Source organism: Thalassophryne amazonica, chromosome 1 (assembly GCF_902500255.1).
Source record: "Thalassophryne amazonica chromosome 1, fThaAma1.1, whole genome shotgun sequence".
NCBI classification, from domain to species: domain Eukaryota; kingdom Metazoa; phylum Chordata; class Actinopteri; order Batrachoidiformes; family Batrachoididae; genus Thalassophryne; species Thalassophryne amazonica.
In genome coordinates this window covers 16,266,413-16,554,770 of record NC_047103.1, presented here as the reverse complement: position 1 = coordinate 16,554,770, position 288,358 = coordinate 16,266,413, and the positions used below count along the sequence as shown (strand labels likewise).

At 42.0% G+C, this 288,358-nt stretch overlaps 5 protein-coding genes and 3 long non-coding RNA genes across 13 annotated transcripts; 5 read left to right on the top strand and 3 right to left on the bottom strand.

Annotated features, from left to right (window-relative positions):
• The first annotated feature begins 11,988 nt into the window (after positions 1-11,988).
• LOC117519015 lies at positions 11,989-15,339 on the top strand. The gene is made up of 2 exons (XR_004563140.1): positions 11,989-12,276; positions 15,201-15,339. It is a non-coding gene; the product is annotated as an uncharacterized LOC117519015 (long non-coding RNA).
• Positions 15,340-45,085: 29,746 nt separating this feature from the next.
• On the top strand, positions 45,086-230,705 carry LOC117506635 (rho GTPase-activating protein 21-A-like). Of its 5 annotated transcripts, XM_034166195.1 has the most exons (26): positions 45,086-45,365; positions 48,278-48,492; positions 151,506-151,694; positions 157,590-157,611; positions 178,257-178,349; positions 180,964-181,042; positions 181,308-181,362; positions 186,301-186,324; positions 189,825-191,841; positions 199,109-199,252; positions 199,356-199,458; positions 200,999-201,035; positions 205,801-205,920; positions 206,113-206,412; positions 211,242-211,306; positions 211,382-211,530; positions 211,634-211,776; positions 212,244-212,402; positions 213,390-213,468; positions 215,600-215,673; positions 215,815-215,904; positions 215,992-216,117; positions 216,203-216,244; positions 223,201-223,306; positions 225,942-225,973; positions 228,712-230,705. In XM_034166195.1, the coding sequence occupies exons 2-26, from the start codon at positions 48,418-48,420 to the stop codon at positions 230,395-230,397; spliced, it is 6,009 nt and encodes a 2,002-aa protein (XP_034022086.1). In that variant the 5' UTR covers positions 45,086-45,365; positions 48,278-48,417; the 3' UTR covers positions 230,398-230,705. The 5 variants fall into 5 exon arrangements, with proteins under 5 accessions (XP_034022086.1, XP_034022076.1, XP_034022068.1 ...); XM_034166185.1 differs by lacking the exons at positions 45,086-45,365; positions 48,278-48,492 and adding an exon at positions 75,384-75,676; XM_034166177.1 differs by lacking the exons at positions 45,086-45,365; positions 48,278-48,492 and adding an exon at positions 145,660-146,049 and having other exon boundaries at positions 199,109-199,249; positions 199,383-199,458.
• LOC117506664 lies at positions 107,783-121,761 on the bottom strand. Its single transcript, XR_004559527.1, has 3 exons — positions 121,645-121,761; positions 119,176-119,181; positions 107,783-107,794 (listed from the first exon to the last, which is right to left on the bottom strand). It is a non-coding gene; the product is annotated as an uncharacterized LOC117506664 (long non-coding RNA).
• Positions 230,706-231,238: 533 nt separating the features above from the next.
• LOC117506670 lies at positions 231,239-231,931 on the bottom strand. Its single transcript, XR_004559528.1, has 2 exons — positions 231,624-231,931; positions 231,239-231,593 (listed from the first exon to the last, which is right to left on the bottom strand). It is a non-coding gene; the product is annotated as an uncharacterized LOC117506670 (long non-coding RNA).
• A 948-nt stretch (positions 231,932-232,879) lies between these two features.
• apodb (apolipoprotein Db) lies at positions 232,880-240,716 on the top strand. Of its 2 annotated transcripts, XM_034166141.1 has the most exons (6): positions 232,880-233,264; positions 234,005-234,137; positions 234,213-234,334; positions 234,414-234,499; positions 240,357-240,587; positions 240,625-240,697. In XM_034166141.1, coding segments are annotated over exons 2-6 (552 nt in total). In that variant the 5' UTR covers positions 232,880-233,264; positions 234,005-234,026; the 3' UTR covers positions 240,627-240,697. The 2 variants fall into 2 exon arrangements, with proteins under 2 accessions (XP_034022032.1, XP_034022024.1); XM_034166133.1 differs by having other exon boundaries at positions 232,881-233,264; positions 240,357-240,716.
• A 1,270-nt stretch (positions 240,717-241,986) lies between these two features.
• LOC117521107 (apolipoprotein D-like) lies at positions 241,987-243,569 on the bottom strand. The gene is made up of 4 exons (XM_034182423.1): positions 243,462-243,569; positions 243,258-243,382; positions 243,092-243,177; positions 241,987-242,219 (listed from the first exon to the last, which is right to left on the bottom strand). Exons 1-4 carry the CDS (start codon positions 243,567-243,569, stop codon positions 241,987-241,989), a joined length of 552 nt encoding a protein of 183 aa, XP_034038314.1.
• A 3,415-nt stretch (positions 243,570-246,984) lies between these two features.
• Positions 246,985-250,101, top strand: otos (otospiralin). The gene is made up of 4 exons (XM_034166153.1): positions 246,985-247,008; positions 247,113-247,179; positions 247,493-247,516; positions 249,573-250,101. The coding sequence occupies exons 2-4, from the start codon at positions 247,122-247,124 to the stop codon at positions 249,761-249,763; spliced, it is 273 nt and encodes a 90-aa protein (XP_034022044.1). The 5' UTR covers positions 246,985-247,008; positions 247,113-247,121; the 3' UTR covers positions 249,764-250,101.
• Positions 250,102-261,929: 11,828 nt separating this feature from the next.
• On the top strand, positions 261,930-273,856 carry and1 (actinodin1). Its single transcript, XM_034182415.1, has 5 exons — positions 261,930-262,002; positions 268,047-268,192; positions 268,339-268,749; positions 272,521-272,778; positions 272,893-273,856. Exons 1-5 carry the CDS (start codon positions 261,930-261,932, stop codon positions 273,853-273,855), a joined length of 1,851 nt encoding a protein of 616 aa, XP_034038306.1. The 3' UTR covers position 273,856.
• Positions 273,857-288,358: the final 14,502 nt, after the last annotated feature.

Here is a 288,358-nt window from a genome sequence, read left to right as displayed (position 1 = left end):
AAAAGGGCTTTTCAATGTTAAAATCAAATATCTGCTAAATCTGCAATACGGACCAGATATGGATCAAATGTAGTCTATTCATTGAGAGTGTCAGTTTGCACCTCACTGTCACAAATGAGAGTGATTGGGGCACATTTGATTAAGATATAATGCAAAATGTACACCAAATGAGCTTTTCCATATTAAATTCAAATGTCCACAAAATCCACAATCTGGATCAGATCCAGATCAAACTTTGTCAGGTGATAGTGAGTGCCAGTCTGCACCTCACTTTCAAATATGAGAGTGATTGGGGCACGTTTGATTAAGATATAATGCAAAATGTACACCAAAGGAACTTTTCCATATTAAATTCAAATGTCCACAAAATCCACAATCCGGATCAGATCTAGATCAAACTTTGTCAGGTGATAGTGAGTGCCAGTCTGCACCTCACCTTCAAATATGTGATTGATTGGGGCATGTTTGATTAAGATATAATGCAAAATCTACATTAAATGGGCTTTTCAATGTTAAATTTAAATGGCCACAAAATCTGTAATCTGTATCGGATCTGGATCAAACTTTGTCAGTCGATAAAGGATACCATCCTACATAGTGCTCTGAAATATGAAAGAAATTTGGTGTTTTTTGACAAAGTTATGAATTTTTGAAAATTTGTTGAACGTTAAAGATAGTGATTTCCCAATTTTCCAAGGTTTTTCCTGACTTTGACCTTTGACCTATGACCTTGAAAATTGAATCATCAATGAATCCTGATAGGAATCTTCTGTAAAAATTTCATAAAGATATATGAAAAATTGTGGGTTACAGGCTGTTCACAAACAGACCACCAGGGGTAAAAATAGAACCTCCACCAAACTTTGTTGGTGGAGGTAAAATAAATAAATCAGTATATTTGCCGTGATTAAACTAAATGCTTCCAAAGAGCATACCTCTATATTGAGAAATATTTTACTGAACTTGCAGGAAAAGCCTTAAAGCGATCAGTTTTAATCATCGCTTTTCTCGACCTTGGGGAACCATTTCCAAACTCGAGGTGCAGCATTACCGCTACTTCTGATCTGCAGTCATCCTTCATGTGAAATCAGCGCAGCCCCGCCATGTTAATCGTGAGTTTAATGGCTTTAACATGCAAATGGAATTAACAGTAACCATGTTTTCTGTTGCATAACGCAGAACTCCTTTCTCTCATCATGTCTAGAAGAGGGTGCAACTCCTTGTGGACAATGGCTCTTCTCTGAGCCCAGGGAGCATCGCCACAGTGTGGGTCAGAGCAGTCCTATTGTTTTGTCTTCTATTGTGCTGCTGGAGTAGCCTGCAAACAGAACACTGTCACTCTTTGTCCACGTCTGTGGCCTACATGTCACGATAATAAAGTTAAGAACACTGCTGTTACAGCTGATTAATTACTGGCGCATACGTTTCACCACCTAAGTATTCAGGAATTAGACAGACCACCATATGTTCAGCACACAGTGTGCAAAGATCTCAGCATTGTCTCGTAGTTGTTCTTGTTTTTGTTTGAGTTGTGAGCTGATTGCAGCAGACTGTCAATAGATCAGTTATGAACAGCTCGCTGAGAAGAAAATATGATCACATGCACAATATGTTATAATCATTTGTGGAAATTTGTGGCATTTAAATACATTGCCAGTGAAGACATGCAAACTAGAGTGGCACCCAGAGCATGCATATCTCCAACACCATACAATGCACGATTTTTAACAATATGGATTTATTCCTGACAATACAGCTATTACAATGTATATAATTACAGCAGGTGTGCAAGAAGTTTTGCTTGCTATTTGTTTGTCATATAGGATATTATAACTTCATCAAGTTTAATAAGTGTATTAGTTCTTCTTAAATAAAATCTTGAAAAGTGAAAAGATGCCTGAGGAGTGGAGACAAAGTGTGCTAGTTCCTATTTTTAAGAGCAAGGGTGATGTGCAGAGCTGCAGTAACTACAGAGGCATAAAGGTGATCAGCTACAGCTTGAAGTTATGGGAAAGAGTCGAAGAAGCTAGGCTTAGAAAACAGGTGAAGATCTTTGAGCAGCAATATGGTTTCATGCAGAGAAAGAGCACTACAGATGCAATGTTTGCTCTGAGAATACTGATGAAGAAGTAGGCCAGAAGGAGTGACATTGTGTGTTTGTGGATTTAGAGAAAGCATATGACAGGGTGCCAAGAGAAGAGTTGTGGCATTGTATGAGGAAGTCTGGAGTGGCAGAGAAGTATGTGACTGTAGTGCAGGACATGTACAAGAATAGTGTGACAGCGGCGAGATGCGCAGGAGGAATGACAGACTCATTCAAGGTAGAGGTGGGATTGCACCAAGAATCAGCTCTGAGTCCTTTCTTGTTTGCAGTGGTGATGGCATCAGACAGGAGTCCCCATGGACTATGATGTTTGCAGATGACATTATGATCAGTAGCGAGAGTAGAGAGCAAGTTGAGTCTAGCCTAGAGAGGTGGAGATATGCTCTGGAGAGAAGGGGAATGAAAGTCAGTAGGAGCAAAACTGAGTGCATGTGTGTGAATGACAGGGCGCCCAGTGGAATAGTGGGGTTACAATGAGTTGAAGTGGTGAAAGTAGAGGAGTTTAAATACTTGGGGTCAACTATCCAAAGTAATGAAGAGTGTGGTAGAGAGGTGAAGAAGCGAGTGCAGGCAGGGTGGAGCAGGTAGAGAAAGGTGGCAGGAGAGATTTGTGACCGAAGAATATCAGCAAGAGTGAAGGAGAAAGTCCACAAGACAGTAGTGAGACCAACTATGTTGTACAGTTTAGAGACAGTGGCACAAACAAAAAGACAGGAGGCAGAGCTGGAGGTGGCGGAGTTGAAGATGTTGCGATTCTCTCTGGGAGTGACGGATTAGGAATGAACATATCACAGGGACAGCTCAGGTGGGGCGGTTTGAAGACAAAGTCAGAGAGGTGAGATTGACATGGTTTGGACATGTGCAGAGCAGGGACCCTGGGTATATAGGGAGAAGGATGCTGAGGATGGAGCCACCAGGCAGGAGTAGCAGAGGGAGGCCAAAGAGGAGGTTTATGGATGTGCTGAGGGAGGACATGCAGGTGGTTTGTATGACAGAGGAAGATACAGAGGACAGGATGAGATGGAAAGATTGATCTGTTGTGGTGCCCCCTAACGGGAGCAGCCGAAGCAAGAAGACTAGTTCTTTTGTAAGGTTGATCATAATGAGGTGGGCTTCATAGATAATTGGCAAAGCTTCTGGGGAAAACCTGGTCTTGTTAGGAGAGACGGCATCCATCCCACTTTGGATGGAGCAGCTCTCATTTCTAGAAATCTGGCCAATTTTCTTAGGAAGGACCAGGAAGCAGAGTTGTAGTCTTACACACCTCTCTGCAGCTTCTCTCCCCCTGCCATCCCCTCATTACCCCATCCCCGTAGAGACGGTGCCTGCTCCCAGACCACCAACAACCAGTAAAAATCTATTTAAGCATAAAAATTCAAAAAGAAAAAATAATATAGCACCTTCAACTGCACCACAGACTAAAACAGTTAAATGTGGTCTATTAAACATTAGATCTCTCTTTTCTAAGTCCCTGTTAGTAAATGATATAATAATTGATCAACATATTGATTTATTCTGCCTTACAGAAACCTGGTTACAGCAGGATGAATATGTTAGTTTAAATGAGTCAACACCCCGAGTCACACTAACTGTCAGAATGCTCGTAGCACGGGCCGAGGCGGAGGATTAGCAGCAATCTTCCATTCCAGCTTATTAATTAATCAAAAACCCAGACAGAGCTTTAATTCATTTGAAAGCTTGACTCTTAGTCTTGTCCATCCAAATTGGAAGTCCCAAAAACCAGTTTTGTCTGACTTAGTGCTTAGCTCAGATAAGATAATTATAGTGGGTGATTTTAACATCCACACAGATGCTGAGAATGACAACCTCAACACTGCATTTAATCTATTATTAGACTCTATTGGCTTTGCTCAAAATGTAAATGAGTTCACCCACCACTTTAATCATATCTTAGATCTTGTTCTGACTTATGGTATGGAAATTGAAGACTTAACAGTATTCCCTGAAAACTCCCTTCTGTCTGATCATTTCTTAATAACATTTACATTTACTCTGATGGACTACCCAGCAGTGGGGAATAAGTTTCATTACACTAGAAGTCTTTCAGAAAGCGCTGTAACTAGGTTTAAGGATATGATTCCTTCTTTATGTTCTCTAATGCCATATACCAACACAGTGCAGAGTAGCTACCTAAACTCTGTAAGTGAGATAGAGTATCTCGTCAATAGTTTTACATCCTCATTGAAGACAACTTTGGATGCTGTAGCTCCTCTGAAAAAGAGAGCTTTAAATCAGAAGTGCCTGACTCCATGGTATAACTCACAAACTCGTAGCTTAAAGCAGATAACCCGTAAGTTGGAGAGGAAATGGCGTCTCACTAATTTAGAAGATCTTCACTTAGCCTGGAAAAAGAGTCTGTTGCTCTATAAAAAAGCCCTCCGTAAAGCTAGGACATCTTTCTACTCATCACTAATTGAAGAAAATAAGAACAACCCCAGGTTTCTTTTCAGCACTGTAGCCAGGCTGACAAAGAGTCAGAGCTCCATTGAGCTGAGTATTCCATTAACTTTAACTAGTAATGACTTCATGACTTTCTTTGCTAACACAATTTTAACTATTAGAGAAAAAATTACTCATAACCATCCCAAAGACGTATCGTTATCTTTGGCTGCTTTCAGTGATGCCGGTATTTGGTTAGACTCTTTCTCTCAGATTGTTCTGTCTGAGTTATTTTCATTAGTTACTTCATCCAAACCATCAACATGTTTATTAGACCCCATTCCTACCAGGCTGCTCAAGGAAGCCCTACCATTATTTAATGCTTCGATCTTAAATATGATCAATCTATCTTTGTTAGTTGGCTATGTACCACAGGCTTTTAAGGTGGCAGTAATTAAACCATTACTTAAAAAGCCATCACTTGACCCATCTTTCTTAGCTAATTATAGGCCAATCTCCAACCTTCCTTTTCTCTCAAAAATTCTTGAAAGGGTAGTTGTAAAACAGCTAACTGATCATCTGTGTTGTGTGTTGGGGGGGGGGGGGGGGCGTGGTTGGATGTTTTGGTGTTCTTTTCTTTTCTTTGCTCTCCAGGTGGCATGAGGGCTGATTTGTCTGTGAAGAAGGTGCTGGCTGAAGAGTCTTCACCCTCATTAACATCATGGAAAGCACCTGTGAGTGGTGCTCACGTGCAACCTGGACGACTTGCAGCTGAAGCAGATAATTGGATGGCGTTCTGCATTTAAGTCATGTGTGATTCAAGCAGAACTGCCGGGAACTCGACCTTGTGACGTTCGTTTGTGAGACGCTGAGGACCGCGCCTGGGTTTTGACACATCGAGCCCGTGAAGCGGGGAGGGGTGAGGACACATGCTGTCAGCACACACGAAAGGTAATTGAGTGTTTGAGTAGTTGTTGATAGTGGCTTGGTGATTTGTTGCACAGTATACTGGAATTGTAAAGAGAATTGTGCAGTTTGCTTCTCACTGCTGTGGCGTGAAGGATAAGTAATGCTCCACTTGTTGTGAGAAGCTGCTCCTTTGCATAAAGTAAAAAAAAGGACACTGACCTGAGTGTGTTGCTGATAGCGTGTGTTTATTGGAAGATATAGTTGTATCTGTTGCCTTACCTCACCTTCTCTTTGCTTCACAGAGAATCAGTTTGTCGTGTCCACCTGGGGGGTGTTTGGCGGTGGTAGGAAGTCCAGGAGCGCCGGCTTTAATCCTTGCGGGCGCTGGAGAGCGAGCCACGAATCACTCCACCAGAGGGACGTTGTTTTTATGTTTTTACACTTTTAAGCACAGGTGAATAATAAATAGTTTCTGTTTGGAACCGCTCTCTGGTTATTTTTAGCGCTGGGTCCTGTCTGACGCAGGTCCGCTCCTCAACCCGCGTCGACACATAACAATCTGCAGAGGAATGGTCTATTTGAAGAGTTTCAGTCAGGTTTTAGAATTCATCATAGTACAGAAACAGCATTAGTGAAGGTTGCAAATGATCTTCTTATGGCCTCGGACAGTGGACTCATCTCTGTGCTTGTTCTGTTAGACCTCAGTGCTGCTTTTGATACTGTTAACCATAAAATTTTATTACAGAGATTAAAGCATGCCATAGGTATTAAAGGCACTGCGCTGCGGTGGTTTGAATCATATTTGTCTAATAGATTACAATTTGTTCATGTAAATGGGGAATCTTCTTCACAGACTAAAGTTAATTATGGAGTTCCACAAGGTTCTGTGCTAGGACCAATTTTATTCACTTTATACATGCTTCCCTTAGGCAGTATTATTAGACGGTATTGCTTAAATTTTCATTGTTACGCAGATGATACCCAGCTTTATCTATCCATGAAGCCAGAGGACACACACCAATTAGCTAAACTGCAGGATTGTCTTACAGACATAAAGACATGGATGACCTCTAATTTCCTGCTTTTAAACTCAGATAAAACTGAAGTTATTGTACATGGCCCCACAAATCTTAGAAACATGGTGTCTAACCAGATCCTTACTCTGGATGGCATTACCCTGACCTCTAGTAATACTGTGAGAAATCTTGGAGTCATTTTTGATCAGGATATGTCATTCAAAGCGCATATTAAACAAATATGTAGGACTGCTTTTTTGCATTTACGCAATATCTCTAAAATTAGAAAGGTCTTGTCTCAGAGTGATGCTGAAAAACTAATTCATGCATTTATTTCCTCTAGGCTGGACTATTGTAATTCATTATTATCAGGTTGTCCTAAAAGTTCCCTAAAAAGCCTTCAGTTAATTCAAAATGCTGCAGCTAGAGTACTAACGGGGACTAGAAGGAGAGAGCATATCTCACCCATATTGGCCTCTCTTCATTGGCTTCCTGTTAATTCTAGAATAGAATTTAAAATTCTTCTTCTTACTTATAAGGTTTTGAATAATCAGGTCCCATCTTATCTTAGGGACCTCATAGTACCATATCACCCCAATAGAGCGCTTCGCTCTCAGACTGCAGGCTTACTTGTAGTTCCTAGGGTTTGTAAGAGTAGAATGGGAGGCAGAGCCTTCAGCTTTCAGGCTCCTCTCCTGTGGAACCAGCTCCCAATTCAGATCAGGGAGACAGACACCCTCTCTACTTTTAAGATTAGGCTTAAAACTTTCCTTTTTGCTAAAGCTTATAGTTAGGGCTGGATCAGGTGACCCTGAACCATCCCTTAGTTATGCTGCTATAGACGTAGACTGCTGGGGGGTTCCCATGATGCACTGTTTCTTTCTCTTTTTGCTCTGTATGCACCACTCTGCATTTAATCATTAGTGATCGATCTCTGCTCCCCTCCACAGCATGGTTCTGCTGGAGATTTCTTCCTGTTAAAAGGGAGTTTTTCCTTCCCACTGTAGCCAAGTGCTTGCTCACAGGGGGTCGTTTTGACCGTTGGGGTTTTACATAATTATTGTATGGCCTTGTCTTACAATATAAAGCGCCTTGGGGCAACTGTTTGTTGTGATTTGGCGCTATATATAAAAAAAAAATTGATTGATTGATTGATAATACAAAAAAGCCACATCTTGATTTTCAACCTCATCTTTCTCAGTCAAAATGGTTTTAGACACTTTATTTTTAAGCTACAGCACTTATGCTACGGTCACATTAGCTACAAATGACGACGACAACCAGTTGCCTTTGTTGATTAGTGGGTGTCCCCGGGCGTGCACACCAACATCTGCATAAGATGTGCTGTAAATCACTTCATAGGTCTTATATGGTTACAAAAGTTTTTGTAACCAAATAAGTAACAGTGACAGGTAACAGTTTAGATTTATTTATTTATTGCTAACCTTTGCAAAATATATTCAATTTTTTTTTTCAATTTTTTTTTTTTTTATATAGCGCCAATGTTATATGGCTGGGGGGGCCTGGCTGCCGGTTTGTTTGTCTTTTTGTTTTCCTCCCAGGTGGCGTGCGTTTGGGACTGAGTGGCTGTGTTGCTGAGGCTGTCAGGACCTCACCCTGATCACCTGCGACTCGTCAGGACTCACAGCTGAGGTGCATCTGGATGGATTGGAGCATGTTGGCATTTAAGACTGGAGTGCACAGTGTGTAATTGCCAGAGACTCGACCTTGTGACCAGACGGGTGAGATCGTCGTCTCGGGAGCCATCTCATCAGCAGCGGATGCTGAGAAACGTCCAGGTTTGATGCACAGTCTGTGAAAGAGGAGGGGGTGAGGTCTCACGCTCGTCAGCACACTTCCTGAGGTACGTTAGATTTTGTGACTAACAGTTATACAGTCAGTAAATGTGGTGTCCCTCACACCTTATTGTATTGAGCTGTTTGTTAGTCATGTATCAGCTTCCACTGCGGTGGAGTTTTGTGAACTGGATGTTCCATGCCTGCAGGTTGGAAGCTGATCAGCAATCAAGCCAGGAAGTGTTTGCTGTTTGTACACCTTTAAGTGTTCTGTGTGTAGAGTGTGGACTCACATAATGGTTCCTTCTTTCACAGACTCGGTTGTTGCGGCCACCTGGGGGGTGTCGGCGGGGTCCTTGGGTCCGAAACAGACATATTAGATTTATAGAGAAACCACTGTTTCTGAGCATTTTCCGCCATCTTGGATTATTTTGTTTGAGTGAATTTCCAGCTCACATCACGTTGCCTTTATACTCATATTGGCAGTCACCATTTCGTGTTGCTCTGTATTTGCATAAAATAGACTTCGGGTCTATTTTGGCTCTGCCTCTCTGGCAGCAGAGTGACCATTGCTAGAGGTGGGCGATACCGGGAATTTTGGTGTTGATCCGATACCAAGTAAATACAAGCCCAGTATCGCCGATATCGATACCGATGCCAATACCAATACCGATACTTTTTCCTATTTAAGCTTCATAGATCCAAAGGATCCAAAAGACCTAGGATAGAATTTCACCAACATTTTTGTATAAAAAATATCACTCACGACAACATAAAACAAAATCTCCTGAGGTAGAGGGCTGACAAACCACAATTCAAGGGTGCGCTGCTCCGTGCTGTGTGACACAGCGCAGCGCTGCTCTTACAGACACAGAGTAGACTTTGATGAATCTGCATGCGTGAGAGAAAAAAGCTTGAGTATCGATCTTTTTACACCTCGATCGTTCAATATCAATACCAGCGTTGGTATCGATATTATTGATATTAGGATCGATCCGCCCACCTCTAACCATTGCCTCTTGCTGCTGCAAAAAAGCCACTGATTGAAAATGAATGGCAGGTCGCCGCATGCCGTTTGCTGCCGCATGCCGTTTGCTGTCGCTTGCCGCCGCTTGTAGCTAATGTGACAGTCGCTATACTTATCAATATGTGTGAACAGTTTTCTGCAGCTGCTCAACATTGTGCTTTGGTCTGTAATAAATCTGTAAGACCAAATAAATCCACAGTGGGACATAAAATTACACAAATGACACTTATTTATGTGATTGCAGCTCCGCTCAGTTGACAGATTTATATATTTACCAAAGAGTGAAAAATGTAAAAGTGATTAATCATTTAAGAGATTTATAAGCTAAAATACACAATATTGTATTTTTTTTCTTCATTTTTTTTTTTTTTAAACATTGTAAATGGAATATCTTTGGATTTTTGACTCATGTTTGGATGACACAAGACATATGCAGAGATCACTGATTGGATTTGGGTGAGGGTTTTTATTTATTTTCTAATATCTTATATTGTGCAGTTAAAAACTTCATTTAATGATGTAAACACTCTGAACCTGGAGTGATACAATGAAACCAACAGATGTTGGGGAGAAAGTATTGTACTTTGTACAAGATAGCAATAACTTTTGATATTTTGGACTCCTCAGCCTCCCCGGTAAGGTCTATTCCAGAGTACTGGAGAGGAGAATTTGACCGATGGTCGAACCTCGGATTCAGGAGGAGCAGTGTGGTTTTCGTCCTGGTCGCAGCACACTGGACCAGCTCTACACGCTCCATCGGGTGCTCGAGGGTTCATGGGAGTTCTCCCAACCAGTCCACGTGTTTTGTGGATCTGGAGAAGGTGTTCAACCGTGTCCCTCGGGGCACCCTGTGGGGAGTGCTCCGGGAGTATGGGGTCCGGGGTTCTTTGCTAAGGGCTATCCGGTCCCTGTACGACCGCAGCAGGAGCTTGGTTCGCATTGCCGGTAGTAAGTCAAACCTGTTTCCAGTGCACGTTGGCCTCCGCCAGGGCTGCCCTTTGTCACCGGTTCTTTTCATTATTTTTATGAACAGAATTTCTAGGCGCAGCCAGGGTGTAGAGGGGGTCTGGTTTGGAAACCACAGAATCTCGTCTCTGCTGTTTGCGGATGATGTGGTTCTGTTGGCTTCATCAAATCAGGACCTTCAGCGTGCACTGGGGCGGTTTGCAGCCGAGTGTGAAGCGTCCGGGATGAAAATCAGCACCTCCAAATCCGAGGCCATGGTTCTCAACTGGAAAAAGGTGCTTTGCCCTCTTCAGGTCGGTGAAGTGTCCTTGCCTCAAGTGGAGGAGTTTAAGTATCTTGGGGTCTTGTTCACGAGTGAGGGACGGATGGAGCGTGAGATCGATAGACGGATCGGTGCAGCATCTGCAGTGATGCGGTCGCTGTATCGGACCGTCGTGGTGAAGAGAGAGCTGAGTAGGGGGGCAAAGCTCTCAATTTACTGTTCGATCTACGTTCCGATCCTCAGCTATGGTCATGAGATTTGGCCATGACCGAAAGAACGAGGTCGCGAGTACAAGCGGCCGAGATGAGTTTCCTCCGCAGGGTGACTGGGCGCTCCCTTAGAGATAGGGTGAGGAGCTCGGTCACTCGGGAGGAGCTCGGAGTCGAGCCGCTGCTCCTCCACGTCGAAAGGAGTCAGTCGAAAGAAGTCAGTTGAGGTGGCTCGGGCATCTTTTCCGGATGCCCCCTGGACGCCTCGCTGGAGAGGTGTTCCGGGCACGTCCCATTGAGAGGAGGCCCCGGGGAAGACCCAGGACACGCTGGAGGGACTCCGTCTCTCGGCTGGCTTGGGAACGCCTTTGGGTTTCCCCGGAGGAGCTGGGGGAGGTGTGTGTGGATCAGGAGGTCTGGGCGGCTTTGCTTGAGCTGCTGCCCTCGTGACCCGACTCCGGACAAAGCGGAAGAAAATGGATGGATGGACACTCTGAACCTGCATTTCTACTAATGCATATTATAATAGAATAACAACAGTAAGATATTACAAGATAAAATTTTATATAACATATTTATCAACAAACAAAATACCTAAATTTGTCTTGTTGCAGGTTCTGAAAAATTAGGATTTGCCATTTTTTACTTTTTTTTTAAAGTAAACTGAATATCTTTGGATTTTTAAAATTTTGGAATAGTGTTTGGACAACACCAGACATTTGAAAGCATCACCTTGTGCTCTTGGAAAATTATGATGGGAATTTTAAATTATTTCCTAATTTAAAAATTAATGAATCGCTAACAGAAAAACATTCTGTAGTTGTATTTCTAATATTATATGTATATTAATGAGAAAATACACAGATCTATCTATCTATCTATCTTGTACAAAATGATGCAATTATGGAAAAGCACTTTTATTGCAGTTCACTTTGTGCTGCATTTAGTGAATAATTTCTGGTGTTATAATTATTGTTATTACGGGATAGCAGTAGTACTTAAATAAACTCAGTACTTAATATTACTGCAACTTCCCCAAAATACTTTCATTATTTTTTCAGCCAGTAACCAGAAATGACCAGCTGCCATTCTTTATTGGAAATATTATGTAACAACGCCTCCAATTGGCTCGCTTTAAAATTCTAAATTTAACAAGGCAATCCGATTGGACAGCGCTCAGCCCGGGGGCGGGGAGATGGGCGGGGCTTGAGCGCAGCGTTGCAGATGGGTCTGTAGGTGTACAGATTGTCGCGCCGCCAACCGGGACCAGGCGGGAGTACACGTTACTATTCATGGTTTGTATTTTGACTTCTTCAGCGTGGCCTTGAAACGAGGAGAAATGGATTTTGTTGGGCTCCGTGTGCAGGAGGAATGCTCCCGGGAGGGTGTTTGCCGTGTTTTTTCCGCCGTGTTTTTGCTAACAGAGAGCGAGCTCGAGCGCTCTGAGAACACACCGTATCCCGCTTTTTAATCTCTTAAAAAAAGAAAGAAAGATACCCTCATCTTTGGACCGATTGAGCTTTTAACTAACAGTCACCACAAATATGGACAGTGCGTGTTTGGAGTAGTTTTCCTGATTTGTAACAGGTAGGTTTGTGTTCATATTATAGCAACAACCTGTCGTCCACTTGTCTCCTTTGCTTCTTCCCATCTTACTAAAGGGGATTTTATGTCCTTAAAGCTAATACAAACATGAACAAAATGGGCTTTTTTTTCTATATCTGGGCCAGCATTGTATTGTGATTTTTATGTTGAGCTTGATTCGTGATCCCGCCATGGATTCTTCATTTATTATGCATTCATGTCGTTGTAAGTTCAAGGCTGTTGGTATATTCATGAATAATGATAATAATAACAAAATCATCTTTGCACTTTAGTTTATGATGTTAGGTTGCATGTTTATCACTAATCACGTCTTATATTTATTTGCAAAATATTTACAATTTCGGAATTGGACATGGTCCATATTGGAATTCTGCTACTGCGCAAGACTTTTGGAAGTGATCAAGCAGTTGGCTCCGAATCAGAAATATTGCCAAACTTTTTATGCATATCAGAAAAATGAAACCAGAGTCGTTATTCTAATCCTAATCCACACCGAAACCATGTCAGATAAAGTCATTTGCACAGTTGCTTGGTAGTGAAAACATCAGGTTTCAATCCTTGTTTTGGTTTTGACACCTGTCTAGAAATGAAAGTCAAATTCAGGACTGCAAAATCAGAGTTTGTCCCAGTTCATATACTGCATGGAATAAAATTGGAGGTTCAACGTTCTATCGCATACCATCTATTCTTCCGGTGTCGCAGACTGAACGGTCCCCCCCTAAAAATTGGTCTGCCTTGCCTTCACTGCGCATGCGTCATTTGAGACCACAGCAGCTTGTCTGAGATGGAGTCTCTACACCCAAAGCGATCAAAGGGAATAATGTGATTATTAACCATCAGATGACAAAGTAAAACCTCTTAAATCATTCTGAAGTCAGTTTTAAGCAGAAACAAGTAAGTTTTAAGCAGAAACAAAGCGATAATCGGTGAGTCACTACTGACGTTTTGAAATCGGGTGCACAGTGAACGCAGCAGCTAGCAGCTTGTCTGTTTGTGGCGCTCTGATTGCTTCCTCCATCTTTTATTATGAAATAATACTGAATTTATGTGGAAATGATTGTTGTACAAAAGCTTCAGATATCTGTCACTGAGATAGATGATGATGAGTGCAGTTTTAAGCAAAAACAAGGTGATAATCGGTGAACTGCGGCGGATGCACAGAAATGACGCATGCGCAGTGAAGGCTGGGGGGACTGATTTTTAGGGGGGACCGTTCGGTCGGCAACACCAGCACTTCCAGTTCCGATTGTGTATATGCAATGAATACAGTACAGGCACGGACTGCTCCAACATGCCAATTAGTCTTCCAACAATTTTGATTCCAGTTGTTTATGTCCAGCAGGTGCAAGACAGATTTAGACTGCTCCAACATATTGGCTATTCTTGCAGTGTCTTTGTTCCCCAATGGGTTACACTTAACCCTCAGCCAAAATGGTGACGTGAATCCAAACCTCAGTGTATCAATGCTGGACTTGCCCGCAGTCTTAAGAGCTCTTTCACAGGAGTTGGACACAATAGACTGGTGGCTTGTATGTCTTTCAATTGTGACCATCAGTGGGCGCTACGAAAACTGTGACCCAATTGTGGGGTGGCAAACGTGTCAACAAAAGCTGCGCACATTCCAGTTGTTTTTGTTTTGAATCATATGGCAGGTGGTGATGGAGTTCAGCCAAAATTGTTTTTCTCCTTCAACATCGCCTTGGTTCTGTGACAACTCAGTTGCAGTGGTGGCGTGCGTCCTGTCAGCCAGTTGGTACCTGATGTTCAGTTTTGGGATTTTGGGATTCATTGGTTCTTTGGCCTCTTTAAGTTTGACTCACCAGTGGATAATTCTTAGTTAGTAACTTTCACATTTATCTAAAGGAGAAAAAGAAGCTATCTGAACAAAAAAATAGTGGTTGGTAAAACTGTTCCAGAACTTAAGAATTTGAGTTCAGCTTTGTGTCTGTATAGTATTTATTTTTTTCTGGTCACCAGCATGTTTTTTTTCCATTTTATCTGTTCAAATGCAGCCACTTCCAGGAACAAAAAATAATGCAGAACAGATCATTTTTTTCCCAGCTGCTCTGAGCACTTTTACGTTGAAAATACGTCAGTTTTCAGAAAGACGCTGAGATGTCACTGCAGCGCCTTTTCAGGCAACTGACAGGCGATGTTTACTTTTGCCAATTTGTCACACAGGCTCTTTCACAATAGAGACAAAATCCCATCTGTGATAGATGCTTGGTTATTGCTGAGGGTGAGTACTTTTTAACCGCTGTGCATTATAAACTGGTTGTTAGCTGTTTATTGTTGTCACAGAAATGAATCCTACATGCAGGCTTTTTTTCACCCACTGAAAATACTGAGACCACTGGGATGAAGCATTTTGTGGGTGCTCTGTCAGTGCTTTTCTGCGGGGGGTGGGCGAGAGCACTATATTAACATAGGACTTTAGGTTTGAAATTTTGAAATGTGTTGCCTAGAAATTTTGAGTTTGCTGCACACAGTTTGTAAATCTTTCAAAAATGTGTCTGGTTGAAATTGGCGCACAGCCTGTTGGCAGTTATGTGTTCATTGGTGAGTTAAAGTCAAAGTCAGTCACATGACAAATCCCACTTTGTCAAACTGAAAGCTTTCAGATGTGATTGATTTTGGGTTTTGAATTTACTGTCTCAGCCACACTGTCCACAGGGTTTTAACTGCCACCTCCTGAGAGGAAGAAAATCCACCCGCTTGATCCCGACGTGTATATTAGGTTTTAATTGCATCAATCCTGGTCATCATCTACAAAAACAAAAGCTTGGATTGATCACCACTCCACTAGGGATTGACTTGATGACCTACACAGAGTGCGAGTGATTAAATGTTTCTCTTGTGGTCCGTGAACTTTTTATTGAACTATTTTTTATTTTTTATTTTTTTAGAGTTCCTCCACAGATGGACAAGACGAAAGAGGATGGTGTGGATTAGGATCTTTCTTCCTTTTCGTTTTGACTTCATCCTGCTCACCTCAATGTGGCCCATAAAGGATTTCTTCCATCTCTGCGGCAGTTTAAAATGAAATAATGTCAACACGCTGGAGTGATTCACCGCACGATAATGAAGAGCGCAAACACAGAGCCATAACTCCACCTTGTGAGGTAAGACTTCAGAAAGAGATCTTAGGAAAACCTTCGGCATAAACCCTAAAAAATGCAGAGTGAAAAGATAAAAAGCAATAAATGCTATCACCGTATACATCTCTAAACTAAAAGGAACATAATAAGGATGAACTCATTCATTTTTGGTGAAATTTGACACACCAGATTGATTGAAAAGCAGCTGTTTTTGTTTTAGTTTTTTGTCCTATGTAATAAATATACTGTAGCAATGCATGTCACCTGCTGAACACTGCCATCTGCTGGATATATCTGGAGTTGTTGCAAGAAACAGTATTACCATCTATATGCATGGTGGAAATTAGGAGCAGGTGTGGCTGAAGTTACATGTAGACTGAATTGAAGTTGTTTTCCACTTTCTTTCATTTACAGAGTTGAGGTCTGTTGCTTGTTTTCAAGTTTTATTTATTTCTATTTTTTTGTTGCAATTTCCTGATTTTCTTGAAAAAATTCTGCACACATGAACACCTTTGCTTTGGGAGAGCTGTGCTCTGTTGAATTGTGTAGTTTTGCATGGTTTCGCTGTGTTATGACACCGTGTTGTGTTTGTTTACAGCTGTATGTAAAAGTTTGGGCACCCCTGAAGATTTCCATGATTTTTCTTTATAAATTATTGGTATATCATATAGCAGACAAACACAGTGATATTTGAGAAATAAAATTAAGTTTATATGATTTATAGAAAGTGTGCAATAATTCTTTCAACAAAATTAGGCAGGTGCATAAATTTGGGCACCCCAACAGAAAAAATACATCAATATTTAGTAGATCCTCCTTTTGCAGAAATAGCAGCCTCTAAATACTCCCTATAGCTTCCAGTGAGAGTCTGGATTCTGGTTGAAGGTATTTTGGACCATTCTTCTTTACAAAACATCTCAGGTTTGTTGGTTTCCGAGCATGGACAGCCCGCTTAAAATCACACCACAGATTTTTAATAATATTCAGGTCTGGGGACTGAGATGGTCATTGTCATTCCAGAATGTTGTACTTGTTCCTCTGCATGAATGCCTTAGTAGATTTTGAGCAGTGTTTAGGGTCGTTGTCTTGTTGGAAGATCCAGCCCCGATGCAACTTCAACTTTGTCACTGATTCATGAACATTGTTCTCAAGTATCTGCTGATATTGACTGGAATCCATGTGACTTTCAACTTTAACAAGGTTTCCAGTACCTGCACTAGCCACACAGCCCCACAGCATGATGGAACCACCTCCAAATTTTACTGTAGATAATAAGCGTTTTTCTTGGAATGCTGTGTTCTTTTTCAGCCATGCATACCGCCCCTTGTTATGTCCAAATAACTCAATTTTAGTTTCATCAGTCCACAGCACCTTATTCCAAAATGAAGCTGGGTTGTCCAAATGTACTTTTGCATACCTCAAGCGACTCTGTTTATGGCATGTATGCAGAAAAAGCTTCCTCTGCATTACAGCATCATACAGCATCTCTTTGTGAAAGTGCGCTGTATAGTTTAATGATGCACGGAGACACTATCTGCAGCAAGATCATGTTGTAGGTCTTTGGAGCAGGTCTGTGGATTGACTATGACTGTTCTCAACATCCTTCGCTTCAGCTTATCTGAGATTTTTCTTGGCCTGCCACTTCGGGCCTTAACTAGTACTGTGCCTGTGGTCTTCCATTTCCACACTATGTTCCTCACAGTGGAAACTGACAGCTGAAATCTCTGAGATAGCTTTATGTATCCTTCCCCTAAAGCATGATGTTAAACAGTCTTTGTTTTCAGGTAATTTGAGAGTTGTTTGGATGCTCCCATGTTGCCACTCATTAGAAGAGATACAAAGAGGAGAAACATTTGCAAATGGGCACCTTAAATACCCTTTTTCATGATTGGATTCACCTGTGTAAGGAGGTCAAGGGTCAGTGAGCTTCCCAAACCAATTTTGTGTTCCAATAATTAGTGCTAAATGTATTCAAATCAATAAAATGACAAGGGTGCCCCAATTTATGCACCCGCCTAATTTTGTTTAAATAATTATTGCACACTTTCTGTAAATACTAGAAACTTCACTTCTCAAATATTAGTGTGTTCGTCTGCTATATGATATATTTAACTGACATTTCTGATTTAGACAACCAATAATTTATAAAGGAAAATCATGAAAATTATCAGTGGTGCCCAAACGTTTGCACACAACTGTATTTATTTGAAACAATGGGAGCGTTTTGTTGTAGGACTGTTGCACAAAACACCTGCATATGGATTCTCCAATTACCGCCACCTCAGTGTGTTGGAAGCTTCGATGAAAACCGTCAGATTTGTTGCAGACTGCAACTCTGTCGGCGCGGTTTGAGAGCCATTCTCACTTTCAGCAAGCACGTGACACATCGCATAACTCTGAGTGTGTGTCATGCACTGACAGACAAAAAGGGCTGCTGTGAGTGAAGTGTTGCAGCAGCGCACATCTGCCAGCGTTGGAGGTGACAGGGTTCACTTCTTTCCTCTCAGGCAACTGTCTCCGTGCAAACAATGCTTTCCTTTTTTTTTATATGCAGGGAACTAATCATACAGGGCTTATTGTGGATCTGAATCCAAAACTTTGCTCCCAGGCACATTAAAGAGCTCGCCGTTTTCCTCTGACACACAGCAGCGTCCACGATTACATCATCGTAACAGTCCAGCTCGGCCTGCTGCATGTCATAACAGCAGTGCAGCGGTGGCGTGTTTTGGATTCATTCTTCATCAGAAATGGCAGCAGTGCTGCGTGTGCACGAGTGTGTGCTGTAATCCTCTTACATTGTCAGATGCAGCTCAGGACAAGTGGCGCGAATCTTTGGGAATATGTGAAAGTCCGTCCAGAGTTTATGAAAGGACGGCATGTGTGTCCTTTCTGTGTGGAGTTGGCATGTTGTCCCCATGTTTGCGTGGGTTCCCTCCGGGTGCGCCGGCTTTCTCCCACTTCCAAAGACATGCAAGTGAGGTGAACTGGAAACTTTAAATTGGCCATAGGTGTGAATGTGTTTGTCTGATGATATGCGGACCTGTGATTGACTGGCGGCCTGTTCGGGTTGTACTGCGCCTCTCACCCTGTGACCGCTGTGAGCGACTCTAGCCCCCTGGTGACCCTTTACTGGAATGAGCGGGTATAGAAAATGCAACTACTGGTTCGCATTTTCACATTGTGAATCTAAACAGATGAAGTTTTATTGATGTAAAACTTCACCTGTGTGCAGGATGTTATCTAGAACAAGAAACGGGGTGTCGTATGACCGAGCAGAGCCGGGTCCGAAATGCTCCCACTTCTCTGGAAAATTTTGGAAAAAAGTGAAAAGGGTGGTGTTGTGCTGTCTGTCGTGAGGGATTGTGTAGAGCTGTTCTTTTTATTTATTTTTTCTTCTTAAAAACAGTACATAAATTCCTTCCTTTGGCTATAAATGAATCTAGATGGAGGACGACATGGTTAACAATGTATCTTGTGGGAGTTACATGCAGTTTCAGTTACTGTGTTTTCCGGAGTATAAGTCATTTTTTGTTTGTTTGTTTTTTTACTACTTTGGGAGGTTCTGCGACTTATACTCAAGTGTGACTTAGAAACCGAAAAATCATGGCTTTGTTATTCAGAATAATAATTATAGCACCCATAACTATTTATATTGGACTTTCACAGGAATCAAAGCACTAAACAAATTTTTGTTGGAGTTTATTCCAATAATAAATGGCAATAATAAGAAGTACATTACATCCATACATCCATTTTATATACCCGCTCACTCCCATTAAGGCTCACAGGGGGCTGGAGCCTTTCCCAGCAGTCATACAGCGTGAGGTGGGGTACACCCTGGTCAGGGTGCCAATCCATTGCAGGGACACGTACACTACAACTATGCACAGAAATCCCAAATTAAAGAGCTGATAATACAAAAAAATGGTGCAGGATTTGCTCTAGTGCAACGTATACTGCAGAAAATAAAGAAAGTAAAGACATTATATCTGATAGGAAATTAACATTCTAAATGTATAATGAAGTTCAAGCATCATAAAAATGACTGTTTAACAGTAATCTATTAATTCCAAAGAGCATTTGAATTACCAAGGTGGGCCAAAATAATGGAAAATTAGGCCGCATGTGGCCTGCAGGCCGCACATTGGGCAGCCTTGCACATGTATTCGCGCAGTCGCAGAAAGACAGAAGGAAGAAGCTTTTGCTGCCATGTATGTGTTTATGTTTTACAGTGTAACCGCTACAGTCACAAAATAATGTTTAACTGATTGACAGTTTTAAGTTGAAGACGGTCACATTCACTTTTCTGTGAAATTTCATCACCACAGCCTCTTTTTTTCCACTCACTTTGAAACATTCTCTCTGATCACACATCAAATCAAATGAAATCAATTTTATTTATATAGCGCCAAATCACAACAAACAGTTGCCCCAAGGTGCCTTATATTGTAAGGCAAAGCCATACAATAATTACGGAAAAACCCCAACGGTCAAAACGACCCCCTGTGAGCAAGCACTTGGCAACAGTGGGAAGGAAAAACTCCCTTTTAACAGGAAGAAGCCTCCAGCAGAACCAGGCTCAGGGAGGGGCAGTCTTCTGCTGGGACTGGTTGGGGCTGAGGGAGAGAACCGGGAAAAAGACATGCTGTGGAGGGGAGCAGAGATCAATCACTAATGATTAAATGCAGAGTGGTGCATACAGAGCAAAAAGAGAAAGAGACACTCAGTGCATCATGGGAACCCCCCAGCAGTCTAAGTCTATAGCAGCATAACTAAGGGATGGTTCAGGGTCACCTGATCCAGCCCTAACTATAAGCTTTCGCAAAAAGGAACGTTTTAAGCCTAATCTTAAAAGTAAAGAGGGTGTCTGTCTTCCTGATCCGGATTGGGAGCTGGTTCCACAGGAGAGGAGCCTGAAAGCTGAAGGCTCTGCCTCCCATTCTACTCTTACAAACCCTAGGAGCTACAAGTAAGCCTGCAGTCTGAGAGCGAACCGCTCTGTTGGGGTGATATGGTACTATGAGGTCCCTAAGATAAGGTGGGACCTGATTATTCAAAACCTTATAAGTAAGAAGAAGAATTTTAAATTCTATTCTAGAATTAACAGGAAGCCAATGAAGAGAGGCCAATATGGGTGAGATATGCTCTCTCCTTCTAGTCCCTGTCAGCACTCTAGCTGCAGCATTTTGAATTAACTGAAGGCTTTTCAGGGAACTTTTAGGACAACCTGATAATAATGAATTACAATAGTCCAGCCTAGAGGAAATAAATGCATGAATTAGTTTTTCAGCATCACTCTGAGACAAGACCTTTCTAATTTTAGAGATATTGCGCAGATGCAAAAAAGCAGTCCTACATATTTGTTTACTATGCGCATTGAATGACATATCCTGATCAAAATTGACTCCAAGATTTTTCACAGTATTACTAGAGGTCAGGGTAATGCCATCCAGAGAATGTGGTTAGACACCATGTTTCTAAGATTTGTGGGGCCAAGTACAATAACTTCAGTTTTATCTGAGTTTAAAAGCAGGAAATTAGAGGTCATCCATGTCTTTATGTCTGTAAGACAATCCTGCAGTTTAGCTAATTGGTGTGTGTCTTCTGGCTTCATGGATAGATAAAGCTGGGTATCATCTGCGTAACAATGAAAATGTAAGCAATGCCGTCTAATAATACTGCCTAAGGGAAACGTGTATAAAGTGAATAAAATTGGTCCTAGCACAGAACCTTGTGGAACTCCATAATTAACCTTAGTCTGTGAAGAAGATTCCCCATTTACATGAACAAATTGTAATCTATTAGATAAATATGATTCAAACCACCGCAGTGCAGTGCCTTTAATACCTATGGCATGCTCTAATCTCTGTAATAAAATTTTATGGTCAACAGTATCAAAAGCAGCACTGAGGTCTAACAGAACAAGCACAGAGATGAGTCCACTGTCTGAGGCCATACGAAGATCATTTGTAACCTTCACTAATGCTGTTTCTGTACTATGATGAATTCTAAAACCTGACTGAAACTCTTCAAATAGACCATTCCTCTGCAGATGATCAGTTAGCTGTTTTACAACTACCCTTTCAAGAATTTTTGAGAGAAAAGGAAGGTTGGAGATTGGCCTATAATTAGCTAAGATAGCTGGGTCAAGTGATGGCTTTTTAAGTAATGGTTTAATTACTGCCACCTTAAAAGCCTGTGGTACATAGCCAACTAATAAAGATAGATTGATCATATTTAAGATCGAAGCATTAATTAATGGTAGGGCTTCCTTGAGCAGCCTGGTAGGAATGGGGTCTGATAGACATGTTGATGGTTTGGAGGAAGTAACTAATGAAAATAACTCAGACAGAACAATCGGAGAGAAAGAGTCTAACCAAATACCGGCATCACTGAAAGCAGCCAAAGATAACGATACGTCTTTGGGATGGTTATGAGTAATTTTTTTCTCTAATAGTTAAAATTTTATTAGCAAAGAAAGTCATGAAGTCATTACTAGTTAAAGTTAATGGAATACTCGGCTCAATAGAGCTCTGACTCTTTGTCAGCCTGGCTACAGTGCTGAAAAGAAACCTGGGGTTCTTATTTTCTTCAATTAGTGATGAGTAGTAAGATGTCCTAGCTTTACGGAAGGCTTTTTTATAGAGCAACAGACTCTTTTTCCAGGCTAAGTGAAGATCTTCTAAATTAGTGAGACACCATTTCCTCTCCAACTTACGGGTTATCTGCTTTAAATTGCGAGTTTGTGAGTTATACCAGGGAGTCAGGCACTTCTGATTTAAAGCTCTCTTTTTCAGAGGAGCTACAGCATCCAAAGTTGTCTTCAATGAGGATGTAAAACTATTGACGAGATACTCTATCTCACTTACAGAGTTTAGGTAGCTACTCTGCACTGTGTTGGTATATGGCATTAGAGAACATAAAGAAGGAATCATATCCTTAAACCTAGTTACAGTGCTTTCTGAAAGACTTTTAGTGTAATGGAACTTATTCCCCACTGCTGGGTAGTCCATCAGAGTAAATGTAAATGTTAAGAAATGATCAGACAGAAGGGAGTTTTCAGGGAATACTGTTAAGTCTTCAATTTCCATACCATAAGTCAGAACAAGATCTAAGATATGATTAAAGTGGTGGGTGGACTCATTTACATTTTGAGCAAAGCCAATTGAGTCTAATAATAGATTAAATGCAGTGTTGAGGCTGTCATTCTCAGCATCTGTGTGGATGTTAAAATCGCCCACTATAATTATCTTATCTGAGCTGAGCACTAAGTCAGACAAAAGGTCTGAAAATTCACAGAGAAACTCACAGTAACGACCAGGTGGACGATAGATAATAACAAATAAAACTGGTTTTTGGGACTTCCAATTTGGATGGACAAGACTAAGAGTCAAGCTTTCAAATGAATTAAAGCTCTGTCTGGGTTTTTGATTAATTAATAAGCTGGAATGGAAGATTGCTGCTAATCCTCCGCCTCGGCCCGTGCTACAAGCATTCTGGCAGTTAGTGTGACTCGGGGGTGTTGACTCATTTAAACTAACATATTCATCCTGCTGTAACCAGGTTTCTGTAAGGCAGAATAAATCAATATGTTGATCAATTATTATATCATTTACTAACAGGGACTTAGAAGAGAGAGACCTAATGTTTAATAGACCACATTTAACTGTTTTAGTCTGTGGTGCAGTTGAAGGTGCTATATTTATTTTTCTTTTTGAATTTTTATGCTTAAGTAGATTTTTACTGGTTGTTGGTGGTCTGGGAGCAGGCACCGTCTCTACGGGGATGGGGTAATGAGGGGATGGCAGGGGGAGAGAAGCTGCAGAGAGTTGTGTAAGACTACAACTCTGCTTCCTGGTCCCAACCCTGGATAGTCACGGTTTGGAGGATTTAAGAAAATTGGCCATATTTCTAGAAATGAGAGCTGCTCCATCCAAAGTGGGATGGATGCCGTGTCTCCTAACAAGACCAGGTTTTCCCCAGAAGCTTTGCCAATTATCTATGAAGCCCACCTCATTTTTTGGACACCACTCAGACAGCCAGGAATTCAGGGAGAACATGCGGCTAAACATGTCACTCCCGGTCCAATTGGGGAGGGGCCCAGAGAAAAGTACAGAGTCCGACATTGTTTTTGCAAAGTTACACACCGATTCAATGTTAATTTTTGTGACCTCCGATTGGCGTAACCGGGTGTCATTACTGCCGATGTGAATTACAATCTTACCAAATTTACGCTTAGCTTTAGCCAGCAGTTTCAAATTTCCTTCAATGTCACCTGCTCTGGCCCCCGGAAGACAATTGACTATGGTTGCTGGTGTCGCTAACTTCACATTTCTCAAAACAGAGTCACCAATAACCAGAGCTTGATCCTCGGCGGGTGTGTCGTCGAGTGAGGAAAAACGGTTAGAAATGTGAACGGGTTGGCGGTGTACACGGGGCTTCTGTTTAGAACTACGCTTCTTCCTAACAGTCACCCAGTCGGCCTGCTTTCCCGGCTGCTCGGGATCTGCTGGAAGGGAACTAACAGCGGCTAAGCTACCTTGGTCCGCACCGACTACAAGTGATACAATACCGCAGTGAGAGCCAACCACCAGTAGAGGCAAGCAAGGACACATAGCAGCAGGCACCATCATGGAGCTAATATAAGCATGGCGCACTTGGTTTGCAGCGAAAACGTACGCAGCCGCACTATGCTGCACTCTGGTTGGTTCTCGTGCTGTGCACTGGCCAATAGGAGCACGCTATTGAACCACGCCATTGGAGAAAATTACCCTTCGGCCTTGAGTTTTGGACGTCGAAAAGACGAGTTGACGGGTTTCTTGTTAATACTGTGACTGTATGTAGTAGATGTAAAGATATATGTTACTAATGCAGCTTAACCTGAGTTTCACCTCTTGAAAAAAACTTAAGTGTAAGACAATGAGTTTCCACACAATTTAAAATGAAAATGAACAAATTCAGGATAAAATGGCATGTTCCACTTGGAACTGGACTCAGCAGTCCACATTAAAGTGTGGTTGTTAGGGAAAAAAAACAATCCAGATATAAGGGAATCTTCTCAGATGTTTAAAAATCTAGACTAATAGTAAGTCCCTTCGGCTGCTCCCTTGTTTGCACTCGGGGTCACCACAGCAAATCCAAGGTGGATCTGCATGTTGAATTGGCACAGGTTTTACACCGGATGCCCTTCCTGATGCAACTCCACTTCACATGGAGAAATGTGGCAGGGGTGGGATTTGAACGTGGAACCTTCTTCACTGAAACCAAGCGCACTAACCACTTAAAAATCTAGACTAATATGGATTTTTATTTTTGTTGTACCATCTGAAGTTCATCTGTGCTGTCCAGGTGGACAAGATGAATCCTCCAGCCAGATAATTTGGCCTGACTTTTATTATTCAAAATTTTCAAGTTCCTGGGTGACTCATTTCTTCGCTGCAGAAGACATGAGTCACGTGTGAGTCAGCGTCGGCGTTTTGCCTGGTTGCTCACAGCTCGGACGTGATTGGTCGATTTTATATAACTGATGCGAACTACAATAAAAATACAAATTTCTCCCTGTTTTCAGGCTTGGCTGATCATCAGCTGCTTTGCTCCAGGGGTCTAATAAGAACTGAGACCTCTGGTGAGATCCAGAACCCCCCCCTCCCCAGCCACTCCCCTGCATCATCTCTCCCCCGCTAATGAGGGAGAACGCACAGCCCTGTCCTCTGTAACATCCCTACTTCCTAAACCCACGTGCACCCGGCTGAAGTGATGGTAGCAGCACTGGTGTAGTTCAGACACAGCTGCCCAGGTCATTAAGAGAAAAACACTCCACATGCATAACGCCTACCGCTTTCTCACTCTCTCTCACCCGTAGCCTCTTTCACGCTCCCCACCTCACTCGACCCCATGTCACAATGACATTATTGGGTAGTTGTGAAGCAGCTGAGACCCTTCGTTCTGTGCATCTTTGTGGGGGAAAAGGGGTCAAGAAAAGGATTGATGGACAAGGTGATGGATTTTATTGTATGCATTTTGGATGTCTTTATGACCGGCGTGATTTTTTTTTCAACCACTTTTCTGATTAAAAAAAAAATTAAAAAGTGTTCAGAGAGCACAGCGACACCACACCCTCTTGGATTACCAGACATGTGGAGCAAACAGTCAAATTCACTAACAATAAAATACTTGAACTGTTTCCATAAATTAGTCATTTTCCTGTGTATTAGCATTGAGTCACATCCAAATCACTTTTTCCCATTAATAGGCCCAATATAGCTGCCAGGTTTGACCAAAATCTGGTACAGCATTCTTCAAATATTGTTCTAGCACAGAGGTGGGCAACCTGTTCCAGAAAGAGCCGTGAGGGTGCAGGTTTTCTTTGCAGCCACTGACTCCACCAGGTGATTTCACTGATTAACTGATTCCATCTGCTCAAAGTGATATTAATCAGTAAAATCACCTGGTGGAGTCAGTGGCTGCAAAGAAAACCTGCACCCTCATGGCTCTTTCTGGAACAGGTTGCCCACCCCTGTTCTAGCATGTACACATGGTTACATAAAGCCCAAGAGCATCACAAAAAAGAAGCCTAAATCACTACTCTCTTTGAACTATTGAACTTATTATAAATGCTGTCTAATGTAACCAGTCTGGTTTGTGTACAGCTGACAGGCCAGATCTCTAAAGCTAAGCACAGTAGGTCCTGATCAGTTCTTGGATGGGAGACGAAATGGTGGAAAATGTATGTCAGTGATTTCCAGAGCACAAGATGATACCTTCACATATCTTGTTTGGTCCACTGACCAAAAATATTTGGTCAAATCAGAAAATATTCACATTGGAGGAGAACTTTGATACTTTGAGAAGAAGAAGAAGAAGAAAAAAGAGTTGAAACCATTAATGAATATCAAAATGTTTGCTGATTCATTTAAGTCAATTAATAATCACCCGGCTGCGGCAGATAAGCAGATGGTTATTTTAGAGATGTGGAGATTGGCCGGTTGTCTGCCTGGGTTGTTGCCATCTAGGACTCAAGACGGTTCTGTGGCAGTGTGGATGTGTTAAAGAGTGACACCAGCGGATGTTCCCAGACTTGACTTGAATAATCTTAATAGTTGCAGCACTAATGTTGAGCATCACTTGCATCATTATTTATCCTAAAATGCACAAGAAAGGCAGTAGGCTTGTTTTCTCTTATGGAGTGTGACCCTGAGCGGCAACAGCATCCTGATTTATCTTAAGAAACTTAAACCTGAAGGATCTGAGAATTATTTGATTTTCTACACCTGCTTTGTCCAGTTCGAAAATTGAAGCTTTATTTATTTATTTGTTTATTGTAATTTTAAAGTGAAGGGGGTGTTGGGGGATGATCAGCCAAATATTTTTGTTTAAATTGGTCATTTTACTTCTCTTTCACATGACATATAGAATATAAAGTATATTTGTGTTGTCGATTATGTGGAAATGGACAATAGTTCCTGAATATAAAAACAAAGAGAACATCACCAGAAGCCCGCTGGAACAGGTATTGATCATCGCCAGCGGTGGCACTCTGACAGTTACTGATGCTCTCTGATCTAAAAATAGCGCCTCCCATCTCGGTAAAGCCTGCTTCTTTCTCCCCCCGTCATGTCCACATTTGTCTTTTACACGTCCTTTATGTCATGTGTTTTTAGTTGTGCTATATTTAACTCATGGAAAGATGAATACAGTGAATGTAGGAGAGGGAAGAATGGAATCACTGTCCCTGTTTTCCTAAATCTAGCTTTTAGCTGTGAGAATGTTAATTTCGGTCAAATGGTGTCACTTTTGGGGTTATGGAATGAGACATTATTCAGTTTTTGCCTATTTTTTCCTGCTGTGGAAACAATTAGACTTAATTTTGGCTGTTATAGTGTTTCCACACATTCCCAGCTGGACGCACTCAAATTTCCAGTGTCGTGTCCCAGCCCCAGTGATGGCACTTTTTACATGCCTGATGGATTATTTTTAATTAATAAAGATGGTAGTTTAGTTGATGGAGTCAACGTTTGGAGTCATGGCAGTTCATCATTTGAAACAGCAAGTAAACAATTTACATTTGCATACATTTGAAAAGCAAATGTGATCTTTGCATCACATCCGAGTCCTTTTTCTGTTCAGCAAACACAACACTGACCTGGACCTGACCGGAGTTCTATCTTAGCACAGGCACTCAGGGAGAAAGCGTCTTGGGAATAGGTAGGACGACGCCCAGCGTGAAAAACACAAGGGTCACTTCTCAGTTATCGAGCTAAGAACAGAATGGGTGGATTAGTGACTCTTAATCTGAATCAGATTCTTTTGCTGTTTTCCCTGAAAGAGCTAAAAACAGGAACTGGCACTCGAGCTGCTTCAGAATCAAGGTCACACATAATGTGTGTGTGCGCTCTCGACCTGATTACGTTTTCCCGTAGTGGAGGGGTGATGTGTGGGTCCTCTTCATGTCATCTGTCAAAGACCAGACTGGTCTTCTGAGACACCATTAATCCACTGTCCACGTGTGGACTGATGATGGATGCATAGCTATAGGAAGGGAGAATGCAAAACAGGGTCAGGGCACCGTTATGGAAACAAATACCAGTCTTTATTACAGCTCGACTGATAAGGATTTTTGGGGGCTGAGACCCTTCATTCTGTGCGTCTTTTGGTGGGGGTCAAGAAAAGGATTGATGGACAGGGTGGCAAATTTTATTGGAAGCATTTAGGGAGTAGAAAATTTACAATACCAGTGTATCCGACTATGTAGATAAATAAAAAAATGGCAGTGATTCCAGTGATTAAATCCACATGACAAACAAATGTAATTGAGGTTTGATGTTTTTCAGTTTAAACATGAATTTTAATAGAAATAACGATAAATACAATAACACCGATAAAACCGCACATCATGTAGTCATGCTGTCTTTACTCAGATTGGCAGTTGCCGTGGCATGTTGCTCAGCTTTTGCATAGAATAGAAATTGTCTGTTTTGGCCCCACCTAGCATAGCGACCACTTGTCTTCTGTTACTGTAAAACACCCAGTCGGATTGAAAATGGATGGCAGCTGGTCACTTTGCCTCTGTCTCTTGTAGCTAATGTGAACAAGTGGTGATCGGAGTTCCAGCCATACTTGACAGCATTGTGTCGGAGCACCGTCTGCTGGACAGACTATCCAGTAACACCACATACATTTTAAATTCAGTAAAATTGTTGTGTGGGCCGCTGAAGAGGAGGTACTGCTGGCCCACCACCAGATGGCGCCCTGCTTGAAGTGCGGGCTTCAAGCACGAGAGGGCGTCATAGCAACCGGGAGTGACAGCTATCACTCGTCATCAGCACCAGCTGTCACTCATCCACATCACCACCACCATAAAGGCCGGACTGCAACTCCACCTCCCTGGCCGAGAAATCCTGTTGTGAAAGTGTAGGAACACGGACCCACAACAGGGGGCATTAAATGAACGGGCAATGGATAAGCCAAACAGTAACAATTTAATGTAAATTGTGCACAGCGGAATACAGACAACAATCAGTTTGGGACTATAGTCAATTACACGTTGGGTGACGTGTGGGCAGGCTTGAGGATAGAAGACGCCCGTCCAGAACCGAGCCGGATCCCACACGGCCCTCACCGCCAACGGATCTGAAGAACACCGGAGCCGCCAAGTCCTGGGTCCCCAGGTGGTCACCGTCTCCAGCTGTCAGACCTGGTACTGCTGGCAGAGAACAGAAACAGCACAGGTGAGTGTGAGTACGCACACTCAGTAATCCCACAGTCTGTGTTCTGTAAGGAGGGAGAACCTCCACCTCCAATAACACACTCGGACAGCTCCTGTGAAAACCACTTATCTGGTTGGGGTGTGAGGCGAAGCCGTCGCAGTCCACACCAAACGCCAATACAGCAGATAAGGAACACGTCACAGGAAAACGGCTGCAAATGAGATCAGACTATTATTCATTTTAAATTCAGCCGAGAAATTACCTCCAAGGTAGCTGATTTCTCGGCGGGGAGGTGGAGTTTGCAGTCCGACCTTTATGGTGGTGGTGATGTGGATGAGTGACAGCTGGTGCTGATGACGAGTGACAGCTGTCACTCCCGGTTGCTATGACGCCCTCTCGTGCTTGAAGCCCGCACTTCAAGCAGGGCGCCATCTGGTGGTGGTGGGCCAGCAGTACCTCCTCTTCAGCAGCCCACACAACAGGACCCCCCCCCTCAACGGGCGCCTCCTGGCGCCCGACCAGGCTTGTCCAGGTGCCGCCAGTAGAAGTCTGCCAGGAGGGCCGGGTCCAGGATGAAGCTCCTTTTCCCCCAGGAGCGTTCTTTGGGTCCATACCCCTCCCAGTCCACCAAATACTGGAACCCCCGGCCCTTCCGACGGACGTCCAGGAGCCGGCGCACAGTCCAAGCCGGCTCCCTGTCGATGATCCGGGCAGGAGGGTACAGAGGGGCGAAATGTGGTGAGGCTTGATACGTGACACGTGGAAAACCGGATGTATCCGCAGTGAAGCTGAAGCTGCCAGCTTCACTGCGGCTGGACTGAGGATTTTGGTTATGGTGAAAGGTCCAATGTATCTATCCTTTAACTTCGGGGATTCCACTTGCAGGGGAATGTCTTTCGTGGAAAGCCAAACCTCCTGCCCAGGCTGATACGTAGGGGCCGGGGCACGCCGGCGGTCTGCATGGTTCTTGGCCCTCGTCCGGGCTTTGAGCAGGGCAGAGCGGGCGGTACGCCACACCCGACGGAACCTCCTCAGATGGGCCTGGACCGAGGGCACCCCGACCTCTCCCTCCACTAGTGGGAACAATGGGGGCTGGTACCCCAAACACACCTCAAACGGAGGAGAGGCCGTAGCAGACGATACTTGGCTATTATGAGCATACTCGATCCAGGCCAGATGGTCACTCCAGGCCGTCGGGTGCGCAGAGGTCACGCAGCAGAGGGCCTGCTCCAGTTCCTGATTCGTCCGCTCTGCCTGCCCGTTCGTCTGGGGATGGTACCCGGACGAGAGACTTACGGTGGCCCCCAGTTCCCTGCAGAAGCTCCTCCAAACCTGGGAGGAGAACTGAGGACCACGATCCGAGACAATGTCCGATGGAATCCCATGCAGACGCACGACATGGTGGACCAGGAGGTCTGCAGTCTCCTGGGCCGTCGGGAGCTTCGGGAGGGCCACGAAGTGGGCCACCTTGGAGAACCGGTCCACTATCGTGAGGATGGTAGTCATGCCCTGGGACGGCGGGAGGCCCGTGACAAAGTCCAGGCCGATGTGAGAACAGGGGCGATGAGGCACGGGCAGAGGCTGGAGGAGACCTTGGGCCTTGTGGTGGCCGGACTGCAACTCCACCTCCCCGCGAGAAATCAGCTACCTTGGAGGTAATTTCTCTGCTGAATTTAAACTTAAAATTCAGCAGAGAAATTTAAAATTTAAATGTTTTAATTTCAGCAATAATAGCACAGAGATCCGATATGTTTGTGAGAGGCTCATATTATCAGTTATCAAGTTGTTTTATCATATACCTATAAATGATAAATGTTGCATGGTTTTTTGAAGGGTGTATAAAGCCATATTCATTGGTGAAGAACTTGATAATGATTTTATCATATACAGTGGTCCCTCGTTTATCGCGCGAGCTCCGTTCTAAAAATAACCCGCGATAGGCAAAATCTGCGAAGTATTCAGCGTTATTTTTTTACAACTATTATAGATGTTTTAAGCCTGTAAAACCTCTCACTACACACTTTATACACTTTTCTCAAACAGGCATTAACATTTTCTCACTTTTCTCTCCTGTGTAAACACTCAAAAGTTCAAACCTTAGTAGAAAAAAAAAGAATGTTTTCCTATAAATAATTATGATGGCTTTTAGAACTAACAAATTTAATTATAACGATCACGGTTGGACACGTAAGAAATTATTAATAGTGACTCACCAGTATTTCACAGTTCCTCTGACTGCGCCTCTTCGTCGTGGTGCCGCTCCGCTGTCCGGATTGGCTGATTACCAAGGTGACATTCATTTGTGGGTTTTTACTCGGGTGGTATGAAAAATATTACCCGTCCGCGAAAAGGGTGTATTGCTATTTTTTCTTTAGTGTTTTATCCAATAATATTGGCGTATCATTTATAGGTATATGATAATGGCTGATATTATCGGTCGGGCTCTACTGTTTATCTTCTCATCAGTTTGCTGTTCTCTCTCTCTCTCTCTCTCTCTCTCCTCTCTCTCTCTCTCTCTTATTTATTTATTTTTCCCTGTTGGCTCAGTATCCTGCTTTTCTGCCTGACGTCCCCGTTAGAGGGCTGAAATATGACAGAGCTGGTGTTGACGCGGGCAGACAGGCAGAACCAGTCGAAATCTCAGTGAGGCTGAGACTGTTTCTGTCGCACATGCCACCCTCCCGCCTTCAACTTCGGTCCTGAAGCGTGACATCAAAAGCATGAGGTGTTCAGTTCGTCTGCACAGCTCCAGTCTTAAGGTCCCCCCCCAACACACACACATATATATTACATCTGTGAGGCTTTGAGCTGCTGGTTATTCGGGGTGTTCTGTGATTGCTGGTGGATGGAGAGTTTAGACACAGAAGCATCACGTTCCTGCGATGTCACAGCTGCGGTAGCTAATCTGTCTCATGTTGAGGTCTAAACTGGTGGTGCTCATTTCAGGTGTCAGCCAGGTGTGGCTCATTTCTCCACTCCACTGTTTGAACATGCATGGTCCCTTTTTTTCCCAAACACTCACTTGTATTTCCAAAGGATAAAATGGATTTTGAACTGTATATAGATATTTCACTGGAGCAGTGCTTGAAGTGGTTGAAAGCCCCACGTCTGTCACCATATCTACCACACCACAGATCTACCCTGAGTCCTGGATGGCAATCACCCAGGCAGACAAATGATCCATCCCCATCTCTTGAAAGTAGCCATCTATCTGCTGCAGCCAGGTGAAACATGGGCATCTCCTTGTCCTTCACCAGCAGATGCACCTCTTTGTGCCCTGTGAATTACATACCCCAGATCCACTTGCGCTATATGCTTTAGACCATATGCTGCAGAGTATCAAGATAGGGCTATAGATGTGAATAAACATGATGATAGACATGGAAGATAAACAAGTGTCCTCAGCTCAGTGACGCCACTGCACATGTAGTCAGTATTCACCTTATTCAGCCCCGCCCACTTTTACAACAGAGGCATTTCCGTTTCGGCTTAGGACTTCCAGTGGATGGTGTTTTCAGTATACAAAAATGGAAGTCATTACATTCACCCTATTGACGTTTCAAATCCCGCAAAACCTCGGAGAGGTCCGCTGCGAGATCTCAGTAACATTGAGAACTGCACTGAGATGCTCTGATCACGCTGAACTTTAACTGCTGCACACGGACAACACCATTAACATCGCAACATAAAACTATTTTTATACTGTGCCTCGTGAATATATTCTCTGGGTTTTTAGACGTTGTTATTGCGTTTGTTTTATGTAAACATGGGAGAATCACAGGCTGTCTCTCCCTTATTTTCAGTGGGAGCTGCTGTGAGCTACGCTCACTTCCTGATCATGTCGTTCTGGGGGAAAGTGAAGTTTGCACTTTAACGTCTTGATTATTGTTCTTTACAACACTGTTTGTCCTCTTTGTTCCAGACTAATATATATAGTATGTCTGAAATTTAGTTTGTGTTTATTAAATTCCACGCAGATTAAACATAACAGACACGGATTAGTTGTTATAAATTGTTTTAGCAAGTTTTCAGGGTATCATGCAGCAGTCTCTTATTAACATGACGAAAAGCATAAAAAAATTACATTTTTACATTTTTGTAGTATAATATTCATTTACAACTGTCGTGTTGATTCTCTATATGTTGTTTGACTGCAGCGACTCTCTGGCACGCAAGGGATTATGGGATACGTCAATAGGGTGAATGGGTAGAAACAAAAACCTTTTTGAAAAGCTCAAAGGGATCGACTCTGGCTCACCCACGGGTCATAACAGAGTGGGACGATGACATGAAAAAGTGGCCCTCTGTTATGTATGCTGATATTGTTAGCTGGTTAGATGATTGGTTTGAAGATGAGGAACTATAAAAGCACTGACCCTATCAGTATCTCCTTGAATCAAGTTAAAATACTACCCGACAAGTAGTACCACCGCAATGCCAAGATTACGTAACATTAATATACGTATGGTGTTATTTCATGTAGTGCTTGGTTGTATCAAACGCCAGAAAATGAGTAAATTAGATAGCAGCTAACACTACAAACACAGCTTACCCGTTTGTCTCACTAGCATCCCCCGTGGCTTCTTCAACGGTGCGTTGTAGTCCAACCATTTCTCCGGGTAAGGATGCAGTGGTGTGGGTTTTTTCTCCACAAAATAAAAAGAACAGACATGGGGACGTTTGGGTGGATTTTTCAAATTCAGCACCTTTAACCAGCACCGGAGACCTTTGTCTTTCGATGGAGGAGGGAACAAGTTAAATGCTGGTCCACAGCACTCAGATCTCTCCTTTCCATGTTGAAAACATCATTCTGAAAGCGATAGTTTCCTCTTCTTCCAGTTGTTCTGGCACTCATGAACTGAACAATTAATGCTGCTCATGTTTGGACACTTCTAGCGCACTGTGTTCCCACGTAGCTAATCATCGACGCAGTGGCAAACCGGAAGTTGTTTGACAAAATGGAGCTGCCCACCCTGACTTCCTGAATAAGGTGAATAGAGATGTTGGCGCTGGAGGATACTATCAAATTGCTGTAGGCAGTGTTGAAAACTGATGAGCCAGACTGGTTTATGGTAAAACGGGATTTACACTGTTGTTGTACCAGGATTTGTTGGCGATGTCTGGATTAAACAGTAGGCAGAGAGCTAATCCAGGTTATTACGATGCATGTCTGATGTTCAAAGTAAAGTGAAATGACAAGAAAATGGAAAAAGTTTATTCAAAATTTTTTGCAGTTCTAGTTTTTGTTGTCACTGTTTTCTCATATTTTTTTATACAGTGCCAAGTCACAACATACTAAGCCACCCGAAGGGGCTTCACATGGGTGAGGTCTAATCTTACTCATTCAGAAAGATGAGACAGCAAAGCACAGCCTGACTGGGAGTGGCACAGCACTTGGCCTTCAGTAATACTCACCCTGTGTTACTAGACGTGATAACGGGAAAGAACAAATCAGTTCGCCACATCCCTACAGCTTTCTGCAAACTGTGCAAGAAGGATTTTCAGTCAGGCTACAAGGCACTTTTTGTTCTGTATTTAAAAGTGCACATTATGAGCGATAATTGTTTTTCCGCCAGGTCTTTTGTGACACGGTGTAGTCAGGACTTATCTTAACCTGCAGCGTCGCTGTGGGTTTTGAGGTCTTGACAGGAAATCACATTATATCCCCTCAGCGTTGGCAGTGGACATGATCAAGGGCGCTACGATGAAGGAATGATTTCATGAATGAACGGGGGAGTCACAGTGTTGCAGGAGCTAATGCTTCTCTCTGATTGGCTGAGTCTGGAGTTAAGAATTGGCTATTTAAGGTTAAAGTGTCCTCTGATGGTAACTGATTACAACCATTTATTGTAGACCAGCAGTTACTATGACAAAAACCAGTGGATTTTAGACTTTTAAAAAATGATCCCAAGCTCTAAGTTAGAGTCACATCCTTAAGTATTTGGACAGTTTGTATTTTGTCCCTGTACACTACCACAAAGGAGTCAAATTGAAACAATCAAGATGTTCTTGGAATGTAGAATTTTAGCTTTAATAGTGAAAGCATGATTTTTTTTTTTTTAGTATATGAGCCGCACCAGAGTAGAAGTTGCAGGACCTCCTAAACTAGCAAAAAAAAACAAAACAAAACAAAAAAAACTGCTTTATACTCCAGAAATACAGTATTTGTCTTAACAATTTAATTTTAAGTCCATTGTGGTGGTGTGCAGAAAGAAGAAAAGGTACGAAAATGTTCACTGTCCAAATACTGATGGACGTGAGCGCAAACCCGATCAGATTTGAAAATTTTGAAGTGGTATATAACAGATTTGTCTTCTTTTTTAATTCAAGGAAGGATTATTTTTAAACCAAACAAGAGGATTGTAAATGATTCTGGTACAAATAGCTCCGTGTGAAAGAAAACAAACACAGCAGCAACAAAAAGCCTGATAATACGAGGTCTATTAGAAAAGTATCCGACCTTATTATTTTTTTCAAAAACCATATGAATTTGAATCACGTGTGATTGCGTCAGACAAGCTTGAACCCTCGTGCGCATGCATGAGTTTTTCCACGCCTGTTGGTTGCGTCATTCGCCTGTGAGCAGGCTTTGAGTGATGTGGGCTTTTTTCCATCAGAATTTTTTCAGAAACTGTTAGAGACTGGCAGCTGGAAACCATTCGAAAATGTATCTGGCTTTCGGTGAAAATTTTACAGGCTTCACAGAGAATAAGGACTGTTACTACAGCTTTAAGGACGGCTTTAAGGACGCTCGGCGCTCCACGATCCGTGCTGTGCTCTGTGCTGCCATCGAGAGCCACAAACCACCAGATCATTTCTAAACAGATGGCTCTGTGGAACCGGGACCGTTGTGTGCACTTTCTCTGGTTATCACAAGAGCTGGACATCAACCATTTTCCGGCAGATTTCACTTTTAACAAGAGATTGTGGATGTGCCTGGACATGCCAGAACATGTCCCGTGAGGCTTCATCACAGCATTGCTTTGCGCCATTCAGCACCGCCGCGACGCGCGGAATTCCTCCGCACGTCTGTCTCAATGTGCCGAAAAAGTGCTGATGTCCACGTCTTTTCACAATTCCTGTGCTAGTCAGATGACGTCCCAGATAAAACACAGTGTCCAGTTTGGAAATGAACGGCACATTCCACTGTTACAGGAGTTTTTGTCATGGAAAGAGGAGCGGAGGCTCGCGCGTCGCGGCGATGCTGCATGGCGCACAGCAACGCCGTGATGAAGCCTCACGGGACATGTTCTGGCATGTCCAGGCACATCCACAATTTCTCAGATAATCACTCGATGGAAAAAACCACCGACAGCTGTCTGAACGCCATCTCAAAGCTGTCCTGTGAGACCAAAACAGAGGTGTTCCTTTGTCTCGCTCCATCAGCAAATCGGTCGTGACACGCGAAGCCTCCGCTCGGCTTTCCATGACAAAATCTCTTGTTAAAAGTGAAATTTGCCGGAAAATGGTTGATGTCCAGCTCTTATGATAACCAGAGAAAGTGCACACGACGGTCCGGCTCCACAGAGCCATCCATTTAGAAATGATCTGGTGGTTTGTGGCTCTCGATGGTGGCACGGAGCGCAGCGCGCCGAGCGTCCTTAAAGTCGTCCTTAAAGCTGTAGTAACAGTCCTTATTCTCTGTGAAGCCTGTAAAATTTCCACCGAAAGCCAGATACATTTTTTGAATGGTTTCCAGCTGCCAGTCTCTAACAGTTTCTGAAAAAATTCTGATGGAAAAAAGCCCACATCATTCCGCCATTTCCTGACAATGAAAATCCGCCGAGGGGGTGGACCACTCCTCACTCAAAGCCTGCTTACAGACGAATGACGCAACCGACAGACGTGGAAAAACTCACGCATGGGCACAAGGGTTCAAGCTTGTCTGACGCAATCACACGTGATTCAAATCCATTTGGTTTTTGAAAAAAATAATAAGGTCGGATACTTTTCTAATAGACCTCGTATTTATCCTAAAAGTAACAGTTAAATGAAAGTCACTGGTTCAATCCCACCAACTAGGGGTGGGCGGTATAAATGATATATTCGGTTCACGGTATAAATTTGCCCGCCAGTGGAGATTTAGACTTCACCGACCAATTGCGGTAATGCTTGTTGATGATGTTATCGTATCTTCCTCAGTGACTCTGAACGACTGGAAAAGGCTCCAGTCAGTGCTTTGGTCACAGGCTCCATCTCCACCATGGCAGATTAAAATTTCTCCTTGTAAGAGTGTAAAAATATAAGTTATTTTAACACTCTGGAGTCGCCTGACTGAATTTGGTCATGTAAAATTCACATGACCGAATTAAGCAACTGTCCCTTTAAATTCATGCTTCAAGCTTTATACGAGTTTTTAAATTATGTTAATAGGCCTACTGTAACCTGAATTATGATTAATAATTTCCTCAAAGTTTTTTTGTGAATGTTATGATCATATTCTCACATTTCCTCATTCAACTGAGAGCACCGAGTAGAGGAAAAAAAACTACACCTTCCACTTTATCATTGGTGGAACCCCACGACATGAGCCAATCAGGATCATCAACACACATGGTGGCATCTCTGAGGTCTTTCTGGAAAACACAGCACCAAAAGAAGACAATCTGTCACTGCCTCCTGCTGGACAGAAGCAGGAATGGCGAAATGAGATTATTCCAATGCACAAAAATACATGTCTAACAAGTCAGAGAATCAGGCGCTCAAAATTAATTATATCTGTTGATATTTTGTTGTTTTTTATTTGTTTATTTTAATCAGTTTAGCTTTGCAAAGGGACTATATGACCCATTCAGAAATATTTCCATTATAACTTTTACACTTACGTTTATATCGTGATATATACCGTTACCTTGAAGGGATTCAATTTATATCGTGATATGAATTTTAAGTCATATCGCCCAGCCCTACCACCAACAACAGCCACATCTTTGTAAAAGATGCTGCAGAGTTAATATGGATGAGGACAGAGTTGTAATAACTAACTCTTCTTCTTCTTCTTTGTCTTTTTCTTCATCATCATCTTCTTCTTCTTCTTCTTCTTCTTCTTCTTCTTCACTGTGTTCAATAACCAAACTTGTCCGTCACCTTTCAAGCTTCAGGTCCGTACTTGGCTTTTTATGGCCATCTGACATTTTCATCTTTCCTCTGTTGATGAAGTGAGGTGACATTAAAAACTGTGAAACACGCTTGTGCACCTGTTGTTGTGGCTAAAGGTCTATTTGTGTGTGTGTGTGTGTGTGTGTGTGTGTGTGTGTGTGTGTGTGTGTGTGTGTGTGTGTGTGTGTGTGTGTGTGTGTCCAGAGAGCAGCACGAGATCCATAACGCAGAATTGATTGGATGATTTTTGCCTGAAGCCGGGGTTGGACACATGCTTTTACTCTGGAGCCAGCATGTGCCTGAATTGTGGACGGAGAGGATGGTGGGCGTGGTTGTGGGCGTGGGGGTGAGTGTTGGTTAGGGGTGCTGCCAGCTGCCGTTCACCCCGGTGCTCATGTGTCATGTCATGATATTATTATGACAATATGCCCACCCTGAGAAAAGCTCTGCCCACCCCCCCCAAAAAAACTCATCGCATGTTTGACAGCAAACATGTGATATCACATGTGATTCACAGCCAGAGTTACACAGCCATTCAGAGAGAGCTTTACGTATGCTCTTCTACTGTATCCAGCACAATGTGTGATTGGTGGATTCCTTTGCCAGTCTGTTCTGACGTGAAAGGACCCTCCCATTCTTAGTTCGACTGCCGTCTTCTCCCTGGTGTTGTTGCACCAATAATTCGGCTCATAAGCACATTTCAATATTTCGAACATCTGTAGCATAAGCACTTCGAACATTTGCCAAATTATTCCAATACAAATGCATAGGTGGTTCATTAAAAAACAAGCATCTCCCACAAATGCAAGTGCCGTCTCTACCAGCAGCTGCCTGTGAATCACCAGCAGATGCACCGTGCTCCAGCACCTCTGCACCCATGCTGGTGGCTCAAAATGTCTGCGCTCCCCAAGTGCAGGCCCCCCAGCTCTGCTGTGTCCACTCCTCCGGACTTAAACATGGATCACCCTTCCCAGCCCATTTAAACAGTTAATCTAAGTGGCTATTTGTGCAAATTCAGAGGTGTTTTACCACAGCACGGTATCAAACTCGGCCGTGGCTTGAATATTCACTACTGCACGATGCCAGCTTCTGCTTCACTTGTCACAAATTTAGTTCTAATTCAGATTGTGCTACATTAGCTAACACACTAATTGGATAAACGCACTCTATAAAGACAGTGGTTTTCCAAACGCGCAGCAAGCATCTCACATTCCAGGGCCGTATCTGCGTGGCAGGAGTGCTAGTGCCGGTTAGAAACAGGGGAAAATAGTGTCTATCTGCTGCTACATTAAAAGCAGGGGTGAAGTCATTCAGTTTCTCTCGGTTAGTGAACTCGCTCTGCATGGCCACATCATGGGGGTTATGGATGAGGAGGGCTCATTGATTACACTCTCTCTCAAAAAAAAAAACAGCTCACAGATATCCCAAAATTCATCCCAGATTGTGCCAAATATGATCATTTCCACTTTGACCTGCATGCTCACCCCTCTCTGCAGATCAATGCTGCGGTCAAGGAAGAGAGATGTAGTCATTTTTGACCCACGAAAAGGACATAATAAAAATCTTGACATGAATAAATTTTGTGTCAGAATTTGCCAAGACAAGCCGCAGATTAGCCCCGAAAATAGTGTCGTTGGGTTACAGTAAATATCTAGTTTCTTCCCTAATGACTGAACATCTCCTGTTGTTCTATGTTCTATGTTCTACATTATTGATGTTTACCTTAGTTTGTTAGCCGTCACCTACAGTCTGTATGTTCTTGTGGTCTACATTTAGTTAGAGGGAAAAAATTTCAAGATGTTGTGCGTGTTGTATTTTACACCAATTTAGAGGTCCTTTTTGCCCCTACCCCCCAAAAGAGGACAAATGCCCACCCAAGCTTGGCATCCTGGCACTGCCTCTGTTATCAAAATAGTTGGCGATTAATTTAATAAATGGTTAATAAATCAATTATTTGTTGTAGCTTTATTTGCAGAATATACATAAAAAACAAAATACCTCATGATACTACACTGGCTGTTGGTGTCAGCTGTTTTCATCCTTTGGGTCTGCTTGTGAGACACATAGGGATGGGTGTTGATTAGATTTTATCAATATCGATGCCATTATCAATTCTGCTTATCAATCCAGTTCTTTATCAATTCCCTTATCAATACCTCTTGTGAATTTTCTGTGTACTAAAAGTCGGCTTTACAGCTTTTCTATGTCAGCAACATTTATTGAGTCTTAAAATAAATACATATGAAATTGTTCACTGGATCCTTGATTTCTGGACATAAATAGATAAACAAAATCTGTAGGTTTTGTCAAAAGCATTTCTTTTCAGACAGTAATGGGATGAATGTCACTCCATACCTCTGAGCTGAGCCTCAGTGTAATTCATAAAGAATGCAGAACATCTCATTTTGGGAGGAAAAAACCGTTGTTGATTGTAGTTTATTGTTTGTTTTACAACGTTTGGAAAGAGGTCTCATTTGATTTAAAACGGCGATTTGGTTTGAAGTTATCAACGTGACTTGGCAGAGAGCGGCGCCGCATTTGGAGCTGTGCGAACGGAACGGAGGAAGCAAAGAACCAACAAAGCAGCAGGTTGGAAGACTGCTTCATTGGTTCAAGCTTCAAAGTAGGGCCGTTACAGAAGCAGTTGATTACAGGCCCGCTGCAGTGTCTGCAATCACTGTAGAGAAATTATACTTTTCCTGACAAACACCGTCAAAAACAACGGTCGCTCTGAAGGACCGTTAAGCAGAAAGGCTATTGATGTCGATGGATCAAACCATTTCTTAATGAGTCTCGAAAAAAAACGGTTCTCAATACCCATCCCTAGAAACAAAAGCGAAAAGCTTGCACTCACTAGTTTTAAAATGAAAGCTCTTGGTGATGTATTTGCTTTAGTTGCTGCGTTACGTTGGTATAACCCTTCTTTAACACCTATTTAACTGCCAATGTTACTTAACATCTGGTGGATCCCTGTAATTGAGAGTAGCAGGCGAGTGTGTTGGTGGGGGGGGGACCCCCAACTGGACTGGTAAGCTCTTATTAAAAATTCATTCACACTTCGAAGCCCCCTTGGGCTGATACTCACTTGTAACTGATTGTAGCTTTTTTTTTAACGTGAAGTGAGGTTAGAGAATCTCATCGTTGAAGTGTTTGACCGCTAATGTCACAGTCTCAACCATCTGGATATCATACAGCATCAAAGAGTCGAAGGCACCTCAGTCAACTATTTACTGGCATCCCGTAGTCTGGAAATTCTCCCTACGCTCATGCTGAAATGCATTGCTGTCATATTTCGGGATGTTATTGAGGAAGGCTGTAACAGTAGACTTTGATTTCTACAACCCCAAATCAGAAAAAGTTGGGACGGTATCAAAAACTGACAAATGAAATGAAGTTGGCGTTTCTTGGGTTCATAATGTCTGCAATGTAATAGAAAAGTGCTGACTTCTGACAGGGTGTTTGCAGTGGTGGGGTCTGCGACAGTCCTCCTCTGTAAAGGATCGTGTAGATGTTTTGTTTTTTGCAGTGTAATGAAATAAAGAAATCAGGCTGGCAACTGTCCTGGATGCTGACTGTGTGCAGAAGCTGTCACATTTGGAGCTGATGCCAGAAGCAGACCCTGAGTCCTCTGTATCGTTTGTTTTTTTGTGGAACCCCTTCAGGCGATGCACCAAATGAATGTCCAGCATCAGGATGACCATCCTGACCTGTTCTGCATTGCAGCCTGGTTTGTGATAAATTATTGGCTGTGCTGACGCTCGGGCTGCCTCAGCCTGGCACCGCTGCAGAGACGAGCACAGGGAGGCACAGCCAGTCGGGGACAGTAGTCTAGCGAGGCACAGAGAGCGACTTCAGAAGCGGCGTCTTCCCAAAATATGGTGATATATGAAGAGTGCCCTCTGTGCCATTGTGTCACAGGCATCTTCTGTACGGATCAGTCTGGACTCTGCCACGTAACCATGGTGATGCTTGTTCTGCAGTGGACTTTTTTTTCTGGGTGTCGGAACTGCACACAACTCCTTCCTGTTCCATCTTGCACACACGCTAGTTGTGTGTTTGGGTGTGATGTCTAAGCTAATCCCACGAGCTTTGTACTTTGCGTATTATTAACATATTGTTAATGAAGCGCGGCAGGGATGATGGTCGCAGCTGACAGGATACCCGCTGGGCTCGCAGATGGGCACAGAGATGTACCCTCTGCCTTCTGGTGATTATTCCCTCTTGCTTCCTCTGACCCTCGTCTGTGTTGAGCCTACTTTTCGGAACGTCAATCCCAGTGGGTGCTCAGCGGGTTTTAGTCCACGGAGCTGAGTGGGAGCTTTCTGGACAGGTTATATTTCTTCAGTGGAACGTATAATGTCTCAGTTCAAAGTTCTCGACTGTATGCTGAACAACAACTGGAGCCTGATCTGTGATCTGTACTGCGCCTGGAATAACCAGGTCAGCTTCTGCATTTTTAACCATGTGATTTCTTAGTAATTGCAGCATGTCATCATTTGGGGAATCAGACACATAATTACATATGTCACACATAAATGATCACTGAGACACTAATTCCCTGCACAGGTAAGAGCGTAGGTCTTGGTAAGCAAAAATGTTGAGTAGTTGAGTGAGTGAGTTAAGGAGGGGTGAGTTAGGGAGTAGGTGAGTTAGGGAGTGGGTGTGTGAATTATTACTAGGGATGCACCGATCCACAATTTTTCACTTCCAATCTGATCCCAATACCTGAATTTGGATATGTGCTGATACCAATACTTTCCGATACCAGAGCTCTGTTTGCTTTAATATGATTATTATCTGGACATGGACTAAAATATGTAAAGCTCTTGTTGCTAACTAATTTTTCTTGACTTTGCTTCACAATAACAACAATTTTAATATCAAAGCAGCGGCGTTAATGTTAGCAAGTTAGCCGGGCTTAGTTTACATTCGTTAAAGATTTCTTTAACCCTCTGGTCTAGGGTATAATTGGTCTTTTGACTACTTTTGGTTTTACCTTCATAATCCTGTGGGGAGTGCTCCGGGAGTATGGGGTCCGGGGTTCTTTGCTAAGGGCTATCCGGTCCCTGTACGACCGCAGCAGGAGCTTGGTTCGCATTGCCGGTAGTAAGTCAAACCTGTTTCCAGTGCACGTTGGCCTCCGCCAGGGCTGCCCTTTGTCACCGGTTCTTTTCATTATTTTTATGAACAGAATTTCTAGGCGCAGCCAGGGTGTAGAGGGGGTCTGGTTTGGAAACCACAGAATCTCGTCTCTGCTGTTTGCGGATGATGTGGTTCTGTTGGCTTCATCAAATCAGGACCTTCAGCGTGCACTGGGGCGGTTTGCAGCCGAGTGTGAAGCGTCCGGGATGAAAATCAGCACCTCCAAATCGAGGCCATGGTTCTCAACTGGAAAAAGGTGCTTTGCCCTCTTCAGGTCGGTGAAGTGTCCTTGCCTCAAGTGGAGGAGTTTAAGTATCTTGGGGTCTTGTTCACGAGTGAGGGACGGATGGAGCGTGAGATCGATAGACGGATCGGTGCAGCATCTGCAGTGATGCGGTCGCTGTATCGGACCGTCGTGGTGAAGAGAGAGCTGAGTAGGGGGGCAAAGCTCTCAATTTACTGTTCGATCTACGTTCCGATCCTCAGCTATGGTCATGAGATTTGGCCATGACCGAAAGAACGAGGTCGCGAGTACAAGCGGCCGAGATGAGTTTCCTCCGCAGGGTGACTGGGCGCTCCCTTAGAGATAGGGTGAGGAGCTCGGTCATCGGGAGGAGCTCGGAGTCGAGCCGCTGCTCTCCACGTCGAAAGGAGTCAGTCGAAAGAAGTCAGTTGAGGTGGCTCGGGCATCTTTTCCGGATGCCCCCTGGACGCCTCGCTGGAGAGGTGTTCCGGGCACGTCCCATTGAGAGGAGGCCCGGGGAAGACCCAGGACACGCTGGAGGGACCGTCTCTCGGCTGGCTTGGGAACGCCTTTGGGTTTCCCCGGAGGAGCTGGGGGAGGTGTGTGTGGATCAGGAGGTCTGGGCGGCTTTGCTTGAGCTGCTGCCCTCGTGACCCGATCCGGACAAAGCGGAAGAAAATGGATGGATGGACACTCTGAACCTGCATTTCTACTAATGCATATTATAATAGAATAACAACAGTAAGATATTACAAGATAAAATTTTATATAACATATTTATCAACAAACAAAATACCTAAATTTGTCTTGTTGCAGGTTCTGAAAAATTAGGATTTGCCATTTTTTACTTTTTTTTTAAAGTAAACTGAATATCTTTGGATTTTTAAAATTTTGGAATAGTGTTTGGACAACACCAGACATTTGAAAGCATCACCTTGTGCTCTTGGAAAATTATGATGGGAATTTTAAATTATTTCCTAATTTAAAAATTAATGAATCGCTAACAGAAAAACTGTAGTTGTATTTCTAATATTATATGTATATTAATGAGAAAATACACAGATCTATCTATCTATCTATCTTGTACAAAATGATGCAATTATGGAAAAGCACTTTTATTGCAGTTCACTTTGTGCTGCATTTAGTGAATAATTTCTGGTGTTATAATTATTGTTACGGGATAGCAGTAGTACTTAAATAAACTCAGTACTTAATATTACTGCAACTTCCCCAAAATACTTTCATTATTTTTTCAGCCAGTAACCAGAAATGACCAGCTGCCATTCTTTATTGGAAATATTATGTAACAACGCCTCCAATTGGCTCGCTTTAAAATTCTAAATTTAACAAGGCAATCCGATTGGACAGCGCTCAGCCCGGGGGCGGGGAGATGGGCGGGGCTTGAGCGCAGCGTTGCAGATGGGTCTGTAGGTGTACAGATTGTCGCGCCGCCAACCGGGACCAGGCGGGAGTACACGTTACTATTCATGGTTTGTATTTTGACTTCTTCAGCGTGGCCTTGAAACGAGGAGAAATGGATTTTGTTGGGCTCCGTGTGCAGGAGGAATGCTCCCGGGAGGGTGTTTGCCGTGTTTTTTCCGCCGTGTTTTTGCTAACAGAGAGCGAGCTCGAGCGCTCTGAGAACACACCGTATCCCGCTTTTTAATCTCTTAAAAAAAGAAAGAAAGATACCCTCATCTTTGGACCGATTGAGCTTTTAACTAACAGTCACCACAAATATGGACAGTGCGTGTTTGGAGTAGTTTTCCTGATTTGTAACAGGTAGGTTTGTGTTCATATTATAGCAACAACCTGTCGTCCACTTGTCTCCTTTGCTTCTTCCCATCTTACTAAAGGGGATTTTATGTCCTTAAAGCTAATACAAACATGAACAAAATGGGCTTTTTTTCTATATCTGGGCCAGCATTGTATTGTGATTTTATGTTGAGCTTGATTCGTGATCCCGCCATGGATTCTTCATTTATATGCATTCATGTCGTTGTAAGTTCAAGGCTGTTGGTATATTCATGAATAATGATAATAATAACAAAATCATCTTTGCACTTTAGTTTATGATGTTAGGTTGCATGTTTATCACTAATCACGTCTTATATTTATTTGCAAAATATTTACAATTTCGGAATTGGACATGGTCCATATTGGAATTCTGCTACTGCGCAAGACTTTTGGAAGTGATCAAGCAGTTGGCTCCGAATCAGAAATATTGCCAAACTTTTTATGCATATCAGAAAAATGAAACCAGAGTCGTTATTCTAATCCTAATCCACACCGAAACCATGTCAGATAAAGTCATTTGCACAGTTGCTTGGTAGTGAAAACATCAGGTTTCAATCCTTGTTTTGGTTTTGACACCTGTCTAGAAATGAAAGTCAAATTCAGGACTGCAAAATCAGAGTTTGTCCCAGTTCATATACTGCATGGAATAAAATTGGAGGTTCAACGTTCTATCGCATACCATCTATTCTTCCGGTGTCGCAGACTGAACGGTCCCCCCCTAAAAATTGGTCTGCCTTGCCTTCACTGCGCATGCGTCATTTGAGACCACAGCAGCTTGTCTGAGATGGAGTCTCTACACCCAAAGCGATCAAAGGGAATAATGTGATTATTAACCATCAGATGACAAAGTAAAACCTCTAAATCATTCTGAAGTCAGTTTTAAGCAGAAACAAGTAAGTTTTAAGCAGAAACAAAGCGATAATCGGTGAGTCACTACTGACGTTTTGAAATCGGGTGCACAGTGAACGCAGCAGCTAGCAGCTTGTCTGTTTGTGGCGCTCTGATTGCTTCCTCCATCTTTTATTATGAAATAATACTGAATTTATGTGGAAATGATTGTTGTACAAAAGCTTCAGATATCTGTCACTGAGATAGATGATGATGAGTGCAGTTTTAAGCAAAAACAAGGTGATAATCGGTGAACTGCGGCGGATGCACAGAAATGACGCATGCGCAGTGAAGGCTGGGGGGACTGATTTTTAGGGGGGACCGTTCGGTCGGCAACACCAGCACTTCCAGTTCCGATTGTGTATATGCAATGAATACAGTACAGGCACGGACTGCTCCAACATGCCAATTAGTCTTCCAACAATTTTGATTCCAGTTGTTTATGTCCAGCAGGTGCAAGACAGATTTAGACTGCTCCAACATATTGGCTATTCTTGCAGTGTCTTTGTTCCCCAATGGGTTACACTTAACCCTCAGCCAAAATGGTGACGTGAATCCAAACCTCAGTGTATCAATGCTGGACTTGCCCGCAGTCTTAAGAGCTCTTTCACAGGAGTTGGACACAATAGACTGGTGGCTTGTATGTCTTTCAATTGTGACCATCAGTGGGCGCTACGAAAACTGTGACCCAATTGTGGGGTGGCAAACGTGTCAACAAAAGCTGCGCACATTCCAGTTGTTTTTGTTTTGAATCATATGGCAGGTGGTGATGGAGTTCAGCCAAAATTGTTTTTCTCCTTCAACATCGCCTTGGTTCTGTGACAACTCAGTTGCAGTGGTGGGCGTGCGTCCTGTCAGCCAGTTGGTACCTGATGTTCAGTTTTGGGATTTTGGGATTCATTGGTTCTTTGGCCTCTTTAAGTTTGACTCACCAGTGGATAATTCTTAGTTAGTAACTTTCACATTTATCTAAAGGAGAAAAAGAAGCTATCTGAACAAAAAAATAGTGGTTGGTAAAACTGTTCCAGAACTTAAGAATTTGAGTTCAGCTTTGTGTCTGTATAGTATTTTTTCTGGTCACCAGCATGTTTTTTTCCATTTTATCTGTTCAAATGCAGCCACTTCCAGGAACAAAAAATAATGCAGAACAGATCATTTTTTCCCAGCTGCTCTGAGCACTTTTACGTTGAAAATACGTCAGTTTTCAGAAAGACGCTGAGATGTCACTGCAGCGCCTTTTCAGGCAACTGACAGGCGATGTTTACTTTTGCCAATTTGTCACACAGGCTCTTTCACAATAGAGACAAAATCCCATCTGTGATAGATGCTTGGTTATTGCTGAGGGTGAGTACTTTTTAACCGCTGTGCATTATAAACTGGTTGTTAGCTGTTTATTGTTGTCACAGAAATGAATCCTACATGCAGGCTTTTTTTCACCCACTGAAAATACTGAGACCACTGGGATGAAGCATTTTGTGGGTGCTCTGTCAGTGCTTTTCTGCGGGGGGTGGGCGAGAGCACTATATTAACATAGGACTTTAGGTTTGAAATTTTGAAATGTGTTGCCTAGAAATTTTGAGTTTGCTGCACACAGTTTGTAAATCTTTCAAAAATGTGTCTGGTTGAAATTGGCGCACAGCCTGTTGGCAGTTATGTGTTCATTGGTGAGTTAAAGTCAAAGTCAGTCACATGACAAATCCCACTTTGTCAAACTGAAAGCTTTCAGATGTGATTGATTTGGGTTTTGAATTTACTGTCTCAGCCACACTGTCCACAGGGTTTTAACTGCCACCTCCTGAGAGGAAGAAAATCCACCCGCTTGATCCCGACGTGTTATTAGGTTTTAATTGCATCAATCCTGGTCATCATCTACAAAAACAAAAGCTTGGATTGATCACCACTCCACTAGGGATTGACTTGATGACCTACACAGAGTGCGAGTGATTAAATGTTTCTCTTGTGGTCCGTGAACTTTTTATTGAACTATTTTTTATTTTTTATTTTTTTAGAGTTCCTCCACAGATGGACAAGACGAAAGAGGATGGTGTGGATTAGGATCTTTCTTCCTTTTCGTTTTGACTTCATCCTGCTCACCTCAATGTGGCCCATAAAGGATTTTTCCATCTCTGCGGCAGTTTAAAATGAAATAATGTCAACACGCTGGAGTGATTCACCGCACGATAATGAAGAGCGCAAACACAGAGCCATAACTCCACCTTGTGAGGTAAGACTTCAGAAAGAGATCTTAGGAAAACCTCGGCATAAACCCTAAAAAATGCAGAGTGAAAAGATAAAAAGCAATAAATGCTATCACCGTATACATCTAAACTAAAAGGAACATAATAAGGATGAACTCATTCATTTTTGGTGAAATTTGACACACCAGATTGATTGAAAAGCAGCTGTTTTTGTTTTAGTTTTTTGTCCTATGTAATAAATATACTGTAGCAATGCATGTCACCTGCTGAACACTGCCATCTGCTGGATATATCTGGAGTTGTTGCAAGAAACAGTATTACCATCTATATGCATGGTGGAATTAGGAGCAGGTGTGGCTGAAGTTACATGTAGACTGAATTGAAGTTGTTTTCCACTTTCTTTCATTTACAGAGTTGAGGTCTGTTGCTTGTTTTCAAGTTTTATTTATTTCTATTTTTTTGTTGCAATTTCCTGATTTTCTTGAAAAAATTCTGCACACATGAAACCTTTGCTTTGGGAGAGCTGTGCTCTGTTGAATTGTGTAGTTTTGCATGGTTTCGCTGTGTTATGACACCGTGTTGTGTTTGTTTACAGCTGTATGTAAAAGTTTGGGCACCCCTGAAGATTTCCATGATTTTTCTTTATAAATTATTGGTATATCATATAGCAGACAAACACAGTGATATTTGAGAAATAAAATTAAGTTTATATGATTTATAGAAAGTGTGCAATAATTCTTTCAACAAAATTAGGCAGGTGCATAAATTTGGGCACCCCAACAAAAAATACATCAATATTTAGTAGATCCTCCTTTTGCAGAAATAGCAGCCTCTAAATACTCCCTATAGCTTCCAGTGAGAGTCTGGATTCTGGTTGAAGGTATTTTGGACCATTCTTCTTTACAAAACATCTCAGGTTTGTTGGTTTCCGAGCATGGACAGCCCGCTTAAAATCACCACAGATTTTTAATAATATTCAGGTCTGGGGACTGAGATGGTCATTGTCATTCCAGAATGTTGTACTTGTTCCTCTGCATGAATGCCTTAGTAGATTTGAGCAGTGTTTAGGGTCGTTGTCTTGTTGGAAGATCCAGCCCCGATGCAACTTCAACTTTGTCACTGATTCATGAACATTGTTCTCAAGTATCTGCTGATATTGACTGGAATCCATGTGACTTTCAACTTTAACAAGGTTTCCAGTACCTGCACTAGCCACACAGCCCACAGCATGATGGAACCACCTCCAAATTTTACTGTAGATAATAAGCGTTTTTCTTGGAATGCTGTGTTCTTTTTCAGCCATGCATACCGCCCCTTGTTATGTCCAAATAACTCAATTTTAGTTTCATCAGTCCACAGCACCTTATTCCAAAATGAAGCTGGGTTGTCCAAATGTACTTTTGCATACCTCAAGCGACTCTGTTTATGGCATGTATGCAGAAAAAGCTTCCTCTGCATTACAGCATCATACAGCATCTCTTTGTGAAAGTGCGCTGTATAGTTTAATGATGCACGGAGACACTATCTGCAGCAAGATCATGTTGTAGGTCTTTGGAGCAGGTCTGTGGATTGACTATGACTGTTCTCAACATCCTTCGCTTCAGCTTATCTGAGATTTTTCTTGGCCTGCCACTTCGGGCCTTAACTAGTACTGTGCCTGTGGTCTTCCATTTCCACACTATGTTCCTCACAGTGGAAACTGACAGCTGAAATCTCTGAGATAGCTTTATGTATCCTTCCCCTAAAGCATGATGTTAAACAGTCTTTGTTTTCAGGTAATTTGAGAGTTGTTTGGATGCTCCCATGTTGCCACTCATTAGAAGAGATACAAAGAGGAGAAACATTTGCAAATGGGCACCTTAAATACCCTTTTTCATGATTGGATTCACCTGTGTAAGGAGGTCAAGGGTCAGTGAGCTTCCCAAACCAATTTTGTGTTCCAATAATTAGTGCTAAATGTATTCAAATCAATAAAATGACAAGGGTGCCCCAATTTATGCACGCCTAATTTGTTTAAATAATTATTGCACACTTTCTGTAAATACTAGAAACTTCACTTCTCAAATATTAGTGTGTTCGTCTGCTATATGATATATTTAACTGACATTTCTGATTTAGACAACCAATAATTTATAAAGGAAAATCATGAAAATTATCAGTGGTGCCCAAACGTTTGCACACAACTGTATTTATTTGAAACAATGGGAGCGTTTTGTTGTAGGACTGTTGCACAAAACACTGCATATGGATTCTCCAATTACCGCCACCTCAGTGTGTTGGAAGCTTCGATGAAAACCGTCAGATTTGTTGCAGACTGCAACTCTGTCGGCGCGGTTTGAGAGCCATTCTCACTTTCAGCAAGCACGTGACACATCGCATAACTCTGAGTGGTGTCATGCACTGACAGACAAAAAGGGCTGCTGTGAGTGAAGTGTTGCAGCAGCGCACATCTGCCAGCGTTGGAGGTGACAGGGTTCACTTCTTTCCTCTCAGGCAACTGTCTCCGTGCAAACAATGCTTTCCTTTTTTTTATATGCAGGGAACTAATCATACAGGGCTTATTGTGGATCTGAATCCAAAACTTTGCCCAGGCACATTAAAGAGCTCGCCGTTTTTCTGACACACAGCAGCGTCCACGATTACATCATCGTAACAGTCCAGCTCGGCCTGCTGCATGTCATAACAGCAGTGCAGCGGTGGCGTGTTTTGGATTCATTCTTCATCAGAAATGGCAGCAGTGCTGCGTGTGCACGAGTGTGTGCTGTAATCCTCTTACATTGTCAGATGCAGCTCAGGACAAGTGGCGCGAATCTTTGGGAATATGTGAAAGTCCGTCCAGAGTTTATGAAAGGACGGCATGTGTGTCCTTTCTGTGTGGAGTTGGCATGTTGTCCCCATGTTTGCGTGGGTTCCCTCCGGGTGCGCCGGCTTTCTCCCACTTCCAAAGACATGCAAGTGAGGTGAACTGGAAACTTTAAATTGGCCATAGGTGTGAATGTGTTTGTCTGATGATATGCGGACCTGTGATTGACTGGCGGCCTGTTCGGGTTGTACTGCGCCTCTCACCCTGTGACCGCTGTGAGCGACTCTAGCCCCCTGGTGACCCTTTACTGGAATGAGCGGGTATAGAAAATGCAACTACTGGTTCGCATTTTCACATTGTGAATCTAAACAGATGAAGTTTTATTGATGTAAAACTTCACCTGTGTGCAGGATGTTATCTAGAACAAGAAACGGGGTGTCGTATGACCGAGCAGAGCCGGGTCCGAAATGCTCCCACTTCTCTGGAAAATTTTGGAAAAAAAAGTGAAAAGGGTGGTGTGTGCTGTCTGTCGTGAGGGATTGTGTAGAGCTGTTCTTTTTATTTATTTTTCTTCTTAAAAACAGTACATAAATTCCTTCCTTTGGCTATAAATGAATCTAGATGGAGGACGACATGGTTAACAATGTATCTTGTGGGAGTTACATGCAGTTTCAGTTACTGTGTTTTCCGGAGTATAAGTCATTTTTGTTGTTTGTTTTTTTACTACTTTGGGAGGTTCTGCGACTTATACTCAAGTGTGACTTAGAAACCGAAAAATCATGGCTTTGTTATTCAGAATAATAATTATAGCACCCATAACTATTTATATTGGACTTTCACAGGAATCAAAGCACTAAACAAATTTTTGTTGGAGTTTATTCCAATAATAAATGGCAATAATAAGAAGTACATTACATCCATACATCCATTTTATATACCCGCTCACTCCCATTAAGGCTCACAGGGGGCTGGAGCCTTTCCCAGCAGTCATACAGCGTGAGGTGGGGTACACCCTGGTCAGGGTGCCAATCCATTGCAGGGACACGTACACTACAACTATGCACAGAAATCCCAAATTAAAGAGCTGATAATACAAAAAAATGGTGCAGGATTTGCTCTAGTGCAACGTATACTGCAGAAAATAAAGAAAGTAAAGACATTATATCTGATAGGAAATTAACATTCTAAATGTATAATGAAGTTCAAGCATCATAAAAATGACTGTTTAACAGTAATCTATTAATTCCAAAGAGCATTTGAATTACCAAGGTGGGCCAAAATAATGGAAAATTAGGCCGCATGTGGCCTGCAGGCCGCACATTGGGCAGCCTTGCACATGTATTCGCGCAGTCGCAGAAAGACAGAAGGAAGAAGCTTTTGCTGCCATGTATGTGTTTATGTTTTACAGTGTAACCGCTACAGTCACAAAATAATGTTTAACTGATTGACAGTTTTAAGTTGAAGACGGTCACATTCACTTTTCTGTGAAATTTCATCACCACAGCCTTTTTTTTCCACTCACTTTGAAACATTCTCTCTGATCACACATCAAATCAAATGAAATCAATTTTATTTATATAGCGCCAAATCACAACAAACAGTTGCCCCAAGGTGCCTTATATTGTAAGGCAAAGCCATACAATAATTACGGAAAACCCCAACGGTCAAAACGACCCCCTGTGAGCAAGCACTTGGCAACAGTGGGAAGGAAAACTCCCTTTTAACAGGAAGAAGCCTCCAGCAGACCAGGCTCGGGAGGGGCAGTCTTCTGCTGGGACTGGTTGGGGCTGAGGGAGAGAACCGGGGAAAAAAGACATGCTGTGGAGGGGAGCAGAGATCAATCACTAATGATTAAATGCAGAGTGGTGCATACAGAGCAAAACGAGAAAGAGACACTCAGTGCATCATGGGAACCCCCCAGCAGTCTAAGTCTATAGCAGCATAACTAAGGGATGGTTCAGGGTCACCTGATCCAGCCCTAACTATAAGCTTTCGCAAAAAGGAACGTTTTAAGCCTAATCTTAAAAGTAAAGAGGGTGTCTGTCTTCCTGATCCGGATTGGGAGCTGGTTCCACAGGAGAGGAGCCTGAAAGCTGAAGGCTCTGCCTCCCATTCTACTCTTACAAACCCTAGGAGCTACAAGTAAGCCTGCAGTCTGAGAGCGAACCGCTCTGTAGGGGGTGATATGGTACTATGAGGTCCCTAAGATAAGGTGGGACCTGATTATTCAAAACCTTATAAGTAAGAAGAAGAATTTTAAATTCTATTCTAGAATTAACAGGAAGCCAATGAAGAGAGGCCAATATGGGTGAGATATGCTCTCTCCTTCTAGTCCCTGTCAGCACTCTAGCTGCAGCATTTTGAATTAACTGAAGGCTTTTCAGGGAACTTTTAGGACAACCTGATAATAATGAATTACAATAGTCCAGCCTAGAGGAAATAATGCATGAATTAGTTTTTCAGCATCACTCTGAGACAAGACCTTTCTAATTTTAGAGATATTGCGCAGATGCAAAAAGCAGTCCTACATATTTGTTTACTATGCGCATTGAATGACATATCCTGATCAAAATTGACTTCCAAGATTTTTCACAGTATTACTAGAGGTCAGGGTAATGCCATCCAGAGAATGTGGTTAGACACCATGTTTCTAAGATTTGTGGGGCCAAGTACAATAACTTCAGTTTTATCTGAGTTTAAAAGCAGGAAATTAGAGGTCATCCATGTCTTTATGTCTGTAAGACAATCCTGCAGTTTAGCTAATTGGTGTGTGTCTTCTGGCTTCATGGATAGATAAAGCTGGGTATCATCTGCGTAACAATGAAAATGTAAGCAATGCCGTCTAATAATACTGCCTAAGGGAAACGTGTATAAAGTGAATAAAATTGGTCCTAGCACAGAACCTTGTGGAACTCCATAATTAACCTTAGTCTGTGAAGAAGATTCCCCATTTACATGAACAAATTGTAATCTATTAGATAAATATGATTCAAACCACCGCAGTGCAGTGCCTTTAATACCTATGGCATGCTCTAATCTCTGTAATAAAATTTTATGGTCAACCAGTATCAAAAGCAGCACTGAGGTCTAACAGAACAAGCACAGAGATGAGTCCACTGTCTGAGGCCATACGAAGATCATTTGTAACCTTCACTAATGCTGTTTCTGTACTATGATGAATTCTAAAACCTGACTGAAACTCTTCAAATAGACCATTCCTCTGCAGATGATCAGTTAGCTGTTTTACAACTACCCTTTCAAGAATTTTTGAGAGAAAAGGAAGGTTGGAGATTGGCCTATAATTAGCTAAGATAGCTGGGTCAAGTGATGGCTTTTTAAGTAATGGTTTAATTACTGCCACCTTAAAAGCCTGTGGTACATAGCCAACTAATAAAGATAGATTGATCATATTTAAGATCGAAGCATTAATTAATGGTAGGGCTTCCTTGAGCAGCCTGGTAGAATGGGGTCTGATAGACATGTTGATGGTTTGGAGGAAGTAACTAATGAAAATAACTCAGACAGAACAATCGGAGAGAAAGAGTCTAACCAAATACCGGCATCACTGAAAGCAGCCAAAGATAACGATACGTCTTTGGGATGGTTATGAGTAATTTTTTCTCTAATTAAAATTTTATTAGCAAAGAAAGTCATGAAGTCATTACTAGTTAAAGTTAATGGAATACTCGGCTCAATAGAGCTCTGACTCTTTGTCAGCCTGGCTACAGTGCTGAAAAGAAACCTGGGGTTCTTATTTTCTTCAATTAGTGATGAGTAGTAAGATGTCCTAGCTTTACGGAAGGCTTTTTTATAGAGCAACAGACTCTTTTTCCAGGCTAAGTGAAGATCTTCTAAATTAGTGAGACACCATTTCCTCTCCAACTTACGGGTTATCTGCTTTAAATTGCGAGTTTGTGAGTTATACCAGGGAGTCAGGCACTTCTGATTTAAAGCTCTCTTTTTCAGAGGAGCTACAGCATCCAAAGTTGTCTTCACTGAGGATGTAAAACTATTGACGAGATACTCTATCTCACTTACAGAGTTTAGGTAGCTACTCTGCACTGTGTTGGTATATGGCATTAGAGAACATAAAGAAGGAATCATATCCTTAAACCTAGTTACAGTGCTTCTGAAAGACTTTTAGTGTAATGGAACTTATTCCCCACTGCTGGGTAGTCCATCAGAGTAAATGTAAATGTTAAGAAATGATCAGACAGAAGGGAGTTTCAGGGAATACTGTTAAGTCTTCAATTTCCATACCATAAGTCAGAACAAGATCTAAGATATGATTAAAGTGGTGGGTGGACTCATTTACATTTTGAGCAAAGCCAATTGAGTCTAATAATAGATTAAATGCAGTGTTGAGGCTGTCATTTCTCAGCATCTGTGTGGATGTTAAAAATCGCCCACTATAATTTATCTTATCTGAGCTGAGCACTAAGTCAGACAAAAGGTCTGAAAATTCACAGAGAAACTCACAGTAACGACCAGGTGGACGATAGATAATAACAAATAAAACTGGTTTTTGGGACTTCCAATTTGGATGGACAAGACTAAGAGTCAGCTTTCAAATGAATTAAAGCTCTGTCTGGGTTTTTGATTAATTAATAAGCTGGAATGGAAGATTGCTGCTAATCCTCCGCCTCGGCCCGTGCTACAAGCATTCTGGCAGTTAGTGTGACTCGGGGGTGTTGACTCATTTAAACTAACATATTCATCCTGCTGTAACCAGGTTTCTGTAAGGCAGAATAAATCAATATGTTGATCAATTATTATATCATTTACTAACAGGGACTTAGAAGAGAGAGACCTAATGTTTAATAGACCACATTTAACTGTTTTAGTCTGTGGTGCAGTTGAAGGTGCTATATTTATTTTTCTTTTTGAATTTTTATGCTTAAGTAGATTTTACTGGTTGTTGGTGGTCTGGGAGCAGGCACCGTCTCTACGGGGATGGGGTAATGAGGGGATGGCAGGGGGGAGAGAAGCTGCAGAGAGTTGTGTAAGACTACAACTCTGCTTCCTGGTCCCAACCCTGGATAGTCACGGTTTGGAGGATTTAAGAAAATTGGCCATATTTCTAGAATGAGAGCTGCTCCATCCAAAGTGGGATGGATGCCGTGTCTCCTAACAAGACCAGGTTTTCCCCAGAAGCTTTGCCAATTATCTATGAAGCCCACCTCATTTTTTGGACAACACTCAGACAGCCAGGAATCAGGGAGAACATGCGGCTAAACATGTCACTCCCGGTCCAATTGGGGAGGGGCCAGAGAAAAGTACAGAGTCCGACATTGTTTTTGCAAGTTACACACGATTCCATGTTAATTTTTGTGACCTCCGATTGGCGTAACCGGGTGGTCATTACTGCCGATGTGAATTACAATCTTACCAAATTTACGCTTAGCTTTAGCCAGCAGTTTTCAAATTTCCTTCAATGTCACCTGCTCTGGCCCCGGAAGACAATTGACTATGGTTGCTGGTGTCGCTAACTTCACATTTCTCAAAACAGAGTCACCAATAACCAGAGCTTGATCCTCGGCGGGTGTGTCGTCGAGTGAGGAAAAAACGGTTAGAAATGTGAACGGGTTGGCGGTGTACACGGGGCTTCTGTTTAGAACTACGCTTCTTCCTAACAGTCACCCAGTCGGCCTGCTTTCCCGGCTGCTTGGGATCTGCTGGAAGGGAACTAACAGCGGCTAAGCTACCTTGGTCCGCACCGACTACAAGTGATACAATACCGCAGTGAGAGCCAACCACCAGTAGAGGCAAGCAAGGACACATAGCAGCAGGCACCATCATGGAGCTAATATAAGCATGGCGCACTTGGTTTGCAGCGGAAAAACGTACGCAGCCGCACTATGCTGCACTCTGGTTGGTTCTCGTGCTGTGCACTGGCCAATAGGAGCACGCTATTGAACCACGCCATTGGAGAAAATTACCCTTCGGCCTTGAGTTTTGGACTCGAAAAGACGAGTTGCGGGTTTCTTGTTAATACTGTGACTGTATGTAGTAGATGTAAAGATATATGTTACTAATGCAGCTTAACCTGAGTTTCACCTCTTGAAAAAAACTTAAGTGTAAGACAATGAGTTTCCACACAATTTAAAATGAAAATGAACAAATTCAGGATAAAATGCATGTTCCACTTGGAACTGGACTCAGCAGTCCACATTAAAGTGTGGTTGTTAGGGAAAAAAAACAATCCAGATATAAGGGAATCTTCTCAGATGTTTAAAAATCTAGACTAATAGTAAGTCCCTTCGGCTGCTCCTGTTTGCACTCGGGGTCACACAGCAAATCCAAGGTGGATCTGCATGTTGAATTGGCACAGGTTTTACACCGGATGCCCTTCCTGATGCAACTCCACTTCACATGGAGAAATGTGGCAGGGGTGGGATTTGAACGTGGAACCTTCTTCACTGAAACCAAGCGCACTAACCACTTAAAAATCTAGACTAATATGGATTTTTATTTTTGTTGTACCATCTGAAGTTCATCTGTGCTGTCCAGGTGGACAAGATGAATCCTCCAGCCAGATAATTTGGCCTGACTTTTATTATTCAAAATTTTCAAGTTCCTGGGTGACTCATTTCTTCGCTGCAGAAGACATGAGTCACGTGTGAGTCAGCGTCGGCGTTTTGCCTGGTTGCTCACAGCTCGGACGTGATTGGTCGATTTTATATAACTGATGCGAACTACAATAAAATACAAATTTCTCCCTGTTTTCAGGCTTGGCTGATCATCAGCTGCTTTGCTCCAGGGGTCTAATAAGAACTGAGACCTCTGGTGAGATCCAGAACCCCCCCCTCCCCAGCCACTCCCCTGCATCATCTCTCCCCCGCTACTGAGGGAGAACGCACAGCCCTGTCCTCTGTAACATCCCTACTTCCTAAACCCACGTGCACCCGGCTGAAGTGATGGTAGCAGCACTGGTGTAGTTCAGACACAGCTGCCCAGGTCATTAAGAGAAAAACACTCCACATGCATAACGCCTACCGCTTTCTCACTCTCTCTCACCCGTAGCCTCTTTCACGCTCCCCACCTCACTCGACCCCATGTCACAATGACATTATTGGGTAGTTGTGAAGCAGCTGAGACCCTTCGTTCTGTGCATCTTTGTGGGGGAAAAAGGGGTCAAGAAAAGGATTGAGGACAAGGTGATGGATTTTATTGTATGCATTTGGATGTCTTTATGACCGGCGTGATTTTTTTTTTCACCACTTTTCTGATTAAAAAAAAATTAAAAAGTGTTCAGAGAGCACAGCGACACCACACCCTCTTGGATTACCAGACATGTGGAGCAAACAGTCAAATTCCACTAACAATAAAATACTTGAACTGTTTCCATAAATTAGTTCATTTTCCTGTGTATTAGCATTGAGTCACATCCAAATCACTTTTTCCCATTAATAGGCCCAATATAGCTGCCAGGTTTGACCAAAATCTGGTACAGCATTCTTCAAATATTGTTCTAGCACAGAGGTGGGCAACCTGTTCCAGAAAGAGCCGTGAGGGGTGCAGGTTTTCTTTGCAGCCACTGACTCCACCAGGTGATTTCACTGATTAACTGATTCCATCTGCTCAAAGTGATATTAATCAGTAAAATCACCTGGTGGAGTCAGTGGCTGCAAAGAAAACCTGCACCCTCATGGCTCTTTCTGGAACAGGTTGCCCACCCCTGTTCTAGCATGTACACATGGTTACATAAAGCCCAAGAGCATCACAAAAAAGAAGCCTAAATCACTACTCTCTTTGAACTATTGAACTTATTATAAATGCTGTCTAATGTAACCAGTCTGGTTTGTGTACAGCTGACAGGCCAGATCTCTAAAGCTAAGCACAGTAGGTCCTGATCAGTTCTTGGATGGGAGACGAAATGGTGGAAAATGTATGTCAGTGATTTCCAGAGCACAAGATGATACCTTCACATATCTTGTTTGGTCCACTGACCAAAAATATTTGGTCAAATCAGAAAATATTCACATTGGAGGAGAACTTTGATACTTTGAGAAGAAGAAGAAGAAGAAAAAAGAGTTGAAACCATTAATGAATATCAAAATGTTTGCTGATTCATTTAAGTCAATCACCCGGCTGCGGCAGATAAGCAGATGGTTATTTTAGAGATGTGGAGATTGGCCGGTTGTCTGCCTGGGTTGTTGCCATCTAGGACTCAAGACGGTTCTGTGGCAGTGTGGATGTGTTAAAGAGTGACACCAGCGGATGTTCCCAGACTTGACTTGAATAATCTTAATAGTTGCAGCACTAATGTTGAGCATCACTTGCATCATTATTTATCCTAAAATGCACAAGAAAGGCAGTAGGCTTGTTTTCTCTTATGGAGTGTGACCCTGAGCGGCAACAGCATCCTGATTTATCTTAAGAAACTTAAACCTGAAGGATCTGAGAATTATTTGATTTTCTACACCTGCTTTGTCCAGTTCGAAAATTGAAGCTTTATTTATTTATTTGTTTATTGTAATTTTAAAGTGAAGGGGGTGTTGGGGGATGATCAGCCAAATATTTTTGTTTAAATTGGTCATTTTACTTCTCTTTCACATGACATATAGAATATAAAGTATATTTGTGTTGTCGATTATGTGGAAATGGACAATAGTTCCTGAATATAAAAACAAAGAGAACATCACCAGAAGCCCGCTGGAACAGGTATTGATCATCGCCAGCGGTGGCACTCTGACAGTTACTGATGCTCTCTGATCTAAAAATAGCGCCTCCCATCTCGGTAAAGCCTGCTTCTTTCTCCCCCCGTCATGTCCACATTTGTCTTTTACACGTCCTTTATGTCATGTGTTTTTAGTTGTGCTATATTTAACTCATGGAAAGATGAATACAGTGAATGTAGGAGAGGGAAGAATGGAATCACTGTCCCTGTTTTCCTAAATCTAGCTTTTAGCTGTGAGAATGTTAATTTCGGTCAAATGGTGTCACTTTTGGGGTTATGGAATGAGACATTATTCAGTTTTTGCCTATTTTTTCCTGCTGTGGAAACAATTAGACTTAATTTTGGCTGTTATAGTGTTTCCACACATTCCCAGCTGGACGCACTCAAATTTCCAGTGTCGTGTCCCAGCCCCAGTGATGGCACTTTTTACATGCCTGATGGATTATTTTAATTAATAAAGATGGTAGTTTAGTTGATGGAGTCAACGTTTGGAGTCATGGCAGTTCATCATTTGAAACAGCAAGTAAACAATTTACATTTGCATACATTTGAAAAGCAAATGTGATCTTTGCATCACATCCGAGTCCTTTTCTGTTCAGCAAACACAACACTGACCTGGACCTGACCGGAGTTCTATCTTAGCACAGGCACTCAGGGAGAAAGCGTCTTGGGAATAGGTAGGACGACGCCCAGCGTGAAAAACACAAGGGTCACTTCTCAGTTATCGAGCTAAGAACAGAATGGGTGGATTAGTGACTCTTAATCTGAATCAGATTCTTTTGCTGTTTTCCCTGAAAGAGCTAAAAACAGGAACTGGCACTCGAGCTGCTTCAGAATCAAGGTCACACATAATGTGTGTGTGCGCTCTCGACCTGATTACGTTTTCCCGTAGTGGAGGGGTGATGTGTGGGTCCTCTTCATGTCATCTGTCAAAGACCAGACTGGTCTTCTGAGACACCATTAATCCACTGTCCACGTGTGGACTGATGATGGATGCATAGCTATAGGAAGGGAGAATGCAAAACAGGGTCAGGGCACCGTTATGGAAACAAATACCAGTCTTTATTACAGCTCGACTGATAAGGATTTTTGGGGGCTGAGACCCTTCATTCTGTGCGTCTTTTGGTGGGGGTCAAGAAAAGGATTGATGGACAGGGTGGCAAATTTTATTGGAAGCATTTTAGGGAGTAGAAAATTTACAATACCAGTGTATCCGACTATGTAGTATAAATAAAAAAATGGCAGTGATTCCAGTGATTAAATCCACATGACAAACAAATGTAATTGAGGTTTGATGTTTTTCAGTTTAAACATGAATTTTAATAGAAATAACGATAAATACAATAACACCGATAAAACCGCACATCATGTAGTCATGCTGTCTTTACTCAGATTGGCAGTTGCCGTGGCATGTTGCTCAGCTTTTGCATAGAATAGAAATTGTCTGTTTTGGCCCCACCTAGCATAGCGACCACTTGTCTTCTGTTACTGTAAAACACCCAGTCGGATTGAAAATGGATGGCAGCTGGTCACTTTGCCTCTGTCTCTTGTAGCTAATGTGAACAAGTGGTGATCGGAGTTCCAGCCATACTTGACAGCATTGTGTCGGAGCACCGTCTGCTGGACAGACTATCCAGTAACACCACATACATTTTAAATTCAGTAAAATTGTTGTGTGGGCCGCTGAAGAGGAGGTACTGCTGGCCCACCACCAGATGGCGCCCTGCTTGAAGTGCGGGCTTCAAGCACGAGAGGGCGTCATAGCAACCGGGAGTGACAGCTATCACTCGTCATCAGCACCAGCTGTCACTCATCCACATCACCACCACCATAAAGGCCGGACTGCAACTCCACCTCCCTGGCCGAGAAATCCTGTTGTGAAAGTGTAGGAACACGGACCCACAACAGGGGGCATTAAATGAACGGGCAATGGATAAGCCAAACAGTAACAATTTAATGTAAATTGTGCACAGCGGAATACAGACAACAATCAGTTTGGGACTATAGTCAATTACACGTTGGGTGACGTGTGGGCAGGCTTGAGGATAGAAGACGCCCGTCCAGAACCGAGCCGGATCCCACACGGCCCTCACCGCCAACGGATCTGAAGAACACCGGAGCCGCCAAGTCCTGGGTCCCCAGGTGGTCACCGTCTCCAGCTGTCAGACCTGGTACTGCTGGCAGAGAACAGAAACAGCACAGGTGAGTGTGAGTACGCACACTCAGTAATCCCACAGTCTGTGTTCTGTAAGGAGGGAGAACCTCCACCTCCAATAACACACTCGGACAGCTCCTGTGAAAACCACTTATCTGGTTGGGGTGTGAGGCGAAGGCCGTCGCAGTCCACACCAAACGCCAATACAGCAGATAAGGAACACGTCACAGGAAAACGGCTGCAAATGAGATCAGACTATTATTCATTTTAAATTCAGCCGAGAAATTACCTCCAAGGTAGCTGATTTCTCGGCGGGGAGGTGGAGTTGCAGTCCGACCTTTATGGTGGTGGTGATGTGGATGAGTGACAGCTGGTGCTGATGACGAGTGACAGCTGTCACTCCCGGTTGCTATGACGCCCTCTCGTGCTTGAAGCCCGCACTTCAAGCAGGGCGCCATCTGGTGGTGGTGGGCCAGCAGTACCTCCTCTTCAGCAGCCCACACAACAGGACCCCCCCCCTCAACGGGCGCCTCCTGGCGCCCGACCAGGCTTGTCCAGGTGCCGCCAGTAGAAGTCTGCCAGGAGGGCCGGGTCCAGGATGAAGCTCCTTTTCCCCCAGGAGCGTTCTTTGGGTCCATACCCCTCCCAGTCCACCAAATACTGGAACCCCCGGCCCTTCCGACGGACGTCCAGGAGCCGGCGCACAGTCCAAGCCGGCTCCCTGTCGATGATCCGGGCAGGAGGGTACAGAGGGGCGAAATGTGGTGAGGCTTGATACGTGACACGTGGAAAACCGGATGTATCCGCAGTGAAGCTGAAGCTGCCAGCTTCACTGCGGCTGGACTGAGGATTTTGGTTATGGTGAAAGGTCCAATGTATCTATCCTTTAACTTCGGGGATTCCACTTGCAGGGGAATGTCTTTCGTGGAAAGCCAAACCTCCTGCCCAGGCTGATACGTAGGGGCCGGGGCACGCCGGCGGTCTGCATGGTTCTTGGCCCTCGTCCGGGCTTTGAGCAGGGCAGAGCGGGCGGTACGCCACACCCGACGGAACCTCCTCAGATGGGCCTGGACCGAGGGCACCCCGACCTCTCCCTCCACTAGTGGGAACAATGGGGGCTGGTACCCCAAACACACCTCAAACGGAGAGAGGCCGGTAGCAGACGATACTTGGCTATTATGAGCATACTCGATCCAGGCCAGATGGTCACTCCAGGCCGTCGGGTGCGCAGAGGTCACGCAGCAGAGGGCCTGCTCCAGTTCCTGATTCGTCCGCTCTGCCTGCCCGTTCGTCTGGGGATGGTACCCGGACGAGAGACTTACGGTGGCCCCCAGTTCCCTGCAGAAGCTCCTCCAAACCTGGGAGGAGAACTGAGGACCACGATCCGAGACAATGTCCGATGGAATCCCATGCAGACGCACGACATGGTGGACCAGGAGGTCTGCAGTCTCCTGGGCCGTCGGGAGCTTCGGGAGGGCCACGAAGTGGGCCACCTTGGAGAACCGGTCCACTATCGTGAGGATGGTAGTCATGCCCTGGGACGGCGGGAGGCCCGTGACAAAGTCCAGGCCGATGTGAGAACAGGGGCGATGAGGCACGGGCAGAGGCTGGAGGAGACCTTGGGCCTTGTGGTGGCCGGACTGCAACTCCACCTCCCCGCGAGAAATCAGCTACCTTGGAGGTAATTTCTCTGCTGAATTTAAACTTAAAATTCAGCAGAGAAATTTAAAATTTAAATGTTTTAATTTCAGCAATAATAGCACAGAGATCCGATATGTTTGTGAGAGGCTCATATTATCAGTTATCAAGTTGTTTTATCATATACCTATAAATGATAAATGTTGCATGGTTTTTGAAGGGTGTATAAAGCCATATTCATTGGTGAAGAACTTGATAATGATTTTATCATATACAGTGGTCCCTCGTTTATCGCGCGAGCTCCGTTCTAAAAATAACCCGCGATAGGCAAAATCTGCGAAGTATTCAGCGTTATTTTTTTACAACTATTATAGATGTTTTAAGCCTGTAAAACCTCTCACTACACACTTTATACACTTTTCTCAAACAGGCATTAACATTTTCTCACTTTTCTCTCCTGTGTAAACACTCAAAAGTTCAAACCTTAGTAGAAAAAAAAAGAATGTTTTCCTATAAATAATTATGATGGCTTTTAGAACTAACAAATTTAATTATAACGATCACGGTTGGACACGTAAGAAATTATTAATAGTGACTCACCAGTATTTCACAGTTCCTCTGACTGCGCCTCTTCGTCGTGGTGCCGCTCCGCTGTCCGGATTGGCTGATTACCAAGGTGACATTCATTTTGTGGGTTTTACTCGGGTGGTATGAAAAATATTACCCGTCCGCGAAAAGGGTGTATTGCTATTTTTTCTTTAGTGTTTTATCCAATAATATTGGCGTATCATTTATAGGTATATGATAATGGCTGATATTATCGGTCGGGCTCTACTGTTTATCTTCTCATCAGTTTGCTGTTCTCTCTCTCTCTCTCTCTCTCTCTCTCTCTCTCTCTCTCTCTTTATTTATTTATTTTTCCCTGTTGGCTCAGTATCCTGCTTTTTCTGCCTGGACGTCCCCGTTAGAGGGCTGAAATATGACAGAGCTGGTGTTGACGCGGGCAGACAGGCAGAACCAGTCGAAATCTCAGTGAGGCTGAGACTGTTTCTGTCGCACATGCCACCCTCCCGCCTTCAACTTCGGTCCTGAAGCGTGACATCAAAAGCATGAGGTGTTCAGTTCGTCTGCACAGCTCCAGTCTTAAGGTCCCCCCCCCAACACACACACATATATATTACATCTGTGAGGCTTTGAGCTGCTGGTTATTCGGGGTGTTCTGTGATTGCTGGTGGATGGAGAGTTTAGACACAGAAGCATCACGTTCCTGCGATGTCACAGCTGCGGTAGCTAATCTGTCTCATGTTGAGGTCTAAACTGGTGGTGCTCATTTCAGGTGTCAGCCAGGTGTGGCTCATTTCTCCACTCCACTGTTTGAACATGCATGGTCCCTTTTTTTCCCAAACACTCACTTGTATTTCCAAAGGATAAAATGGATTTTGAACTGTATATAGATATTTCACTGGAGCAGTGCTTGAAGTGGTTGAAAGCCCCACGTCTGTCACCATATCTACCACACCACAGATCTACCCTGAGTCCTGGATGGCAATCACCCAGGCAGACAAATGATCCATCCCCATCTCTTGAAAGTAGCCATCTATCTGCTGCAGCCAGGTGAAACATGGGCATCTCCTTGTCCTTCACCAGCAGATGCACCTCTTTGTGCCCTGTGAATTACATACCCCAGATCCACTTGCGCTATATGCTTTAGACCATATGCTGCAGAGTATCAAGATAGGGCTATAGATGTGAATAAACATGATGATAGACATGGAAGATAAACAAGTGTCCTCAGCTCAGTGACGCCACTGCACATGTAGTCAGTATTCACCTTATTCAGCCCCGCCCACTTTTACAACAGAGGCATTTCCGTTTCGGCTTAGGACTTCCAGTGGATGGTGTTTTCAGTATACAAAAATGGAAGTCATTACATTCACCCTATTGACGTTTCAAATCCCGCAAAACCTCGGAGAGGTCCGCTGCGAGATCTCAGTAACATTGAGAACTGCACTGAGATGCTCTGATCACGCTGAACTTTAACTGCTGCACACGGACAACACCATTAACATCGCAACATAAAACTATTTTTATACTGTGCCTCGTGAATATATTCTCTGGGTTTTTAGACGTTGTTATTGCGTTTGTTTTATGTAAACATGGGAGAATCACAGGCTGTCTCTCCCTTATTTTCAGTGGGAGCTGCTGTGAGCTACGCTCACTTCCTGATCATGTCGTTCTGGGGGAAAGTGAAGTTTGCACTTTAACGTCTTGATTATTGTTCTTTACAACACTGTTTGTCCTCTTTGTTCCAGACTAATATATATAGTATGTCTGAAATTTAGTTTGTGTTTATTAAATTCCACGCAGATTAAACATAACAGACACGGATTAGTTGTTATAATTGTTTTAGCAAGTTTTCAGGGTATCATGCAGCAGTCTCTTATTAACATGACGAAAAGCATAAAAAAATTACATTTTTACATTTTTGTAGTATAATATTCATTTACAACTGTCGTGTTGATTCTCTATATGTTGTTTGACTGCAGCGACTCTCTGGCACGCAAGGGATTATGGGATACGTCAATAGGGTGAATGGGTAGAAACAAAAACCTTTTTGAAAAGCTCAAAGGGATCGACTCTGGCTCACCCACGGGTCATAACAGAGTGGGACGATGACATGAAAAAGTGGCCCTCTGTTATGTATGCTGATATTGTTAGCTGGTTAGATGATTGGTTTGAAGATGAGGAACTATAAAAGCACTGACCCTATCAGTATCTCCTTGAATCAAGTTAAAATACTACCCGACAAGTAGTACCACCGCAATGCCAAGATTACGTAACATTAATATACGTATGGTGTTATTTCATGTAGTGCTTGGTTGTATCAAACGCCAGAAAATGAGTAAATTAGATAGCAGCTAACACTACAAACACAGCTTACCCGTTTGTCTCACTAGCATCCCCCGTGGCTTCTTCAACGGTGCGTTGTAGTCCAACCATTTCTCCGGGTAAGGATGCAGTGGTGTGGGTTTTTCTCCACAAAATAAAAAGAACAGACATGGGGACGTTTGGGTGGATTTTTCAAATTCAGCACCTTTAACCAGCACCGGAGACCTTTGTCTTTCGATGGAGGAGGGAACAAGTTAAATGCTGGTCCACAGCACTCAGATCTCTCCTTTCCATGTTGAAAACATCATTCTGAAAGCGATAGTTTCCTCTTCTTCCAGTTGTTCTGGCACTCATGAACTGAACAATTAATGCTGCTCATGTTTGGACACTTCTAGCGCACTGTGTTCCCACGTAGCTAATCATCGACGCAGTGGCAAACCGGAAGTTGTTTGACAAAATGGAGCTGCCCACCCTGACTTCCTGAATAAGGTGAATAGAGATGTTGGCGCTGGAGGATACTATCAAATTGCTGTAGGCAGTGTTGAAAACTGATGAGCCAGACTGGTTTATGGTAAAACGGGATTTACACTGTTGTTGTACCAGGATTTGTTGGCGATGTCTGGATTAAACAGTAGGCAGAGAGCTAATCCAGGTTATTACGATGCATGTCTGATGTTCAAAGTAAAAGTGAAATGACAAGAAAATGGAAAAAGTTTATTCAAAATTTTTTGCAGTTCTAGTTTTTGTTGTCACTGTTTTCTCATATTTTTTTATACAGTGCCAAGTCACAACATACTAAGCCACCCGAAGGGGCTTCACATGGGTGAGGTCTAATCTTACTCATTCAGAAAGATGAGACAGCAAAGCACAGCCTGACTGGGAGTGGCACAGCACTTGGCCTTCAGTAATACTCACCCTGTGTTACTAGACGTGATAACGGGAAAGAACAAATCAGTTCGCCACATCCCTACAGCTTTCTGCAAACTGTGCAAGAAGGATTTTCAGTCAGGCTACAAGGCACTTTTTGTTCTGTATTTAAAAGTGCACATTATGAGCGATAATTGTTTTTCCGCCAGGTCTTTTGTGACACGGTGTAGTCAGGACTTATCTTAACCTGCAGCGTCGCTGTGGGTTTTGAGGTCTTGACAGGAAATCACATTATATCCCCTCAGCGTTGGCAGTGGACATGATCAAGGGCGCTACGATGAAGGAATGATTTCATGAATGAACGGGGGAGTCACAGTGTTGCAGGAGCTAATGCTTCTCTCTGATTGGCTGAGTCTGGAGTTAAGAATTGGCTATTTAAGGTTAAAGTGTCCTCTGATGGTAACTGATTACAACCATTTATTGTAGACCAGCAGTTACTATGACAAAAACCAGTGGATTTTAGACTTTTAAAAAATGATCCCAAGCTCTAAGTTAGAGTCACATCCTTAAGTATTTGGACAGTTTGTATTTTGTCCCTGTACACTACCACAAAGGAGTCAAATTGAAACAATCAAGATGTTCTTGGAATGTAGAATTTTAGCTTTAATAGTGAAAGCATGATTTTTTTTTTTTAGTATATGAGCCGCACCAGAGTAGAAGTTGCAGGACCTCCTAAACTAGCAAAAAAAACAAAACAAAACAAAAAAAACTGCTTTATACTCCAGAAATACAGTATTTGTCTTAACAATTTAATTTTAAGTCCATTGTGGTGGTGTGCAGAAAGAAGAAAAGGTACGAAAATGTTCACTGTCCAAATACTGATGGACGTGAGCGCAAACCCGATCAGATTTGAAAATTTTGAAGTGGTATATAACAGATTTGTCTTCTTTTTTAATTCAAGGAAGGATTATTTTTAAACCAAACAAGAGGATTGTAAATGATTCTGGTACAAATAGCTCCGTGTGAAAGAAAACAAACACAGCAGCAACAAAAAGCCTGAATAATACGAGGTCTATTAGAAAAGTATCCGACCTTATTATTTTTTTCAAAAACCATATGAATTTGAATCACGTGTGATTGCGTCAGACAAGCTTGAACCCTCGTGCGCATGCATGAGTTTTTCCACGCCTGTTGGTTGCGTCATTCGCCTGTGAGCAGGCTTTGAGTGATGTGGGCTTTTTTCCATCAGAATTTTTTCAGAAACTGTTAGAGACTGGCAGCTGGAAACCATTCGAAAAATGTATCTGGCTTTCGGTGAAAATTTTACAGGCTTCACAGAGAATAAGGACTGTTACTACAGCTTTAAGGACGGCTTTAAGGACGCTCGGCGCTCCACGATCCGTGCTGTGCTCTGTGCTGCCATCGAGAGCCACAAACCACCAGATCATTTCTAAACAGATGGCTCTGTGGAACCGGGACCGTTGTGTGCACTTTCTCTGGTTATCACAAGAGCTGGACATCAACCATTTTCCGGCAGATTTCACTTTTAACAAGAGATTGTGGATGTGCCTGGACATGCCAGAACATGTCCCGTGAGGCTTCATCACAGCATTGCTTTGCGCCATTCAGCACCGCCGCGACGCGCGGAATTCCTCCGCACGTCTGTCTCAATGTGCCGAAAAAGTGCTGATGTCCACGTCTTTTCACAATTCCTGTGCTAGTCAGATGACGTCCCAGATAAAACACAGTGTCCAGTTTGGAAATGAACGGCACATTCCACTGTTACAGGAGTTTTTGTCATGGAAAGAGGAGCGGAGGCTTCGCGCGTCGCGGCGATGCTGCATGGCGCACAGCAACGCCGTGATGAAGCCTCACGGGACATGTTCTGGCATGTCCAGGCACATCCACAATTTCTCAGATAATCACTCGATGGAAAAACCACCGACAGCTGTCTGAACGCCATCTCAAAGCTGTCCTGTGAGACCAAAACAGAGGTGTTCCTTTGTCTCGCTCCATCAGCAAATCGGTCGTGACACGCGAAGCCTCCGCTCGGCTTTCCATGACAAAATCTCTTGTTAAAAGTGAAATTTGCCGGAAAATGGTTGATGTCCAGCTCTTATGATAACCAGAGAAAGTGCACACGACGGTCCGGCTCCACAGAGCCATCCATTTAGAAATGATCTGGTGGTTTGTGGCTCTCGATGGTGGCACGGAGCGCAGCGCGCCGAGCGTCCTTAAAGTCGTCCTTAAAGCTGTAGTAACAGTCCTTATTCTCTGTGAAGCCTGTAAAATTTCCACCGAAAGCCAGATACATTTTTCGAATGGTTTCCAGCTGCCAGTCTCTAACAGTTTCTGAAAAAATTCTGATGGAAAAAAGCCCACATCATTCCGCCATTTCCTGACAATGAAAATCCGCCGAGGGGGTGGACCACTCCTCACTCAAAGCCTGCTTACAGGCGAATGACGCAACCGACAGACGTGGAAAAACTCACGCATGGGCACAAGGGTTCAAGCTTGTCTGACGCAATCACACGTGATTCAAATCCATTTGGTTTTTGAAAAAAATAATAAGGTCGGATACTTTTCTAATAGACCTCGTATTTATCCTAAAAGTAACAGTTAAATGAAAGTCACTGGTTCAATCCCACCAACTAGGGGTGGGCGGTATAAATGATATATTCGGTTCACGGTATAAATTTGCCCGCCAGTGGAGATTTAGACTTCACCGACCAATTGCGGTAATGCTTGTTGATGATGTTATCGTATCTTCCTCAGTGACTCTGAACGACTGGAAAAGGCTCCAGTCAGTGCTTTGGTCACAGGCTCCATCTCCACCATGGCAGATTAAAATTTCTCCTTGTAAGAGTGTAAAAATATAAGTTATTTTAACACTCTGGAGTCGCCTGACTGAATTTGGTCATGTAAAATTCACATGACCGAATTAAGCAACTGTCCCTTTAAATTCATGCTTCAAGCTTTATACGAGTTTTTAAATTATGTTAATAGGCCTACTGTAACCTGAATTATGATTAATAATTTCCTCAAAGTTTTTTTGTGAATGTTATGATCATATTCTCACATTTCCTCATTCAACTGAGAGCACCGAGTAGAGGAAAAAAAACTACGCCTTCCACTTTATCATTGGTGGAACCCCACGACATGAGCCAATCAGGATCATCAACACACATGGTGGCATCTCTGAGGTCTTTCTGGAAAACACAGCACCAAAAGAAGACAATCTGTCACTGCCTCCTGCTGGACAGAAGCAGGAATGGCGAAATGAGATTATTCCAATGCACAAAAATACATGTCTAACAAGTCAGAGAATCAGGCGCTCAAAATTAATTATATCTGTTGATATTTTGTTGTTTTTTTATTTGTTTATTTTAATCAGTTTAGCTTTGCAAAGGGACTATATGACCCATTCAGAAATATTTCCATTATAACTTTTACACTTACGTTTATATCGTGATATATACCGTTACCTTGAAGGGATTCAATTTATATCGTGATATGAATTTTAAGTCATATCGCCCAGCCCTACCACCAACAACAGCCACATCTTTGTAAAAGATGCTGCAGAGTTAATATGGATGAGGACAGAGTTGTAATAACTAACTCTTCTTCTTCTTCTTTGTCTTTTTCTTCATCATCATCTTCTTCTTCTTCTTCTTCTTCTTCTTCTTCTTCACTGTGTTCAATAACCAAACTTGTCCGTCACCTTTCAAGCTTCAGGTCCGTACTTGGCTTTTTATGGCCATCTGACATTTTCATCTTTCCTCTGTTGATGAAGTGAGGTGACATTAAAAACTGTGAAACACGCTTGTGCACCTGTTGTTGTGGCTAAAGGTCTATTTGTGTGTGTGTGTGTGTGTGTGTGTGTGTGTGTGTGTGTGTGTGTGTGTGTGTGTGTGTGTGTGTGTGTGTGTGTGTCCAGAGAGCAGCACGAGATCCATAACGCAGAATTGATTGGATGATTTTTGCCTGAAGCCGGGGTTGGACACATGCTTTTACTCTGGAGCCAGCATGTGCCTGAATTGTGGACGGAGAGGATGGTGGGCGTGGTTGTGGGCGTGGGGGTGAGTGTTGGTTAGGGGTGCTGCCAGCTGCCGTTCACCCCGGTGCTCATGTGTCATGTCATGATATTATTATGACAATATGCCCACCCTGAGAAAAGCTCTGCCCACCCCCCCAAAAAAACTCATCGCATGTTTGACAGCAAACATGTGATATCACATGTGATTCACAGCCAGAGTTACACAGCCATTCAGAGAGAGCTTTACGTATGCTTCTTCTACTGTATCCAGCACAATGTGTGATTGGTGGATTCCTTTGCCAGTCTGTTCTGACGTGAAAGGACCCTCCCATTCTTAGTTCGACTGCCGTCTTCTCCCTGGTGTTGTTGCACCAATAATTCCGGCTCATAAGCACATTTCAATATTTCGAACATCTGTAGCATAAGCACTTCGAACATTTGCCAAATTATTCCAATACAAATGCATAGGTGGTTCATTAAAAAACAAGCATCTCCCACAAATGCAAGTGCCGTCTCTACCAGCAGCTGCCTGTGAATCACCAGCAGATGCACCGTGCTCCAGCACCTCTGCACCCATGCTGGTGGCTCAAAATGTCTGCGCTCCCCAAGTGCAGGCCCCCCAGCTCTGCTGTGTCCACTCCTCCGGACTTAAACATGGATCACCCTTCCCAGCCCATTTTAAACAGTTAATCTAAGTGGCTATTTGTGCAAATTCAGAGGTGTTTTACCACAGCACGGTATCAAACTCGGCCGTGGCTTGAATATTCACTACTGCACGATGCCAGCTTCTGCTTCACTTGTCACAAATTTAGTTCTAATTCAGATTGTGCTACATTAGCTAACACACTAATTGGATAAACGCACTCTATAAAGACAGTGGTTTTCCAAACGCGCAGCAAGCATCTCACATTCCAGGGCCGTATCTGCGTGGCAGGAGTGCTAGTGCCGGTTAGAAACAGGGGAAAATATTGTCTATCTGCTGCTACATTAAAAGCAGGGGTGAAGTCATTCAGTTTCTCTCGGTTAGTGAACTCGCTCTGCATGGCCACAATCATGGGGTTATGGATGAGGAGGGCTCATTGATTACACTCTCTCTCAAAAAAAAAAACAGCTCACAGATATCCCAAAATTCATCCCAGATTGTGCCAAATATGATCATTTTCCACTTTGACCTGCATGCTCACCCCTCTCTGCAGATCAATGCTGCGTCCAAGGAAGAGAGATGTAGTCATTTTGACCCACGAAAAAGACATAATAAAAATCTTGACATGAATAAATTTGTGTCAGAATTTGCCAAGACAAGCCGCAGATTAGCCCCGAAAATAGTGTCTGGGTTACAGTAAATATCTAGTTTCTTCCCTAATGACTGAACATCTCCTGTTGTTCTATGTTCTATGTTCTACATTATTGATGTTTACCTTAGTTTGTTAGCCGTCACCTACAGTCTGTATGTTCTTGTGGTCTACATTTAGTTAGAGGGAAAAAAGTTTCAAGATGTTGTGCGTGTTGTATTTTACACCAATTTAGAGGTCCTTTTTGCCCCTACCCCCCAAAAGAGGACAAATGCCCACCCAAGCTTGGCATCCTGGCACTGCCTCTGTTATCAAAATAGTTGGCGATTAATTTAATAAATGGTTAATAAATCAATTATTTGTTGTAGCTTTATTTGCAGAATATACATAAAAAACAAAATACCTCATGATACTACACTGGCTGTTGGTGTCAGCTGTTTTCATCCTTTGGGTCTGCTTGTGAGACACATAGGGATGGGTGTTGATTAGATTTTATCAATATCGATGCCATTATCAATTCTGCTTATCAATCCAGTTCTTTATCAATTCCCTTATCAATACCTCTTGTGAATTTTCTGTGTACTAAAAGTCGGCTTTACAGCTTTTCTATGTCAGCAACATTTTATTGAGTCTTAAAATAAATACATATGAAATTGTTCACTGGATCCTTGATTTCTGGACATAAATAGAAATAAACAAAATCTGTAGGTTTTGTCAAAAGCATTTCTTTTCAGACAGTAATGGGATGAATGTCACTCCATACCTCTGAGCTGAGCCTCAGTGTAATTCATAAAGAATGCAGAACATCTCATTTTGGGAGGAAAAAACCGTTGTTGATTGTAGTTTATTGTTTGTTTTACAACGTTTGGAAAGAGGTCTCATTTGATTTAAAACGGCGATTTGGTTTGAAGTTATCAACGTGACTTGGCAGAGAGCGGCGCCGCATTTGGAGCTGTGCGAACGGAACGGAGGAAGCAAAGAACCAACAAAGCAGCAGGTTGGAAGACTGCTTCATTGGTTCAAGCTTCAAAGTAGGGCCGTTACAGAAGCAGTTGATTACAGGCCCGCTGCAGTGTCTGCAATCACTGTAGAGAAATTATACTTTTCCTGACAAACACCGTCAAAAACAACGGTCGCTCTGAAGGACCGTTAAGCAGAAAGGCTATTGATGTCGATGGATCAAACCATTTCTTAATGAGTCTCGAAAAAAACGGTTCTCAATACCCATCCCTAGAAACAAAAGCGAAAAGCTTGCACTCACTAGTTTTAAAATGAAAGCTCTTGGTGATGTATTTGCTTTAGTTGCTGCGTTACGTTGGTATAACCCTTCTTTAACACCTATTTAACTGCCAATGTTACTTAACATCTGGTGGATCCCTGTAATTGAGAGTAGCAGGCGAGTGTGTTGGTGGGGGGGGGACCCCCAACTGGACTGGTAAGCTCTTATTAAAAATTCATTCACACTTCGAAGCCCCCTTGGGCTGATACTCACTTGTAACTGATTGTAGCTTTTTTTTTTAACGTGAAGTGAGGTTAGAGAATCTCATCGTTGAAGTGTTTGACCGCTAATGTCACAGTCTCAACCATCTGGATATCATACAGCATCAAAGAGTCGAAGGCACCTCAGTCAACTATTTACTGGCATCCCGTAGTCTGGAAATTCTCCCTACGCTCATGCTGAAATGCATTGCTGTCATATTTCGGGATGTTATTGAGGAAGGCTGTAACAGTAGACTTTGATTTCTACAACCCCAAATCAGAAAAAGTTGGGACGGTATCAAAAACTGACAAATGAAATGAAGTTGGCGTTTCTTGGGTTCATAATGTCTGCAATGTAATAGAAAAGTGCTGACTTCTGACAGGGTGTTTGCAGTGGTGGGGTCTGCGACAGTCCTCCTCTGTAAAGGATCGTGTAGATGTTTTGTTTTTTGCAGTGTAATGAAATAAAGAAATCAGGCTGGCAACTGTCCTGGATGCTGACTGTGTGCAGAAGCTGTCACATTTGGAGCTGATGCCAGAAGCAGACCCTGAGTCCTCTGTATCGTTTGTTTTTTTGTGGAACCCCTTCAGGCGATGCACCAAATGAATGTCCAGCATCAGGATGACCATCCTGACCTGTTCTGCATTGCAGCCTGGTTTGTGATAAATTATTGGCTGTGCTGACGCTCGGGCTGCCTCAGCCTGGCACCGCTGCAGAGACGAGCACAGGGAGGCACAGCCAGTCGGGGACAGTAGTCTAGCGAGGCACAGAGAGCGACTTCAGAAGCGGCGTCTTCCCAAAATATGGTGATATATGAAGAGTGCCCTCTGTGCCATTGTGTCACAGGCATCTTCTGTACGGATCAGTCTGGACTCTGCCACGTAACCATGGTGATGCTTGTTCTGCAGTGGACTTTTTTTTTCTGGGTGTCGGAACTGCACACAACTCCTTCCTGTTCCATCTTGCACACACGCTAGTTGTGTGTTTGGGTGTGATGTCTAAGCTAATCCCACGAGCTTTGTACTTTGCGTATTATTAACATATTGTTAATGAAGCGCGGCAGGGATGATGGTCGCAGCTGACAGGATACCCGCTGGGCTCGCAGATGGGCACAGAGATGTACCCTCTGCCTTCTGGTGATTATTCCCTCTTGCTTCCTCTGACCCTCGTCTGTGTTGAGCCTACTTTTCGGAACGTCAATCCCAGTGGGGTGCTCAGCGGGTTTTAGTCCACGGAGCTGAGTGGGAGCTTTCTGGACAGGTTATATTTCTTCAGTGGAACGTATAATGTCTCAGTTCAAAGTTCTCGACTGTATGCTGAACAACAACTGGAGCCTGATCTGTGATCTGTACTGCGCCTGGAATAACCAGGTCAGCTTCTGCATTTTTAACCATGTGATTTCTTAGTAATTGCAGCATGTCATCATTTGGGGAATCAGACACATAATTACATATGTCACACATAAATGATCACTGAGACACTAATTCCCTGCACAGGTAAGAGCGTAGGTCTTGGTAAGCAAAAATGTTGAGTAGTTGAGTGAGTGAGTTAAGGAGGGGTGAGTTAGGGAGTAGGTGAGTTAGGGAGTGGGTGTGTGAATTATTACTAGGGATGCACCGATCCACAATTTTTCACTTCCAATCTGATCCCAATACCTGAATTTGGATATGTGCTGATACCAATACTTTCCGATACCAGAGCTCTGTTTGCTTTAATATGATTATTATCTGGACATGGACTAAAATATGTAAAGCTCTTGTTGCTAACTAATTTTTCTTGACTTTGCTTCACAATAACAACAATTTTAATATCAAAGCAGCGGCGTTAATGTTAGCAAGTTAGCCGGGCTTAGTTTACATTCGTTAAAGATTTCTTTAACCCTCTGGAGTCTAGGGTATAATTGGTCTTTTTGACTACTTTTGGTTTTACCTTCATAATTTACCTTAAGAACTGTTTACTTTGCCTTGTTTGGTGTCATTTTTTTCAGTTCAACCTCACCTGTGTGACTTTACAGTTTTTTTTTATTTCATGCTGACATACTGTGTTTACACAATGGATCTAAATTCACACAAAAACATAAAATCTGAATGATTTTTTTTTTTACTGTGAAAACCACAAGCATGTTTAACAAACCATTTTTATAACTTAGAATGCAAATATAAATTGTAAATTTCAAAATCATGTACAAATGTAGCAAACAACAAAGTTATATACATTCAAATGTATCTATTTACATTAAAATACAGGAAATGCTTCAGGTGTTTTTTGTACAACTATTTAAAAAACAATACGATGCCACACAAATTATTTGTGCCACTCAAAAAGCAATTTCTGTCCAACATAAGAGTGTCACTCCTCCTGTTGTCCACTTGGAGGCAGTGTTGGCACTTTAGCCTGCCTTTGGTGGCTTTTTGGCTAGGATCTAAACTACGATCAAAACCATTTTGATTTTGATTGGTTTAGGTCATACATTTTCCACTAATGATAAATGGGGAAGTCATGTTTGTCCCCCTGCAACTGCTGTGGGTGAGAGAGAAAAATTTGGAAGTGAAAGTCCTGGACCATAATATTCAGGAAAAAAGCATCATGTAAATTAGAAATCATGATTCAAGCTATACTAGAGTCGAAGACAACAGAATTTAAAACTGGTATATAGTTTGAAGTCTGTACTTTCAACAGACATTGAAACAGAGACTCAGACTGCGGTGTATTGGATGTTATGTTCGCTTAAATTGGTCATGTGTGGATGTGGAGACGCCTTAGAGGATTCCAGAGGGTTAATCTAGTCTTAGGGCGGGCACCCATTACCAATTTTGAAAACCCGATTGTGTACAGTTTATCAGGTGGAAAAAAAAAAATCAGGACTTGAAAACAGGTAAAAGCCAAATAAATCATGACACACAGTGTAAATAATTAGATTTAATGACTCAGTTTAGAATTATGGAAAAGTGTGCGCAAAACCAATTGTGCAGTGGAAATAGTAAGTACTCAGCTGTATTCTGCAATATTCTGTTATATTAGTATGTAGCCCTAATTTTTCCTGCTATTAAAAAAAAAAAAACAAGCAAAAAAAGAAAAAAAGAAAAACTGGCCTAATTTCCTCAATTTTGAAATCGGGATAGAAATTTGGCAAACCATTGCTGGGAGACCACCTGTAGATATGACCAATACCTTTTGTCTGGATGTTGTTTGTGTGTCTGTAATACCGCGTTCACACCGGCACAATGCGAGCGACTGCAGCCACAGGTTGCCATGTAATCCCTATGTAAGGACGCGTTTTGGTGCCAAACTGCACAGCGCGACACGATTGAGGCGAGTGACGCGACGCGAGTGAAGCGATTTTGAGCGTTTTGCGCGTTTGTGGCGCGATATTGCGTCGCCTCACGTCGCGCTGCCCTCCTCCCCAAGTTCAAAAATCTGAACTTTTTTGTCTCGTCGCGCCGCGATGACCAATCAGGGACTGAATATGTAGTGACGTGGAGATGTCTGGAGTTTGACTGAAGATGTGAACATGTCCTGTATCTGGTAGCAGCCTGTGAGCAGGACTTATGTCTCTTTTGTCCTTTATTTCACAATCATGACAGACTTTTTGGAGCGAACAGCAGCACCACAGCAGCAGGGAGCGGAGTTTATTTTTATTTTTATTTTACGTGCGCACGCGAATTGTCCTGGAGATTATTTTACTTATTAACTACACACCTGTATAAAACAAATGGTGACTGGTTTCTAAACACAATTATGACAGAGTTTTTGGAGCGAGCAGCAGCCCTACTTGCAGCAGCGGGGAGCGGAGCTTTTTCCTTTTCTTTTTTTTTTACGTGCGCGCACAAGTGAATCGTCCGTAGAGAATATTTTATTAATTAACTACACAGATGTATAATAAAACAAATGGTGACTGGTTTCTAAACACAATTATGACAGAGTTTTTGGGTGGAAGAGCCAGCTGCAGCAAGCAGTGGAGTTTTTTTTTTTTTTTTTTTAATTGTTTACATTTGCGCGCGAATGGGACAGTTGATCCTCAAACTGGGTCCCGCAGAGGTGTAAGGACCGCTGAAAGCGGCCGTCACCCAGACACAGCTCCTGCAGCAAATAATGATACTCTCTGTATTGGGAGCTTTTCACAACAACTCGCTCCGTGTGATCAAGGTCCGTCACGTTAGCTTGACTGACAACCGGAGCCGGCGAGCGGAATGGAAACTCCTCCTATTTGATGGCGCACCGGGACGAATTTTCACAGTGAAAGTCCACCCAAGCAGAGCGACACACTGGGCGAAGGAGGTGTGTCCGTCGCCTGGCGACCCACGCAAATTTGTAGCGTCTGATCGCGCCCGGTGTGAACGCGGCGTAATAGTCTTACTTATGTGGCAAAGGATGATAAAGTGGAGCAGCTTCAAACAAAGATTACTAGTTGTACGAATGTTATGCAACACTCCAGACGGGTGCAGACACAGCTAAAGCTCATTTCTTTCAACCTTCTAGTGTCATTGTCTCCATCTCACAACTGGTGTTTTATAAGGTGACTTGCCGGTCGAAATATTACTGAGAGTTGATTTATTTTCAAATGAGATGATCAAAAGTTATAGAGAAAAGTCTAATTAGCTAAATGATACTGAAACCCTCTGTGGTCTGTAGGTTTTAGACACTTTCCCTTGATATTTATTGAGCTTCCCCTCCTCTCTTCCCTTATTGCTCTCTTTGTTTTTCCTGGAAAGGCATCCCTGACATCTCGTGTATTAATAGCGAACATTCACTCATGAGTGCAGTGTGGAATTGGAGACTGTGGATTGCTTGGCATGTTGACCGTTGAGCATCTATGCTCTTCCAGATAGCGCCTCTCACAGGTGGCGCGATACAATGAGACATAAAAAAAACTAAAAGTGTCAATAATGTTCCAATGTTGGGATAAGGTCTTCAAAGAAAAACGACATTATCTGCCAGTGGCTTGACTCAAGCAAATGAGTTCAGGTTGAATTCAAACAAAATGTCTTGAGGAATATCCTTTCGAATCCATTGTGGTTATTTACCGCCTGACCTTTGAAGTAAACAGTTATGATTTTAAGCCCTTTCTGACATGGAAATGGATAAATTTTTGGAATTTTTTTTCTCAACAGTGACTACATTTGCCATTTCCATTTGCATTTTCTACATTAGTCTGAATTGAGAGAGGTATAAAAGAATGTGAGGCAGGAAATGAGTGATTTACAGGCCTGATCAGAACCTAATGTGTGAAACTCAATAGTGATTGATTCATTCCAGAATATGGTTGAGCAGGTCAGGATAGAAAGCAACAGGAAAGACAAATACAGTTTATTTTCCTGTTATTTTTTTCTACCCTTCTTCATGTTCACATTGTGTTGGCACCTCTGGTCACATCACCTTTTTGTACTTTACATCCTGCATTTTTGTGCCAAATAGCCAAACAAAAAAACTGTCAGGATCACACAGATTTATCAAGACATCAACAAATGAATTAACCAGACAACGGGACAGACACTGGTGTCTCCTTTACTGATGTCATAACCTAACTACTGCAGATTTTTTTTTAAACTAAAGCAACACATCACAGAGCAGCACATCCTTTAATTGTGTTGTGCTTTTGAAGAAAAAATTGTTTGCCTTGTGCATTTTAGAGAAAAATGATTTTCCACTGGCAAGTTACAGGAGTCTTTCATGATTTAAAAGCTTTATGTATTTTGTTTAGCAGTTTGCTGACTTTATGGTATTTTGCTTTGAACTCTGACCGCAGTAGTGATCGGGGGGGCGCTATTGATGTTAGATTGCTAATTAACCACATTATCTGCCTTGTTAGCAAGACTGGAGTATTTTTTTCCACTAACATACTAGCTCCTTAGATAGTTCTTGCTGTTATTTCAGGATGGTTTTATGTTGAATACAGTAAAGTGCTGTGACTGGTGCTGTTTTATCTCCTCTTTTAGCCACTCTTTAAAAACATGCTTTGCCAATTAAGTGGCTTTCCTCCTCCAAGAAGCTTGGCATGAGTTTTCTTAGGGCTCCTTGACACATAGTACGAACGTGGTCGAATTGCATATGAATTGCGCATGAAGCAGGAATCGTATGGCTATATGACAAGCCAGCAGTGCGACAAATACACCACTTTCAGTCACGTATCAGCAGAAATAACGCCATGTGGTCAGCTATCATGGTGCTTTTTTCTCTTTTTAAAAAAAATATGTTCATGTCCTTGTTGATTTCCACACCTACAGGACAGCGATGGTGGCGCAGTGATAAAGTTTCTGGATGGCAGTCAGAGCTTTTGTAAATTGCAGGTTCAAATCCCGTGAGTGGCATGTATTTTTTTTCACAGCAGCTGCAAAATGTGGTTACTCAAGCTCCAGCTGCTCAATTTCAATTTCAATTTATTTTCATTTATATAGCGCCAAATCACAACAAAGTTGCCTAAAGGCGCTTCACACAAGTAAGGTCTAACATTTTCAACCCCTTGCACTGTGTTCCCGTTGCGATGGTGTCGTTCATGCCTGACTGCCCGATGTTTTCGTGGTTTGCTCATATGAGTTGTTCCGCTGTGATTCGCCCTGAATTGTACTTATTTGTACTATGTGTGAAGGGGCCCTTATCAGTGATATCTTCTTTTATTTCTGCATTATTCCAGAACCTCAGTGGGATACTGAAGGAAGACACACATTCTTCAGTACAAGTATAAGGCATTTGCTCCATGTGATTGGTTACCTGAAAAAGCACTGTGAGAGTCAAAGGTTTCAAAACCTTTGACTCTCACAGAAGGAAAAGTTTGTCTTTGCCATTTCTGTCTACAGTCAGCTGATATGTCACACACAATCTATCACAATAGAGACAAAAAACTCATCTGTGACAGCAGATTGGACATGCACTATGTTCCTGCTGAGGGTGTGTGCTTTTATCACTGTGCATGATAAGGTCTTTATTGTTGTCATAGAAACCAGTAACACAGGAACACTTTTTATTTTTAAGAAAGCCCTGACATGAGGTGATGGAATAAAGCATGTCTGAATGCCCTCTCAGTGGTTTTCTGAGAGAAAAAAATGCTGTCTGGACATGCCAAAAAGGGAGTTTAGATCAAAGGACTGCAGACTGGCTGACTCGTAAAATTCACTGGAACTGTACTTGTGGATGGGATGTTAAGTCTAAGAGTTGAAGTGCAAAGGTCGAGCCCTCCCTATGTTCAGAGGATGACATTTATGCGTGCGCATGTGAGCATGTGAATGTCAACCTTCTCTCAGTTATACAGAATTCTTTGTCTTGCTGTCTTGTATGTATCCGCTTGTCTCCCAATGCGTAGAGGTCAACTTGCCAGGCTAACTGTCATATCTTTGCCATGCCGTCTTAGACTTTTTTTTTTTTTAAACTGGATACTGGCACAGACAGTTCATTGTTTCTTGCATGCTTTTCATTTCCTCTTTTATCATTTCACCACGGAATTCCTGATGTGTGGAGTAAGTCTTGGTGTTTTGATCAGTGTGTCTATCTTGCCCCAGTCCATAATTTAATTTTAGCAGTGCTGAAAAAATGATTTGGTCCAAAGTCGAACTGATAGCCCTCTGTTTCTACAGTCACTGTCCGAGGCGCTGAGAACAGCCTTTGTGTGGCAGTAGGATCATACTGAAGCCTCATGAAATATTTACAGGATAACACCTGGTGACAGTGAGATGATCAACAACGCCAACAATGAACGATGAGGCTGCAGCTCAATATATTAAGCCTCGGTCCCACCGAATAATAAGCCACGAATAATGAGCCACGAGTGGGTGTGTCAATGATTATTCAAAGAATGATCCACGTTTTAAGCCGTCACATATCCACAACTAAGGTGCCTCTCTGTACTTCACATGTGCCTGGTATCAGCCTTTAGTGAGCCACGACTGATCTGTCATTTCAGCTTCGTCCAGCCTCGAATGGCTCATGTGCATATGATCCACGTCAAGCCACATATGATCCATGTAGCGCCATGTAACGCAACGTTGGTGCACGTTTATGCATGGGTTTGGTCCAACCCTCCACCCCTCCGACACTTGATCCCTTTAAAGTGTGGGTTTTCAATTCACAGCATCCATTCAAGATGTTTTTTAAACGCAGTCCAAATATAGACGCTCCAGTACAGTCCGGCAGGTGAGCGCCCTGCGCTAGGCTGCTGTTCACCTGTGTTCCAGAGTCATTAAATGCACCAGACCAGCTAGAACCAAACAGTGGGTTCCTGGACAGTCGCCTCTGCACTTCCTCTCGCTGGCTTTATTTGTTTTGACACCGTGATCCAACTTTTAACTTTGTGTTCGTCTGTTAATGTCTGCGAAATCGATCTTTTGTGTGCACTGCTGTTCTGCGTTCCTGGACAGTCGCCTCTGCGCTCCTTCTCCATGGCTTTATTTCTTCCACGGCTTTAAACACACAATTGATACTGTGATCCAACTTTTACATTGTGTTCGTACATTATTGACTGCAAAATTGCTCTTTGCACGCACTGCTGTTCTGCGTTCTTGGACAGCCGCCTCTGTACTCCTTCTCGTTGGCTTTATTTCTTCCATGGCTTTAAACACACAGTCATTTTCACACTGCAATTCAACTTTTAACTTTGTTTTTGTCTGTTATTGACTGCAAAATCATTTTTTGTGAGCTGGCGTTCTGCGGAAATGTTCGTTTTGAGCGGGAGTCATTGCGTCAGTGCGCACACACAGCGGAGCTCCTGATCCATTAACAAAATATTAAATCTATCATAGACATACGAGGTCTATTAGAAAAGAAACCGACCTTTTTATTTTTTCAAAAAGTATATGGATTTGAATCACGTGTGATTGCGTCAGACAAGCTTGAACCCTCGTGCGCATGCATGAGTTTTTTCACGCCTGTCATTTGCGTCAGTCGCCTGTGGGCAGGCATTGAGTGAGCACTGGTCCACCCCCTTCGTCGGAATTCCTTTGTCTGACTTCTTCCTGAGAGACTGGCGCTTTGCTTGATCAAAATTTTTTCTGAAACTGTAAGGCACATCCATGTGGACACCATTCGAGAAATTCAGACGTTTTTGGTGAAAATTTTAACGGCTGATGAGAGATTATGGAGTGTTACTGTCGCTTTAAGGACTGCCCACGGAGCCGGACGGCGCGCCGCGCCCCAAGCCGCCGTCGTCAGCCTGTTTCGAGCTGAAAACTTCCAAATTTAAGCCTCTGTTGACCCAGGATGTCGTGAGACAACAGAGAAGTTTCAGAAGAGCTCGGGATCAGCAGTTTATCCGGACATTCCACTGTTAAAGGAGATTTTGTAATGAAAGACGTGCGGACGGATTCGCGCGTCGGCACCCAGCCGCTCATCACGCGGCGCCACAGCAAAACACCTCCGTTGGAAGCATTACAGGACAAGTTTGAACATGCTCAGCTGTTAAACAATTTCTCGGATACTCACTTGACTGAAAACCATCGAAAACCGCCTGAATCTTACGAATGGTTATCAACACGGAGGTGTTTTGCTGTGGCGCCGCGCCATGAGTGGCTGGGTGCCGATGCGTGAATCCGTCCGCACGTCTTTCATTATAAAATCTCCTTTAACAGTGGAATGTCCGGATAAACTGCTGATCCCGAGCTCTTCTGAAACTTCTCTGTTCTCTCACGACGTCCTGGGTCAACAGAGGCTTAAATTTGGAAGTTTTCAGCTTGAAACAGGCTGACGACGGCGGCTCGGGGCGCGGCGTGCCGTTTGGCTCCGTGGGCAGTCTTTAAAGCGACAGTAACACTCCATAATCTCTCATCAGCCGTTAAAATTTTCACAGAAAGCCGTCTTAATTTCTCGAATGGTGTCCACTTGGATGTGTCTCACAGTTTCAGAAAAAATTTTGATCAAGCAAAGTGCCAGTCTCTCAGGAAGAAGTCAGACAAAGGAATTCCGACGAGGGGAGTGGACCAGTGCTCACTCAAAGCCTGCCCCCAGGTGAATGACGCAACCGACAGGCGTGAAAAAACTCAAGCAAGCGCACAAGGGTTGAAGCCTGTCTGACGTAATCGCACGTGAAAGGTCGGTTTCTTTTCTAATAGACCTCGTACTTTAACAGCTGATTATATAGAAGGAATTAACATGCAACTGTTTTACCAAGCTATTACAATAAAAACATTACCTTTTAAACTGTTTCAAATCCCTTCTCCACATCAGTGCACGGTGATGTGATTCTAGAAGCGATTAGAGGTGTTTTCAACATCCAAGCTCTGACAGAAAATGCTTAATCCGCTACAAAATAATTTTTTTTATATACAGCATCCGGCACACAAATCAGGTGGAATTATAGTGCGCAAGAGGGCTGAGCCTATCCAAAAACAGCCTCTCCGGTCCCTCGTAGCTGCCAGGCGCTCAGATAATGGGCTTTTATAGCCTCGTCCTCACCACACACATGCCTCTAAAATACTCGTTTGTCCTCGTATTAACTCGTTTATGAACTGCACCATGCTGTTGTTGCTAAATTTTGAACTTCTTGAAATTAGCGCCACGCTCAGAGATGAGCCTCGTTAGCTGGTGAGTACCTCTTCTCCTACCAAAAAAACAAAACAAAAAAAAAAACATGCTGCATCTCTCATGATTCACTGTTCATTATTTGGTGGGTCCAGGGCTTTAGCCTCTTAATAACACTCAGATTGTTGCTTGATTGGCTTGATATTTACGTCATTTTAAGGAAGTGGCAGTGCCTTCCATACAGCTGGCATGGCTGAGCTGTACCGGGACACAAACAAGCATGACTACAACTTGCAAGAGTCTGTTTCAAATGGCCTTCCATATAACTTGAACGGGTGCAGTTGAACATAGTTCTGAGGTGAGCTACAGCTTAGTTTCTAAAGTGTAATTGTCAGTTTAATTGAAGGTTTGAGGATCAATGCCTGGTTACTTCTGTCTTTGTGTTGAAACCTTGAAGAAGACACTGAACCAAAAATGTCCCAATGCAAATAGCAGGAAGCAGCGTGCCTCCTGGATTATATGTTTTATAATTAAATGCAAAGGTCTATATAACTAACACACTTGCATGCATTACATCTCTCCGGTCCAGGTTTGTTAACCTGGTTTGTTGATGTAGGTGACTGTCCCCTCTTTGGTCGAAGGGGTTTTTAACATGGCGCTGAGGGTTAAACAGTAGAGTCTCTTTGTCAGAAGGTGCAGTGTTGTGACCCTGCTCTGTCAAAAACCTCAAAGAAGGACCTGGATTAATAATTCATAGATGAGGAAACCAATTATACAGGGCTTTGCTTGCGTCTGTGGGGAGGTACCCGGGGGACACTAATTGGCCCACCTGCTCTCGGTCTCTGAAGGGTTGGCTTGGTGGAGGCGAGGGTGGTGTGTCTGTGGGAGAGGGTGGCGTCCTTTTCCTTTGTGTATTTGCCCGAGCTTTAATGATGGTGCATGGCGTCCTCGCTCGTGCATTTCTGTCCATCCTAAAACTGACAGCCACGCTGTAATAGACCACACCCTGCACAGCGAGGGGGTAGGGGGCAGAGGGGGGCTACCCAGATCACGCTTCTTCATTTGTGTTTGTTTGTTTGGTTGGTTGGTTTTTGGGCATGAGGCAAGCCAACCAATGAATAAAAAGAGATTGATTGAAAACTTGTATGTATTAAAGTTACAAAACAGTTGTTCACCTTTATCAGCTAGCATAGCAGAGCTACTCTTAGCCATCTCATGATCCGATTCCTTTATCCAGAAAACTAAGATCTCCTTGCTACGTTTCTTTGCAGGTTTTTTTCCTCCGTTTTTTGACATGCACCAACTCTGTGTTGTCTGGTCTCCTTCTCTCTGTCTTTTCTCTCCTTCCATCGCCATTTCTTCTTTGTGGAGAGGAATTCCAGGCTGCTGGCCCACACAATTGCTTTAGCTATTAGCATAAGAAAGCAGCCAAGGAAAAGTGAGTGAGGCTGGTAAAAAATGGAGGCAAGGACGGAGCTCCTCATAAAACTCCAAAATCAGTCCTGAAAGCAGCGCATGTGCCTGTATAAGGTGCATATTTCACTTCAAGGCTTTTGCTACCACAGATATTTTAAGCTGCTAAAAATATTTAGCTAGCTATTTTTCTGTCAGCTAGTTGGTTGGTTAATATGTCTGTTAGATGTTGCTTATTTATCAGAATATGAATGGGAATCAGTTGCTTATTTTTGGAGTGGATCAGGATCTGGTTATAAATTCTGGAACATTTATTATGAACATAAATTCAGTCACTCTGTTTAAAGGGACCCAACCTCAGAAAATTAATTAGACTGAATCCTCCTCGTTTGATGTCCAGACCAAACTTCTCGACATGGATATATTATTCATAGGTTGTAGGTATGTCTGTGAGAGTAGATGTGTCTTCAGTCTTGACTTAAATGATGCATCTGAACCAGACAGTTTTGTCTCTGCTGGTGGGATGTTCCATAAAATAGGTGCACAGTTTGAGAAACTGCTTTGGTCTACTTTTTCTTTACCTTTGAAATGCATAACACCTCTGCCTTCTGAGAACGCAGTATATGGTCTGACACATACAGTAGTGTTCAGAATAATAGTAGTGCTATGTGACTAAAAAGATTAATCCAGGTTTTGAGTATATTTCTTATTGTTACATGGGAAACAAGGTACCAGTAGATTCAGTAGATTCTCACAAATCCAGCAAGACCTATTAGTAGGGCTATTAGTAAAAAAAAGTAGAAAAGGGGGTGTTCACAATAATAGTAGCATGTGCTGTTGACGCTACAAACTCAAAACTATTATGTTCAAACTGCTTTTTTAACAATCCTGTGAATCACTAAACTAGTATTTAGTTGTATAACCACAGTTTTTCATGATTTCTTCACATCTGCGAGGCATTAATTTTGTTGGTTTGAAACCAAGATTTTGCTCGTTTACTAGTGTGCTTGGGGTCATTGTCTTGTTGAAACACCCATTTCAAGGGTATGTCCTCTTCAGCATAAGGCAACATGACCTCTTTAAGTATTTTGACATATCCAAACTGATCCATGATACCTGGTATGCGATATATAGGCCCAACACCAAAGTAGCAGAAACATGCCCATATCATGATGCTTGCACCACCACGCTTCACTGTCTTCACTGTGAACTGTGGCTTGAATTCAGAGTTTAGGTGTCGTCTCGCAAACTGTCTGCGGCCCTTGGACCCAAAAAGAACAATTTTACTCTCATCAGTCCACAAAATATTCCTCCATTTCTCTTTATGCCAGTTGATGTGTTCTTTGGCAAATTGTAACCTCTTCTGCATGTCTTTTATTTAACAGAGGGACTTTGCGGGGGATTCTTGCAAATAAATTAGCTTCACACAGGCATCTTCTAACTGTCACAGCACTTACAGGTAACTCCAGACTGTCTTTGCTCATCCTGGAGCTGATCAATGGGTGAGCCTTTGCCATTCTGGTTTTTCTTCTATCAATTTGATGGTTGTTTTCCATTTTCTTCCACGTGTCTCTGTTTTTTTTTTTTTAAGCATTGGAGATCAGTAGATGAACAACCTATAATTTTTTGCACCTGCGTATAAGTTTTCCCCTCTCCAATCAACTTTTAATCAAACTACGCTGTTCTTCTGAACAATGTCTTGAACGTCCTGTTTTCCTCAGGCTTTCAAAGAGAACAGCATGTTCGACAGGTGCTGGCTTCATCCTTACATAGGGGACACATGATTCACACCTGTTTGTTCCACAAAATTGACAAACTCACTGACTGTATGCCACACTACTATTATTGTGAACATCCCCTTTTCTACTTTTTTTTTTACTAATAGCCCAATTTCATAGCCTTAAGAGTGTGCATATCATGAATGCTTGGTCTTGTGAGAATCTACTGAATCTACTGGTACCTTGTTTCCCATGTAACAATAAGAAATATACTCAAAACCTGGATTAATCTTTTAGTCACATAGCAGTACTATTATTCTGAACACTACTGTAGGTTCTTTCAAGACATATCAGATAGGAGGGTACTGCTCCATTTAAAATGTAATGTTTCAGTAAAACCTTAAAATCTGAACTTACATGAACTGGAAGCCAAAGAAGTGACATAAAGATGGGATATTTTTAGTTTGAAAGTTTCAATCAATTTTTTTAAAAACTAGTCTACTGATCTGGACAAACCTGAGAGAAATAAATAGTTCATGACAGGCAAGTGAAATACTGTTTACAACAAAGCAAAGATATGGATTTTGTGTCCAGTGATTTCCATAAAGAGGAAGATAGTGCAGGTTTTTATTCCTAAAATGTCTCTGACCAAAAACAGAGTTGGACTTGAATTAACGTTCATCTGAATTTTTCCCATATACAGAGAAAGTAGCTAAAAGTCTTGGGGTTGGAGAGGAGTGTTCGAGAAGGCAACCTTTGTTTTTGATTTTTCTAAAAAATGGAGCTACTCTGACATCTAGTGGCAGAAAAAAAAATCATTTATGGCACACCAAAGTACTTTGATTAGACTGTACACATGCTGTGACCACAATAGTGTTTCTATCTGATTAAACAGTAAAATTAAATTAAACAGTGAAATGTCGATATGTATGTAGGAGTGGAAGTGAGAAAAATTTAAGGATAAAAATGGAGGTGATGAAATGCATATAAATTAAAAAATGGAGTTTTAACGATGGATTTGAAATGGAAAAATTCAGCGACAAAATGCTGTTGACCACATTCAGAATGCCAAAAGAACATTTACTGTTTACTTTCAGCCTATCAAAAAAGATCCCGTGCACTCTGCAAAATTCTCCATTAGCCTTTTTTACTATGTGCATCACAGAAGCCAGTCAGGGTGATAGTAAAATAACATTATTAGTGCAGTAGAATGGCTGTCTATGTTTCTGCAAAATCACACTTTTCATTGGATGAATTCTTTTATACTTCTCTTTCGATTGGTCACCACCACGAGATAAAAGCTGATGAGGGGTGGGTGTGGTGTTTGTTTGTCGTCATCGAATAATAGCAGTTGAGTTTTGAGAATGATGAACTGTAAACAGTATTTTTTCAGCCCATTTTTTCTTTTCACATGCATTTTCATCAACACCACTTTTTTTATCACTTTCGTCCATGAGGACACTTTCCTGAAATGATAAATATCAATTTTGTGAATGTGATACAGGGACAGTGGTGAAACGTGACTCTGTCTTCATCATATCACAACCATTTTAATCAAATTGGCTTCAGACTATTCAAAAACAACTTTGTATTTTATTTTTAACCTTTTATTTTTTTTTTCTTCCACCCCTTACAGAAAGGCAGGAATAGTTAGAACTTTCCTTTCTTTCTCTCTCAGTTGCTAAGTAACAAAATTGTCTGTTTCATCAATCCGCATGATTGATAAAACACACTTACAAACAAAAGTGGGAGTGATCGCGCTGTTTTGTCTGTGCGGTGTGAAACTGTTCTGTCACCCTGTGATTACGTATTTCTTGAACAGATGAACACAGTTTGACTAGAAATTGTTTTTTTTATTCCAGCTTATATCTGTCAAGGAGAACAAAGCCGTTAATTATTCTGGCAGCACAAACCGCACACATGCAGCCCGATGACATCGTGCTATATTTAGCGTGCACAGCGTTCACTCTACTCAGCACCTGAGTATCCTTGATGTCATTTGTCATCATTAAAGCCATTTTTATTTTCTCATGTTACATTTAGTGGTGGTCATTTTCAGGTTAGTTTGCTCGAGAGAGAACGCTCTCAAAAACAACACAAGGAAAAGTTTAGTGTGGACAAAGTGTGGCAGGTGCTCTCTTGGTGCGGAGGTTAAAACCATGTGGTAATAATACCTCCCACTGAGATACGTTCATGTTTTCACATAATGGACTGTGGTATAAAATACCTCGAGACACTTGAACTCCTGACTTGTTCTGCCTTGCCTTTTGACAGGATTGTCTTTCAAACAGCAGTCCATGTTGACTTGACGCCAAAGCACTGGTGGAGTTAATTTGTCTTCTGGTGATTTAAATCAACCAAACACAGAGTAATTCCAACAACTTAAAGGCACAAATGCACCAACAAAATAAGAGAGGAAATGATCTCGGTACCTTTGATAAATTTGTGGTTTTTACTATCCTACACCAAGGCCTGTCACAATAACCGTTTTTATTAGGTAGACCTTGCTACTAATGGGCCGGACCCCCTTTTGCCTTCATAACTGCCTTAATTCTTCATGGCAAAGATTCATCAAGGTGTTGGAAACTTTCCTCAGAGATGTTGGTCCATATTGACATGATGGTATGGCGCAGACGCCGTTCAGCCAGTCTGCCCATTCCACTCTGACCCCTGACATCAACAAGGCATTTTCGTCAACAAAACCGCCGCTCGCTGGATATCTTTTCTTTTTCGGGCCGTTCAGTATAGACCCCAGAGATGGTTGTGTGTGAAAATCCCAGTAGATCAGCAGTTTCTGAAATACTCAGAACATCCTATTTGACACCAACAACAATGCCATGTTCAAAGTCACTTCAGTCCCTTTTCTTACCCAATCTGATGCTCGGTTTGACCTTCAGCAGGCCGTCTTCACCACGTCTAGATGCTTAAATGCACTGAGTTGTTGCCATGTGATTGGCTGATTAGCTATTTGTGTTAACAAGCAATTGAACAGGTGTTCCTAATAAAGTGGCCGGGGAGTGTACTGTCTCAGAAGTAATTGTGATAAATGGTGTCATTATCGTCATAGACTGGGTTATTCAGCTCATAAGGTAAGTACACCGTTTCAAAGAGTAATGACCTTTTATTTCTTAAGAATATTCGGATATTGAAATTGGGATGTGGAAAAAACATTATAGTATCCTGTATAAACAGCAAAAAGAATGTATTCTCAGGCTTTGTTAAAAAATGCACCTCTGTTAACAAAGGGACTTTAAACAATCAACATACCAGTTCTTAATGAGCTGTCCTCTCTCATGTGGTTTAACTCTCTAGGTTTAAGAGCATTTTCTAGATTTTACCGCACCTACAGTAATCACCCTTTTAAAGTACTGTATTTTATATTTTTGACACTTCCTGGATTGACAGATGAGCTCTCATGGAATCTTGCGGGAACTCAGTGGCAAGTTCACACTGAAACAGGAAGTGCCAAATTTTGAGTCCACAGTGAAACAGGAAATGTCAAATGTTGAACACTTCCTGGCATGCGTGGTGCGAGACCGGAAGCCGGGGTTGCACTGGACTCCCCTGAAATCTGATTGGACACAGATGATTGACATGTCACGGCACAGCACGTCTGGTTGAAAAGAGCTGCATTTTAAAATCAGTGAGTCTTTCTGATTGCTAGGTTCCTCCTGTCCAATAGTTGGTGCTGTGTACCACAGAAAGTTCTAATCCACCTTAGTAGTAGGAGAAAAATGTTTGTGTTTTGTGGGCCGCCAGAAGAGGAGGTACTGCTGGCCCACCACCAGAGGGCGCCCTGCCCAAAGTGCGGGCTTCGGGCACGAGAGGGCGCTGCCACCACGCAGGAGCCACCGGAGTGACAGCTGTCACTCATCACCCTTACCAGCTGTCACTCATCACCACTCATCATCATCAACCATCCCATAAAAGCCAGACAACATCTCCACCTCACTGCCGAGATATCGTCTACCTCTAAGGTAATACCTCAGCCGTGATTGTGCCGTGCACACATTACTTTTCTATTCTGTGATATTGTTTCAGGAGACTACTCACTGTTGTCGTCTGGCGGAGTGCGGAGTGGTGACAAAGTGAAGGGCGTTCACTTGTCACACCGAACTGCAGAGACAACCGGAGTTGAACTGTGTTGTAGGTGGAGGTGTTGTTCCCACCTGGAAAGAAACACTTGCTGACTGATTACTGGGTGTGTTTTCACACATTCATTACATCTGTTTTTCTGTACCAGATCCGGCAGCTGAAGACGGTGGCCACCTGGGGACTCAGTACTTGGCGTCTTCAGTGTGTTTCCAGATCCGGTGGCAGTGGAGATCGTGTGGGGTCCGGCTCTTCTCTGGACGGTGCTCTCCTATCCTCGAGCCTGCCCACACGTCATCTTCGTGTAGTTATCTGCAATCCAAATTCTGGTTCTGTCTGTATTCCGTTGTGCACAATTACAACAGTAAATTGTTATTTATTGGCTCATCCATTGTCCGGTTCCTTTGCGCCCCCTGTTGTGGGTCCGTGTCCCTACACTTTCCCAACAGGATATCTCGGCCAACGTCATGGATTCCGAGGGGCGTCAACCATCTGTTGAACATCCAATGGAAGAGCAGGGTGCACAGGCGCCAGCAGGAGGCGCGTTAGGTTAGTTGCAGCGCATCTTAACCGCCTTCATTGCTCGGATGGACTTAGTGACCGAGCAGAGCAATATACTCAATCGCAGGATGGAGGCTCTCACCGCGGAGGTGGAAGCGCACGCACAGGGCGCGGCTGCAGCTCCTCCTCTTGCTGTCCTGGTGCCGAATATAGACATTCCACTGGTCGTTCAACAAACCCCCCCACCATCCCCTGAAGCATACATAAGTCCCCCGGAACCATACGGAGGTTGTGTAGAGACATGCGCAGACTTCTTAATGCAGTGTTTGCTCGTCTTTGCACAGCGTCCCATGATGTACGCGTCAGACTCCAGTCGGGTGGCTTATGTAATTAATTTGCTTTGAGGTGAGGCACGCGCCTGGGCTACGGCGCTTTGGGAGCAGAATGCACGGCTCCTAAGGGTGTATACTGAGTTTGTGAGGGAGTTCAGACTGGTGTTCAATCACCCACATAGAGGCGAGACCGCTTCAACGGTGCTGCTGTCTATGAGACAGGGGCGTCGGAGTGCAGCCGAGTATGCAGTCGACTTCCGCATCGCGGCTGCGAGGTCCGGCTGGAATGCTGCTGCACTCCGCGCCGCCTTTGTAAACGGACTGTCTCTGGTCCTCAAGGAGCATCTGGTGGCCAAGGACGAGCTGCGGGATTTGGACGGGCTTATTGATCTGGTCATACGATTAGACAATCGGTTAGAACAACGCCGTCGGGAGCGAGACGAAGGATGTGGCCGGGCACGCGCCGTCCCTCTCCCTTCCGGGTCCGAAAAGGTTCCGCCCTTCCCACGCTCCACATGGTGGGTCATAACATTCACGTGGGACATACACGCATATCTGCACGTCTCCCAGTTAAGATCCTGAGTGGGGATCTAACCCTTCAGGCCCCAGCACTGGTGGACACGGGGTCAGAAGGGAATCTGCTGGACAACAGATGGGCAAGGGAAGTAGGGCTCCCTCTAGTGGCGCTCCCTTCACCTTTGAAGGTGCAGGCACTAGATGGCACCCTTCTCCCTTTAATCACACACAAGACACTGCCAGTAACTCTGGTAGTGTCTGGGAATCATCGGGAGGAGATTGAGTTTTATGTGACTCCTTCTACCTCCCGCGTGATTGTGGGCTTCCCATGGATGATTAAACACAATCCCCGGATTGATTGGCCGTCTGGGGTTGTGGCTCAGTGGAGCGAAACCTGCCACCGGGAGTGTTTAGGATCCTCGGTTCCCCCCGGTTTGGCTGCTAATGAGGAGGTTAAAGTCCCCCCAATCTTATGGCGGTGCCTGAGGAGTACCACGATCTTGCTGACGTCTTCAGCAAAGATCTGGCACTCACTCTTCCCCCACACCGTCCGTATGATTGCGCCATAGATTTGATCCCGGGCGTTGAGTACCCGTCCAGTCGACTGTACAACCTCTCACGTCCTGAGCGCGAATTGATGGAGACCTACATCCGGGACTCATTAGCTGCCGGGCTGATCCGAAACTCCACCTCCCCGATGGGTGCTGGTTTCTTTTTTGTGGGCAAGAAAGACGGCGAACTCCGTCCATGCATTGACTATAGGGGGCTGAACGACATAACGGTTCGCAATCGATACCCCTTGCCCCTGTTAGATTCAGTGTTGGTGCAGCCCGATCCTAGCCGCCAGTTTGTGGTTGAAGTGGACGCCTCTGACTCAGGGATAGGAGCCGTGTTGTCCCAGAGCGGAGAGTCCGACAAGGTTCTCCACCCATGTGCCTATTTTTCACGCAGGTTGACCCCGGCTGAACGGAACTATGACGTGGGCAATCGGGAACTCCTCGCGGTGAAAGAGGCTCTTGAGGAGTGGAGACATCTATTGGAGGGAGCTGCGGCACCATTTACGGTTTTCACGGACCATCGGAACCTGGAGTACATCAGGACCGCCAAGCGGCTGAACCCCAGGCAAGCCCGCTGGTCACTATTCTTTGGACGTTTTGACTTCCGGATCACCTATCACCTCGGGACCAAGAACCAACGATCTGACGCCCTGTCCCGGGTTCACGAAGAGGAGGTCAAGACCGAGCTGCCGGATCCACCGGAGCCCATTATTCCCGAGTCCACTATCGTGGCCACCCTCACCTGGGACGTAGAGAAGACCGTCCGGGAGGCCCTGGCATGGAGCCCAGACCCGGGAAACGGCCCAAAGAACCGTCTCTACGTCCCACCAGAAGCCAGACCGGCTGTCCTGGACTTCTGTCATGGTTCCAAGCTCTCCTGTCATCCAGGGGTGCAAAGAACCGTGGCAGTGGTCCGGCAGCGCTTCTGGTGGGCATCCATGGAGGCCGACGTCCGGGAATATATCCAGGCTTGTACCACCTGCGCCAGGGGCAAGGCGGACCATTCTAAGACTCAAGGACTTCTGCATCCGCTCCCGGTGCCTCATCGCCCCTGGTCCCACATCGGCCTGGATTTTGTCACGGGCCTCCCGCTGTCCCAGGGCATGACGACCATCTTTACAATAGTGGACCGTTTCTCCAAGGCGGCCCACTTCGTGGCCCTCCTGAAGCTCCCAACGGCCCAGGAGACAGCAGACCTCCTGGTCCACCACGTCGTACGTCTGCATGGGATACCAACAGACATTGTCTCAGATCGTGGTCCCCAGTTCTCCTCTCAAGTCTGGAGGAGTTTCTGTAGAGAACTGGGGGCCTCCTTGAGCCTCTCGTCCGGGTATCACCCACAGACGAACGGACAGGCAGAACGGGCCATCCAGGAGTTGGAGCAGGCCCTACGATGTGTGACAGCCGCGCACCCGACGGCCTGGAGTGAACATCTGGCCTGGATCGAGTATGCGCATAATAGTCAGGTGTCCTCCACTACCGGCCTCTCCCCGTTTGAGGTGTGTTTGGGGTACCAGCCCCCATTGTTCCCCGTGGTGGAGGGAGAGGTCGGTGTGCCCTTGGTCCAGGCCCACCTGCGACGTTGCTGTCGGGTGTGGCGCACCGCCCGTTCTGCCTTGCTGAAGGCCCGGACCAGGGCTAAAGCCCATGCAGACCGCCGGCGTTCCCCGGCCCCTGCATATCAGCCCGGGCAGGAGGTGTGGTTGTCAACGAAGGACATCCCCCTACAAGTGGACTCCCCCAAGTTGAAGGAACGGTTCATCGGTCCCTTCAAAATCATCAAGGTCCTGGGTGGAAACCGGGTGGATCCGCAGTGAAGCTGGGAGTTGGAGCTTCACTGCGGATCCACCCGGTTTTTCACGTGTCCAGGATCAAACCTCGCCACACCTCACCACTCTGTGCTCCCGGACCAGCGCCGCCTCCTGCCTGGATCATCGACGGGGAGCCGGCTTGGACCGTGCGCCGGCTCCTGGACGTCCGTCGGAAGGGCCGGGGGTTCCAGTACTTGGTGGACTGGGAGGGGTATGGCCCTGAGGAACGCTCCTGGGTGAAGAGCAGCTTCATCCTGGACCCGGCCCTCCTGCCCGACTTCTACAACCGTCACCCCGACAAGCCGGGTTGAGGGGGGGGTCCTGTTGTGTGGGCCGCCAGAAGAGGAGGTACTGCTGGCCCACCACCAGAGGGTGCCCTGCCCGAAGTGCGGGCTTTGGGCACGAGAGGGCGCTGCCACCACGCAGGAGCCACCGGAGTGACAGCTGTCACTCATCACCCTTACCAGCTGTCACTCATCACCACTCATCATCATCAACCATCCCATAAAAGCCAGACAACATCTCCACCTCACTGCCGAGATATCGTCTACCTCTAAGGTAATACCTCAGCCGTGATTGTGCCGTGCACACATTACTTTTCTATTCTGTGATATTGTTTCAGGAGACTACTCACTGTTGTCGTCTGGCAGAGTGCGGAGTGGTGACAAAGTGAAGGGTGTTCACTTGTCACACCGAACTGCAGAGACAACCGGAGTTGAACTGTGTTGTAGGTGGAGGTGTTGTTCCCACCTGGAAAGAAACACTTGCTGACTGATTACTGGGTGTGTTTTCACACACTCATTACATCTGTTTTTCTGCTTCCTGCCAGCAGTACCAGATCCGGCAGCTGAAGATGATGGCCACCTGGGGACTCAGGACTTGGCGTCTCCAGTGTGTTTCCAGATCCGGTGGCAGTGGAGATTGTGTGGGGTCCGGCTCTTCTCTGGACGGTGCTCTCCTATCCTCGAGCCTGCCCACATGTCATCTTCGTGTACTTATCTGTAATCCAAATTCTGGTTCTGTCTGTATTCCGTTGTGCAATTTTACAACAGTAAATTGTTAGTTATTGGCTCATCCATTGTCCAGTTCCTTTGCACCCCCTGTTGTGGGTCCGTGTCCCTACACTTTCCCAACAGTTTGCCTCAGATTTTAACTGAACACATCGTTTGAACCATGGACTAATAATGACACCAAAGTTATACTGATGAGTAAACGACCTTAATTTATGCCAGAAAGGAGGTACAGGCTGTTAAAAGCGACATTTCTCCTTTAATTAGGGTTGTCTTTTATATGCGTGTGTCTCCGGTGACTTTTAAATGAGCAGGCAGCTGTTGATTAAATAAACTCTTAATTTTGCTGTCTGAGTGACACACCAGTAACACAACTTTAGATAAATGAATCTAAAGTTATCTTCCTTAAACTCAAACTGAAAGCAAATCTCTACAACTTGATATAAATGAATTAAAAATGTAAAATTCAGCTTCTTGATGAAATGTTGTAGAGGAGGATTTTCTTAAAAAGAAGACCTGAAAGTTCAGCTACAGTTTGTCAGAAAGTACATCTGAGATGAAAGCCTACATTTGATGTTTTGGTGAAATAAACTTTTGTATTTCTTCATAATTGATGTAAATAAAGTTTAAGACATATTCAGTGACTTGGAAATGTTCATGTTTCCATCCCCGACTTGTCTGAAGAAAACTGGCAATAAAAATGACTATTATTTACAGGTATTATCACGTTTTAGAGATTTGCTTTCAGTTTGAGTTTGAGGAAGATCATTTTAGAAATTTTTATTCTTATATTTTTTGTATTTCTTGTATTTGAAATGGCATAAACACATTAAAATCTGTGAAATATCAAGTGTTTCAGTAGTTTTGGAGGGCACAGTATCCTAACCTTATGATGAGTGCAAAATGAGTGTGGTATTTCTGTTTTGTTTAAGAATGTTTAATTTTCACTGATGCTACACTTTGTGTGAAATCATAGTCGTATCGTATATTGTATTGATATGACAATTTGGCCATATTGTACAACCCAACTGTCAACTAGCTGAAAACTTTGAATATTAATTTACATCTAGATTTAAAAAATGTAGATGTAATTGGGGGTTAAGAGGGCTGTAATTGGTAATTGGGGGGGGGGGGGGGGGGTGCTGGGGGGTGGAGTTCCCCGGAAGCTGAAAGGCAAAAAAAAGAAAAGTGCTTAAAAAGGCGGGGTCTGGGGAAGGCGGAGCAAAATTTTAAGTGCTGAAACAAATTAAAACTAAAAAAAAAACTTTTACATTTTGCTAGGTGTGTGTGTGTGTGTGTGGGCGGGGAGCACGGGCATGGCTATGCCAGGTGTTCATGACAGTCCTTTCTCATGTTCTAGATCAGGGGTGCTCAAGTTCGGTCCTCGAGAGCTACCTTCCTGATACTCTTAGTTGTCTCCCTGCTCCAACACAACTGAATCCAATGAAAGGCTCATTAAAAGCCTGCTAACAAGTCTTTCATTGGATTCAGGTGTGTTGGAGCAGGGAGACAACTAAGAGTATCAGGAAGGTAGCTCTCGAGGACTGAACTTGAGCACCCCAGTTCTAGATAACCCCTTGATGCAGATGTGAAAGCGAATTTATTGAGAAAAGTCACATTTTTACTGAATGAAATCATCCTACGACAGATTCCACTTGGTCACAAGCTTTATTATTTTCTCTCCCAGATGAAATGTTCCAGAATGATTATGTCATTCATTACGTCATATTAGTGAATGCCTCGCGTTTTGTGTTTGTCTTTATTGGTACTTGCTCATTAAAAATCCCTCGGCGACCCCCACGTATAATATGTTGATGTATTCATTATAGTGACAGTCCTGCTTACAACATATTGGTTCATTTTAATGCACCACTACCAAGAAACATAATTAAAACTTCCTGTGATGATGATGAATGTGTCGTTTTCCTCGTGACTGTATCTCAGTGTGTATGTGTCGGTAGCGGCAAATCTGTGGCAGGTCACAGCAGTTAAATGGGGGATTGCCAGGAGACGTTGCGTGAACAGAATGCCGATTCACCTCTTGCTGCCACAGGAACCTCACACCCTCCACCCCCACACGTGTACTAAATCGGACTCACATGCACAACACTGCAGTCACATTTCTGCAGGTTATTTTATATCTGCCAAAAAACAAAAAACATCTCGTCCTTGGTGTGTAACCTTGGTAACACAGAAACCAGTGGCCTATTTATTGTCATTTAGTCATTTTCACATAAGACGCAGAGAAAGCGGGGACGAGCGACAGAGCGCAGAGAGAAGTCCTGATGCTGCAGAAATCGCTTTTGCCCGCGTGATGAAAACTGGCTTTGAAAAGAGGCAGCTCTCTTTGGTGCAATGCAGACAGAGCTGGGTGGAGCCTCGCCGGTGGGTGGAGCTGCAGCCCCCCTCCCCCCACACGCACACGTGCGTGCATGTGAGCGAGTGCATGCCCGTGTGTGTTTGTGTGAAGGTGTTTGTTTTCATCTGTAAGTGTTTACACATTGAGACTTGTTTTTTGCCCAACCTCCTCGTGAGGCGCTCTGGAGGTTGAGCTCGCAAATATCAGTGGAGAGGACGGTTGCTATAGCGATAAGGATTTTTTTTTTTTTTTTTTTTTGCATGCGCGTGAGTTTGTTTTCTCATGGTGTAAATGCCAGAGTCACCACTCTATTGTACCTAAAGTCTGTGTAGCCGTTAAGAGCGATTACATCATGCAAGAAAATTAGTGTGCGGCAGAGAGGAATGAAGAATCCCTCTGCAGAGCGCCAATGGCCGGGGAATTCATCACTCACGTGTGTCGGTCACCCTTTCAGGGCCTTTTAAAATGCATATTTTCCTGTTTCTGCTCACAGAACCGTGAGGTATGGCACTAACGGAGGCGTTAATTGGCTGTGTGAGAGCATGTGACTGAAGCGGCTGCACACACTGTTACACACACTGATAATTCTGCATTGCTCTGTTGGTCAGCGCGTGCACACCACATTATGGTGATGCTGATGAGAGGTCACCACATTAGCACACCTTGAACCTCTTGCAGTGCGATGAGCTCTGATTTAGTTATCAACGCGGATTAAATGCAAGTCAAACCCGTGTGATAGTGTGAGAAGAGAGGCTGCCAGAGAAAAATAGGAACATGTACCTTTGCTTTTATTCCAGGAAATGTATTGCATCGCTATTGTCTGTCTTCATAACACAAATGACAACCATCTGTTTCTCCCTTGCTGTTTTTCTTTGGCTTTTTTTTTTTTTTAAGTCTTGCCATGGGCATGCCGGAGAGAATGCCTCATGAGTTGACTGTTTACTGTGGTGATGGAGCATTTAGTGGACACTCCCTCGCTGGTATATGGGGTCCAGGAATGATTTTAACAAGGCAGCTACAGTCGTAGAAAAGAGAGAGGACAACGTGCAAGTTGAAAAACAGTCATTTAGAGATGAAGCTGAAGATTCAGATCATGTTATCAGGGTGTGGGTTTAAAATTGAACTTTTATCATTTTTCATTTTGGCAATTAAAACATACAGATCACAAATATCTTCAGAACAAAGTCATAATGCCGAACAAGAACTCACCCCATTGGACTTTTATATGTTGCTACGGAGCACCCGGTAAAATGTAACGACTGAATGAATAGATAAAAACTACAAAGCCAGTTCCAATGAAGTTGGGAAGTTGTGTAAAATGTAAATAAAAACAGAATGCAATGATTTGCAAATCCTTTTCAACCTATATTCAGTTCAATACACCACAAAGACAAGAATTTAATCACTCTCATTGTCACAATGAGAGTGATTGAGGCACTTTTTGATTGTGATATAATGCAAAATGGGCTTTTCAATATTAAATTCAAATATTCACAAAATCCACAATCTGGATCAGATCCAGATCAAATGTTGTCAGGTGACAGTGAGTGCCAGTCTGCACCCCACTTTCAAATATGAGAATGATTGGGACACGTTTGAGTAAGATATAAATGCAAAATATACATTAAATGAAGTTTTCAATGTTTCATTTAAATGGCCACAAAATCTGTAATCTGGATCAGATCTGGATCAAACTTGATTAGGTGATAACTATCCTACATAACACTCTCAAATATGAAAGAAGTTTAATCTTTTTAGACAGTTATTAATTTTTGAAAATTTGTTTGTGTTAAAGGATAAGGATTTTTCCAAGATTTTTTCTGACTTTGACCTTTGACCTTTCTTGCCTATCAGGCTATGAATCCTCTGTAAAAATTTCATAATGATAAATTAAAAATTGTGGGTTACAGGCTGTTCACAAACAAACAGGGGCAAAAACACAACCTCCTCCAACCTCATTTGTGGAGGTAAAAAGTCCATCAACCTCCCATTTGACAACACAATAACTCAAAATCATTCAGTGCTTTCAGTCTTCAAATTTAAGGGACATACAATGCAGGTGAAGTGATGAACATCAACCTGCTTGCCTCCTGCTGAACGCTGCCACCTGCTGCATGTTTAGTAGAGGCTGGCTGGATGGTGGAACATTAGGAGCAGGTGTGGTTGTCAGTGCACATAAACTAACTCAGTCACAGATGTAAATGGTTTTGTTTTTTTGTTTTGTTTTTTTTTTTTCTTGTTTCCCCAACAGTGACATTCTAAAATTCAAATCTCCACACAACACTGCAAAAAGGATTTGGTATTAATTTTGTCACAAAAGAAAAAGAAAGTAGGGGAGGTGGTCGAGCGAGGTATTGAATGAAAGGCGACAGCAAGACTGCACAGAAGTATTCCATCAGTTATAAACTGTCATTTCATGCTTGTTTAACATCGACTGTGATCTAAAACTCACATATTTTTGCAAAGCCACGCAAACCAGCAGAATTTTGCACAAATGTAGCTGAAGCAGACACTTCTTCCATTTCTCTTTGTCTCTTTCAGCATGTGTCATTTTGACATTATACGACGCTTGAAATAGTTGTATTTTCTTTAATTTCCAAAGCCCAGGTCTGTGGACACGAAGGCCACCGCTGCTTTTTTATCATTTATGACAGTCAGTCAAAACTTTGAAAAATTATGCTTCATTTCAAAATGAAAAAAAAAAATTATATATTTGTTCTAATCAAATCTTAACATTGGATAAATTTAATTAATATAAAAGCTTAAAATAAAAGATTATAGACGTCCTCATTATTATGTCATTGCTTTTATAGCCAGCTGGTTTAGAACATTGGGTTCTAAACTGGGTTAGAACATTTCTACATTACTGAGTATTCCTTTTCCTAAGACATGGAAAGAATAGAAAAGGAAACAAGATTGCACACGTCATCCTGAAGCAGACCATCCTGAAAAATGAAGTGAAGGAAGCCACCAAGATACTGTGGCAACTGTCAACAAGATACAGTGTAGCATTATGTAATGTAATGAATAAAAACAAAATGGCTGTAATGGAGAAAAACTGAAGCAGCGATTGTCCTCGTGAGCCCCAAATAACTTTTCCACTTGAGAGGACAGCTCACAGCGCCCCCTGTGGTAGAAGACAGTACTGTACCCTGTGCTGGACCCACTGTGTTGCTGTTGTTTGTCCCTCTGGAGTTTTGTTTACTACTTTGGTGGGAAAATGTAGGTGATAATGTAGGATATAAGTCAAATTTACCTGAAGTAACTGTCCATCTGTCACAAATATTCACTTTACAGTGATATGAGCAAGAGAAAAGCCACATACACATAAAACGTACTGGAACTCGTGAATGCTCTTTGGGGTATTACTGTAATTGTCTCTGCACTTGTGTAAAATGCTTTGTGGTTCATCTTGGCAGTCGTCGGGGGGGAGGGGGTGGTTAGTAAGAGACAGGAGATTGGGGGGGAAAAAGAAATGAGTATGATGTATTTATTCCTTCCAGCTGGACTGGGGTGTGGTCACCATGGCCCGGAGACCTGCTGGGTTCAGTCCACACGTTCTGAAGGATCTGCTTCTTTTTGTGTTTTGTTGTTTCAGCGTGAACGGTTGTGCACGTTCAACTTATTGAGGATTTGTGTTTTGGTGTGATTTTCCTGGTTTGATGTAGTGATATTTAGGTTTTTATGAAGAACAGCTCTTCGACTGTGTGTTTGATTTCAGGCCGAGTTCATGCTGTCGTTGGACTTTGACGCGGCAGTCATAACGTAGCACTTGAGTTGCGCTTTGCGCCGCTATGCACCAGGTGGAAGTTGTCTCAGATCTGGGAGCATGTGTCAATACCATGTGTCATTCTGCCAGAACACCTGGATGGCAACCACCCAGGCATGCAGCCAGTCCATCTTCAGCTCTTGAAAGCAGCCATCTATCAGCTGCAGCTGGTTGAAAGATCTACATCTCCGGGACCTTTTTCAGTTGCGGGTGTCCTTATTCTTTTCTCAACTCAGTATACAAATACAATAAAAAAAACTAGAAGGAACTCAGAGAAGCGCATCCTTCCACGATGCCCACATATTGCTTAAAAGTTCTTCTAGATCACGGATCCAAAATATGTTCTGGATCAATTTCAAAATCTCACTCACTGACTCGTCTTCAACTGCTTATCCGGGATTGGGTCACGGTGGTCAACAGCTCCAGCAGGGGACCCCAGACTTCCCTTTCCCGGGCCACATTGACCACCTCTGGTAAAAAAAAAAACCCAAATTCAAAATAAAATCTCTTATTTTCTAGGACATTATCCATCTTCTCACTTCCATCAACGTCCTCTCACAAGGTTTTGAGTTAAATGTTGCTATGCATCAAAACATTCTTCTAAATCTCTCTTCCAGAATATATTCTGGATCACCTCCAAATTTCAACCACGTGTGTCCCGGAACATTATTTCTCTGCTCATGATATTTCATTGAAGTATGTTCATTACTTTTTCAGTTATCCTGCTAAGAGTCAAACACAGATGAAACCACTGCCTCACTGGTGGAGGTCAAAATTAACAAGAAGCGCAGAGTAACCAAGCATCCAGTTACTGGGAACCCAACAGGCAGACTGCTGGACTGTAAAAAGGTTCATCTGGAGAAAATACTCGTTAATAGCAATAGAACTGGCTTGTGTGAGCTAAACTAAATTATAAACTATGGCTTCAGTTACACAACATGAAACGTGTTTGTGGTGAGACAGATAAAACATGATGATGAAAGGTGGCGTGGTGGTCGGTGTTTTTTTACTTTTTTTGCAACATTGTGTTTTGGCGTGTGTGGAAGAGAATGAAAACATTACTGACAGACACGTAGCCACAGTCCTCATAAAATGCAGCTTTAAAACCAAAGTGGTGCTCAGCTTCCACCGCACAATCCTCCTCTGGCAGTGTTTGGGCGCAGCCCTCCATCATGCGGTTTTTCCTCTCTCTCTCATCGCTTCATTATTCAATTAAGCCATAAAACACATGTTAAGGTACACATCAGCCGCTCGGAGGATTGGCTGTTGATGTGAATGCAGTAGAGATCAGCTGTGGGTTTTTTTTGTTGTTGTTTTGTCACGCCTCATCAGACGTGTTGAGCCTCTAAGCTGGTTTCCATTTGGACTGCTGGTGGTTGAGGATGATGGCGCTCGATGTGTGCGCACCTTGTAAATACCTTTTGGTTTGGAGAGCGTAGAGTGCAGTCAGCCAGGTTTCCAGGTCTGTGGTTGATGAGGAGGAGGCAGGTGGGCAGGGAGTGAAGAAGAGACACAGCCAGAAAGAGAAATAAGTGGAAGACTTTCAGTTTGTACCGGCTGAATCAAGCTGGGATTCGGACACACCAGACGCAAAGTAGCGCCGGGTGAGCCGCTCAGGTGTCACCGCTAGTTTTCAGTTGTTATTTTCACACCCAGTGCCCACATTGTAGAAACAGTAACACTACTTGCGCTCGTCTGTGTGCCCATGGACGTGTTGGTCACGCACAGAAGGTGACTGTGCTATTGACCTCCAAAAACCTGCTCTAAAGTCGGGTTTTCCTGCTATTTACACATTGCACTATTCAGATACTGGGAAGCATGGTGGCTTAGTGGTTAGCACTGTTGCCTCACAGCAAGGAGGTCATGGGTTTGAATCCCACCTGTGGCCTTTCTGTGTGGAGTTTGCATGTTCTCCCTGTGTTTACGTGGTTTCCCTCCAGGTGCTCCGGCTTCCTCCCACATCCAAAGACATGCAGGTTTGGTGGATTGGACACTTTAAATTGTCCATAGGTGTGCGTGCGGGTGTGAATGTGTTTGTTTGTCTCTATGTGGCCCTGCGACAAACTGGCATCCTGTCCAGGGTGGGCCCCGCTTCACACCTTATGACTGCCTGGATAGGCTCCACCCCCATGACCCTTAACTGGAGTAAGCGGTTGAAGATGACTGAGTATTCTTGTCTGTATGCCACAAATCGTGAAGATCTGTGGCATACAGACAAGATACACACATGCAAGATGTATATGTGTGTGTGTGTGTGTTCATGTGTTTGTGTTGAGGCTAATGGGGTGAAGGAGCAGAGCAGTAATTCCAGTACACATATAGTTTATTATTGTTCTAAAAGTGGGCATCCGTCACCTGGGATTTGGACTTTTTCCTTTCAGGTTTGGTTGTTTTGCTGATGAGTGCTGCTAATGGACACACGGCACGTGATAAAGCATGAATATGGTTCAAAATCATGAATGCATTTTAGGAATTTCCACACCTCTTCGCGGCGCGCTTATTCTGTGCCGTTCCGCAGTCTCTACATTCCGCTGGCGCTGTCTCACTGAAGTCCCAACTGCTTTTAATCAGTTGGGTCACGAGGTGTTCCAGATGGGCCTCAGCAGTGGGTGGGACTGCCACAGACGTGGTGGAGAAGGAGCGGGGGGCGAGCCTGTAATAACCAACATATTTGTGCCCCCTCGTCTCAAGCGCCCCTCCCGTGCCGTCTTGCGTCATCCTCCTCAGAGACCCATGCTGGATGGGTCATGTTGCACTGGCCCTGTCATTTCTAGGGCTTTCAAACATCCAGCTTTCTGCTCGCTAACATTTTCCATCATCACACCGCATGCTCCGAGTGTTTTGAAAAGAGCATTGTGTACTTTTGCACAAGCATTTAAGGATTTTTTTTTCCCAGCCAGAGGAAAGATGGGGGCACATCACGAATTTAGTGAAATCCCAGTTGGTCTTTGCTTCTTGAATGCTGGTAACTTTGAGTTAATTGATTAACAAGAGGTTTTGAACTTGGACATTTGCAGCACAAGATTATGCACAAGGCGCGCACACACTCCCTTAGCTCAGTGTGCATCACACCTGTAGCACCTCTTTCAGTCTGGTTGGAATCCCATCCATCCCAAAGAACAGGAGGGTGGCAGATGAGGCGGCAGAATGGTTTTAACAAGCGTCATTCACTTGCTTTATTTTTATTGTTTTTTTTGGGGTTTTTTTTTGCAGGGCAGCTAAAACAGAATGCGTAGTTGCACAGTAATTTCATCCCTTCTTTTGTTTAGTAATCCCAGTGGCTGGCCTTATTCTGCATGTCAGGGTTTGATTTGCTTAGTGTTCGCTCTTGCTTTGACAGTGTTTACAGACGTTACCTAGATACTGTAATATGAATCTCCCCTTTTCTCTCTCCCCCTGGTCAATGCTCCCCCCCAACTGCTTAGGTCTCACTTTTCACAATCTGACATCACCTCATTCTGAGCGCAGGCCTTTTGAGTTAATATTTGGAAGATAAATGTTCTGGGTAAAGATTGTGACTCCCCCCCCACGCACACACCTCCATCCCTACAGAAAATACTCGGGAGTCTGTTTTACTGTTCCTGACAACTTGTATGTAAAATAAAGTTTAAATCCCTTGTTGACATGATCCTGTCTGGTGTCACATAATCTAACAGGAGGCGTCACAACACTCAACAGTGGTTTTAGTGGTCAGTAGAACTCTGCAGGGAGCAACAACATCTCATAAATCTCCTGATTTATACAGGCGCCTTTCTGCACAACTGTTGTGCCAATATTCTTATTTATTTTAAACTAATACATATAAGAATAATCTGTTTTGCATGTTTGATAATTGTTTGTTGTACTTTGTTTATTTCAATCAATCAATCAATCAATTTTTTTATATAGTGCCAAATCACAACAAACAGTTGCCCCAAGGCGCTTTATATTGTAAGGCAAGGCCATACAATAATTATGTAAAACCCCAACGGTCAAAACAACCCCCTGTGAGCAAGCACTTGGCTACAGTGGGAAGGAAAAACTCCCTTTTAACAGGAAGAAACCTCCAGCAGAACCAGGCTCAGGGAGGGGCAGTCTTCTGCTGGGACTGGTTGGGGCTGAGGGAGAGAACCAGGAAAAAGACATGCTGTGGAGGGGAGCAGAGATCGATCACTAATGATTAAATGCAGAGTGGTGCATACAGAGCAAAAAGAGAAAGAAACAGTGCATCATGGGAACCCCCCAGCAGTCTACGTCTATAGCAGCATAACTAAGGGATGGTTCAGGGTCACCTGATCCAGCCCTAACTATAAGCTTTAGCAAAAGGAAAGTTTTAAGCCTAATCTTAAAAGTAGAGAGGGTGTCTGTCTCCCTGATCTGAATTGGGAGCTGGTTCCACAGGAGAGGAGCCTGAAAGCTGAAGGCTCTGCCTCCCATTCTACTCTTACAAACCCTAGGAACTACAAGTAAGCCTGCAGTCTGAGAGCGAAGCGCTCTATTGGGGTGATATGGTACTACGAGGTCCCTAAGATAAGATGGGACCTGATTATTCAAAACCTTATAAGTAAGAAGAAGAATTTTAAATTCTATTCTATTCTATAGACGCCATTTCCTCTCCAACTTACGGGTTATCTGCTTTAAGCTACGAGTTTGTGAGTTATACCAAGGAGTCAGGCACTTCTGATTTAAAGCTCTCTTTTTTAGAGGAGCTACAGCATCCAAAGTTGTCTTCAATGAGGATGTAAAACTATTGACGAGATACTCTATCTCACTTACAGAGTTTAGGTAGCTACTCTGCACTGTGATGGTATATGGCATTAGAGAACATAAAGAAGGAATCATATCCTTAAACCTAGTTACAGCGCTTTCTGAAAGACTTCTAGTGTAATGAAACTTATTCCCCACTGCTGGGTAGTCCATCAGAGTAAATGTAAATGTTATTAAGAAATGATCAGACAGAAGGGAGTTTTCAGGGAATACTGTTAAGTCTTCTATTTCCATACCATAAGTCAGAACAAGATCTAAGATATGATTAAAGTGGTGGGTGGACTCATTTACTTTTTGAGCAAAGCTAATAGAGTCTAATAATAGATTAAATGCAGTGTTGAGGCTGTCATTCTCAGCATCTGTGTGGATGTTAAAATCGCCCACTATAATTATCTTATCTGAGCTAAGCACTAAGTCAGACAAAAGGTCTGAAAATTCACAGAGAAACTCACAGTAACGACCAGGTGGACGATAGATAATAACAAATAAAACTGTTTTTTGGGACTTCCAATTTGGATGGACAAGACTAAGAGTCAAGCTTTCAAATGAATTAAAGCTCTGTCTGGGTTTTTGATTAATTAATAAGCTGGAATGGAAGATTGCTGCTAATCCTCCGCCCCGGCCCGTGCTACGAGCATTCTGACAGTTAGTGTGACTCGGGGGTGTTGACTCATTTAAACTAACATATTCATCCTGCTGTAACCAGGTTTCTGTAAGGCAGAATAAATCAATATGTTGATCAATTATTATATCATTTACCAACAGGGACTTAGAAGAGAGAGACCTAATGTTTAATAGACCACATTTAACTGTTTTAGTCTGTGGTGCAGTTGAAGGTGCTATATTATTTTTTCTTTTTGAATTTTATGCTTAAATAGATTTTTGCTGGTTATTGGTAGTCTGGGAGCAGGCACCGTCTCTACGGGGATGGGGTAATGAGGGGATGGCAGGGGGAGAGAAGCTGCAGAGAGGTGTGTAAGACTACAACTCTGCTTCCTGGTCCCAACCCTGGATAGTCACGGTTTGGAGGATTTAAGAAAATTGGCCAGATTTCTAGAAATGAGAGCTGCTCCATCCAAAGTGGGATGGATGCCGTCTCTCCTAACAAGACCAGGTTTTCCCCAGAAGCTTTGCCAATTATCTATGAAACCCACCTCATTTTTTGGACACCACTCAGACAGCCAGCAATTCAAGGAGAACATGCGGCTAAACATGTCACTCCCGGTCCGATTGGGGAGGGGCCCAGAGAAAACTACAGAGTCCGACATTGTTTTTGCAAAGTTACACACAGATTTAATGTTAATTTTAGTGACCTCCGATTGGCGTAACCGGGTGTCATTACTGCCGACGTGAATTACAGTCTTACCAAATTTACGCTTAGCCTTAGCCAGCAGTTTCAAATTTCCTTCAACGTCGCCTGCTCTGGCCCCCGGAAGACAATTGACTATGGTTGCTGGTGTCGCTAACTTCACATTTCTCAAAACAGAGTCGCCAATAACCAGAGTTTGATCCTCGGCGGGTGTGTCGTCGAGTGGGGAAAAATGGTTAGAGATGTGAACGGGTTGGCGGTGTACACGGGGCTTCTGTTTAGGGCTACGCTTCCTCCTCACAGTCACCCAGTCAGCCTGCTTTCCCGGCTGCTCGGGATCTGCCAGGGGGTAACTAACGGCGGCTAAGCTACCTTGGTCCGCACCGACTACAGGGGCCTGGCTAGCTGTAGAATTTTCCACGGTGCAGAGCCGAGTCTCCAATTCGCCCAGCCTGGCCTCCAAAGCTACGAATAAGCTACACTTATTACAAGTACCGTTACTGCTAAAGGAGGCCGAGGAATAACTAAACATTTCACACCCAGAGCAGAAAAGTGCGGGAGAGACAGGAGAAGCCGCCATGCTAAATCGGCTAAGAGCTAGTAGCTACGCTAAGCTAGCGGATTCCTAAAAACACGCAAAGTGAATAATGTGTAAATAATTTAGAGGTGATTCAGCAGAAGGAGTGCTTTAGTTAAGGCACGTAAAGATTACACTGGGAAACAAATCGTAATCTAGATAACTAGATCAATCTAACTGCGCAGATTAAACAGCTAACAGATACAGAAAAACACCGCTGTGCTCCGGAACAGGAAGTGATACAATACCGCAGTAGATCTTTGTTAGTGTTGATTTGGCCAAAGCAGATGGCCACCCCTCTGATTCAGGTCTACTTAAGGTTTCTTCCTACAATCAAAAAATAGCAGAGGAATTTTTCCTTACCACTGTTGCCTGCATGCTTTTTCACGCGGTTGGTAGGGTTAGACCTTATCCTTGTGAAGCACCTTGGGGTGACTTATGTTGCGCTTTGATGCTATATAAATAAATTGAATTTAATTGAATGCCTGACATTCACCCATTAACACACACCCACAGTCACACACCAATGCCGGTGTTCTGCAATGCAAAGTGCTCAACTGCACATCAGGATTAAGGAGATTAAGGAAGGACCAAGCCGAAGAGGCTTTAGTCATTTTCCTGTCTGTTGAGGAATCAAAAAAAGGATGCTGTGTCACTACTCCAACTTTCTAACCTCTGTAGACCATCACATTCCCTCTACGTTCTGTCAAAGTATTTAGTTCAATTTATTTACATAAGTCACCCTAAGGCGCTTGACAAGGGTAAAGTCAAACCCTACAAACCTCCCTGAGCAAGCATGTAGGCAACAGTGGATGCCAAAAAATAGGAGCTTCACTGGTCCTCAAATGTGTAGCAGAATCCAAAGTTACGAAGGTGAATATGCAGTAGTTTTTATGGAGTTGCTGAAGGAAAATTTTGTGGGCCCGTTTAATCACTGACTGAGTGGATTATGCCTGAGGCTACCCTGATGATCAGACGACAAACAGCAGTCAACACCGGCAGCAAGGCTACGTAAATCCCATGCAAACAAAAGGCCTACTTTACATGTACCTGCTTGAACAATCCTACTGACATACATATCTGACTGTGCCAACATTTCTGTTTAAACTAATGTATAAAAGAGAATCAATGGCCAATTATTGAGTTTAAAAAAGTCACCCTGGCCCAAAAGGAGGTTCACTTGGTTCTCATTTGTACCTATGAGAATCCAATATTTTGGGTCATGGATGAACGCTGCAAAAAAGGAAAGCTGATAGGACTAATATTTTGGGAGAGATTAGTAAGTATAGCTAACCAGAAAAGGACATTGTGGACATTGTGATGCAATGCACCATGGGAGTTTGGGGTTTTTGGATTTTAAATGTTATTGTGGTTCATGTTAATTTAACAGTGTTGTTAGTGTTATTGATTTATTGTGTTTCTGTAGTTCAATTGGTTTAGTCAGTTTAGTTATGTGTCATGTTGTCATTACATAAGTGAAAAGAGTATTGCTTTTGATGTCTTCCGCCACTGTCTCTGTTTGTGCATGTGTAAAAATTAAAAACACCTGCTTGCAGCAGACGCCATCTCTGTTTGTGCCTGCATCAAAAGTAAAAGCACCTGCTTACAGCAACCACCCTCTCTGTTTATGCATGTGTCAAAATTAAAAGCACCTGCTTACAGCAGCCAACGTCTCTATGCGTGTGTCAAAATTAAAAGCACCTGCTTGCAGCAGAATAGTGTAAAAACAAAAAGCTCTGCATGCATGCATCTGGGGACAGCTGACATTTGCCGTTTGGTATGCTTATGTATTTTGGGTCAAGGATGAACGGCTCCAGAACAGAATGTTGATAGGAGTAATATTTTTGGAGAAACTACAGATATTACATTAACATTGCTAATTACTTTTTGTACTAACACGCCATTCCAGCAGGGGGCAGTAAATCATATTTGTATTAAAAGTGTGAGTGAGTAGGCAGCCGATCTGCTCTGTGTAAGCCTGATCCCGTCAGATTTCAGAAGCTAAGCAGTGCGGGACCTGGTTAGTACTTGGATGAGAGACCTCTTTGGAACACCAGCAGCTGTGTGTGTTTCTCCAGGTAACACTGGAGTTGTGTCAGGAAGGGCATCCGGCATAAAACCTGTGCCAAATATCAATGCGGATCTGGTTGTATCTGCTGTGGCAACCCCGAACACAAAACGGGAGCAGCCGAATAGACAACCATTAAAAGTGTGAGTGAGTGTGTGCGTGTGTGCGTGATTTTATTTTGTAAGTTCACTGTAAGTACATAATATAATTGTAAACACATTAAAAATACATTAATGACAAGAAAGTGAAAACACTTATTTCCATTGTGGTCCATTTAAAAATCAAATGACAAAATAGAAGTTATAATAAAATAAAATCATATAATAATAATAATTATTATTATATTATAATTATAATGATAATGGTGTGTATATGATAATAAGAACCTAAGCAATTTATAAATACATTAACACAGTACATTAACATTGAAAAACAACATAATTAACAGGAAATAAAAGGTTTGAGTTCCTCTTCTAAAAATTGTTGGGGTCTAAGGTTTTTAAAGCATTCTGGACTCACATGCCATTCCAACTCATTATTCAAGCTTAGTTTAATTAATTACCACCCTTGAAAAATGTCACCTACCTATTTTATAAACACTACCCAATCTAGAGCCTGTGGATCCCCACGGGCAACACATTAGTTGTGCTTATGGTTGCCCCACTAATCACAGGGAAATTTTACATTGTAACAAAACATACAGTTATACATAGAACATTTTACTAAGACGTTTGTGGCAAATCTATTGCCTAACTTTGCTTGGCCACATCCAGTAGAACAGTGAGATAGAAAAAGTCGTCTGACTATTTCTGAGGCTGCAATGGAACATTCCTGCCAGTAGGATTGGCTGAGTCAGATTTGCTCAGTTTAGCAGCTGATCTCAGCCTTCCTAAAAGGATTACAGTAGTTGTATCTATAGAAAGGCGGCCAGCATCTCTTGTTGTTTGATAGTTTAAAGTTGTCTTGATCTGCCACACCGACCTTCTGCCAATATCCGCATGCCTTACCAATTTAGATTGGCAAGATACTAAGCTGAGACACCGCTGAGGTCTGACCTTAAAGGCTCCTTTCATACGGTGTCCCCCATTACTTTAGTCTTGATAGCAGTTGAACCTATGTGATGACTTTATGTCCCATCAGTAAGCGTTGTTTCATGGTTCTACTGTCTGCATTTCAAATGGATCTTTATTGCAATATTTAGCTTATATTTCTTTCTATACATTTTTTTTATCTTAAGTGTTTGAGGTGTAGAAAGGGAAATGTGCCCCAAAGTTGGGTTGTTGAGAATTTTGAGGACAGGTACACTGATACTTAACCCATCAACCTTTCGGTTAATGGACGATCTGCTCCCCCCAATAAGCACTAGTTTGTATACATGTAAACTATAGAAGGCTTCAGAGCCTACTTCCTTTGGTTGGCAATGCTCATTTCAAAGATAAACCACACTTTGCGTTCCACTTTTGACAAATGGTTTGATTTCTGTGTTATCTTTCTTGAGGGATGCCATGATCAAGTTTTTTTTTTTTTTGGCGTGATCCCATTCAGTCATTTAATATATTGAGTATCTCCCGAAACTGAGTCCCAATCCGATACTTGTGTTTTCCAATAATAGACTGCATAGAGCACATTGCAACCACATTAAAGCCAATCCATTGTATGTGTATTGTTGACAATTGAATGGCTTTGCAATGCATTAAGAACACCTACCTACCTGTGTTCCTTTGTTTTATTTATTTCTTTTACAAAATAAAGTGAACAGGTTTTAACTTTTAACAGTTCCACTTCTGCATTGTAGTAGCAAAACTACACTCAGAGTAATATTGATTGAATAACATTGATGAAAGACTGATGGTTGTATTTTTGTTGTTAAAATACGTTCATCCTCTTCTTTCACATTTTCTTCTTTTGTTTTTCTCATTATAATATGTCTTTTCATCTTCTGTTTTATTATTTTATGCAAAAATGTCTTTAAAATATGCCATCAAAGGTGGACCTTTAGCCAAGGGTCAGTGGGGCGGGGGGTTCTGACTTGTCATCTTTCTGGGTATGGGCCAGGAGGAAAACCCTGTCAAAATGATGAGAAAAATGTAGAAAACACTTCCTGAGTGCCACCTGATTGGCCAGTAAGAAATGTATCACATGCACCATCTGTCAGAAAGACACTTGGTATTTTTGGAACGTATGCTGTGGTGCTGCTGCTGAGATGCAGCGTTTGCTGTTAGCTCCATTGACACAGAGCTGTAACAAACAGTTAAAGTAGACCTGCTGTGAAATAAATGCAGTCAGATCTTTAGACCAAAAAATATTTACACATAAGATCCTTCTGAATGTAGTAAAGAGAGAAGACCCTATCCCAGCATGCATTGCGCGCGCCAACTGTAATTTTTGGATTTACGTCAGTTTGCATCTCTTACAAAAGCACCTTTTTATTGTCTTATACGGAAGGATCGACTTTTTTTAAAACTTCATATTGTCTTGCGGTACGTTTGGTGAGTATACATTTGTTTTATTTTTGCCAGAAAATTATTTTTGGGGACTTTTTCATACGCCCATTTGATTGAATGGCGTCGCTTTGAAAATCTACTGTCTTTAGCCTACCGCCATTTCGAGGTTGTTTATGATTGTTTTGCCTTTAGACTAGATCTATATTTGATCATATTTCCCTGTAAAAAAACAATTATTGGTGAGTTTTATATTATCTTGCTCTAAGACTGAATGTTTGTGGACTGCATAAAAATAATATTTTCGGGACTTTTGTAATGTAAGTAGGATCTGCATGATCAATGCAGCTGCAGTATGAGTGAACGGACGGAGGCACTCCATGCAAGCCAATATTTTCTTACGGGGCAGGGCTGGGGTCGGGGAAGAACTTCGCCCGCTGTCATTGTCGCCGCTGATCAGAGCATGCAGAGCTGTATCTCACATTCATTGCAGCTTACTTTTGGATGTTGATACCAGGATGTGTATAACAGTAACATTACTAACAGATAAAATCAATTTCAATTGAGAAATAGCTACTATTGCATTCACTCAACGTGCGGGATCAGACTGAAGGCGCTAGCGCTCTGTCTTCTCCCTTGCGTCACGGCAATGTCCTGGATGTATAGTTTTCGTGGAGGGTCAAATTTTAGCTGCAAATTTGTCATTTTTAAACGAAAATTTCTCCGCTGAATTCCAAATTTGGGCTTGCAGATTTACTTTACTGCATTTATAAGGGTCTTATAAATACATATCAGCTATTTCTTTCTGAGATCTGACCACATTTATTTCAGTGCAGGTCTACTTTAAAATAAAACGCCTCCACTGTGGCCGATTCTGATCGACATCCCTACATTTCTCTCTTCAAATTGACTTTCACTGCCGTTCCATTGGCTGAAAGATGAAGTGAGTTAATGTCCTGAAGATATCTACTGCAATATGATACTGAACTTTTGATAGCGAGAAGAAAAATATGATTATCGTGCAGGATTGAGCTGGTGAGTGTTAAGCAGTACTGTAGGAGAATGTCAGGTTTGAAATAGAAAACACATTTGTGGTGTGAGCCTGTTATAAATTTATGACTTGAAATGTTCCTGTTTTTAGTCTCTCACATACTGTGGAAATCAAAAGGCGGTTTGCTGAGCTCACAGAGACATCCTCTCACCTGGTTTGAGTCAGTGCAGTTTAAGACTGCATGTCTCCATGTTTCCATTAAGTGTCTTGTCTGTTACTACTAACACATAACCAGTGACCTTTACCCTCAACCTTCAAACCCAATTTCAAGTTGCCAGTGAAAGGTCAAAGTGAGTGAATGAATGCACACGTGCATGAGCATTTGCTGTTTTCCTGGTTTGTCTGACTGTGGTAAAACAAAAGGAAAAAGCTATCTGGCTGCAGCAAAAATCATCTACTCTGCTGTCAGATTAGAAATAAATTGAGTGTTCAATCACTTGCTCTAGCTCAGCTGTACTGCCGCCATCATGGCAGACACACACACACACACCTCCCGCTCTTCTTCCCTCCCACATTAGTGAGTGGCAGTAAGTAGAGTTTACTGTGGAGGCCATCTGTCCCTCAATCTGGGCTTTCTCTCTCTTTTCTGTAATTCAAATAAACTAGTACTCATGCTACATCACACTGCAGTCATTGTTAGGAGTGTTTTCAAATCAGTATTCCTCATATACACGTGCTTTTGTGTGAAAAGTGGTATATTTTAATTGTCTAGCTACACCTCTTCTGTTGTGTTTTATTGTTGAGATTCTCTTGAAGTGTTCAATTGGAAAAAATATCTCACAGCTTTGTAGTTAAAAATGTTTGTAATGTTGGTGAACACTCCAATGCAGTTGCAGTGTTCAGACTAATAAACTGTTTTGCACCACATTGCAATCCACGCTTTAAGTCCACGCTGCGTGCCAACTGAACAGATCATAAGGTTGATGGTTCAGTGGTGCTTATCTGCCTCTTTGCAGGAAATTATCAAGGGATTCCATGATAGAATTTGGAGTTGCGTTTTATGTGTGTGGTAGTTGTGTCAACCCTAGCTCCGCTCGTGCTCTAGATAACACCCTGCATACAGGAGATGCAAATATCTATGTGTTGTTCTAGTATTTCAGGTGGGTAGTATGGGTTGTTTGTTTGACTCTTCAGCACTTAACTGCATGTGCATGTAACAGAATAACGTTTGCTGCATAGTACTTAGTGCGTCGCCTTGTTGAATGAAACGTTCCATTTTTCACCTCATGAAATATTCGTATCATTGAACTCATAAACATTCATTATTTGTATATTATTTTGATCAGAATAAGGTCTACATTCTCAGTATGGCAAAAAAAGAAAGGTAACAGTTTAAGTGTGATGTGTGTTATTGTCTGAGTGGGAGACAAGCTATCACTTGTGCATTCTGTCAGGTAAAGTGGTTTTCTCAGAGACAACGATCAGTGCGATGACACTGTAAGAAACACACAGCTGCAGAGACACCGTAGACGAAGACTGCCATGTCATCGACCAAAAGGTGCCCCCCTAAAAATCCTCCCTGGTTTTACTGCGCTTGCATCATTTCGGAGCGTCAGCATCAGATTATCGCCTCGTTTCTGCTTCAGACTGCATTCCAGTCATCATCTGTCTCAGTGACAGATATCTGAAGCTTTTGTACAACAATCAGTTCCACATAAATTCAGCATTATTTAATAATAAAAGACGGGGAAGCGATCAGTGATCTTAAATCATTCTAAAGGCCGTTTTAAGCAGAAACCAGGCAATAATCTGTGAATCGCTGCTGATGCTCTGAAATGACATAAGTGCAGCAGCACATCAGACTCAGACGTGATGATGTGACGCTCCGATCGCTTCCTCCTTCTTTTATTATGAAATAATGCTGAATTTATGTGGAAATGATTGTTGTACAAAAGCTTCAGATATCTGTCACTGAGATAGATGATGACTGGAATGCAGTTTGAAGCAGAAATGAGGCGATAATCCATGAATTGCTGCTAATGCTCAGAAATGACACGTGCAGTGAAGGCAGGGGGGACCAATTTTTAGGGGGTACTGTTCAGTCTGTGACAGCCATCTTCAGTGTCAAAATACGATCATTTCATGTCACAAAATGCAGTTTAAGGCGAGATGATGGTGCGATTTCAAATCTGCTGTTATTTTATGTCAGTAGGATGAATTAGAAAATTTGATCCAGTGTTTATTAGAGTATTGAAGAGCAACAATCTACATCTGCAGCATCTCTGTAGCTATATGCGAGTGGACACCTGGCTTGTGGTTGCCATGATGGTCTTCATCTTTCTGCATTGAACTCCCCCTTTTTGGCGTACGCCTTCGTCAGGTTTGCAGAATGACCATCTACCTCACAGAGTAACTTTGACTGCAGACTGATTGTTGTAATTCTCTTGAATTCTGCACTCATCATCTAAAAAAAACAAAATAACAAAATAAAACAGTGCAGTTCAGTCTCTTTAAGGCATTTTTACGTTGTCGTGTAAACTGAGCCTGAGTTAGCTTTACGGCTAATGCAGATTTTCTCTTCAAATCTACTTGAAAATATTACATTGGCTCTTCCACACACTTTTTATCCATGGCAGCCAGAGAGAGCTGGCGGCTGGGGAGCTAACTTAGTTGTGCTTCGGCTACAGATACACCCCGTGTCACTCTGCCAAGTGTCAGAGTCGTAGCAGCGAGCTCGGCCAAAGTATATCTACCAGTCATGAGCTGGTGGAATCCACACAAGTCAATGACAACTATCCCCAGGGTAACGGCTGTTTCTCCACCATGACAAAGCTAAATTTGAATTTGGTAGCGAGTGAGAGTGGGGGGGGGGGGGGGGGGGGGGTGTCAAGCGCTGCAGTCAGAGGAGCGTCCATTTCGATTAATCGCTTTTTGATAGAAAAACACCTAAACGTTTCCTCAAAGGAACACAGAGGTACATAATTTTATAACTGGTCACTTGTTATGCATATTTAAATGAATGTGACACTGACGTTGATATTGGCAGATGCGCCAGCGCTTGATAACCTAAAGCAACACATCGATTCGGTCCGCTATTGCGAGTACTTTACGGAAATGGCTTGCTAAAACATAGCTGAAATTGTTAAGTTAAAAACTTAAGTTGAAAGTTAAACTGCTGATGACTCAATGTGCATCATTTCATTTGCCATTAGGTGGATGAAAATATATTTTCTTACCTTTTCCAAACGAAGTCCGAGACTAACTTACACTTAACACTTACATATTAGGCGTTAAACTTGTCCGCTTGGACGCTGTTTCCTTCCATGATGGTTTTGTAAAGATCCACAAAAAGTGCGCTCATTAAAAACATTACAATCCAGGCCACAGGTGATTTATAGATATTTTCTGATTTATGTAACACTTCCTGTTTTGGCAGACACGTAATCACATTGTGAGCATAAACTAACAAATGGTATTCTTGCTTATCACTACCCGGAAACGCAGGAAGTGAAGTATTTTCACCCGAAACTTGTAGTTTTTTGTGGTAAACGCTTCTCTCTGCTCACATCTACAGTATTGCAAGATCCGTCTTTTTTCTTACACACAGCCCACAGACACCAGATGCTCACCACACACATCCATACATATAACCATAAAACCACAAAAAAGTCACCAAGCGGCTTATTCAAGCGTCTGGCACACTTGCAGTTTTCTAAATTGTTCATTTTGATGTACTGTATGCTGTCCTTCTGCAAATTATGCACAATGTGCACTGTATTTTCATTTTTTCTACAGTTTATAAAAATGAGTGTGTCTCAAAAATGAAATTATGAACACAATCAAAATACATTTTCTGTGTATAAAAGAATTTTGTGCAACTTATTGCTTTTAATTTTTTGAGGGATCAAACCATACCCTTTCTGTATTTAGGAAAATTTGTGTTTAAAGAAAAAAATCTATTTTATTATTATTATCTATTTATTTTTGGCACTTTTTAGCAATTTATTTAGCAAGCATGGACTTAATACATACCTACATATGAATAAAATTTGGGATGTAAGGGTTCTATTGATGTATGAAAATGCAAATTGCTCCCATAAAAAAGGTACTACAGCATGCGTTTGAATCTTTCTATGTGCCATGTTTTTTCAACATGGCAAAATATAATTCATGTTAATGTGTGGAGTTTCATGCAAATCCTACATGATTTGATCACGTTCACCTTTGAAACAGAGAATAATTTAGTTCAAATTACATGTTAGACTTTTTCAGTGCAGGCTCTGCTCAGGACAGCCAGTGGAAAGTGCAGTGCAACTCTCTGTAACTACAGGCAGACGTGGTGTACACTCCATCCTCAATTCTTGAAGTCTCTGGAGAATCCTTGACATTCTCAGCTTGAAAATTGAATTCTGAGGTTTATTTATAGTTTAGAACATGTTTAAAACCAGCAGATGTCAGGACTCAAGTTTGTCAAAATGTAAAGTTTAGGTTTTTGTTGTTTTTTTTTTGTTTGATTTTTTTGGTGGAGGTGCTTATAAGATTTGAATTGTCTATCCATTATGTGAAGGCTGCCCTGTGCCCCTCCAACCATTCTGTGTGTTTATCTTCCAAAATTGATGCAAAATGTACAGGGGACAGAATAACATTTCCTGCTATTCTTTGTTCCTGATATGCCCCTAGTGGATAAATGATGTTTTTAAATGTTATCCCCTCAAGGGACTCTGGTAAATATTATACAAACAGTGAATGTTTATGAGTGCAATGGTAAGAATATTTCATGAGGTGAAAGATGGAATGTTCCATTCAATGAGGTGAGCCTTGTTGAATGGAACATTCCATCTTTCACCTCATGAAATATTCTTTCTATTACATGAATTAAAAACATTCATTATTTGTTTTATATAACACCTAAAATAGACCCTTGTCATTTGATATTTATTAATTTATAAACAAGAGAAAAAGGACCTGCATTTTGATGTGCATCCTTGGTCCAAATATTTCAAAATGAACGTTAAATAGCAATCCGTGCCAATCTAAAATTGTTCTCAGTCAACTTGCAAAAACAGATAGTTCAAAAACAATCCTGATGATGTAGTAAGTGCACTGACTGCTGTCTGCTTTCCTCAGTCCAACGAAAAATTGCGAGCTTTTCATCCGGCATCGCTTGTACTTAGCAACAGATGCCCCGACGAATGCTGCAAATGTCTCCAGACGGTTTGCAGCGTAGTGATAATAATAGTAAACTTGTTCATATTGTCATCTTTCACCAAAACAAACCCCACCATGTTTGTTTTTAAGCTAAGCACCATCGCCGCTAGTGTGAGCGTGCCCAGTGGTCGTGGTGTGCAATAGCACAAAATCTATAGTATCAAAATTGCATGCGAAATGGAACACAGTGGCACGGTACGAATAATCTACGTCACATGACATACAAACCACCAATTAAATGACAAAGATCTATTCAGGCATTATATAAATGAACATATTTAGGTTTTGGAGCTATGTAGGTGTTTGACTGTGACATTTTGTTGTGGAGACACACTACAATTTAAAGAGACGCAAAGTACTGTCACTCAGCAAATTTAAGGGCGTGACTGGCAACTTTTTACCTAAATTGTGAAAATAAAGGCAAAGATAAACAGACTCTGGCACGGCGCTGAATCATCTGAATCCTCAGCCCCGCTGGACAAACATGGGAGGAAAACATTCCAGAGAATAAAGGCTGAGCAGCTCCACGCTGCAGGGAGAGAGGTGGTGCGCTCAATAGCCTTTTCTTCGGTTTCTCTGGCCCAGCTCCTCATTACATAACTGGGTTTTGTTGGATAGGCACACGGGGAACTGAAAAGTAAGAACTGGTGTAGCCGTAAAGAGTGCCCAGTGTCAGCCAATAAAGGAGATGGAGCTTGGGTAAACAGCCAGCACAAAAAGCCTGCTTTGATCCGATGTGCTGTTTGTTTGAAGGGCTGTTTGAATGAGCAGAGACTTTTCATTCAGCCCACAAACAGTCTCTGGAAATAAATCACATGTGCTTGCCTTCCTGTCCATAAACAACAGACACCAAACACTGATGCTTTCCCACACAGGCATAAATACTCTTGACCAGTTGTCCTCAAAGTGGGGACCCAATGTGCACGTCAAAAATGAAAGTGAATCAATTTAAATGAATGAAACGTGCACTCATTTGTCTTAATTTGGTTTATATTTTATATCTCCTGCAGAAGTGGACATTTATTTTGAAAGGAGTGCCAAAATAATGATTGTTATGTAACTTGGGAAGCAGAAGATGTGCAGCGATGTTGCTCATGTGCGAGTTTACCCGACATAACACCCAATGATCCAGCTGTTGTGCTGACAAGCACACCAACCCATGAATTTAATGAAAATGTGCATGTGATTGCATCAGTCATTATTAAAATGGCATTGTGCAAAATACAAAAACAAAATGGTGCAACAACAACATGTTGCAGAGGGGATTAACAGCCCAAGTGCTTACAGCATTAAAGATGCATATTTACAGAAAAATTAAATGAACGAACAATATAGCACACGAAAGCAATGCAAGTTTTATTGAAAGCAGGGGGTGCCCAATACGTCGATCGATCAGTTGATTGCAAAGATAGTGTGGGTAGATTGCATGGCATAAAACTAGCCTGCAGCCAGGGGGAGGTCAGGGGTTCGGCCAAACTTCCCACTTTGCCCACTTTTAGTGTTTGATGCTGCGAGCTGTTCATCTGCTGTTTTGTGCAGCAGCTCCGAGTTGAAAAAAACAGTTGTCGTTGTCTCTCTCTGTGTCTCAAAGCACAGTGACAGCTTTTACACTTTTCTTTAAAACTCTGTGCCCACTCTGTACTCACTGTGGTTAAATCAAAAACAGCTAAAGGTCCGTGATGCATTAACAACAAATACTAATGCCCCCCCCCCAAAAAAAATGCACCTAATGTCACTTTCTGAGGATGGCATAACTTAAAAAGCACTGATAACACATTCTTACCTGTCAATCAAGTTGTGCTTTCTGCATAAATACAGACGTTATCCATTCCTCCTGCTCAGAGGCAAACCAGGGGTGAATCCAGACAGAAAGAGATTAAAGGTCCACTTTTAAAGACATTTTTTTCATACTGCTACTACTACTAATAATAATAATAATATTTTTCACAACTAAAATGTTTAAGTCTCTGGGACTCTCTGGGACTAAGTTTTACTACAGTTCTGCATGAAGTTTGAATTATTAGCCAAAGTATGTTTAGTGTTTGTAATGTAGATAATTTTGATTTAGCCATTTTAAAAGTAGCTTGCAAGCTGAAAAAATGTGGACACCCTGATCTAAAGCCTCCTAATCAGCAGAAGGGTGCTTTAATATTCACTTAAACAAATCTGATGTTCTTATTTAATGTATTTTTGACTCACAAATGTATTTTTGACATCCTTGAGTCAAGTGGCTCAGCTTTTAAGTTGCTGTGAGTATGTTGTGGTTCAAGGCTGTCACCTGAGTATTGCTGCTGTCTGTGTTTATGGTTTGATTTCGGCATGTTTTTACGTACGTGTGCATACTGTAGGTTTACTGTGAGATTACAGCTGTAGGATTGTAAGTCACATCACATCACGTCTGGGAACATGCACTGATGCTGTGCTTTGCCGCTTCCACAACACCACAGAACCACCTTGGGTCTTGGATGGTGAACACCCAGGCAGACAACCAGTCCATTCCCACATCGCTAAGCTAACTATCGATCTGCTGCAGCCAGGTGAAACGTGAGTGTCCCCTTGGCTTTCTCCAGCTACGAGTGTCCTCAACACTCAGGCCCTTGCATGCTGGATCATGCACAGAGAAATGGGCCACATGCCCAAAATATCGTAGCTGATGTTCCTTCACAATGCAAGCGATTGTCCTCATCCTTGTCTCTTAGTAACCGCTCGTTTCATACAAAGTCATTGCACTGGTACCCAGTGATCCTCCAAAGAGACATAGTACCAAAGACATCCAGTCGTCGCCTTAGGTCACTGGTTAGCATCCAGGTCTCACAACCATACAGCAAGACAGACAGCACCAGGACCGTAAAGATATGGATCTTCATTCACCTGCAAACATATCGGCATCGCCAAACACCTCTGTCTAGTGACCTCATGACTCCACAAGGTGTTCCCAAGCACCTCTCGTCCCTAAGGCTGAGGACCCGAGGAGTTTAAGAATTTATTTTATTTCTCAACTGAACAACAGCATTCTTCTCTCCTAAGTTAATTCAGAATCTTGCTGTTGGGTCACACCTTCTCCGGCCCGTCTGCATCCCACATCTGTCTATCTGTGTGTCTACAGACGGCTGCATGAACTCCGCTGAACTCCACCCTAAATATGAGTCCCGCCTGTCATTAGCAACAGCTATGAACCGTCTGGACCAAATACTGTCGGGCCGTCATCGTTCATTTATATATTTATTGCTATATTCCACCTTAAGCCTCTCACACCCAGACTTCTCTTGGCTCCGTCTTTTCCTCTGAGGACACTGACATTTAGCATCGGATTTCTGCCCCGTTCCCATCTCTGTTCCCTGCCGCTTACCTCATGTTCTTACAGAATCTTTGTTTCCATCTGTAGACCCATTCCAAGTGCAGAATTGTTGCAGCTCTTTTCCTCAGTGAGAAAAACAGCTGACATCATACAGCAGCACAACCATGATGTAAAAAGGAAAAAAAAAAAATCTAATCAGACCTGCGTCTGCTGCTAGATATCGCCAAGTGAAGTGAGAAGAAACAGCTTTTCCACTTTTTAGAGCTAAAATTAAAAAGTGTTCATGGAGCGGGTATGTGCACTGTGTGATGACTGTGGGCGTGCACGGAGTCCAGAGGATATACATCTTAACTGATCAAGCAACTGGGGCTTAAATCGGATGGTTATCGAAGTGCAGGACAGAGCAGCCTCAAAAGTCAGACTTCAGAAAACACACCCACTTATAGGAAAGTGAAGGATGAAAGGAGGGGAGTGAAGGAGGGGAAGGCCGAGCTGCAGTATGACTTACGCACACAGGGAAAGCACCATCATGCCATCCAAGTCCCATCATTCCGCTGTCAGACTCTGCTGCTCGCTAAAGTCTTTTAAGTCCACGTTACAACACGCTGTGCATTCTTTCTCTTTCTTTATCTGTCTTATCTTTTGTACTCTTCCTAAAAGTAATGTAATTTACAGTTGTTGGTCAGCTTTGGGTTGAGTGTATGTGTGTGTGTTTGCATTTTAAAGGGTGTGTCGGAGCCGGCGTCACTGCTGCAAAGTGCCTCTCTTCATAACCAAGACCAGATCTGTTCCATACCAACTCTATTACCGTCCACTGGATGCCTTTGCAATAACGCAGCAACGTCGGCGTTGTTTATTTATGTGTCTTTTACTGTCTGTGAAAAATGTGTAACTTTTCCTCCGGGTTAAAACGAACAGCAAGTACGCAGAGTACCCATAAAATCTGCAGCTGCATTTCCACATATCGTTATTAGGGATGCCTTGAGCATCAGTATTGGGTCCTTTCAATTCAGTATCTTGCGTTGTGAAATCAATCAATCAATCAATCAATTTTATTTATATAGCGCCAAATCACAACAAACAGTTGCCCCAAGGCGCTTTATATTGTAAGGCAAGGCCATACAATAATTACGTAAAAACCCAACGGTCAAAACGACCCCCTGTGAGCAAGCACTTGGCGACAGTGGGAAGGAAAAACTCCCTTTTAACAGGAAGAAACCTCCAGCAGAACCAGGCTCAGGGAGGGGCAGTCTTCTGCTGGGCAAAAAGGAAAGTTTTAAGCCTAATCTTAAAAGTAGAGAGGGTGTCTGTCTCCCTGATCCGAATTGGGAGCTGGTTCCACAGGAGAGGAGCCTGAAAGCTGAAGGCTCTGTCTCCCATTCTACTCTTACAAACCCTAGGAACTACAAGTAAGCCTGCAGTCTGAGAGCGAAGCGCTCTATTGGGGTGATATGGTACTATGAGGTCCCTAAGATAAGATGGGACCTGATTATTCAAAACCTTATAAGTAAGAAGAAGAATTTTAAATTCTATTCTAGAATTAACAGGAAGCCAATGAAGAGAGGCCAATATGGGTGAGATATGCTCTCTCCTTCTAGTCCCCGTTAGTACTCTAGCTGCAGCATTTTGAATTAACTGAAGGCTTTTCAGGGAACTTTTAGGACAACCTGATAATAATGAATTACAATAGTCCAGCCTAGAGGAAATAAATGCATGAATTAGTTTTTCAGCATCACTCTGAGACAAGACCTTTCTAATTTTAGAGATATTGTGTAAATGCAAAAAAGCAGTCCTACATATTTGTTTAATATGCGCTTTGAATGACATATCCTGATCAAAAATGACTCCAAGATTTCTCACAGTATTACTAGAGGTCAGGGTAATGCTATCCAGAGTAAGGATCTGGTTAGACACCATGTTTCTAAGATTTGTGGGGCCAAGTACAATAACTTCAGTTTTATCTGAGTTTAAAAGCAGGAAATTAGAGGTCATCCATGTCTTTATGTCTGTAAGACAATCCTGCAGTTTAGCTAATTGGTGTGTGTCCTCTGGCTTCATGGATAGATAAAGCTGGATATCATCTGCGTAACAATGAAAATTTAAGTAATGCCGTCTAATAATACTGCCTAAGGGAAGCATGTATAAAGTGAATAAAATTGGTCCTAGCACAGAACCTTGTGGAACTCCATAATTAACCTTAGTCTGTGAAAAAGATTCCCCATTTATATGAACAAATTGTAATCTATTAGATAAATATGATTCAAACCACCGCATCGCAGTGCCTTTAATACCTATGGCATGCTCTAATCTCTGTAATAAAATTTTATGGTCAACAGTATCAAAAGCAGCACTGAGGTCTAACAGAACAAGCACAGAGATGAGTCCACTGTCCGAGGCCATAAGAAGATCATTTGTAACCTTCACTAATGCTGTTTCTGTACTATGATGAATTCTAAAAGTCAGGCCAGTTAAGTCAAACATGTCACTCTGCAATCTTTTTGTTGTGTGAAAGTAATCTCCCTTGCTTTCACTCACTCAGAATGAAACATGCAGATCCGAGGTGGATCTGTGTGTTCACTTGGCACAGGTTTTACACTAGATGCCTTTCCTGACCTTTCTGATGCAACTCTATATTGGAGAATGTGCGGGTGGGGTTTGAAGCAGGAACCTTTCACACCGGAAACAAGCGCACTTAACCGCTTGGCCACTGACAAATGCTTAACTTGAAGATATGGTGTAAAAATTAATTTATAGCATTAAAAGATTTGATGCATGACCACTGCTTCCTGTGTGTAACTGCATGTCAACACGATTATGTGGGAACGACCCGAAACTATGAGTTATGTTTGGAATCAAGAACTCTACTAATTATTATTTGAGGCAACTGAGTAACTGGATAATGCTAAGGTGTTTCCTAAAAAACAAAAACAACCAAAATAATACATGAATTAATTAGATTTTTCTCAGCAGAATGTAACAGATAAAATCCAGTGCATCTGGAAAGTATCCACAGTGCTTCACGTTTTTCACATTTTGTTATGTTTCAGCCTTATTCCAAAATGGAGTAAATTCATTTTGTTCCCTCAAAATTCTATTCACAGCACCCCATAATGAAAACTTGAAAAACATTTTTTTTTTAATTTTTGCAAATTTATTAAAAATAAAAAACTAAGAAATTACACGTGCATAGGTATTCACACCCTTTGCTCAATACTTTGTTGATGCACCTTTGGCAGCAATTACAGCCTCAAGTCTTCTTGAATATGATGCCACAAGCTTGGTGCAACTATCTTTGAGCAGTTTTGTCCATTCCTCTTTGCAGCACCTCTCAAGCTCCATCAGGTTGGATGGGGAGCGTCTGTGCACAGCCATTTTCAGATCTCTCCAGAGATGTTCAATCGGATTCAGGTCTGAGCTCTGGCTGGGCCACTCAAGGACATTCACAGAGTTGTCCTGAAGCCACTCCTTTGACATCTTGGCTGTGTGCTTAGGGCCACTGTCCTGCTGAAAGATGAACCCTCACCCCACTCTGAGGTCAGGAGCGCTCTGGAGCAGGTTTTCATCCAGGATGTCTCTGTACATTGCTGCATTCATCTTTCCCTCAATTCTGACTAGTCTCCCAGTTCCTGCTTCTGAAAAATGTCCCCACAGCATGATGCTGCCACCACCATGCTTCACTGTAGGGATGGTGCCTGGTTTCCTCCAAACATGGCACCTGGCATTGAACCTAAAGAGTTCAATCTTTGTCTCACCAGAACTGAGAGTTTTGTTTCTCATGGTCTGACAGTCCTTTAGGTTTCTTTTGGCAAACTCCAGGTGGGCTGCCATGTGCCTTTTATTAAGGAGTGGCTTCCGTCTGGTCACTCTACTGTATAGATCTGATTGGTGGATTGCTGCAGAGATGGTTGTCCTTCTGGAACGTTTTCCTCTCTTCACAGAGGAATGCTGGAGCTCTGACAGAGTGACCATCGGGTCCTTGGTCCCCTCCCTGACTAAGGCCCTTCTCCCCTGATTGGTCAGTTTAGACGGGCGGCCAGCTGTAGGAAGTGTCCTGGTGGATCTGAACTTCTTCCATTTATGGATGATGGAGGCCACTGTGCTCATTGGGACCTTTAAAGCAACACAAACATTTCTGTACACTTCCTCAGATTTGTGTCTTGAGACAATCCTGTCTCAGAGGTCTGCAGACAATTCCTTTGACTTCATGCTTGGTTTGTGCTTTGACATGCACTGTCAACTGTGGGACCTTATATGTAGACAGGTGTGTGCCTTTCTAAATCATGTCCAGTCACCTGAATTAACCTCAGGTGGACTCCAGTTAAGTTGTAGCAACATCTCAAGGATGATCAGTGGAAACAGGAGGCACCTGAGCTCAAATTTGAACTTCATGGCAAAAGCTGTGAATACTTACGTACATGTGATTTCTCAGAGTTTTTATTTATTTATTTATTTTTCTCATTGTCATTATGGGGTATTGTGTATAGAATTTTGAGGAAAAATATTAATTTTATCCATTTTGGAATAAGGCTGTAACCTAAAATATGAAAAAAGTGAAGCGCTGTGAATAGTTTCTGTATGCACGGTACATAAACATGTCTGATGAAACTTGCAGCATCATCCACAGCTGCTGTTAAACTAAAATCAACTCCTGCATTCCAAAACCTACATTTCATCAAACTACCTTGAGAAATGGCTATATGCATTGGTGGCCAGCTAACCACACTTGCTAACATTAGCTGTCAATGCTAGCTCTTTAATTTACTGAGGCACTGTAGGTGGATCAAATTTTCTTGAGTTATTGCAGTGTATTTGTCCCTTATCCATTCATCATCGAGCATCGTCAAAACGCAGTATGTGATGAGAACTCTTCCTTAAATTATTCAAAGTAATTATGGAACCATTTCAGTTCTAATGTGCGATAAAATTGCAATCAAGAGACGAGCAGCTGGTGCTTTGACTGCAATGAACACTGCTTGTGCACGTGAGCATGGCCAAGCATTCATATCAAGATAAATATTTTATTTTTCATCGCGTTGCAAAGAGTATTTTTAGAGTGTGGGAGCGTTTCCCCAGTCAGTTATGAAAATTAAATGAGAGTTGTAAATATTTTACTTGTGGATCAAAATAACTTGTTCTCAGTGCAGCGGATGACATATTTGGTCCTTGTTAGTAGCTTGTGCGTGTTTGTCCAACTTTTAGTAAAATTCTGTAAGATATTGTGAAATAATATTGTCACCTCCAAGACTGAAAGTTCTGCATGTTGTTTGTTTAATGAACCACAAAAGTACTCAGACACAGAGAAATCTTTTTACATGACCTGATTGCATTCATGGGGAAGTCAGACTGATTATATTGAGTTGCATGCTGCTGCATGCACCAGTCTGACTTTCCTGTGTCTTCACGTCATAATTATATATCTCTCAGGAATGCATGTAGTACGAGTGGACCTTCTAACCCGCCACCTCCCTCCCTGAATCTGCATCAATCCAGCCTCAAAAACCCTAGGCAGAGAAATTCCTAGATCACTTTACAGCACAGCCATAGAGTCTCTTTATGAAGCACGTGCAGGCTAGCAGCAGAGTTGACATTTCTTAATGGGCCTTTTCAGAGGATTGGATGCCTGAGTGACTTAGTTTACATTCAGGGGGGAAAGGTTAGTCTCTGGCCACTATTTTCACATTTTACTAGCTGCCTCTTGAATAAGGTGTTTGTCCATGTGTGTCAGTGCCCAATTGATGTTGTCTGAAACGATTTTCCACATATGGGCAATTTATATTGTTGGATGACGTCTCCATCAATAGCCATGTCTTATATCGGGGGGACTCTGGGCTAGATTGTTTTTTAATTCTCAAGGTAGCAGACCCTCCCGAACTGCAGTCGCCAGAAAAAAAAAGTGCCATGAAGGACCATCATTGAGCTGGTTTTCATTCCAACTCAACAGATCAGCAGGTGAATTTACTGACAAACTCCTTCCATCTACTCACAGTGTTGATCAGTCAGACTGTTAATGGAGTCTTAGGTTGCAGTAAAAACTTGCACATTGTCCTATTCGCACATGATTCCAGAGCACTGCTTTAAAAGCCAGAATCCTGTGTCTGACATTAAGATTCATTAAGATTCATATATAGCAATGCACCATCTCCAAAGTCTGAGCAAGTATTTCTTATAAACCAGATTAACATGATATGTATGTAGTTGAATTTGATAATGTGACAACCAGATTTGCTCAAACTCCAGTGTAGCGGACAGACAGTTGTGTATTTATTTGCAGTTATCAGGTTGTTTTAGAACTCTTACATTGTAGCTGCTCTGTCAGATCTGCATATTTCATTATGGCCTCGACAACACTGAACTATCAAACTTTAGGCCTATCTCCAAGTTGCCATTTGTCTCCAAGATCCTGGAGAAAATTGTCTATGCACAACTGATTGCCTCTCGGTAGGAGGGGTCTGGTTAGGTTTAAAACTCCAGCTTTTGTGACTTCTTGATTATTCTTCTCTACAAGAGTCAAGACAGAAATCAGACCACCAGAGCAAGAATTTTAGCTGAGGAAGCTTCTGCGATTTGAAGCGAAACGTCCTCGCGTCAAGCAACCCAGTCCAGTTGAAGATTCAAGCTTCTCTACTATGGAAACCACCTGGACAACTGAGAGCCTACACAGAAATACCTTGATGAACATAACATTTCAGAGGTTTTTCAGTCTGGTTTTACAATGTTGCATAGCACAGAAACTGCCCTTTTAAAGGTTTTTAATGACATTTTAATGGCAAATGATAGTGGTAACCATGTCATTCTTGTCCTGCTTGACCTGACTGCTGCTTTTGATACAATTGACCACAACATACTGATAAATCATTTGCAGCAGCTTGTGGGCATCGGTGGTAGTGCCCTGGACTGGTTCAGGTCCTACTTAACTGGTAGGACTATGTGCGTTGGCCTTGGGGTTTGTGAGTCCTTCTCCGCTCCACTTTTATATGGGGTCCCACAGGGTTCAATTCTTGGACCCCTACTCTTCTCCCTGTATTTGCTTCCCCTGGGGTCCATTCTCAGAAAGCATGGCATCAGCTTCCACTGCTATGCTGATGACAGCCAGCTATATGTCCCCCTAAAGAAAAATTATGCCTCTTCTCTTCAGCCCCTTTTGTCCTGTCTTGAGGATGTTAAAGCCTGGATAGCATTGAATTTTCTTAATTTTAATGAAAAGAAAACGGAGGTGATTGTTTTTGGCCCTAGCAGCTCCTGTTCTTCCTCACCTGTCGATCTGGGGCCTTTGTCAGCCTTTTCGAAATCTACTGTCACAAACTTGGGTTTTAAGATGGACAACGATTTTAAACTGGACCACCAAATCAGTGTAGTAGTCAGATCAAGTTTCTTTCACTTAAGGCAGCTTGCTAAGGTTAAGCCATTTCTTGCACATCAGCACTTTGAAACAGCAGTCCATGCTTTTATTACCTCCCGGCTGGATTACTGTAATGCACTTTATTATGGAATTAGCTAGTCCTCCCTTGCACATCTCCAGCTAGTTCAGAATGCTGCTGCCCGTCTGCTAACTGGTGCACATAAGAGGGAGCACATTACACCTATCCTGGCCTCCCTCCACTGGCTGCCTGTGCATTTTAGAATTCATTTTAAGATTCTTTTATTTGTTTTTAAATCTTTAAATGGCCTTGCCCCGCCCTACCTCTCTGAGCTGCTTCATTGTTATGCCCCCTGCTCGCCATCTCCAGTCAGCTGATCAGCTCCTCCTGGAGGTGCCGAGGTGCAAGCGTATGCTCAGAGGGGACCGAGGTTTTTCTGTTGTGGCTCCAAAGATGTGGAACGAGTTACCGCTCCACATCAGGCAGGCCTCTTCACTTTTTGTTTTTAAAACTAATCTTAAAACCCACTTTTATGCACTGACTTTTAACCCGGAATTAGATCTTGATCTGTTTTGGTTGTTTTAACTGATTTTACTTGTTTTAGTTACATTTTGTTTTGGGGGGGGGGCTTGTTTTTTTATTTGTACTTTGTGGTTTGTTACCTTTTATATGTCCCCTTGTGTACAGCACTTTGTTTCAGCTGCAGCTGTTTTTTTTTAAAGTGCTTTATAAATAAAGTTGATTTGATTTGATTTGATTATACTCTGTTAAGGTCTATTGAATGACTAACTACAGCATGGTAGAAAGCTGATGTGGATGGAGGGTACTCATAAGGTTAATGTGTGGCTAAGTCCTTCTTAACAGCCTGTTTTAAAGCTTAATAATTTATTACCATTCATGCCATAAACAACATGGATGCATTCCACTTCGCCTGCATCAAATTCAAATATTTAGTCTCTACCTTCAAAAAAATCCCAGCTGGAACTCTAGTACCTGAACTCAGTCATCCAGGTTTGCACATCCTCATGTCCACCCAGTGTTGCCACCTCACAATGGCCAAAACTCTTATGTACATCCCTAATTCCAATGAAGTTGGGACATAAATGTAAATGTAAGTTAAAAATGTAAATGTAAATTAAAAACAGAATACAATGATTTGCAAATCCTCTTCAACCTATATTCAGTTTAATACACCACAAACACAAGATATTTAATGTTCAAACTGATAAACTTTATTGTTTTTGTGCAAATATCTGCTCATTTTGAAATGGATGCCTGCAGCGCTTTTCAAAAAAGCTGGGACAGTGGTATGTTTACCACTGTGCTACATCACCTTTCCTTCTAACAACAAAGTGTTTGGGAACTGAGGACACTAATTGTGAGTGTCATGATTGGGTATACAAGAAGCATCCCCAAAAGGCTCAGCCGTTCACAAGCAAAAATGGGGCGAGGATCACCACTTGAAAAAATAGTCCAACAGTTTAAGAACAAAGTTTATCAACGTTCAATTGCAAGGAATTTAGGGATTCCATCATCTACAGACCATAATATAATCAGAAGATTCAGAGAATCTGGAGAACTTTTCTACACGTAAGCAGCAAGGCTGAAAACCAACATTGAATGCCCGTGACCTTCGATTCCTCAGGCGGCACTGCATTAAAAACCGACATCATTGTGTAAAGGATCTTACTGCGTGGGCTCAGGAACACTTCAGAAAACCATTGTCAGTTAACGCAGTTCGTCGCTGCATCTACAAGTGAAAGTTAAAACTCTACCATGTAAAGTGAAAGCCATACATCAACAACATCCAGAAACGCCGCCGCCTTCTCTGGGCCCGAGCTCATTTGAAATGGACAGACGCAAAGTGGAAAAGTGTGCTGTGGTCTGATGAGTCCACATTTCAAATTGTTTTTGAAAATCATGGATGTCGTGTCCTCTGTACAAAAGAGGAAAAAGACCATCCAGATTGTTACCAGCGCAAAGTTCCAAAGCCAGCATCTGTGATGGTATGGGGTGTGTTAGTGCCCATGGCATGGGCAACTTTGCCAACTCTGTTCATCAACTCTGTGATGGTACCATCAATGCTGAAAGATACATCTAGGTTTTGGAGCAACATATGCTGCCATCCAAGCAATGTCTTTTTCAGGGACGTCCCTGCTTATTTCAGCAGGACAATGCCAAGCCACATTCTGCAAGTGTTACAACAGCGTGGCTTCGTAGTAAAAGAGTGCGGGTACTAGACTGGCCTGCCTGCAGCCCAGACCTGTCACCCATTGAAAATGTGTGGTGCATTATGAAGCACAAAATATGACAACGGAGACCCCGGACTGTTGAACAACTGAAGTCATACATCAAGCAAGAATTGGAAAGAATTCCACCTACAAATCTTCAGCAATTAGTGTCCTCAGTTCCCAAACATGTATTGAGTCTTGTTAGAAGGAAAGGTGATGTAACACAGTGTTAAAGTAGACCTGCATTGAAATAAATGCGGTCAGATCTTTGGACCAAAAAATGACTTATATTTACACATAAGATCCTTATGAATGTAGTAAAGTAAATCTGCAAGCCCAGATCTGTCATTCAACGGAGAAATCTTCATTTAAAAATGACAAATTTACAGCTAAAATTTAGCCCTCCGCAAAACTGTCATCACATCCAGGACGCTGCCGAGACGTCAGGGAAAAGACCCTATCCCAGCATGCATTGCGTGCGCCAACTGTAATTTATGGATTTACGTCAGTTTGCATCTGCACCTTTTTCTTGTCTTATACAGAAGGATCTACTTTTTGTAAAACTTCATATTGTCTTGCGGCACATTTCGTGAGTACACATTTCTTTTATTTGTGCTTGAAAATTATTTTGGGGGACTTTTTCATACGCCCGTTTGACTGAGTGGTGTCGCATTGAAAATCTACTGTCTTTCGCTTCCGGTGTTACTGTCGCGGGGTACGGAGGCGGGACCCGCAAAGAATCCAAGTCATTAAAAAGATATAAACCTCTCTCAGTGGCCACGGAGCTCTGCGGCTCCGATTACCGAGATGTGCGGCGCTGCGGAAAGTCTGTCCTTGCAGCTACAGGTGTCACCGGCCGCTCCGCATCAAAACGGCGAGCGTATTCTCTGGACTTGTGCCAAGTTGGCTGCACCTCCATTCAGTAGACAGGGACGTGGTGCCGGCTGCACAGCAGACACGGGGGCGATGTGAGTGGCCCGCTTCGGCATTTACCGAGCACTCAGACTCAGTAAGCGCAGCGGAGGCAGAGAGCGAGTCGTCGGGGAAGAACGTCGCTCGCTGTCAATGTCGCCACTGATCTGAGCATGAAGAGCTGTATCTCACATTCATTGCAGCTTACTTTTGGATGCAGTAACATTACTAACAGATAAAATCAATTTCAGTGCCGGATCGGACTGAAGGCGGGGGCGCTCCGTCTTCTGCCGGACGTCACTGCAATGACCCGGATGTACAAACAGTTTTCATTGAGGGTCAAATTTTAGCTGCAAATTTGTCATTTTTAAATGAAGATTTCTCCGCTGAATTACAAATTTGGGCTTGCAGATTTACTTTACTGCATTCATAAGCGTCTTATAAATACATATCAGCTATTTCTTTCTGAGATCTGACCACATTTATTTCAATGCAGGTCTACTTTAAACGTACCACTGTCCCAGCTTTTTTGAAACGTGTTGCAGGCATCCATTTCAAAATGAGCAAATATTTGCACAAAAACAATCAAGTTTATCAGTTTGAACATTAAATATCTTGTCTTTGTGGTGTATTCAATTGAATATACATTGAAGAGGATTTGCAAATCATTGTATTCTGTTTTTATTTACATTTTACACAACATCCCAACTTCATTGGAATTGGGGTTGTAAGTTTTTATACCCAAAGGGAACTGGTATTTGTCTCGTGAAGCTGGTTCAGATAGCACACGCTTCACTTCACATCACCACTTCATTCTGTGTGCCACTATTAGGGCTGCAGCTATCGAATATTTTTGGAATCGAGTATTCTATCTTTTATTTTATTGATTAATCGAGTAATCGGATAAAAAGTACCTTTGTGTTTTTAAACAATATCAGTAGTGGCAGGGCTCTCCCTATGCAGTGGCACAATGTCGCTGTGCCATCATGTAGAGTTTTAAGTTTAGGATGTTCCTTCTCTCTCTGTTTTCCCAGGTAATTATTTATTTTTTCGCATTATTAAGAGTTCTGGAGCTTTTCCAAACCATAAGCCCAGGCGGTCTCTGACATCTTCAGTCTGCAGACAGGAGATTCTTTTTCATTTTCACTTTTTATTACTGTGATTTATTCAGTGTTTAGTGTATATTTAATGCCGTGCAGCTCAAACCAAAGTCAAATTCCTTGTTTTCTGCGGATATTTGGTGAATAACACAGTCTTTGAAAAACGGCTGTGGAGTTCAGTGTTTCCACAACAGCTGCACTGATAAATTAACTTTACAGCCTGTTGATAAAAACTCTTATCAAATCTGAATGTAGGCTTTTTTTTTTTTTTTTTTTGGGGAATAGTTAAACATGATTCATTTAAAGTGCGCGTCCTTTCAGTTCATCTGCAGAGGTGGAGAGCAGCCAGTGGAGCAAACCACGTTTTAAAAAAAATATATAAACACACTGCTTCACTTTAAATGCATAATAAGTCCGTTTCAGACGATCAGCGCGGACCCTTTCTCTTAAAGGGCTTTGTTTTACTCAGTGTGTGGCTTTGTAAACTTGTAGCATCACCTGCTATGTTGATTAGTGCTTACATTAGTTGTGGGCATTCTGTACGGTCTTCTTCTCTGTTTTTAGTAGGACCGTTACAGCAACACCTACAGGCCTGGTGTATGTACTACAGCTTTAAACGAAGCCTGGAGGCAAAGTCATGTAGTTCTTTTGTCTCCTCTCACCTCTCCATAACCACGTGGTAACTCCTCTAGGGAAGCTGAGCGACAAGAAAAAATGGAATAATTAAATATTACAAGAATAAAGTCTTTTTTTCATGGGTGCTTGAGTCGGGATGGGGTAGAGTTCTCATCAGAAACATATTTGCTCCTTTTTGGCAGTCCGAGAGCAGCTGCTGAGGAGTGAATGAGCGTGCTGCTGAATGCGTGATTGGCAGAGGCATTTGTTTGAAAGTATCTAGGGACTGCCGGAGACAATTGTCCACATCATGCAGGGCTTCTTCACTGGGGAGTTTGCTAATACACCAACCTCAGGCAGACCCCCTCTGGGCTCAATGCTTTTGTCTCCTCTGAGTGAGAGAACTTTTTTATTTTCCTGAATAAGCAACATAGAAAAATACTTTGGCTGTTGGAAATGTATCATTACGTAGTTTGTCTAGCAGAGGGCATGCCAGTGTAATTGTTTACAGTGCTGTGGAGCACGGTTAGGACCACCTCTTGGTCACATTAGCTACAAGAGATAGCCCACAGCCTAGGAGAGGTAGTAAAGTGACCACCTGCCGATCAGTTTCAGTCAGAGTGGGAGTTTTATAGCGACAAGAGACAAGTGGATATTATGCCACCATGTGTGCACACGTGTTCCTCACGCACATGTGCGCGCAAGTGCGTAGTGCGCGTGTGTGCGTGGGGCTGCAATTATCACTCAGCTGTGTGTGTGTGTGTGTATCACGCTGCATGGGCCGCTAAGCACGCACGTGGGCCACTGGACAGCTTCACTCAAAGTTTGCTGGCATTGGGCCATGCTGTCCCTGAGACGGGGCGCCTTTCCAGGGAACTTTCTTTTTTCTTGTTTCCCCTCTTCAGTAGGACAACACAATTCTGGACACCACGATGGTTGGATTATCACGTGGAATTAATTTTTTTGGGGGTCAGGGGATTTTAACCACAGGCTACCGTCCCAGCATCATGTCCGTGCGTGCTGTGAAACACTCCTAGACCACTGTTGGAGGTGAGATTCATATTTATTAATTGTGTAATGGCCTGGCACAAGTTCCATGTCATATCTCCTACAGAGTTAGAAGGTGAACATTTATTACAGTGTGAGATCCGTTCAGCTCCGAGCCTGATGCGTGCAGTGACGCCTTACTGCGCACCATGGAGAGGCAGCTGCCCGTGTTATATACAGATATGATGGAGACAATAGCTCACATTATTTATGTCGCCCATGGGAAGGAATGGACAAATATCTGTACTGTAAGGTCTATTGTGGATATAACAGCCTGTTCAGATTTGCGGCAGTGTGCACACAGTAGCGCATGGAGCTTTCGATTTGATTGCCACTGTTCACATTCACTGTACATGATAATAATTATGAATTATTATCATGACGACGCGTGCCACATACATTTCAACAGTTCCTTTGCGCTCCGGGGATGGTGGGGTGGACATTATTATACGTGGCACATGCAGGACATACCTGCATGCTTTACCGTGCCAGATCCATCTTGAGGTTCCCTTGTATGCATTCACATCTTTTTGGATCCCGTTTTGCTGCCATCGTAATATGTAAATTGCCTTTAGATGTTCTTCAGCTTGCACATGGACCGCCATCGGATAGGTGTCCCATCTCGAGCATGCCCAGAGAGTTTTGAACATTTGCATCACACTTGGGGTCATTGGCCGTTTCTGACCAACTGTGTCAACTTCTGCAGATGGCTGTCAGAACATTTTGGAACTGAAATCCAACACTTTTCGGATGTGCACGATTCATAATTTCAATGCCATTCTGCGTGATTCTGGCTATGTGTGACGGGGTATAAAGGCCATTATCTGAAAATGACCTACATTGTGATTCGTACACTTTTAGCTCCAGATGGACAGAGATGGCAATTTTGCAGTTGTAATACAAGGTGAAGTACAATGATATACAGTGTTTTTGGTAATACTGATTCAGTGCATTCATTAAAGCAGATCACTGTATCCAGTAGAGGTAAAAAAAAAAAAAAGGCCAACAGTTCGCTAAGTTTCTTGGACTTTTGTTCTTCAATTTTTGAAGATTTTTTATTATTACGAGTGTCTTTTCCCACTCAATGTGAAGATGATCCAGTGAAAACCTTTGTAGAGATGGCCTTCCTTTCACCATGGTCTCCCTGGTGCCTACATTATTCTATATGTCTATAACTTTATGAGAAACCACAGCACCTTGGGGGAAACTAACGCAGACATGCAGAGTGCAGTCAGCTTGTAAACTATGTTGTATTTGAGCCGGGAGCCTTCTTGTTATGAGGCTACAGTCCTAAATGCTGCATTATTGTCGTTGTGTATTGTTGAACAGTTTTGTCTGACAGAAGGGCATTTACATCACCTTTTCATCTGTTTGTCCACGTGATGATATAAATTCTGTTCATCATTTTGCTGTCAGTGCTTTCTCTTGAGATGGACCACACTCATATTGAAGATTGGTCACGTTGACCTACTTTTACTGGGGACATACGTCAAGTTGGCCATTAACAAAGTTTCACAGCATCACCTGAACACACCATGAGATGTTAATCATTTTGCCATCAGTGGTTTCATCTTTGGGTGGACTAGAAGCCTGTTGAAGGTTGTCGACCTTCACCTTCCTTTATGGGAAAATAGATTTACACCATTCCACGTGTACTAAATTCTAAAGTACAATGTTTTTTATACCATTGTCTTCAAATCCAACAACTTAAAAAAATGAAGTATTTTAACCCTCTGGGGCCGACGCCGTCGTATACTACGGCTAAGACCAAGCTTTACTAAATTATAAATAACTTTTTAATGATATGAGATAGAAACTTACTTTTTTTGCTGAAAAGTTAACTCCGTGGACTTTCGAACCAGCCATCGGCCATCTTTGTACTCATAGAAGCTGTGTGATGACGTGCAAAATGTGAGTGTCCAATTGGAATTGGTTCACCGTCACATGGTTTTCCAAAATCCAATCGTAGGGCAGATTTACCTCACGTGAAAAGCCAAAGATCGTTTTCAGGAGTGATATGTTACTAGTTGGCCCGTTTGAATAGCCCCCTGGGTGCTCCAATGAGTACATACTATTTCAATGCGCCCTGCGCCATTACGCATAGCGAAAGTGAAAGCAGGAGCAGACAGAGAGCCTCTGATGACAATCTCATGTGCTCAAACAAAGAGTGTGTAACTATCAGGATTGCTCCAGTAGTTTGCATGTGAATGTTACTGGATAACTCTGTTGCTTTCTCTTCGTAAATCACTGTTTACCATATCAAAATAACAAAACGCATAGACCATTTTGTATATATTGTTCAAAATGTGCATTTCTGTTGTATAGTCTTTCACACAAGACCTCAAATTGCCTTTATAAAATGTCAAAACAGTTGTTTATTATAGTTTGCTCTGTTTTGAATAAATGTGTGTGGAAAATTATTTTTCGCTTTATTCTTTCCTTGCCTATTTTTGATTGTAAACCTTTATTACACTTATAAAACACAACAAAAACATATATATTCTGAAAGCGCAGGTTGTCCTGAAAAAAAGAGACATAAAACTTGATTGTGGGATGCAGAGAGAGCTGTTAACAGCAATAATAAAACATTTATGCCAGGCGAGTGAACTGTCCAAAAAATGCCCTCGGACCCCAGAGGGTTAATGTCGTATTATCAGCGTTGTCTGATGGCTTGATTGCCTCTTATGGTCAGTTTGAGGTGGTTATCTGTTCCTATAACAAGGTTAATCTGCTTTCCTGTTTGCCAGGTTTTTGCAGGGAAACCCTTTACTTCCCCGGGGTTGGTAGGGTTGGTTCTTCTCTGTACCCCCCGAGAGCCGCGTGAAGAAGGGCTTTGTGGGTACACTGGGCTATGGACACATAGTAGGGGCGGTCTGTTCCCTGGCTCATTAGCCAGCCCTTTGTTACAGTAAGCCATACCTCCCCAAGCCCAGATGCAGCATGTCCAGATTAGATCTTACATCCGCCAAGAGTCTTGAAAAGCCACCCTGAATTGAGACTAATCCTCCTGCAAGACTTTCTCTTTTCTTCTCGCTGTCTGTAGAGCACTCACACACACACACACACACACACACACACACACACACACACACACACACACACACACACACACACACACACACACACACACACACACACACACAAATTACTTATAGGGTTTTTTTCCAAGCCAAGTTGGTGCCTTTTTGTTTTTTAATCCCCGTCCAGCGATCCTGTCAGCTGCTTTCAGATCGTGAGTCTTTTCTACATTGTTACACAAATCAGACCTGCAGTTAATCAGATAATAAATCTTGGATTCCAAGATGTTTGTACATTAAAACTGAACAGCGTTCTGAAACAACCTGTTTTTCATTGTGTTTTGTTCTCCGTAAACATAAACATCCAAAACCAGTTTCACAGCTCAACACAACTGTTGGCTGTTTGGTTTTGGATTTTGTGCATTTATGTGTGCTGAGTGTTGGCTGAGTGCTTCTAATGTAAATATAAAAGACTGAAGAACAACTTTGCTCTAATTAGTTTTGAGCCTTTAGCCTTTCCAAATCCATAAATAGGACTTGTGCCTGTTCTGGTGTTTTAGCTTAAAAACAGTCTTAACATTTCCACACTGCTGTCTCAAATAGCTGTCGATTTCTTCATCGTTGCCTTTATTTTGCCACAGTCGTAGTCCGGATGTTGTTGTTGGCCCTGAATATCATGTTGTGTGAACCCACTGAAACCACAGCCCAAATTTCCAGCAAGGGGACTCTAATTCCAAGTTTCGACTGTGTACCGTGTTGGGTCCCACCATGAGCGGTAACAAAACAAAGAGAGACGAGGAGAGCTACAAACACCTCTCAAATGTTACAACACATAGATCATCATCAGAGTGCAGCTTTAAACACCCAGTCGTAGAATTTCACAGGAGTACATGTTCAATCACAAGTTAATTTTACCAGCTGGCACTGAGAAAATGTGTTTCCGTTGCTCTTTTGGAAGGACTTGTAATTTATACCTTCATGTAGTCTTGTAAATTCCTTCAACACATTTTTCATGCCAGTGTTCAGGCGTCATTGAGTAACAGTAAGACAAGTATGACTATGAAGTTGCCATGCTTAAACAGTAAATACAGTACCCAACCCAATGGACCTATTAGTTTGCAAAATTGCGGGCTTTAATGCTCAATTTAGATGTTTTGGTCACAACTAACATTTTTTGTCATTGTGGTTTACATTTATGTTATTGACTTTATTAAACACCATTGGGAACATGACCGAGGGCTAAAAGTGTGTGAATGCATGCACAAATTCAACAAAAATATTAATGGGAACATACTGTTTAAACAGATGTCCTAAAACAGAGAACAAGTTATCCTAAAGAGTTTGAGGTGCATCCTTGCTATCAGAATTAAAACAAACAAACAAACCCCTCTACACTGGATAAATGCTGCCGTTCTAAGTGGTACTCTCACTGGATGTAAAATATGAAAAAGTGTGAGTCATCATGGGAACCTGTGCATGCTTCACATATGGTTTTACACTTAAACATTGAAGCGGTAAGTCCTATACAGGCGCTGAAGCCTATTAAGCCTGTGCTTATCCCTCTGATACGGTAGTGTGAAGAGGATGAGAGTGTACAACGTGCCCTGGGCACAGTGCCAGTCCATCACAGGTTACGTCCTCGTCCAAGGCTGTAAAGGGTTTGGATTGAATTATGGTTTTTAGTCAATGATAGGATCAATTTTCATGTCAGCAAAAAAAGAAGAAACATTTGCCCATGGTTGTGAGTGAAAACAAGGTCTCCAATTATATCTAAAATAATATTTTAAAATCTAATTCTTAATTGTTGTATTAAATTTCAAGATGAACAGTATGTGTTAATAATAAAAAAAATTGCCTTTGTCAGAATAATAAAAAATAGTGAAAAAGTTCATAGCTTTAAATTATTGTTCAACAAGATGAGGATGTCTGTATTGTCTGGTCAGAGGGTAATCACCATGCCAGTTATGTTGCACTTTCATGATATTGTCTTTGTCCCCCTAAACAGGCACAAAAGCCAGGAAAAGCCTTTTTGTTTGTTTGTTTGTTTTGGTTTTCATTTTCCTGAAACTCTGTATTATTATTTACACAGTTAGGTTACTACTTGAAAGCAAGTCACTGTGACAGCAGATCTGTATTTCATACTGTTATTGAAACTTTATAATCTGTGGTTCACGTTTGTCGAACTGTTTGCGGCTGTCGATATGGATCAGGAATCAACTATAGACGGTAGCCATTGACAGATGGGCAGATGAGGGCAGTGCAGACGAAGTATCTTGTCCTTGATCATAGATGGGTAGCCTCAACCAGACACCAGGAACTGAACTCCACTTTATATAGCAACTTGCTTTTCAGTAATTAAATGTGGAAACAAAAATAAATAAACTGAATTATGATCTCATAGTGAACACAGGTGGCAGACACATGCTTTAATTGTCTATGGGTACTATGGCAACGCTATTAAAGAGCTAAAAGCTTTCTGTGAAAGCAACATGACATCGGAATGATGATCATGTCACAAAAGTTTTTTTTTTTAATTTAATGTGGAAACAAATCAGATCTGACCTTGAAAGACCCAAAGTCTGATTTCTAATTTCAGAAGTCATGTGAAAAGGCTGATTTAACTCCACGCACACACACACACAAACACACACACACACACACACACACACACACACACACACACAGTCACACCAACATTGTTGTGGTCTGGAATGTTGCCATGACAACAGCATAATATTTCGGGGCGACATGTTTAGTTTTTGTGAGTGTGCATGGCACCAAACACACTTCCTAGCCAACAGCAATTCTTCTCATCTTTCCTTCCAAAGTGACTTTTTCTTATCACATGTTTTAGATTTAAAGGAACCAAGAGTCATATAAGATGTGGTTTGAAGTCATGTAACAGTCTGAAATGTGTTAGTCGAGGTACAAAAAAAAAAGATCTATTTTGGCTGAAAACAGTGCTCCAGGGGTAATGCGTACTCATAATGCTTTTTAAAATGAAAAAAATGCCAACAATACACACTCCTGTCACGATATAAAATTAGGTATGTGATAGACAATATGATACCGGTTCATAACCCTGTTAGCAAGACTCATTTTTGTTTTGTCTTCCCAAAGTCAAGTGTCTCAATGTGTTGTTTGGCTTCTTCTATTTCTATTGTCTTTTCCATACAGCATACCACATGCTATATTGAGCTGGGTCAATGTGGTAACAAGATGCTCATAACCAAATGCTGAGAATGGAACATTCCACAACTGGGTTCTTGCTGTTGTTTTCGAGGCTGCTGTCTCAAATGGCAAATATTCCTCACAATCAAAATAGGCTGGTATTTATATTTTCACCATTTTGCAGATACTCTCATTCAGAGTGTCTTACAATACAAACCAATGGCTCCATATTTGCTGTTTTTGGAAGTGAGTGATGGAGACATACAGTGGTATTAAATAATGCAAACGGGCATAGCTGTACCCGTTGTCCTTTGAATCTACTTTGAAGATTTAAGGGAGTATCAAATGGTATTTTGGAGATGGCACTTTGGAGAGAATGTCTTTTAATGCTAGTTCATGAATTTGCACCGATCTGATATACTGGAGGAATTCATGCAAATATTTCATGCTTGGTGCAGTTTAGATGAACAAAAATCTATATGCGTCAATGCACTGTTACAATCCATCTTACTGCTGGCCTTTTGAGAACATCAATATTGTCCAAATTATAGCAATGGCTAACACAGATTAATACAATTATATAAATTTCTGTCCTGCCCTGTGGAAGACCAAATCATAAATACAGTACATTCTGTTGAGGTATATTATTCAGAGGGTACTCAAGCTAGCCATCTATCTTAGGACATTCAGTATAATGGTTGCCGAGCCAGATGGCTTGGCTAGTTAACCAGAATGTAACTGCATGTAAAACAGACTTGTGATGGTTTTGATTGAGTTGGCAGAAGGGCTGGGCGATAAGCTTTGGACATTTATACTCAGTCTTGACCAATCTAATAGTCTAGTTATTGCTTTGTTTTAGTTTTCTTGTTCATTAAAAGTGTATGACCATATCATACTGCAAAGTGTTGGTGGAAAAAGACACAGAGAGGGAGAGTTAACCTAGCGAATGGCACGATAAGTGACTGTGAAAGTGAACACACGTCATGCTTTAAAACTGAGGAAATTGTCCACATAAAATGCTGTCGAACCAAGGGTTATAGTAGTTAGTTAGGCAGTGAACCAATGGGTAATTAGATGGTAACAGAATTATACTTCTGTTATACTTTCACTCGCCTGGCATAAATGTTTTATTATTGCTGTTAATTATTCCTGCATCCCACAATCAAGTTTTATGTCTCATTTTTTTCAGAACAACCTGTACTTTCAAAATATATATGCTATAGTTGTGTTTTATAAGTGTAATAAAGGTTTACAATCAGAAATAAGAAAGGAAAAAGTAAAGCGGAAATAATTTTCCACACACATTTATTCAAAACACACAGCAAACTATAATAAACTAGTAACACATCACTCCTAAACACAATCTTTGGTGTGTCACGTGAGTTGAATCAGCACTACGATTGGATTTTGGAAAACCATATGACAGTGAACCAATTTCGATTGGACACTCACATTGCTCACGTCATCACACAGCTTCTATGAGGAGTACAAAGATGGTGGATGGTGGCTCGAAAGTCTGCAGAGTTAACTTTTCAGCAAAAAAAGTAAGTTTCTATCTCATATCATTAAAAAGTTATTTATAATTTAGTAAAGCTTGGTCTCAGGCGTCATATACGACAGCGTCGGCTCCACAGGGTTAAACCCTTAGATCTTCAGCAAATGTATTATGTATTGTAGAGAAATTGCATGAACTACATAAGTTTTTTTATTTTCTAATAAGTTTATTCAGTGAGGAGAAACAAATGCTAAATTATTGTTGTGTCGTAACTTAATTTTTGTTCAGCCTTTGTGACCCGTCTTCATGAAGTTAGATGCAAAAATGTTGAAATTGGCCCTATCTTGCAATGATAACGAAACCTTAAAAAAATGACTGGATCCAGATCGTGTTCCGGATCATTACCAAAATTTAATGACTTCTAAGTTGGGTCAAGATACACCCCTGGTAAAAATTTCATTGAAATCCGTTGAGGATTTTTTGAGTAATCCTGCTAACCATCCAACAAACAAACGGATGCGACCAAAAACATAATCTCCTCGGCGGAGGAGATCTTTGGAGCTTTATATCCATGATTTGTCTCCTTTTTCTGTCCAGTTCTTTGTTTTTTCCAAATGAGCTGCAGTCATGCATGGGCTGGTGGATTCTGTGAACCTTTCTGGGTCTTCCAGATTTCACAGAGCTCAAATGCTTCCTTATCTGCAGCTGCTTCACTTGACTTATTCCATATAGGCTCTAAAAACAATCCAAGTTATTCTTGTCCTCAGGCCGATAGCGATTGTGTACTGTTTACTCAAACAGTATGAATGTTCCTTCTGCTTGTTTGTTTGCGCTTATGATTCATTAATGGGGTTTGACACGTGAGTCTGTTGGTGTCCCCGAGCACTGCACTTTAAAACATTTACAGCATTGGCAGTGGAAGAGGTGAAAGCAATGGAATAGACAAGAAGAGGAGAGAATTCACTTTAGGCTGGTGTGTGTGTGTGTTTGCGCACATGCTTCAGAGTTTTGTGTGGCGAGTGGGTGGGTGCGTCAGTCCATCCTGGGCTCTCTGCAGTGCACTCAGCCACTGTGCTGTTCTCTCGGCTGAGTGGAAACATCATGTGTCTGTGGGACGCCCAGAGGAACAGTCCTGTTTCTCCAAGTCGAAACCAGATCAGACAGTAAACGTCCGAGGGACACTGAGAGGGAGCAGAATGGTCTTCACCAGAAACTGGGAGTAGGCTATCCAGAAGAAACTGAATTTTAAAAGTGCAGTCTTCTTAAGGATAGGGGTCAACTGTTGTGCCATCCATCTGGTCTGACCACCTCAGATCTGGCTATGCCATGCTTGCCCAGAGGAACGGGCTGCCTCCTGGCTGTGTGCCGGTTCCTCTGAAGGATTGCCCTGACTTGCGGGATGTGGATGTAAGTGCTGAAGGGTGCTGCTCCATCACTGCTTCACCATCATCTGGAAGTTGTCCCTGGGCTCGTCTGGCTGGGGTGGATGGCTGCTTGTCTGAACCGTACTGTCTTTGGTTCCAGCTTTTGGCTCGAGCCTATTGGGGTGAAGTGGAACTGGGGCTCACCAGCCCAAACCGCAACGTGTCCTGGGCCAAGCTCCGAGAAGCCTCTCGGAAAAACTGCATCCGATCGAGGGTAAGGCTTAAGTACTGTGGAGATCTGTGGGGTTTGACACTTTGATGTGGCATGAGTTGGGAAGTTTTTAAAGGATAGATATACATTCAGGATATGTAGGAATGTCCTGACCCGCTGAAATATGCCTTTAGGTGACATCAGCGGCTTATACATTGGTTTACTTAGGAAGTGTTTTTGGAGGGGGGTGGGGGGGGTGAGGGGCGGCTACACTCTGTTGTGTGAGGAATTTTGCGTGCGTCACCCTGCTCTCCTGCAGCGGGGTAGTCCTGTTTCCCTGACCGATATTTTTTGTAACGTGAGTGCTTCTTTGTGCATGGAGGGGTTTTAGGTTTTGTTTATAGCTGGTGCCAGTGGTGTTGTCTGAAAGGCAGTAATCTTTAACTTTTTAGAGGACAATAGCCTTTTTTCCTTCAGTGGTGAGTGTGTGGTGATATATGCAGTAAATCACCTCCTGTTCCCCAGACTTTCTACTTATCAAATGTCAGCCGCAGATATTCTATAGTTTCTGTGTCGTGTGGAGTCAGCTTTATTAGAATGAACTCAGCCATTGTTCAGGATAGGAGGAAAGTGGCGAACTGAAGGCATATTTTTTTGTAATAAAATGAATGAGTAGTGCAAAAGTCTGTGGTCAGAGAGGGAAAGATGTATGGAGAGAAAACGAGTGTAGGAACAGGAGCAGCAGACGGATGAGGTTGGCCCTCCAGCAGTAAATCATGACTCATCTGTCGAGAAAAAGTCAGTCTCTACATCAAGTCTTTCAAACTTTTAATCTCATATATGTAAACAAACAGCAACATGCATGAAAATTTCATCCCTCTGCACCTCTGTATGCATACAATCCACGCCGAAAGGATTGAATGAATTTATCGAAGAATTGCTCGATCCATGGCGTGATACGTAATGCCGTTGTGTGCACAGATAGTATTAATGGCATCAAGAAACATGCTAGAATCACCATCTTTATTCTACAGAAGGGATAGCAAATATAGATTTAAAATTATATCACAATATTTCATAGTATTTTTTGCATGAATGGCAATATGAAAATAGCACCATTCATTGTACTCACCTTTGGCAAAGTCTCCAGGACATCCTTATAAAGAATTTGTGTGAGGTGGCGATGCATGTTTCCGTTGTTAAATCCTTGAATGAGAGCAGCTGAAAGAAAAAGCTGCATGCCATTAAAGGACCAGATGTCCAAGGTACACACAGGAAGGTGTCCACAGCACACCCACCAAGCCCTGCACTGGCAGCTGGGGTGCAGCAAAAGAAAAACATTGTATTGCATGCTTTCGTGCACACATGACACGCATGGGATAAATAATTAAATATTTCTGCCAGTACATACACCCAAGACATTCATCCCTCTGCATGCAAGTATGTCTCTGAGCAAGCAAACTCTAGTCTGGGCTCAATAAATGTAATTTGATGTTTGTTGTTAGCTGCATAAATAAATAATAGTGTCACTTTCACTTTATGGCACATTATGGATGCTCAACTTGGCACAGTGCACAAATTAATTAAATGTTAGAAATAATTAATGAAATCATGTAAATAATTGTATGTTGTGCACATACAGTAGCATTTAGAGTGCACTATACAGGAAAATGTGGCATCATGGTTTATGTTCTCCTCTCTGTCACTCTGGAGCTCTGCATGGATCACAGACAGGACCAATGTGATCCACAGCTCCCTCCTCCTTTGCAGCATAGAGCAGACTGTGGGGCCAAATACTGTTGCACCGTCATCCTGTAGTTCTTCTGCAGTACACTTCTATGTTACACTGATGTGTCTATGATACGACAGTATCACATTGATCAATATGAATGAATAATGACAGAGTATGTATAATAAAATTATAGCTTTCTTACTGTTTCAGCTGCATTTACGAGTAACAGATTCTGCAGCTTCTTGAAGTGCTGTCAGTTTTTATTCAGGCAAACCGAACCTCACATATACCGTAATGTGTCATTTCTGAAATTTTTATTAATATCCCGATTCCACCAAGCACCGTTCCTTCCTGTTTCAACTTGTTTCATCCTGAATAGCAAATTGGGGGAAGCATTGCAGTAACTCCTTGATCCATCCATCAAAACACAGTAGTTTTGGCCATCATTGGTACCAGCTTTGAAATCAGTGTGAAATTTTTGAGCTGCTCTAAAAATTTTATCCCAATTCGCCAAATTGGTGACATTACATGGTCACATCCGGGTATTTGTAGGCTTAACAGCTTCAGTCATGTTCAGATATGTTTAAACGGGGCAGTCCTAGTGAGTACAGTTTGACTGTGCTCCATCGGGGTAAAAATTTGAAGCAAAAGCAGCATTTGTTGTGGTTCTAGCTGGGAATGGAGCTGGGCACAGCTTTACTTTTGTGTTCGTGTGGGTTGCCAGGTCTGCACTTTATAAGCCAGCAGTGATAGAGTGATAGGAGGCATGCTGGAGTAAAGTGTTTCATCCTGTTTTTGTACTTTTTCTGGATTGTGGGGGATCATAATAGAACGGTGCCCTGTGGAATAGGAGCGTACGGTTGTTGCACCACTTAAAGTAACCTGAACACTGAAATCACCAACCTGCTCTGTGTTCAGCAGCACCTGCCTTCGCCACATGCAGATTAGGTACCAGACTTGCTTCAGCTTGGTAAGAACTTTGTAAAAACCTTGTAACTGTTAGAATGGCCTAAGCAGTGGGTCACCCCTCTGAGTCTGGTCTGCTTGAGGTTTCTTCCTCAATATCATTAGAGGATGTTTTTCCTTACCACTGTCTCCTCTGTGCTCGCTCTAGGGGTTGGTAAGGTTAGACCTTACTCGTGTGAAGCGCCTTCAGGCAGGCTTGTTGTGATTTGGAGCTGTATAAATGAAATAAAATGAAACTGAATTTAAATTGCTTCCACATATGATCACTGTGTGCGTTCTGGTAACATAAATCTTAATGTCACTTTTGAGGTTTGTAATTTGCTGAATTCTTAGTTTAAAGTCTGTTGTCGCTACATGAAAATGTTTTTGAGTTTGAGTACACACGTATGTGCATACGTCAGCCATGGAACATTTGTGTGAAATGCTTTAGTCATTGCATAATACAAAACTGAAATTCAAGTTTGAAATCAAAGCATACTGCTGAGATGAGAACCCCGTGAGGCTCGCTCTGCTCTTGACTTCTCCCAGCTCCATTGTGGACTGTGGCTTACTTCCAGGCCCACACCACTGGGTATTGGTGGTGATTTCACCAGTCACACCATTAAGCCCACACCCAGCCCACTCTCCTGAGGCCTCAACATCTGCTGCTCCTTGGCAGGCAGAGGAGCAGTGTAAATACAGACCCTAGCAGTAGGAGGAGAGAGAGTGCTGACCGATGGAGGGATGTCTTTGTTTTGGATTCATATTGAATATGTATTTTGGTTGGAGAAGAGTCCATAGAGAGATTTGTGTTTAATCTGAACTTCTCTTTGCCTGGAGCCATTGTGGAAGTGCAAGCAATAACCTGGAGTGCATTGGGTCATGAACTTTGGGTGATGTGTTCACACACAGAAGTGTTTCCATCTCAGGGTATCCAGACTCACAGGATGATGATCATCGATGTCCAGAAAGAACTCTGAGTCAAACCTCTACTCCTTCATGGAGAGTAGAGTCAGTCGAGGTGGTTCAAGTGTCTAGGATGCCTCCCAGGCACCCTTTGGAGGATTTTCTGGCATGAACGTTAGGTGATGCATTCATGAACAGGATTAGGGGCATTGATGTCCTGAAAGAACTATATTATTAGATTATTTCATTATCAAATCCCTTCTTGTCAATATTATCTCTTTTTTTGTTCTCAGGCTGTGGTAAGGTCCTTGATATTGGAACTTTTGCACTACTGAACAGTCTTGGACATGAACATAAAAATAGTTTACTCTGAAGAAAGTGATAATAATTTGTAATTTGGGCATCCCCTAGGCGTTCACCAGCTGCTGGGGTCCTCAACACTGAGGAACCTATGCACTGGACCATGCACAGAAAAATGCCATACCTGATGTTCTCTCACAATGCAGGTCATGCTCCACATCTGAGTCTACCTCAGTAACAAGTCATTTGACACAAAGTCATTCCAGTGGTATCAAAGGATCCTCCCAGCAAACCTACTGCCAAAAGGCATGACTGTAACTTTGTATAACTATACAAGCTGAAAGCATCCTTTTTTTTAAGGACTGCTTTGATTTTGTGTCAGACATGAGGGATATAGAAGCCTAACGTTCTATTGTACCTACAGTAATAGTAAATGTCCACCAGCTGGAGATATTGCTCCATTTCAGGAACTTTGAGTACAGGCAGCTGTGGTACATGATGGTTAAACTGTTGCTTACAGTAGTAGATACATAAGCCTGTCATTGTCATGATCTGGAGTTTTTGTGTCATGCTTACTCTGTTTTTTTCTGCCTAGTTTGGTTTTGGTTTGTTTTGTCTGTGTGTGATTTCTCTTGTTGGGTTTTTCCTGCTTGGGCTTTGTCTTTCCCTATCTCTCTTGTATGTCTCCCTTGGTGCTTGGTGGTGGGCGGTGCACACTGTCTGGGCCACACCCTGTTCTGGAGTTTTCCACACACCTGTTTCTAATCTGTAGCTCATCACCAGGGTGTATATCAGCTTCACTGGTTGTACTAGTTCTCCGCCAGATCGTTGTGCTCTATGCCTTCACTTCCAGCTCTGTACCTGTTTGTTCCAAGTCCTGCTAGCCACGTTGTGTTTTTGACCACCTGCCTGTTATTTCGACCACGCCTTATCACTTGCATTACCAACCAGTAAACAATCTTAAAATTCAGAGCTGTGAGTTTGAGTCCTGCATTTGTGTCCAGACGTCTCTGTCCAGGCAACCAGATAGTCATCATACAAACAAAGCAAATAATTGTGCAAAGCCGTGACTGTGCAATACCCATAGCCATATGTGTAGCTGTAGAACCTGTGGCACTTTAATTTTACGTATTTTGACAGATACTGTGATTGCTGTCAAACCACAGTTCATTACCATAATTAAAAGCCTTTATTTTTTGTCTTCTCATCATTTCCTTAACCACGAAGACTTGCAGACTGGACTTACAATTACATGTTGCAATTTATCACGTCTTCACTACAGATAGGTGTAGTGACGTTGTGCGTTGTATCTTATACGATTGTGTGGTCCTTGGCTGGGACCAAGGTGTACTGGGTGGACTGTAATTGGTTGGTCTCCTGTCCAAGGGGAGTCCTAGACTTTTATCCACATCATGCTCAAGAATCTGGGGATAAGCATTAGCAACAATTTGCGTCTGGGCTTATATAGGATTTGCTTTTAACCCCATTTAATTGATGCGGTACAGGAAATCACTCAAAAAAATAAAATAAGAAAAATCTTCAAAAAATAAAGTAAAATGAAATCACAATCATAATGTTGGCGCTATACTTTGTGATGTTTACTTTTGACATAACTATTAATTTGTTGTGCTTTCAGGCCAAGCAGAAGGATGGTCGTGATCAGAGCGAGGCGTCAGCCACGGCCTCTCCCGCCGTGGAAGAGGAACCTTTTTCCTGGCCGGGACCCAAGACTCTCCATCTGCGGAGAACTTCCCAGGGCTTCGGCTTCACACTACGACACTTCATCGTCTACCCACCCGAGTCTGCTGTCCACAACTCTCTAAAGGTGATGGCATTTTATCTCATGCAGTTTTGAAAGCACCAGGTCCGTATGAAGTCCAGCAGGATCCAGTTGTATCCGCTAAGGTCCTTTAGAGCTGACATTTTATTAAAAATTATAAAACTTCTGGGTAAAAACAAATTTAATCCTTTTTGCGTAATAATAGTTTGGCACAGTTTATAACAAAATTCTAGTTAGGATTTAAAGCTCAAAACTTTGAACAACAGACTGCATGAAGTAGCATTTAAAGATCTTTTAAGTATCGATCTCATAGTATGTCTGTGTGCAGTAGTCATATTCCAAATTCAGCAAATGAAATCAATCACACAAAAATTCATTATTTTTACATTATCTTTACTAGCTGGCTACTATAGCACAAAGTGAGGTACTCTTCTCTTTTCCTGGCTCAGTGGCGCTGTAAAACCACGTTAATAAGGAGGCACATGGTGACTGTTAAACGTAAAGTTTGTCTACTGTTTGCTGTTTGTTCTGATTGTTTATAGTGATATTTCATATCCAGGGCACAGTGAGCATCAGTGCATTAGCTTTTTTACCACTTGTTGGAAATTGCAGCAAATAATCCCGAATAAAGACAGACTTTTTCATACATTTGGATTTGATGTGTAACAGACTATGAAAAACCAACCTGATTGTTGATGTGCATTAATTTTCCATGCACTAAATACTAAGGAGCCATAACATTTAGGACCCTGTCTTACAGCTAGCACCTAGCATATAGCAGTGTACATTGCACGGTGTCTCAGAGCCTAGCATTCTTGCCTCAGGGCAAGAAAGTCCTGGGTTCGACTCCAACAATGCCCAGTCCCTTTCTGTTAAGAATTTACATGTTCTTCCCGTGTCTCCTTGAGTTTCCTCCCAGCACTGTGGTTTCCTCTCACCATCAAAGAAATACACATGAAGGTAATGTTCCTTTGACTAAGACGGCATCTCTACCTCTGCAGTTGGTCCTCATGCACCGGACTGTGGCTGCCCGCTGCTACTAGTAGCTGATTTATGCCTGATACAGTCAGATGGCTCATGTTTAAGAATATTTATTGCAGCAACAGAACATAGAGTTCAGCGTTTAGGTTTGACCTCATCACTCCCCACAGATGCTTGCTTATGATTGCTTTTGCACGATAATGGACACAAAATGACACACTCTAAAAGACTTTTGATCATATGACAGAACTTCTTTAACGGACACACTGTTGTTTCATGTTCAAGCTTATCATGGTATTCCAAGTATTAGTTTTCCTTAGAGATAATGCAGGATATGTGAGGATTACTGTTCTGTGAAATGTGTTTTGATAACTATGTGTACAGAAGGATTTCCTAGAAGGTTATCACAGTACTTTCTGTTTCTCACTTTTGGCTTTGGTTCTCCTGTTGGAAGGGAAACTGCATCCAGAGTTAAGGTTAAAACAGATATTTTTGAAACCAGATGCCTTCTTCTGATCCGTTTCTTTTTTTTTTTTTTGGCTCACTTTGAAGTTTAATCTACACCAATGATGGGCAGTAATGGCTTTGCTATGATTTTGTGTTGTATTCCCACTGTCAATCCTTCCCACTGTCGCCAAGTGCTTGCTCACAGGGGGTCGTTTTGACCGTTGGGGTTTTTCTGTAATTATTGTATGGCTTTTGCCTTACAATATAAAGCGCCTTGGGGCAACTGTTTGTTGTGATTTGGCGCTATATAAATAAAATTGATTTGATTTGATTTGATATTGTGTTTTGTGAAGTGGCAGTTCATTATGGGCTCATGGACTTTAATGATTTTAGAATACTTGAAAGAGTTAAAACATATATCTAAAAGTACAGGCGAGCAAACACGTCTTTGAACAATGCACAGTGTATTGTTCTTCAGATTCAGAACTAAATTATTTGATGCCTCTCAATACGGGTTGCTCATAATGGCTTTTAGTTGCCGCTTACCAGGTTGCGATTGGAAAACACAACTGTGATGATTTAATGCTCTTGACACAGGTGTGCCAGCAACATGTTGCTCTATTTATGGAGATAGTAGTGTTTATCAGGGCTGTAACAGTTAACTGATAGGAATTGAGAATCAATTTTAATGTAATACCTATGACTACATCGATACACACAACCCTGAATTGATGGAAATATACTACGAACCGGTCAAAGTTATGACACAGTTGAGTGAAGCTGCTGTGATACTACAGTGCATCTGGAAAGTATTCACTGTACTTTACTTTTTCCACATTTTTGTTACAGTTTTTGTTACAGTCTTATTCCAAAATGGAGTAAATTCATTTTTTTCCCCTAAAATTCTACTCAACACCCCATAATGACAACATTAAAAAAAGTGTTTTTTTTGTGCAAATTTATTGAAAATAAAAAACTAAGAAATCACATGTACATAAGTATTCATACCCTTTTCTCAATAAATGGTAAATGAACTGCATTTATACGAGGTCTGTCCATAAAGTATCGTACCATTTTTTTTTTTTTAAACTATATGGATTTGATTCATATGTTTTCACGTCAGACAAGCTTGAACCCTTGTGCGCATGCGTGAGTTTTTCCACGCCTGTCGGTGACGTCATTCGCCTGTGAGCACGCCTTGTGGAAGGAGTGGTCCCGCCCCGTCGTCGGATTTTCATTGTCTGGAAATGGCGGAATGATTTGGGGTTTTTTTCCATCAGAATTTTTTCAGAAGCTGTTAGAGACTGGCACCTGGAAACTATTCGAAAAATGTATCTGGCTTTCGGTGAAAATTTTACGGGCTTCACAGAGAATAAGGTCTGTTAGTACAGCTTTATGGACCCCTTTAAGGATGCTCAGCGCGCCGCGCTCCAAGCTGGGATGACACGGCACAAGTCACCGGACCATTTCTGAGCTGATATGTAGGACTGCTTTTTTGCATTTACGCAATATCTCTAAAATCAGAAAGGTCTTGTCTCAGAGTGATGCTGAAAAACTAATTCATGCATTTATTTCCTCTAGGCTGGACTATTGTAATTCATTATTATCAGGTTGTCCTAAAAGTTCCCTAAAAAGCCTTCAGTTAATTCAAAATGCTGCAGCTAGAGTACTGATGGGGACTAGAAGGAGAGAGCATATCTCACCCATATTGGCCTCTCTTCATTGGCTTCCTGTTAATTCTAGAATAGAATTTAAAATTCTTCTTCTTACTTATAAGGTTTTGAATAATCAGGTCCCATCTTATCTTAGGGACCTCGTAGTACCATATCACCCCAATAGAGCGCTTCGCTCTCAGACTGCAGGCTTACTTGTAGTTCCTAGGGTTTGTAAGAGTAGAATGGGAGGCAGAGCCTTCAGCTTTCAGGCTCCTCTCCTGTGGAACCAGCTCCCAATTCAGATCAGGGAGACAGACACCCTCTCTACTTTTAAGATTGGGCTTAAAACTTTCCTTTTTGCTAAAGCTTATAGTTAGGGCTGGATCAGGTGACCCTGAACCATCCCTTAGTTATGCTGCTATAGACGTAGACTGCTGGGGGGTTCCCATGATGCACTGTTTCTTTCTCTTTTTGCTCTGTATGCACCACTCTGCATTTAATCATTAGTGATCGATCTCTGCTCCCCTCCACAGCATGTCTTTTTCCTGGTTCTCTCCCTCAGCCCCAACCAGTCCCAGCAGAAGACTGCCCCTCCCTGAGCCTGGTTCTGCTGGAGGTTTCTTCCTGTTAAAAGGGAGTTTTTCCTTCCCACTGTCGCCAAGTGCTTGCTCACAGGGGGTCGTTTTGACCGTTGGGGTTTTACATAATTATTGTATGGCCTTGCCTTACAATATAAAGCGCCTTGGGGCAACTGTTTGTTGTGATTTGGCGCTATATAAAAAAAAAATTGATTGATTGAATTGATTGATGGCTCTGTGGATACGAGACCGTCGAATAGTTTCCAGGTGCCAGTCTCTAACAGCTTCTGAAAAAATTCTGATGGAAAAAACCCCAAATCATTCCGCCATTTCCAGACAATGAAAATCCGACAACGGGGCGGGACCACTCCTTCCACAAGGTGTGCTCACAGGCGAATGACGTCACCGACAGGCGTGGAAAAACTCACGCATGCGCACAAGGGTTCAAGCTTGTCTGACGTGAAAACATATGAATCAAATCCATATAGTTTAAAAAAAAATTAAAAGGTATGATATTTTATGGACAGACCTCGTATAATGCTTTTCCATCTGCATCAGAAGCTCATATGAGCCTTTCAGTATCTTATTGGAATCAGCGGGGCCAAAGTAGAAGACAGCTCTATGCAAATGCTTTGCAATGTGACACAGCAACTGCCAATCTGAGTGAAAGCAGCATGATGACAGTGTATATTTATAGTTATTTATAATAAATTCTCTGTTAACCTGTAAACCATCAAGCCTCAATTATATTTCTTTGTCAAAAGGATTTTATAAAAAAATTTTAGAAATCATTGCCATTTTTATGTATATATTGGTAGATATATCAGTATTGCAAAAAACAATTTGCTCACTAATATCTGTAGCATACCGACCCCCCCAAAATTCCATATTGGTCAGAATCTAGTAAACACCTTCTGTTTGCCACTGAACAGATGATCACATGGGAAGTAAATGTGTAATGTAATTAAACATTTGAAGACTCTGCACATTATTTGTTTATCAATAATGCAAGCACTGATTCAGCCAGCAGAAGCTAACGAGCTCATTAATGCTATTGACCAGATGCTAAACATGAGAAAACTGCTTTTTTTTGGCCACTGAACAGAGATCATATTTGAGGTATGCATTTGAAAACAGTTGTAAAACATTTGTAGCACATAATAGACTAACCAGTGCAGCTGTTTGCTTACAGTAGAGTTGTTTTGAGTAATATAAAAACTCAAATTGCCTCTTTTGTAACCCTGAGTGTGGTCTTTCAGTTTGAAAACACTATTTCTTAAATTAATTAATTCTCGAAAACAAAGAATGGTTTTCTTCTTCTTCTTCTTCTACACTAAAGTGTGAATGACAGTGTCTCATTTGATGTACAGGAGCAGCTTGTTATGTGTGTAGACAGTGCCATCCTCTCCTAAACGTGAAAAAAAATGCAACTTGTGCAAAATGCTGTAGTTGTGTTTAAAGATGGTAAATACTCATCTCTTTCTCTAAAGGTGTGCTGACACTTGCACGACTTTGATGCACGCACTTGCATGCACGTCGTCATGACAACCCCACCCACTGTGTTCCCAGCTGGACGCCGTGCTTTGTTCCACCAGCTGCCACGCTCTTTGCACTGGACGCTACATATATAAAATAAATATTTAGTAGCGGATTAATCATTTTCTCTGCAAGTTGGCTGCTGAAAATGGCTTTAATCCCTTCCTGAATCACAGAGGACCGCTCCAGCAGCAGTCGTTATCATGCGCGTGCGCTGAATGAGCTGGAGAAAGCATTTGGAGCTGTCTAAAAAGGTAATTATTTGTCATGTTTAGATTGTCATGTTACAGTTGCATGTTCTTTCCTTCTTGTGTGCAGCTGTAAAAGTATGTTTATGATAGATTTAACATCCCGTTATAATACTTCAGATGAGCTTCGCGCTGATGCGGTGCGCTGACACAACCACTCGCTCTGTTCACTTCTTCTTTACTTCACTTGACGAGCTGCACGTAGTGTTGGCGAGCAGATTGCACCACGTTGCACAACATTTATGCGTGAAAGATTTTTTGAACATTTCAAAATTCTCTTTGCGCAATTGTACGCACCGGCGCCCCGCTCAAGTTCAGTCTACACCCGTTAAAGACGGGCTTACTCTCTTGCACGACACAGGTCGTGCAAGTGTGTGTATCAAAGTCGTGCAAGTATCAGTGTACCTTAAGGCTCATCTGATCCCAATGCCTTTACAACATCTAAGGAATTCAAACATCATTACTCACATTTGTTATTTCTGTTTTCCCTTGTAGGGTGAAGAGAATGGCACTCGGGGTAAGTCCAGAAAGCTCTTTATTACTTTTTATAAATTTGCTGCATGCCCTTCTAATGTGACCTGGGACTGCAGGTGCCTCCATGAAGACAGATCGTGCCTGGTGACTGTGGAAATTTAACTTTAATTGATCCTTCAGTAACATCTTACAGCAGGCAACAAATCAGGCCTGGCATCACTAGAATCTTTGTCACTGCTTATTGAAGTTAATGCATTTTAGTGAGTCTTTATTTTCAGGTGTTTGTGGTTTAATTTTCATTCGTCTTGTCTGTGATCACATGTTCCTCTAAGAAATGTAGTCCATGAACTCTGGGAATGTAGCCACCTCACTGTAGCAATGCCTGAGAGAACACAGGAGGCTACTGGTCAGATTACTGCAATGCTTGTAAATGAACCGACAGTTGTAGTGAGATTTACAAGACAAGTGAAGACATCCAATAAAATCTGAGCTAGTCCTCCCAGTACTGATGTCCACTAGCATCTGCCAAGACAACATTTCTAGTTTAGTTTTGACATAGCGTGTTTTCTGTCATGTAATATCGGCTGGAGACTATCAGTTCTTTTGACAATTGAGTCTTAACTGACTATTCCAATAAGAATGGTTTACTGATAAAGAAACATCAAAATGTATTATGTTATTTATATTATGTCAGTTGTGCTGGAGTGGTTCAAAATTCATCTTTATACATCTCTGTAAATATTAGTGAGTTTTTTGCCTTTTTTTTTTTTACATTGCATGATCAGACTTTTTTCAACATTTTTGTGAATTTCACAAAAGATAAAGCACAGATATTGTAGGAAAAAAATAGACATATGCGTTGGTGGGTGCAGCTAAACAAAAAGTTAGCTTTGATAACTGCTAATCTGCTAACTGAAAAGTTAGCTTTTATAACATTAAACCGACAAACCGCTAAAAAAGTTAGCAGAAGCTACAGCAAACCGCTAAGTTTTAGTATTGACTCTGGTACACTGTCAGCTAGTTTTGAGTTTAAGCACCACTGATGCTTCTGAGTAGAGTCAAAGGCGATCACAAACCCAACACATACAACGAGTCAGAGCTTCCACCTTTGCACCAATGCTCTAAGGAATAGAATCATTTGCATTCTGCATACAGTACCCCAGTTGTCTGGTAGAAGGCATCAAAAGCAAAGCAGTTTTGACTCATGATTTGATTAAAAACCAAACTAATTCTGGACAGTTTATTTATATTAACGTCAACTCTGTCATTTTTACAAAGTGAAAATATCTTTTAGTAATTGGTCCGTTGATGGAAAAATACATATCACACAGGAGCCAACAGGGTTTATAAATTGTTTTCACCGTTACTAACTATGTAAAAAAAAGTTAGTGGTCTTCAAGTTATCGGAACTAAATTTATCGGAAGCTAATTGGTTCACTGATGGTTTTTGAAGTTAGCTGAAAAGCTAATCTGCTAACAAAAAGTTAGCTTTCCTAATTAGCGGTTAGCAGAACTGTGCCCACCACTGGACATATGTAGAATGTTAATAGCTAAGAACAGGTCAGATTTGGTACAGATTTAGATAACAATCCAAATTTTTGCAGATCAAGATCCACAAAATATTAACCCCCACGAGATCCACAAAATCTTGATTCTTATCTGCATGTGAACAAAATCTCTCCTGTTCTTAGATATTAGCACACTACATATCCCTATTTTCTTTTTGTTTTCAAAAAAGATCTGTGCATTTTCTTGAGAAATTCACAAAAATGTTGAAAAATGCTCTTATCTTGCATCCATACAAAAGTGGGGGGAAAAATCCTGGTTTCATCCCCTAAATTGGATCTAGTCTAAACGTTCATGGTTTACCCCTTCCCCATACTTCACCCTTACACCAACTTACAAGTTGTTTTTGCAAAATCCTGCTAAGAGACAAACAAACCTTGAACACTGCTTCCTTGGTGGAATTTAAAAAGTCATCCTGTCATAATTTAGTATAATTATTTGTATATTTATTCATGTGTAAACAAATTTAATAATACCTATTATTATGTAATAAGTTATTAATTCATTACTTGCTTTATGACTATTTCAGTAACACACTTGTGGTCCTCCATAACAAGCAACCACCTTTAGTTTTATAGTTGTAGAGTTCTACAAAGTGGTTTAGCTTGGTATTGGTTCTCAGATCAACATGCTGCAGGTGAGTCTGTCTTTTCTGCAGCGGTCGCTTGCTTTGTGGAGTGGCAGTTAAAGTTGTGCTTTCAGTTTGGCGAGGCCGTGACATTCCTCATAGCATCCGGATCATCATTCCAGTCCTCAGACTTTTTCTCACATGTGCAGCCCAGTGCGACTTTAGGGGAATAGCACTGCTGCGGTTCGTCAGCTGCCTCCTGAAACATTTCAGCATTACATCACATGCACCGTGTATCAAAACAAGGTGCACATTTACAACAAATGGGCTCCCATTAGTGCACATTTACAGCGCACACACACACACAAGCAGAGCACAACCTCTTTGTGTAGAAAAACACACTCATTCTCAGCAACAGTGTAGTCTGCCTTTTTTGGAGTAAATGTCCAATTTGAGTTTGAGCACAATTTTTTTAATTATCAACATTTCATCACACTCAGGGTGTGATGAAATGTTGATAATTAAAAAAAAAACAAAAAAAAACAGTTTAGTCATTTCTTCTGCCAAGTACAATTTAACCTGTTTGACTTCCCCTCTGTTATGGGAAAGATATTTGTATATGTTCATCTTATTTCCTGGTGTTTGGTTCGTTTTCTCTAAAATCAAACATTTTTAGTCCATTTTTGGCAGAGGCACTGGGGCTGCAGTTGACAAAACAAAGTTTTAAAATTACACAGTTAACATGACCATCAGATGCCTGAAAAGAACATTTTGAGATGTCCAGTGTTGTGGCAGATCCGTTTAGGATACTTGGTATTGTCTTTATGAAGCCAAGCACATTTCCAATCTTTTGTTTGCTCCAGCTGTCTCAAACAGTTAAAAAAACACTCACAAGGTGTTAATGAAAGCAAGTTACTAGTAAAAATCCCTGCAGCTGCTTCAATTAACCAAATTAGACCACAGCATGCAGCAGAACCACACAAGCAGAAGTGCATGTGGTGTCTATTTCTACTCCGTTTATTACAGTACAACCTTATGTAAATGCTGCTGCGAGTGAAAAATATATTTAAACATTAGTGTTTTGTTCCATGTGGACCAAGCTGGATCGGAGTGGAATCAGGTTAGTGATCAACAGTGAACATGTCCAGTGAGTCCTATGGGTGGGAAATGAATTTCAGTATTTCATTGATCATGAAGTTGTTTCTTATCGTATCGTATTAATTTGAGATTATCACCAAACAAAATTAAGAGCAGCCCATGAATTTTCTGTATGTACAAGGGATGTTCAGAAAGTCTGTCGTCCAGTTAAAGTACTGAGATAAATTTATCTGTCAGATTCACCGAGGCAGTAGTAAATGATCGTCTCATCACGTTGAAGGTGTTGTCGAGGTTGGTCCCGCCCCTTGCTAACACCTGAGCATAAGCACGTTGAAAATCACAGTGCAGCTACAGACATTTTGAGCACCCCCTACCTTGTGACATAATTACAGGAAACCATCAAGATAACGCTGATGAGCACTGTATTTTTAGATTGCAAGCACTGCCTGTAGAACAGTGGAGCCACGGTCATGAGCAGTGGGTAATGGCTGAGAGAAATTACATTGCACAGTTGGGTGTCTGGGCTTACACTCCGGGACAGGGTGAAAAGCTTGTCTATCCAGGATGGATTTGAAGTAGATCTGCTGCTTCTTTGCATTGAAAAGAGTCAGCTGAGGTGGTTCAGGCACCTGGTGAGGATGCTCCATGGTCCTTTTCCGAGGGAGGTCTTCCGTGCACATCCAAATGGGACGAGGCCCCAAGGAAGACCCAGGACAGACTGGAGGCACTATATTTCCCAGCCAGCTCGGGAACACCTCGGGATTCCTCAGGAAGAGTTAGAGGAATTGGCCAAGGATAAGGAAGTGTGGGATGAGTTGCTTAGTCTACTGCCACCATTACCCAGACACAGATTATCTGCAGAAAATGAATGAATGAAAGTATTCAACTGTCAAATACATTCACAGTCGTGATTTTAATGGCTGCTCCGTGTCAGTAATGCAAGAATTTTAAATAGTCATAAGAAAAATAATAATAATTGGATAAAGGTCATGGTAGTTATTAAATAATATACCATATTTTCCAGATTATTATAATTCACATTTGTTTAAAAAATGCCTCTTGAAGAGGAAAAAAACATATTTGAGATTAGTATATTTGAACCTTTTTTCTGTATTATCATCTTTTTAATTTGGGATTTTTATGCATTGTTGTAGTGTACTTTTTATTATTAACATTCATTCTTTTATGATCAGAGTTTATGGGCAACACGGTGGCTTAGTGGTTAGCACTGTTGTCTCACAGCGAGATGGTCATGGGATCAATTCCCACCTGTGACCTTTCTGTGTGGAGTTTGCATGTTCTCCCCGTGTTTGTGTGGGGTCCCTCCATGTGCTCCAGCTTCCTCCCACATTCAAAGACATGGAGGTTAGGTGGATTGGAAACTTTAAATTGTCCGTAGGTGTGTGTACATGTTTGTGGCTCTGCGACAGACAGGCATCCTGTCCAGGGTGTACCCCGTCTCACGCCCTATGACTACTGGGATAGGTTAATAATGAATGTGTGATTTTTCAGTATATGCCGCACCGGACTATAAGTCACAGAAAATCCCAAACTAGTAAAAAAAAAATGCTGCAACTTATACTCCTGAAAATACGGTAGTCACATTAAAGGAAAATGAGATTGACACATTTTAGGTCAAACTAGGATTGTGGAGTACACGTATATCGACTTTATGCTTGGAATTGTTTTGCCGCGTGGTGCTCGTTCTGTTTCATCATCACTTTTTCATGTTATTGATAATAATTTTGATAATATAATGGTCTAGAAATGAGGTGTTTTCAGTCACATAACAGCAGTAATTTTATCTATCAATATCATATTGAGTGACAGCTGATAAAAATAGTGGAAAAGTGCACCATGGATGGACAAAATAAAATAACTGAGTAAATAATTGGCTAGTACCTAAAATATGCAAATAATTACTGACATCATTTCATGAGTAGATAATTTGATACATGACACAATCAAATCCTGAACAAAAAGTTGTTTTTATGTTGATACAATGAGTAGACTGCAAGACCTCGTCCTGGCATTTAACTCTGTAAAGGACAGATTTAGTCATCGTTACTATTTTGGCTTGAATTAAGTCAAAACTCGACCAGGTGCGCTTCAGTTAACTTGATAGTGAAGCTTGTGGGGTTAAAGGAAGGTGAAAGGATTCCTTAACAGTAAATCTGAGTCTTTCGGAGCTCTGATTGAGGAATGGAGAGATTCCTGTATGTATTATCTCTGTTGGCCTTTGCCATCACATTCCTCAGACTTTCCTCAGACGGTTCATTTGCTCACTACATAATGTACAACAACACACAGGACATCCACGAAATCTTTAAGGGCATTTATGCAGCTACACTCTTTTGTGTATGGCTGTATTAGATTTTTATTTACTTTTTAGTGTATTTGATATTTTGAATTCCAGTGTGTGACTGGTAGGCAGTGGTTCTTTTAACACAGGGCTGTGGTGTGGCTATTACAGACCACGGCCGGCATATTGCATCAGTATCCATTGAACTATCACTGCAGCTAACATCATCAAACTTGTGATCCCTTCACCTTAGTGGTAACGTTGCTAACATGCAAATTAAATAACTAAACAAATTCACTCTATGGAAATACTGCAGCACAGAGTACTTAGATAATTAGTACAATTAATACCACATCAAGCCATATTGTCTCAGATATATTTGTAATAAACTACTCAGATAGGAAAAACACAGTTGAGTCCACAGCAGCTAGCAGCAATTGTTAAAGGCTAGTGGGTGGGTGGCCACCTTGACCCGGCACACACTCGCTCTCATTCAGCGCAACCCTGCCCCTAATTATTCATACCTTTATGGTTTAAAATAGCTTAAACTGACGAGTTGTACAAAAATTCAGCCCTGTATAGTCATGAATGGGGAAACTAGCTATAGAGACCAAAACTTTCTGTACCAAGCTGTAAACATGTTTAAACTGTAGAGTCCCCAAATTTGGGGACTTGCCCTGTTTTGGAACATTTGAACACTCATAACTAACCAATGCTGACACCAACATACACTTATTATACATCAAAATGTCAAGCAAAGTCTCCTCTACAAAAGTATCCAAGTATTCAGTCACATATCAACTAACCACAATTGAAACACCAAGCAAGTAAAGACATAAATTGGAATTCATTTTTTGGGGGGGAAAAAAACCTCATTTACTCCTACCAAGTACAGTATTATTTACTTTCAATTTTTTTTTGCATCCACAACATCCCCTAGGACCTGTCTTTTAGCTGATCCAAACTTTTGCATTTTTGAGAAATAAATCATAATGTTTGGGTATGTGATTTTGGTGAAATAGGCTCTAGGCCTTAAGGGGTTAACATGGGCTTCTATGGGGATTGACTTGCTTTTGAAGCCAACCTCAAGTGGTTATTCCAGAAACTGAAAGCACTTCCGCTTTGGCTTTATTTTTTAGCACCAGCAACAGCGCCTAGGTCCAGACCCTCAGTTTTTTATGTCTGTGTACGGCCGTGCACAGACTTGGCTTGTCCTGTGTTGTGGAGTTTAAAAAAAAATGTTGCCCTGCTCTGATTTTCTCTTTCACAGTCATGTCATTGCCGTCTTCCAGCCTTCCTGGTTGAGCTGCACTGCAGTTTATTTGCTTGAGTTCAGGCCACAGTGTGATGAGGCTGTTGGTGTTTTGGGGAGGGGGGGGTGGCAGCCTGCTGGCCGTATGTTGACTAGCTGGGGTTTGCCACTGGAAAGAGTTCACACCTCCATGAAAATACACACCACACACACACACAGAGTGTATTTGCCATTTCAGGGATCATTGCATATTAAGTTGCACTGATATCTTAACCTTTAGCAAACACTAATCAAACTTCAACCCAAGAGAAATGTCTTCATGTGCGACTGTTGGAAGATGGCGGTTTGCTGTATAAGAATTAAATGCACATGGGGCAAAACATAAATATTAGGATGTAATATGGAACGTCGTGGTTGACTATTTGTTTCTTTTCACAGCGGATTTGTTCAGAACATGCAGCTGTTATCTCAAATCTTCCTCTCTATATCTTTACCCCCCATACTCCCCTCATTTTTCTTCCTGCCTGCCCTGGTCGTTCTGTGCGCCCTCTCCAGCTGTGTATTTTACTAAGTTGTTGAGGGGTAAAATACAAGTGAGGCGTTTTGTGCGCTGCTTATGAAACTATGGCACCTCAACACAACAAGAGGGGAGGCGGAAAAAACGCCTCCATCTGTTCAAATATTTCTTTTTCATTCAGTGTGAAACACTTTTCTGCACTTCTTAACCCTGTTTCTTCTTTTCATTTGATTTTTGGTTTGCTTCCCAAAAAAAGACTGCAGACAGAAACAGAGTGAAAGCAAGCAGAATTCCCCAGAATTCTCACATGGGATTTTCACGCCCCACCTTCAGAAAACTTATGTCCACTCAATGTCTCTTGAGTGCTCACTCTCGCTTTTGTCCTCTTATGTTTGTCTCACCATTTATTTCCCATTCTTTCTTTTTCATTCTCTTTTAGTTTTTCCTGTTTTTCTTCTTCTCACAATGACTTCCTGAGCTTCCACACGTGTTTCTAGTAGACCTCATATTGAACTCACGAGATCCAGTTTAATATTATTTGCATATTTTCTGCACTGTTGTGCATACAGAAGTTACATGCATGCCTTTTTTCAGCCATAATTTTACATATGACAGCTTTATAACATGTTCAGCAACTTGTTTCCAGGTGTTTCCCACATTTTCTTCAGGGAAACTTAAATCATCCTGGAAGATTGTTTGGTTTATTTTAAAGGGAATAACTGGGATGAAGACACAGAAAGAGTTTATTTCTTTATTTTGTGGCATGGTCAGAGTGGTGTTGCTGCATATCCTTTTTCCTATGGGTGGATTTTGGTATTTGGAATTCTTGGAAAATAGCAATGGAATACTCCATCAGCATCCTGTCTCCAGTGGAATAAAGACCAGGTGTTTGTGTGAGTCTGTGTTGTGTTGTTGACAGTGGTGGTGTCACATGTTTCCTGATGCGTGCTCGGCACGTCTCTCCAGTTTAGGAGCGTTGGCGTGTGATTGTTCTGGGAATTTGCAACACAGATGTCTTGCATTCATCCTTGTGTGTAGTCGGGGCTGAAATCTAGGCGTTGTAGTGATTTCTTGAAGTTCCGACATTTGCTACTGTGTTGTCGGTAACCATGACACTCTACTCAAATATCTATTGTCACAAATTATTTTGAAGAATCGCTATGCGCGAGAAATCTCATGTTACTTGATGTACGCGTCGTGTAGTTTACATTATTTACCTGAGCGATTGAAGCTGAGCTGCTATTCCTGGCGTGGCATAGCTAGGGCAGGTGATATGACAGAAAATTAATATCACTGTTGTGTGTTGGGGGGTTTGGCTGGACATTTTGGTGTTGTTTTCTTTTCTTTGCTCTCCAGGTGGTATGCAAACTGGTTTTTGTCTGTGGAGAAGGTGCTGGCAGAAGAGTCCTTCACCCTCATCAGCATTATTGGCTGCACTTGTGGAGGATGTGCACGTGCAGGCCTAATGACTTGCAGCACCTGTGGATGATGCTCACGTGCAAACTTAAAGACTTTCAGCTGAAGCAGATAATGAGATGGCGTTCTGCATTTAAGCCATGAGTGATTCGAGCAGAATTGCCGGGAACACGACCTTGTGACGTTCGTTTGTGAGACGCTGAGGACCGCGCCAGGGTTTGACACATCGTGCCTGTGAAGGAGGACGGGTGAGGGACACATGCTGTCAGCACACATCAGAGGTGATGATTGTCTGAATAAGTGTTAACAGTAATTTGGTATTTTGTTACGCAGTATATTTGAACATTAATGAGAATTGTGCAGCTCGCTTCTCACTGCCGTGGCGTACAGAATGATGATCCTCCACCTGTTGTGAGAGGCTGCTCATTTACATAAAGCTTAAATTCAGACCTGAATGTGTTGCTGATAGTATGTGCCTCTGAAGGATATTTGTTGTAGCTCTGTTGACTTACCTCACGTTTTCCACCCTTCACAGAGTCAGTTTGTCGTATCCACCTGGGGGGTGTTCGGCGGTGAGTCTGGGTCCAGAAGCGCCAAGCTTTGATCCATTTGGGCGCTGGAGAGCGCGCCGTCCTTCACCTCACCAGACAACTGCACATTTATGTTGTACACAAATTATTGCACAGAAGGGAAATAAATTTGTTTTGTTTTTGGAACCGCTTTCTGGTTATTTAGCGCTGGGTTCAGTCAGACGCTGGTCCGCTCCTCAACTCGCGTCTGCACATAACAATCACGACATTTTCACTTTTTGAATGGTGACAGTGTTATATCACAGTATTTCTCCTTTTGCACTGTATGACTCCTTTAATACGTATCTTATTTGAGCAGCAGATCAATTTTCTAATATTCTCCCTTTAAATTAAAACCTGGATGATAATCTTCATAACTCAGATTTTTACAGTTTCCCATTAAACAAGTCAGTGACGGTTTGATTAACGATTGTTAAGGCTTCCATGAGCATGCAGTGCAATGCAATGCAAAAAAAAACAACAACCCCACCAGTTCACACAACAGAATCACAGTTTAACAATATTTCCATGACTGTCACCTATGCATTCTTGTGAAAATGACTTTAAAGCAAGTAACATCGATTAAAAAAGTATTTAATATGTTTTTTTTTTTGTGCAGCTTAGCATAACATGGGGGCAAAACAGAGGTTTGAACAACCTTGGTGCTGCAGTGATGATCCAAGCTGCAGATGCATCAAAATTATTACTGATTTCTAAATTAATAGGTATTTGTTAAAGCCTACCCATTGTGGATTTTTGGGGACCAAAACAGTCCCAATATTTTGGATGATTTCAATTTCAATTTCTTTTCAATTCATTTTCAATTTATAGGTGACAGAGGTAAGGAAAAACTCCCTCTGATGATTTGAGGAAGAAACCTCAAGCAGACCAGACTCAAAGGGGTGACCCTCTGCTTGAGCCATGCTACTGACACAAATTACAAAACAAATATACAGGAAATGTTGCCGGTGCACAGGACAGGAGGGTTCCAGAAACAGACACCACACCCATCTCTGGATGGAGTGGCACCTCAAACAGAGAGAGAAAGAAAAAAAATAACAGAATCAAGCATCAGAAAGTCAACAAATACAGTATAATTTCTCAGCATTAAGCAACAAGAAAATAGAAGCAATACTAAGGTGATCGGCGGCCACTAGCCCTAAGCTTCACTAAAAGACCAAGAATTTAGATAAAGTTAAGGCCGTGGCACGCTCCGTTTCCTAATAAATTAAATTTAAAAGAGTAAAAAGCATAGTAACATACTATGGCAGTATGCTAGCCATACGAAAGGGAAAATAAGTACATCTTAAGTCTGGACTTGAAAGTCTCTACAGAATCTGTTTTATTGACACAGGGAGATCATTCCACAGAACAAGGGCACAATAAGAGAAAGCTCTATGACCTGCAGATTTCTTATTCACCCTAGGGACACAAAGTAGTCCTGCACCCTGAGAAGGCAGAGCCTGGGCCAGTACGTAGGGTTTAATTATTTCAGCTAGGTAGGGAGGTGCCAGTCCGTGAACAATTTTATAGGCTAGTAGCAGAACCTTAAAATCTGATGTCACTGGGACAGGAATCCAGCGAAGAGATGCTAAAATGTGTGTAATGTGGTCAAACTTTCTGCTTTGTGTCAAACGTCTGGCTGCAGCATTTTGAACCAACTGGAGAGCCCTAGTGCTGGACTGCGATAAACCAGAAAATAGAACATTGCAGTAGTCCAATCTAGAAGAGATAAATGCATGGATCAGGGTCTCAGCATCAGCCATAGACAGGATGGGACGAGTCTTCTTTATGTTTTGCAGGTGGAAGAAAGCAGTCCTCGTAATATTTCTAATGTGGAGGTCAAAGGACAATGTAGGATCAGAAATTATGCCAAGGTTCCTCACTTTGTCAATGTGATTTTTGACACACGAGCCTAGGCTAAGCATTAACTGGTCAAATTGATGCCGATGTCTCACTGGACCAAGAACCAACATTTCAGTCTTATCAGAGTTTAAAAGTAGGAAGTTCCTAGACATCCAGCTTTTCACTGATGCAAGGCAATCTTCTAAGGATTTTATGTGGATGAGATAACCAGCAGTTATCGGCATATATCACTGGTGCTTGCTTCGAGTTGCTTCATGTGGCATCAGGACGACACAGGAATGTCTGCATCAGGTGCGTGCAGCAGGGGGGCAGAGAGGAGGTGAGGACGCAGAGGAGAACCTGCAGACAGTCTGTGTGCGCTCTGATTTCCTTTCCAGTTTGTATGTCTTGTGCTGAGCTGCAGGTCTGTGCTCTGAGTTCTGTCATAGTTTATCTTCTCTGACCGCGAGCTGTGTGTGCATGTGCGAACAAACCATCCGTGAGAAAATGTGGAGATGTCTGGAGTTTGTGGACATGTCCTGTCTCTGGCAATCATTCTGTGAGCAGGACTTTGGACTTTATTCAAAAACAATTGTGAGAGAATTTAAAGAGCGAACAGCTGATTGCAGCGAGGAGCTGCAGCTCTTTGAGCGTGTAGTTTTACTCCATTGTGTACACAGTATAAAAACAATCCTGTGTGATTTATACTTCGGCAACAATGGAACACAGCAGGAATCATAAATTGGCGTCGGATAACGTTGTATTGTGAGGGTGTGGCTTCCAGTCACGTTGAGTACCGTTGCTTTGCCCTGACTTGCGTTGAAACGTTTTTCTTTCTCCGTCCTGTGCTCGACGCAGAAAAAAATTAAACATGTTTAATATTTTATGTCGGCTTCACTTTGTCCTTTTGCGTCCGTCACGCTGTTGTGGCATTGAGCTACATCATCTCGGCACTAGGTTGCATCCACGTGATGTCGTCATGATGCTGCACGATGCGACTCGAAGTGGCCTTGGTGTGAAAGTGGCTTTAGTGCAGAAGGTTCCTGGTTCAAACCCCACCCCTGTCACATTTCTCCATGTAATGAGGAGTTTTGTCAGGAAGGGCATCCGGCGTAAAACCAATTTAACAGGCAGATCCAACTCGGATTTGCTATGGCGACCCCGAGTGAAAACAAGGGAGCAGTCGAAGGGACTTACTTTTTAAATACAGTGCTTTGACCTGTCTACATATTAGGTCCCACAGTTGTCAGTGCGTGCCAGAGCACAAACCAAGCATGAAGTCAAATGAATTTGTCTGTAGAGCTCCGAGACAGGAATGTCTTGAGGCACAAATCTGAGGAAGGGTACAGAAACATTTCTGCTGCTTTGAAGGTCCCAGTGAGCACAATCGCCTCAGTCATCCATAAATGGAAGAGGTTTTGATCCACCAGGATTCTTCTTAGAGCTGGCCACCTGTCAAAACTGAGCGACTGGGGGAGAAGGGCCTTAGGGAGGTAGGTGACCAAGAACCCGATGGTCACTCTGTCAGAGCTCCAGCATTCCTCTGTGAAGAGAGGAAAACATTCCATTCCAACCATCTCTGCAGCAATCCACCAGTCAGGCCAGAGGTAAGCCACTCCTTAGTAAAAGGCACATGGCAGCCCACCTGGAGTTTGGCAAAAGACACCTGAAGGACTCTCAGACCAGGAGGAACAAAATTCTCTGTTGTGATGAAACAAAGATTGAACTCTTTGGTGTGAATGCCAGGTGTCATGTTTGGAGGAAACCAGGCACCATCCCTACAGTGAAGCATGGTGGTGGCAGCATCATGCTGTGGGGATGTTATCCAGTAGCAGGAACTGGGAGACTAGTCAGGATTGAGGATGAATGCAGCAATGTACAGAGACATCCTGGATGAAAACCTGCTCCAGAGCACTCTGGGGTGAATTTTGAGGAAAAAGAAATGAATTTCATCCATTTTGGAATAAGGGTGTAACATAACAAAATTTGGAAAAAGTGAAGTGCTGTAAATACTTTCCGGATGCACTGTATTCAGTAAATGGGAGGTGGAAAAGAGAAAAATATGTATTTTCATGTTTGTTTTTTCTTTCCCATTCCTTTTTCTAGATGTTTGACATTAAATCACACTGTGCTTCTGAAATATGTTTGAGTTAGTGGAATTATGTTACGTGCACTTGTGATCGGACCTTCCCACACTCCAGGAGACCTCTTTGTACCAGGATCAGGTTCCTGTCATTTTCATATTTGACTGCTGGAACAGAGCAGATCACTGGTTTGCAGTACACCGTCGAGGAGGTCGTAATATGTGCTGAGATTTCCTCTTCCAGAGCCACTTTTTCAAAGCTCCTCTTCAGAGTCCTAGTACTCTTATTTGAGCTTCTTATTAACATGGACGTTGGCACAACCTGGCATCTGCACACTCTGCAGCAAAGTCAGAGTAAAGCTTCCTTTTCTGAGCTTCTGTTGAAATTCAGCACAGTAGAAAAGAAAACTTTCTTTGGATGATCATGCAGCACTCTTCTTGTCCATTTTGTTGATAGGGGTGTTGTACACGTCCACTCATGACACTCATATTGTCACAGCTGTCACTTGGATCTAACTGGCATCTGGTTCTTGCTGGGAATTGATTTTTCAGCTTCTGAACCATGGTATTTTGGGTTTAAATGCTCAGAAACAGCCAATTGGAAGTGTTTCTCTGCAGAAGCCCTGCAGTAATAAAAAGCCACCGTCCTTAGCATCTGAAATGCTGGAATGTTGGATAATTCCAAGATCTGGCCCAGAGTCACTTATTCCTCTCTCTTCAGTCTTCAATTCCTGGCAGAGTGAAGACTGAGAGAACACTATTCTGAACACTATTATAGAGAATATTTTGTGTACACATACATTTGTGAGTAGGTGTGGTGTTTGTAAATGACACAAATGTTAAAGAACTGTGAGCGGTATTATGCCAGCGTTAATGCAGTGTGCGGGAAGCGTGCCCAGCCCTCTTTGGAATAACGTTATCTAACCCAAAACAACAGGGGAGCTGGCCCACACATCCAGGCCCAGCTGTGTGCAGCTGGGGATGGCTGCCAGGGCAGAGCGCATTGAGGTCAAAGAGCATCGCCCACATCGAGTCCCACCAATGCAGGGACAGCGACTGTAAACAGTGAGCTCACACCGCATACGTTTGCACCAAATTTACTGGGTCGATTTATTTATTATTTCTTTATGTATTTACTCATTTTTGGCTGAATTTTTTGATATTGCAGCTGAGCTGCTTATCACAGCTTAATGACAGAAACGGTCAGCCTTGAACTCAGATCACTTGTCCAGTGTTGAAATGTGTGTTGTGCTCCTTTTTAAAGGACCAAAAATAATTGGAGAATTCCTGACTTTCGACATAGCCGCAATATCCTTCGCGGCACCCATAATACGCATGCGCAAAGAATGAGCATGCGTATTACGTGTCCCGCGAAGGAGCTTGCTATGTCGAAAGTCAGGAATTGGCTGCAGAGCTGGTCTGTGCGAGCGTGCGTGCATGCATGTGTGTGCGTATTAGGTCTCTTTACGTTATTGAAAACACAGCAGATAAAAATGTCCAAACTTGGTTTCAAGCATTAAATGTGACCTGCAGTTCATTATTGATTGGAAACATTTTGGTAAATCTGCCAAAGGCAGGTCTCCCACAAGTGAGGGAAGCCACCAAGACACCATGTCAATTCTGCTGAGTTAGAAGCTTCAATATGCTGAATCTTAAAATATACACACAGACATTCTTACATCAAATTATAGTGAAAATGTTTTAGTTTACTTACTCAGATTTTTTTTTAGGTGTAAAATAGTGAAAAAATGTGCCTTGTCACTTGCTATAATGTAGGATATATATATTGTTTACTGATAAAACAGCTTGTGAAACACTAGTGAACTGTAATTTTAGTTGTTTGTTATTATGTGGTGGGCTGATTAATGCCTTTCCACAGTAATTTACGCTGTGGTAAAACAGTTAGCAGCTTTAAAATATGTCAACCAAAGCTTCAGATTTCCACATTTAATCCCGTTCATCCAGCTGTAGTTCAAAAAAACTTCCAGAATCCAATTTGTGCTGCACAGCTGGAGCTGAGAGGGACTGGCTCTGGATGCTGTAGCTCCTCTAAAAAAGAGAGCTTTAAATCAGAAGTGCCTGACTCCGTGGTATAACTCACAAACTCGTAGCTTAAAGCAGATAACCCGTAAGTTGGAGAGGAAATGGCGTCTCACTAACTTAGAAGATCTTCACTTAGCCTGGAAAAAGAGTCTGTTGCTCTATAAAAAAGCCCTCCGTAAAGCTAGGACATCTTTCTACTCATCACTAATTGAAGAAAATAAGAACAACCCCAGGTTTCTTTTCAGCACTGTAGCCAGGCTGACAAAGAGTCAGAGCTCTATTGAGCTGAGTATTCCATTAACTTTAACTAGTAATGACTTCATGACTTTCTTTGCTAACAAAATTTTAACTATTAGAGAAAAAATTACTCATAACCATCCCAAAGACGTATCGTTATCTTTGGCTGCTTTCAGTGATGCCGGTATTTGGTTAGACTCTTTCTCTCTGATTGTTCTGTCTGAGTTATTTTCATTAGTTACTTCATCCAAACCATCAACATGTTTATTAGACCCCATTCCTACCAGGCTGCTCAAGGAAGCCCTACCATTATTTAATGCTTCGATCTTAAATATGATCAAACTATCTTTGTTAGTTGGCTATGTACCACAGGCTTTTAAGGTGGCAGTAATTAAACCATTACTTAAAAAGCCATCACTTGACCCAGCTATCTTAGCTAATTATAGGCCAATCTCCAACCTTCCTTTTCTCTCAAAAATTCTTGAAAGGGTAGTTGTAAAACAGCTAACTGATCATCTGCAGAGGAATGGTCTATTTGAAGAGTTTCAGTCAGGTTTTAGAATTCATCATAGTACAGAAACAGCATTAGTGAAGGTTACAAATGATCTTCTTATGGCCTCGGACAGTGGACTCATCTCTGTGCTTGTTCTGTTAGACCTCAGTGCTGCTTTTGATACTGTTGACCATAAAATTTTATAACAGAGATTAGAGCATGCCATAGGTATTAAAGGCACTGCGCTGCGGTGGTTTGAATCATATTTGTCTAATAGATTACAATTTGTTCATGTAAATGGGGAATCTTCACAGACTAAAGTTAATTATGGAGTTCCACAAGGTTCTGTGCTAGGACCAATTTTATTCACTTTATACATGCTTCCCTTAGGCAGTATTATTAGATGGTATTGCTTAAATTTTCATTGTTACGCAGATGATACCCAGCTTTATCTATCCATGAAGCCAGAGGACACACACCAATTAGCTAAACTGCAGGATTGTCTTACAGACATAAAGACATGGATGACCTCTAATTTCCTGCTTTTAAACTCAGATAAAACTGAAGTTATTGTACTTGGCCCCACAAATCTTAGAAACATGGTGTCTAACCAGATCCTTACTGTGGATGGCATTACCCTGACCTCTAGTAATACTGTGAGAAATCTTGGAGTCATTTTTGATCAGGATATGTCATTCAAAGAGCATATTAAACAAATATGTAGGACTGCTTTTTTGCATTTACGCAATATCTCTAAAATCAGAAAGGTCTTGTCTCAGAGTGATGCTGAAAAACTAATTCATGCATTTATTTCCTCTAGGCTGGACTATTGTAATTCATTATTATCAGGTTGTCCTAAAAGTTCCCTAAAAAGCCTTCAGTTAATTCAAAATGCTGCAGCTAGAGTACTGACGGGGACTAGAAGGAGAGAGCATATCTCACCCATATTGGCCTCTCTTCATTGGCTTCCTGTTAATTCTAGAATAGAATTTAAAATTCTTCTTCTTACTTATAAGGTTTTGAATAATCAGGTCCCATCTTATCTTAGGGACCTCGTAGTACCATATCACCCCAATAGAGCGCTTCGCTCTCAGACTGCAGGCTTACTTGTAGTTCCTAGGGTTTGTAAGAGTAGAATGGGAGGCAGAGCCTTCAGCTTTCAGGCTCCTCTCCTGTGGAACCAGCTCCCAATTCAGATCAGGGAGACAGACACCCTCTCTACTTTTAAGATTAGGCTTAAAACTTTCCTTTTTGCTAAAGCTTATAGTTAGGGCTGGATCAGGTGACCCTGAACCATCCCTTAGTTATGCTGCTATAGACGTAGACTGCTGGGGGGTTCCCAAGATGCACTGTTTCTTTCTCTTTTTGCTCTGTATGCACCACTCTGCATTTAATCATTAGTGATCGATCTCTGCTCCCCTCCACAGCATGTCTTTTTCCTGGTTTTCTCCCTCAGCCCCAACCAGTCCCAGCAGAAGACTGAGCCTGGTTCTGCTGGAGGTTTCTTCCTGTTAAAAGGGAGTTTTTCCTTCCCACTGTAGCCAAGTGCTTGCTCACAGGGGGTCGTTTTGACCGTTGGGGTTTTACATAATTATTGTATGGCCTTGCCTTACAATATAAAGCGCCTTGGGGCAACTGTTTGTTGTGATTTGGCGCTATAAAAATTGATTGATTGATTGATTGACTTCCTTGATAGTTCTCTGGCTCTCTGATTCTAGATTGCAGGGTTATAATTTTGTGTCTTTTTTTTTTCATGCAGCTTTATGATCCTTCCAAGTGACAGAGCTGCTGCCCCTGACAGTTTCGCAGTGCTCCTCAGAGGAGAGTCATTGTTATGCACTTTACTGCCTTCTACTGGACAAAACAAAATAGTACAGCTGCTGTGGTGGATTTTACATTGACTTAAGAATGAGGTGAGGTGATACATTTAGTGATACAAGGCACGAGCATTACATAATTTGCATTGGAGGGGATTGAACCTGTGATCTTTGTGTGTGCAGGAAGGTCTTGGCTTCATTATCTCTGTGAGGATTAGATGAGAGCGTCGGAGGCTTATCAGTCAGTTATGATATAAACACCACGAGGTGATGATGCTCCATGAATTGCACAAACTAATCCTGTGTAGTTGTATTTTCAGCCACAGGAGGGAGGTAGAGGAGCGTAAAAACAAAGCTGTTACATAAACTGATGTCATCAGAAATGAGGTGATCAAATGTGTGCAAGGCAGCTACAATAAAGAATTTCATTCAGTGTCGTTGATACATCCAGACATACGTTCTCTAAACAGTAAATGTGTTTCTATGGAGCCTTTTTCTGTCCATCAGATGCCTAAAAGCACTTTAAAGTGATGCTTCACTTTCACTCATTCACACACACACACACACACAGTTGCACATGGATGTCAAGGTGCTGCCATGCTGATCCTGCACACCAGGAGCGTTTTGGGTAGTTTAAGACATGACATTGGGGGTAATGAGAGCACCCACCACTCATTTGACAAGGAGCTTAACGAACTCCATGAGTTCGTTTAGCTGCTGTGGAACATTCTGTGGAACATCATGAGAGTTTGCTGGATCCCCTACAAGTTGCTGGACATCATATCCAGGCTAGACACAGTTACTGTGAGTCCTGTGCAAAGCCACAGCAGAATCTCAGATTATTGTGGTTCCTCAGGAACATGTTCTGGCTCTGACACTTTCATGGCCTGCAGGTTGGATGGGGTTGTGACAACCAGTGACTCAGATGTCTTTGTTGGAGAACAAAGGTTTACTGGCCTTGTCTTTGCAGAATCAGTGGTTCTGATGTCAGCACTTGAGACGCTGAGTGAGGAATGGGAATGTTTGGGTTTGCGCTTGTCCTGGATCAAGACTAAGATCCTGACTTCCACTGGTTTCTCAGACTCGACCATCAGAAATGTGTCTGTATGTGGTGAAGTGTTGAACTTGTGGGGACATTCACTTACCTCCACAGTCACATTCATGTCTCTGGCTCCTCAGTATTTGAGATTGAGAGACACCTGGAAAGAACGTATGGAGTCATTGGGTCACTGTACAGAGGTGTTTGGGGATGCTGATGTATTTGCAGAAGAAATAAAGGTCCACGTCTTTAGGGTCATGGTGCTTTCTGACTTACTGTATGATTGGGAGACTGGGACGTGACCAAAGGCAAAGGCTGGATGTGCATTGTGGACTGTTGGAATGACTTTGTGTTACATGAACAGTGACTTATGTAGACTCAAGTGAGGATTATTAGCGCCGCCAGCGTAGTCGGAGGAGGTTGTGTTTTCGGCCCTGTTTATTTGTTTATCTGTTTGTTTGTCTGTCTGTGAACAGCCTGGAGGCCACAATTTTTCATATATCGTTATGAAAGTTTTATTGAATATTTATATCCTGATAGGCAAGAAATGATTCAAGGTCAAAGGGCAAATTCAGGACAAATCTTGAAAATTGGAAAAATGTCTATCTTTGACATTGAATTAATGTTCAAAAATTCATAATTCTGTAAAAAAAAAGTTAACATTTCTTTCATATTTGAAATCTTTATGTAGGAGGGTATCCTTTATTGATCTGATCCAGATTACAGATTTTGTGGCCATTTAAATTTAACATTGAAAACCCAATTTAATGTATATTTGGCATTATATCTTAATCAAACGTGCCCCAATCACTCTCATATTTGAAAGTGAGGTGCAGACTGACACTCACTGTCACCTGTGCAGCGTTTGATCTGGATCTGATCCAGATTGTGGATTTTGTGGACATTTGAATTTAATATTGAAAAGCCCATTTGGTGTACATTTTTCCATTATATCACAATCAAAAGTGCTTCAATCACTCTCATTTGTGACAAAGAGATGCAAACTGTCACTCTCAGTGAATGGACTAATTTTGATCCATATTGGGGATTGAGCAGATGTTTGATATTAACATTGAAAAGCCTGTTTGATCTGTATTTTGTATTACATTTTAGCTTATAAAAAGGCACTTCTAACAGGATTTTGACCTTGAAAACTTTTTCCAAGGTAAAAATTTGTGGAATTGGAAACTAGTGTTGGTGGAGGTTTGCGTTCTATGAGCGCGATGCTGTAGTTTGCATTGTGATGGAACGTCAGCTATGACATTTTGACCATGTAGCGTGTTTCTCAGCACACAGGCACCTGAGGGTTGAGGGCCCCACTGACTGGAGAGAAGACCAATGGGATGCCCACATTTCACCTGGCTGCAGCAGACGGATGGTTATTTTTGAGAGATGGAGATGGACTGGTTGTCTGCATAGGTAGTTGCTATCCATAGACCCAAAATTGTTCTTCTAGTGTAAACCTTCCTCATGGGAATGCGCACGGTGAACAAAGTCTAAGCTCCCTTTAAACTGGAAGAAACAGTTAACAGACCAGACTCTGTGGAGTGACCATCTGATTCAGTGAGTGACCGAGGCGGGGAACATGAGGTATAACGGAGTCCATTCCAGGTTTTTGATTGTTCTGTCTATTACTGTTGAGTGTCCTGAATCAGCTTTCTGTTATTCAGACACTGAAAACCACAAAATCCAAAGAACTGACAGGTTCGCCTGCGTTAAGTTTTATTTGACATCGTAACTGTGGCGCAGACTCTGCTGAGCCGATATTGTTTACCAACGTGCTGATGAACTCCCTGACTGTGTGACCTGTGATGGTCTCCCTCTCTCTCTTTCTCATCCCCAGGGAGACAAAGGAACCGCCTGGAGCCGATGGACACTATTTTTGTCAAGCAGGTGAAAGAAGGCGGCCCCGCCCACGGAGCTGGACTCTGTACAGGTACACACACAAACGCACACGGCCCTCAGAGACGGCTGAACGCACTCTCTGATAACGCACATATCTCATGATTCGCTGTGCCCGTCTCACATCTCACCTCAAAACTCTTTTTGAGGCCAAGAATGTGTGACGTCTGCGGGTAATTCCACTGCCTTGTAACCAGCCAGGCAAAACACATGCAAGCTACAAAATAACAGATGGCTCCTTTGTGGGAGGTTGAACAAAGTGTTGCAAGAATACTGTTATTCCAACCTTCCCCAAGTCTGTCTTTCGGCCTCTCTCACCTTCTTTCTTACTGCATGAAGTATTTCTAATTTCAAGCAGTAAAGAGAAAAACAAACACAAGACGTCCTTCCTGGTAAAGATGTGAGTCATTGATTCTCTTGAAGTAAAGGTAATTAAAGTATGCATGGCGTTATTCCCAGGGTAGTCCTGGAAATGCTACATTTCATTTCAAAGGCTTTACATTTTTTAATCTGTCTCCTCTCTGGCAGATTACAGTATTCCCAAAGTTATCTGGTTTCATCCTTAAACTCACCTCGCCTGCCTTCCTGTAAGACAGCCTTGAAGAGTGAGGACTCCTTACATGGGGTCGTCCAAATAAACAACTCCCAGACACCCAGGCATGTCAGTACTATTCTTCGTAACTCCAAACACAGATGTGTGTTTGTGCTGGATGGAGTTCCTCTCCAATTGTTTTCTTGGTCAGTAACCATATTGACTGGATTCCAGAACAGCTGAGTGCAGACATCCAGAAATGCCTCATCACAAAGATGCACTAACCCACGGTGCTCCTGGGCAAACCTTAATAATCTTACCATTGATAAGTGACGTTTTCTGAAGAAGGTTTTTACAAAGTGCAGTTCAGTCATTTTGACCTTTTGACCCCAAAAACTGCAGTTTTTTTGGGGTCACCATGCCTAACACACACATGCCATGTTTGGCGACAATCAAGCAGTTAGGAGAGATGTTACTGAGCTCACAAGATTTTTACAAAGTGTGCCCCATTGACTTTGGTCTTTGACCTTTTAACCCCAAAGGTGCTCAGCTTCTTGGGGTCAGTATACTGAACACACATATCAAGTTTGGTGACAACTGAGCAGTTAAAAAAGAAGTTAATTGCACTCACAAGATTTTTTTTAATGAAGTACACTTCAGTGACCTTGACCTTTTGACACCAAATCAGTAAGCTTTTTGGGGTCATTATGCATAATGCATATACTGTGTTTGGTGAAAACCGGACCTGTACAACTGAACTTATCACACTTAAAAGTGAAATGTCACCTGACTGACTGACTGGCTGGCTGACTGACTGACTGACTGACTGACTGGCTGACTGACTGAGTAAATGGCTGGCTGACTGACTGACTGAGTAAATGACTGACTGACTGTCTGACAGTCACTGAATGACTGACTGGATGTCTGACTGAGTCAATGACTGACTGAGTCACTGAATGACTGTCTGGCTGAGTCACTGAATGACTGAATGACTGGCTGTCTGACTGAGTCACTGACTGTCTGACTGAGTCACTGAATGACTGACTGGATGTCTGACTGAGTCACTGAATGACTGTGACTGAGTCATTGACTGACTGACTGACTGACTGACTGACTGAGTCACTGAATGACTGACTGTCTGACTGAGTCACTGACTGCTGACTAAGTCACTGAATGACTGACTGGCTGAATGACTCACTGACTGACTCCGGCATGGTAAAAACCTGGTTGTGACAGTATTTCACTTTTTCCTTACTATACCTGTCTCTTGCTTTAATCAGACTGTAACTTGAGGAAAGTTTGTGTTGTTGCTGTTTGTTCAACTACTTTTGAGGTGTTTGTGCCAATTTCCACCAAATGTGCTATATGCATGAAGGTTGGCCCCAGAATTGCCCTTACAGAGTTTGTTTCAACAAAGGTCAAAGTTGCTGGGGGTTAAAGGTCAAATTATTGCTCTATCTATGTCTTTGTTCTCCTACTCCCCCCAGGTCCTTTGGCAAGTTTTCAACAAACTTGATATGTGGATGAGAGTCAATCCCATAATTACATTTAAATGTTTTATTTTTGGCAAAGGTCAAGGGTCATTATGACTTTTTGGGGTCTTTCATTCCAGTACCCACCAAACTGGACACACATATGTCAGTGGGTTCTGGAATTATCCAAGCGATAATACATTTAGCAAAAGTAAATTATTAGGGTCAAAGGTCAAAATTTGATTCCTCCCACACTCCATTTTGCAGGGTGGGTTCTTGAATTGTCCAGGTGAGGTCAGGTTTGTCAAAGGTCAGTCGCTGGGTTTGTCTGATTGTTGGTCGACTCCTCCCAGGTCCTTTTTTCACCCCAAATGTGGGACATCAATGAAGGCTGACCCCAAAATTGCCGTTTAAATAATTAATTTTGGCAACCTGATTTGGGCCAAGCGTGGCACACACATTGATGGACTCCAGGATTGCCCTGGCAAGGTCAGGCAGAGGTCAGTCATTTGAGTGGAGGTCAAGGTCACTGGGGTCACTGGTGTGGATTTGCAATCATGTACTTCAACTTTTTTTTTTAAGAAATGTGTAATTTAACAGGTTGATCTTACCCCAAACGTGTCATTTCTTCCCCTTTTGTGCAGGGGATCGAATTGTGAAGGTGAACGGGGAGAGCATCATTGGAAAGACCTACTCACAAGTCATAGCTTTGATCCAGAACAGGTGAAGGTTCACTTTTAAGGCCATGCTTAATGTTCTGAAAAATGTGCAGTGATTTAGTCCTTGATGCTGTCGATTCTCTCTCTGTTATAATGCACAGTCCTAATAAATGATTCTCACTGCAGAGACTGATTTCTTTGTCTCGAGCAGGTGTGAAATGGATTCAGCTGCTAAGTGTTTTGTTTTAATATCTTGAGGAGGGAGTTTGACTCTTGTTTTATGGCCGTCTGTCTCTCTGTGTCACTCCCACATGCTTTCGTATTATCAGCGATGCCTCACTGGAACTCTGTGTGATGCCAAAGGATGAGGACATTTTGCAGCTGGTAAGCGTTCACTCATCAGTAAATACTGCAAGTGTTCTCAAAAAATGCATTTTATACTCCTGCCAAATGACTGCATTTAAAAAAATGGGATTTAACACTCTAATCTCAGCGCTGCGCCTTTGAGTGTTTTATGTGCACTTCCAAAGAAAAATGCTAATCTCTCTGGCGTAATCACACTCCAGAGTGTCTCAGTGTTACACAGACTGTCTTGACACATGAATGTCACGGGCGGGATCCGTGATTCCACCGTGGAACATGACTCATGAGGGACACCTTGTGTTTTTAATAATTTATTCATGAGTTTCACCAAGACAGATAAGCTTGTGTCGTGTTTCTGCAGGTTGCCAAAGTTAGAGCCTGAGTGAGCGGTTTAACACGTTAATAACGGGAGCAAAGCTGGACTTGATGCAGGTTGCTGCAAACCCCCCGCTGTCCGTGATGATCTGAGTCAGCCATCAGTCAGGGTCCAGAGCCCTGCAGACGATAAGCCAGCGCCAGGCCGCGTCACACCACACGTTACTCACCTCTGTTTGGCAATTCCTGCTCCGGGCAGAGAACGTAAACAGTTCCCGCTGTGTTGCTAAATTCCTCAAATATCTAGTTAGCTCAGTCACAGCTCAACAAAACCACAAAAACTTGCTTTTGGATTGTTTTGGAATGTGTTTGAACGCTCACAAGGCTGAAGGTTTCTAGAAAAGCAGTTAGGTGTTGGTGCTCTTTGAGGAAAACATGGTGTCAAAATGAATTTCAGTTTGACTTGCCAGCTCAAGAGTTCTTCTTTACTTTTCTTTTCTGGCTGCCATTCGCTTGATTCATAAACCAGTGCCTGATGTGCTGTGTGTCTTTTTTTATCTAAAGTAAGCTGAAGGACATTAATACGTTGTGGGCTGCCATGCCTGTAAAAGCTCTTGCTCACCTTTGACAGTTGTATCAGACATACAAGAGAAAAAATGTTATTAATGGAAACACATGGCTATCAGTAGAAACCTAAAAATAGAGCACCAAGCAGACTCCTAACTGCATTTTTTTCTGAACTTTAAAAATGAGCAATGTTGTTGTTAGCACTCTGATGCAATTATTTGGACTCCTGTAGCAGCCAGGTTATAGTCAGTGCCCCATCTGCCTTCACTATTACAAGTGAAGAATCATCCAAGTCTCAATTTAAGCAAAAACAAACAAGCAAACAGAAAGTGCCTTTCATTGAGAACGGAGAGTTTGATAAGCACTTTGAGTGATGCAGTGTCAAAATTCTATCATTTATATCACGTGCATGAATGAATTAGAACAGACCTGGGCAAATTGCAGCCCGGGTGCCACATGCGGCCCTTTGTGTGTCTCTGTCCGGCCCTCATGAGGTCTGTGATTATTATTACATATATTAAAAATGTCAAGCTTGTGTGTTGCAAATCATTAGAGTTTTATTTAGGTATATTTAAATATTCACATATTATTACAATAATAAAAATTACCTATAAAAGCTATTAAATAGGTAATTTTTTGTAAAATTTGTAATGGGAGACAGCTGAGTTATCAATGGTGTGGCCCTCGGACATAATTCAGGTTCCCTATGCGGCCCCTTGTAAAAATTAATTACCCACCCCTGAATTAGAATGTAGGAATGAGTTAACCCCGCAATATGCACATGATTTAATATGTGTGTGAATTGTATGTGGTGCACATGCAAAAGCATTGTGAGCGCTTCATGTAGCTGTTGTGCTCTTTTCTTTTCCATATTTACACTATATTTTGCTGGTAACATGAAATTTCTGTTGCATCTATTTACTGTGTCCCACATTTGCCCTAAACACACTACCCAGTGCTAACTTATAACCCCTTGATCCCACCTGGTGTGGCTGCAGCACTTCACACCTCCGCCAGTTTTGTTCCATCAGATCTCACCAGCAGTACTGCAGCCACCCAACGATTCAGAAGCAGGACATTTATTTATGTAAAAGTACAGTAATACTTATTGATGTAGTACTTAACAGTCACAGAGTGTTTGACAGTATAAAAATGGCAACTAATATAACACGCTTTATACAGCAGAACCTTCACAAGAATAATAAAACATACATAAAACTTACAAACAAGAAACACGATAGGAAGACTCAAATTTTTACTTGTTGATTTGGTAATTTTTCTTAGATTTTTGTGCCTCTACAATGGGTGTTATTACAATGTAGTTATTTTATTTGTGTGTAATTAAGTGAAATACGATCTGTAGTCTACACGGAGTGTTTTATTTTGAAAAATGATGGCATTCAATGTGTGCAGCCGGTCTGCTCCGTGTAAGCGTGATCCCATCAGATCTCAGAAACTAAGCAGCGTAGGACCTGGTTATTGGGAGGCCTCTTCAGAATACTGGTGGCTGTGTGTGATTCTCCAGGTAAAACTGGAGTTGCTTCAGGAAGGGCATCAGGCGGAAAACTTGTTCCAAATACCATTTCGGATTTGGCTTTATCCGCTGTGGCGACCCCAAATAAAACAGGAGCAGCCGAAAGGACAAGAACAACAACATGGGATTCGATGTGCAATTTGTGTGCTGATTTGATTTCCTTTCTGGCTCGATATACTCTGTGCAAATTGACATGTGTTTCATCCGATTCTGTGAAAAGTAGACTTGACACCTGTTGTCCGTGGGGTGGAGAGGTGCTTCTGGGGCACCCCTGAATTGCAGCACAGTGCAGAGCCACAAGCATAGACTAGAAAGGCCATGATCTGCTCCCGTACTTGGAATTTCACTCAGAAAATCCAAGTAAATTTTACAAGGGGAATTCTTAAGTAAGTGCTACTTGCATGTATTAGTTTTTCTAAAAGAATAACTCAATTCATCAATTCAGTATTTTCATTTAATTTTACTCTCTTTTTATTAGTAAAAAGTAAATTCATTCAGCTGCTCCCTTATTTTCACTCGAGGTTGCCGCATTAGAGCCAGTTTGGATCTGCATGTTGATTTGACACAAATTTTACACCGGCTGCCCTTCCAGACACAATGCCACATTACATGGAGAAATGAGGCAGGGGTGGGTTTTGAACCAGGAGCTTCTGCGGCGATGTGGAATTTAAAATTATAAACTGGTGCAGGGTTGATTTAAAATAACATTATGTTATGCTGTGTTCACACATAGGCAAAACGCTTTACGAATGTCATATTTGCGTCATTCTTGGCACATTCTTGACATTCTTAATATGACTTAATGCATCTGAATAGGTTTCTTAATAGTGCGTGTTGGTGCATGATGTTGGTGATTTTCTTGGAGCATGTTTTTGGCTGTCAAAAAATTCTTCCACGAATGTCACGCACCACCCTCATTTTGTCGTGGAGGTCGCAACTGAGCCTGTTGATCCATCGTGATTAGTGGTGATCCTTAATAGAGCGTGACAGCGTTCTTCTCTGATGTGCGCACAATTAAACCCTACTGCAACACATTTAGTGTCATTGCTGCAGTATGCTGAAGAAGGACAGTGATGCCAAGTCAGCTAAAAGTCTCGTTCCAGTGCTCATCAGCGCGCTCCTGTAGATGTTCCACCTGCTGTTGCTGCCTGATGTTTGGGAAAACGAGCGAGACGAGAGCCACATGGAGCCACACATCTGGCTCTCTCCGTCTCCTCCTCCTCTCTGCGCCACTCCATGGCACAGAGCCCAACTAAGCATGCAGTCACAAAGTTCTTCTGCTGTGGATTTTGAGGAGCAAACTGGAGCGATCTGAATTGTTCAGCAACTGATGGTAGAATGAATATGGGGGTGTGTATGAAAACAATTCACCTCATTCACAAAATGACAGAATGAAACGATGTGCTGTTAGGTGCAATAGCAAACATTATTCTTGACTGTGCGTAATGGTTCCTGATAATTCACCAACAACACATGCAATTAATCGTAATGTGTGGTAACAGGTTGCAGCAGTTCCTGAGGACACCTTGACGCCTCTGCTGCAAATCATCACATTTGTGATCAGCGGCCAAGAATGTATACTTCGTGGCATTCGTGACTTGCCGTCGTTATGTGTAAACGCAGCATTAAAAACATTCCACCTTCCTGTCCGTATTTCCTCAGATGTCTTGTACCACTAACAAACCAACGACTACAGTCTTTAGTGAGCACGACGTCATTGCTACTTGGAGCATACAGTGGATTTTTGTAACTTCAGGATGGCTGTCTTGTTGAATGTCATTCATGCCTTCCTAAAAAAACAAAACGATTTAGTGCAATCAAAATAATTGTTAAGCGTGAGGCTTCTGACATTTTTTGTTGCCTTCAGACAAATAACACATTGGACTATTTCAGTGCTTGAAGACTCACCAACATGCGCTTATTGCCACAGAAATAAAACGCAGCGAGATGAATCCTGTTCAGCGGAGGCTGAATGGAGGCATGCGGTAAACACACAAACACAAACGTCTGCGTGTGACATCGAGCACACTCACGACCAGAGGGAGCGCAGCTGCAGTCAGCTGACTCCTCTCAGCGCCCTTCATGGGAGCGGACAGACTAGTGGAGCGTTGGCTAACAGATGCCAGCAGGGAGATCGAAATGCCAGAAAAAGCGGAGAGAAAGAGGGGAGGTACGACTGCGAGCAGGTGAGGCTGACATTCAACAAAGAAATGCTGACTGTGCAGAGAGGCAGGACGCTGCCAACGTGCAGGGATTCCTTCCCGTCGCTCTCTGACAGCAGCTGGAGATCAGGACCGAGATAATGAGGACAAGCGAGACACGACGGAGTTCTGAGGGAGGACAGGCACTGTCAGCAACACTGGCAAAGTTCTCCTCGGTTCTTATCCCGCAGTGGGGTACATTTGAAGCGTGAAGCATTTGCTGATGTACATCACCTGTCTCGCCTCCATCCGTGGCGACGTACACTTTCATTTCTTAACCTCACTTTTTTCTTTGTTCCTTTTCTCCCTTCCTGCTGCTCTTTCCTAACCTGTGGACTACAGTTTTCCAGGGACATCACTGCTCTGGTAAGAAAGGGAAACTACAAAACCACCTTCAAATCAGTTAAACCATGGCGCTTTTAGCAGTATTGCAACACACCATCAGGATTATTTGCACATGTACAAGTTGACAGAGCCTTAAAACTCCAAATCCAGCCCCGTTCCTTTGTGGATCAGCGTAGGCGCTGTTTATTTATATGGTGGTGGACATCTAGAGTGAAAGCACAGCCTCTGACAATTTTAATTAATTTTTATCTTCAGGTAATCATTTAGCTGTTTGCCTTGTGCGCTCCCAGAGTAACTCCCTCTGCTGTCGTAACCTGACACCGTAGAATGCTATTGATTAAAGTCTACCACACTTTGTCTTTCCCCGTCGTTACCTCAAGAGCTTTTGCTCCGTAAGGACGAGGAAATGAAACGTCTTCAGCATGCCAGCTCTCTTGCCTGAGCACAGACGTGACTTTAACGAAGGAACCCAGTTTAGTTGAGTGATAGTCGAGTAGCGAAGCCATGCTGACAGAAGTGGCACCGATTGCCAACAGAAGGCAGAGGCGTTGCTCGTTAAAATTCTACTCGTCGTGTGTCAGAGCACACTCTCCAGGGCCCAAGGTGGGTAAAGACTCTTGTCAGCATAGTCCTCAGTCCTGGTGGCTTTACTTTCCACCTTCCTGGATTCTTTCTCTGCATGTTCTCTTCTCTGACTGTCCCTTTTCTTCGTGCTGTTGCACATCAGCTTTTCTGGACTTTACAGCGTGTCAGAAAACTGGTAGAAAAAGTACAAAAACTGAAATGGTGATATGCGGTTGAGGGATTTTATACCTGGTCACTCGTGTTAATTTGTTATTTTAAAAACAGAGGACAGTTTGAAATTAGTAGGTGATCCAGAATGAGTTAATTAAATTTAACCTTTAGTCCAACAGCAGGTGATTAATTATAGAGTTAGAACGAATAATTTCAAATAGCAAAAACCTAACAACATCTTTCTTACCTGTAAGTACTGACTGCATGACTTCCCTGCAGTTAGCCATGACTTTGTAATTTAGGATGATTTTTTTTTTTAACTGTCCAAATTCAGGCGATCTGTTTGCTGAGTCTACCTGGATATTGTGACACTTTCTTTCTAATTTGAAGATGCAAGGTTAGGGTTCACTTCACATTCTGCAATAACTAGAATTTGTTAGCTGTAAGAAATAATCATAAGTTAAACGATTAGATTTGGTAGGTGACACTGATGATCCAGGACTTTGTGTTCATGTATATTATACTGGAGTGCTATTTATTGATGGAGACAGGCTGCATCCGGTTCACCATCTGTCTGTTAGCATTCTTTGAAGAATGCAGTGTTGTAATCTCAATAAATGCACTGCTGTCACTTCTTTGTCGTAATGTAAAAGTGAGGTATATCAGAAGTCACGTCAAATCTGGCAGTAAAGTTAAAGTTCTGGAGTTCAAGCATTAACTGAAAAAAAAAGATGGCAGTGGGAAACCCAAATGACATCAGTATTCTGGAGTTGGTAGAGGCATAAGCACTTTTCTTGAGGTATTGGAGCTCTATGTTTATAGCAACTGGTTTGATGACAAATCCTCAAATAGCCAAAAACAATACCACTCCAACACTACAGGTGCTGGTCATATACTTAGAATATCATGAAAAAGTTGATTTATTTCAGTATTTCCATTCAAAAAGTGAAACTTGTGTATTACGTATATTCATTTATTACACAGAGACTGATATATTCCAAGTGTTTATTTCTGATCTAATTTTGATGATTATAACTGACATCTAATGAAAACCCCAAATTAGGTATCTTCAATATTGAACCTTTTCACAATATTCTAATTTTCTGAGATACTGCAACACCTGTATATTACAAATTGCAGCCTATTAATGACGTGTGTGTTTTTGTTACCATCTTAAAGGGAGGAATACGAGGTCTCTTAGATAATAAACCGACCCTTTTATTTTTTTTTTTAACTATATGGATTTGAATGACATGCGATTACACCAATCATGCTTGAACCCTCGTGCGCATGCGTGAGTTTTTTCACGCGTGTCGGTGACGTCATTTCCCTGTGGGCAGGCCTTGAGTGAGATGTGGTCCCGCCCTCTCGGCTGAATTCCTTTGTTTCACACGCTGCTCGAGACGGCGCGCGTTGCTTTATCAAAATTTTTTCTGGACCTGTGAGGAATATCCGAGTGGACACTATTCGAGAAATTAAGCTGGTTTTCTGTGAAAAGTTTAACGGCTGATGAGAGATTATGGGGTGTTTCTGTCGGTGTAAGGACTTCCCACGGAGCGGGACGTCCTGCAGCGCTTCCAGGCGCCATCGTCGGCCTGTTTCGAGCTGAAACGATCCTAATTTAAGGCTTAATTCACCCAGGACATCGTGAGAGAACAGAGAAGATTCAGAAGAGGCCGGCATGAGGAATTTATGCGGACATTCCACTGTTTAAGGACATTTTTTTAATGAAAGACGTACACGCAAATTCGCCGAGTCGTTTCCGTGACGACTCGCCAAATCTGTGTGCGCCGCGACAGGAAAAACACCTCCGTGTTGAAAACCATTTGTAGAATTCAGGCGGCTTTTAATGGCTTTCAACAAGTGAGTAACTGAGAAATTGTTTAACAGCTTGGGCATGTTCCAACTTGCCCGTTAAGATTTCCAACGGAGGTGTTTTTCCTGCCGCGACCCCCCGCGGTCGGGTCCAGCCTGACATGCGACTCTGCCCGCACGTTCTTTCATTACAAAATGACCGTTAACAATGGAATGTCCGAATAAACTCCTCATGCCGACTTCTTCTGAAAGTTCTCTGTTCTCTGACGACTTACTGCGTCAACAGAGCCTGAAATGTGGAAGTTTTCAACTTGAAACGGCGAGACGCTGCCGCCTCGAAGTGCAGATCGCCGTCAGGCGCCATGGACCGTCCTTAAAGCGACACTACCAGACCAAAATCTCTCATCAGCCGTTAAAATTTTTACCGAAAACCAGCTGAATTTATTGAATGGTGTCCACTCAGTTGTGCCTTACAGTTTTGAAAAAATTTTTATCAAACAAAGCAACAGTCTCTGAGCCATTCCTAAACAATGAAAAAAATCGACGAGCGGGTGGACGACTCCTCACTCAAAGACTGCCCACAGGCGAATGACGTAACCGACAGGCGTGAAAAAACTCTCGCATGCCCACGAGGGTTCAAGCATGTCTGATGTAATCACACGTGATTCAAATCCATATGGTTTTTGAAAAAATAAGGTCGGATACTTTTCTAATAGACCTCGTATATTAATTTTAAAATGTGATATTTTACCAATATACTCACAGACCACTAGGCACCACTCACAGACTACCAGCAGTCCTCAGATCACTCTTTGAGGAAGGTTGCTACAGCATTAGTCGATACAAGATCTTGCTAATGTAGCTTGTCCCTACCCGATTGTGATATTTATTTGTGATATTTATCTCTGTTATAATGTGATAGCGCCTCAACCTCAGGTGTCAGAGTGACTTGTCGCAAAAATCTCTTGCAGGCATATTCCCAGGATGCATACCTCAAGGGAAATGAGGCGTACAGTGGAAATGCCCAGAATATCCCTGAGCCTCCTCCGATATGCTACCCTCGCATAGAAGTGAAGACTGTGGGCATGGCCCAGCCATCAGAACTGTCCACAGTCAGCGAGACCCCTGGAGGACTAGCTCAGGGACCAGGAAGACGAGAAAGTGCCAAGGACAAAAGCTACCGTGTTGAAATCCCCGTTCCACCATCTCCTCCTCCCCAACAGGCGTCAAAGACTCAAGCATTAACATGTGTTTGTATAGAGAATGTGAGGACAGCACCCACATTGTCTGACCCAGTTGACAGGGGATCTCGGCTGGCTAGGGCTGGACCCAGCCATAGGACTGAGGAAAACCGGTACGGTCCTTCACCAGACTCAGCTCGACCTAGAGCCCTTATATCTTCAGTACCTGGGGTTGCACAGTTGCAGTATGTCCCTTCTGATCCTAAGGAAACCCCAGTCTGCACCCCTTCCTCAAATTCTAGGCTTGCTCCCATTTATCCTGACACGTCGTCCACACCCTTACGTGACCCACTGACTACTGCCTCACCTGACACATTCTCTACAACTATCACACCCAACACCAACCACTACTCACCCCCTCCCACAGCCCCCTCCACTTCTCCACACCAGAATATTGACTGGCAAAACTATACCACCTATAAGGACTATATTGATGCCAAGAGACTTCACAGTTATGGCTGTCGTACCATTCAGGAGCGCTTAGACAGCTTACGTGCTGCTGCCAATTCCAGCTCTGCCTACTCACAGCAACGGACACAACCTCCTCCAAGTACCACACAGAGAGGGGTACTGGGTTCCCAGGTCAGGAGAAGGAGTGCATCCAATGACCGTGGGGCAGATACAGGAGGTCAAGGCAGTTCAGCAATAAAGCCATTGCGCAGCGTCTCCCAGGAGAGGCTTGGTGGTGGAACGGAGAGGACGGTATCAACCAGTAACTGGCCACGGAGTGTCTCCCAAGATGCACTGCCTTATTCCATCCCTGCAGTCATCAAACCTCGGGCACGGTCTTGTGACTACTTGGGCCGGCAGGCTGGTGAATCAGGGGGTCTTGTTTCTAGTGTCAGAGCAGTAGGTAGTCGGCCAGAGCTGGAGGACAGGCTGCTGGTGAATCAAGGAGAGGAAGCTAAAGCCAGCAGGCAGGGAGCAAGCGTGAGAACTTTACCTCATCTAAGCAGAACCCTTACTGAACAGGGTGAAGAAGCTACAGGATTCAGTTCATCTAATTCTCCTTCAGCTGCTCCTGTGTTTAATAAAGCTACGGCAGATTCTCCACTAACATCCAGGGCAGACAGTGTCATTATGAGACCCTCACGACTGCCTGTCAAAAACTCCATCTCAAGCCTGTCACCTGCTTTATCCACCATTAAAACCACAGATCCTCTTAAAGACCAAAGGCCTGCCATCATGGGAAACCATTTAGGTTACCCCTCTCCCATGCACCTGCAGCTCAGAGGCAGGGCCGACAGTCTGAAAATGGAGAGCAGGTTAGAAACTGGACTGGCAGCACGGTCCTCTTCTTGCTCTGGTACGTCCACTAAACCCTCCATTCAGCGACAACTACAAAGTGGATCTATCTCTATTTCTGTGTCTACCATCACTAATGGAGATGTCCCTCAAAGGCAAACAATCAGAGAAAACTGCAGTCCTACCAGTGCTCCCATAAACACCAACGGGGGTCTTGCAGAGGGTGTAGAAGGACCTGATGCAACAGTAGTTGTGTTAAGGAGGGATAAAAACTCTGGACATCTTCCCATCCGCCCTCCATCCTACATCTTAGCTGTGAATGATGATGAAGGTGTGGAGACTAAAACCCAACCAGTGTTGAAAACGGTCTCTGCGGAAAGAGGCATGAGCTGGGTGTCAGGTGACAGCTCCAGGGAGATAAACCGCATAAAGCTGGGTGACATGCGGCAAAAGTCTGGTTCTAACAACATAAATGCCTCTCTGGATTCCATCCCTTTCATCGGTAAGACTTTGCTAACCTGTTTTACCAGTTCCTTTATTCATGTTTTGGCTTTCTGTTTTAGTGAACACAGCAGATACAGAGGTTCCAAATGTAAAACTGATTTAGACGTACGTTGGTGTAGGAAAGCATGACTGGACCTCAAACATCCAAACTTGCCTCATCCCTTTGTTGGAAATGCAGCAGCCCCAAAATACTTACATGCTGCTTTATTTTATTCATCAATAAGATGTTATTATCCCTCACCAAGCGGGATTTCCAAAGTCATCCATACGCCTATGATCATTTATGACGAGCAACAATTAGGAGTTTTTTTAATTATGTCCAGTCTCAAAGGAGTTCCAAGACAGTTCATCTGCTTTGTCTCAGTTGACCCAGCTGTGAAAGGTTACCGGCCTTGGCTGGGGAAGTAACCTGCGTCAGACTGGTGTCCTGTCCAGGTGGAGTTATAGACTCTCATCTGCTTGATGCTACGCAATACGGAGATAAGCACCGGGACCAATGGGGTCAGGGTCTATATAGGACTTACTTTAAATGTGTTCCAAGATGAACAAGGTTTTTAAATTGTGATCCTTAGTTCATTCACGGTTCCTGCAGACTGCAGCAGTAGAACAACCCTTCACATTAAGTGTGGGATGAAATTTGATTTAATAATAAATAAATTAAAGGCTGCACAATACTTCACCTCAAATGATTCCTAGTTGTTTACAAAGTCCTGTAGTGGAGAATATTGGCTTTGGTGTTGTTCCATTTACGTTGGTGGTAGGTGAACTGGTGGCATATGGACTTCTGCTAGTGATTTTACTACATTTAGACAGCAGGCAGGGAGATAAAAGCCTTAAAACGTTTTTCCTATTTTGAAGGGAAACTCCACAGATTCTGCACTTTGAAATTGTTTTGCTAGTCATGGAGATCCTGCTCAACTTGTGAAAACATGTATCACACGTTATATGCCTCTGGATGAGGGGTTTTTTTTAACTTCCATGTCATGAGTTTGAATAATGCAATAAAACCTGCAGGGAGGAGGTTTTAAAGAAGTATCTGGTTCTGCTGTACTGGTTTTGAAAGGTCTTTTTTAATCTGTCAGAGGTGGGACGAAGCCACTGTCAAGTCATTCTCAAGTCATGAATCAGCAAGTCTCAAATCCCAAGTCTCAAGTCATCTTGCAAACAATTGGTGGTCATTATGACTTGAGACTTGACTTGAGACTTGTGACTTGCCGATTCATGACTTGAGAGTGACTTGCTGGTGACTTTGTCCCACCTCTGCTATCTGTCACATATTGCACAACATCAGTAGAAGGTAGTCTGAGTACCATTTCTCCAGAGTACTATTGACAGTATTTGGAACATAAATGTGACTCCACTTCACAAAAAATTTCATGGAACTCTGTAAACCACCTTACAGTTGAGGCACTGGAAGGTGAGCAAAATAAGATGCAGCTTGATGTATTTTTATCAAACTTGATGCGTTACAGTATCTGGATGATTAACTTTTGGAACAGGTTAGTCAAAGGTCAAGGTCAAATAGAACATTTGCCAAAAACATGGTTATCATCTTTTCACTACCGTTGTAGATAAAAATTTGATCAAAAGGTCTTGTTGTTCAGCAGAGGTGGAAAAGTCCAGCTTCACTGAGTAAAAGTCCAGCCATACAATGCTTCTACCTGTGTACCTAAATCAGGTGATTTCACTGATTAGCTCATCTACCTGCCTGAAGAGTCAAACTAATAAGAGTCAGCTGGGTTAGTGGAAGGATGGAACAAATATGTGGTTGGACTTTTACTAACTGAAACCAAGTATTTTCCACCTCTGTTGATTAGCGTAATTAGCTAACGTTTTGTGCAGTTCTAGATGTAAATTCTCTCGGTAATATCACACAAATTACTCACCTTTACCTGATTAAAACGTGGTAACTCTCTGCACTTAAATAAATCATCACTCTCTAGCTGGGTTTTACAGATTTGTGCAAAAGTTTAGCGATATTTTCCAAATGCCAACAAAGCAGAATAGTGAAATGACAGCATTTTCATGAAGTGATGGAATGTGGCTGCTGTGTTCTCTCGATAACTGTCCTTCTAGCGAGGCTCTCACAAGAACTGTAAATCCAGTAGTCAATGTCGATTGTGGTCCTCTGGAGGGAGAAAGAAAAGTGAAGATACAAAATTAGCAAATTAAGGGTTATAGGTCTATAATACATAAAATTGTTAGGGTCATTGATTAAACTTTGTGACATAAAAATTCTTAAACAACTTTCTTAAAAGAGTCTTGTCAATAACATACTAGTAAAAACAGACAGACTAGTCATAGCGACGGAACAGTAACTCTTGCTAAAATCCCGTATTGCCATATTATCATCTCTTACAGTGTTTAACAATGTCCCCTTCTCCTACTCTGTCAACAGGTACCGCATCGTGTATTTTAGATTGTGTATTTTAGAGTGTCATGTGACTCTTTCTGTGCGTCATGTGACCTGTAATAGCAGTAAAATTGTTTTCATTGCCATTTTTCAAAATATGTCCTTTTTGAATCACCTGAAGAAATACCATATGCCAGCGTAAAAACTATTGCGATATGTGAGAAGGTTTTCTTTCTTCCCGCAATACGCGTGTTTCCATTCAGCATATTTTTATTTCGCTGCGTCACTTTGCACAGTTTGGAGGGTTATGGAAACCCGCCTATTTTCTGGCTTTTCCCTGCCACTTCCAGCCTACATGTAAACACAGCATCAGGGTTATATCGCCACCGCTTGCTTTGGCATGCTCACAACACCATGTTACGTTCAAAAATACTTACCATATGCGTGGTCCCTCAGCATTCATTAGTTCCTAATATAAACACATATATCTGTGTGCACAAGCTGTGCATCAACCCTATGATTATGATGTCTTTCATTTGTCAGAGCTGTGTCATCGATATAAACAAATCTAATATGTATAAGAATACTGTATATATTTAATACTAATGTCAACTCTCCATAAAAAGACCTGAGAATGACCTTGTTGATTTAATGCAAAAAGAAACCCTTGCAGAATGTGTCATTTTGTCATGTTTCCCGTGCCATGAAGGTCTTGCTAGTAAATGGACGTTAATTAAGTTATAACCACAGCACGTCACACATTGTGTAACTGTTTTAAAAGGCAAACAGCTCATTAAAAATATCCTGAGGTGTAAAGTGATGAAGTGAAGATGACACTTTGCGTCAGGTGTGTGATTTGGTGTGACACTTTACTGCAGGCAACACATCGTACTTGAATCATATTTTGTCATGAGGAAGGTAACAAAGAGCATTTTCGTACCCTCGCACAGCCACCTGCTGTCTCAAATATCTCACACATCCCTCAAAGCAACAGAAACCGGAAAACATCTCCATCATAATGGACTTTGACATAATAGAGAAATAAAAAGTATCTCTGCAGCAGGCTGCTTCAATCATGTTTCAAATAACAGAGCGTCTGCAATGCAGTCGGTCGTTCTACAGAGTCCATACTGAACATGCATACATCGGTTATCAGTGTTTGCTGCTGTTTTTCCCAGAAATGTACTTGATGTTTTACAAGTTACAAGAGGTTTATTATCAGCAGAGATTATAGAGGGTTTTCAGTCATGTGACCGATTTGCTGCAGGACAGGTGCCGTCTCCATTCTGGATTACAAGGAGGCTGGCGCGTGATAGAAAAATGGAGAGAATGTATGGTTATTATAATGCTTTAAATCCTTGAGATAAAGCTATTTATTGTGATAGATGTGCAGCAGTTGGTTCAGTGGATCCGTATCTTGTACCAGATAGTGAATTTAGTGGTGATGTAACGAACTGGCCGACAGTGTCACACTGCGATATTGTAAACTAGGAAGCTGCCGACCAGGTCAGCCTTGCCGGCCTCCTGCAGAGCATCACAGCGGCGCTCTGAAAATGGAGGTCATCTTGAAGTCCTGAGCGATCTCTCTCACCAGGCGCTGGAAGGGCAGCTTGCGAATCAGCAGCTCAGTGCTCGAGGACCACAATGTAGATAAGCATCCGTATTGGAAGCGTTCTTTGTTATCCTCAGCGGTATTTTTATGTATTCTTATATAATTTTATTGCAGAAATTGTAATATATAATAATATTATAATAAACAGTAAATTTCTGGTAGCGACGGAGCTCTCTCTGCGCCACAGTGCCGTGAGGCTTCTTCACATCGACGTTGAAGCTTCTGCAATTGTTCGCCAAATGCATGTAGCGTATCACAGCGCCCACCGCGTTGTAATTCAGAATGGCCGCGGGACACAAAATGATGTGACCGATACGTCACATGAAAACCCTCTATACATGGTATGAAAAGTGTGAGCTCGAAGGTTACTAATAATAGGTGAATAATAAATAATGTGAAAAGCTGTTAATATTTACTGTACCAGTGTCAATATCCAGGAAGCATTCAGTGACGTGGTAAGTGTATAAAAACAGAATCCAGGTGTGTCTGGCATTAACCTAGTGACTAAACAAAGATAGTGAAATGAAAGAAGAATCTGCTTGGCTGTGCAGAAATCAAAGTAAATGAGTGAGATTTCACTATGAGAGTGGTTGTAGTTCAATGACTACATTATCTGTCCTGACCTTACAGTATCATCATTTATAATTGGAAAGAATTTTTCGAGCAGAAATTAGATTTGTCTCACAAAACAAACATTTGGTTACTAATTATTTTTTGTCTTGCTGTGTACACTGGACAGTTCATACCCCGTTTTTTTATTCATGCAGTCTAATTATGCAGACCATGTGACCAAGCAGAATGTCTCCAATGCTGATTTGATTTCCCATAACTGAGAAAAAGAACCCATGGATAATGAAGGCGATAAGGGCTACAGCAGTCTGACATTTGACCCTAATGACTGTAACTTTTGCCCTGGCTGACCTTGTTCTAGAAGGGAAGTTCTAGAGTCAACCTAAGTGTATGCCACCTCTGGTCCAAATAGGGTTGAACATCAAATCCCTTGACCTTTTCCAAAATGACTTCTTTAAAGGCAATTTCGGAGTCAGCCTTCACTGACATACCAAGTTTGGTAGAGACCACCTGGAGGAGTGGGTCAACAAACAGACGACATTGGCCTCAGTGATTGCCTTTTGGAAAATTTGATCTTGCTGGGCAGTTGGTATAATAGGGAAGCTTGAATCTTCGACTGGACTGGGTTGCTTGAAACGAGGACGTTTCGCTTCAAATCGCAGAAGCTTCCTCAGCTAAAATTCTTGCTCTGGTACTCTGACTTCTGTCTCGGTGGACTCCAATATCAAGTTGACACGTGAGGATGCCAGAAACAACCATTTATCCTTCTTGGACTGTGATGTTACAATTGGAGAGAACAGGCAGCTCCAGACAAGGGTTTACAGAAAACCCACTCACACTGACCAATATCTGCTCTTTGACTCGAACCACCCCCTTGAACACAAGCTTGGGGTGATCAGGACTCTTCAACACAGAGTTGTCACACACTACGGATGCCCACAACTACAGAGGGAAGGGCTAAAGAACAACAACTTGTCTGGAAAGCCCTCACAGTATGTGGGTACCCACGATGGTCCCTGGATAAAGTGCAGAAGTCCTAAAGAACAAAGAGACCAGACAGCCAGGAGACGGAGACAAGAAGAAGAGTGTCTCTCCCTTATTTAGCAGGAGTAGGGAAAAACTACAGAGGATCTTCAGACAGCACAAAATCCCAGTTTACTTTAAACCTGTTAACACCTTGAGACAGAAATTAGTTCACCCTAAAGATAGAATCCCTAATTACAAACAGAGCAATGTAGTGTATTTATCAGATGTCAGGAAAACTGTAACGAACACTACATAGGTGAGACTAAGCAGCTGTTACACAAAAGACTATACCAGCACCGCAGAAAGGGTGGACCTCAGTCTGCAGTTCATCTCCACCTTAAAGACACTCATCACACATTTGAGGACAAGGAAGTTAAAATCTTAGCCAGAGAAAAGAAATGGTTTGAGAGAGGAGTGAAGAAAGCTTTGTATGTGAAACACTTGAAACCCAGCCTTAACCGGGGAGGGGGTCTGAGACACGCTTTGTCCCCTGTTTACAATGTGGTACTCAGGTCAAAGCAGTTTCAGTCTTGTGTTCATGGTAATGAGTCATTCACATCGTCAGGAGACTCGTCAGGAGACTCGTCAGGAGAGGCGTCAGTTCCATCCTTAGGAGGGACAGCTGCCCTGTCATTAGGAGGGTGCTAACTGGAGCACAATAGGTGCTAATTAAAGCAAGTGTTTAGTCACTAGTCAATAGCAGTCTGCCTCTCAGTAGTAGGGGTCTGGTTAGGTTTAAAACTCCAGCTTTTGTGGCTTATGTTATTCTTCTCTACAAGAGTCTAGACAGAAATCAGTCTACCAGAGAAAGAATTTTAGCTGAGGAAGCTTCTGCGATTTGAAGCGAAATGTCCCCGCGTCAAGCGACCCAGTCCAGTCGAAGATTCAAGCTTCTCTACTATGGAAACCACCTGGACAACTGAGAGCCTTTACAGAAACATTGCTGGGCAGTTCTGGAACTCACCTCCATATGTACCCCAAGTTTGGAAGAAATTGGAATGGGAAACTTAAATTTTGACCTTTGACTGAATGACCTTGACCCCATTGGTTGACCTTTGGCAAACTTGGTTTAGCCTCTGGGCAATTCCTCATGTGTACGCCAAGTTCTGAGAACACGTCTGGGATGTACAGTTTGACCTTTGGCTCAACCCCACTGTCTTTGACCTTTGCTGAAACAGTCCCTTTAAGGGCAGTTTTAGGGTTGACCATCATGCACCTATTATGTTTGAGTTGAGAACAAACAAATTGACCAAAGCTTCTGAAATTATACTTTAATATCTCGAAGTGTCGACTGTCTGCTTGAATCCAAAGGTTCTGATATTACTCAGAGGTGTTGGTGCACTGGGCGTCTTTCCTAATTTGTTTTTAGGATTTGACACCATGCTCTTATTGTGTCTCAATGATTATGACTCAGTCTTCTCTGGTGTATTATCTGGTTTTCCGGGAATGTGTATTTTAAGGGAAGGTGAGTGTGCTGCCTTATCAGTATAGAAACGCCTGAATGCATTTCTGTCTGCATCAACTGAGCCCAGTGTGTACTTATCACTGTCTGCTAAAGTGTTTATTCAGACTGAGATAGCAAAGATTAGGTTTCTTTTTGAGACTTGAATTCTGGTGTACTGTAGCTTCTGAAGGTCTCATCCCATTAGTTTTTTACTCTTAATACTCGGCCTTGTAAATGAAACACGCTGCTTCTGTTCTTAGATGAACCGTCCAGTCCTAGTATCGATCATGACAGCACTCACATTCTCGCCTCTGCTGTGATATGCGGGACCCCCATCATCGCCACCATCGCATCCAGCCCCACCTCTTCCCCTCTCCTTCGACGCCAGCTGTCACATGACCAAGGTACTTTTATATTAAGGCAGCAAATCAAACTGACGAGAATCCCTGCTTTTGATTTTACAAGTGATGAACAGTTACAATTAATTACGTGGCCCTGTCTTATTAGATTCTCTCCGTCTCACAATTATTGAGTCGGATTGCGGTACAAAAACCGAAAGATCCATATCGTATGATGAAGGCCTGGATAACTACAGAGAAGAAGGACGAGGGTAAGTTGTACCAGTGACATCTTCTTTATTATAATAGCCAAGTGGCCTCTGTGTGCATGTATGAGTGCGTGTGTTTGGCTTTGATCTTGGACAAACTCGGGAGAGCTGTCATTTGCCATTTGGTTTGCTTATGTATTTTGGGTCAAGGATGAACGCTACGAAAATGGAAATTTGATTGGACTAATATTTTTGGAGAAATTAGGGATATTATCTAACAACAGTGAGCAATGGATGTTGTGCTACAATGCACCATGGGAGTGTGGGGCTGTGGGGTTTGAAATGTTATTGTAGTTCATGATAGTTTTACTGTGTTTTTAGTGTTATTGATTTATTGTGTTTTTGTAGTTCAGTTGGTTTAGTCAATTTAGCTAAGTGTCATGTTGCTGTTACCATAAGTGGGAAGTGTAGTTATTTGATGTCTTCCGCCACCGTCTCTGTTTGTGGGTTCCCCTACCCCACCCCACCCCAGACCCCCAGCGTCACACCCGCAATTTGTGCTCCTGTCACAAAATGAATTCATGATACATCACGAAAAGCACCACATTTTTGTGACGGTATCATGAACCATAGATTAATTTACATTTCCTGATGTCATCACAAAATGACGATTTGCGTTGGTCAAGGATGACAGGCGCCAAAACAAAATGTTGATAGGACTAATATTTTTGGAGAAACTATGGATATTAGCTAAAAACACTGAACAATGATTGTAGATAATTACATTCTGTATTCACACACTATTCCAGCAGGGGGCGGTACACCTTCTATATATTGAAGTGGTGTCTGTGTACGTGTATGCGTGCATGAGTGTGTGATTTTATTTAGTTCAATGTAAACATAATATAATTGTCAATACATTCAAAATACATGGATGAGACAATAAAGTGAAAACACTTGTTTCCACTGTGGTCATTTGAAAAATCAAATGGCAAAATAGAAGTAATAATGAAATAAAAACATTGATAATACTAATAATAACAATAGTGTGTGTATGATAACAAGAACCTAAACAATTTATAAATACATTAAGACAGTAAATTACATTAAAAACATGTAATTAGCAGGAAATAAAAGGGTTGAACTTTTCTTATAAAAACTGTTGAGGTGTAAGGTTCTAAAAATGTTCTGGACTCACACGTCATTCCAACTCATTATAGAAACTTTGCATAATTTATTACCACCCTTGAAAAATGTCAGCTACCTATTTTATAAACACTAAACAATCTAGTGGATTCCCACGGGCAACATGCTAGTTATCATTAAAAGGGCAGTGTGCTGATTGGGGATAACTGCTAAACTTTGCGTCAGGTACATAATTAGTCTCTTTTTGCAATAAAACATAATTGTTGAGTGAGCGTGTGACATTGAGAACACCTTACAGAACTTCCTGTCACACTTGTTCCAGCCGGTATTAGCATAAACATATATATGTATGTATAATTTGTTACTTGATGCTGTTCATTTGTTGTAATGTTGAATGAAGGTTTTTGTTTTTTTACCTTTTTATTGTGAGAAATTTGATGCATTTGTTTTCATTTAGGAGGTCAATGATACCTGGTCTGAAAGGTCTTCGAAAGGTGAGCATTTTAATGAATCCCCTGCGTGTGTTAGCTAAGTGGTAGCTATGCTCCCTTGCGACATGTCTGATTCATCAGTACTTTTTATGTGTTAATTCTCCATATCACATACAAGGTCTGTTAGAAAAGTATCAGACCTTTTTTTTTTTTTTTTTCAAAAACCTGTTGGATTTGAATCACGTGTGCTTGCATGAGCCAACCTTGAACCTTCGTGCGCATGCGTGAATTTTTTCATGCCTGTCGATTGCATCATTTGCTGGCAAGCAGACTTTGTGTGAGGACGTGTGCAGCGCTCTCCTCGGATTTTCATTGCAAGGAAAAATACGGAATGAGTGGAGCAGCATTACTGCATCAAATTTTGCCAGAAACTGGGCGACAGCCAGGTGAAAACCATTCAGATGATTCACGGGCTTTCGGTGACTTTTCAGTCGTGTGACTATCCGAGAAATTGTGGAAGAGGTGGACATGTCACAGCATATCCTGTGAGGCTTCAACACGAAGGTGCTTTTGTTCCACCAGCAGCGGCACGAATTTCACTGCAACTCTTTTCATGGCCAGATCTTCACAATGGAATGTGCTGAAAAAGTGTTGAAGTCCACCTCTTCTGCAATTTCTCGGATAGTCACACAACGGTCCCGCATCACCACAGCGTTCACTTTGGAAATGATCTGGTCATTTCAGCATGTTGATGGCCGACCGGAGCGCGGCTCGCTCTCCACCGTTGTGCGGACATCTTTAAACCAGTTGTACCGCTCCTTAATCTGTGTGATGCCCATAGGATCGTCACCGAAAGCCGTCTGAATCTTCCGAATGGTTTCCACCTGGCTGTCGCCCAGTTGGTAGCAAAATTTGATGCAGTAACGCTGCTTCAGTCGTTCCTTCTTTTTCCTTGCAATGAAAATCAGACGAGAGCACTACACACGACCTCACACAAAGGCTGCTTGCCAGCAAATGACGCAATCGACAGGCGTGAAAAAATTCACACATGGGCACGAAGGTTCAAGGTTTGCTCATGCAAGCACATGTGATTCAAATCCATCAGGTTTTTGCAAAAAAGAAAAAGGACCGATACTTTTCTATCAGACCTCGTATACCATATTTTCTGGAGTAAAAGCTGTGTTTTTTAATAGTTTGGGAGGTCTTTCGACTTATACTCTAGTGGGACTTAAACCCCCATCCCCCCCAAAAAAAAATCTCACGTGTGATCAGTAATAATTATAATACTTATTTATAGAGGGCTTTCCCAAGAATGAAAGCATCAAACAAAATAAACTCTGATAATAAATGCCAATAATAGAATGTACAAAAATCCCAAATTTAAAGAGCTCATAATACAGAAAAAACTTCATCTTATACTCCTGAATATACAGTAGTTCCCTAGAAACCAACATACACTCAACAAAAATATAAACGCAACACTTTTGGTTTTGCTCCCATTTTGTATGAGATGAACTCAAAGATCTAAAACTTTTTCCACATACACAATATCACCATTTCCCTCAAATATTGTTCACAAACCAGTCTAAATCTGTGATAGTGAGCACTTCTCCTTTGCTGAGATAATCCATCCCACCTCACAGGTGTGCCATATCAAGATGCTGATTAGACACCATGATTAGTGCACAGGTGTGCCTTAGACTGTCCACAATAAAAGGCCACTCTGAAAGGTGCAGTTTTGTTTTATTGGGGGGGATACCAGTCAGTATCTGGTGTGACCACCATTTGCCTCATGCAGTGCAACACATCTCCTTCGCATAGAGTTGATCAGGTTGTCAATTGTGGCCTGTGGAATGTTGGTCCACTCCTCTTCAATGGCTGTGTGAAGTTGCTGGATATTGGCAGGAACTGGTACATGCTGTCGTATACACTGGTCCAGAGCATCCCAAACATGCTCAATGGGTGACATGTCCGGTGAGTATGCCGGCCATGCAAGAACTGGGACATTTTCAGCTTCCAAGAATTGTGTACAGATCCTTGCAACATGGGGCCGTGCATTATCCTGCTGCAACATGAGGTGATGTTCTTGGATGTTGGCACAACAATGGGCCTCAGGATCTCGTCACGGTATCTCTGTGCATTCAAAATGCCATCAATAAAATGCACCTGTGTTCTTCGTCCATAACAGACGCCTGCCCATACCATAACCCCACCGCCACCGTGGGCCACTCAATCCACAACATTGACATCAGAAAACCGCTCACCCACACGACACCACACACACTGTCTGCCATCTGCCCTGGACAGTGTGAACCAGGATTCATCCGTGAAGAGAACACCTCTCCAACGTGCCACATGCCAGTGAATGTGAGCATTTGCCCACTCAAGTCGGTTACGATGACGAACTGGAGTCAGGTCGAGACCCCGATGAGGACAACGAGCATGCAGATGAGCGTCCCTGAGACGGTTTCTGACAGTTTGTGCAGAAATTCTTTGGTTATGCAAACCGATTGTTTCAGCAGCTGTCCGAGTGGCTGGTCTCAGACGATCTTGGAGGTGAACATGCTGGATGTGGAGGTCCTCGGCTGGTGTGGTTACACGTGGTCTGCGGTTGTGAGGCTGGTTGGATGTACTGCCAAATTCTCTGAAACGCCTTTGGAGACGGCTTATGGTAGAGAAATGAACATTCAATACACGAGCAACAGCTCTGGTTGACATTCCTGCTGTCAGCATGCCAATTGCACGCTCCCTCAAATCTTGCGACATCTGTGGCATTGTGCTGTGTGATAAAACTGCACCTTTCAGAGTGGCGTTTTATTGTGGACAGTCTAAGGCACACCTGTGCACTAATCATGGTGTCTAATCAGCATCTTGATATGGCACACCTGTGAGGTGGGATGGATTATCTCAGCAAAGGAGAAGTGCTCACTATCACAGATTTAGACTGGTTTGTGAACAATATTTGAGGGAAATGGTGATATTGTGTATGTGGAAAAGGTTTTCGATCTTTGAGTTCATCTCATACAAAATGGGAGCAAAACCAAAAGTGTTCCGTTTATATTTTTGTTGAGTGTAGCATAGTACTGCACAGTGATGAGAAAGCAAGCACACAGTGTTCATTAATTTTTGCGATTGGATTGAATTTGGACAAAGTTGGTAATAAATACATGACCTGCAATACTCTCCTGAAGTAGCAAACAACAAACACGGTGCTGCTGTCTGACGATGATCGGACTTCACGTGACTTCGTATGTGGACAGATTCATTGTTCCCTTCGAGACTTTCAAGTTCTATAAGTTTGGCATGATGGTCACGAAACATCATGTAGTCATCATCACATTCGTGTTTCTTGATTCTTTAATTTGTCTAACCAGCAGTTATTAAAACTTTCAAATTTCACAAAACTGAGAAAATTTTATTTCTACCAAAATGTCTGTTTATTTTTGTGACATGTTGCAAAATTACTGCTCATTTTAATGAAGAGGACATACAGTGCATCTGGAAAGTATTCATAGCATTTCACTTATTCCACAATTTGTTATGCTATATCCTTATTCCAAAATGGCTGTAATTCCCCCCCTCCCAAAATTCTACACACAATACCCCATAATGACAATGTGAAAAGGTTTTTTTTTTTTTTTTTTTAGATTTATTAAAAATAATAAGAAGAATTAAAAAAACCTAAGACATCCACGTACATAAGTATTCACAGCCTTTACCATGAAGCACAAAATTGAGTTCACGTGCATCCTGTTTCCACTGATCATCCTTGAGATGTTTCTACAGTTTAACTGGAGTCCACCTGGGATAAGTTCAGTTGATTGGACATGATTTGGAAAGGCACACACCTGTCTGCATATAAGGTTCCACAGTTGTCAGTGCATGTCAGAGCACAAACCAAGCATGAATTCAAAGGAATTGTCTGTAGACCTCCGAGACAGGATTGTTTCAAGGCACAAATTTGGGGAAGGGTACATTCCATAGTGATATTGTCTTTTCCTTCATTGCCATCATGCAGACTAACTACAGGAAGATGCGCATGTGGGCATGTGTGATGTTTTGAGATTACCCATCTTACGTTAACATCTATAAGATTTCTTGTAAGTCACTTTGAAATCTACCAAATGTTGGTCATAGTGTCTGATCCATTTGAATTTCTCCCCCTCAGGGGTTGAAATTATAAATTGTTTCCCGACAGCATGAATCTTGATCATATCGGCAATATCGTTATGAATCCCTTATCTAAATGCTCAGGAATAAAATTCTAATGACCCCAAAGAAAATTCTGTCTATGACTTGAATCTTAAAAAAAAAACCCATTCACTCATCACTCACTCATCTTCAACCGCTTATCTGGAACTGGGTCACGGGGGCAATAGTTCCAGCAGGGGACCCCAAATTTTTCTTTCTCGGGTCACATTAACCACCTAGTTGTCAGGTGCTACAAAGCGAAAGCGTTCACTGCATGAACGCAACCGGACGTTCGGCTAATCGCAAAAACATCCTGGATGTTGACCACTCTATGCATTCTGAGTTGATTTTTGCCCATATGCAACATGGAGAATTATGAGCACTGAGGCAGAAATCTGACCTTTGCAATCCACCTGTTGGAGAATTTAACAAGATGCTCTGACAACAGCTTCTCTGATCACAGACAAATCCTCGCACTATTTGCAAGGTCCTCTGACAACGCTTTGTACGTGATGTCCCCGGTCCTCCTAAACGGTCTCCCAGCCGAGTGCTACTCCTCAGAATCTTTGCTTCTCTTGAACTGAACAGTTTGAATTGAGTAGAAAACCAGACCATAAACATATTGATGTTTTATTAGGCGGTGGACAGATCATCAGAAGATTCTGGGTCCAGGAGAGATTCTTCTTCTGATATCTTCTGTGATGCCACCAAGGAGGGTTTGCTGCAGTTTAAGCAGCTCAGCACAGACAAAAGTAAGGTGAGTCCTGTTTCCACTCGCTGACACACGGCACACGTCTGCTGTTTGTCTCATCTGGACACTGTCCTACACTTATTTTGGCAGTTTGATGTGTAGTTCCCTCTGTTATTTGGGGGCTAAACTTGTGACCTCAATGTGGCGATTTGAATTTTTCTTTGTTAAACTAATTTTTTTCACTTCCTGTTTTTGCAGCGTGTTGGAGGGGGAATGCGTCCATGGAAGCAGATGTACGCTGTCTTACGAGGCCACTACCTCTGCCTGTATAAGGACAAAAAGGACGGGCAGACTAATGCTAACTGTCAGACAATCGATGAACCTCTGCCAATCAGCATCAAGGCATGTCTGATCGACATCTCCTACAGTGACACAAAGCGGAAGAACGTACTGCGGCTGACCACGTCCGACTGCGAGTACCTGTTCCAGGCCGAGGACAGAGAGGACATGCTGTCCTGGATCAGAGTCATACAAGAGAACAGCAACATGGACGAGGAGGTGAGAACTTCACATTTGCACAAAAATAATCCTCAGAACCTGACTTGCCTAAATTCATTTAGCGCGCAGTCCTAGAAGCACTTCTGAATTAGTTAGACTTGACCCAGGTGGTTGACCCCAATAGCAACTGGATCACCAAACCTGTTAGAGGATTTCAGTCAGAGCCAGATCCACTTGGATCTTCTCAGGTATGAAATGTATTAACACCCATGTGATTGCCAGCTTCCATTCATTTTCTGATGCTGATCCAAGCGGTGATGGCAGCAAACTAAGCAGCTTTGCCCACACTTCCCTATCGTCATCCAGGTCTTTAGTGAGGTCAGGTCTCAGGTTTCAGGAAGTAAGTCATTCTTAAAATGCTGACACACTACAGGGTGTTGTTTCTGTCAGTTTTAGATGTTGTGTCTACGAGGGCTGTCAATAAAGTATAGGTCCTTTTTATTTTTTTCAAAAACTATATGGATTTCATTCATATGTTTTTACGTCAGACATGCTTGAACCCTCGTGCGCATGCGTGAGTTTTTCCACGCCTGTCGGTGACGTCATTCGCCTGTGAGCACTCCTTGTGGGAGGAGTCGTCCAGCCCCTCGTCGGAATTCCTTTGTCTGAGAAGTTGCTGAGAGACTGGCGCTTTGTTTGATCAAAATTTTTTCTAAACCTGTGAGACACGGCGCCTGAGAGCGCTGCGCGACGTCTCGCACCGTGGGAAGTCCTTAAAGCGACAGTATCACCTCAAAATCTCTCATCAGCCGTTAAAATTTTCACTGAAAACCAGCTTAATTTTTCGAACCGTGTCCACTTCGATGTGTCTCACAGGTTTAGAAAAAATTTTGATCAAACAAAGCGCCAGTCTCTCAGCAACTTCTCAGACAAAGGAATTCCGACGAGGGGCTGGACGACTCCTCCCACAAGGAGTGCTCACAGGCGAATGACGTCACCGACAGGCGTGGAAAAACTCACACATGCGCACGAGGGTTCAAGCATGTCTGACGTAAAAACATATGAATGAAATCCATATAGTTTTTGAAAAAAATAAAAAGGACCTATACTTTATTGACAGACCTCGTATTTCCTGTTACCGCCTTATATTTTCATTTTGCACTGTTGCCTACATAACGTTTCACCACACATAGATAAATATCACACATTACTTTACATTTTCATAAAACACAAAAAACTCAGTGTTAAGAATTATTATATGTACATACATGAGCAGCATTTAAGATTGACAGCTCACACTCTTGGCGCATCAGATTTGCTAACTAATAGGTATTCTGTGTATCCGGTCCATGTTTAACAATCTGCCTGTACTGTTACACAGGTGGGCCACAAACCAATGCAAAAGCTTTCAAACTGGAAAACAGTCTGTTGGAGATTTCTCTTTTTTTTTACTAGCTCGGCTCCATGACGCTGTTTTTACAGACTGCCTGGACACACAGATCAATTTGATACATTGGAAAACAGACTACGTTATTTCTAGCAGTTAATGGACTTTATTTAACGTGCCACAATCCTGAGAGAACTGGAGGAGGTGAAAGCAAAGCTGCAGCCTGCGATCGCACGCGCGATCTGTCTGTGAGTTATAGTGGATGTAGACCGCTACACTATGTCTCGCTCATCTCACTGGTGAGCCGTCCACGAGGAGTTATAGTGAATGTGAATATATGTGAATGTGTGCTTGGCCCGTCTCTTCTTCGTGGTTTTGAAGCTTCACTGCCAGCAAAGTCCAGCAGGATTAATAAATCTAGCAATGCAGGTATGTACTGATAAAAAACCTAAAAGGATTTTTTTCCAAACTGGCGTAGGGTTGTGCATAGTTGCAGAGACATGTACAGTAGAGCAGTGTTGCATAGATTTACATAGAGTAGCGGAGTGTTGTGTAGACTTGCATAGAGCACCGGACACAGTGCTCTACACCGCAAGTCCGTGAAAAAAAATTAAACGTTTCGCGGACCCGTTTGCGTCCCTTTGCATCTCTCAGCGTATTACCATGTAGGGCTGCATAAACTCGGCGAAGGGCTGCATAAGCTGAGCGTAGTCGGTACGCCGCATTATGCAACTCTGCGTTGGCCTGGTGTGAAAGGGACTTATACTCTGGAAAATGTGGTATGTAAAATAATAAAAATTTACATTTTACTGTACAGTGTGCAGTGAAGTGCTTAAAACAGCATCTGTGAAAAGGTGAGAGAACAAAGTTAGATGTTAAAAGTTCTCACACAGTGCTGCAGAAGCAAACTGCAGGCCATCTTCAAAGACCCATATCACCCCGGACACTCTGTTTAAAAAAACAAGAACACCAGCAACAAAGGCACCACTGACCACACAGCATCAAAACCATCAGAACCAACAGAAAGAGCTTCTACAACAGTTATCCCCAACCGGTCTCGACGCCCCACTAAGGCTGGAGTGGTGGAATACACATTTCTCAGTCCAGAACCCCAAAAAGGTGATCACAGTGTCTCTCCCCCAACACACACAATGCACAATTAAACCAGCCATAATTGCGCTCTGTCCTTCTTGTGTTTTTTATATTGTTTTATTCTGTTTTATATGTATATTTTTGTATACTGTGTTTTTATATTGTTTTTTGTGTTTTTTATTCTGTGTTTTTTGTATTGTTTTATACTGTATTTTTGTTTACTGTGTTTTTATTTTTTTTGTTTGTTTGTTTTATTCTGTGTTTTTTGTATTTTTTATACTGTGTTTTGTATATTGTGTTTTATATTGTTTTATACTGTGTTTTGTATACTGTTTTTTGTATTTTTTTATTCTGTGTTTTTTATATTGTTTTATACTGTTTTTATATTGTTTTTTGTTTTTAATTCTGTGTTTTTTGTGTTATTTTATACTGTGTTTTATATGGTTACATACTGTGTTTTTTAATACTGTTTTTGTATTGTTTTATGCTGTGTTTTTGTATACTGTGTTTTTATATTGTTTTATACTGTTTTCTTGTATACTGTTTTTTGTATTTTTTTAATTCTGTGTTTTTATATTGTTTATACTGTGTTTTGTACTGTTTTTGTGCTGTGTTTTATATGGTTTCATACTGTTTTTTAATACTGTTTTTCTATTGTTTTATACTATGTTTTATAGTTTTTAGACTTTTTATGTACTGTTTTTATATTGTTTTATTCTGTGTTTTTTATACTGCGTTTTTTATGCTATGTTTTTTATATTGTTTTATACTTTTTTTTGTATGTATTGTTCTTTCTATCATGTGACTGTGAGCCCTACACAAGATTTCTTCTGCACTTGTACTTGGGCTTCAAACAAAGTACTTGAACTTAGTGTTGTGTAAGAAGTCTACATAGTCCAGCAGTTAAAGGATAGAATCAAGCACTTTTTTACAAAAGTGCCAAACTTTGTCTTGGGACTCTTTAGGTTATATTAAGTTATGTCAAAGCGGGAGACATTTGATTTTAGCCCTGTATCCTGCTTTTTTTAAAAGTGTGTTTGCATGGTTATAATACAGTGTATATTTTGCTATTCATATGACAGTACAATCATATGGTTATTATGTAGGGGCCAGTGATCAAGATTGGACATTGTTAAGCTGTAGAGAATGGCTACTGCAACTAGTGCAAAGCCATACCTAGCTTATGTGATCATGTATCATCCGTCGTGCGGCGTCATACGTCGTTGTACATCCTTATACATTAGCAGGGTTGTATGTTTCAAAATGGAAAGAGGTACAGGACTCATTTCAGGCCTGTATGGATCTTTAACAGGCCTCTACCTCTGAGACATAAAATTAGGTCACTGTGATCTTCCTAGCATGAAAGCTGTAGAGTGTAGTTCATTAAAAATATTCATGAAACATTTGTGCATATCTAGGAAGTTTGCCAACCAGGTATTTACAATGTTTTCAGTTAAAAAATATGGTGATAATTGTCTTAATACCAATTACATAAAATAATAATGATAACAACAACAACAATAATAATAATGGTTATGGCCATAAAAACAAAATTGATTTCTTGTAATTAATAAAAGAGCATTTCTTTCGTTCAAACACTGTTGTTATTTTAGAGTGTAAATATGTTAGCGTGCATGAGTAGCATCTTTCCTTTGCCCTATGCTCGCAAACAGCTATATTGCATAGGTATATTGATATTCACAATGAGTTAGACAATATTTAGTCACTTTCCCTAGATTAGCGCTTTTTCTAAGAGTGTAAGCACACTGAAGTACATTCGAAGCATCCCTACTTAGCCTTAATACATTTTTCATAACCTTCAAGTTTATATTATGAACTTAAAAAGACATTTGGATAAGAGTTTGTCATGAATTATATGCTGTAGAAGACTGAAAATGGTAGACGTTTATGGATTCAATGTCTCCCGATCTTATATACTTCAGGACACTATAAAGTACCTCTGATAAAGTTTTGGCGCTTTTGTATAAAAGTGCATGATTCCCCTAAAATTTGTCCCTTAGCCGCCGGACTAACATGAGTGTCTGTGAGAGTTGTCAATGTAGCGGGTGGAGGTGTTGTGCAGTAGTCCAGGGTCTCGGTTTTAAACGGTTCTTTTGTATTTATACGAGCGACTATGTTGGGTACATTTTAATCAACTGGAGATGCTTAATCCGGCTCCATGCCCTTGATCGGCAGTGTTCTTGAAAGTAGGCAGAACTCTGTGGTTAGAAACCGAAGATCACATTTCCCTTCTTCTGAGATTCTAGCCCCGCTGCAGTGATCCTGAGGTCTTGTCACTTGATAGCTGCAGCTTCTGCAGATATGTTAGTGCCTGTTAGCGGGGTGAGGGGAGCGTTTGTCATTTTTATCCCTCACCTTCATGTTCCTTCTTTCCTCTTTCTTTTTTTAGAACGCAGTCTTCACTAGCCATGACCTCATCAGCAGGAAGATCAAGGAATACAACACCTTGATGAGGTAAGCAGCAAGGGAGATGGCCAGGTTCTGACCGGACGTCTTACAACAAAACTCACCCGCCTTTACATCTTACAGTCCAACAGGCAATAAGACGGAACCCTCACCCAGACCTTCACGTCAGTCCCTCAACATCAGACAGACGCTGCTCGGAGGGAAAGGAGACGTCAAAGTGCAGAGTCCTCACTCACCCAGACCCGATCAGGACAGGAAGAACATGCACAAAGGTGGAAAAACCAAACAGATTCTGAAATGATGCCCCATTTTTAATTGAGGGGTGAAATGCACTGTGCTGATATGTTGACTTGTGACGTGTTCCTCTGTGTGTAGATGACACCAGCCCTCCTAAAGACAAAGGGACGTGGAGGAAGGGAATCCCAGGGCTGAGGAGGAAACCTCTGGAGAAGAAGCCATCTCCTGGAGTCACGTTTGGTGTAAGACTGGACGACTGTCCTCCCGCACAAACCAACAAGGTAGAATTTACACGAGCAGCTGCAACAAAATAATATGAACGTAACCCGAGTCCGTTTTAATAATTGATGAATAAATGAGGCTTTTTTTTTTCTTTTTATATTTTATACATGCAGCCTTTTAAGTGTAACCATTTGCAGTTTTTTTTTCCTGATGTTGTATTTACTTTGTATATGTTTTGAGTCTTTCTTTGTGAAACAGCACCCCATGGTGGACAGGAGTAGTCAATGCAGAATAGCAGCAACTGTTTTTTTGAATTGCAGTGTGTTTGCTCTTTATTCCTCATGTGCAACTGCATGAATACTACGTTAACACACATAATAATTATAATTAATGCATATGTAATACATTAATAATTATTTTTTCCATTCTCACCTGTCACATATGTTGGTCTTCTGTATTTTCTTTACAGATTTTGGCTTTTCGAAAAAAATATATATATATATTTTTGTGTGTGTGTGTGTTGTAGTTTGTGCCTCTGATTGTGGAGGTTTGCTGTAAGCTGGTGGAAGAGCGGGGTCTGGAGTACACAGGTATCTACCGAGTGCCGGGAAACAACACCGCCATCTCCAGCATGCAGGAGGAACTGAACAACAAGGGGATGAACGATATTGATATCCAGGATGATGTAAGTGTCGCCCGATTATTCCTCTGTTTTCTGTCGTTTCCCTGCAGGCAGTTGGCATCGGACAGCCCGAGCGCCACATGAAATCAGATTTATAGCAGCTCCAGAATTGTGACTCGCGTGTGTCCTGTTCAATGACTCAAAAGGTTCATAAGATCATTTTTACTCACTCTGGGCTTATTTTTCACTTCAACTGCAAGTTGTGCATCTCTGTGGCGGCAGCACAATCGTTGTTCTACATAGGGAGATCTCAGTATAATAGTTAGAAATTTCAAAATTATAAAAGAAGGAAATAACAGGTTGAATTTTTTTGTTTATTTTACAAATATTATAAAAGTTGGACTCTACAACATTTTTCAAAGTCTTATTTTCATATATATATATAGTGAGGAAAATAAGTATTTGAACACCCTGCGATTTTGCAAGTTCTGCCACTTAGAAATCATGGAGGGGTCTGAAATTTTCATCTTAGGTGCATGTCCACTGTGAGAGACATGTGTGTGTATATATATATATATATATATATATATATATATATATATATATATATATATATATATATATATATATATATATATATATATATATATATATATATGTGTGTGTGTGTGTGTGTAAACAAAAAGAGGGTGGGAGGTACGTACACTGTACGTATACGACAAGTATACGTATAATGGCATGTCTCATTTTCTGTTATCTGAATTTTTGTCATGTGATTGTTGGTTACAGAAAGAAACTTAGAATAAAGTGATTTCGATGAAATATCTCTTTAAACTGACTGAACCATTTGATACACATGGTGACTTAAAGGCCCAGTGGAATTTGAAAATCCACTAAAAATTTATATGTTTACAGTTACTAGCTGTGATAAATGGTGTGATTTTTCTAATATAACAATAATAATAATAGTGTTGTGTAGTAGTGTAAAAAGTGTTGGATCTGTTTTTACAATTTCTGTATAATTTATAATCCAAATGTCATGTTTTGCAGAAATGGAGAGACCTCAATGTGATCAGCAGTTTGCTGAAATCTTTCTTCCGGAAGCTTCCAGAGCCTTTGTTCACCAATGGTAAGCAACTCTCCATGATGTCACTCTTAGTTTTTCTGAAGAGCGTCACGGAAGCTCAAATCATGTGGCTCTGGGTGTCACCATCCCTGCAGTGCTTACTTACTTCACCAATGTCCTACCTGCCAATAAATGAGTAAAGATGTGGCGTATGGGCAAGACTGGCAAGACCTGGGCAGGACAAATAAAGCCCAAACCCCCCATCTCAAAGTTATCAAACAAGCTAAAGCTAACAGGCTGTTCGGGTGTTTTATTAACGCTTATTTATGGGGAGTAGGTGGTGGTTTTCATGACAGGTGTCTTGGGTCCAGGTATTGGAAACTGTGTCTGGCTTCTGGCCTCAGTAACGGTGACGCTAATACCACCTAGCTATCAATAGCTGCTAACTGTGCTAACATAGAAATTAAAAAGCACAACAATTTTACTCACTGGAAATACTTGGAACCTGAACTTATTAGACGTTAGTGGTGATTGGTTATTTATCAAGTACTCCATCTGTTGCCCACTAATGAGATTTATCAAATCAAATCAGTTTTATTTATATAGCGCCAAATCAGAACAAACAGTTGCCCCAAGGCGCTTTATATTGTAAGGCAAGGCCATACAATAATTCCGAAAAACCCCAACGGTCAAAACAACCCCCTGTGAGCAAGCACTTGGCGACAGTGGGAAGGAAAAACTCCCTTTTAACAGGAAGAAACCTCCAGCAGAACCAGGCTCAGGGAGGGACAGTCTTCTGCTGGGACTGGTTGGGGCTGAGGGAGAGAACCAGGAAAAAGACATGCTGTGGAGGGGAGCAGAGATCAATCACTAATGATTAAATGCAGAGTGGTGCATACAGAGCAAAAAGAGAAAGAAACACTCAGTGCATCATGGGAACCCCCCAGCAGTCTAAGTCTATAGCAGCATAACTAAGGGATGGTTCAGGGTCACCTGATCCAGCCCTAACTATAAGCTTTAGCAAAAAGGAAAGTTTTAAGCCTAATCTTAAAAGTAGAGAGGGTGTCTGTCTCCCTGATCCGAATTGGGAGCTGGTTCCACAGGAGAGGAGCCTGAAAGCTGAAGGCTCTGCCTCCCATTCTACTCTTAAAAACCCTAGGAACTACAAGTAAGCCTGCAGTCTGAGAGTGAAGCACTCTATTGGGGTGATATGGTACTATGAGGTCCCTAAGATAAGATGGGACCTGATTATTCAAAACCTTATAAGTAAGAAGAAGAATTTTAAATTCTATTCTAGAATTAACAGGAAGCCAATAAAGAGAGGCCAATATGGGTGAAATATGCTCTCTCCTTCTAGTCCCCGTCAGTACTCTAGCTGCAGCATTTTGAATTAACTGAAGGCTTTTCAGGGAACTTTTAGGACAACCTGATAATAATGAATTACAATAGTCCAGCCTAGAGGAAATAAATGCATGAATTAGTTTTTCAGCATCACTCTGAGACAAGACCTTTCTAATTTTAGAGATATTGCGTAAATGCAAAAAAGCAGTCCTACATATTTGTTTAATATGCGCTTTGAATGACATATCCTGATCAAAAATGACTCCAAGATTTCTCACAGTATTACTAGAGGTCAGGGTAATGCCATCCAGAGTAAGGATCTGGTTAGACACCATGTTTCTAAGATTTGTGGGGCCAAGTACAATAACTTCAGTTTTATCTGAGTTTAAAAGCAGGAAATTAGAGGTCATCCATGTCTTTATGTCTGTAAGACAATCCTGCAGTTTAGCTAATTGGTGTGTGTCCTCTGGCTTCATGGATAGATAAAGCTGGGTATCATCTGTCTAACAATGAAAATTTAAGCAATGCTATCTAATAATACTGCCTAAGGGAAGCATGTATAAAGTGAATAAAGTTGGTCCTAGCACAGAACCTTGTGGAACTCCATAATTAACCTTAGTCTGTGAAGAAGATTCCCCATTTACATGAACAAATTGTAATCTTTTAGATAAATATGATTCAAACCACCTCAGCGCAGTGCCTTTAATACCTATGGCATGCTCTAATCTCTGTAATAAAATTTTATGGTCAACAGTATCAAAAGCAGCACTGAGGTCTAACAGGACAAGCACAGAGATGAGTCCACTGTCTGAGGCCAAAAGATCTAAAAAAAATCTATTATTTCCACCTGCAGAAAAGTACACAGACTTCATCGAGGCCAACAGAATCGAAGATCCAATCGAGAGACTCAAAGTGCTGAAGAAGCTGGTGAGTTCGACCGTTTGTGTTTTGCCTGTGGCCTTGCGACAGACTGGCGTCCTGTCCAGGGTGGACCCTGCCCCCCCCCCCCGACCCAATTGGTCAATCACCACATTAACAGCTGTCCTTCAATGTCTAATTTCCTCACAGCTTCATGAGTTACCAGATCATCATTATGAGACCCTCAAGTTCCTCTTAGCTCACCTCAGAACTGTGGCTGAAAACTCTGAGAAGAATAAGGTAAAGAAAAGTTTCAAATTTTCACAAGAAAGGTTTTATTGCAGGATTCCCAACACACAAGCAAATGGTGTCTGTGTTACGTTTTAGATGGAACCCAGGAACCTGGCTATTGTGTTCGGCCCCACGCTGGTGCGCACCACTGAGGACAACATGACCCACATGGTTATCCACATGCCAGACCAGTACAAAATAGTGGAGACTCTCATTCAGAATGTGAGATCCAGTTCTCCAAACACACACATTCTCACACGTCAAAGATCAAACTTTAACTTTTTAATACTTTTTAAATCCCTGATAGAATGACTGGTTTTTCACTGAAGATAGCAGCGGAGATCCAGTGGTAAGTACAACACTGTTATATGTCTTAGAGGTGACATTAAACATCTGTGCTGCGACACAATGGAGCCACAGTAGATGTGGTTTTTGTTCAAAGTTGTGAAACAACAGGCTTTTCATTACATTACATTGAATGAAGGATTTTCATGTTCTCACTTGTCGAAGAACAGTAAAGAAAAATGGCTTAAAGCGACAATGAACAGACACTTGTGGAATCCTCAGGCAGATCTGCTAAAATAGAGATGTGCTGACGGAGAACTCAAACCCACATGAAGTAAAGGAGCTGATAAATGATTTCCCTCTCTGCATTCTTTCATGTGTACAGACAGAACTGCAGCTTCAATGTGTACACGTCAGTATTCATATCGTGAATAGGGATGGAACAATAACACTTTTTCACATCCAATACAACACAGAGCCTGGAATCTTTAGTGTCTGCCAATACCAATACCAATCAGATGCCTTTTTCATTGCGTTAAAACAACTAGGGTGGTTTGCGTGTGTTATAACGTGCACATGCACTAATACCACTCTCAATATAAAAAAGTACGTGCTGATGTACTAACAGCGCACACTGAGGATTATATCTTTCAAATATGCAAAATAATGTGTATTGTCCATTTAGTGTATTTGCCTTTCTTAATGTGCAGTTTGTGGTTTGTCCAGCCGTGTGCGCAAACTTTTAGGTGGGAACATGGAAATATTCGAGGTTTGCACACATAACATAATTTATTAAGGTCAAAAATTTAAGGGGTGCTGATAGAGTCTGTATTTTGTGGGTTATACTGCTGTTATACTTATTGTACAGAAAAAAATATGAAATAATTCGTTGTAAACGTGTATATTTAAAGAGTTAATGGTTTACTTTGTCCTTGTTTCCTTAAGAATAAATATTTCCACGCAAAACAGGTGGACCACACACAGACTCACATATCGGATTCTGTGTGGGACAAATGCACTGTGTGAACACGCTCATGTGCTGGCTATTAAAAAAAAAAATCTCCTATTTCAGATATTTAGTTATTGTTCAACCAGAGTATTTAGCAAACTGGTGAATAATTATGCTACGTTCTGCTTGTCAACCACACACAGACAAATGTGTGTGCATTCCACTGGCAGAACGTTTCATAATTATTCACCAGTTTGTGTAAATACTGTGGATGGTGCAATAACTAAATTTCTGAAATAGATCATTTTTTTCTTTTTGTTTTGTCCTTCTTAAATTGCCGACATGAACACACTGTTATGTGGCAGATTTTGTGTGTAAGGTACATATCTGCACGTAGCTGATTGAATTTTGTTCTTGTGCTTACGGCCATTAACACATGCAAAATCCTCCTTTACATACTGCTTTCTACAGCACGTTACCACCCGCTATCAGTTGCACAGTTAGTCTTAAGTAAATCTCTCACAAAACTGTCTTACAAAACGCCTGAAATGTGGATTGCCTGCGCAGTTTAGTACTCATTATTTGGGATCTTAGTAAATCAGGCCCCTCATCCTTTCTTAAATATATTTGTCTGGATGTACTTTGTACAAATATTCTACACACCTGAAAGAAATCATTCATAGCACACACATCAGATTTACAAACGAATGGATTTTTTCTTCCGACATCTATGTTTGGACAATATTGGACCAATACCGGTTGGATTGGTGCACCTCTAATCTTGAATAAAAATTTGGCCTTCTTTAGTCAGTCAGTGATGAATCATGTGTTATAGTTCATAAAAAAAAAAAAAAAATTGTATTTACCCTGAAATGATCAGGGAAGGCATGGGATTAATGTAGTCAGTGTTTAGGTCTGAAAGCAGCAGTAAAATAATAATACAGTAAAATAATGCTGTATTCATACAGCATCTTCTTATCAGTGAACCATCTATGTTGGGCTGTGTTGGTATCTTCTACCATGCAAATTGACCATAAAATAAAATACAGACAGACAGGCCTCGACTGACTGCATGATGATAGAACACTGCCCTCTATTGGCGAGCTTGTGTCAATAATCACAGTGTCTTAATGGCCACTGTTGCTGGTTTGCACTACAGAAATTGTCAAAATGAAGTAAATGCATTGTTGCCACATAATTCTGTTAAAACTTTCTCAAAATTTACTTTTGAATAATTTGGAAAATACAAAATTTGCAGTGTTTCCAGGTGAAGATTGTAAAAATTTTAAAATTATTTTTGGCTTTTAGTTTTCAGGTCTCAAACATTCAGAAACACTTTCTTACAGGCCAAAATGTCACTGAATTATATCTACTAACCCTCATGAAAAAAGAACTGCTTATAGTACACCTTATAAATTATATTTATCAAAACAGCCTCATTGTTTAGAATTTCTCAAAGATGAACAAAAATAAAAAAAAATTGCTATGAATTAAAGGGGGAAATATCTCATTTGTTCTGTCACGACAGCCACACACAAGGAGAGCACGTCATTTTACTGTCGTGCAAAGTCATTCGGATAGGATTAAAAATAAACTAGTGTGTTACCTGCGGGGATCCATGGGCTCTAGATTGGGTAGTGTTTATAAAATAGGTAACTGACATTTTTCAAGGGTGGTAATAAATTATGTAAAGTTTCTGTAATGATTTGGAATGGTGTGTGAGTCCAGAATGTAATTATCAATGTCCATTGTTCAATGTAATATCCATAATTTTGTCCAAAAATATTAGTCCTATTAACGTTCCATTTTGGTGGTGTTCATCGTTGACCCAAAATACATAAACATACCAAAGAGCAAATGTCAGCTCTCCCTAGTTTCTCTCGGATTGAAGTTATACACACGCACGCACGTATACATGTACACAGAGGCCACTTGGCTTTTAATATATAAATGGTTTATTGCCCCCTGCTGGAATGCCGTGTGAGTCCAGAATGTAATTAGCAATGTCCATTGTTCAATGTAATATCCATAATTTATCTAAAAATATTTGTCCTGTCAACATTCTGTTTTGGTGATGTTCATCATTGACCCAAAATACATAAACATACTAAACAGCAACAGTAAGTTGTAGTCTTACACACCTCTCTGCAGCTTCTCTCCCCCTGCCATCCCCTCATTACCCCATCCCCGTAGAGACGGTGCCTGCTCCCAGACTACCAATAACCAGAAAAATCTATTTAAGCATAAAAATTCAAAAAGAAAAAATAATATAGCACCTTCAACTGCACCACAGACTAAACAGTTAAATGTGGTCTATTAAACATTAGGTCTCTCTCTTCTAAGTCCCTGTTGGTAAATGATATAATAATTGATCAACATATTGATTTATTCTGCCTAACAGAAACCTGGTTACAGCAGGATGAATATGTTAGTTTAAATGAGTCAACACCCCCGAGTCACACTAACTGTCAGAATGCTCGTAGCACGGGCCGGGGTGGAGGATTAGCAGCAATCTTCCATTCCAGCTTATTAATTAATCCAAAACCCAGACAGAGCTTTAATTCATTTGAAAGCTTGTCTCTTAGTCTTGTCCATCCAAATTGGAAGTCCCAAAAACCAGTTTTATTTGTTATTATCTATCGTCCACCTGGTCGTTACTGTGAGTTTCTCTGTGAATTTTCAGACCTTTTGTCTGACTTAGTGCTTAGCTCAGATAAGATAATTATAGTGGGCGATTTTAACATCCACACAGATGCTGAGAATGACAGCCTCAACACTGCATTTAATCTATTATTAGACTCTATTGGCATTGCTCAAAAAGTAAATGAGTCCACCCACCACTTTAATCATATCTTAGATCTTGTTCTGACTTATGGTATGGAAATAGAAGACTTAACAGTATTCCCTGAAAACTCCCTTCTGTCTGATCATTTCTTAATAACATTTACATTTACTCTGATGGACTACCCAGCAGTGGGGAATAAGTTTCATTACACTAGAAGTCTTTCAGAAAGCGCTGTAACTAGGTTTAAGGATATGATTCCTTCTTTATGTTCTCTAATGCCATATACCAACACAGTGCAGAGTAGCTACCTAAACTCTGTAAGGGAGATAGAGTATCTCGTCAATAGTTTTACATCCTCATTGAAGACAACTTTGGATGCTGTAGCTCCTCTGAAAAAGAGAGCTTTAAATCAGAAGTGTCTGACTCCGTGGTATAACTCACAAACTCGTAGCTTAAAGCAGATAACCCGTAAGTTGGAGAGGAAATGGCGTCTCACTAATTTAGAAGATCTTCACCTAGCCTGGAAAAAGAGTCTGTTGCTCTATAAAAAAGCCCTCCGTAAAGCTAGGACATCTTTCTACTCATCACTAATTGAAGAAAATAAGAACAACCCCAGGTTTCTTTTCAGCACTGTAGCCAGGCTGACAAAGAGTCAGAGCTCTATTGAGCTGAGTATTCCATTAACTTTAACTAGTAATGACTTCATGACTTTCTTTGCTAACAAAATTTTAACTATTAGAGAAAAAATTACTCATAACCATCCCAAAGACGTATCGTTATCTTTGGCTGCTTTCAGTGATGCCGGTATTTGGTTAGACTCTTTCTCTCCGATTGTTCTGTCTGAGTTATTCTCATTAGTTACTTCATCCAAACCATCAACATGTTTATTAGACCCCATTCCTACCAGGCTGCTCAAGGAAGCCCTACCATTATTTAATGCTTCGATCTTAAATATGATCAATCTATCTTTGTTAGTTGGCTATGTACCACAGGCTTTTAAGGTGGCAGTAATTAAACCATTACTTAAAAAGCCATCACTTGACCCAGCTATCTTAGCTAATTATAGGCCAATCTCCAACCTTCCTTTTCTCTCAAAAATTCTTGAAAGGGTAGTTGTAAAACAGCTAACTGATCATCTGCAGAGGAATGGTCTATTTGAAGAGTTTCAGTCAGGTTTTAGAATTCATCATAGTACAGAAACAGCATTAGTGAAGGTTACAAATGATCTTCTTATGGCCTCGGACAGTGGACTCATCTCTGTGCTTGTTCTGTTAGACCTCAGTGCTGCTTTTGATACTGTTGACCACAAAATTTTATTACAGAGATTAGAGCATGCCATAGGTATTAAAGGCACTGCGCTGCGGTGGTTTGAATCATATTTGTCTAATAGATTACAATTTGTTCATGTAAATGGGGAATCTTCTTCACAGACTAAAGTTAATTATGGAGTTCCACAAGGTTCTGTGCTAGGACCAATTTTATTTACTTTATACATGCTTCCCTTAGGCAGTATTATTAGACGGTATTGCTTAAATTTTCATTGTTACGCAGATGATACCCAGCTTTATCTATCCATGAAGCCAGAGGACACACACCAATTAGCTAAACTGCAGGATTGTCTTACAGACATAAAGACATGGATGACCTCTAATTTCCTGCTTTTAAACTCAGATAAAACTGAAGTTATTGTACTTGGCCCCACAAATCTTAGAAACATGGTGTCTAACCAGATCCTTACTCTGGATGGCATTACCCTGACCTCTAGTAATACTGTGAGAAATCTTGGAGTCATTTTTGATCAGGATATGTCATTCAATGCGCATATTAAACAAATATGTAGGACTGCTTTTTTGCATTTACGCAATATCTCTAAAATCAGAAAGGTCTTGTCTCAGAGTGATGCTGAAAAACTAATTCATGCATTTATTTCCTCTAGGCTGGACTATTGTAATTCATTATTATCAGGTTGTCCTAAAAGTTCCCTAAAAAGCCTTCAGTTAATTCAAAATGCTGCAGCTAGAGTACTGACGGGGACTAGAAGGAGAGAGCATATCTCACCCATATTGGCCTCTCTTCATTGGCTTCCTGTTAATTCTAGAATAGAATTTAAAATTCTTCTTCTTACTTATAAGGTTTTGAATAATCAGGTCCCATCTTATCTTAGGGACCTCGTAGTACCATATCATCCCAATAGAGCGCTTCGCTCTCAGACTGCAGGCTTACTTGTAGTTCCTAGGGTTTGTAAGAGTAGAATGGGAGGCAGAGCCTTCAGCTTTCAGGCTCCTCTCCTGTGGAACCAGCTCCCAATTCAGATCAGGGAGACAGACACCCTCTCTACTTTTAAGATTAGGCTTAAAACTTTCCTTTTTGCTAAAGCTTATAGTTAGGGCTGGATCAGGTGACCCTGAACCATCCCTTAGTTATGCTGCTATGTTTCTTTCTCTTTTTGCTATGTATGCACCACTCTGCATTTAATCATTAGTGATCGATCTCTGCTTCCCTCCACAGCATGTCTTTTTCTTGGTTCTCTCCCTCAGCCCCAACCAGTCCCAGCAGAAGACTGCCCCTCCCTGAGCCTGGTTCTGCTGGAGGTTTCTTCCTGTTAAAAGGGAGTTTTTCCTTCCCACTGTAGCCAAGTGCTTGCTCACAGGGGGTCGTTTTGACCGTTGGGGTTTTACATAATTATTGTATGGCCTTGCCTTACAATATAAAGCGCCTTGGGGCAACTGTTTGTTGTGATTTGGCGCTATATAAAAAAATTGATTGATTGATTGATTGATTGAAATTATACACACGTATGCATGTACACAGAGGCCTCTTGGCTTTTAATATATAGATTTTTTTAACCCTTTTATTATTGTTGAATGTCCAAAATGCAAAAACACAGAACTGACCAGAGAAAAGTGAGCCCTTGGCCGGTCTTTAGCACATAAATATTGAAGTTCCAAAGGCAAAGTAAAAAAATAAGATACATTAGAATGTCCACTTGCTTTAAAATTTAATTATACACAGTATCAGGTCATAGTATCAGGTTATCGTAGAAGAAAATACTGTTTTTTCTAGTACTGGGTTAGTCTTGGGTCTGAAAACCCAGTTCACATTTTTGCCTGTTCTGGATTAACAGCCAAACTGGAATGGTGTTGTTCACGAGAATTTCAACCTGAATGAAATAATCCATGTTGGATAGTTTTGGTTATTATCAAAAATCTAACTTTTGGACACAGTGTTGTTCATGAGAAAATGATACTTGTTGACTCAGCTTGTCTCTATCTGCCATTCCTTCCAGACCGTGTCCCAGGAGGAGACAGCGGTGGAGTCTCAGCCGGTCCCCAACATCGACCACCTGCTCACCAATATCGGCCGTACGGGCACGTCGCAGGGTGAAGTATCAGGTAACGCGCTGCCCGCAGCTCAACCGATCTGTGTCGTGTTCACCTCTCTGTTCCCTCTGACTGTTGGGCGCTGTGGTCGACGGCGGCCCGCCGTGTAATCCCGTAACTTATGATGGTGTGGCTTCCTCCCTTAAGATGAGCTTCTCTCGCTTCTTTGGCTGTTGCAGTCAGGTAGTAATATGCTAAGCTAACCATGGCTTCAAAAACCTGCGTGATTTTTGAAGGCAGTTTTTTTTCCCAATTGTCACGTTGTTCCTTTGTTTTCGAAGAGCTCCATATTTGCTAAACTTTGATTCCGTACCATGAAGATGAAAATGATTTTCCTTTGATTGCTGCTCTGCTGGTTAAAGTCATGTGTTGGTTCTACTCCCTGCTTTTGTCCCACCCGCTACTGCACGTTAATGTTCTTTCCCACGTCACAAATAGATGTTTTTTACAGTGAAAGGCAACCTCTGGTTCCTTTGTCTCTAGTGAGGCTCTGTCGGGTGTCCTAAAGGCTTTCCCAGCATTCACACATACTGATCTTGACACAGGCCAAGGGGGAGGAGTCTATCACGCCATGATGTCACTGATGGACTCTATAGTGTCCGTGATGGACAGCTGGAACTGTAGGAAGAAGGACGATTGTTGCCCGCAGTGTAGCTGCTTCGTCTGCAGGAACCCGCAGTTCTTTTGAGCACAACTAATACCAAAGACACAAAGTACGAAAGAAAGAATCGTGACCAAAAGGGAAGCGAAGCCGCTGCACGGTACTGTACAGTGTCCGGTGTTGTGGCTTTTCTCTGTCAGATTATACCGTACAGGGCCGGTGCTACTGTCTGAAAAGCTCTCCGCTGTCTCTCCTCATTGCCTCGCAAGCTTGCCAACAGGAGAGATAGCATGGTATGGTTTCTACCTCACCCGTCCATGTGCCATCACCTGTACTAAGGGGTGTATAGGGGGGCTCGGCTGTGTCAAACATAACGCCAGGATTTTATGAGTAAACCTCATTGAAGGTCGGGTGTGGACTAATTTTCATTTTTTTCTCGCTGCCACCCTCTCTTTTCATGCAGCTAGCCCCTCTGTGACCCCTGTCACCTATGTTTGGATTATTTTTTATTTCTTCTTCCATATCGTCCATATGTCATCACTGTGTCCTGTCGCCACACATCGCAACGTTGTCACTGCTTTGACTCAACAACTTTGATGAAGCTCACAGCTCTCACATTAAAACTTTCCTTTTTGCTAAAGCTTATAGTTAGGGCTGGATCAGGTGACCCTGAACCATCCCTTAGTTATGCTGCTATAGACGTAGACTGCTGGGGGGTTCCCATGATGCACTGTTTCTTTCTCTTTTTGCTCTGTATGCACCACTCTGCATTTAATCATTAGTGATCGATCTCTGCTCCCCTCCACAGCATGTCTTTTTCCTGGTTCTCTCCCTCAGCCCCAACCAGTCCCAGCAGAAGACTGCCCCTCCCTGAGTCTGGTTCTGCTGGAGGTTTCTTCCTGTTAAAAGGGAGTTTTTCCTTCCCACTGTAGCCAAGTGCTTGCTCACAGGGGGTCGTTTTGACCGTTGGGGTTTTACATAATTATTGTATGGCCTTGCCTTACAATATAAAGCGCCTTGGGGCAACTGTTTGTTGTGATTTGGCGCTATATAAAAAAAAAAATTGATTGATTGAATTGATATTGAAAATACAGTTCAGACATCCATAAGAATGAACTTTTGTTTTTGTTCACATTTTTATGAATTTAAATAAGAAATTTAAGATTTGCTTTTGGCAATTCAAAATCATTAAAATTTTGTACGAGCTGACAGAATCTGATGGGGTGCAGAATTTTGGGGTAACACAGACTTAGCTTCTCCATCGAGACCTCGAGCTCTCCATCAGCTGTTGATTGTTCTACAGTAATTGTGCAGAAGGTTCCACCTACTTGGGGGTTTTAGCTTCTTTCAAAAGCAAAAATATAATCTGTATCTTCAAAATGGCTCATAAATTTGATTTTATGATGCCTGTTGGACTTGAATTGTCGCTCTGCATGGCACATTATCTGCTCCATTGCTGTTTGTGCACTGAATAAAGTTCTTTACCAAAGTTGCACTCAGTGTCACTCAGAAACCTTTTAGGCAGCTCTGACGTCATTAAACTGAACATTTTTTGGTGCTCCTAGGAGCGGTTTGTGTGTGTGTGTGTGTGTGTGTGTGTGTGTGTGTGTGTGTGTGTGTGTGTGTGTGTGTGTGTGTGTGTGTGTGTGTGTGTGTGTGTGTGTGTGTGTGTGTGTGTGTGTGTGTGTGCGTGTGTGTGTGGTGGGGGCTGCTGTGGTTCTTGCTAAGCAACAGGCCAGTCACAAACCATACACCCATATACATCTGACTTTTATATATCCGATTTGTGAGATTTCACCCTGGTGATTTGAGGGGATCTTGAGAATGTTGGGTAAATGTGGGCCTGAGTATAACGTAAGCGCTCACGTGATCCCGTGTGCAGCATGGCCTTGTTGTTCACTCACGTATGACCTCGCTCCATTTGTCACCCCGTCCACGTTCTGCTTTTACTTCCACGCTTTTGGTCCATTTTCACATTGCACTTCTCAAATGTGTCCGTCCGTGTTTTCAGACCATCTGACCTCTTCTCTCTCTTCTTATCTGCAGATTCACCAACTAGTGACTCGGCTAAATCAAAGGTGAGTTTGTGTGTCAAGTGGAAATGCTGTGAAATCTCTGATAGTGCAGGTCAACAACGGGAAAGATAAGGCCCGCCTCCAGTCGAGACGAGAATCAGAGTTGTCATTCTGATGAGTTACCTGCAGACTTCATCTCACTGCTTGCCATCACATTGAACCACAAAAGTCTTTCATGGAATTTTTTTTGTTACTGTCGCATTCAGTTTCATCACAAACTGCTACTGACCTGAAACACAGCAGAAACAGGAGATGTCATGAGTTTAGGGTTTTTTTCAAATCTTGGGGTTGTTCTGCTCGTGGAGTTCTGGGTCATCCTAATTTTTACAGCAGGAGTGTTTTGATCATGAAGCACGGGTTATTCTGCACCAAAAAGATGAGGCTCAGCTGCGGCAGTTGAAAGTTTTATTTGTCAAACATCCATGTAAATAACAAATAAAGGACAAAATAAAGTTTCACAGCATTTGTTTTTTTACAATATTCATTCATTTATTTTATGGCAGGGGTGGTGGCCAAGTGGTTAATGCGCTTGGTTTCAGTTCGGAAGGTTCTGGGTTCAAATCTCACCCCTGCCACATTTCTCCATGTAATGTGGAGTTGCGTCAGGAAGGGCATCCGGCGTAAAACCTGTGCCAAATCAACATGCAGATCCACCTTGGATTTGCTGTAGCAACCCCGAGTGCAAACAAGGGAGCAGCCGAAGGGACTTACTTACTATTCATTTATTTTATGAATCAGCTTATTCCAAGTAGGGGTCACGGAGGGTTGGACCCTGACCCAGCAGTCATCGGGCGGGGAGCGTGATACACCCCAGAAATGCCGCCAGTCTGTCACACAAACTCACTCACAGATTAGTGATTCTAAGCCACCTAATCTGCATGTCTTTGGAAGTGGAAGGAAAATACGGGAAGAACACGCAAACTCCACACTGAAAGGACCAGGTCGGACTCAGACCTGTGACCTTCTCGCTGTGAGGCAACAGTGCTAACCACTGAGCCTCCCTGTTGACCTTTTACAAAATTAAAACTGATTTTTAAATTCCAGAACTGATATAATGTAAACGGGGCAGCACTCTGGCTTAGTGGTTAGCACTGTTGCCTCACAGCAAGAAGGTCACAGGTCTAAATCCGACCTGGTCCTTTCTGTGTGGAGTTTGCATGTTCTCCCCATGTTAGTGTGGTTCCCTCCGGCTGCTCCAGCTTCCTCCCACATCCAAAGACACGCAGGCTAGGTGAACTGCAAATTTTAAAAATTTGTTCATAGGTGTGAATGTGTTTGTTTGTCTGTATGTGGCCCTGTGACAGACTGGCGTCCTGTCCAGGGTGGACCCCGCTGCACACCCTGTGACTGCTGGGATAGGCTCCAAGCAAATTCACTCTGAGTGAGTCAGAGTGAATTTGTTTATTGATGAGGTCTGAAAAATTTACCACTTTTATCCAGCAGATGGTGTAATGAATTTGTTGTAGAACTAATCTGAGTCGTCACTTCCTCGAGCGGAGAAGGATAGCACATCAGGTTAGTTTCTCACTTTATCTGGGCCCCAAGGAGATGATGTCAAGATCTGATCAAATCCAAATATTCTTTCAAATTAACCCTTTCCTACCTGGGGTTGGACTCACTTTGTACCAGATTTTCTCCATATTATAAATCATTCAGGATATTTATTTCTGCAATAAAATGTCATCACAGGCTACTTTCAAAGTACATTCCTTTTATTGCAACAGAGGCTAGGTACTGTATGCCAGGCAGGGGACTCAGAAAAATGGATTTTTGATGAAACCAAAAAAAAAAAAACTGTTATTTGAACATCCATGAATTGAAAACTTTAAATCCAAGGAAACTTTTATTGGGATTAAATATAAAATAAATACCAGACAAAAATCCACAGAAAAATCAAGGCCTTATCTGTTACAGTTTAGAGATATGGCCCTTCGAAGTTGACAAGAAAATAGGGATCCTGCCAAAAAAATAGTGTCATGTCCCCATTTTATGATCGTTTTGGAAGGGAAAAGTATGTGTAGTATCAACGTAATATTTTGGATTTTTCATACTGAGCCCTTAATGTAAACCTGAGACCATGAACTGTGGAGATTTTTTTTTAATAGGTTGATTTCGTGACCCACCTGGTCCGGTACCTGAACAGTTTTCTGTTGACGCCGTGGAACCCAGCAGACAAAACAATGTTCTTCTCAAGCTTCTCTAATTGTTCTTCTTCTCTAGAGTTAGTTGACATCTCTTCAGAGTCCTTGTGTACTCCCTTGTTTTTATCATTTCCTGTCAGCCAAATAGGCAATATTTCTGAAAGTGGGCGGGGCTATATATGGACATTAGAGTCCTGAAAATGAGAAAGCTGATGCTAAACGCGTCAGTAGCAGAAGCTACTGACTTTTTTTTTTTTTTTTGATGCACTGCTTTTATTTCATGGCTTTTCTTCATTTTTAAGTCCACTCACAGCGCCCCTGCTGTGCTTCTGCATCTTTGTGCTTCTGCTTTTCGGATGGCGATGGCTTGGGCGTAATAATGTGTCCCCTGTTAACAATGCCCCCTAATGTTCCTCTCTCTGTCCACTTCTGGTTTTTTGGTGCTTCACAGGAGCAGGTGGAGTACAGATTTAAGTTTTTCAGAGGGGACTGAAGGGTTTTCTGCTTTTTGAAGTTCATGTAGTTCCCATTATCAGAAGTAGTCATTTTTTTGTTCTCTTTTTGTTCTTTCTTTCCGTTCCTTTGTCTCTGTCTCTTCAGGGTTCCTGGGGCTCAGGGAAGGACCAGTGCAGCCGAGAGCTCCTGGTCTCCTCCATCTTTGCTGCAGCCAGCCGCAAAAGAAAGAAGTCCAAAGAGAAGCCGCAGCCAAGCAGCTCAGATGATGACCTAGATGCAGTGTTCCACACGAAGGAGATCCCTGGACAGAAGCCAAACCAGCGCAGCCTCCAAGGTGAGGTGGACAACAAGAGTCATCCCAGCCCCGACCCAAAACCAAACGCAAATCAATACATCCAGACCCAAGAAATTGGGAGAACTGTGGAGCTGATGCCTAAGGCAAAGAGGAACCCCTCCCTCAAGATTCAACCGCGATGGGCCTCATCTTCACCTTCTCCTTCCCCAAAAATCCCTGGCTCTCCAAACTTCAGCTATCCACCAGCCAGTCGGGTGAAGTCCTCACTGTCAGATCCTCCATCTCAAATGGACGAAAACACCTCAGACCTTGGAACCATGAGCTCTGGAGCATCAGTCCCGAGGTCACGACCGAAAAAATGGACTGCAGGAATGTCCCCCGACCTTCCTGCAGGAGCATGCATGGGACCAGGACTGGGTCCGGGAGCATCGGTTGGGGCAGAGGTGAGCTCCATAACCTCTGATTACTCCACCACGTCTTCCATCACGTTTTTGACGGGAGCAGAGTCCAGCGCGCTCAGTCCAGAGCTGCAGGCCGGAGACGAGGCAGACGATGAACGCAGTGAGCTCATTAGTGAGGGACGACCGATGGAGACGGACAGTGAAAGTGACTTCCCTGTTTTTGTTCCTGGCGGTGGCAGCAATCAGTCCACACCGTGTCCAGAGCAGAGACAGACCGAGCACGGGGCGCACGATAAGAACGACCCAAGAGCCGAGGGGAGCGCCGCATCAAAACTGGAAGCACGGCGCCTTTTCCCTTCCCACAGGATGATTGAATGTGACACCCTGTCGAGAAGGTGGTCTCTGAGACAGAAGACAGACAGCGAATCATCAGTGGAAGGTGTATCCGGTGGCGGTGAGCAAAGTGCAGGCAGAGTCGACTCTTCCACACGCCTGTCCCGGGTTCTGGATGTTGTAAAAAAGGGGCGGTCCACCAGTAGCCTCAGCTCCTCCTCGCGCAGTGAGTCGGAGCGCTCCGAACCAGCCTGGCACCTGAAGATCACAGAGAGGCTCAAGTTGAGGTTGCGTTCATCTGCCGACGACATGTTCAGTGTCGGCAGCCAAAAGAACCGAGTTCCCGAGACCCGCTGCAAGAAGAAGAGCATTCGCAGGAGGCACACCATGGGTGGGCAGAGAGACTTTGCAGAGCTAGCCGCCATCAACGACTGGAGGGAGCAGGGTGGAGTGGACCAGGCCGCCGAGCTGTCAGCTTTGGACCGCCTTAAACCCAGGTGCTCCTCTCAGGACTTCTCAATCCGGGACTGGATCACGAGAGAGCGCTGCAGGACCGGAAACGCGGAGTGCAGCGTTGAAGTTGCACCAAAAGCCGTCCCAGAGGATGACCCCAACGCTCAAGACAAAATCCCAGAAAGAGCGCCACCTGCTGCTTCCCTGGGTGCAGAATCGCCAGCAGCGGAACACGTTAACGGAGGCGGACTGCAGAGCAAAAACAAAGCTGCCCTCGGCGCAGACGCACACCCGCACAAACTATCGGGAGCACAGGTTGTGCGCTCGCGTTTCTATCAGTATCTGTGAAACAACAATGGCGGTGTTGTCTGGTGTGTTTGTGAGGCGAGTGAAAAGCGAGTGTGTGTGTGAGATCATGCGCATGTGAACATTTTAAAGTTACTGCACATTTTTTTCTACTTCCTGTATCTGCTGTACATATTGTTTATAGGCTGTTACTGGAATAAAGCTGAAGAGACGACTGGAACATGCACGATTTCACGCCAGTAAAAGAATGTGGCGTGAATACGGCGAGCACGAGCTTCTTCATGTGGAATGTCACAGAGCACTATTGTACCACAAAGTGAAAACTAAAAGGTCAAATTGACTCTTAGCGAGGAATCTTTTTTTTTTTTCAGTAATTATTGTTTTGTTCTTCCTGTTTTAACTGGTTTGAAGAATGTATTCATCTTTCCTACGTGGACTAACACTAGCTGCGTGTGACAATAATGTCATTTTTATAGATGTAAATGTTTTATTGTGTTTTTTTTTTCTCCCGTACTTGAAGTATGCTGATGTAACTGACGGCTGCTTTCTGAGCTGAGTGCGGTGGGAAGTTTACTGATTTTTAATTTTTTTTTTTTTTCACCGTACGAGTCACAACAGCCAGATATTAGCTGGAAGGACTGGAGGATTATTTTATAGTTTTATCAAATAATGACTGAATTCAACAACAACAACAAAAAAATGTAATGAAGTTCTGATATTATAGTATGTAATGCTTGGTAGGGTTTTTTTGTTGTTGTTGTTGTTTTTTGTTTTTTGTTTTTTTACCATTTTTGTCCAGTTAGTCCAAAAAAATTTTTTGTTCATTTTTGTGAATTCTTTAACGCAGAAGAAAAGTGCCTTTTTTCATTTTTCATTGCAAAGAAGAGGAAATTTATTTAATTTTGTACTTTATTTTTGAGAACAGTCTTACAGGCATTCCAGTTTTTAATGTTTGTTTTTTTGTTATTTTTTTGTTTTTTCTATTTTTCCCGTACATTTTCACAGGATCATGAATGTGTGTGTGTGGCATTCTCATCTTTATTTTCTTTCTTCCCTTTCTATTTGTCAACTGCAGGAAAATGCATGGGCACAATAATTTGGGAGGAATTAAAAAAAAAACAACAACTTTGGAACTGCATGAGACAATGTTTGAAACATCTGGCCTGTGCAATGCCTCTCTCAACACAACACTGGAAATAAATAATCTTAATTATAACTATTTGCTGTCACTGATTTGTCTTCTTCACCCCTAAAAAAAAAAAAAAAACATTTCTCAAATTTTCTGCCATATGGGAGCACTTCCTGTGCAGCCTGTTGTGGAATTAAAGGGGTCATATTGTGTAAAGTAAGTTTATGTTTCCTGTTTACAGCAAAATGCAGTTAGAGTTTCATGTTGTGTTTTCTCACTTCTATGTCTGTGCATGTAGAAAGTCTCCAGTTATGAGCAAAATTTATTCCTGAATCAGATCATTTTAAACAGCCGTGACATATGTCACAGAATAATAGAACTCCTGCTTGTCCATTTAACAGGAAGTTAACAGCTAAATGTGTGTACAGAAATAAATTAAGCCTGGCTATAACATGGGAGAATAAAAAGTGCAAACAAATACAAAATTAGTGTTTTTAATTTATAATACTGAGCGGGTAGGTGATTCTTGAGAAAATTTTTAGTTTTATTTTCCTCTTGGTTGTATCTTCTTGCAAAGATTTAATACAGATCCAACTTTTGAAAGAAGAAATATTTATTTATTTTTACAATAATGTGATTTTTTTAATGTGGATACGTTTTAAACAGTATGAAAGGGGACAAATGTTGATTGTCAGGTTTAATCATTTATCTGTTGCCCCTTTGAAAATTTAACATACAACTGTCATACTTTAAAAAAAAGGGGGTCAGCTTCTCGTAATGTTAAATATTACCAGAAATTACCAAAAAAGTATTCCTAGTATAGAAATGTTACAAATACTGAAACCCTTAAGACAATATGACACATGTACAAGTATTCATTAAAAAAAACAAAAAAAAACTACACTGGAAGTGCCGTTGGCCTTGAGGGGCAGTATTGAGCTTTTCAGTTTGCCATTTGACAGTTTCAGCGTTTATTCGATTTGGAGCTATTTCACGTTGAACTCAGCATTTAAGCGCAGCAACAAATTAAGTAGGTACAGATGAAAGGGTTTGAACATCTTACTGCTGGAATTAGGGAGCGAAACAACACATTGGGTATTGAAGAGTTTATACTGATACTGTGATACGATTAAAGTCGACTCCTCCCAAGACGAAATAATGGCCTGAATAATAAAAACAACTCGTAAAAAATATGCTAATGAGAAACCGGTAACAAAGAGGATTATTCCGGCATATTCAAAGTTTGACGTATTTGTTCTTTCAGCATTACAATATTTTAAAATAATACATTAAATAACAGTTGACAACTTTTAACTTTACATTTTGAAATCAAGTTTACATTTCACCATAAGTATTTGTCATTCTATTTAAAATGCAATCAAAAGTAACACAACAAAGCCAGTGGATTTAAATGACGTGTTATTCTTTATTTTTCTGACCTCATTTACACCATATTGTGAGTTATTGTGTCAAACAAATCTGTGATTTAAGGGTTTGGTTGGACCACAGAAGATTTTCAGATTTCAAAATAGGCGGCTGCATTCTTGGGAACGGCTGCTTTAACGGTTGCTGTGGCGTCCGTGTTTCCACCATTGTGTCTGTGTCTACAATAACACTTGGGAATGTACTCATGATAACAATTTGGGTCATGAGCACCTCGTGCTGCCGCGGTGACGTCATGATGAACGCGCTTCCAGTCTGGCTGCAGAATCAACGGCTGGTTTTCAGCAGTTTGGACAAACTCAGATACCCTTCTCCTCTTCTTCTTCATTAATCTGAGGTAAGTAAAGGAATTGACAAAGTGCATGATGGGAAATATGTGTCTATTCTTTAGCAGCACTGTGCTGTAAACCCAAATAACAGAACTCAACAAAGTTAAAGCTACCGATTGCCTTAAAATTTTTAAGTTGATGAACTCAAACTTTTTAAGAGCTTAAACATTTGGAGTACCTCCCACATGTACCTTTTGATTGCAGTTAATTAATACATTTTTTTATATTTTCAATTGCAGTGACTCCCTGTGAAAGTCACACTAACTCAAAATATTTTAGTGAACATTTCCTTCAAATCATTAATGTAATTATTTGTAATTGGGTTTACAATGTGTTTAAACATCAACTTTTTCCTGGTTTCTGTTCTCATTCAGTTAATCATAAAATACAAACGAGGTTTTAAAAAAGAACAAATGTCCTTTATTAAATTTTTATCAAAAAGTTGAATTCCTGTAAGATTCTTTTAAAATATCACACCAGTTATTGTTGCATCCAGTGTAAAGAACTGGGGTGTGAACCTTCCAACAGGTGTGCATTTCCTACATGGATCACTGAGAACCCTCAGGGGCCCCTTTGTTACAGGTGTGAAACGGGCATCATATGTCATAAAGATAACTGTCAGAGACACTGAGGTGGTTCGAGGGTGTTTCACAAACAATTCCTTTTATAAACTCAGAACTGTGCTGCTGTGTCCCTATAAGGTGCCAGTGGTCCATTTCCCTGAAAGGTGCAGGTGTCTTTTTTCCAGCTTCCACATTGACTGAGGACTGATGTCTGCTGCCTGCCTGCTCCTCATGCTGCTGCCTCTGGTCTCGGGCCAGACTTACCACTGGGGTCCCTGCCCGAGCCCTAAAGTGCAGCCAAACTTCAGAATCCAGCAGGTAACACCCACACATACACGTGCAGATGTTCACGGAGGTGCAGCATCCTGACGGTTTCTCTGGTTCCACCTGCAGTACCAAGGAAAGTGGTATGAGATTGAGAAGCTCCCGGCTACCTTCGAGAGAGGCAAATGCATCGAAGCAAATTACGCCCTGAGGTCAGACAGCACCATCCGGGTACAGAACTCTCAGTTCTAGTGAGTAGAATAAGATAACACGTGAGTCTTAGATTCAGCGAACTGGTTTGACAGTCAAGGCTTCTCCACTGTGTCTCAGTAAAGACAAGGTCAGGACCATTGAAGGAACTGCGGTGATTCTGGATCCAAGACAACCAGCGAAACTTGGAGTCAGTTTCTCCTACTGTAAGTGCACAAACTCGTTTTTTGTTACAAAGCCAATAATCAACTTCACTGCGAGAGCAAACTTAGAATCAAAATATGATGACGTGCTTTACAGCCAAGATTTGTTTCATTTGTGGGAGATGGAGTGACTTTTTGTGTTGTGCAGTACGGTGGGCCGCTTACCTCCCACACAGAAAGCCATCAGTTCAAAGCCACATGTGCTCCAGTCAGGAAAGCCATCCAACGTAAAACCTGTTCAAAATCAATGTGTGGTTCTGTGCAACCCTGAGCAAAATGGGAGCAGCAAAAAGAAAAATGTGAGTTAATGTGCGGCAGAATAACTTTTAAAAAAATGCTTAAGACCAAGAATATCAGTGTCAGAATTTAGCTGAGAGAAATGATTTGTTATTCAACTTTTTTAATCATTTGCACAATAGTAAAGTTAGTTTAACTGCAAGATAAAGCTACATGTCATCTGCATAAAGGAGCTGTAGACTATAACCAGCAGTCAGAGTGAAGAGCAACAAAATAATATTCAGTGAATAAATAACAACACTTAACATGTAATCAGACATTACTAAGATAAATAATATTTACTTAAAAACAGATTTTAAAAAACCCAGTGATGAAATAAGTTCTCACACAGCAGATCCAGTATTAATGTGCATGGGTCCTAAAATAAACCCTTGGGGCACTCCAAACATAAATGTACACAACACAATCCTTTGTGTTCATCCAGATTAGCATTAAAATTAACACTATTTCTGGCTTGAAAAAAGTTGCACTGTTTCTGATTTAAAGTTAAACTTGGAATAGAATTCAATTCAATTTTTTCAATTTTTTTTTTTTAATATAGCGCCAAATCACAACAAACAGTTGCCCCAAGGCGCTTTATATTGTAAGGCGAGGCCATACAATAATTATGTAAAACCCCAACGGTCAAAACGACCCCCTGTGAGCAAGCACTTGGCTACAGTGGGAAGGAAAAACTCCCTTTTAACAGGAAGAAACCTCCAGCAGAACCAGGCTCAGGGAGGGGCAGTCTTCTGCTGGGACTGGTTGGGGCTGAGGGAGAGAACCAGGAAAAAGACATGCTGTGGAAGAGAGCAGAGATCAATCACTAATGATTAAATGCAGAGTGGTGCATACAGAGCAAAAAGAGAAAGAAACACTCAGTGCATCATGGGAACCCCCCAGCAGTCTACGTCTGTAGCAGCATAACTAAGGGATGGTTCAGGGTCACCTGATCCAGCCCTAACTATAAGCTTTAGCAAAAAGGAAAGTTTTAAGCTTAATCTTAAAAGTAGAGAGGGTGTCTGTCTCCCTGATCTGAATTGGGAGCTGGTTCCACAGGAGAGGAGCCTGAAAGCTGAAGGCTCTGCCTCCCATTCTACTCTTACAAACCCTAGGAACTACAAGTAAGCCTGCAGTCTGAGAGCGAAGCGCTCTATTGGGGTGATATGGTACTACGAGGTCCCTAAGATAAGATGGGACCTGATTATTCAAAACCTTATAAGTAAGAAGAAGAATTTTAAATTCTATTCTAGAATTAACAGGAAGCCAATGAAGAGAGGCCAATATGGGTGAGATATGCTCTCTCCTTCTAGAATAAATAGAATAAATATTGTTCTTAATTTTCTGACACAGTGTTATTTCCTGACATAGGAAAGTGTATTTTAAACACAATAGAGAGTACTTTAACAATATTCACATTTAACTGTGTGATTGTTTTGTTGAATTTTTGTCGTTTTGTTTTCTCCTTGAATTGCTGGCTGTCTGAGTGGTGTCCAAAAAATGAGGTGGGCTTCATTGATAATTGGCAAAGCTTCTGGGGAAAACCTGGTTTTGTTAGGAGAGACGGCATCCATCCCACTTTAGATGGAGCAGCTCTCATTTCTAGAAATCTGGCCAATTTTCTTGGATCCTCCAAACTGTGACTGTCCAGCGTTGGGACCAGGAGGCAGAGCTGTGGTCTTATACACCTCTCTGCAGCTTCTCTCCCCCTGCCATCCCCTCGTTGCCCCATCCCCGTAGAGACGGTGCCTGCTCCCAGACCACCAATAACCAGCAAAAATCTATTTAAGCGTAAAAATTCAAAAAGAAAAAATAATATAGCACCTTCAACTGCACCACAGACTAAAACAGTTAAATGTGGTCTATTAAACATTAGGTCTCTCTCTTCTAAGTCCCTGTTGGTAAATGATATAATAATTGATCAACGTATTGATTTATTCTGCCTAACAGAAACCTGGTTACAGCAGGATGAATATGTTAGTTTAAATGAGTCAACACCCCCGAGTCACACTAACTGTCAGAATGCTCGTAGCACGGGCCGAGGTGGAGGATTAGCAGCAATCTTCCATTCCAGCTTATTAATTAATCAAAAACCCAGACAGAGCTTTAATTCATTTGAAAGTTTGTCTCTTAGTCTTGTCCATCCAAATTGGAAGTCCCAAAAACCAGTTTTATTTGTTATTATTTATCGTCCACCTGGTCGTTACTGTGAGTTTCTCTGTGAATTTTCAGACCTTTTGTCTGACTTAGTGCTTAGCTCAGATAAGATAATTATAGTGGGCGATTTTAACATCCACACAGATGCTGAGAATGACAGCCTCAACACTGCATTTAATCTATTATTAGACTCTATTGGCTTTGCTCAAAAAGTAAATGAGTCCACCCACCACTTTAATCATATCTTAGATCTTGTTCTGACTTATGGTATGGAAATAGAAGACTTAACAGTATTCCCTGAAAACTCCCTTCTGTCTGATCATTTTTTAATAACATTTACATTTACTCTGATGGACTACCCAGCAGTGGGGAATAAGTTTCATTACACTAGAAGTCTTTCAGAAAGCGCTGTAACTAGGTTTAAGGATATGATTCCTTCGTTATGTTCTCTAATGTCATATATCAACACAGAGCAGAGTAGCTACCTAAACTCTGTAAGGGAGTTAGAGTATCTCGTCAATAGTTTTACATCCTCTTTGAAGACAGCTTTGGATGCTGTAGCTCCTCTGAAAAAGAGAGCTTTAAATCAGAAGTGTCTGACTCCGTGGTATAACTCACAAACTCGGAGCTTAAAGCAGATAACCCGTAAGTTGGAGAGGAAATGGCGTCTCACTAATTTAGAAGATCTTCACTTAGCCTGGAAAAAGAGTTTGTTGCTCTATAAAAAAGCCCTCCGTAAAGCTAGGACATCTTTCTACTCATCACTAATTGAAGAAAATAAGAATAACCTCAGGTTTCTTTTCAGCACTGTAGCTAGGCTGACAAAGAGTCAGAGCTCTATTGAGCTGAGTATTCCATTAACTTTAACTAGTAATGACTTCATGACTTTCTTTGCTAACAAAATTTTGACTATTAGAGAAAAAATTACTCATAACCATCCCAAAGATGTATCGTTATCTTTGGCTGCTTTCAGTGATGCCGGTATTTGGTTAGACTCTTTCTCTCCGGTTGTTCTGTCTGAGTTATTTTCATTGGTTGCTTCGTCCAAACCATCGGCATGTTTATTGGACCCCATTCCTGCCAGGCTGCTCAAGGAAGTCCTACCATTATTTAATGCTTCGATCTTAAATATGATCAATCTATCTTTGTTAGTTGGTTATGTACCACAGGCCTTTAAGGTGGCAGTAATTAAACCATTACTTAAAAAGCCATCACTTGACCCAGCTATCTTAGCTAATTATAGGCCAATTTCCAACCTTCCTTTTCTCTCAAAGATTCTTGAGAGGGTAGTTGTAAAACAGCTAACTGATCACCTGCAGAGGAATGGTCTATTTGAAGAGTTTCAGTCAGGTTTTAGAATTCATCATAGTACAGAAACAGCATTAGTGAAGGTTACAAATGATCTTCTTATGGCTTCGGACAGTGGACTTATCTCTGTGCTTGTTCTGTTGGACCTCAGTGCTGCTTTTGATACTGTTGACCATAAAATTTTATTACAGAGATTAGAGCATGTCATAGGTATTAAAGGCACTGCGCTGCGGTGGTTTGAATCATATTTGTCTAATAGATTACAGTTTGTTCATGTAAATGGGGAATCTTCTTCACAGACTAAAGTTAATTATGGAGTTCCACAAGGTTCTGTGCTAGGACCAATTTTATTCACTTTATACATGCTTCCCTTAGGCAGTATTATTAGACGGTATTGCTTAAATTTTCATTGTTACGCAGATGATACCCAGCTTTATCTATCCATGAAGCCAGAGGATACACACCAATTAGCTAAACTGCAGGATTGTCTTACAGACATAAAGACATGGATGACCTCTAATTTCCTGCTTTTAAACTCAGATAAAACTGAAGTTATTGTACTTGGCCCCACAAATCTTATAAGCATGGTGTCTAACCAGATCGTTACTCTGGATGGCATTTCCCTGATCTCTAGTAATACTGTGAGAAATCTTGGAGTCATTTTTGATCAGGATATGTCATTCAAAGCGCATATTAAACAAATATGTAGGACTGCCTTTTTGCATTTACGCAATATCTCTAAAATCAGAAAGGTCTTGTCTCAGAGTGATGCTGAAAAACTAATTCATGCATTTATTTCCTCTAGGCTGGACTATTGTAATTCATTATTATCAGGTTGTCCTAAAAGTTCCCTAAAAAGCCTTCAGTTGGTTCAGAATGCTGCAGCTAGAGTACTGACGGGGACTAGCAGGAGAGAGCATATCTCACCCGTGTTGGCCTCTCTTCATTGGCTTCCTGTTAATTCTAGAATAGAATTTAAAATTCTTCTTCTTACTTATAAGGTTTTGAATAATCAGGTCCCATCTTATCTTAGGGACCTCGTAGTACCATATTACCCCATTAGAGCGCTTCGCTCTCAGACTGCGGGCTTACTTGTAGTTCCTAGGGTTTGTAAGAGTAGAATGGGAGGCAGAGCCTTCAGCTTTCAGGCTCCTCTCCTGTGGAACCAGCTCCCAATTCAGATCAGGGAGACAGATACCCTCTCTACTTTTAAGATTAGGCTTAAAACTTTCCTTTTCGCTAAGGCTTATAGTTAGGGCTGGATCGGGTGACCCTGGACCATCCCTTGGTTATGCTGCTTTAGACGTAGATTGTGGGGGGGTTCCCATGATGCACTGTTTCTTTCTCTTTTTGCTCCGTATGCATCACTCTGCATTTAATCATTAGTGATCGATCTCTGCCCCCCTTCACGGCATGTCTTTTTCCTGGTTTTTTCCCTCAGCCCCAACCAGTCTCAGCAGAAGACTGCCCCTCCCTGAGCCTGGTTCTGCTGGAGGTTTCTTCCTGTTAAAAGGGAGTTTTTCCTTCCCACTGTTGCCAAGTGCTTGCTCATAGGGGGTCGTTTTGACCTTTGGGGTTTTTCATAATTATTGTATGGCCTTGCCTTACAATATGGAGCGCCTTGGGGCAACTGTTTGTTGTGATTTGGCGCTATATAAGAAAAAAGTTGATTGATTGATTGATTGTAGTTTACAGGACTACAACAGTCATGTCTCTCTCAGATTACTGACAGAGTTATAATCACACCATCAGAGAGTTAAATTACACTTGTAGAGTGCTGAATTAACATTGATATGATTAACTCCAAAAACCAACTCCCACACTGTACAGTGTTTAACAGGCAGTGTTAAAACACTAAAAAAGTTAGAGTTAAAATTAACACCAGAATATTGCAATGTGTTTATTTTTTTTTTTATTTACTTTTTGCTTTTTTTTTTTGGTGCTTGGCTAATGTTTTACATCAAACAAAATAAACTATTTCAAAACTTTTCCAGGCGTCAGTAACTGAAGGAGCTACAAACGTCTGCGGCTGTGACTGGAGACTCGTCTGTTGCTGCACCAGTCACAGAAAGCCGTTGTCACTTGTTTTCTCACCATCATGTCTGTCCTTTGATCCCAGTTACTCCTTACAGTCCCTACTGGATCCTGACCACAGACTACTTCAGCCTGGCTGTGGTGTATTCCTGCACGGACATCCTCCGCATCTTCCACGTGGAGTACGCCTGGATCCTAGGCCGCTCACGCTTCCTGCCTCCACAGACTGTCCGCTATGCCAAGCAGCTGCTGATGAGCGAGAGAATCGATGTGGTCAGGATGAAGGCCACAGACCAGACCGGTTGTCAGGGCAAGTAGGCACTAGGCAAGTCACAGCGGCCCACTGTGGCAGGAATGAACACTGAGCCTAGGCTTTGGATTCCACGAAAACAAGCAGTCGGTGATGTCGTGTTTATTACCAGGAAGGCTTGTTTAGTGCACACAATGTTTTACATCTTCATCACGTTTTACAGTGTTAAAGGTTTTATTATTTATCTTTTGGTATCATAGTACTCAGACAGCGTTATTAGTTTTCTTGATTTTGATTTAGTCTTTGGGAAACTGTTTTTTTTGTGTGTGTGTGGTTTTTGTTGTTAATTTGTTTTTTACATTTGTTGTAATTTTATAATCTTGTTAAATTTGTGTAAACTATACAACAGTGTAGTTTCTGTCATGAAAGTGTCTTGTTGATTATTATTATTATTGTTGTTACTATGAATTATTACTTCCCATCTGTATATTACTAGACAGAAAAAGTCTGTCATTTTAAAAATATTTCTTATTGGCCCCCCACGGTGACCAGAGGTGCACACACACATCATTCACGCTTAATTCAAGACTGAAAATGCTGAATTTATATTTTCCGGGACAATGAAGATGCAGTCAGGTCCATAAGTATTTAGACAGTGACAGGGTTTGTGTGTGTGTGTGTGTGTGTGTGTGTGTGTGTGTGTGTGTGTGTGTGTGTGTGTGTGTGTGTGTGTGTGTGTGTGTGTGTGTGTGTGTGTGCCTCTGTGCATCACGACAATGGAGGTGAAAGGCTCTAGATGTGTTTGTAGTGTCAGTTTTCAGTTATAATTCTGGAGGTTAAAAAAAATTACATTAACCATTTAGAAATTAACTGTCTACATGGAGATTTACCATAGAGTGCCATACTGTTTATTTCTTTATAACTGATGTGAATAAAGTCCAAGACGTATTCAGTGACTTGGAAATGTTCATGTATCCATCCCCTGAGTTGTCTGAAGAAAACTGCCAATAAAACTGATTATTTACAGGTATTATACCAAAGGTGCCCATTACTTATGCAACCCAACATCTTGGCTTTTATATTTTAATTAGATTAATTTAAATTAAGTTGGAAGGATTGGCTTTGAGTTTGAGTTTAAGGAAGATCATTTCGATTTTTTTTTTTTCTTTGCATAAATGCATAACGTCTGATATACCAAAGGGCCCAATACTTTTGGAGTGTGTATATATATATATATATATATATATATGTATGTATGTATTATAGAAGTAATGCACATACATGTACTTCATAAATTTTCTGCACAGTTATTCCACCACCAAGAATATGTTTGATTCAGTGTTATACTACTCACATTCATTTCCAATATTACATGTTTAATAAAACAAACACCCCACCCCACGCTGAGTTAGAACTAATAATAAATATTAAGACTAAGGAGTGCTTGAAGCCTGACACCCTGCCGTTAGTGACCCAGACAGTTCGTCTGATCTGTGGCCTTCATGGTGGACGTGTCAATTTCGGTTTCTCTCAGCAGGTCTTTGGCGTAATCCAAAGTCTCTGAGGGCAGAGTGCGGAAGCAGCTCAGAATCCAGGTGTACTCCAGGTGCCAGAAGTCGAGGAAGCTGGTGCAAGAATACATGATGGACAGGTTTGAATAATCTGTGGTCAGAACCCAGTGGTTGCTCTCAGTGGGTTCTGGGAGCAAAGATCATGGGGACAAAAACACAAAGTATTCACTGTTCATTACTAAATACACAATTCCAGGACCACGGAATCTAATGGAGATAAATAATCACAATGATGTATATGAGGGTAAAGTCACATTCATGGCCATCCTAGTTCGGTATTTGTGACTTTGCCCCTGGAATCAAGACCCTATTTTAAGCTGCAGTTTTTACAACTACAAGAAAGTCACCATGGTGGCTTTTATAATGTATGGATTTTTCAAAAATGCATAGTTTTGCAAATCTCCGAAAACCTGATGATATCCACACTCTAAGAAATGAAACACAGGGGTTTAAAATGTAATTAATACCATTATTTTTAATATACTTGCAATTGTTAATTTTAGGGATTTAAGTAATAATGTTTTATTTAATTTAATTAATTTCGACTACAATTTTGTTTTGCACTTAATTGACAGTGTTATGTGGAAAAATTATCTTAACTTTATCAATTAAATTCAACGTTTTTACTATCATACGCTATAGGCCTGGAAATCCAGCAAATTGTCCAAGAAAAAATCAATTTGGAAACGTAGTTGGAGACCTAAAACTGAATTTTTTTTATTTATTTACTTAAAAAGAATTTATCACCTCAGTACCAATTGTATGTTTTTTAACAGCATAGTTCAATATTTCCTTTTAAAAGACTTATGACCTGTATTAACTTGTTCAGCATGTGTGTTATAATAATTACACAACTAACAACAACAACAATAATAATTTATTATTTTTCTTCCTCTTTTTTTATTGCATTGAAGTTCAAAATCTCACTTTGATAAGTTCAGGCTTTGATCCGTTAAGCAGAAGAACAACAATAAAAGCAAAGATGACAAACAGACTTACGATGGGAGAATCGGAGTGCGAGTTTGGCGTGTTCCCTCAGGTCAGGAAAACTCGCCGTCCCGTCCAAAATTTGCAGCCAGCGGTCACTGAGGGCGAGAAGGTCAAGTCAGACAAACTGTTTTACTCTGCAGACAGACTGTTAAATATTAAACTTTCGGTGACTCACTGGATCTCAGAGGTTTTCCAAACCTGCAGCATTCCATCTTTCCTCAAGACGTAAATGATCGTCACACACGTTTCCACCTCAAAGGTAACGGGAATCTTCTCGATCTCATACCACTGACCCAGGAACTGCAGGCGGAAAAATTTAAATCAGCAGCAGCAGCAGTGTGTAGCTCGGTGTTTGTGCACGTACGTGCACGTGTGTTACCTGCAGGACGTTGAAGTTTTGCTTGACAGGAGGACTGGGACACGGCCCCTTGCCGACCGTCTGCGCCGACACCAGCGGCAGCAGGAGAAACCACACCGTTGTTCCCATTCTTAGGCCCGGATTAAAGGTGAGACGCTTTATAAGGAGTTTACAGCCCCGCCCACCAGGTCTATACGTTATTTCATTAAATTTTTTGAACAACTGCTGCTGTAAACAAAACATTTAGCAGCTTTTAAATCTCAAATGTCTTCAAGGTCTCTGATTCTGCACTGTGGCATCAGTCGCGACCTCAAACGTGTATCAAAGTACAAACGAGACATTTGGATCTGAGCTCACGCTCGTATCTCACTCACCAAAACGTGCTGCAGATAAACTTGGAAGTCTATCACTCTAATTCAGTAATTCAAATCAATCAAATCAATTTTATTTATATAGCGCCAAATCACAACAAACAGTTGCCCCAAGGCGCTTTATATTGTAAGGCAAAGCCATACAATAATTACGGAAAAACCCCAACGGTCAAAACGACCCCCTGTGAGCAAGCACTTGGCAACAGTGGGAAGGAAAAACTCCCTTTTAACAGGAAGAAACCTCCAGCAGAACCAGGCTCAGGGAGGGGCAGTCTTCTGCTGGGACTGGTTGGGGCTGAGGGAGAGAACCGGGAAAAAGACATGCTATGGAGGGGAGCAGAGATCAATCACTAATGATTAAATGCAGAGTGGTGCATACAGAGCAAAAAGAGAAAGAAACACTCAGTGCATCATGGGAACCCCCCAGCAGTCTAAGTCTATAGCAGCATAACTAAGGGATGGTTCAGGGTCACCTGATCCAGCCCTAACTATAAGCTTTAGCAAAAAGGAAAGTTTTAAGCCTAATCTTAAAAGTAGAGAGGGTGTCTGTCTCCCTGATCCGAATTGGGAGCTGATTCCACAGGAGAGGAGCCTGAAAGCTGAAGGCTCTGCCTCCCATTCTACTCTTACAAACCCTAGGAACTACAAGTAAGCCTGCAGTCTGAGAGCGAAGCGCTCTATTGGGGTGATATGGTACTATGAGGTCCCTAAGATAAGATGGGACCTGATTATTCAAAACCTTATAAGTAAGAAGAAGAATTTTAAATTCTATTCTAGAATTAACAGGAAGCCAATGAAGAGAGGCCAATATGGGTGAGATATGCTCTCTCCTTCTAGTCCCCGTCAGTACTCTAGCTGCAGCATTTTGAATTAACTGAAGGCTTTTTAGGGAACTTTTAGGACAACCTGATAATAATGAATTACAATAGTCCAGCCTAGAGGAAATAAATGCATGAATTAGTTTTTCAGCATCACTCTGAGACAAGACCTTTCTAATTTTAGAGATATTGCGTAAATGCAAAAAAGCAGTCCTACATATTTGTTTCAGTGGCTTTGTATATATCACGATAAGAAACAGCTATACTGACTTAATAAACTTCTGAAACTCATTCAGTTGATTGTTTGAGTTGCATATACCAAATGAAATGCCTAAAAATTTTACAACTAATAAAATCTTAACTTTACAGTTTATTTCATTGAAACAAATTAGCATTTGCTTAACAAATTCTAGTTTTTTAAAATATACTTAATTTGTTTGGTAAATTTCATTTAGAATATTTGGAACGGACTAATATACTTAACATTTTTACTTAGATTTACCAAGATCATCAAGAATATTTAAATTATTTCACAGCTTTTTCATTTACTCAGTATTTTTAAGTGTAAAAATGTTTCACAAAAAAATTGAGTAGAACACAGTGACAGTTTTTTAGAGTGGTGATGTCTGAGCGTGAAGTAAAACAGAGAACACATTACAGTTTAGTGCAGCTGCAGAGCAGATCATTTGACCTTTAACCCCCCCCCCCCCCCCCCCCCCCCCCCACACACACACACACACACAAAACCCCCACCCCATCTGTGTCAGCACTGGAAAGTTAGTTTTGCATAAAATAAAGCACAAGCCTGAATTTAAACAACCAGAAGATCTCAGCTTTACACTAATAGCGAGAGAAAGAGAGAGAGAGAGAAGGAAGAAGTGTCTGTCGTTCTGCAGGACTGTGAAAACCTGTAGGTGTGTAGTTTCAGAATTAGAACACAACTACTGTGAAATCATTAGAATATAACTTAATTTCTTTGATTTACTGAACCAGTGCACAAAAAAAAATCCCCTATTGCTCCTGGTGTGTAGTGAGCGCCTTGTATGGCAGCACCCTGACATCGGGGGGTGACATGTGAGGCATAATTGTAAAGCGCTTTGAGCGTCTGATGCAGATGGAAAAGCTCTATATAAATGCAGTCCATTTACCATTTACCATTACTACTACTACTAGTACTACTACTACTACTACTACTAAAGTGCTTAAAGTGCTCACTCTCTTTATGTCTACGTATACGTGTGCCATGTTTGGCTCAATTCCAAGGTGCCATTAGAACAGGAGAGGGACTCTCTTAGTTTGTGTTCTCACAACCACACGATAAGACAAGAAGCACCAGGAGCCTGAAGACTTGAACCTTCATTCTCCTGCAACGATACCAGCATCACCAAACGCCTCTGTCCAGTGACCAGATGACCGCAGAGCCTCTTCCCGGGTGTAACTCGATGTTACAGGTCGAAAACCCAGAGACATGAACGTCTCAACAACTTCAGCGCTTCTACTGTGCACAGATTCACGGCTGGCTGGCAGGCTGGCTCTGTGGTTGGCATGAAGCTGGACTCTCTGGTGATGGTGGCAGAGAAGAGAACACTGGACAAACAGCTGGACATTATGGACGATGCCAGTCACCCTCTGCACACTGTCATCATCAACCAGAGGAGCCTCTTCAGCCACAGACTGCTCCTTCCCAAGTGCAGGACCAACAGACTGAGAAACTCCTTTGTTCCTCAGGCCATCAGACTGTACAACTCCTCTCTCGGGGTGAGGAGGAGTAACAGGAAGACAGAGGACGGGAAGGAGAGGAACAGTAGTAGCCAGTAAACCAGTATTGATCAGTATGTCTGGTATTTATATTGTGTATTTGTATTTGCAAACTGTTTTTCTTTTTACTTTCACTTTTGATACTCTGTGTGCTTCTTACCCTGTGTGCTGCTATACAATGCTGCTGGAACCTCAAATACCCTGAGGAAGTCTTCAATAAAGTTCCATCTAATCTCATCTAATCTAAACTACACTTCTGATGAGACTGAAAACCTGAATCTTAGTCTTAATCCAGGATAATCTGATTCCTTCTCAGCGTCTCAAGTGCTGCAGTCTGTTGATGTTCTGGAATATCTAAAATATAAAGTTTCTGCTTTTCATTTTCCTTCCTTGAACTGGGTCAAAGCCCGCAGTGGCTCGACCTCGGAGGAGGTTTGCGCTCTCCGACGCCCCCCGTCTGCTGACCGAAAGGAATTTGTCGGCGCTGTGTAAATACAGTAGAAAGTGGGCTGGAACGTACGGGGTGCCAGGTGGGTGCACGGGTCCACTCAGAGCACAGAACCAGAAGAAGCACCAGGAGAAGCACCAGGCCAAGAGCAGCACCTCTTCACACAATTACAGGTAAAAACCTGCAACAAAAACTATTACTTCATACAATATGATAAAAATAAAGTTGTGTCTCAGTGCTGAGCCTGAACAACTGGAGGATACTGGGTGTTTTCCAGCAGGACAAGATGAAGTGGCTGGTGTGGGCCGGCGTCCTCCTCTGTCTGCATGTCTGTCACCTCAGCGGTCAGTAGTTACGTTTTGCGGTTTTTTTTTCTTAACATTCTCTGATTTCTTTGCATTTTTTCGCTGATGATCAGGCTGCAGAAATTGGAATGTTTAGTTGCATCCGCAGTGCGTGCACAAAGACCACTCTGTCCATGTTGGCATGATGCGTGTGTGCACGTGCTCAGCACTAATATTTGCAGAGCAAGCTTCTGCCCAGCGGCATTTTGGGAGAAAGCTCTCACTTTTCCCAAACTGAATCCTGTCTTTGTGCTGGGAAAACCCAGGAATGCAGCAACATGTTAATTCTCTCTCTCTCCGTCTCTTTCTGCAGAGGCCAGAGTCGTCCCCGAAGGAGGTACAAAAACCACACAAATCTTTTTTTTTCACACACCTGCTTGTTTCATAACAAAACTCAAGATTCTTTTCAGCTGCATTTGCTGATGTTGGATTAAAATGTATTTTTTGTGTGTGTATGTGTTTTTTAAATCGACTCTACAATTTAAACTGAGGCATTTGTCGTTGTGGGAAAGTGAACCAAAAGTATAAAAAAAAATATTTTTTTTTAAACATAAATTATCAGTGTTGACAAAAATTTGTGACTAATGTGCACTAAATTATACAAAATCCATGCACCAAAGTAAAAAGACTGCATTGAGGAATCGTGAGTATCACTTTTTGTCTCGTTTTCGGCACCATCGTGTGGCCAATGTGTACTCAATATCTTCATAAAGACTGTGTGCCAAGATGAAACTTAGTCCATAAATTCACCACATTAGGACCCGAGACATGTTTGACATTACATGTGTGCTGGGCTGATAATTCTGGCCACTAGGGGGCTCCATCTCTAAAACACTGTTTACGCGATATCTTGACAAACACTTTGTCTACCTCCGTAAAACTTAGCACAGGAGGTCACCTCATTAAGGTCTCAAACAAGTTCGACACTGGATGCTTTGATTCTAATAGTGGCCACCAGGTGGCAGAGTTTCTGAAAGCGTGCATATAGGAGAAAACTGGTACATAAGTTGACCTTGGTAAGATCTCAGACACTTTTGACATTGAGAGTGTTTTAAGAATGAGAATAAGAATAAGATGAACTTTACTTTGTCAATATTGCACATAACTGAGCAACTGAATAATTCTTCCTTATACATTCATCCTGCAGAAGGGGAAGGAATTATAGAGTCTGACTGCCACAGGTAGGAAAGACCTGTGGCATAACGTGGTGAACCTCGGTGGTTTCAGTCTATGGCTGAAGGTGCTCTGACAGGACGTCAGTGTGGCATGCAGGGGGTGGGAGGTGTTATCTCAGATGCTGCGCAGTTTCCTCAACATCCTCCTCTCTGACACCTCTACCACTAACTCCACCTCAACCCCCAGGACAGAGCCAGCTCTCCTGATGAGCTCATTGACTCTGTTCGTGTGAACTGCTTTCAGTCTGCTGCCTCAGCACACGATAGTGTAGAAGATGACGCTGGAGACCACCGAGTGATAAAACATCTGCAACATATTTTTGCAGACATTGAAAGACCCGAGCCTCCTGAGGAAGTAAAGTCGGCTCTGACCTTTCTTATACACAGCATCTGTGTTTACCGTCCAGTCCACAATTTGTCAGTTGTAGAATAATTAAGACTTTGTGTATCCAGGTAAAACTTGGTACACAAGTTCACCTCATTCAATCATGAAACAAGTTTGGTATGTTTTAATTCTTACTGTGGACATCAGTGGTCGGAGTTTCTGAAACCTTTTGTACAGGATAGCCTGACAAAGACTGTCTACGTCCGTGAATCGTGGTACCCAAGGTCACCTCTCTAAGACCTCAGACGAGTTTGTTGTGTGCATTTGGAGTCTAACTGTGGCCACCAGTGAGCAGAGACTGAAAGGTTGGATGTTGTTGGAGATTTGACAGTCTTCATGTACCAAAGTGTAACTTGGTACCAAAGTACACCTCACTAAGACCTCAGAAAAGTTCGACATTGGGTGCATTTTGATTATAATTGTAGCCAAAAGGGGGCAGAGTCAAACCTTGGGTATGCAACAGCTTGATAATGTTTTAGTGTACAAGGTGAAATGTGGTGCACAAGTTCACCTCATTAAGTCCTCAGACAAGTTTGACACTGGCTGTTTTTTGAGTCTGATTGTGGCCACAAGGAGGCAGAGTCTCTGAACTCTCAGGTACACAAAGATTCCGTGGATTCTGATGAAATTTGCTACAGTACGTTATACCTTGCCACGATAAGTTTGAGGCTGGTCTCGGTGATGCAGGTTAGGATCCGTATTGTCCTTGTTTGTTCTTACATTTATTGTGACTAAACCTTTTGCAAACTCTTACTGTAATGGATTAGTTGTGGAATATGCTGAGACCATAATAAAGTTTATCCCCACCCTCTTCTAACCTGCTGCATCTTCAGTGCCATATGATGAGCCGGCAGGTGTTCCTTACTGGCCGTACTCCACCTCGGACTTCTGGAACTACATCGAGTACTTCAGGAGCATCGGAGCTTACAAGCACATCGACGAGATGGCTCGGGCCTTCTTCGCCCACCAGCACCTCGGAGACACCCTAGGATACGAAAGCAAGATGGGGCACGATCATGAATGAAATCAGGGCTGGACGGAACCTGGAAAGTATAAAAAAAAGGGTCAACAGCATCGGAGTTCATTCCTTCATTTCATGATGAGGCAATGAAAACATGAATGAAATGGACACAGGATGATAAAATAAAAATATAATTAAAAAAGGATTAAACAATATGAAAGAAATTTCTGTAAAAGATTAAAATTTAGTATAACCAAAGAATTCTAGTTCAAAGGAAGAATGAAATCTTTTTGTAGCACAATTATAGAGCGTCATACATTTTAGGGTCTTGAATCCATATTTCCTTTATTTTGATCAAGATTTTATAAATTGGATGTTTGATTGTGAATAAACTGAATAAATGAAGTTGTGGTGTCTTGTTTTTCATGTGTGGTGTTACAACCGTCAGCACCATGATGATGATTCAAGTTAAAACAAACAAACAAACAAATATTCATTAATTCATTAAATAACTGACTCTGGTCCACTTTAGTGCAAACTAAAGAGTTATTGTAATAGTTAAATCATCAATAAAACAAATCTCAAAGAAAGGCATTTATTGTCAAATAAGGGGGGGGGGGGGAATATATATTTTTAAATGTAGACAATTATTTTCATTTTCATCCCTCTTATCAACAATCAAAAAACATGGTTTGAGCGGGGGGGCATCTGCAACTTATTTATCACATAACAATCCGGCCTGTGTCATACTTTAATTCCACTCTCAGAATAGTGGACCAAATATTAAACAGTGGACCAAATATTAAACAGCACTGCGTTCCTCTGAACACAGTGCTGTTTAATAAATCAGCTACCTTCGAAACATCATCATTTTATTTTGAAATGTAATGAATAAATAACAGTAATAATAATAATAATAATAATAATAGTAAGTAATACTAAAGCAACATGAACGCTGAATTAGTTGAGATGTTTCCTGATGGTTCTGGTCCATATGCAGATCCTGATGAGATTGGTTGGCTGAAAAATACCACCAATCATCATCTGGTACTTTTGAAACTTGGAACCAGTTTTGAGCAAGTAAACCTGAATGAGTGCTGCAAGAAGACATGAATTTTTTAAAAAGAATAGAAAAACAAACAGTGAAAAAGCTCAGACAAAGTGACTGTAACTCTCTCATGACAATCCCTCACATGCTCAGATCAAACTGGGTCAAATCCAGCAGTCTTTATATTCCAGTGTGACTCATGCATTTTTTTTTTTAACTCTTAAGGAGGGTTTTTGTGACAGGTGCAGTTTATACTCCAGAAAACATGTTATAGTCCAGTAACGGTCCTGATGTCTGGAGATTCTGGTTTTTAGCCTCTGAGTTTGTAGCGTGCAGCCAGTAAAAGTCTAAGACCCTCCATGGACAAGACGCCAAGGTTCTTCCCATCCAAGGCCAGTTACCATTTACTGCTGGTGGACGTGGACGATACAGACAGTGTGTCTTGTCCAAGGACACAGACAGGTAGACAGGATGTAACCCAGGTCTTTATGTTGGTAGTCCAATTTGGGGAGTGCACCTTTTGTAGTTTTAGAGCCTATTCCGGACAGACAGAAAGACAAAAGTAGCCATTTATGTATATAATATATATGCTGATATTTGGGTATTTGAGTTATCACATTTATGGATTATACCAGACATACTCTCAAGGTTACCATCTTTAAATGTAAAAGTGTCAAGTCTTCTGTTAGCAGTATTGTAAGTCTCTGCAAAGATAGTGATGTAATCCTTTTGTAGGAGACGTGGTTGTTTTCTGAGGAGATTTCTATTTTGAAACATATCCAGCCTGAATTTTATGCTGATGGGGTATCCTCCATGAACAGTGCAAGTGGTATTATACATGGTAGACCAAAACTGTTAAATTTAATGATCATCGTGTCATGGGTATAGAGCTAGTGGACATGACACACAAAGTCCTGATTTTAAACGTGTATATGCCCTTTAATGATCATTCTTACAGCAGTGACAATTATGAATCGTTTATGTATTATTTAGGTTTTATACACTCTATTGTTCAGATCATGTGTTTTTGCCATGGGTGACTGGAATGCTGGTGTTCACAATTCAGTTTTTGGCAATGAAATGTTTAATTTTTGTGAAGAGTTTGGATACATTATATGTGATGTAGAAATCTAGTGGTAAAAGAAAGAGTGGTAATTTTTCTTTTTATAGTGATGCACATGGTAGTACATCTTGGATCAATCATGTGGTTTCTACAGCTCAAGCTCACCAATGTATATCTAACATTCATTTGCATCTGGAGGTTCTGTGTTCTGACCACTTTCTGATGTCTGTAACTATACAAATGGGTGCTGTTCCTCGTCTTAGCCCAGTTAGTATTGATAAAATGGAATCTCGGTGTAACTGGTCTCTAGCCTCAGATTTTGATAGGTCTCAATATACTGATCATTGTGAAGAAGCCTTAGGTTATCTTACCATACCCCGTGATCTCCTACTATATGATGATCCTGTTTGCAATCAGAAATGTCATGTTGAGTCAATCAGCAAATTGTATGACGACATTTTAGGTTCTGTAAGTAAGGTATCCGACAGGTTTATTCTATCATCTAAGTCTGGCAAGTGTAAGCAGAGTATACCTGGCTGGAATACTTATGTCAGAGAAGCCCATCAAGAGGCCAGGGATGCCTTTTTGCTGTGGGTGAGTTTCAACAGGACCAAGGACAGTGCTGTGTTCAAGCAAATGCAATGTCCTCGTGCTAGATTTAAATACGCCCTCCGAATTTGTAGGAAGGAAGAAGCATCTGCCCATGGAGATGCCCTCGCCTCATATCTCTTGCAGAAGGACCAGGTAAATCTTTGGAAGAGTGTCCAAATTCATAGTAACAAAAAGTTGCCACTGGCTGAAACAGTTGAAGGTCTTACTGCTCACAAATGGATTGTCAATATGTGGCGTGATCACTTCAATGGTTTGTTCAGTACAGTGAATAACCCCGTACATAGGGATGAGGTACTCCACCATTTTAATCATGTTGACCAACATAACCAACTTTTTCAGGTCTCTGAAGTTTGTGATGTTATTATTAAGCTGGATTGTGGTAAAACATGTGGTTCTGATGGTATCTTTGCTGAACACTTGAAGTTTGCAGGCTCCAGAATCCATGTCCTACTCTGTTCTTTATTTAATGCCTGCCTAATTCACAATGTACTCCCAGCCACAATGATTAAACCTATTAAAGATAAACCTGGTGATGTAACTAGCAAGAACAACTATAGACCCATTGCATTATCTTCTATCATTTCTAACGTTTTTGAAGGCAGGGGTGGTGGCCAAGTGGTTAGTCCACTTGGTTTCAGTGCAGAAGGTTCCCGGTTCAAATCCCACCCCTGCCATGTTTCTCCATGTACTGTGGAGTTGCGTCAGGAAGGGCATCCAGCGTAAAACTTGTGCCAAATCAACATGCAGATCCACCTTGCTGTGGCGACCCCGAGTGAAAACAAGGGAGCAGCCGAAGGGACTTACTTATTTATAAGGTTTTTGAAAGGGTTTTCTTATCTCGATGTGAAAATTTCCTTGTAACCTCAGAATATAATTTTGGTTTTAAACCTAAACATTCCACTTGATATGTGTATCTACTTACTTTGTGAAGTGATTGATTACTATAGAAAAGAAATAGCCCTGTATCTCTGTTTTTTGGATGCCTCCAAGGCATTTGACTGTGTTAATCATTGGACACTTTTTAAAAAATTATGTGACAGGGGTCTACCCACAGTCTTTGTAAGAATAATAGTGTTTTAGTATTGTAACCAGTTGACCTGTTTCCACTGGGGATCCCATACATCTGAACTATTTAAGGTCTGTAACGGTGATCGCCAAGGAGGTGTTTTGTCTCCAAGACTTTTTAATGTATATATGGATGATCTAAGTCATAATCTGGTTAATGATAAAGTTGGGTGTATGCTTGGTAATAGACTTGTTAACCACTTATTCTATGCTGATGATATAGTTGCACTGTGTCCTTCAGTTAGAAACTGCGTTCACACCTGATCTGATTATGGTGTTAAGCATGATGTTTTGTATAATAAGGCTAAAACTGTATGCATGTCAATATTACCTTAAGGTAGTTCCCTTCTGAATTCTCCCAAGATTTTCATTGAAAATGCTCAGCTCGCTTTTGTGGAGAATTATAAGTATTTGGGGATGATCACTGTTCATAACCTCTCTGATGACAAAGATATGGAACGCCAGATGAGATCTTTCTATGTTCGGGGTAAATTTCAAGGAGTTTCAGGAATTTCAAAAGGAATTTCAGTGTTTGTTCCATGGAGGTTAAACACCAACTATTTAATGCTTTTTGCACCAATATGTATTGCTTTTCATAAGTTAACAGTTGGCTCCAATAAATAACCCCTTCAGATGTATATTTCACCTGCTCCGTTCATGTAGTGCCAGTGGAATGTTTGTTTTTAGTGTTGTGCCTAGTTTTAATCAAGTACGCAGGAAAGCTGTCTTTGGGTTTTGTAAGTGTGTTAAAAGCAGTGATCATTGATGTGAATCAACTCATTATGTACAAGTCATCGCTATGGGAACACTGGCTTTCTACATTATATACCACCGGTAATTAATCAATGCTTTTTCTTGTATTTTATGAAGTTTTTTTTGTTTCTTGATATGATGTAGTTATTTTGTGTGTTGGACCTGGTGTCTGAAATAAAGTATCTTATCTTATCTTATAGTAGATCTGTAGCATAGATGGTCTCAGCACATAACATCGTAAGTTCCTCTCACACTGTCTGGTGTTCTGAATATGTTGCCACAACATGATCTCACCAGCTGGTAGCACCAGCAACATCCGAGACATAAGTATCCACTGGCAACATTAACCCATCACTCTTCTGGAGATTTTAATTATACTGCTATATCATACTATAATGTGAGAAATGCTCATCAGTCTTTGTTCCTCTTTGGCAGATTTCCTCCAAACTCTGTATGTGGATGAAGGGTGACTCCAGAATTACCCTTAAAGGGGTTTGATTTTGCAAAAGAGGAATGTTATTTGGATCAACGGTCAAAAATTACATTTTTCACTGTGGCGTCTAACAAATCTGCCACATATATGGAGATGGGTTCTGGAATTGCCTGGATGAGATCAAATTTACCAAAGATCAGCCATTAGGTCAATCATTGGGGCTATACTGTCTTTCAGCATGGTGGAGAGACTTGGACATTAACCAGCGACCAAAGGTGACAACTAGATGTCATTGGTTCTAGGTCCTTGTGTCAGATCCTTGGTTACAGCTGGAATGACTTTGTATCAAGCGAGTGGTTACGTAGGGAGAGTAAGATGAGGAGTGTCACTTGCATTGTTACATTTTGGCCATGTGGTGCATTTCTGTTTGCATGTTCCAGCACATGGGTGCCTGAGTGCTGAGGAACCCAGTGGCCGGAGAAGGCCAAGGGGATGTCCATGTTTTAAAGGCTGCGGAAGACAGATGCTATTGACCAGAAGCCAAAATACTGCATTGCAAAGACTTTGCACCTGTCCATCCATCTGTCTGTCCTTCTGTCTGTGCTCATAAGTCCATTCCTGTTATTGACAGGATCATCAAATTCACAGAGAATATTCTTGGGACACAGACTGTGAACAAGTTCAAAGATGGCGAACTTTGACCTATTCTAAAGGGTCAAAAGGTCACATTCCTCTTTCATTTATTACATGCTCTTACACCCGAGGGTATTTAAGCATCATATTTTACAGATATAAAGGTGGACCGGTTGTCTGCCTAGATGATTGCCATCCAGGAACCAAGGTGGTTCCGTGGTGTCAGGGGTGTGACGAGGCCCAGTACCAGCACATGCTCCCAAATCTGACTTGACTTGAAGGTCACGGGGGACACAGGTGAAAATTTAGCATTTCCACTCTGATTTGCACTGAAACATGGCACACGTATGGCGATGGGTTCTGGAATTACCCCCAGAACCCAGTCAAATTTGCCAAAGATCAATCGGCTTGGGGTCTACTGGTCTACTCCATCCAGGACCTTTGGCTGATTTCAACTAAACTTGGTATGTCAATGAAGACTGGCCCCAAATTAATTTGGGCAAAGGTCAAAAAACAAGGTTTTCAATAGATTTAGACCAAACACAGGTGGATTCTAGAACTGCCCTGGTAAGGCCGGCCAGAGGTCAATCCCTTGGGTGAAGGATGGAGGTGATTGGAGACAAATACAGATTGCTGTAGCCCCAACGGTCTTCATGGTCACCGGTACTTTTCATGTGGTCGTTTGGTTGTAATGCTGTGTGTAACAGATAGGAGGCAGCAGTGCTCTGCTGGTACAGCTCATCAAAAAGCATTATGCGTTCTGATTTCTTCAGCATTCAGCACCGACTGACTGAGACATTCAGCACTTTTTGATCAATCACACTTGCGCGTTTTGTAGAAACTCATTTAATTCTCCTCTTAATCTTGTTTGTCTGCTCACATTAACCCTCAAAGCGCCTGCCGTGGCCCCGTAAAGCCTCATTTATGTGCTAGCTGGCACATGTTGACAAACTCATACATTTAACACATGCACACGGGAACAGGAAGGTGCGCTAAGCCCATCTGTTTTCCGTCTCGTAGCGTTAGCTGCAGGGCGAAACGCTCTGTGGCTCTGCAGCTCTGCAGCACACATGAGCTGGAAAGAAAAGAGCTGATTGTTAAAAACAGAATGCGGTAAAGTGAGTTAATAGCTACAGTTAGACGGACACGCAGCAGGACACCTCGCCAGTCAGCTGTTCCACAAGAACACACACGCGTGGACCGCTGTGCATGCTAACACATGCTAATAATTAGGTTCAGTGAATTCTTCAGTAGCACAAAGAGTCAGATCTCCTGTGGCTCTTCTCGCTGACACACGGAGGTGATTATCTCGAGTTCCCGTCGGGACCGTCTGAAAGTCTGTACCCTCTTTGAATCTCCGTCCCCTATGAACCTCACCACAGCTCATAGTCGCATCAGGAAAGTGATTAAAATAACATCTCAGGGTTCAGTATGAACACTCGTCTGATTGAGAAGTTCACGCGATGGGGAGCTGCGCAATGACTTTGTCTGAACTGGATGAGCAGCTTATTTGTATGTAGTTTGACAAGCAACAACTTAAGTATTTACCAAACCGCTGATGGATCGCACGCTCTTATCATCTCTTTGAAGACCTCATTTTGCATCGGTATTTCATGTTAATGACCATTCTGCAATGAAACTTTAATGTAATTGCAGCAAGACGAAGCTTCGATTAAGTGTCAAAGCCTCAACACTGAAACAAGCCTCCCAGCCAACTGCTTCAACAAAAGCCACATGCGCAAAAGGTGAAAGGTGATGTTCCTTCACCATGCCAGTGATACTCCTCATCTAAGTCTCACTATGTCATCGCTCGTTTGACACAAAGTCAATCCAGTGGTACCCAAGGATCCTCTAAGACACCTGGCACCAAAGACGGCTAGTTGTCACCTTAGATCACTGGTCAGCGTCCAGTTCTTCCTGAGTCTAAGTTATTGAAAGCCTGGATTAGTCTTGACCCACGCTTTCAAATGCAAACCCAGACACTCCAGCTCAACTTAACTTCTCAACTAACGCAATCAAAGTATTCATTGATTCTACAAAGATTAGAGCATTGTCAGCAAAGTCAGGATCAGTAAACCTTTCCTCTCCTTTCCCTTGATTTCACTCACCACAATGTCAAATAAAGATCCTTTTTTAACCCTGTGAAGTGGGGTTTTGTTTTCACGAGTGTGTACGTTTCTGAGGTCAAGATGATTCAAATTCTGGATGGGTTTCCTTCAAATTTGGTGGGAATATTACTTGGACAGATATGTAGAGGTGATTACATTTTGGAGCAGTGTTGTATATTAACAAAGTAAAAATACTTAACTACTGTACTTAAGTAGGTTTTGGGAGACTTGTACTTTACTTGAGTTTTTTAAATTCAGCTTACTTTCACTTTTACTTCACTACATTTCCGACCTTAATTGCATACTTCTACTCCAATACATTTTCTATGCGCCATGCCGTTACTCCTTACAAAACACACACACACACACGAAAAAAGTTGTGTTTTCACCCAGAGACACCACTGATTACTAGTGACTGCAAAGAAGTCAGGCTGATTTGTCATGAGGCTTTTTTGCAGTTGCGCACTTGTTTGTCAGGAAAATGATAATTTCTCTATATTTATTACAGACCTGCAGCAGGTCTGTAATCAACTTTTCTGCAGTGCGGCTTTGCTTTGAACTTTGAACCAATCAAAGCACTGATTTGCAGATTGAAGCAGTGCTTCGATCTACGATTCATGGATTCATTGTTTTATTTCGCTTTATCCTAATTTTTTCCCGCTAAAACCCTAAAGAGCATATGTCTGTGAGTAATATTTAATATTTTTATGTTAAACCGACCTGTTAACGTCTTCTGAAACAGTTGATAGATGTATTTTATAACTTAAAAACAGGACCGATGCTAACGCGTTAGCATGTCTATGACGTTTTCAGTGTTAAAGTTAGCATTAAGCTGTTCGCATCAGCACGTTTGTGTTGATTTGTTTTCTGTATAATTAATGGCTCAGCATTCATTGTCGTAAAAGAGTCAAATTGTAATTTTTTTAATTTATTTTTATTCATATATTATAGCAACAACAATAATAGTCTACATAATAGACAATAATAGTCAATAATAATAGACTAATAATGTTACAATACAATTTTAGAGAAAGAGACAAAAAGAACCTAATGAAACAAAACACAACAGAAAAGATAAAACCATGTAACAATGAAAATAAATAAATACATGTTGAAATAAATAACTGTTCCCTGTGAACACCTAGTGAGCAGCCTACTCTCATTTAGGTTTTGAAACCTTGTTTCTGAAGTGTTTTTGTGTGATGTGCACAATTTTCAGTACTTTGACTAATACATACTACCAGTCATTTACAAGCCTAGATAAACTTTGTAATATAAAAAAAATCGGTCTGTTTTTGATTATGCATTAACATTTACTTGTACGTTTACTTTCAATACTTTTTTAATGGGTATCTGTACTTTTACTTAAATGTGATTTTCCGGTACTTTATACAACACTGTTTTGGAGTAATTTGGTCAAAGGTCAAGGAAAGCACTGTCCGAAAAACACCTTTTTTGTAGATCTCAAAAACTGACAAGCCTAGATTTGTGATTGAAAGCACACATTGATGAGCAAAATATTTGTGATTGATTGATTGATATGAATGACTTCATAATGAACTAAATAGAAGTCAGGTGATGAAGTCATACATAGTCAAAAACACCACTGGAGACAAGCATCTACTTGTGCATTTATGGTTTGTAGGGCGTGCAGGGTTTTAGTCAGCCCTCTGAGGACTTCCTTTTTTGTTTTTGGTTATCACAAATAAAAAGGAGCAGCAGTGAACCAGGTGTGTGTGAACTCTGAGAATCCTTTAGATGGTGTTAAAATTCTGACCACGGTTTTGCTGCCATGTTCAGATTACAGGTTTGTGGGTTTTGTGAAACACCTGTTAACAAACGTAATTACATATGAGATCCAACGCTAACGTGAGCACACGGTGTTTGAGCAGGATGTAACAGGAAAGCTGCCACAAAAATGTGGAAATGCAAATAAAATAACAGAGCAGGTAAACCAGTTAAACCGTGTCTTCAGATGCAGTTACTAATATTTATTACCGCCATCAAGGACGTAATGTTTTTGGAGCCGTTTGGCAGTTAGCGGGACATCTCAAAAACACGTCTACACATTGTAGTCACATTTATTGGAGCTGCAGGTTTTTTTTTTTACTTTAAAGAAGTAAAGTTCTTCTAACTTTTTTGCAACTTCAAATTACATGAAGAATGGACACAGGTGGTCTTGAATTGGGAACCTTCTGGTTTGGACGAACCATGTGGGCACCACGCTGCCCCCCTGAAGAAACTGTTGTATTGATTTACTATGTCACCTGTTTCAAAACTGTCTTGTGTTCTGAAGCAATTGTTTGCTTTAGTTTTTCTGAGAATTTAAAACAACCGCATTGTTTGGTGAAGCATTTGATTTCTTTTGTTTATTTACCATTTCAACTCCAAAATTAATTATGTTCTGAAGTTGTTTTTTTGTGGGGGTTTTTTGCTTCAACTTTCCAGAGGATTTCAAACTAGTGAAACATTTTGTTAAGAAACTGATTTGTTTCGTTCATTTACTATTTCAGCAGTTTCAAAACTGATTAATATTCTGAAACAGTTGTGTCCTTTTAGTTTTCCTGAGGATTTAACACCAGTGAATCGTTTTGTTTAAATTTCATTCCTGGCGTCACTATGGAGGACTATTTCTGGAGGGTGTAATCTGCTTTAATGCACCTCCTGCTGACACTCGTGCTGTGAGTTATGGAATCATGAAGTGATTCAAAACTTCAGCTTAACTTTTGCTCCCACGTGTTTATTTATGATCTGCTCTTTTCTCCGTCCCTGACTAAGGCAGCGTCTCTACATCTGGAGTTGGCCTCCGGGCGCCGGACTGTAGCCGCCCACTGCTCCGAGTAGTTGGATTGTGTTTAACTGTAATTAGGATGGATTAATAGCAGAGGACAAATTTTGCTGTGTGTATGAACAACAACAATAAAGACTCTTCTTCTTCTTTTCTCACACTCCAGCTTCTTTTTCTCTCCATCTCTTTCTTCAAAGCCCTCCCACCTCCCATGTTCTCTCTTTAATTACAGCCCCCTGTGATTGGTCCAGTGTTTCAGAGTGTTTCAGCCAATCAGGCATCTTGCTGAGGTGGCCCTTGACCCCCCTGTGTGTGTTTGTCTGTTAGAAATAACGGGGTTTGTATTCAAACTTGCCAGATTCCGTAACCAGGGCAGATAGGAGTCGGGTGCAGCAGGAACTACTTCCGTACCCCTAAACAGACTCAGAGTGGGAGCCCGGGTGGACTGAGACCTCTGGCCTCGGCCCTGGACCTGCAGACACACACGACAAGAACACAACCACAGGTGAGAGCACAAAAACCAACAGCAGATTCTGCACCATTGCATGTTCCGATTGGTAAATTTAGGGATTTCCCACAGCCTACAGAGACCGTTCGATGTTCCACAGCTCAGATCTAGACATGGAAATTAACAACTTCCAACAATAATCCATGTGATTTAGAACTTACAGGAAACCAAAAGTCTTTTTGGAATTTGGAAGTTTATGGAAAAACAGTCAGGTTGTTCTTACTGGAGAATCTTCAGTAAATACAACTGAACACATTCAAAACTAGAGCACAAACCTCCGCCAACTACAGTTTCCAATTCCACATATTTTTTTCCTTTGGAAACGTTTTTCAAGGTCAAAGTCCTGTTAGAAGTGACTTTTCATAAGCTAAAATAGAATACAAAATATTGATCAAAAGGGCTTTTCAATGTTAAAATCAAATATCTCCTAAATCTGCAATATGGATCAGATGTGGATCAAACAGTCTGTTCACTGAGAGTGACAGTTTGCACCTCACTGTCACAAATGAGAGTGATTGAGGTACTTTTGATTGAGATATAATGCAAAATGTACATCAAAATGAGCTTTTCAATATTAAATTCAAACATCCACAAAATCCACAGTCAGAATTAGATCTGGATCAAACTTTGTCAGGTGATAGTGAGTGTCAGTCTGCACTTCACTTTCAAATATGAGAGTGATTGGGGCACGTTTGATTAAGATATAATGCCTTCTATACATTAAATGAGCTTTTCAATATTAAATTCAAACATCCACAAAATCCACAATCAGAATTAGATCTGGATCAAACTTTATCAGTTGATAAAGAGTACCATCCTACATACCACTCTCAAATATGAAAGAGATTTGATCTTTTTTGACAGAGGTATGAATTTTTGAAAAATTGTTCCATGTTAAAAATAGGGATTTTTCCAATATTCCAAGATTTTTCCTGACTTTGCCCCTTGATTTGAAAATTGAATCAGTTCTTGCCTATAAGGATATGAATCTTCAGTAAAACTTTCATAAAGATATATGAAAAATTGTGGACTCCAGGCTGTTCACAAGAAAACAAACAAACAAACAAACAGACAAACAAGCAGTAACATAACCTCCTCCAACTGTGTTGTTGGAGGTAATTCCATTTTGTTTATTTTGGGAGCACATTAGATTTTCGGAAGTTCCATTTTCCATGTGACTGTGTTTGAGTGTCAGGAGAAAAGGGAGGAGCTGGAATCATGGCTGGTGGAAGGAAAATGGCTTTCTGTGGAGTCTTTGTCACAACTGTGCTGGCTGTGATGCTACTGCCAGGTGAGTGCACGTCCCATGTCACACATCAAACATCACATGTCACACATCAACACGTCATATGTCACACTTCACACGTCACACATCACATGTCACACATCACACAAAACACGTCACACATCACGTCACACATCACACAAAACACGTCACATGTCACACATCACGTCACATGTCACACGTCACACATCACGTCACACATCACACGTCACACATCACACAAAACACGTCACACATCACATGTCACATGTCACACATCACGTCACATGTCACACTTCACACGTCACACATCACATGTCACACATCACACTTCACACGTCACACATCACATGTCACACATCACACAAAACACGTCACACATCACGTCACACATCACACGTCACACATCACGTCACACATCACATGTCACACATCACATGTCACACATCACATGTCACACATCACACAAAACACGTCACACATCACGTCACACATCACACAAAACACATCACACAAAACACGTCACATGTCACACATCACGTCACATGTCACACGTCACACATCACGTCACACATCACACGTCACACGTCACACATCACACAAAACACATCACACAAAACACGTCACACATTACATGTCACATGTCACACATCACGTCACATGTCACACATCACGTCACACATCACGTCACGTCACACATCACGTCACACATCACACGTCACATGTCAGACGTCACACATCACACAAAACACGTCACACATCACATCACACGTCACGTGTCACATGTCACACATCACATCACACGTCACATATCACACATCACGTCACACATCACACAAAACACATCACACGTCACATGTCACACGTCACACATCACACGTAACACATCACACGTCACACATCACATGTCACGTCACACATCACACATCACATGTCAGACATCACACATCACAAAACACGTCACATGTCACGTCACACAACACACATCACACATCACACGCCACACATCACATGTCACATCACACGTCACATGTCAGACATCACACATCACACAAAACACGTCACATGTCACACAAAACACATCACACATCACGTCACACGTCACACATCACATGTCACACATCACACATCACACGTCACGTCAGACATCACACATCACACAAAACATGTCACACATCACGTCACACATCACACGTCACACATCACACAAAACACGTCACACATCACACGTCACACGTCACATGTCACACATCACACAAAACATCACACAAAACACGTCACACATCACACATCACACGTCACACATCACATGTCACATCACACAAAACACGTCACACATCACGTGACACATCACATGTCACGTCACACGTCACATCAGACATCACACATCATGTCACACATCACATGTCACGTCACACATCACACATCACATGTCAGACATCACACATCACAAAACACGTCACATGTCACGTCACACAACACACATCACACATCACACGCCACACATCACATGTCACATCACACGTCACATGTCAGACATCACACATCACACAAAACACGTCACATGTCACACAAAACACATCACACATCACGTCACACGTCACACATCACATGTCACACATCACACATCACACGTCACGTCAGACATCACACATCACACAAAACATGTCACACATCACGTCACACATCACACGTCACACATCACACAAAACACGTCACACATCACACGTCACACGTCACATGTCACACATCACACAAAACATCACACAAAACACGTCACACATCACACATCACACGTCACACATCACATGTCACATCACACAAAACACGTCACACATCACGTGACACATCACATGTCACGTCACACGTCACATCAGACATCACACATCATGTCACACATCACACGTCACACATCACACAAAACGCGTCAAACATCACACGTTACACGTCACATGTCACACATCACACATCACACAAAACACGTCACATGTCACGTCACACATCACACGTCACACATCACATGTCACACATCACACAAAACACGTCACACATCATGTGACACATCACATGTCACGTCACACGTCACACATCACACGTCACGTCAGACATCACACAAAACACGTCACACATCACATGTCACGTCACACGTCACATCACATGTCACACATCACACAAAACACGTCACACATCATGTCACACATCACACGTCACACATCACACGTCACACAAAACACGTCACACATCACATGTCTCACATCACACGTCACACATCATGTCACACGTCACACATCACACGTCACATGTCACACGTCACACATCACACGTCACGTCACACATCACACGTCATATGTCACACGTCACACATCACACGTCGCACATCACACAAAACACATCACACAAAACACGTCACACATCATGTCACACGTCACATGTCACACGTCACACGTCACACATCACACGTCACACATCACACAAAACACGTTACACGTCATATGTCACACGTCACACATCACACGTCGCACATCACACAAAACACGTCACACATCACATGTCACACGTCACACATCACACGTCATGCATCTCATGTCACAGGTCACACATCACATGTCACACATCTCATGTCACAGGTCACACACCACATGTCACATATCACACATCACATGTCACGTGTCACATGTCACAGTATTAAAACCAGCTCAAACATGTTACTACAGTGTAATAACTAACAGCAGATAGGAATAACTGCCCTAAAATATCCAAATAATACAACATCAACTCACCACCAAAACACCAAAATTTTGTGGACTTTCTTGACCCAACAACTATCTCTTCGTAAAATTTTGTTAAAATAACAACCATAAGACAGATGCGTGTTCTCATAACCTCAGCCGTCCTCTGTCAGTGGGAAACATCTCACAAAGGAAAATTTTACAGCCGATCTGACTCACCACAAAAACACCAAAATTTACTGGACTTTCTGTTGACTCAATAACCATCTCCTTCCAAAATTTCATCAAATGTTATCTATCAAGAATTGAAACAGAAAGAAGGCAGTCGCATAACCTCTGCTGTCCTCTACCAGAAGGAAAATCTCACACCAAATTACACTATGGATCATAAATACCTTGATCAATATATGAGTTAATAACACACACACTCTTTATTGTTGTCATTGTTATGTATGGTGTTGTGTTTCTTTTATTTGGACCCTGAGTCTGTAATAAAGTTTATCCATCTAACACACACACACACAAAGTGTGATTTTTGTTTACACACACACACACACACACACACACACACACACACACACACACACACATATACTGTATCGTTTGACTTCCTGCTCATTATGAACTTGTTGAATGTTTGCTCGCTGTCATTCTGTTGCTTTACAATGTAAAATCAAGGCTAAAATAATAATAAAAAAACTGTTGCTATTTATTTCTGAATGAATGAGTGAATGCAGCAGTCTTCAAGCTCCACCCCCCATAAATACATGGCTCACATTTATGATGAAGGAAATTGACCTCATGATTTCAGGCAACATCTAATAAATTCCTGGAGCTCTGACCATAAGAAAGACGTATTTTTAGGGGATCTTCAAATTTTTTGCACTTTTTGCTACATTTTGTTTCAGTTTTAATTTTAAGTGTTTGACATATTTACATTTTAAGTAAAATAATATATGGTAGGAAAAGGTATTAAATTTTTGTAGCAAAAATATCCCATACATGATGCACTCTTAAAAAAATAAAACATTTTTGGATATCTGTGGAAGACGTTGTTCCTGTGTAAGGTGTTGGCCACTCCCCCTTCCTTCAGAAAGGGGGCGTCACTCTCCATTTTTCACTATATGGGTGTGACACAAAGAATGACGACTATGTCACAGAGCTTGCAAAAGTCCAGACATATGTCACGGATGTCTAAAACGAGACATTTCCAGCCTAAATTTTGCTTACAGCAGGAGAAATTCTACATGAACACATGTAGAATTGTGGGACTTTGAGGATGTTTAAAATAAATCCACAGCTGTATGAAAGTGTAGAAGGATTTTACACAGTGGGACCCCTTTAAGGTTTTTTATCATTTTATCATATTCAGCGACAACATAAAGACTTTCCCATTCTGTCTTTTGCCATGATCAAAGTATTTATGGGGTGGCTGACATCTCATTGCTCTTTTCAAAGAGGATTTTGCTTTTAATGGAGTTTTGCCATCGTTATAAGACAAACCAGAGAAGGTGGTGGGAATAACAGCAGGGTTCTTTCATCACTCCTGCTCCTGTAAAAGAAAAAAATTACGACCTGTCAGCGTTGCCTCCTTAAAGCTCTGCTGCTTCCAGATGTGTTTCATCAAAAACACAGTGGAAGCACTGAGGCAGCCTCATTTAGTCGATCCGCCTCCACACGCCTGCCTCAGCCAGGGTCACCTTTCTTATTCGACCCCTGTGACCTCTACACACCACAGCGCAGTCTTCAGCTCTGATCACTCCACTGGAGCTCATCCGGCCGTGATGTTTTGCATGTCCGATCCGCTTCACCAAACCCTGAATTATCTCCTCTGGTTTCTCCTTTAAACTCGTCTCTTCCTCGCCTACGAGGCATTAACACCTGTCCCCCGCGGAGATGAAAGCTGAGCTGGCTCCGCGCCTGCTTCCGTGCAGGCTGCTCAGTGCACATGCGGACAGATATGTGCACATGCAGCGCTTTCAAACGCAGCGTGTGTTTAATGTTAAAGGCTCACCTATAAAAACATCTACAAAGAGCTGCAGACGCCGGCGCCTCGGGCTCAGCCCATTACACCCCATTTTAAGCGGTGATACGTGCGTGCAGCTGTTTGCGCTTTAATGTTATATTATCTCTTACACATTACGCGCAGTGTAAGTGAATTCCAGAAGTTTAATTTCAGCAGATTCATGTTTCTGCTTCACTCTTTGCAGAATTTTCATCTGCTGGACCAGTTGTGCAGAAGCACAAAGTAGATGGTAAGATGTTTTGTTTTTTCACCCCCTACTGTCGACTTCAAGGTACTGCTATACAGTCAGTCCCACAAGTATTTTATTTATTTTTATTATATATTTTATAGTACTGCTATACAGATTATTTACAATTTACATATTAACAAACATTTATGCCTCTACATCGCCACAGTGGACCTGAAATGAAACCATCAGGTTGTGCTCGTAATGTCAACTTTCATCTTTAATTCAAGGGGTATACAAAGTCCCCCACTCCCATTTCCAAAGCCCATAAGTAATTTGACAAACAAGTTGGAACTTTTAAAGTCATCTATTTTTTTTTTTTTCTTCTCAGACAAGTCAGAGGATGGATGAGGATGAATGAATCATTAAGAAATACCCACAGTAAATCTGTCTGGAGTGTGCAGTTCTCAAAAACTGAGCACAATAATGAGACAAGCCAAGACACAGACAACTCCAGAGCCTGTAACTCCTTCAGATTTGTCACGGGGTGTTTCTGTTTCCTTCCGCACTAATCTCATTCTTGCACAGTCACTCAGTATTTGAGAACTGCCTCTAAGCATGAATTATTACAATGTATCCAGGAAAATGGCTGGAAAAGCAATGATTTGTGTTGTTGTCCAGTTATTTTTGGGCTTTGACACTGGTGGGCCAACGGAGAAAAATGGGCATAAGAACCATTTGAAATAAAGGTTGTGTTATTTCAACTCTACTGTAGTGGAACAGACCCAAAATTACAAACGGCATCATTGTGCAAATACTTATGGACCTGACTCATCATTTCTATACTATCAGCATATAGTCCAACATACTGCTAAAATATGCCAAAAGGACAAGAAAAGTTCAAAGTAGCTCTAAAAGTACTTGAGTACTTTTGCTTTGTCTGGTGTAGTAACACTTAATCCTATAATGAACATTTAATGAGACATTGTGCACATTGTGTTGTGAGGCTCTGATGTTATCTAAGCTTGAAACTGAACAAATCTGAGATCTGGAATATCAGGTAAAGTCACAGTAAAGTTGACTTATTAGTATTACTATTATTATTTTGACTGGAATCACCTGCAGTTTTCTGTCTCGTTCCTGGACTCAGCAGGAGAAAGTATCCAGGAGAAAGCCGCTGCTGCAGCCAGTCACAGGAGACTGATCCGTAACCGCAGGAACATCAGCTGGTACAAGCAGCACTCCGACTTCTGGAACTGGTACAAATACTTCACAGATGCTGGCAACCAGGAGGCAGTGAGTCCACACACGTTTACAGCTTGAACTGCACCCGTACCAAACAATGATCAGGTTGACTGCACTGGTATGGGACTTATTTTATAGTAGTTGCCGAAATTGCATCCATTCTTCAAACAAAAAAAGAATCCGTCTCTTCTTTATAGGTTCAGGAGATGGACCGCATCTATCTGGCCTATCTACAGAACAAGAACCGTGCCGAGGGACGCCGTTCCTATAAGTCCTACTTGCGCCATCTTGGGGATGTCTACAAGTCATGCGCCGAGTCTGATGACTCGGATTGCGTGGCCTCGTACACAAGCAGAACCAAAGCTAACCCAGAGCCACCCAAACCTGCGCCAATGAAAACCTGTGACCCGACCAAGGATGCGTACTGTCTGTACACTGCTTTAGTCATGGGAAAGAGTCCGTACCTGCCGCTGGTACTCCCCGCGTCCACACCCGCACCAACACCAGTTAAGGCTACATCTCATTACACCCGCTCGCCCGTTCCCGAAAAGGCTGCACATTCAGGGCATTACTACAACTCTCCGTCCACAGTGCCTTTCCTTACAAAGGTATGCTTTCACATGGATTACTCATCCTCACACAGTATGATTTTAACAACAGTATTTCCACTTTCTGAAAATTTAGTGAAATTAATTTCTAAACGCAGTTAACAGGCAGTGTGTTTAGTTCACTTGTTCCCGGTTCAAGGTCACACCTGCACAGGAAATTCTGCTGAGTAAATGTTGAGCTGATAGTATTTGATCACAGTCCAAATAGAGTGAATTATTCTTTATCACAGAGCTAAATTTCATTTCAGTTCATTTATTTATTTAGTGCGAAATCACAACAAGGTTGCCTCAAGGCGCTTCACACAAGTAAGGTCTAACCTTACTAACCCCCAGAGCAACAGTGGCAAAGAAAAACTCCCTCTGAGGAAGAAACCTCAAGCAGACCAGACTCAAAGGGGTGACCCTCTGCTTGAGTCATGCTGCAGACACAAATTACAAAACAATTCACAAAACGAACATACAGGAAATGTTGCTGGTACACAGGACGGTTTCTGGAACAGATACCTCAAAACAGTGTAAAATCAACTCTTATTGGAGTAAAACCACTTGCATTGAACAGATGGTGTCTCAGACTGAACGGTCCTCCGTCAGCCCTGCCTTCACTGCGCTTACATCATCAGCCACGGTTCACTGATAATCACCTCGTTTCTGCTTCAAACTCCACTCCAGTCATCATCTACCTCAGCAACAGATATCTGAAGCTTCTGTACAACAATCATTTCCACATAAATTCAGCATTATTTCATCATAACAGACGGAGGAGCGGCGCAGCTGTACAAGCTCTTAGCTGATGCGTGTTTGGACTGTGTTTTGGACATTTAAGTGCATCACCGTTTAAAGCCTCGTTTCTGCTTCAAACTGACTTTAGAATGATTCAAGAGGTTTTACCTTGTCATCTGATGGTTAATAATCCCATTAATCCATTTGATTGCTTTGGGTGGAGAGACTCTGCGTCACACGGGCAACTGGGCTCCAGCATGACACATGCACAGTGGAGGCAGGGTGGACCAATGTTTAGGGGGCGGACCGTTCAGTCTGCGACCACTGTCGAGCTGATTCACTCTGTGATAGAGTGTAATTTATTCTCTTTAGACTGGGATCAAATGCTATCCCAGCAGAGTAAATTCTACTCAGCAAAATTTCCTGTGTGCCCACTCTCCATGCAACATGGAGTTGCATCAGGAAAGGCATCTGGTGTAAGATTTGCACCAAATCTGCACTTAATTGACAAATAGCTCATGCTTATGGCAACATAGGAACAGGAACCTGATTAATAAATGGTTACTTATTAAGTAAAGGACACTGACATGTCTCTATTCCCCCTTCCTGGATCCCACCTTATCATTTGTGAAGGGGATCCTGGGAGCTGTATAGTCTGAACCACTAGCTCCTGGTAGGGCTACCCGTAGCAAATTGGTCCCAGGTGAGGAGACGAACAAAGGGTGACCCTTCATGATGGATACAAGTAAGGACAGAGTCAACTCACCCAGAATAGAGACATGGGGGACTCCATCTCAAACCAGGTCTGGATGGAGCTCAGAGGCAAGTGCCTGGTGGCTGGGTCTACAGCCATAGGGCTCAGTCAGGCTCAGCGTGAAATAGCACCAGACCCTGACTCTCTCCTTGCATATGGGCTCACCATCTGCAAGAAGAGAGTCAAGGGTCTGGTGCACTGTTCCATGGGCAGCAGATAAGGGAAAAGCTCAAACAATCTGATACTCTGTGATGGTATTTGACTCTTGGAATGTGGAATGTCACCTCTCTGGTAGGGAAGGAGCCTGAGTTTGTGCAGGAGGCTGAGAGATACCAACTACAAATAGTATGGATCACCTCTATGCACAGCATGGGCTCTGGAACCAAACTCCTCAAGAGTGGCTGGACTCTCTTTCTCTGGAGTTGTTCAATGTGAGATGCGTTGGGCGTGTTGGAGACACTCACCAGTCCCCAGCTGAGTGCAGTTATTTTGTAGTTCTCTCCGGTGAAAGAGCGCACTGCCTTAATGCAACTTTGTGTTGCAGAGGGGAATCGTACTGTTGTTTGTGCATATGCACCAGGTGTACCCAGCCTTCTTGGTAGGAACTCTTTAGATCTACTGTTGGTCTTCAATAATGTTGGCAATGATGGAGAAACAGAAACTTGAAGGTAAGTGATTGGGAGGAAAGGCCCACTTGATCTGCATCCAAGTGGTGCTTTTTTGCTGGGCTTCTGTACCGGTCATGGATTGTCCACAAAAAGCATCTTGTTTGACCACAAGGATGTTCATAAGTACTCTTGATACCAGAGTACCCCAGGTCAAAAGTTGATGATCAATTTTTTAATCGTGTTTATGACCATATGTTTTGGGCACTCGTGTCAAGAGGGGCAGAGCTGTCAACTGATCACCACCTAGTGATGAATTTGGTCAGATAGCTGGAAGGTGTAAACATGTTGTGAAGGTTTTCTGGAAGGTGATGGAGCCTATCTAGACGGCCTTCAACTCACACCTTCAAAGAAATTTCACCAACATCCCAATGGAAACCGAGAACATGGAACCCGACTGGTTCATGTTCGAGATCTCCATTGTTGAGGTGGCTGCTTTGAGCTGTGGCCAGACGGTTGCAAACCAAGAACCCACTGGTGGACACCTGCGGTGAAGGAATCAGTCGGGCTGAAGAAGAAGGTCCTTCATGTCTGATTGGTACAGAGGTCTCCGGAATCAGTTACAGGCCAGAAGGACTGCAGTCTTAGTGGTTGCTGAGGTAAAAACTCAGGTGGGGGGGATTTGGAGAGTCCCATGGGAATAACTTTTGGCCAGCTTCAGAGTAGTTCTGGCAAACCACCAGGCGACTCAGGAAAAGGAGGCAGTTCTTAGCCCAAGCTGTGTTCAGCAAGGGTGGAGTACTGCTAACCTGCACTGAGAATATCTCTTGGCAGTGGAAAGACCACTTTGAGGATCTCCACAACCCTTCTGACTTGCCCACCTTTGAGGAGGCAGGGATGGAATACTCGGGCAGATCTAGTGCCATCTCCCTAGTAGACGTCACTGAGGTAGTCAAAAAAAAAAAAACTCCTCAGTAGCAAGTTTCCAGGAGCAGATGAGATTCACCCTGAGATGTTGAAGTATCTGGGTGTTGTGGCTGCCATGCCTACACAATGTTGCATGGAAGATGGAAACAGTACCCCTGGATTGGCAAACTGCAGTGGTGGTGCTGCAGGTTTATTAGGTACTAAAACTCCTGTAACGTGCAATCTGGTCTCTGTACGACCAAAGAGGTATGTAGCAGGTGAAGTTCAGATTGACACGTGTTCCTATTAGCTTGGTTAGTGGAGATTCCCCCTTGGCTGTCATAGTAGTGTATTGGTCTCAAGACTGAAAAGTCAGGTGTTCGAACCCCTCCAGCGCCATAATGACATATGTTGGCTTGGTTACACTAAAATCAATTAAAACTGAATTTTTCAGCTCTTTGGTGGATTTCTTTCATATTTGATTTGATGTTAGTGCAGCAGCTGGTATTCTCTCTGCTTCTGCGTTGTGAAAGACTTGCCCCAGTTGCTCCACAAACTCACGATCTCTGGCATAGGAGGCGGATGCTCTGACCAGTTGGCTAAAACCCGGAGTATCTGTTGGCTGTCGGTGGAGTGAGGCCGACTGACTAGCACACACACAACGACTCCCGCTGGCCTCCGTCACATTAGTATCCATTATGTGCATTACTTAACAAGTGTTTACACTGCCATCTGTCAAATATCCTACTTCAAAGTTGATCTGACTCATCATTTCTTATAATTCAGGAGCAGAAAGCGGAGTTGCTGCGTATTTGCTCTGCTGATGATGTAGAGTGTCTGCAGTACCATTTGAAAGCTGCCTACGGGTATGCAGCACCCTCCACTGGCGCACTCCCTTCCTACGCCCACCTTGGCTGTGACCCCATGAAAGATCCTTATTGTCAACATAAAATGGCCCAGAAAGGGCCCTCTGCTCTAAGTACACAGTACCCCTCCTGTGATCCACTCCGGGATCCCTACTGCTCACACACAGCCTCTCCTGGGGTATGTTTTACTCATACTCATTAGAACACATATATATTTTTCAGTCAGTCCAACATATTTATGCAGCTTTCTTTACTGCAATGCAATTCTGATGGCTTGTATATGTTCCTACAGGCATTGCGTGCACTTGCCACCACTGGATCCTGCAACCCTCTGTTTGATGAAGGCTGCAACCCACTTACTGCCACCAGATATGCAAATTCACCAGCATCCTACCAAAGTGAAGAAAGAGACAAGGCTGCTGCTATTCGTGCCCCACCTCCTGCTGCTGAGCAATATAACGATCCATACGCAATGTTTAGGGATCCTTATGCTAATGCAAACAGAGTCAATGATCCTTACGCTATGTACCGCCAAGCTAGTGCCCCTTCTAATGATTTATACGCTACACTACGCCAGTATATTGCCAAATCCCAAACCAGGGACCCCTATTCTGCACGTATGGACTCCACTCCAGAGGCTAACCCTAATGACCCTTATTCTGTTCTTCATCAAGCGAGTGCCATGCATCACCGCAGCCCTCCCACCAGTGGGCAACAGTACACTTTCTCCCATTCCAGTTATGATGACCCTCCACAGGAGGAACGCCACTCATTGGGCCCCCCAGGTAAAACCAAAGAGGGCTATGACTGCTTCATTGGCTATGATCAACAATGCTACCCCGTGAAACCCAGTGAGCCACGTTCTGGATCTAACCGTCGTATCCCCTACCCCGCCATAGCTTCCGAGCCCCACCTTAATGCAGACGCCCGACGAGATGGAGTCATTGAGCCTTCCAACCCACACTGCGATCCAGAGTATGACCGCGACTGTCGCTTACGTCGCTACGAGTCTGAGGAAGCCCACACTGAGGCCCAAGTGGAGCGCAGCAGAGAGGATGAGCACAGTCAGGAGGACTCAGACAGTGAGCAATATGAGGCGGAGCCTTTCCAAAGTGGTCAGGAGGAACCCCGCATGCCCTACCCCCCACATTCCCAGGGAATGCCAAGCCTCCAAGACATACTGAGGCACTACAGTGACCAGTACCCTGAGCAGGATGATCACAGGTCTTACGCAGATGACTACCGCAACAAATAAAACAAACAGAGCACAGATGGACATAAATACACATGAATACAGCTCTGTGTACTCCTGTAGATTAGTGCAATGCCTTTGACCTCCTCGCGAAGAGCGCAACCAGTCTGGGCCAGATATGTGATACGTGAGACGTCTTTGGACCAAATGACCGAGTCATTGGGAATGTTGAGGAATTCTCAGCATGCACGTACATGCACTTAGGGTACATGCATGTAAGAGCTCACTTTGACAGCAGAGGGCGTTTTTTTTTTTTTTTTAATCCATGTAGCCTCATCAGACCTGTTGTTGCTTTGCTTTATTTTTGATGTTAAAACCTTGTCGTTCTAGTTGGAATGACTTCGGAGCTTCACCTCTGTTTCTCCTCACTTTTCTGTTTGTTGCTTTTGTTCATTTATGAATTTATACATTCCATTTTGAATGTTACAATAAAAGCCTTAGAAAACTGATTTTGTATTTATTTACTGGATACTTGTTTGGTCATAATTTTCTATTTGTTTACTGAGTTAAAATGGGAGGCATCGGGATTTGATTTGAGAATGAAGATCTAAGTCTTCAGGGTCCTGATGCTTCCTGCCTGACTGTCTGGTTGTGAGACTTGGATGCGACCCAGTGACCCACAGTGACAACTAGGTGTCCTTGATAGTGGATAGTTAAAGCAAGAGTTACTTCGAGAGGCTCAGTTGATAAGGTTTTTGCCCTGATTTGAGTTTCTCTCTGAATGACTTGACAGGACTGGTTGTGTTTAAGGGGGGGTGGGGAGTATGCAACCCAGGAAATTTTTAAAAATTGAAAACCTTTCACTGCATTCTACAGTCAAAAGAACCAACATTGGTGTTGTTGTTTTTTATGTTACATGAACGTTAGTCTAACATGTAGCTTCCTATGATATAAAACCAAGTTTTATGGGTGAACACATTAAAATCATGTAGTTTTAACATAACATGCAGCAACTTAAAATCTAACCTGCTCACTGAACATGATAAAATAATGGAAAGTATTTCCACCCAAGTAAAATGTGTTAACAGACCCAGAAACAATTTTGCTGAGTGACCTAAATGTAAATTTGTTGGGTCAACATGATGAATTTGCGTTACTGTTACGGTACTTAATTGCCATGATTCAGGCCATTAGATTTGTAAGGGTAAATGTATCAAATCCAAGGTGGATCTGTATAAATTGTGTTGATCCAGCACAGCAAACATAAGTTGACATGTAACAGTTCTATTTTAAAGTAGTTGTAACTACCCTAATAAATTAAGTAATCATATCAAACAAGTTTGAATGGCCCATGGAAATTACATGTGTGTTACACTGAGTGCAAACAAGGAAGCAGCCCAAGGGATCTACTTTTAATTTTTGTTACATTTATCCTTACAAATCTAGTTGACCTAAACCATGGTAATTAGGTAACACTAACACAAATTCATCATATTAACCCAACAAATTTACACTTATGTCACCTCAGCAAAATTGTTTCTGGCTAAGTTAATGCATTTTACTTGGGTGGAAATACCTTCCATCATTTTATTATGTTCACTGAGCGAGATATTTTTTGAGTGCAAAGCAATCGAAGAAGCTAAATACTGACTCTCTAGTCGTCATGTTTAATACACAATTTTTTTTGAAACACTGGAAATCTTTTCTTCTTCCTGCTGCAATGTCCATCAACCAGACTGTGTCTGTGCAAGACCTTCCCCATATGTGGAAGACCTTCAGCATATTTTAATCTCATTGTTTTGGCTCTTCTGTCCGAATGTCTGCAGGAAAAGAATTTATAAATAAACTTGCCTCATGCTGTAAAGCAAAGGTCATTGTAAATGTTTGAGGGCGTTCCGTTCCTACCGTCGTTCCACTGTGTGACGTCTTAAGGGATTCTTCTGCCATCACTATCTTGGCCTCGTCTGCCCTCCTCATCTGCCACGCTGGATAAGTCAGCGCCAAAGCACACAGCTTGAGAGGGTCACACAAAACAGGAGACTATCGATTCAAGAGCTCTCAGATACATTAACAGTTCCAAGCAGTCGGGAGTCCACAGGGAAGCATGTGCACAAACCTCCATCACCACAGTCATCTTCATCATTAAGACTCAGCTCCAGCACAGACCTCAGAAGCCCTGATGGGCTGGAGCCAAATCTATGGGGGGGGTCATTTTATTGAGGTTACACTGTAGGATGGAAATGGTCAAATAATCGGTTCATGTTTACAATTAAATTTTGTTTAGTGTCACAAATTATGCAGAAGAATAAGCTTCAGCGTCGTCTCTGAGGCAGACGGAGCTGTTCCAAAATACTACTGGGGTTTGATATCATTAAAGGAAACAGGAAGCTAAAAGGACAGAATGGAGCTGGGATGATAATCACATTCAGTTGAAAATGAGGTCATCATTAAATAGTTTCTTGTGAGATCCCCATAACTCTAATGGAGGAGGTCCAAAATGACCGATGTCTTACTGGAACGTGGAACTTTCTGTGTATTTTACAGCCAACATTCCTGAAAGAACCTGGTGTGCAACAGCTCCTCTTTGTCAAAGCGGCATATAGAAAAAAACGAATATTTTTAGCTGTTGATGGAACATACCATCCGAAACGGGCTAGAACAGTCAGTGGTGGGAGAGATTTGATTTATCTTCTCAATAAAGACAAGTCTTTGGGCTCCTGGTGCTCCTGTCTTTGTTGTGAGATCTGGATGCTAACAAGAGACCTATGGTACTTGGTGTCTTTGGTACTTGTTCTTTGGTACTTGGTGTGTTTGGTACTTGTTCTTTGGTACTTGGTGTCTTTGACACTTGTTCTGTGGTACTTGGAGTCTTTGGTACTTGGTGTCTTTGATACTTGTTCTGTGGTACTTGGTGTCTTTGATACTTTGTGTACTTGATACTTGTTCTTTGGTACATGGTGTCTTTGCTACTAGTTCTGTGGTACTTGGTGTCCTTGATACTTGTTCTTTGGTACTTGGTGTTTTTGATACTTGTTCTGTGGTACTTGGAGTCTTTGGTACTTGGTGTCTTTGATACTTGTTCTGTGGTACTTGGTGTCTTTGATACTTTGTGTCCTTGATACTTGTTCTTTGGTACATGGTGTCTTTGATACTAGTTCTGTGGTACTTGGTGTCTTTGGTACTTGTTTTTTGGTACTTGGTGTCTTTGATACTTGTTCTGTGGTACATGGTGTCTTTGATACTTGTTCTGTGGTACTTGGTGTCTTTGATACTTGTTCTGTGGTACATGGTGTCTTTGATACTAGTTCTGTGGTACTTGGTGTCTTTGATACTTGTTCTTTGGTACATGGTGTCTTTGATACTTGTTCTTTGGTACATGGTGTCTTTGATACTTGTTCTGTGGTACTTGGTGTCTTTGGAGGATCCTTGGATACTGCTGGAATGAAGGTTACTTAGGTAGACTTAGATTAGGAGCATTATTTGCACTGTGAAGCCACACCAGTGATGACATTTTGACCATGTGGTGTGATTCACTGGGAATGATCCAGCATGGACGTGCCTCAGTGCTGAAGATCTCCAAAGGTGGAGATCAACTCAGGTATTAGTGCTGGATTCAGTTCTGACTGAAAAAGACAAGACAAGATAAGACAAGATAAGATAAGATAAGATCAACTTTCTTTATCCTAAAAGAAATTATTTTGCCAGACATTTTATTTATTTTTTCACAATACATTAAACAAATTTATGGGAAACAAATGGAAGATATTTGCATGTGATGTTTGAGAATATTGCACATAACTGTTAGTCACTGAATCGTGCAGAAGGGGGAGGAGTAATGTGGAAAAAAAAACTTTAAAAAGTAGAGTTTTATGCTGGAACAAATCATTTTAAAAGTATCACAAGCATCGGTAATCTGGATCAAAGAATAGTATCAAATACAACCCCTGGCAAAAATTATGGAATCACCGGCCTCGGAGGATGTTCATTCTGTTGTTTAATTTTGTAGAAAAAAAGCAGATCACAGACATGACACAAAACTAAAGTCATTTCAAATGGCAACTTTCTGGCTTTAAGAAACACTATAAGAAATCAAGAAAAAAAGATTGTGGCAGTCAGTAACGGTTACTTTTTTAGACCAAGCAGAGGAAAAAAATATGGACTCACTCAATTCTGAGGAAAAAATTATGGAATCACCCTGTAAATTTCCATCCCCAAAACTAACACCTGCATCAAATCACATCTGCTCATTGACATTGACCCTATGTCATGAAATTGACCCTATGTGTCTTTTTGCAAGGAATGTTTTCACAGTTTTTGTTCTATGGCAAGATGCATTATCTTCTTGAAAAATGATTTCATCATCCTTAAACATCAGAAAAGTGTCCAAAATATCAACGTAAACTTGTGCATTTATTGATGATGTAATGACAGCCATCTCCCCAGTGCCTTTACATGACATGCAGCCCCATATCATCAATGACTGTGGAAATTTACATGTTGTCTTCAGGCAGTCATCTTTATAAATCTTATTGGAACGGCACCAAACAAAAGTTCCAGCATCATCACCTTACCCAATGCAGATTCGAGATTCATCACTGAATATGACTTTCATCCAGTCATCCACAGTCCACAATTGCTTTTCTTTAGCTCATTGTAACCTTGTTTTTTTCTGTTTAGGTGTTAATGATGGCTTTCGTTTAGCTTTTCTGTATGTAAAGCCCATTTCCTTTAGGCGGTTTCTTACAGTTCGGTCACAGACGTTGACTCCAGTTTCCTCCCATTCGTTCCTCATTTGTTTTGTTGTGCATTTTAAATTTTTGAGACATATTGCTTTAAGTTTTCTGTTTTGACGCTTTGATGTCTTCCTTGGTCTACCAGTATATTTGCCTTTAACAACCTTCCCATGTTGTTTGTATTTGGTCCAGAGTTTAGACACAGCTGACTGTGAACAACCAACATCTTTTGCAACATTGCGTGATGATTTACCCTCTTTTAAGAGTTTGATAATCCTCTCCTTTGTTTCAACTGACATCTCTCGTGTTGGAGCCATGATTCATGTCAGTCCACTTGGTGCAACAGCTCTCCAAGGTGTAATCACTCCTTTTTAGATGCAGACTAACAAGCAGATGTGATTTGATGCAGGTGTTAGTTTTGGGGATGAAAATTTACAGGGTGATTCCATAATTTATTCCTCAGAATTGAGTGAGTCCATATTTTTTTCCTCTGCTTGGTCTAAAAAAGTAACCGTTACTGACTGCCACAATCTTTTTTTCTTGATTTCTTATAGTGTTTTTTAAAGCCAGAAAGTTGCCATTTGAAATGACTTTAGTTTTGTGTCATGTCTGTGATCTGCTTTTTTCCTACAAAATTAAACAACTGAATGAACATCCTCCGAGGCCGGTGATTCCATAATTTTTGCCAGGGGTTGTATTAGCTATAACAATCAAACATCCAGAACATGAGCTATGATGAGTGATCAGGTTCACGGATCAAGATCGAGTGATCAATATCAAAGATAGGAATTACATTTCAGTTATCTGCACAAAGTTTGGGTTCAAAGATTATCTATTTGGATCAAATATAAGGAACATGATCAAAGAGGAGTGCTCTGATTCAAAAATTTGAATAAAATTTCAGCTATCAGGATCAAAGGTCAGGATGAAAGATGAATTATCAGGATCAACAGTCTGGCTCAAAGCTGAGCTATCAGGATCAAAATATTAGAATAACATTTCAGCTATCATCATAAAACGTCAGGATCAAAGATGAACTATCACAGTGGTGTCCAAAGACATTCCAGAATGGGTCAAGAGGGTGCAGGTTTTCTTTGCTACTGCTGACTCCACCTGGTGAATTTCAGTGATTAACATCATTTTGAGCAAATGGGATTTCATTAGTGAAATCACCTGGTGGAGTCAGTGGCTACAAAGAAAATCTGCACCCGTTTGGCCCTTTCTGGAATGTCTTTAAACAGGACCAAGCTATGAGGATCAAATCTCTGTATTAAACCTGAGCTATTAGGATGAAAGATTAGAATACAATTTCAGCTATCTGGATCAAAAATCATAATCAAAGATGAGCTATCACAATTAAAGATCAAGGACATGATCAAAGATGAATGAGAAGATTCACCAATGCAGATAAACAATGAGTGATTTTGATCAAAGATTAGAATTCAATTTCATTTATCATGATCAAAGTTTGGGATACTCCAGTGTGACATATATTCTGAAAAATCATGCATTCATACCTACTACAAATACTTATATGAACTATTCATAATCATCAGTCAAAGTGTGAAACAAAACAAACGTCAACAATAAAAGAATAAATGTCAATAACAAAAGTAAACCAGAACAATGCACAAAAACCCCAAATTAAAGAACTGATAATGCTTTTTTTAAAGTGCGAGTTATATACGTTTTTCCCCTCTTTAAAGGGGCATTGTTTTGTCAGGTGCATCTTAGATTGCAGCAGATGTGGGAAATCACATAATGATAGAGATAAAATGCCAACAGAGGCGATGCCATAACCACTTGCTGAGTTTGCACTATCAACTATGTCTACCGTCACCTTTTGTGCTTTATTACATGCACAACAGTGCAATCTATCCTGTGCAATAGTTGTACCATATCTATACATACTTATATTGACTATATTCTATTTTTTCATGTAATCTGTTCACATCAGTATTTATGCACCCACCAGCAAACATCACAATATACTGAGGTCAACTTTCTTTAATGTAAATATTTTTCTTTTTCTTTACTACTGTACGACTCCTTATGCTGCAACAAGTGATTTTCCACGCTGCAGGATCAATAAAGTTTATCTTATCTTATCTTCTCCAAACAGAGGACGGGTGGGTTGTGGTGAGTCGTCTTTGAGTTTCAAACTGTTGGCGTGAGTACAGTTTAGAAACATGCTGCCAAAAATCTGGCTCGGACCCTGTTTAATGACTGAAGACATCTGGTCTTCTTCCTGTGTCATACATTAAAGCTCATTATCCCCTGGGGAAAGAAAAGTGCACTAACGAGGCAAAGCAGGAAGAAACCAGAATGATGGCGCCAAGATGAGAGGCGGGGCCGAGTCGTCTTATCATTGTAAAGCAGTGTCGCTAAGGGACCAAACAAAAGGAAACTAATTTCACACAAAATTTACATGAAAATTACTTTTCATTACTTGGAGATACTGAATGTGTCAGATACGACTATGTGTCTGCAAATGGTGACGTTATTATTATTATGATGTCAACGGGAAACAAAGAGACTCTTTGAAGCCTAAATGTTGTCACCAGTCAAAAGTTCCTCATTTGTTTTCCTCACTGTCCGCTTTTGCTCTGTGTCACGCGCCGCTTGAGGTCGACGGGTCTCGGAGGCGAGTAATGCTGAGTGGTCTCCTGGCGACTGGTTGTCGTGGCAACCTTGCTGTGATAGATTTTCTCTACCTCCTGCTGTCATCTTGGTGATGGAGCATCTTATGAAATATTAATCACTGTTTTAAGTGTCCGTTAAATCAGCTAATATTTCTTTTCCACTCTCCCCTCTGCCAAGTGAACAGAGGTCGGGTTCGTCGCTCTGCTTCTCTCGCTGTTATTTGATTTCAAAATGTTGTAAAAAATTAAATCCGGAGGGGCGTGAAAGAGAAAGACACATTTTCACAGGGTGACAAACTCCGTGTATTTAAGTGTGTGTGCTCTCTTTGTGAACATGCTTTCTGAGCCTTTGGCCATGAAGTGGCGCCATCCGGAGCAGCGATGGCTCGGGTTGTGTCCGAGTGTGAACGTGCACGTCTGAAGGCAGAAGCAGCTGTTTAAAACAGCTACAGATGGCTCCTCCTACTCCGCTTCCGGAGGCCCTTCGTGCTTAACCCCCTCGACAGCCACAAAGCCGGAAACAGAATCTGAACGTGGAATTTCTTGTACAAATTCCCGCTTCATAACAAGTTTAGGGGAAAACAGGGAAGTATGTGTAAGGTGTTATGTGCTGACGCGGGTCAGAGAACCGAACCAGCATCTGACAATGGCCCAGCGCTAAATAACCAGAAAGCGGTTCCAAGAAACAAATTTATTCCCCCTCATGTGCAATAATCCATGTACCACATAAATAGTCAGCTGTCTTGGCAAGGTGAAGGACGGCACGCTCTTCAGCGCCCAAATGGATCAAAGCCCGGCACTTCTGGACTCAGATTCACTGCCGAACACCCCCCAGGTGAATACGACAAACTGACTCTGTGAAGGATGGAAAAGGTGAGGTAAGTCAACAGAGCTACAACAAATATCCTTCAGAGGCACACACTATCAGCAACACATTCAGGTCTGAATTTAAGCCTTATGTAAATGAGCAGCTTCTCACAACAGGTGGAGGATCATCAATCCGTACGCCACGGCAGTGAGAAGCAAACTGCACAATTCTCATCAATGTTCAAATATACTGCGAAACAAAACGCCAAATTACTATTAACGATTATTCAGACGATAATCACCTCTGATGTGTGCTGACAGTATGTGTCCCTCACCCGTCCTCCTTCACAGGCACGATGTGTCAAACCCTGGCGCGGTCCTCAGCGTCTCACAACCGAACGTCACAAGGTCGAGTTCCCGGCAATTCTGCTCAAATCACTCATGGCTTAAATGCAGAACGCCATCTCATTATCTGCTTCAGCTGAAAGTCTTTAAGTCTGCACGTGAGCATCATCCACAGGTGCTGCAAGTTGTTCTGATGAGGGTGAAGGACTCTTCCGCCAGCACCTTCTCCACAGAAAAAAACAGTTTGCATACCACCTGGAGAGCAAAGAAAAGAAAACAGCACCCAAATGTCCAGCCAAACCCCCCAACACACAACATAAAGCCAAGTAACAGGCGCTGCAGCACCAGAGGTTTGACATGAACACGCATTAAATCTAACAACATGGTTTGCAGGCGGGGAAGTTCTAACACCACTATGTCAACCTGGGTTCCATTCCCGGTCACGCAACCTGTCTGTGTCCTTGGACAAGACACTTCATCTGCATCATCACTCATCTTCAATCGCTTTTCTGGGATTGGGTCACAGGGACAACAGCTACAGTAGGGAACCCCAAACTTCCCTTTCCCTTGCCACATTGACCACCTCTGACTGGGGGATCCCGAGGCGTTCCCAGGCCAGTGTGGAGATATAATCTCTCCACCTAGTCCTGGGTCTTCCCCGGGGTCTCCTCCCAGATGGACGTGCCTGGAACACCTCCCTAGGGAGGCACCCAGGAGGCATCCTTACCAAATGCCCAAACCACCACAGCTGGATCCTTTCAACGCAAAGGACCAGCGACTCTACTCTGAGCTCCCCACGGATGACCGACCGTCTTACCCTATCTCTAAGGGAGACACCAGCCACCCTCCTGAGGAAGCCCATTTTGTGGCTTGTACACGCGATCTAGTTCTTTCGGTCATGACCCAACCCTCATGACCATAGGTGAGAGTAGGAACGAAGACTGACTGAGAGCTTCACCTTTTGGCTCAGCTCCCTTTTCGTCACAACAGTACGGTAGAGCGAATGCAATACCGCCCCTGCTGCACCGATTCTCTAGCAATCTCACACTCCATTGTCCCCTCACTCGTGAACAAGACCCCGAGGTACTTGAACTCCTTCACTTGGGGCAAGGCCGTATTCCCTACCCGGAGTAGGCAATCCATCAGTTTCCTGCTGAGAACCATGGCCTCAGATTTAGAGGTGCTGATCTGCATCATCTCAGCTGTAAATGGGTGCTGGGAATCTGGGGAAGTAACCTGCATGGAAGCGGTGTCCATCCAAGGGGAAATAACTTTATCTGCTTCATGCTACGGAAATCTGGGGATAAGCAACAGCAGCATAGGGCCTTAGTGTCTACACTGGACTTCTTCTTTCTAAGTAACCATCCAATGTGACGCCAAGGACTCGCTGGAGACACTTGGTACCAAACGGTCATCATCTTAGTTTATGCCCCGTTTACACCGGACTGAGACCTATATAAGACCTACAAGATCATGACATGTTGTCAACTCTCACAGGTCTTGGCTGGTCTCCAGTTTGATCTGTTATGTGCGTTTACACCAAGCGTGCATTGCAACTGAATTGTGCGAGTGAAATATATGTTAATATCTGCGATCAGTGATGCAACCCCATGCAGAGTCAATTGAGAGTCTGTTCCGACTAATAGGATCAGGTTGGGAGTGGGTTGGTACCTGTGAGAGTTAACAAGACTGATTATGAGAGCCAGGTATCGTTAACCGGTTGCTCAACTGCTGCAAGTGTTTTAAACAGTGCAATACACTTGTGCACCTGTTGGAGACCAATGGAGAGTGATGGTGACCAGGAGGGATCTTTGTTCCAACCATGGATACACCACTGTGACCAGCCTGCAACCCTGGTGAGAGCCAATGAGAGTGACGGCAAGCAGAGGCCATTTTTCAATCGCAACTCGGTCGTGGACTCGGAGTAAATGGGGTGTTACTGTTTTGTATCCAGGTTTCACCAGTACCAGGACCTCTGAAGACCTCAATGTACGTATATTTCTGTTAAAGAACTTTGCAACTCTACAAACTGTTCCTGGGTGTCTTGCAACCTCATATCTCCTGGAGACATGAATATTATTGCCAAGGTAGAATCTGTCAATGCGCTTTCGAAGACTGAACTTAGGTTCTTTCAGAGGCAAGTCAAAGGGTCCTCACATCTGGAAGGAGCTTAGTGTAGGACAGATCCTTGTTGGCATTCAAAGGGGGAAAGTCCGTGTGGTTTTTAGGTTGTCAGTTGCCTCCTTGTTGCCTTCCTTTGGACTTCCCTTAGACATGTCCAAAGAAAGGCCAGAGACCTCAGAGTACAGCCAGAACATTATATATATTCACTTTTGTCCGGAAAAGCCCTCACATCCAGAAAATGAAACTGAAAGATGTAGCTGGGGAAAAGGTTATATTTGCTACTTTATCGAACTTGCGCCTTACTACAAGATTTTGAAGGCTTTGACCACCTGAGATTAGGTAGCAGGTGTGCTGGACCAGGAACATGGATCCACCAAGTATTACTTAACATGATCTCCTCGATAAGTTACTGTTTTGACCTCAGCATGGAACCTTCATACACAATCATAAAAAACTGAAGTTTCTCATTAAAGCAACAGTGCTAAGTTTCAGCCGCAATCCCAAGGCCTGATTTTATTTCATGTACTTTGAAGTTTCATTTTCTGTCTAAAGCGGAGACCAAGTGTTGTGAAAGTGTAGGAACACGGACCCACAACAGGGGGCGCAATGAACGGACAATGGAGGAAGATAAATAACAAGGTTTACTATTGTGAAACAAGCACAATAAGTACAACAATCACAATTTGGGGTCGAATTTGCTGGTGTCGTGTGGGCAGGCTCGAAGGTAGGAGACACCCGTCTCAGTCGAACCGGAACCACCCCGATCTCCTCTGCCACCGAACCCTGGAAATACTGGAACCGCCAAGTCCCGAATTCCCAGGTGGCCACTGCCTCCGCTCGTCGGATCCGGTACTGCTGGCAGGAGAGAGCAACAACACACAGGTGTGATGCAACAGCACCCAGTAACGGAGAGGGGAGAAGCCGCCTCCACCTCTTGTCAATGCACAACAGGAAGGTGAGTACTTCTCCAAGCAATATAGCTTCTAGCAGTCAACAATCCTGAAAAGGTTTAACAAATGATTAGCTGGTTAATCAGAATAAGAATGCAGAGATACTACCTCAGTCTTAGGCGATATCTCGGCACTGAGGTGGAGACGCCGTCCTCCTGATATACCTTGGTGCCGAGTAGAAACAGCTGTGTCCAATAATGGGTGACAGCTGTCACCCTGGCTGCTCATCTCAGGTGGCGATGCCCTCTGGTGCCTGGAGCCCGCACTCCAGGCAGGGCGCCCTCTGGTGGTGGTGGGCCAGCAGTACCTCCTCTTCAGCAGCCCACACAACACCAAGTCTCTCCTCAAAGTCAAAAAGAAGTGAGCAGAATGTTGTTCTTTGTCATAATCTGCCTACTAACAAGAAATCCTGATCCTTTTAAATCCAACAGTAGCTCCTATTTATCTCTTGATGTCAATATTGGATGTTCAGTGGCAGCACCAAGGGGGGGCTTGGGGGGCTTAAGCCCTCCCCAATAATGAGCCAACCCCCCCAATAATTCTGCCAATAATGTGAATAGCGACTGACATATTTGTGGATCTCAACTGCAGTTTTGCGCTTGGGCTAGATTGTATACAAACTTCATAAAGAATCACTTTTTTGTATATTGTTTACAACTAAGTTTCTCAGGCTATATCTTTTACTTACTTTAATCGACTTATGACCTCAGTGTTAAATTGGCAATAAATCTTTGATATAGACGATTTGTGGTTGATTCCATGCATTGTCTTGAGCACCATTTCAATGAATTCAGTTTGTTTACCTATGTGCAAGTCAATCATTCTAAGTGATATGTGTGCATTGATACCACATTTTAGAGGAGCACGAGTGACTAAAATATATACCTTGGTATTTATAAAGGAATTTCAATTCAATTTCAATTTATTTTCATTTATATAGCACAAAATCACAACAGAGTTGCCTCAAAGCACTTCACACAGGTAAGGTCTAACCTTACAAACCCCCAGAGCAACAGTGGTAAGGAAAAACTCCCTCTGAGGAAGAAACCTCAAGCAGACCAGACTCAAAGGGGTGACCCTCTGCTTGGGCCATAAATTACAGAACTATTCACAGAACAATTCACGGATGAATATACAAGAAATGCTATTGGCGCACAGGACAGGAGGACCATCATCACGAATACAACTCCCATCTCTGGATGGAGCTGCACCTTAAACAGAGAGAAAAAACAGAATCAGGCATCGGAAAGACAAGAAATACTGTATAATTTGTCAGCATTAAACAACAAGAAAAACAGAGAAATACTAAGGTGATCGCCGGCCACTAGCCCTAAACTTCACTAAAAGACCCAGAATTTAGATAAAGTTGAGGCCGCGGCCCGCTCCAATTACTAATAAAATGAATTAAATGAGTAAAAAGCGTAAAACAAAACTGTACCAGTATGCTAGCCATATGAAAGGGAAAATAAGTGCGTCTTAAGTCTGGACTTGAAAGTCTCCACAGAATCTGACTGTTTTATTGACGCAGGGAGATCATTCCACAGAACAGGGGCACGATAAGAGAAAGCTCTGTGACCCGCAGACTTCATATTCACCTTAGGGACACAAAGTAGTCCTGCACCCTGAGAACGTAAAGCCCGGGCCGGTACGTAAGGTTTAATTAGGTCAGCTAGGTAGTAGGGTGCCAGTCCATGAATAATTTTATAGGTTAGTAGCAGAACCTTAAAATCTGATCTCACTGGAACAGGAAGCCAGTGAAGAGACGCCAAAATGGGTGTAATGTGGTCGAACTTTCTGCTTCGTGTCAAACGTCTGGCTGCAGCATTTTGAACCAATTGGAGACCCCTAATGCTAAACTGCGGTAAACCAGAAAATAGAACATTGCAGTAGTCCAATCTAAAAGAGATAAATGCATGGATCAGGGTCTCAGCATCAGCCATAGAGAGGATGGGACGAATCTTCGCTATATTTCGCAGGTGGAAGAAAGCAGTCCTAGTAATATTTCTAATGTGGAGGCCAAAGGACAACGAAGGATCAAAAATTACCCCAAGGTTCCTCACTTTGTCAGTGTGATGTATGACACATGAGCCGAGGCTGAACGTTAACTAGTCAAATTGATTCAGATGTCTCACTGGACCAAGAACCATCATTTCAGTCTTATCAGAGTTTAAAAGTAGGAAGTTTCTAGACATCCAACTTCTCACTGCTGCAAGGCAATCTTCTAAGGATTTTATGTGAACGAGATTACCAGCAGTTATTGGCATGTATAACTGAGTATCATCTGCATAGCAGTGAAAGGTAATCCCAAAACGCCGCATTATGTGCCCACGGGGTGCTATATAAAGGGAAAAAAGCAGGGGGCCTAAGACAGACCCCTGTGGAACCCCAAATTTCATGTCACTAAGGTTAGAGGTAGTGTTACTGTACAAAACACAGTGCGAACGAATGGTCAAGTATGACGTCAGCCATGCAAGGGCACTCCCAGTAATCCCAAAATGATTTTCCAGCCTATCAAGTAGAATATGATGATCCACTGTATCAAATGCAGCACTGATATCTAACAGCAACAGAACCATAGTGGTGTCCGAATCCATTGTAAGCAGATCATTCACCATTTTAGTGAGAGCCGTCTCTGTGGAATGATATTTTCTAAAAGCAGACTGCAGTGGCTCAAAGAGATTATTCTCAGTAAGATAGTCTACGAGCTGCCGTGACACCACTACTTCCAGAATTTTAGAGAAAAATGATAGATTTGATATCGGCCGATAGTTTGTCAATACACTAGGGTCAAGATTAGGTTTCTTAAGTAATGGTTTAATCACTGCAGATTTGAAACATTTAGGAACAGATCCAGAAGTTAAAGAAAGATGAATAATTTCCAGCACAGTCGGCCCAAGAGTGGGCCACAGGTCCTTGAACAGTTTTGTTGGTATAGGATCAAATAAACAGGTTGTGCTTTTTGTTG

What these genes read in the sequence shown, in the direction of transcription:
- LOC117521107 (XM_034182423.1), bottom strand. Translation starts at nt 243,569, where the DNA reads ATGGGAACAACGGTGTGGTTTCTCCTGCTGCCGCTGGTGTCGGCGCAG. An exon ending in AAAACTTCAACGTCCTGCAG is followed by an intron (nt 243,383 to 243,461) that starts GTAACACACGTG and finishes TTCCGCCTGCAG; the next exon opens with TTCCTGGGTCAGTGGTATGA. An exon ending in TGGAAAACCTCTGAGATCCA is followed by an intron (nt 243,178 to 243,257) that starts GTGAGTCACCGA and finishes TCTCGCCCTCAG; the next exon opens with TGACCGCTGGCTGCAAATTT.
- and1 (XM_034182415.1), top strand. Translation starts at nt 261,930, where the DNA reads ATGGCTGGTGGAAGGAAAATGGCTTTCTGTGGAGTCTTTGTCACAACT. An exon ending in GGCTGTGATGCTACTGCCAG is followed by an intron (nt 262,003 to 268,046) that starts GTGAGTGCACGT and finishes TCCTGGACTCAG; the next exon opens with CAGGAGAAAGTATCCAGGAG. An exon ending in CAGTGCCTTTCCTTACAAAG is followed by an intron (nt 268,750 to 272,520) that starts GTATGCTTTCAC and finishes CTTATAATTCAG; the next exon opens with GAGCAGAAAGCGGAGTTGCT.
- apodb (XM_034166133.1), top strand. Translation starts at nt 234,027, where the DNA reads ATGTCTGCTGCCTGCCTGCTCCTCATGCTGCTGCCTCTGGTCTCGGGC. An exon ending in CAAACTTCAGAATCCAGCAG is followed by an intron (nt 234,138 to 234,212) that starts GTAACACCCACA and finishes TTCCACCTGCAG; the next exon opens with TACCAAGGAAAGTGGTATGA. An exon ending in GTACAGAACTCTCAGTTCTA is followed by an intron (nt 234,335 to 234,413) that starts GTGAGTAGAATA and finishes ACTGTGTCTCAG; the next exon opens with TAAAGACAAGGTCAGGACCA.
- LOC117506635 (XM_034166162.1), top strand. Translation starts at nt 145,738, where the DNA reads ATGCTTGCCCAGAGGAACGGGCTGCCTCCTGGCTGTGTGCCGGTTCCT. An exon ending in AAAACTGCATCCGATCGAGG is followed by an intron (nt 146,050 to 151,505) that starts GTAAGGCTTAAG and finishes TTGTGCTTTCAG; the next exon opens with GCCAAGCAGAAGGATGGTCG. An exon ending in ATAGCAGCGGAGATCCAGTG is followed by an intron (nt 216,245 to 223,200) that starts GTAAGTACAACA and finishes CATTCCTTCCAG; the next exon opens with ACCGTGTCCCAGGAGGAGAC.
- otos (XM_034166153.1), top strand. Translation starts at nt 247,122, where the DNA reads ATGAAGTGGCTGGTGTGGGCCGGCGTCCTCCTCTGTCTGCATGTCTGT. An exon ending in GCATGTCTGTCACCTCAGCG is followed by an intron (nt 247,180 to 247,492) that starts GTCAGTAGTTAC and finishes CTCTTTCTGCAG; the next exon opens with AGGCCAGAGTCGTCCCCGAA. An exon ending in CAGAGTCGTCCCCGAAGGAG is followed by an intron (nt 247,517 to 249,572) that starts GTACAAAAACCA and finishes CTGCATCTTCAG; the next exon opens with TGCCATATGATGAGCCGGCA.